This window comes from Onychostoma macrolepis, chromosome 05, assembly GCF_012432095.1.
Source record: "Onychostoma macrolepis isolate SWU-2019 chromosome 05, ASM1243209v1, whole genome shotgun sequence".
Classification (NCBI taxonomy): domain Eukaryota; kingdom Metazoa; phylum Chordata; class Actinopteri; order Cypriniformes; family Cyprinidae; genus Onychostoma; species Onychostoma macrolepis.
In genome coordinates, this window is record NC_081159.1 from 3,342,894 (window position 1) to 3,586,686 (window position 243,793).

Sequence of the window (243,793 nt, forward strand, 5' to 3'; positions counted from 1 at the left end):
TCACAGTTGATCTTCCAGAGTCTCGTCATCTCCGCTGATCTTCCAGAGTCCCGTCTTGTCACAGCTGATCATCCAGAGTTCCGTATCGTTACAGTTTATCGTCCAGAGTCTCGTCTCATCACAACTGATCGTCCAGAGTCTCATCTCATCACAGCTGATCGTCCAGAGTCTCGTCTCGTCACAGCTGATCATCCAGAGTCCCGTATCGTTACAGCTTATCGTCCAGAGTCTCATCTCATCACAGCTGATCGTCCAGAGTCTCATCTCATCACAGCTGATCATCCAGAGTCTCGTCACAGCTGATCGTCCAGAATCTCATCACTCTCTGTCTGTTACACCCAGATCTTCAAGGACAGTCTTTCGGTATCCCAGTCTGGTATCTAGTGTGAGGGATGCACCGCTGGTGTCTGCCCGCACAGCTGGTGTCCCCAAACCCACTTACTCTAACCCTCCTGTTCCTGAACTAATTCCCTTATCTGAAGCGCTTCCCATGATGGGGATCACTTTGTTGCGTTTGGGCTGCGCACACCACCACAGAACTGGCCGAGGTGACAGCGTCCACGGAGATGTCTCCAGAGGTGGCGGCTGATGCTGCAGAACCTCTTGGGGTAGTGACACTCGCTGCTGTGGTCCTCGAGGTGATGGCACCCGCTGCAGCTTCTCCAGAGGTGGTGGCACATGCTGCAATACCTCCCGAAGCGGCAGTACTCGCTTCAGCTCCTTGTATGGTGGTGGCATCCAGCAATGTACTCTCAGCCTGTCATGTCCCGATCAAAGAGACTATTACTGCTGTAGAACCTCCAGAGGTGGCGGCAACCGCTACAGAACCTCCGGAGGTGTCCTGATTTCCTATTTACAGTCATAAGAATTTTGATGTTGAGATGTATATACAACTTTGTCCCTATCATAAATTCTCCTACAAGAAAACTTAAGATAAACATCTAAAACAAAGTTGATGCTCAAGTAAAACACTAATGGAGAACTCCATTAAGTCTCTCGCTACTTGTGAGGAAATTAATCCTCTGTGAAAGTTCCTCACATGCTGACCTGAAGTAAACCTGGACAGGCCTGTCAGCAGGGTTTGTTCTGGGTGAGAGTGGGTGTAGAGAGAGCCAAATTACTTCTAATGAGCTTTAACGAAGGGCGCACTTTAGGGACGGATTGTACAGGGTGGTATTGTGGGTGGATTTTCATGAAGGATTTAGTTCTATTCCAGATCAGGTTGGTAGGATGTCGGGGTGCACTTCCTGTCTTTCGAGCTTCACGCACAGCAGTGTAATTTGTCCAGCCTGGGGCTTAAGCAGCAAAGGAGGAAACAGCAGAGATCCTATTAGAATGGTCTTCCTGCTGCAGGAAAATTGCTAAATATTAATCAAACATTGATTAAAGTGTTAAATCCTGGACTCATTATTCACATTTTCCTACTATATCCCTCGCTCGCCATGTTCTCCGCGCTCCATTGTATTTTAGGTTCTCTCCTCTTCCACTTTTGTATTCAGTATTCAGGGTGGGAAAAGCTGAACGAGTACACACAGGGGACTAAGAGAAAGATCTGAAGCTCAATAATACTTGTGCCATTGTTCAGGGTTTGTACTTGGTGGAGTAAGAGAAAATAAATCCACAAAGGTCACAATAAACATTCTCACAGCTACCAAAAAATTTTTTAAAAAATGCAGGAAGCTAGATGGACAGGTAGATAGATGCATAGATAGAGAGAGATACGGGGACACTACGTTGACTTTGACGAATGAAAAGTTTTAGTGGTGAACCAAATTTTTACTGCCGCAGTGAAACCACCCCGAGGGCTTATCGTAGACTAACAATATTTGTGATGGTCAATTCTGTGTGAAAAAATACATTGGAGCAGAAATGAATCTGCTAAAACAGCATTTTATCATTGGTGTTTTTGAATGTAGCAGCAGCCTACACACTTTCAAGCTCTAGAAAATAGTAACAAAACAATATAAGGTGAATTTGGTATCCATAAAATTGACTTTTTATCCCTCACAGTGTGAAACTAATGGAGAAAAATGAATGCATGGCTGAACAATCTAACCCTAAAGTTAGGCTTTAACGCATGGATCTTAAACTCAAAATCACTGTCCAGACAATGAGACTGTTACAACTAATACAAGTGGTTTAACAGCCATGACTTTGGAGCTATACAGTTATAGATTTATGAACTGAAAATCCAAGTAACTCATTTGTCCTTCATATCTACCATACTGTCGGTATGTTTAGTGTGCAAATAAGACCTGAGATCATATTCAAAGGCAACTTAAATTTTCTTGCTGCAAGAAGAGACAAGAAGCATCAAGCTAGCTTTGGAACAGTCAGAAGTTATCTAAACATATAAGAACTAAAAAATACATAAATCAGTTTATGTATAAATACATAAATATCACGTGATATTTGTAAATAAAATATTTTACTTCCATCAGCTGAGGGCATGTCGCAACAAGTGCTTCAGTGCAGCCTTTTTTCCCAATTGCTTCGTTGCTATTAACTGTATATTTAGTTTTAATATAATGCATGGTTTTATAACAAACATTTTTAACAAACACTTAATTGTTATATTAAAACCATATTAATTTTATAACTCTAAAAATATTTCAACAATGACTTCAACAAAGTTTTTTTTACTTTGTATTGATCAAAATATACCGGAAGAAATGTATTGTTTTTTTTTTTTTGGTTTTTTTACAAAAATATGAAGTAGCACAGCTGTTTTTAGCATTGCTAACAATACAAAATATTTCTTGAGCACCAGATCATCATATTAGAATGAAGAATCATGTGACACTGAAGACTGTTTTAAATTACTTTAGAAAATTAAACTTTGCCATTATAGGAAAAAAAATAAAAATAAATATATTACAAAAGAAAGCAGTTATTTTATATTGTAATAATATTTCACAGTATTACTGTTTTTAATGTATTTTTGATTAAATAAATATTGCCAAGCCCAAACCTTGAAATGTCTGTGGATATAGCAATTGTTTAACAACCCTATAAAAAGAACGACATTACAATATTCAAGACAAAACAATTAAATTGCAAACAGTGAAAATTGATTAACAGACCAAATTTAACTATGAGCACTTGGAGGGCTGCATGAAACAATGTCGCGGGCCGATAGTTTGAAACTTTAATGCACAGGAATTGGAAAAAGGAAACGCTCCATTCGACAAACACCCACATGAAAACCCTAATGAGGCAGAACGACAAAAACAAGCCCTACTTTCACGAACGGGATTCAGTCGTGTCCCTCGTTCTATTTCATCTTATCTCTATAGCGTGCCAAGAGCACACGGCTACATTTACAGGCACCGTCGCATTTTAAAATGGAATCTCTGACTGTGTTTTTGCAGAGAGCTTTCACCAGGATAAAACTCACCATGCAGGTTTTATTCCTCGCTTTTATATGGCTTTATCTATCCTGCCTTAATTAGTTTAAGTAAAAAAGCTTCCTGCTGCAAGCTATTATGGAGCAATAAAGAAGCAATTTATGAGTTTATCAATAAGAAACGTTTAGATTTCCCCATTGAAGGGGAAAAGAAAAGCAGAAACGTGAAACAATAGGGAAGCCAGTGTGAGAGTCTAACAATCGGATTCTGCTGAGGTGAGCTGTTCGCCGCACTTCATTCATAGCTACTTCTTCAGAGCTCCTAAACGTCCACTCGTCCTTCAGGATATGACAGACATTAAACCTCAGACATTAAAATCATTACACTTGTGCAGACAAGTCAGCGTAGCAGGGATGAAGTGGATCAGACCGGCTGTGTGGCTTTGCATTAAAAATCGTCTAATAGTGTGGCTGTTTCCCAAACTCTTGAAAACAAAAAAATAAAAACGCCTCACTCGCACGAGCATTCAGCAAGCCGTGGAAAAGTCATTTCCACACTGGCTGCGCAGCCGGGGAGGATCGGGCCTGTTAATCTGTTTCAGATCCTTTACAGAACCGCATCTTAGAGAGCAGGAGCGAGCGAGGGAAAACACTGCATCTGAGTAATCCGCATTTGAAACAAGCTATACATCACGCAGATGGGAAAGCAGGGGAGGGGAGAGAGAAAAAAACTGTGGCACGGATGGTGAGCAGAAGTAACCGTTAGCTTCTTCTCATCTCTTTGCCATGGGATACCAAAGTCTTTGCTCTATTTCTGTCGAACAAACTACCCAGGCCTGGAAAAAAAAAACAAAGTCTTGTGCTTATTAAGACATCATTTGTCTTATTTTATTGGCCCGTTATAATGAGGGGGAAGCGTGTGGGTGGTTATGTGGTGTCCTGCCCCCTGTGTAGGACACCATCTATCTTTGCACAACGCGCCCAGCTCAGCTGCTCCGAATCTCCACGTATGTGTGATTACAATATTTGTGTGATTAATCACAGCAATGTGACACTCTGTGTCGTAACCCCACGCTGCTGTCGAGAATGTAGTGGTGACCGATTTTTAAATAAGCTGTGCGCAGTGGAACGAAGTTCACTATGGATTTTATTGCCTGAACGTGGAGACAGAATTCAGAGTCCTGCATTTCAAATGCCTTGTACTGTATGTGCGGCAACATTTCCTAAATTACAAGTGCTAAAATGTCACTGAAGTGCTCGAATTTAAATGGCTCTGAAGCTCTCCTGGGGATATGGAGAACATGTGATGTTAAGAAACTAAGGAAAGGTGGTCTAGTTTAGTGAAATGTGAATTTGTAGGAAGTAAAACTTTAGCAGACATTCAAGATAACACGGTCTGCTTCTATCAGTAGCATAGACAGAGCTCCTGTGTGATATCAAAATTTGGGAAGTGCTGATGTTAGATATCAAATGCAAAATATATATGTCTTAACCAGGCGATACGTTTCCAGTCTCAGGAAATTTGTAAACATAATACCAGCCAATCAGTTCATATTTGAAGTTTAATATACTGCTGTAGTAGGATGCGTAATGATTGATTTGCTTTTGAAACAAGATGTTTGTCACTAGCAAATTTGGTATGGTTAGATGAAAGATAGAGAGTTAAAAGCATATATTAGTTAAAAGACAAAGAAAGTTGATCTTTTGGGGTAAACTAGCATATACACTACCTCTCTAAAGTTTGAGGTCAGTAACATTTTTAATGTTTTGAAAAAGTATCTTATACTAACCAAGGCTGCATTTATTTGTTCAAAAAAAGTATTATTACAATAAAAAATGTATTTAATATTTTGAGATGGCAAAGCTGGTTTTTCAGCAGCATTTACTCCAGTCTTGACTCTTCAGAAATCATTTTAATATGCTGATTTTAGCACTAAAGAATCATTTATTATTATTATTATCTATGATGGCAGATGTACTGCTTAATATTTTGTAAAAACATGACTTAAAATATTTTAAATAGAACTGTCTTTTGATCATTTTAAACACAAGCTTGCTGATTAAAAGTATTATTTTCTTACAGGCCCCAAACTTTGAATGGTAGTGTACATACTCTCAAAGCTACCAGGTCACAAAACAACAACTGTATTTCCTTTAAAGCGATTGTCACTAGTTTCTATTAATGCACATATCATTAAGAAGCCACCAAAGTAGTCTGACAAGCCTGCCTCTTCTATCAAGAGCAGCAAGCAGGTAATAACCATATCAAGGCTGCATTATTAGCACACTAATCAAGAGGTGTGTGTGGATGTATTAGCATGCTAATGGCTCAATCACAATGTCTTCTGAATAGAAGTAGAGAGGGAAGAGAGAGGAACTCTATTACTGGACCTTTGATATTCACAGAGAGCTAATTGTCACATACCTCAGAAAATCACAAATATCTCAATCTTTCACTCATCTCTCTTCAAGCTGCACTCTTAAAAATAAAGGTGCTTCACGATGCCATAGAAGAACCTTTTTGTCTAAATGGTTTCACAAAAGGTTCTTTGTGGTGAAAGAAGGTTCTTCAGATTATAAAAAGGTCAGGAAGAGATGGTTCTTTAAAGGACCTTTGACTGAATGGTTCTTTGCAGAACCAAAAATGTTTTTTCTATGGCATCGCTTGAAGAACCTTTTGAAGCACCTTAATTTTTAAGAGTGTGGGTCCCCAGCTTCCCAAGCTGTGGGTCTATAAATACACAGTGTTCATTAGCAGAAGGAGAGAGTAGTGTTAAAAGGGTGAGAAGTGCTCAAAATGAAACAGACCAAACATTACACTTACATTAAACCTGCATTTTAAGATCAAACCAGCAAGAAAACTGTCATGATGAAGATTAGGAGTGAAGAGGTAAGAAGATTAGCATCTCGCACAGGTATAAACTATTTCTTCTTAAAACACTTTAAGAAGGTTCCATATCTTAACATGAACTAACAATGAAAAATACTTCTAAAGCATGTATTATTGTTAATGTTAATTTCAGCATTATTAAAAATGTTATTTCAACATTTTAAATATAAATAGTTAATCTGTTATTTAATGGAACTGAGCTGAGAGGACTAACTAATGATAACTAATGGGACCTTATTGTAAAGTGTTACCACCATTTTCTTAAAGTACAGATACAGCGAAATACACACAAACAGACATGAACAGCTCAAATCTCGTATTAGATTTCAAAGTGCAACATTTCAATAAAGATGCATTCAAATGTTTTTAGCAGTATTAAAAAAAAAAACATACAAATGTGAATTTAGCATCATACAAAACCAATCCAAAATCAATTTTCAGTTACCACTGCCACTGTAGAAATTCTTCATTTTCTTCTAGCCACGTTTTTGGAAGTATCCAGAAACATTCAGGCTGCAAGTGAATAGTATTTACAGTTGGTCACGTGATCTTAAAATAGTAATACAAGAATCCGGTCTTATGCTGCTGATGACTCAAATCTTCAGAAGATGACTTCAAATGATTCGCATGACGATATATATATATATATATATATATATATATTCTTTTAGGATATATAGAATATCATAGAGATTTTATAGACTCTTTTGACCTGGTCCAGTAAACAACCACAATGAAATAACCTAGAAACTGCATAACAAAGTGCTAAAACAATCAGAACCAAGTGTTGGATCAAGGTTAGGCCCAGTTAGCCTCCTGCTGGTGGATCATGTAAATACACCATCTGGATCGAAAAGCATCTTTCTTTACTGACAGCAATTTAAAAGTTGCTGTGGTCTGATGAAATATTTTTCAGCAAGCAGCATATAAATATTCAATGTAAAAATATGTAAATATTTCATTATACTATATTAAACGTTTTACCAGTGCCCAAGGGCTCTTAACAGTGTGAAATGGGCTTATATTTTTTCCATCTGCTACCTTTGACGTAAACAAAGTTGCTAGTGAAGGGTTTGAGGCTGCACACGTTCTCATCATGGCATCAATGATGGCAAATGATGTAACTTCTCAATGTTACAGAACTCCACGCTCACCTTAGCAACTGCATAGCGATGCCCTGCCAACCACCCACAACATCCCAGCATCATGGAGGCGAGTTCTACCCAGGAAAGCACCATTTTCTTTAGAACTATAGTAGTAGAAATAAAATCACATTTTATTCTGTTAAATAAACAAAGGGATGCTTAACACACTTCCTAGGATTGGTAACTCTCAAAAGACACAAGGTCTCAGTTTGTTCTGCTCCTTGTGAAGAACAAAATGATATTTTAATAGAGCTCTTTTCTGAGCCATTGTGAGCTTTAAAACACCATCGGAGGCAAAATCTCTCAGGCCTTACTCTATTGTAGCAAGGATTGAATTAGCAAGGCTGCTCTCCATTTAACGTCACATTAGATCTCCACACACACACACTACATTAGAGAGCTCTGTGCGTTCAGCTCACAGGAGAGGTAATGGAGCATGAGGTACAGGGGACAGACAGAGAATGAGAGAGCATGAAACACTGCACTTTATGATGTCTGCTAACGGCTCTCTGCTAGGAGAGTAAGTGGACCTGAGTCTCAGTTTTTATAATATGCTATTCATTCGGTTAAACATCATGAGCGAAATATGACCCATGTCTCGGGTGAGTTATGGATTTGGAAAGGGTCATTAGGCAGGGCAGAATTCGTAACTCGTAAATTCGTCATTCGGAACTGTTTGAGACTAGTAAAAAATGTTTCTATTTGTTTGTTTTTTTTCATTACAAATATATAATATAATATAATATAATATAATATAATATAATATAATATAATATAATATAATATAATATAATATAATATAATTAATATAAAACCCGAATTCCAGAAATGTTGGGACGTTTTTTATTTGAATAAAATGAAAACTAGAAGACTTTCAAATCACATGAGCCAATATTTTATTCACAATAGAACTTAGAGAACATAACAAATGTTTAAACTGAGAATTCGGGTTGTAATATTTGCTGAATGAAATCAGTACTAGTTTGGGATGCTGATTCCAAATCTATTGCCTGTTTTGCTCTTGCACATAACACGTTTTCACACAATATGATCTGCATTTTTGCTTTTTAATCCATTTGTAAGGTGAAGAAGTCTTTTATTATCCCTTAATCACCAGAAAAACTATTATAGAGACATGATTCCTGTATTGCTTTGAACCACGTTACAACTGTTTGGTTCTCACATGTATGAATGATTCCCAAGACGTTATTTTATGCCTGATCCTGATATCAAGGTTTATGGCCAGTGACAGAAAACAATGAAAACACGATTCAGATGTTTTCTATATGTGGGTTTTACTACACCCAAATAGCATCAGAAAACATTTGCCTACCCTAAAAGAATCCTGAACATATGTGAAACAGCATGCTACTGTTGATACAGTTCATTGACATAGGACAAAATTCATAATTATAAAAAAAGGTCCATTTTCCTCCAAACACATTTTATGGTTCAGTAAACACTTCTTGAGAAAGCAGCAATAAGCCTTTTACTCCATCATTTTTACATTGGAATGTCAAGGGTGCTTGAAATTGCAGCACTGCAAATGATCAAGTTGATGTTCTGAGAAACAACACTGTTCAAAGCGCAACACAAAAACATACTGCAAATGAGTGGTTCTTAACTGCTGAGGTTGCAACTCAAAAATGGTTTGCGGGTCTGTTCTAACATATAGCAGGGAAAAACAATGCAAAATGTTAATAATAAAATTTTAGCGTATAATCATGCATAGTTTGGATAGCACAAATTGATCTGATTTTTGATAATTAATTCTGGTACTCTACTGGGTCTCCACTTGATGTCCAATATAAAACTGGGCTGGAACCTTAAATAAAGTGCATTTATTTTAAAGAGAAAAAGTGAAGTTCTCGCTCTGGGCACTGCCTTTCCTCTCATGGAGATGCATTGCTTTAATATTCTGTGAAGCATCATTTACAGGCAAAGGCTCTAGTGTGGTCATTCACAGGTAAGGTGCTTGTTTAACTCGGGGCAGCTTGGTCTGCTCCACTTCAGCAGTGCCACGTTTATGCGTTTCTGACAAACACAAACACACACACACACATTTGTGATGACTCACAGCGATAAAGCAAAACACTCACACTTACAACTTAAAGCACGGCAGTGACAGCACGCAGTAATGAATGCAGAATGAAAACGAAATGTCATCTAAAGACACAGGCCACTTCCCATTGGCTTTGCCAAACACAGCCATTTTTCTTGTTAATGTAGCATGTCGAATTTGTAACGCGACGGCGTGAAAATGAAAGGTTGCATGTCTCACTTGGTTGGCAATATGTATTTGATACCAGCAGTAAATCAATGCCCTGTGCAGAAACACATGTTAATGGAAGCCACTAAATTGGAATAGAATTTGTTTAGGGAGCAAAAAAAAAAAAAAAAAAGAGAGCAAGAGACAGCAAGAAAAACTAAGCCATCTGTTTTATGTCACTGGAAAATGAGACGATTTAAAAGGAAAAAGAGATGTGTGAGGGGAAGCTAATTTTCCATTTTGAATCACTTAAAAAGCTCTTTAAAAGAACAGGATGAAACTGATTAAAATGGGGGTTTTCAATCTTTCCAGAGCCAGTGATTCCAAGCCTGACTCTCAACCAACCAACCATATATATATATATATATATATATATATATATATATATATTAGTGGTGGGCATAGATTAATTTTTTTAATCTAGATTAATCTCACTGTAATCTTGGAATTAATCTAGATTAATCTAGATTAAAATGGCTCATTTGAATTCTGCCAAGTAGATAAGTAAACAACTAGCAGTCATCAAGAATTTAATATTGATAATAACATTGAAGACATTGTATGATTATTCCTTAAAGATAAGGTTTTAATAGTTTTAGTAGTAGTAGTCTATTATATTCTGCCCAATGTCTTCAAGTGAAACCGAACTTTTATTTTGACGGGTTGCCGTGAGGATAGTTTTTCTCCAATTAAACGCTCGAATGCTCATGAAGTGACTCTCAGAGCAGTTCTGGAGATGTTGTTCATGTATTTATGTCCTCATTTAGTGAGACGACAGACGTTAATATCGCCGCAAGCGTCACGCGGTCTTCTGTATGAGTAGTGAACAAACCCGCGCGTCTGCGCCATACATTAACACAGAGACACACAGAAGTCATATTTAAATAGACGTTTTGCGGCTTAATATTAACAAATAGGAGTGGGAGTGTGCTCACTTGTGTGTGCGCTTACGTTTGTTTGCTTGTTTGTGTGTGTGTGTGCGAACCGGGGCGGAACTCCGCTGTGCGCGCGATACAGAGAGCGCGACCATGTAACGTAGAGACAGAAATGACTTGCCGATTTCCATTGGGAAGCTTCTTAAAAATCAATTTTCCCTGAAGCAAACCCGGCGGCTTCATAGCTGCATCCATGTTAGCACGCATACACACAGGTTCGAAGACTCGTTCTCGCCCCCTACAGTGCAATTCGGCTAGGTATACATCCGCGCTAAAATATCGAGGTGAAAGTCATCATAGCTTGCGTAGTATAGACCCAGCTCCCAAGCCAACTTTGAGAATAGATTAACGGCGATATTTTTTTTATCGCCCGATAAGAGTCTCACGTTAACGCAGCACGTTAACGCCGATAACGACCCACCACTAATATATATATATATATACACATTATATGATGTTTTAAGTATCTTTACAACTCGCAACTAATTTTAGTATTCTTTCTAAAAGCCTATCAGATATTAAAATATACAATATTATTAATTTATTGTTGTAATTTATTTCACTGAATCATTTTTAATTTATATGTTATAAATTCTACTTTATGTATGTTCTATACTTGGGAATGACAGTGCACAACATTTTTTGTACCCGAAATAATGTAATATTCTGTGAAAGCCCCCTTGACTAAATTAATGACATCTATTTGGTAAAACAATCATAATACAGCCCTTTACCTTTTCTCTGTGCTTCTAAAACAGCAGCATAATGACAGTTCCATCTTTTCTGAGGGGAAAAATGGGTCCATATTTCAAAAAATGACTTTGAAGTCCAAGTGGAAGATAGTGGGGTTCATTATAGAGTATTTTTGTGCCATCTTTTGTTGAAACAGTCCAAATAAAATGTGTACAGTGGTGTACATCTCACCCAAATTTGCTGCACACAAACTTTACCTTTTTTTGTACCTTGTGCTGATGCTATTACAGGGGTTAATGTCTGGTGTGCACCATCCAAAACTTTAGTCATTGGTGTACATCAAAGCTGCTCTCCTCGCACTGAAATATAAAAGACATCGAACATCAGACTATACATACGCAAATATATGACTAAATGGACTGAATCCTGGAAACATTATTTGTAATTGTAGCTGGTATACAGCTACAGACATTTTAAATATTTAGTGATCAAAGGAGAGATTAATCACTTGTTTTAATTAAAACAATCATATATGCGTTTTATTAATACCTTGAAATATCTGTTTCAAAATCATTATGATGGTACTCCCGACTTCTAATGTGGCGACTGGCTTCGGTTTCTTTCCCTCGTTCCCCCAAACGTTTGCTCTGGGAGCAATTCCACCCACTTAACTGTAGCTGGCTCCAATTCGCAAAAATACACAAAACTTCATTCAGCTGCTTTAAAGGGTTACTCCACCCCAAAATGAAAATTTTGTCATTAATCACTTACCCCATGTTGTTCCAAACCCGTAAAAGCTTTGTTCGTCTTCGGAACACAATTTAAGATATTTTATATGAAAACCGGGAGGCTATTAACTCTGTCAAGGCACAGAAAAGTATAAAAAAACATAGTCAGAATAGTCCATCTGCCATCAGTGCCATCACCGTAAATCAATGGGTTGTTTTCTTTGCGTACAAAAAGTATTCGCGTAGCTTCATAATGTTACGGTTGAACCACTGATGGCAGATGGACTATTCTGACGATGTTTTTTATACTTTTCTGTGCCTTGACAGTGTTAATTGTTTGGCAGTTAATGGGACAGTCACAAACCTCCCGGTTTTCATCTAAAATATCTTAAATTGTGTTCCGAAGACGAATGACGCTTTTACAGGTTTGTAACGACATGGGGATAAGTGATTAATGGCACAATTTTCATTTTGGGGTGGAGTAACCCCAAACTAACCAGAGTTCAATTTTGTTCGTTGGTAATTTTAGGTATTTTGGAGGCGGACAATTCAAAAATTTGGTGCAGGTTGACGAATGATATGACAAAAATAGCTAGCTGGTTCTCAAGTAGCTAGCTAACAATAGAAAAGTTAATGGGTGTCCGAAGATACATTGAAACAAAAGAAACAAAATCCATGTCAGTAGGCAACATCTTTAATGAGAAAGCATGTACACAATGAGGGTCATACTGAACAAATACCAGCAAAGGGACGTTAACGGATGTCGGTACTTCTGTAAAATGAGAACGTAGAGCATTGCAGGTGTTACGTTATTCTTTCTGCTTTTCGATCTGTATATTTGTACAAAATCATGGCGTCTTCAGGTGCTAAAACGTATTTATATGAAAATATAGATTTGTGTACATGGACACGAAGCAATTTTATCAGACGAATATGTTTATATGAAAACATGGAATCATATAGCAGGATACGACATGGTTTATGAGAAACTGCACAGTATGAGCATTTAGGAATAGATTATCTGAAAAACACATCAGAATATCAGTAAGCGAATGACTGGAATAAAGATGAGTTCATATTCTCCATCTTGAGTCATCAGACATTGTGACACTGCATCTAAGGCCTCATGTGGATGGTGAACGAAGAGCGTTATTGTTACAATCCAGTATATTATTCTGGTTGAAGAGGTGTCAGTGATGGCCTTGGCAAACACATGAGCTCAACATCTCTCTCTCTCTCTCACATTCTATTATATGGTTTCTCCATAATTTACAGTCACAACGGACAATAAACTGGATAGTGCTTAAACCAAGAAACTTAATAAGAAAACAGTCGTTCTGCTGTACCAAGAGTCAAGGCCAGAACGAGCAGTAAAAGTCAAACCAATCCCATAAGGGCACCTGGAAAACAAGACATCCTGTCACTCCACCTCAGACTAAACGAGGTATGTATGTTTATAAAAGAAAAGAGTTCAAAATCGCCCCCTTTACTTGTTGCAAACTGCTGTTGTCCTTTAAAACGACTGTCAAAATCTTTAAGCATTTCAGTCATATTAATGCATTCATACATTGCTTACGACAAATCATAACAATTTCAATAGGAGAGAGCAGGTTTAAATGTAATAATAAATTCACAATAATAACAATGGATAGTTTTATTATCAGACACACATAAAGTTAAAAGGTAAAATATTAAAGTTTAAAGTCTGTTCTCGCATATACCTGCTATCAAAATAGCTGACAAAACTTAATATAAAAACTGAATTAAAAAAAATAATTGATTCGTTTTTAATAAATTAAATATTAATATTATAAATATTATTATTATTATTTTTTTTATAAATTAAAAATTAATACATATTTTTTTAGCAACTAAGATGCTACATGGAATAATTGTACTCTAAAAAATATTTTAAAAAGGCAAAAATGTAATTGGAAAATGCTTAAAGACATTTTCACTTATACATTTATATAAATACTTTCCAATTACAATTAAATCTGCTCTACCCTACTTCTAATGTAGCTTTAACTAAAACGGCAAAAATAAATATATAAAAAAAAGTAGCTTTAACTAAATTAAACACCTTTGAAACAAACTTAATATTTAATATATCAAAGGAAAAGACTGAACCCTGTGTAAATAGGGAATCTGATGACAGAACCCATGACATGTCTTAACATATTAAAGCCTATCTTTTTATTCCTCTGGGGGAAATCAGATTTGAACATAGAATATTAAACACTCAAACGGCCTCATGACTCTGTGTGTTGATTGTGAAAATGTAGGCAACAGCCTTCTTGCAGTGTCCACAAGAAATTTTGAATCATTTTATTTACATCCTATCTCATATTACACTTACAAATAAATATTGCATTCTTACAATCTACATTTGAATTCTACCACTGTTCATCTGTGAGCGTATTTTCACCTGAGCTTTCAAAGAGAAGGTTTCCACATCTGTCCTTCCCTACAACTCTTCAGTAATATAAACAACAAGGATTCAAGGAGCCGGGGAAATGCTGGGGTTAGTGAGGCAGAAATAGAAAGTTGCTTTAAAACCTATAGGACATGTAAAAACCATGGGCAGGTGCTCCGGCCATGTAAAAAGGGGGTAAACGATGTACATTTCACCTCAATAAAAAGAGAAACATTCATACATTTACCGTACTGGAGAGTAATAGACCATATCTACTCTTGTATATTTTTCTATCACAGCAATCATATGGTTTTATAACAAACACAACTCAATTTTGTGGGCTTGTATTTCTACATGGTCCGTCCAATGTTCATCATCGTATCTGTCAGGTTGTACGTCTGGACCAGTTGCTGTAAGGACAGTCAGACCGGCCGGTCTCAGATCAGCTGAGGGCCACTCTATGCACTTTCTGTATTATTCTTATTGTGCAAATGAACAACCCCCCGATGGGAATCGATAGAAGTCCTCAGTCCTTTTTTTCCACATTCACTTGATCAAATGAACAGTGCATGAGGAGTCTTTTTATTCTCATGTTGCATCATTGATGTCTTGTGTTTTTCTCCCAGAGGAGAGATGGAGAGGGAGGACTGTTGTGTTTTGGTGTCTTTCGACTCCTTAAACAGTGTGTGTGTGTGCAGATACAGCTGGTACAGACTCCAGCCAGGGGGAATCCCACACGTCCTTGCACCCCAGCTCTCTTGGAATTCACACAGGAGGGACAGACAGTACAAAATGAGCGGTAAAAAACAAACACACACCTCGATCTGGGGCAGGCCGGGTGCTTTGAGGGCCTGTTTTGGTCTAGTTACATACTAATCTAAAAAACAAAAAAAACTCAAAAAATAAGATCTGTTGTATACGTCCCAATGATCTGAATCGAAATAAATCAAAACACCAAGTTACATTAGCGATAACAACTCCCATTTATCGACTTCCACGGACTGTGATTTTCTGTACAGCTGTCAAGTTTGTTTCCTTTCTTTCTTTCTCTCTCTCGCTCGCTGGTCTTGTTTGGGCTTGTTTATTTGGGGTGTCGGTAACTGGCGTTCTGTCCCTGTGCTAGCCAATTGGCAGCTGCTCACTCTGTGCCACCTGGACCGCTCGGTGGAGCCAGTACGAACGTGCCAGTCTCTCTTCAACCGTTTCCCCTTTTTGTGAATTTCCTACTTAACTCGAGACTCCCAAAGGATTTTATTCCTTCCTGCTCCCTGCTTGTATCCACTTTCGATTCTTTAATAATTCCTCCCTCCCTGTCTCCCTGCATTCCCCCCACAGTGCAAAGGCATTTCTGGTGAGTTTTTGTGTGTCCGCCCTCTCGCTTTCCTTTTCTTTTGTTCTCTTCCCGGCTCCTACAGATTGTCTTGCAGTCTCTCCATGTAGCTCCTGAGCTCGGCTGACTGTCCCAGGTCCATGTCCTGACAGACCCACTTGATGTCATCTTCATGCCCGATAAGGATGGAGTTGGTGTACGGCCCGCCTTCGTCTGGTAGTACGGTGGCAAAGGAAGTAAACTTGACCCTTTTGCGCTTGGCAGCGCTGGGAGAGTTGTTAAGGGGTTCGACTTTTCCACTGGGGTCGTTTCCTGAACAGGACCGTGGATCGGAGTGCACATGGGGAATGCCACGTCCGTGTGATAACCCGCTTTTCTGAACCCCGCTCCCGTTGAGGAGGTACTTGCTCTCCTCGCACCCTTCGTTGCGATCTATCGCGGTCGTGCACTCATCGTTGTGTGCCAGCGGCCCGTGGTCGCCATGATGGTCCATCAGGTCCGCTTCGTTACCGAGCCACACCCAGTCGTGGGCATGGTTCATGTTGCCCTGCTCCAGAACAGGGAGCTGTTTGTGGCGGTAGCGGAAGGCAAAGCTGACACAGTTGATGAGGAAGACGAGGATAGCAAGGCAGAAGACTCCAAGCAGGGCATACATGCCTATTTCCAGGTCTGACAGACCTCTCGGAGCCTGAGTCAAGTCGCTGTCCGCCCCGCCAGGTAGGTCCACCTGTGCTGGGAAACTGGTATAGTCCACAGGGTTGTTGTTTTGCCCCCCACCCTGCTTGCTGCCCCCGGATCGACTGGTTAGCGGAGTCTTTGCAGTCGTACTGACCTTCTTTAGGACAGACTCTTCTCGTTCCACCGCGGTGTTTGTGTATTTCCAGCTATCTCCTCCACTTGTTTTATCCGCTTCTAGAAGCTTATGTTTCTGTTCGTTTGTGCTGTTGTCCAGACTGTTCTCCTCCTGAGTTCCACTCCTCTGCTCCAGGTCGTTCTGTCCAAACTTCACCTGCACGCTTCCTATCCCCATGGCCAAAATGCTCTTTCTCTTGGATTTCTGGCAGGTTTCTGAGATCATCATTTCCACGCGCAGTAGCGCTCCCTGCCCTTCACCTTCTGCCACTACCACAGGCCAGCGCTGGGACTGATCCTGATAGGTTGAAACCACGTTCTCATCCAGTGAGGTGATGGTTACAGTGAAATCTTTAGGGTCATAGATGTCAAGAGGAGTCACAGAGCCATCGCTGTACTGAATCCATGCACTGATAATGGCATCCTGTAATATAACAGAGAGATGGTTAAGAATAGATGCGTGACCTCTCGCTTTTCATTGAATGAATCATTCTTTTGAGTCATGTTTTTATTGATTCGGTTGATCCACTTTGAATGACTTATTAAAAAATCTGGTTTTTGGCTCAACAATCCAGTCACAGGTTAACAGGGTGAGAAGATACTCAGTGACTTCAGCAAATGTACATATAGTGCATGAGTCATCTGAGCTGCTTTAATGATAAGTTTTGCATCCTTTTTGAAGCCTCAGTTTCCATTCATTGTAATATAGAAAAGCTTGACCAGTTCCCTCCTGTTAACCTCCTTAGTCAGTGAGCTAAATTTGAGAACCAAATCAGTCTGATTGTTTTTTGAACTAAAACCAAAACATTTAAAAGATATGACTCCAAAAATTATTAGCTCAGTTATTTTTTTTTTACATATTTCTCCTTAACGACATAAGGCTGAGCAAATGGTAACCACATTTTTATTTTTGGTCTCCCTTTTAACAACAAACCCAAATTAGTTTGAAACATTCAAATTTTTATAACTACTGCATCATCGTCCTTGGAGAATGAAGGTTTATACACTGTATAAGACACTGCATTGTGAGAACGAGAGAACATTTTAAGTCCCTGAACATGTGAATGAAAGCACAAACTGCCTGTGATTGGAACTGAAATGACATCCAATAACAAGGCTGTCAAGGTTATTTCTCTAAATAAATTCAGAATTTCCCATTATAAATTCAGGAGCATTACAGGTTAAGATTCAGTAAGTTCAGTAAAAGACTCAGAAATTTATACTTCAAAAATAAAGGAAGAGTCAAATAAGTTGAAACAAAGTTTCTTTTCACATGACTGCAAGGAGAGAGTGAATGCCTAAAAATAAGTCCTGCAGTAAGAAGTCCTGGTGCCTCAAATTCATAAACATAACTCTTGGTAAAACAAGGAATTCTTTCATTTCAGTCATCATTAACTACAGGGAAGCACAACTCAACAGTATTAAGGGGCTGAAAAGAGTTGCTTTAAGGGATAGTTCACTCAAAAATAAAATTCTGTCATGGTTTACTCACCCATGTTGTTCTAAACATGTATGACTTTATTTGCGCTTGCAGAACACTCAAACCTTTTATGCTTTCAATATGTGGGAAAGAAAAGCATGCATATTTTTCAAAATTTCAACAGACAGAAGAAAGTTATACAGTTTGGAATGACATTTAAAAAAGTTTGTAAACGATGACATCATTTTCATGTTTGAGTGAACTGTCCCTTTAAGACTAAAGTGTCAAGTTTTCAAGAAGCTCACAAAAATGTCTGTAGCAGCAATTGCAGACTGTGCAAATTAATTTTAGCTTATCTAAACATGTAGTCGTATATAATTTAAGAAATACTAAACACTATGCTAGGAAAGAGAGAGGTAATTATAGGATCTGGATTATAATTATATAGGATGTAGAATGTGTGGAGTTAATCACAAATGCTCAAGAGAGTGAAAATGCAAACTGCAGATCAACTACGCTAGTGTCAAAAATAGTGTACAAGAACAGCCTCCAGACATGTGGCCACCTTGATTTTGGAAGCTTCTTCAAATGAGACAAAAAGCGTTTTTCTTAATATCCGTAATTGCCAACAACTCCAAATGAGACTCTTGCAGTGTTTTCCCACCCACTCTCATTCACTCATAGTTAACCTTGGGCCCTGTGCGTGGGAAAACGCTGGCAGAAGCCAGGGAAAGCATTCCGATTTTTAGCAGAGCTGCTATTTTATATACTTTAATCAGATGATTCCAAACAGCACTGTAGGGGGAAGGAGAATATTAGAGCTACTCACTTCTCAGTTATAATCACGCCTGCCAAAATGAACACCGGTGCCTCTAGTGAGGGGCCATGGGTTAATAGAGCAAACAGAGGCCAGAACATTTTGCAGAATGTGTTTGCATACTGGATTATTTCCGCAGCGGTATCTGTACAGTTGGCAGGGCAGACTGTGGACGGTTGATAGGTGTGCTTTACAATGCCTGGTTTAAAATGTTGCATGGTCAGGAAAGTATGTGAAAGATTGTTCCTTTTTTGAATATTTTAGTCTCTACATTTTGTCTCTAATATCTCTCACTCTCTCTTTAGCCACGGACTCTCAACCAGGTAGCGCGAATGAAAATTTATTCTAAAGTGCCCCAATATTAGTGCCTATTTCTGATATGAAGCTCTTGCATGTGGACGCTTTTGTTCATCAGCAGGTTTCCTTGCAGCTGTTTAAGCTTTAAAAGTTTTCCAGTCAATGCTTTCAAACTGCACTGCTCCTTTAAATTAACACACCGGCCTCAACTAGATGCCTAAAAACTTTAGGCAATTGCCCTTGACATGGCTGCAATTCTCGTTTGTACTCCCAGCTGCATGTTCTAGTCCTGCAGTGTTCCAGTAAGATCATAAAGTCAAGTTCTTGTGCTCGAACACTGAAGCTAATTCACACCCTAGTAAAAAGGTAATATATTTAAAATATATTTATTTCATATTAAGTAAAGTTCAAATCTATTAACATATTTACTGACATATCGCTCAAGACTTACTGATATAAAATGTTTAATTAAACTTTATTGGAAGTACTATTGCACAATGCACATTTCTTAATATTAAGCCTAAAATGTGTTTAATGTCACTATTGATGAGGATTGTAAGATACGAAAAGATATGAAAAGAACGCACGTCACATCTCTGTTCATCAATTTGCACTGGCTACCAATAGCTGCTCACATAAAATTCAAGGCGTTAATGTTTGCCTACAGAACCACCTCTGGCTCTGCACCCCTTTACCTAAATTGATTACTTCAGACCTATGTGCCCTCTAGAAGCTTGCATTCTGCAAGTGAACGACGCATTATTGTGCAAAATCACTTTCACAGACTTTTTCATTAACTGTTCCCACCTGGTGCAATGACCTGCCCAACTCAATCCGAGCAGCTGAGTCCTTAGCCATCTTCAAGAAACGGCTAAAAACACATCTTTATTTGGCCCTCTAACTCTAGCACTCTCTATTCTAATTCTATCTGATCTATATGTCTTCTTTTTATTTAAAAAAAAAAAAACACACTTGACCCTCTGTCAATTGCATATTTATTCTTTTCTTGAAAAACTAACACTAGCTTTCTTTTTTCTATTATATTTACTTGTTTCCTTAAAAAAGCAAAAAACAAACAAAACAAAAAAACACTAGGTTTCTTTTTTCTATATTCTATCTGCTCGTTTAAAAAAAAAAAAAACCTTACTACGTGTACTGCGTTAGGCTAACCGAGACTTGTCATAGCACTTGCATGTTGTTGCTCTTTTGTTGGTTTTGATTGCTTCTATGGTCTTCATTTGTAAGTCGCTTTGGATAAAAGCGTTTGCTAAATGACTAAATGTAAATATATGTAAATGTAATGACCTCTGAATAATATCGGCCTTTAAAGTGTACCTAAAGTAAACTTGCAATAGCTCCACTTTAGCACAGTCAAATAAACTTGAGTATATCTTTAGTTGGACTTCAGCACTTCTTCCGCATGATTAAAGTGCATTAAGCACAAAATTACTTGTTCCAATTTAGCAGACTTTAAGTATAACAGTATAGTATAGGGTATTTTTTTAGTATGTAAATGTGTAAATGTATTTGTAATATACTTAGCATGAAATAAATGTATTTCAAATACATTTTAGTATATTTGTTTTTCACTAGGGCAGTAACATCAAAGTTCTATAATGTTTTGACAAACTCAGGGTAGTCTCAATTTTTGGTTCTATTCATTTTCTTTTTTTTGGCCATTTTTAACTTGAAAGTGCGCAGGGTTCTGGTGTCAGCCGGAATGTTTTAGAGCTATGCTGTCAATTCACAGTGGCGTCAGCTTTAATTTCTGAAATGATCAAACCAGTTCCAGAGAACAGTTCCAGCCAATTTACAGTAGCCCCAATGTCTACAGCAGCCTCAACATCTAGGTTTTAGAATGTTATAGCCTATATGATTAAATATTCTGTTGGCCATTTCTCATGGCTCTCACCTGTTTGGGTGTGTGCAACAGGTCTTGAGCAGTGGTTGTGATGTAGAAGGCTCTGTTGTTGGTGGAACTGGCCTGCAGTGAGACACTCAAAGAGCCCACCAGCTGAACTCCCAGATCACTGATGGTCACTTTATCATCCACCACTGTGATGGTCTTCTCAGCCAGAATAGAGTCCGAAAAGGGGGATATCACCTGGGAAATACGAAAGCCAATCATCACATTGTTTAGATAAATGCATGCATGTGTCATGCTATCTATCTATCTATCTATGAAATTTACTCTTTTTACACAATTTCTATAAACATTTGAAAACCGTTTCCTGTCCCTGTTTCCATTATATAATATCTCCCATCCTTGTAAAAGGCGTTGAGATACAAACTGACGCTTTGCAATTGCTTTATTATGACAGACAGGCAGTATGACAGGTGTACAAAGAGCTCTCAGAATCAACATTTCATCGTCGAGCACAATATTCTGTTACCGTGGACACAAACTGTTGAGTGACACTATGAGGATTCCCGAGCTGAGGGAAGGAAAGGAAGGAAAAAACAAAAATGGCAGGAAATCAAAGGGGTGGCTGAAGCCTAAACGACAGGGAGAGAAACAACATGAAAAAAGGACTGGAGAGAATTCCACACAGAATAAAAACAAACTCAAAACCACATGCGAGGTCTTATGTAACCAGCACAAATTTGGACCAACATGTGAGACATGATAAAGTGCAAATGGAGACAGACAGACATGAAAAACCACACATGCGGAGGAAATGAACATAAACACACAAGGGCCTCTTAGTTGACGGGTTTCCAACAGAACACTTGACTCTGGGATGAGCATTCAACACCGCTGAGATTTTAACACCTGTAGACAAACAAGCTTGTTATCACTCAGATCCAATAACATCTTCACAATGAGGGGTGAATATTTCCGGTGTGTTTGACAAGGGAGGTGTTACTATCGCTCAGTTTCTTTCATTATTTGTCACCGGTCTTTATCTGTGTGCCGACTTCATTTAAAACTGAGCTGCTCACCAAACAAATGCACTCAAAGAAACTGGCTATGAATAAATTAGGAATGAATTTGATTCCTAGGGAACGCATATATTGTACTGTACTAATAAAATGTACATCTTGAAAGCAATGTAAGACGCTTTGGAAAAAATGTGTCTACAAGATGTATAAAAGCAAAACTAGATACTAGATACTGTAGATAGATAGATAGATAGATAGATAGATAGATAGATAGATAGATAGATAGATAGATAGATAGATAGATAGATAGATAGATAGATAGATAGATAGATAAACTGTAGTTAATAACGTAATCTAGGTTACTCATTTTTAGTAATCCATTCTGACTACTTTTTAAATTACTTTAAACTTACCATAAATGTACTACATTGATATACTTTATATGAAGAAACATTAATAAAGATGAAAATAGCAATGCCTAAAGCCTTTCAGGTTATAAATATTTTTGTCCAGACTTCCAGAATAAATAATTACTAAGGGTGATTCACAGCCATACATCACCAATGTTTTAGCAATTATTTGTTTCATACATGGTCTGATTGCAAATTTATTTACATTACATTTGTGAATATAGTCAAAGCTAAATGGTATGTGACACACAGTAGGATTTTTAGAAAGGAACATTTAAAATAGAAAAAAGAACTAGGGAGAATCAATAAATTGTTAATGATTTCCTGACATTTTGTAAGTATGTAAGCATGTAATCCAAAAAAATGTAACTGTAATCTGATTATGAGCTTTTTAAAATGTAATATACTCTAATTACGAGTACTTAATTTTTGGAATCCGATTACATAATCCAGATTACAGTTGCTACGCAGCTCAAGATAGACAGATAGATAGATAAATATTTACCTGTATATTGGTGATGCCCGGGTCTCTCCCCACCAGCACCCTTCCATCAATTAGTCGGGCAATGCTTGTATCCTCCACTTTCAGGAAGTCCAGGACCATCTCTGTGATGTCGGCTGACCAATCGGAACCCAGCATGTGCACAAACTCCCCACCAGGGCCAACTGGCTCGGCTACGAAGTGTGTGAGAACACGCACCAGAGCGTACTGATACTGTAAGGCACAGCCTCTGCCCTTTCTCTCATCCTCCTCATCATCCTCGCTGTCCCTTGTTGGCCTGGGCAACACAGAACACGGATAAGATAAGAAATCTACATGTTTAGTAGCTGTTGTATGACAATGAATTGGTGACATTATTTTGGCTGGTGACATTAAGTGCAAGGGCAGAAAGATTATAACCCAACCGCTGGGTCAAAACAACCCAATTGCTGGGTTTGTCCATATTTTACCCAGCATTCTTTAGAGTGTAGTAATGAGATTCTAAGAAAAAATAACGATATAAATGATAATAATGATTCTAAGAATAATGAAATACAAAGTCAAAATAACAATACCATCTTGTGCTTTATGGTTTCCTTAAAAGGATAGTTCAGTCAAAAATGCCAATTCTGTCATCATTTACTCACCCTCATGTTGTTCCAAACTCGTATGGCTTTCGTTCTAACATGAAACTCAGAAAAAGACTTTTCTATAAAAGTGAACTGGGACAGTACTTGTCAAGCTCCAAAAATGTGTAGAAAAACAACATAAAAGTACAAGAATAGTAGTCCAAATGGCCTGTACGCTAGACGCCAGCTTTATGTGAGGGAATTTAAATCATTATTTAATGAAAATCTGCTGTCGTTCTCATTTTCACTCTTGCATAATAAATCATGCTATTTTTATGAAATCTTCTTTGGAGCATTCACTTCAGTGGCTTTCACTGTGTGGAAAAGAGCACTGTGAACATCTCCACAGGAGAAAGTCATACAGGTTTGGAACCAAATGAGACTTGAGCAAATGCTGACCAAATGTTACACAGAGGGCCAAGAAGAAAGCAATTATAAACATCTTTGGCAAAGCTAAGCTTGTATATTTCAGTGCAGCTGGCTATCTGACTGATTAGAATCGAGGAAAAGAGTCTGATCTCCAGCAATTATCCAATTTGTTCTTTTTTCTTGTTTTATTTTCCCTTTGCTTTTTTAATTTTATCTTATTCATTTTTCTGTTTGGTTTTGTTTTCCTTGCCTTGCCTTGTCTTTTCTCCCCCCATTTTATTTCTCTATCTGAAACTGTGATTACTTCAAATTCCCTGTTCACCTAGGGGAAGCATTGTGTGGGGTGTAAGAGGGAGGGAGAGAGAGAGAGGGTGTGTGTGTGTGTGTGTGTTTGTGTTTGTGGTTCCTGGTGGTAACAGTGGTTTTGTTGTTACAAGCAGAGAGACAGAAATTGGCCAAATTGAAAAATGGGCCCAGCTGACAGACTGAAGGCCAACAAGCAGAATTGGGCTGTGAAAAAACAGACATATATCCAAACATGCACACACACACACACACATACAGTGTATACCATGAAAATGAAAGGGATGGTTACAGATCTCTGCTGAACAAACATTGTGCCCCTCTCCTCACATGCCAGCTCACACACACATGTACGCCTTTTGCCGTCTCACACACACACACACACACACACACACACACACACACACACACCTCTTGTTGGTGATGATGGGTACCCTCCATCCTTTGACTTGGCTGAGTTCAGCATCAGAGACGTCAATCTGGAGCGGTAACCGTGGCACCCAGACAGTGAGCTCTAATTGGCTGGTCAAATAGAGGTAGGTAAAGTTCACTTGAAGAGAGATATGCCCATTCTTCTCTTTCCCGTTCACCAACACCTCATCACAACCAAGAGACACCTGCAGTGCAAGAAACAGAAAGGTGAAGTGGAGGAGGATCGAACAGTTGTGATTGTTTTGTGGGTTTTTGTAATGGCTGTGGCATTTGCTATGATTCTTCCCCTTGCACTAGCCACAATTACACTCATCTGAAGAGAGAGCACTTTTTTCACATAATTATGTGAAAACAAGAAAAACAAAGAAGTGAGTGTTTCCCCTGTTAGTCTCCCTGTCTTTTGCCTCTTCTTCTTTTTTATTATCTGGACTTTATTTCCCCCCCCCCCCCCCCATCTTTTCTCTATATTTTGCCCTCTTTACTCTCTGTTGTGATTAATGGTGGTCTGTATCCGCTGGACATTTATGACACTTTGATGGGCTGTGTCTGTGTGTGACGTTGTCATGGTGAACACAGCACCATCATTTTCCTACCGGTAAATCACACACACAGACGCACAAGAGCTCAAGCAGCGTGAAGCAGTCACATCTCACTATTACAGCTCAGGGTCACGGTGGGGGCAGACCGAAATTTGAAATGAATGCATGTGTGTGTCCACAGATCATGCAGTGCTCAAATGGCTCAAGCTTTTGTGCTTTGTTGGGTGCTTTTATTTCATAAACATGTTCCATGGTGTAATCACCTAACAATGAAAGCAAGAGAGAACAAGAGCTGGAGAAGAAATAAGAGCGGTGAAGACAGATATTCAGAGCAGACCAGACACGTAACAATACCAGTTCCAAGTACAATACAGAAGCACTTTTACAACATAGAAAAAAATACAGGTAACAATACCAGTCTTTTGCAGTTCTGTAATACCACGTAACAACCCTATTCAGTGAGTAGTTTGAATATTTACAGTCAAGCCATGCTTTTCTACTTTTTGATTTATTTAAATTCATTCAAGCAGCTTTATTTTGCATTGCTTGTTTTATAATGTTTGTTTACCATACACTGTAGTTTTATACATGAAAAACTATTGCTTTATTGCTTTGATCTGTATGTACATAATTGCTAACCATTTACTGTTAGCAACATGAAGCAATGATTTCTTCCTTGAGAAATACCTAAAGGCAGCATGGCATTGCTACAGTGTAACTTAAGTTTATATTTACATTAAGATTCTGGAACTTGTTCCTTTATAGGCCTTTCAAAGAACTTTTCAATGAAGTGTTGCAAGTAATCGGCTTTACTTTGAATCATAATATTATAGAGTTTGATTTGAATCAAAAACACACTTGAAAATCTGATATAAAGTCAAGGATGCAAAAGTCTGTTCTTTGTTTTGTAAGGGAATGAATCTCTTGTTCCATGAAGCATTGTGAATGACATAATCAAATATCACAAATTGACAATTACACAAGATTATTTAAAAATGAAGTGTGGCTTAAAACCATTTATCATAGATCATAAGTCTGTCTTGAAAGTTTTCATGTTAAAAATCAATTCTCTATGGAAAAAAAAAACGAATGAAATGGAAGACTGTTGTCCTCTATAGCATATTTGTTTTAGTTGTACTGGTGTTGAGAATTGTGAAAAGTGTAGCCTAATGGTTAGAGAGTCAGACGTGTAACCCAAAGGTAGTGGGTTCGAGTCTCTGTACTGGGAGGAATTGTAGGTAGGGGGAGTGAATGTACAGCGCTCTCTTCCACCTTTAATACCCACAACTGCCCAACTTCTGTGTGTGCACTTGGATGGGTTAAATTCAGAGCACAATTTCAAGAATGGGTTACCATACTTCACCACGTCACTTGAAATTTCATTGCTATTGGTATCGACAACTGAAAGCTTATTCCTAATCCTACACCTTATGTGTAGTACTCAAATGTACACTTTTACACTAAACCAAATTATGAGGCAAATTATTTTGGAGACAAAAAAAAAATGTCAAGAGGTCTGCGAATACTTGATCTGGGAGAGCAAGAGAGAGAGAGAGAGAGAGAAAAAGATGGATTGAATTGCCATTCTAAACAGACAGTTAAACAAAGAACCTTTTAAAAGCAAGTCCAACTAAAATGAACCGTGATTCATTCAACACAGGCAATTAGAGTAAAAATATGAGATAAAATGTCATTCCATCAAAGTAAATGCACTGTCTCTCTTACACACACACAAGCCCTGAGAGGATGTATAAAAGACCCTGTGCTGTGCATGTCTTTTATATAGGATGTAATGTTCCACCACACAATGATGGTTGATAAAAAGCACCCTCCAGAAGTGCTCAAGTTTTTGTGTGTACGTGTGTGACTCTCGAAAGAGCAATTACCCAGAATTCCGTGCAAGGACGCTACGCTCAATTTCTCTACCTTTGCTTCCATCTCTGTTCTTGCAATTGGCACCTTTTTCAATCCACCCATCTTTTTGATCATCTCCAGTGTTGTTCTAAGAGCCGCCACCCCGTCATTCTCTGTAGCAGAAATGACTGTGTCAGGTCTGAGGACCGCAAGGCTAATGGCACAGGAAAATGGCAGCTAAAGTGGCATGTGGCCATATCAGAACATCAAAAACATGACATGATAAAAACATTCTGGAAGCTGGGACACAGCATCACACTTCTCCTCTGAGGATGATAATTGTACCACCAAAGATTATCCAAATAAGCAGCATATTTGACTATTTTTGCATTGTATTGAAAAACAAAACAAAACAGAAATGCACTAAAAATAGTAGTCGTGAGGCAGAAAAAATAATCAAAAACATTGAAATGGCCTCAGAGGTTGTGTCAGGTTGAATCAATGTACTGTTTATCGCGTGGTTGAATTTTGTATGCTCGACATTTTAACAATTAACAAAGATTTTAAGACTTTAAGCTTTAATTTTAGTCAGCTAGTCTTTTTAGTAACGTATATTAGCAAAATATTAACAGGTATTCCTTGACACTGGTCTCTTGTTCATTCTTCTATACCTGGTTTCTCAGTTTTCCTCCCATCCTGCAGCTGATGCCGTACTATTTCATGACTTCGGAACGGACCTGTATAAACACTTCCCTTCGTCAAAGCCAAAGAGCTGAGCCATGGATTTGATGACACTGAAAAATCGATTTAATCTCTGTCTCTATTTTAAAGAGAGGGGGAAAGGAGACTGGGCAATGAGAGAGAGATGAAGGCCAGTGTTTCTTTGTGGAGAGGAGCACTATAAAGAGAAAATTATGTCTCAACAAGAAAGGGCGAACAACCCAAAAACAATTGGAGGTTTTCTAATACCTATATAAAATGAATCGTGTTTGCCCCCATTTGGACCTTTAGGTCCTGATATTTGGAGAGAATTTAGAGAGAAACCCCTTTTGAATGAGAATAACATACACATGGACGACTTTGAGCACCAACAAAACTCCTACACACACACACACACACAAAGATATTTTAGGAAGGATATACATATATTTTTATGCAACCCTGACCAAGCAAATAAATATAGTAAACAATAGGATAAAAATTACTAATTATTTCCATGTTTTGGGCACAAAATTACATTTTAAAGCAAATTGTTATGTTCATGTTCACGGTTTGCTTTAAATCAAAAGTATTATTTTATATGAACCTCATCAGATTACAGCAAAAATGGAAGAACTATGGAAACACTTATTTTGAAAAATGCCACTATTAAAGGAAACAAAAGCATTGAACCTTTTTTTCTTTTTTTTGTTAAGAATTAAACTTTAAAAAATAATTAAAGCATCTTTTTTTATAACTGTTCTTCATATATGTGTATTAATGACTTCACTCATTGTGTTGATCTCAGCTGCTCCTCTCAGTTTCACTTTTCTATCAGCAGAATGTTGCTTTTCCTGTCAGTGTTTTGTTCTTTTCTCCACTTTAATTCATTCCACCCTTTCTGTTCTGTGTCTTCCTCCACTCTCTGCTCATCTCTGGAGTGATAAATCACAGATTATTTGGCTGACAATGCAAAACAGCGCCAGGTGCCGCAATCCACCAATCCCATCATCCGCCCAGCTCGCAAATTACTCGGAAGAATTGGCACTTGCTTCTCTGTCGCGGTGAGGAGGAGAAGAGAGAGACAGAGATTGGTAGGGGGCAAAGAGGAGGCAAGAGAGGGAGAAAGGAAGAGAAAGAAGGAGAAAGAACAGAAAGAGAGGGGAAGACAAAGATGGTGGGCATCAGCTGGAAGGGGTGGAATCAATTTCCTAGACAGGCAAGAGCAGCTCTGGTTCACTGCTTGCAGAGGAATGGTCAGGTACAAAGAGAGGTTTTTAAAACAGATAGATGATCCCACGCACACAGGGATCATCTTCACTTTTACTGCTTTTACAGTATGATGCTGAAGAATGCACACGTGCATCTAAATTCCTTATGCTCTGATGAACCTGCTACTACACATGAGCGTAGATTTAGATTGGGAACAAAGTTAAGATACTGAACAATTTCAAACAATATGATTATAAGCATATGTCATTTCCAGTATTTTTATTTCCTTTTATGAATTCAATTAATTCAACTATGGAATTCTAAAGATGTTAACTTGCAAGTTGCATTTAAGCACATATTAATGTATTTAATAATGCAAATATCGAGATTATTATGTGAAATATTTTATTAATGCACAAAATATAACAAATCATTTTTATCATTTATCATATAGCCTAGCTTATGTATATACTGTAAATAAAAAAATTAATAAAATAAGGTCAGTAAGATTTTTTTTTTTTAATTAATGCTTTTTTTTTTTTACAAAGGATGCATAAGCAGTTATTTTAAATTGTAGCAGTATTTCACAATATTCTTGTTTTATTCTATTTTGATCAAATAAATGCCTTGCTGAAATAAGAGGCTTCTTTCAAAAATAACAAATCTAAAAAAAATCTTGAAAAACAACACAAATATGCACCATTTGACAAGAAAAACTTTTATTCCATAAACACTGCAGAGTTTTTAACATCTGCTTGCCTGTACATCGGTATAGTCTAATTTTGAAACGTCCTTACCAATAAACCAAACCCACGGCCACGAACTAGATTAATGCTGAGAACCGCTTGGTCTCTGAACTAGTTTGTAGTTTGCACTCACATGAACACTGATATAAAGTTACAGTTACCCGCTCATCCAAGCTTGCCTTTCTTCCAAAGAGTTTACACTGTAATTGAATTTGAATTTAGAGCATTTCCACTGCAGAAGGTGATAAATTCAGATTCCAGGTTCTAAATGTGACACTGCCTGCGGTTAGAGACTCCCATAGTGCCTCGTGTGGGAATCTGGCACTGTTAAACGTACATGATGAGTTTAAAACTTCATCTGTCAATCTTCCCCTTTAGGTGATTTCTCAAAACGCACATCTGCAGAGTAAGATTTCTGATATTAGACCCACATAGTATAAACCTTTCTCTCTCTCCTTATGTTCACTCTCAAAGTACTTACCTTAGCATAATTTGATTTTTTGTGATTGATCATAGCGCTCATCGTTGCCTGTCGCCTTGCATTCATGACGTGGGACTTAAAAGCCCTGCAAATGATCAGAGCATCACAGTAGAACACAGAGACGAACGAAGATTAATAGGTAGAGTGAGAGAGAGGCAACGCAGAGTTCAAAAGTGTGACGCTAACCTTACGTCTTACATCTTTAATCAATCAGAGAGATTTTTCCATCTGCGTGCAAGATTCTTGTTGATGTAGTTTCAGCTTATTCCAAATACACTTAAATGCTTATTCACCATGAAAATTGTTTTCAGCAGAGCATGCAATCAGAAGTCATTAGTGACTAGAGTCATCAGATCTGAACTCGGATACTTACAAACGGACGTTCACTCAAGCTAGATATAAAAAAAAAAAAAATGTCATTATTCACTCACGCTCATTTCAAACCTGCATGTTTTTTTTTTAATTCTGTTGAACTCAAACTAGCATGTTCCCATGCAACAAAGGGGCCGTCAAGCTCTAAAAATGAGAAAAAGGCACAATAAAAATAAACTACACAGTTTGCCTTGTGTACCATATTCTGAAACCATATGACAACTTTGTAAGCAAATGTATTACAATACTTCTTTACAATATCAAATCATAATATACAATGTGCATTATCTTTTACATTTTAAATTTTTTCAATTTTATTTTGATGTATCCATAAAAATTAATGTTTTATAAATCAATTGTTACATAATTGTTTTGCTATTAAAATGTATCTGCTGAATGGCACATTCCATTGTGACAACTTACCCCATATGTGTCAATGTGTGTTCAACGAAAATATCAGAATTGAAATTTTATTTATTTTTTTTTTTTTGGTAGCAAAGACTTTAAGGTGTATTTCATGGAGAAAATATACAATATTAAATATTCACTTATCTAAAATAGCGTGACAACTAACCCCAGTCTTCCCTATTTTGTTGCATGGTAATCACTGTTTCTTCTCAAAGGAACATTTAGTAAAAATAATAATAATAATACTGAAAATATACTGTAAGTTATTTTAATAAAAATCTTCCTCTCTACCATATAGCTCTCAAATTTCATTCATGCTTGTGAACATTCAAATATGCCAACTAAAAAAAATAACAAAAAAAGCATAAATGCATGAAACAACATGAGGGTGAGAAGTAACTAATGAGAAAATGTTCAAAGTCTTAAGTCTTCTGTGACTCTCTGAAACACTTGGGGCAGACGGGTTGATTTCTGCGAGTCAGTTTGTCCTAGAATGGGAAGCCAGGCCTTTTTCAAACTTCTGAAATTGATATGCGGTATATTTACATAATATTTGCATAGGTATATAAGTCATGGGTGTCCCCAATATGTCTGATATTATTATTAGTGGTCTAAACCTTCATCAACATATCCTCTTTGGGAGATGAACTAAAAACAAAGCCCTTCTTTGAGACAAGTCAAAAGATACACATATTCCCACAAATAGTGTCCTTACAAAATAGAGCAGTATCGGTGAAGCCAAAAAGACCTGAAAACTAACTCGGACAGGTTCGTTGCAACGAACGAGCGAAAAATAAACAACTGGATTTGCACATCGTTTAATACTGAAAGATGGAGCAGTCTCAGCTATAAAAGATCCTGGTCATGATTCAAAACTGCAGATGGTAAGTGAAACGGCATCAAATGTCTCTGTTTTGTTGGCGATCGGCGCAAGTGCTCATCACTCTTTAGCTCCGCCCACGGCGCGCCTCCAGGAGCTCGGCTTTTTTCGGAGAGAATCGTAAAGCTGTATCTTTCTTTTATAAATATGATAAAACTAAATACTTTTTAGAGATATGAAGGATGCAGTACTACTCTATAGGTACTCAAGACTAACATGAGATTGGGTGAAACTGTGTGTGTTATGCCCCCTTTAATAGTTATCAGCAAACACTGAACGTCAATTTCCGAACGACTTGTCTTCTCTGATACCCCAGCATCTCAGCTACAATCTGCCATTGTTTCTCAAAAACACCTTAAAGCGTTGCTTCCATCTGTGTGAGATTGTGTATTTGGTTACTTAACACAGTATGCTATCATATCATGTGAAGTGAATCTCTTGTAACGTATCTGATTAGAAAATACTGCCATCACAGCACAGCACCAGCAGCTATGTCAGTCTCATTTTCCACAGCGTCTGTTTGAGTAGTTTATCTGTGCGCACGCACACACACACACACAGATGGAAGCTTTGTTCTAAGGTGTTTATGGTGAAGAAAACAGCATATTGTTGAATAATTCAGAAGAAAAGACCTTTTAACATAACAGAAAGTTTCCATATGTCTGTCAGAGTGCTGCATGTCAGATAACTCACAGTATCTGTCAACATTCTGCTTTAGAGATAATATACATAAACACACAAGAACACAAGCGGTGCATACGCATGCTTAGCCATTTTATCACGAATTGTGGGGGCAAAGTTTCCAACTGATATTTGGTCGTGTTCCATTGGCCATCACACAAGCCCCAAAAGCTTTAAAAAAAAGGCTTTTAATAGCTCCCGATGGGAAGAGGAGGGTTTGGGGAGGAAGGTTCACCGATTCCTCCCTACTCTCTCACACGGGCTCAAAGAAGGAGGAAGGTTAGGTCAAAGGCTATTACCAGAGCTGGAAAAAGCCCCTGGGAGGGTCTCACAGGGTCCATTAGTTGTGAGTTACGGGTCCACTGGGCAGAGACGGCAGTATTATGGGAGCTTAGCCATATCCACTGTACATCAAGAGCTCAGAAAGAAGCTATATCTATATAGTTTTAAAAGGGCGTCTAGGTGATTGATTAGTGGCTGTGATGTTTATGGGGGTCATAAGAAGTTTATGTCCACATTATTGAAATTTTTCTGATTATGCACTATAACATCCCACTCTTTTCTAACATGTCAAAATCACTCAGGCTTAGTATTCAACATCAATAACAAAATAGATACTTAAATTTAAAAAAAAAAAGAAAAAAAAAGCATGAGGACAATTGCAAAAGAACTGTCAAAACAGTACAGTAACCATATAGAAGAGATAGGATAGTTGTGTGAGTTAAATTTTTACAAATAATATTTTATTACATTAGATTTAGAATTAGATTTTAATTATTTAATTAATAATTAGACATTTTGTTTTGCGGTTTAAATTTATCTTTAAAAAGCCTATCTGCCTTTTTAATGTAAAATTGAATCAAAGTTATGGTTAACACAAACTAAAGCTAAAAAACATTTTAACTGAAATAATATAGAATTTTTTTAAAAGGCAACAATTCTCATTTTAATTTAGTTTAACTTGATTTGCTAAAAATGAAATGGAAATTAAGCAAAAATTACATAGACATTAAAAAATAAAAATGACAAAAACATAACACAATTACAAAAATTTTAAATACAATTAAAATATAAAATGATAAATACAAATCTACTGTAAAATAGTAATAAAAACTATAATAGTACCTCAGTGATACTAAAATAACAGGCCATTTTTAAGTTGAATGTGCAGGACTTCCAGTGTCCAGTTCCATTCACAGAAAATAGCTTACTTCTGTTTTGAAAAGTAAGGTGGATAAAAGGCTGTTTAATGGCAGATTCTATTGTGACAACTTACCCCATGCAGGTCAACAATTGTTCAATAAACTGTATCTTTTACCTTGGACAAAAACGGTGGAAGTTGAGTTTCAAACATTTTATTTTGTTGCATAGCGTTATATATTCCCTGTATGTGTTCTGACCCTGTCTGCTGTGTGCCTTGTTTGTCTCCATAGTTACATTATACATAGTAAGCATTTATTTATTTGCTCAAAACTGTAAATAAGTCAGATTGGGGGGAGGGACTTAAAAAATTTAAAAATGCAGAAAAAAATAAGCCCTCATAAAGATCCCTCATATTAAGATCTGGAGGGTTTCCAGTAATAAAAATTTATTATCATCACTGGATCCGCGACCACGATTTAGAAAAATTACTCCGTAATCTTAATGAAAGATTGATCATAGCAAAGTAACAATTTCTGATGAGAAATAATTAAAAAACGAACACACACACACTGCAGTCCTCTTTCCCTCTCTCTCGACAAACATATTTAGTTTCTGTGCAGCTCAGCTGAAACTGACAATAGGAGTGGCCTGATGCTCCTAACCTGATCAGAGTTTTACACGATTACGGGCTCGCCGGATATCTGCCTGCCTGTCACTGCAAAGTGAATGAGTTATTAAACGGATTAGCACCATACAGCTCTCCGCACCACACTCTCTCTTACATAGAGGACACCTGCAATGTCTCCGCTAGCACAGATACAGTAAAATCCAATCATTTTCCACAATAAATGAACACGTTACAACAGACAGAAGGGAAAAAAACGTGAACGGCACAGAAAAAAAAAGGGGGTGAGGATGTGAAAGATTGATTTATAATCCTCTTTGTTTTGTGTGTCCTCATGTGTCTGAATGTGTATACACACACACACACACTCACCCCTTCCTCCATGCCTCTGTCCTTCTTGTTCTTTGTCAAATTCAATTACCGCAGACATTACTGAGGGAGTCTTCACAGGAACCAATTAAGGCCGTGGCCTCGCTCTCACAGACGCTGGTTAAACAGTGGGATTTGAGCACTAAAGCCTATGGGATCTCTTTAGCCGACTCCTTTATTTATTTGATCAGCCATCATTACGAGAGCCCTTCAACCCACACAAACGCAGAACTGATTAACCACAGTGTGCGACGATAAAGATAAGATCGCATTCACACCTCAACTTGCAGGGTGGCCATGTGACAAGGTGACATCTTTTATAAAGGTCCTTTACTTCAACCCTGAATTCATTAATTCATTTGCCATTAAAAAGGAACACATGAGCTGTATTTCCTGCCATAATTCACTTTTCTTGTTTTATTTCTACTTTTATATTGTGTCCACGACACATAGCCGAAGATCTGCAAAATAATTTTAGGGCCCTATGATTTTGGCAGAAAATGCGGCGGAAACGGAGAATATAGTCACACAAATAAAGTTTACTGTATAACATGGAATATGGTAATCAAATTGTGATTTGGGCAAAAAGACTATTTCAAATATGAATTCTGCATGTTCTGCACGTCTCTGTAAGAAGGAATGGCACAGGTTTTGTCTACTACACACATATTCAAGCATATGTGACTCGTGGTGTTTTCAGCATCTGCCATCTCACTATATTAGAACTTCATGTCCAGAGCTGCTCTCAATGCTCTGAGAGTCACTTCATCTACATTTCACCATTTAATTTGAGAAAAACAGAAATTCCAAGGTTTTTATGACAACCTGTCAAAATAAAAGTTTAGATTAACTTGAAGAAATTGTGGCATATTTTACAACTGTACAGTAGGATGAACTTACTTATTCACAGTAGTAGTAGTAATAATAATAACATTTTTAAAACATTATTTTTTAAGGAATAATCACAATTTTTATTCAGTGTTTTAATTTGAACAGTAAACCTCTGTTGTGCAGTACGCTTTGCTAAAAAGTAAAAGGAATTGTTCAATTTTAGTTCATTTTAAAAGATTAGACTGGTAATGCTTTATGCCTTCACTTGATTACCATTGCTTTTGATAATATATCTGTATTAAATTATAAATCCAGAAAACTTAAAACAGACAAAACAGAATTTCTAAAACTTTTAATAAATGAAGTTGACAAAGTTTTATGAATTAAATCGATTAGGCATGCTTTTTAATGATTAAAATTAATTAAACCATTAAAATAGAAGAATTAAAACGCAAAAGTCTGAATTTGGGAAGAATTAAATGGAAATTGAGAAATGGCTCTACATTTTTTTTTGTTACATTTCTAATAAATTGTTGTTCAACAGTATAAGTTGTATTATAGCAATTAATTAGACATACTTTTCGATGTATGTAACTGATCAAAATTTGAACAGAAAAAAGAAATTATAAAAATAAAACTGAATCCAGAAAAATGGCATCTAAGAGTGCAAACTGTAGTAAGCGTGTGCTTGATCACTGTTACAATTATGAGAGGGTCCTTGGAAAAAAAGTTTGAGAACCCGTGGTATAAATAAAGCTGGGGTATGTTAGGCTTGTGAACATTTCCCGTAGTTGAGTTTATCCTGACGGTGCACTTCTGGATCTCGTCCTCAGTTGCAACGCTGTCATGTTTTCTGTTTACACCTGTCACGCATGTCAGCTGGAGGTCAGACACACATCTTTATGACACCTGCAAGTAGACAGGTACACCTGCTGCAATTTCCCCACCACATGTTTCTGTCATGAAGCAGGTTCTCTTCTATCCTGATGCTCTTTTTTCCCCATCACTACACCAACGGAAAATGAGCGTCCTGTAATTCCCTTAATAACACGCTCTGTTGTTCAACTTTGCATTAAAGCTCTGGAATGGGTTTTTCATTGTTACCGGGTATTGATTGTATTTAAACTACATATTGCTGCTTGTAAATGGAAATTGCCTCAGCATCGGGGAAAGTTCAGTTATTAGCCCAGAGCTCAGGAGAGCATGACAACGCAGACTCTGATACTACTTCCACGCAACCCCCGAGGGTACAATTGACCGTCGGCCCCAAAAATAAAGTGTTTTTTATCTTTTACAAAAGAAACAGAGTAGGAAATGTAGAGTACAACAATGACACTACTTCCCTTCATTATGAAAGCTAAAGAACCATGTTAGCATGCCAATTAAAGCAACAGTGCTAAGGAAGGATCATTCAAAAGTTTGGGTTTGGTAGTTTTTTTAAGTTTCTTCTGCTCATCTAGGCTGTATTTATTTCATTTATCATTTCAAAAGTACACAGGGTTGCTGCAGTATTTTTAAGCTCAAATTGAAGACTTTTTAAGACCTTTTTTAAGACCTGCACAAATAAAATTAATACCATATGAGCAGGGTAGGGAAATGTCTATGGTAAACTGTAAAATGAATGTAAAAAGCATGATTTACAGTTCAGACAGAAGTTTTCACAAAACAAAAAGTTTTATAAAATTATACACTTCACATTTCAGCCTTTAAACCATTTTTTAAGAAAATGGATGAGTCAAAAGTATTAATGATATTAATTTAAACAATTATCAATAAATTATTATATGTGACCCTGGACCACAAAACCAGTCTTAAGTCGCTGGGGTATATTTGTAGCAATAGCCAACAATACATTGTATGGGTCAAAATGATAGATTTTTCTTTTATGCCAAAAATCATTAGTAAAGATCATGTTCTAAAGATAAATTTCCTACTGTAAATATATCAAAAGTAAATTTTTGATTAGTAATATGCATAGCTAAGAACTTCATTTGGACAACTTTAAAGGCGATTTTCTCAATATTTAGATTTTTTTGCACCCTCGGATTCCAGATTTTCAAATAGTTGTACCTCAGCCAAATATTGTCCGATCCTAACAAACCATACATCAATGGAAAGCTAATTTATTCAGCTTTCAGATGATGTATAAATCTCAATTTTGAAAAATTGACACCGCCCGGGGCGGCATTTTTTCATGACAAGTGGGGGGCGGCACAAGCACTTGGAAAAAAAAAAAATCATCTGCGCCACTAAGCGGTTTTCTATTATCTATCATATTATCTATCATATAACTGTGCGGGGAATTGGCAAATTGGCGCCCCTGCTTGTTGAGAAGGTACCGAGCACAGAAGCTGTGTGAGAAGTGGAAAGGGAGGGGGTGCGGCTGGGGACAGTTCACCTCTCCCAAATTAGTGGGACAAGTGGGCTAAAGTCAGTCACACCCAGGGGCGCTGGAAGTGGTGCTGAGGGTGCTGTAGCACCCCTGTTTTATGTGGGCAACTGTTTAATTGTTGGGAATATATATAAAAATTTAAAAATCGGAGTGTCTATTTAAGTGCAAATAGCTATGTTGCTGGCAGAGGCTATTTACATTAACTCCACCCACAAATGTATGATTGGGATAGTCAAATATGCAAAAGACGGTTACTAGTTGTCAGATTTAGTGGTGCGGATGGTAAAGTTTGCAATACACTTCTTTTGACATGATCGACCGGGGTTCGAATCTGCCTTTTGGCGAACTTTTTTTCTCCCTTTTTAAATTTCAAATCACATCAGAAAAGCATTTATTTTTTAATAAAAATGAAGGAAATAATCAAAACGTTGAACATAAAGTATCGGGTAGGGTTAGGGTAGGTGTAGAGAGGGCTTTTGTACCAATAAGGTGGCATCCATTTAATAATTAGAAATAAAATAAAAAATTACACTCAATAAGTTATTGCATACTATTTTATAATGTATTATAATGCAGAAGTGCAGATAATTACCACTATTTTAGCAATAAGTAATGTTTTTCTCTAATAATGTTTTTATTTTATTTTAACATAGAATAAATAGAATCTAAAGCTATCTGCACTGTGTAAATAACATATCACTAAAGAATACTGCTATTTTCACTTTGTGGTTTAGTCTTGACTTCTGGTCGTGAGTGACAGTGTTGGGGGATGGGAAATCTGTTGATTGTCGAGTGCCAAATAAACACAGAGTGTTTATTATGTATATAGAGTATATTTATTTAAGTTCTGATAACTTATACTGTTTTGTGCAGAATTGTGTTTTTCATGTTGAAGGATTTGTGTAATTGAGAAATATAAGCTTGTATTACACTTATATTGTTATAGTAAAACTGTTTGTGCAAAATTTTTTAGCAAAAAAAACTATCTTTTTTTTTTTTCTCGGATGGGGGCGCTCAGAGGGGGTCTCGCCCGGGGAGTAATTCAATGTAGAACCGCCACTGAAGAGGGTTACCAACGGGTATGTTTAGAGTTAGGAGTTGGTTAGGACAATAATTAAGTGTATACAATTAAATAACTACATAATTCCTTAAAAATAATAATATACAGAATTGAATACCAAGTGCTATAAAATAGTATGAGCCACTAATATTCAGTCATTTAGCAGATGCTTTTATCCAAAGCGACTTATAAATGAGGACAATGGAAGCAATCAAAATCAACAAAAGAGCAATGATATGCAAGTGCTATAACAAGTCTCAGTTAGATTAAAGCAGTACATGTAGCAAGAGATTTTTTTTACAAAACAAAAAGAAAGCATAGAATAGAAAAAGAATAGAGCAAGCAAGTGTTAGAGGCCTTTTTTGCTTTTGTTAATTGTATAATAAATAAAAAGAAAACAGAATACAAAAAGATTAGAAAAGCTAGTGTTATTTATTTATTTATTAATTTTTTTTAAAGAATAGAATTAGAATAGAGAGAGGTGTGACGTTCTTCATACTCTCTTACATTCTTTTTGGCTCATTAAAAAATAATCTTGCTGCCACGTTCTGGATTAATTGTAAAGGTTTGAAAGAACTGTCTGGAAGACCTGACACAATACATACATGCAAAAAATAAATAAATAAAATAAAATAATTAAAAAACAAACAAACAAACAAACAAAAAACTATAGGGTCCTAGAAATCCAGTTCTGAAACTACAGCCTCCGGCTACTCACAACTAGGGATGCAACGATTATAGATTTTGTTGGTACGATTATAGTCTGAGGAATAATCACGGTTACACGATTATTACGATTATTATGCATGTATTCATTTCACAACATAAAATCACATAAACACTCTTTAGATATTAAAGTGTTATTGATTGCTGCCTTTTGAAACAGAAATAACACAGTAACCAATAATACAGCACAAAAAAAAGTACATCTCTCCTACTGGAATTAAAAAACGTGAACTCTGCTCTGTAAACATCCATGTCAGTATTTCCCTTTTGAAAATAACAAATGGAAATAGATCACAAATGTATTTGGTGTTTTCATTTTGTATATTCTTTCTACATTTCTTTTGGACCTGAGGTACAGAACTTGGAAAGATGGTGAAAAATAAATTGACTTATGAATAATACTATAACAGGGATGATAAATCACAATATTAATTAAGTATTATTAATATAAGACTAATATTAACTTTATCCCACAGAGGACACTGTTACTAATGAGGGGAATAAACTAAACTATTATTGTAATCAACTGTCATCCATACTTATTCATTTTAATAATCTTTATTCATCTGATTTCACATATGGCCTGAGAAAATATCTATTATTTTGGTTTGTGAGATCGAGATCGAGCTGCCCACACAAACATTTAGGAGGACAGAAACGTGTTGTCAACGCTGCCCAGCGACTTTCATTAATAAAATAGCTTATAGAGACTGGATCGCTACATTATATTAATCAGCAAAGAGGGGGTAAAATGACTGTTTAAATAACTAAACTCAAATCTTCATTGCTTAAAGTGACGCGCAGATGCAGGTAGGCTAATTCACACGCTCTCTCTCTCTCTCTCTCTCTCTCTCTCACCGCACTATTTCTTCACGTCGTGCATTAAAATCGTTTATTGCACAGCGAGAACAGGTTGGCGAGCTGTGCATTATCCCTTATGTATTCGCTCTTTAGCAATTTTTACCGCACTATTTAAATGACGCCCTGGTCATTCTTGGTGTACCCGAAATGGTCCCACACTATCGACTTCAGTCATTTCTCTGGTGGAAATAAAGGATCGCTGTTTGGTTCCTCTGTCATAGTTAATCTAGTAGCCTCCATGTCTCTGATAAGCACGGCATTTTAAGATGGTGCACCGCTAGTGTAACTTTGTTTTTGTTTTGCGCAAGTTTCAACAGTTCCATTCCGTGCAACAGAAACACTCGGTGTAGCAGAGCCTTTACGATTAATTAACCGTGACGTTTTAAAGCGCGGTTAATCGTAAAACTGGTTAATCGCTGCATCCCTACTCACAACAACAGCCCTATTGAACATGCAGATTCATTCTCTGCCAGCAGGAGGCGCTTTCGAACGGTTTCCGCGGTAACGCCAGAACACAAAGCAGCGCAGCACCGGACTTTGAAACGTGCAGAGCTCATATTTTATTTATAGCCTTTTGAAGTTTAAACGTCACATTAAGCTGTATCGCGATTCTGGTCTGTACCCAAATTTAAGACCTCTTGAAATCATAATTAAGACAATTTAAGACTTTTTATGACCTTAAATTTGATAACGTAAATTTAAGGCCTTTTAAGACTTTTTAAGGACCCGCAGGAACCCTGGTACAGTAGAAACAGTATTATATATGACAATTTAAAAAAACATTTTAATTTGAGACATTTATTTGAAATAGAAATCTCTTGTTATAAATACAATTTAACGGCAAAAAACTTTTGTTTAATTTAATGCAAAAACAATATACACACGTATATACAATATATGCATATACATGCACTAAGTAATTAGTTTGAGCTGTCTGAACAGAAAACTCCTCTCAGAAAAGCAGTATTTAAAATACAAAAACCCCCAACAATAATCAAAACCCCAATCCATCTGGCTGTTTTGAATGCTTAAGTAAAAGTCACTTTAGAAGATCATCTCTGGTCCGGTGAACACAAAAACGGGAAGATCAAATACGTCACAGGTCAATAAAACGACCAGTGTGTATGTAAACATATTTGTGCATACATACTGCAGAAGTTGAACAATACTTGAATAGATAATCAGACAGGTATGACGTGGTTGGTTTGTTTATATTTGAAGGTGTTTCTTCCTGTTACATCAGAATTTTTCATCCTTATAGTTCCATCATTCTTTCGTCGGTTCTGCTACCTTTCATGTCTTAATTTGCATCAGCTCAGTCGTTTCATGTGACACATCTCGCGTTTGTCTTCACGACCATTATTCAGTTCTGGAAATGTCTTTTTTGTGTATGTGTGCATTTCTGAGCGTGAATACTTCCCTGATGTCTTTGCGACTCAAAGCCAGTAAAAAGAAAAGCATTGCGGGGGAAAAAACGGCTTTCGCAGGCACCTGCTGTTTTTCTTGTCTGTTCATCTGCCTCCACTCTGGGCTTCCCTGAGTCACCCTGGAACCTGTCGCTTCTACATTTTGCAAGATGAAATCTATCAACAATGCAAGCCCCCACTCCTGTCTTAACTTTTGATGAAGAGCGGGGGGCAGAGGATGAAAAAGGTACCATGAGATAAAGCAGGTGCTCTCACCTTGAGGACGTCCTCGTCTGTGGAGATGCAGGTCACGGGGTCATCAACCTCTCTCACCGTTCCGTCCTGCTCCACGGTAACAACCTTGACCGGGATGGCAACGCGCCGTCCGGTCAGAATCGCTGTGTTCAGGATCTCTGTGTCCTATGTGAGAGAGACAATTGCCATTTAATTTATATATACATTTATACATTCGTATAAATATATCACAATATTCAAATTATTTACATTTAAATATTTAAATATTATAATTAGGGCTGTCATTCAATTACAATTTTTAATCTAATTAATTACACAATGGGGCGATTAATTGCTCTGTTTAATCGCATAATTGCGCATCAACTTTGGCTAAGGAATTAGCCACAAAAGATCATTTAAAGCCATTATTGTGTTACATGAGGGAAGCATGAAACAGATATTACAAAAGGTAACTTTAGAATTTATTTTTTTATTTTTCATTTTGTTTTGCATCAATTTTTGAGTGAACTACCCCTTTCAGTGTTTTCCTCTAGGATTTTTTCCAGCTGTGGTGGCAAGACTATTTCCCATAGACCACGTCCCCTCCCCCACCCAAGAATCCGTTAATTGAATTGAATTGAATTTATTTTAAATAAAAAAGACAAGTACATAGTAAATAATAAAATAAGAACAAATAAATTAATGACAATCAATAGCTCAAACAAAAACAATAAGATACACATTAAATTAGCAGTACAATTTTTTTCAGTTAGGTCTAATTATAATATATAGGTACTAAATTACAACAGAAACTGAATAATCTATTCAACTGTAAAATAACACTGGATAGTCTTCACTGTATAAATAGATAGTAATGACAGACAGCAGCAGGTTTATTTAGGCTGCTGTCTCTTTAAGACCTTGTGCATAGACCTAATATACTGTTACACAGGGCTCTTAGCTTACTTTTCTTTTTAGGAGCACCTGTCCTTTAAATTAAAACATTTAGGAGCACCTTCTGATCAATAATCAAAAATTATTAACTAAATTAACTAAAACCACCAGTAGGTGGCGGCAAGTCACTGATTTTATCACTGAATCATTCATTCAATTCACTAGATTCGTTTAAAACGCACTTACATTCATGAATGAAACACTGCTGTGTTTGTTTGGAGATGCGCAGCAGATTTGATGTTACTCTATTTGGAACTATTTTCGTTGATGAAATGGGGCAAAATCAGGCAGTAGTGTTATAGTCAGACAACGTAAGTCACTTAATATACCTTCTTGTTTTTTGACCTGTTGTATTAAATCAATATCACATTTGCAAACTCCCTTAATTATTAAAAGCTGTCACTCTCCGTAGTTTATCGCGATCTGTGGGCGCGCAGAAAACGGTCTATAAGAGAACGCGCGAGTGAGTTCTCTTTCACTTTAAATGAGCAAGACTCAAAAGCGCATGCAAATGATACATGCCGTCATCTGCCATCGCATGATTAGCGCGGAACCTGCGGGAATAAGTACTATTATGTGCAATACCCACAATCCCGCGCCGAAATTCAATTTCTGCTCTGTGTTCTCTGCGAATATGTGAGCGGCGTCACTATGATGTCACTGAGAAGCTGCAGCCGTGGTGGGGATGATTTTTGGTGTGGCGGCCTGCCATGGCAGAATGAATGTAGTGGAAACACTGCCTTTGATTAGGCTTTTATTAATATGGATGTTTTATTTTTAGTTAGATGCAAATAAGAAACTAAAACTGCCAGTAGGTGGCAGTAAATGTCTTAATGAATAAGTAATTAATTCATTCGATTCATTCAAATGGCTGATTCATTCAAGAATGAAGTATATGGCTCTCTTAATGAATGAGCCATTGAATCACTGGTTCACCCAATTCATTCAAAAGATTTGCAGATTCATTCAGAAATAGTGTGTTGCTTGGAGACACACAACAGTTCTGCTGTGGCTTTAATAGGTAATATTTGCATTGACAAAAATGAGCAAAAACAGACAATATTCTGTGCAAAGTATAACACATTAACTTCTTAGTTATTGAACTGTTGTATGCTCGTAATGAAAACAGCACTTGTTGTTCATGATATTTCTTAACTATATCATAGTACATAACTTTCTTCCTTAACTAAATAATTTAAATAACATGTTAAATTGACAGCTCTAATTATAATATATTTATATTAGGACTGTCGATTTAATGTGTTAATTTGGCACAATTATCTATGGAAAAATAATTCATTAAAACCGTGTTTTTTGAAGCCAGTAACGAAATATGAAATATTTGCTTCATTTGAATATAATCGGCTAAATGCTGTCACCTACTGGCGGATTTTGTTTCATGTTGATCAGTATCATTTCATTGTTATATTTGAATATTCATTAAAAAAATTGACACCCATTTAATATCATTTATGCAATGCTGTATCAAAATATTTCTTTATAAAGCTACTATTGCAATGTCTGCTCACTTATTTTCTCAAGAAAAAATGTATGTGTGATTAATTTTTCATTAATCAATCAACATATCAGGTAACTCATAAGATAAGAAAAAATGAAAACATTCAACAGCCCTAATTTATATGGAATTTTAAATACATCTGAAACTTTCCCGAATCAATTTTTGGAAACTTTCCACCTCTGTCCTTTCATATTATTAAAATGTTGGATGGAATACTTGAACAGCTGAAATCCACCGCAAACACAGATAAATTGATTTGAAAAATAGCAATCTGCAATAAATTGAGGTGCAGGGAAGGCAAGCCTCTCTAATGTAAAGCTGATGCCGGCTGGCACTGTGATGTTTCATATCTCACGATTGCTTGGCTTTGACAGAGATTAATTATCATATTCTCAATTATACAATCATTTCATCACATTCAGAGAGGGTTAATGGGTCTTCATGTGGGCTTGGGTCTCTTGAAATTCATCTCCTCAAGTATTTACCACATAAATATTTAGCACGAGAGCACACTCCTCTCGGGAGAAAACACTCCTTTATTGGAGAGAAAAGAAAGAACGAGAGATAGAAAATGAGAGCGAGGGCTCAGAGGAGGCTTGGTCGTGGCCATAATTGACATTTTAGCTTTATGAAAAGGCTGATAATTACGACTAGAAGAGAGGTCAGTTATCGCAGTATCAATAGCGATAATGAGTCATTACAACGCCATCCAGATAAAGACGCTCAAAACCTCCACCGTACAGAGAGACCAGGAGATTAGAAATAAAAAAAAGTGGTAAATTCCAATAAGTAAATTTTGCTTAATTGATTTTTTTTTTAATTTTATAGTTTTTACTAAATAAAAATGCATCATATAAAGAATTGTTGTTAGTAATTAATATAGTTTCTAATATGATAGTTCTGAATAGTGTTGCATACGCCATTTTGTTAATTTAACCCCAGACAGCATATGTTTTGTGTTTCTCATATACTGCACAGTACTAAACAAATGCACATATAAATGATCACATTTACAAGCTCTCGATGTATGAGAATTAATGAAGTTCAAAAACAGCATATATTGAATGTAGTCACCTTGCCACGTTTGCATGGTATTATACAATGCATTAACATAAATTGAATAGTACAATACATGCTGTTCAAAAATTTGGAATCATTAACATATTTTAAAAAAATTATAATTTCATTCAGCAAAGATGCAGTAAATTGATCAAATAAAAATTGACACTAAAAACTTTTAAAACAAAAATTATGTTTCAAATAAATCCTTTTTCAACATTTCTATTCAAAGAATCCTAAAATATTAATATTAAAACATTACTAAAATATAAAAAATATTAAGCAGCACAACTGTTTTCGTCATTAATAATATTGAACAATGTTTCTTAAACACTAAATCATAATGATATCTGAAGGATCATGTGTGACTGAAGACTGGAGTTATGGTGCTGAAAATTCAGCTTTGTCATCACAGGAATAAATTACATTTTAAAATATATCAAAATAAAAAAACTTATTTTAAATTTAAAATATTTCACAATAGAACTGTTTTACTGTATTTTGATTAAAAAAAAAATGCAGCCTTGTTGACCACAGGACACTATCAAAAACATAAAATCTTACCAACATAAAAAAATGTAACAGTAGTCTGTACATATAAGGCTAAAAAATTATATTTATGTGAAATGGATGAAAAATCTGTCTCAAGTTGAATTAACTTGACTAGATGTGAGTTATATAAACATCCCTTTAAAACAATTTGGTTAAATGGCTACCTTTAGTGTGGCATTAAATGCAGCAAGTAAACATTGCTTACTTCTGTGAACACAGTGCAAATCTATAAGCTTCATTTGCATAAAAATAGGCATGTTTACGCGAAAAACCCCCAATGATTTAATTGAAATTCCCATACCGCTATCTAAATGCCTGGTTAAACTGGACTGCAGGTGGTTAGTGAATAAGAAACAGGTTTTTGCATGAAAATACCACTTATGAATATGAAACTGCTTAGTGCATTCGCTCCACTGACTCTTAAATGAATACAGAATACTACTTCACAGATCTCAGAGTCAATCAGGACTACAGCTACTTACAGAATGAGAGAATGAGAAAACAGCAGTGTGTATGTGGGAATGAGAGAAAAATAAAGGAAACGCAATACAATAGAGGAAGAAAAATCTACCTGGCAGCAACATGAGCAGTTTTTCATCTCAGGTCCTGACAGATAAACATGATGGATGAATGAGGGATAGGTTCATATCTACTTTATTCCACTTAGCTACATATAAAGTCATTAAATACAACTAAAAATATGTGCTATGACACAACAGTAAATATAAAAACAATGCAAATCTACCTACTGGCCATACAACTACACAGCTCAAAAAAAAAAAAAAAAAGTTAAATGTTAAACCAATTTTACATGATGACATCAGTAATAATAAGCTTCTAAAAAACAGGAAGTGCTGTTTTCTGCGAGTCTTGAAATGTTAGAGACACACACACAAACACTGCATTAAAATAAGTGGTCCTAAGTGAATTTTGCTTACCTGATTATTTTAAACACACACACACAGGTTTGTTTTTGTGAAAAGTGGGGATATCCCATAGGCGTAATGGTTTTTATACTGTACAAACTGTATGTGCTATTTCCCTACACCAACCCTACACAGTAAAATCAGCAGTGTAATATTTGCAGTGTTAAAAGTTATTAATTCCCAAAGAGTTGAATTAACAATCTACAGTGTTAAACAGTACTCATGTTCAGTGTTGTTACATGGTGTAATATTTATGTACTTTCACTTTTACACTGAAAGTGTAAAAAACCCCGCCGAATTGATCTGACTCCGCCCTTCAAGCACCGCTGCCTCGCAAAAGCGACGACGCCATTGTATCTTCATGCGACTGAGACGGTAAGTTGGATTGTTTTTCTCTTTATAAATTTACACGGTAGAAATACTTTTTGGTGATAATTTTACTCAAAATATGATTGGTGGTGAACACATTTAGAAATGACTAACTGCGAGTGTTTTTGTCAGGTTTACAGGGTTATGTTTCGTGAGGTGTAGAGATGCAACGTTAGCCTACAGAAGAGTGAAAGTTTCTCATGCCGTTTTGATTTCCTGAAATAATAATTTTTGGAATGTCTTTACAATTTATGTTGTATATATACTTTCAGCTTCTTTCATTTTGGTTCGTTGACAGATCCTCTCGCCTTCATTCCCGCCGAGGCCTTCATTTACGCACCAACAATTAAGTGTGAATTGCATAATCTGTACGATGCTTGTTCTCGGCGCTGAATATCATGTCTGTCCTGTCGTCATATCTGCGTTAAGACACAAACGTGTTACCATCAAGTTTTTCATATGACAATTACGTTTATGCAAGCGTCGTGAAAGTGAGTTAAAGGTAAGTTACGTTAAACTGTAAATCCGTCAGTCTTTCAATTTCCTTCAGTGCCCATGGGCAGAGCAGTTACTTTAGCTTGAAACCAGTCTTTATCAATTCAAATGGTATGCTATTTTGGGTAAATAATGTCCTAAATATTTACAGATATACAAAGTTAAGTTTTAATGGAGAAAGATATGTCTGAATCTATCTGTATTTTCTTTACACATTATAAATAATAAATTATTAGTAAAATAAATTCTAAACGTGTTAATTTATTCTAATGTAGTACACCGTTCATTTTAAGATGCCTTATTACATTTACATTTATGCATTTAGCAGACGCTTTTATCCAAAGCGACTTACATTGCATTCAAGTTACAGTTTTTACATTTTATCAGCTCTTGCTTTCCCTGGGAATCAAACCCATGATCTTAGCGTTGCTAGCGCCATGCTCTACTATTTGAGCTACAGGAAAGCTCATGTATTACTCATGTTACTCATTAAAATTATATAAATGTATTTAATAATCAGATTAAATAAATACTTAAATTGTTTCAGGAATGCCTCCATATTGCACAAGGTTTTGTATTAACTTTAACAGTCGTTTAATTGACAAGGGGATGAAACTGATGTCTAAGGTTAGACTATATTTCAGAATAAGATTATCTATATTCATGCTTTATCTTTATTCTGTTCTCATGCATTTTTTGCTGAAGTTGTCATATCTGTTATTGTCACGGTGCACACAGCAGGGAGGAACGAGGAACACGGAGACGAGGACAAACTTCCAAATAATAGTCTTTAATGGTGACATCAAGGCAGGGCAAGACAAGGCAAGGTTGACACAGACAGGAACACCGGGGAATAACGAGTAGACCAGACGAAAACTAACTAAACAGGCAGGAACTAAATACACATGACAATCACTGATAATTACTAAAACACAGCTGGACAAGACTTAACTAATAATCACACTTAACAAGGACAGGAACATGACCAAATATGGAAACAAAGGCGGGAACACATGACAGACACGACAGAGGACTGACAGTTATTAAGAATAGGACAGCGATATTGAATCAATTTGTCTCCTACTTCATTTGATTCAACCATCACCACAAGGCTGCAAGGGACCTGGAAAAATGTCCTCCTATCAACCTGAAAAACATCTTCAAAAAGGTACATTTCTGTCACTACCTATTGTCTGCCTCAAAATATTGCCAGATGTGTTTTATATGATAAACTAATAAAAATAAAATCAATTGGAGAGCTGACCTTAATTGTTATTTTTGTCTTTGATCTGCAGGCACTAACCAGAAGAACACCTTGATTACATAGACGAGACCACACAGCCATACCTGCTCGCTGATGGGACAATGAGGAACATCATTCATGGATGCTACACAAATGTCGACAAGTATCTTGCTGCAATTTTGTTCAAATCTACCTGTCATATTTGTTAATGTCTAGGTAAATTTGATGATTTTGTGTTTTATTAACTATTTTATGTTTCCGTGCAACACTTAATGAATGTGACTGACTAATTAACCTTGTATATGCTGTAAAGTTGCCACTTTGCCCGTTTGTTAAATAAACGTTGGAATTTGTACATCTGTCTGAAGACTCTTGATTTTATGTCTAATCTTGTACATTAACTCCATACAATAGCATTTTTATTTTTGCACCGAAAAGAATACTTTATTAATAACATTTACAGGATTAAAACAACACCAGGGGTGTTAAATACCCCATAGAATAAAATTTGAACAATTGCAAGTGTAACAATTTACACTCGGAGTGCAATTTTTCTACACTGTAAGGTGCTATATTAACACAAAAAATTCAACACTATGAATGGTGTACTTTTAACACTAGATAGATTGAGACCATATATGATCTTTAGTAGTGTTAAACTGACACTGCATTTTTTTACTGTGTACACTTAAACCTACCCCTTACAGGAAACTTTGTGCTATTTCAGATTTTCAATACACTAAATTTTGTGTGATTTATAAGTGTTTTGAAAAGTGGGGACATGGGGTAATGTCCTGAAAAGTCACCTTCTCCTTGTAATACCTGTCATACCCTTGTCATTATCCAAATCTATGTCCTCATTTGTCACAAAAACGCGCACACACACACGCATATATGTATCTATGTATATATTAAACTAATATATTTAACTAATAAAGACTACAAAGAATCGTTGTTAGTAATTAGTACTATTAGTACTATGATCATAATACTATGATGGTTCTGTTTATAGTTCTGTTACATATGCGGTTTTGTTAAATTACGGTGTTTAACCCAAAACAGCAAATGTTTCTCATACACAGTACTTAACAAATGTGCAATATGGCTCTGTAAGCCTTAAAAAATACACCTAAAAATATCTGCTATGACACACTGACAAAAAATAAAATAAAAATGCAGCCCTACCTACTAGCCAGACAACCACACAGCTCAACAAAAAAGACTCATCTAGTCAAATATGAAACCAATTTTGTAATGATGACATCAGTAATAAGCCGCTAAAAGACAGGAAGTAGCGCTGTTCTCTGAGAGTCTTGGCATGAATGAGCTGCTTCTACATAAAAAGACACACAAACACAAACACTGCATACAAACACACACTCCTGCTCGCCTCTTCATATTCAAGAGATCCAGCTGCAGCTCTCTCACACAACCAGACTGAATAAATCATAATTGATATCATTACGTCACATTCCTAATCTCTTTATAACCATTCAGCTAATGAATTTCACACTCCTCAAGTGGAGGAGAACAGAATGATGCCGTTACAGCGCGAGGTGGCTCGTACTTCACGGGTGTCGGCGTGACATTATAAATCGTCTCTGTCAAATGGGAAGTGCTGGAGCGGTGCGCGAGCTGGGTCAGACAAAGGGATGGATAACGCTCTTTTCCTGGTCACCTGTCTGGGCCCAATGCATTTTGTACGTGCCGGGGACAGGGATGAATGATTAGATCTGCGTACAACAATCCCTTTTACAACAGAATGACATAAAAATTTGTGCATGAACAACATGTGACAAAGAGATATCCTATTAGAAAGCACAAAGACTTCTCAAAAAAATCAGCTGAACGAATGTAGATACACCGTTTTGTTTAGTTTTTTAAGGGGGTGGGTGTCATTGTATTCAATTCACAGTACGCTAGAGCTGAGTATTGACAGTATACACACTGGCTACATTTACATGCAACCAAATAATCAGTTTTTTATGGGATTGATGGCTCAATTTCATCGGATCGGATTGAAGGGGGTGGTTTATTCCTTGTCTAATACGATTGAGCGTGCATGTAAAGACTGAAAGGACTGCGCATGTGCAATGATGCAGAAATAGCGTAATGACGTATGACGTGCGGAACGAGCGGCTCTTCCTTTTGAATAAAGTGTTGTATAAATGCGTGTCCTGTCATTATAAAACTCTCCTTTCACTCGGCAACTGTGAAGTGGAGCAGGACAGCCTCCCACCAGTCCTGGTTTCAGATTCTCATCCACAGGCGTGGGGAGGGGCATTTTTACTGCGCGATAAATATGAGCAGCACGGCACTGTGGTTTATATGTATATTTATCCAGAAATGGATAAATATTAATTCTGCTGTTAAAAACAAATAAAGAAACAGTGTAGGAGAGAAGTTATTATGTGCAAACAGTGAGAAACTCTATATTTGTGCAGTGTGCGCATGTAAAAAAAATCAATTCCGAATTGAAGCTTGTCTCAAATAAACGTGCATATCAGTCCGATCACTTTATTTAGTGATCATGTAAACTAGAGCCCTGCACGGGCCTCAAATTTAGGCCCTAGCCCGGCCCGTGTCCGACAGCTCATCAGAATTACCGGCCTGAGTCCGACCCGAGCCCGTCTTTTTCCCCCTTCTCCCAAAACAGCTTATACTACTGTTTCAGCTATTAAAATAGTTCAGTTTTGTATGAAATGGCAAAGTGATTGTATTTTGTTTCGTTATTTAATAAAGATAATTTAGAAAAACGTTTGGAGCATTTTTTTATTCGTTAAATGTAAGTTTTTGTTTTTTAAAGTAACGACCAAGCGGCCAGCAGCAGACAGTGAGTTAATCATAGCCTTCTCAAATCATCACGACTTGTCTAAAATTAAATCTATAGTTATAAAACAGCTCTACAATGTAAGTTTAAATGCTTAACCTAGATAAATGTGCACTGACGCATATCCAGTCATTTGTGCGGAGAGTGGAATCACTTGCATTGGTAACATTTCAAAACGCGTCAATTTTTCACATAAAGGTAAGAATAATAGGCTACATTGTTCGGAACTGTAAAGGGTCTACTTTTATTTGTGTGCACTCACAATATCAACAAAACGTGCTTTTATAAAATAAAAAGCAGTTTCGATTTTGAGCAGGCAGAGAGCTTCTGAAAAACCGAAACAGCGAATAGCCTACTTGTCTCACTGACTTGATAAATATAGTATCTATAGAAAGCTTTGAATTACTACTTTAAAACGAAATAATTCGAATCGAAAACAAAAACTCTTTCATTATAAAGTCCCTAAAGATGCATTTCTCTCTAAAGGCGCATCCGATGAGGAGATGGCGATTCAGGATCATCATCAAATGCATGGATGATCCAAAATGCAGCTTTTCCAGAAGGATTGGGAACTTTTAGTAACTCCCCACGCTCCAACTTCTCCCTAATGCTCTGCATGGTCAACTGTCACCTGTATGCTAATGTGTGCGAATATGCGTCGCGTATTGCATAGGCGATGTGTAATATTTATAATATAATCAGTATTTCATACAGTCGCCATGTGTGCTCTGCACATATATTGGCACAATAAAAGGAGAGAAGCTAAATGAGCCTGAGTCCGACCCGAGCCTGGGACCCGACGGGCTTGCAGACCTCTAATGTAAACACTATATTCAGATTCATAAATCGGAATGAATTCAGACCGATTTAACCAAAAATTGTGCATGTAAACATAGCCAATGTGAGTCTCTGGTTGTTTATGCAAGAGTGTGAAACTAATAAAAACTAGCATAACGTTGTGAGGAAACAAAGGCAATTTAGCAATATTTGATTGCTTCCTCATAGGTTTTCCAAACCATCTTCTTACTCCATTCGCGCCTCCCACTCAGGTATAGAGTACAACAGCTGGGTTCCAAAAGTAAACATTCCATTAATATTATTCATAGGGGAAATGATTTTGAACAAAAATGTATGAATTTTAAAGACAGACCTACTGTGAGCTATGAGTTTGTTAATCAATGGTATATGCCTTTGTTGAACCCGTCAGTTCATAATATTTCAGCTTGGTTTTAATAAATAAACATGTTCAACAGAGGAATTCCAGGTGAAAAACTACATTACCCATGATTCTGCACCAATCTTCACCAATCAGTCAGACAATAACTGCACACAAATTGTGTATAAAGAATACCTTAGTGCCCACCCATTCCCATAAAGCACTGCAAATGATATAGATTTATTTTTCTATGCTCTCAAAATAATAAATAGCTGTAAATAGATAGTTTTATATTCCTCCATTTTAATGCAATTATGTCATTCGCAGTGATTCGTGGAATTGTAGTTACTTTTCTCGTTAAAGCTGTTAAGTACACAGTATTTTACCTCCATCTTTTTATTCAAATATTTTTTGCTTCAAAACAAAATTTTTAACTCATAGATGGTTTGTTTGGTTCATGGCTTATAACTCTTTAATAAGGACTTTTTAAAAATCCCTATAGCTAAAAATTAAACCAAGGCTGTTGAAAAAGTGGGAGGGCAATGTTATACTCTACTGGTCAGACAAAACGGTAGTGCCGCCCCTGCACTCATGCAATTGGTTGAGCCAGAAGCTGACATGTGGTAAAGCCTAAAAAACAGTTTTGACAGCACCACGGAGTCCCTGTCTGAGCCAAGAAATTACTTAAAGTTTTCTCCTAACATTAAACTGGGGTTGAAGAAACTATACCTTCAAATATTAATATAAAAATAAGGAGCATGGACTATAATGTAATGTTAAAGATTAAATTCAATAATAAAAAAAAAAGATGACAAAAAGTAGCATGTAGTTCTGCTACCATCCTCTAGTCACTTCAGTTTTGGTACTGTGAATGAGTAATGGCGATATTGACTGGACCAGAAAGAAAAATTCCATCCATTTAGGTCCATTCACCACTGACTGTGTTATTGGATCTAATAAAACATTTCAGATTCCTTGTTCCCACAATCAATGCGCAAATGTTTTTTTTCTTATTTACCCCACATATTGAAAGAGGGTCCATTTCAGAGTTCATTAGATTGCATTCACACACACACACACACACACACACACACACACATACACACACACACACACACAGGGGGAAAAAACGGCATTACAAATCCTCAAAAATCAATACATCTAAAAACTGTCTCTTTGTAGAATGAAAAATACATTTGAATAAACGCAAGCCAGCAGTAATGCAGGATAATGTCTAAACGTGCAGACATCTGTGAGAGCATGTATTTTTCTCTCTCTATTGCATAACCTGGCATATGTGATGATACTTGTTTTGTCAGGTTGGCTTTGTGCGTGTGTGAGTGGGTTGTAACAGAGGGGCTCTAGCAACTGAAACTGGGGGATTTTTTTTCCAGATTTGCCAAACCCTGTGGGCCAGCAATTCTGAAGCTGATTTTTTATTATTATTTTTTTTGGTGGGATTTTAGTTAAATAACTACGGCATATTCCATACCATGTTTACACCTCTGTGCTGACAATTTACCAACAATTTACCCATTTTCCAACTCCATATCAACTTGCTGAAAGAAGCAAAGAAGTCATAACTGGCTGAAGCATACTTCAAAACAAGACACACCAAACATGGAGATAGCATGTAATTAATTTAAACTCAATTTGCAGATTCCTCTAGTAATTTGGCAGACTGTTCTAAAAAATAATTAACACAGACATCAAAAATGACTTGGAAACTGAAACATTACTTACTTTTCCTTTCATATTTTTGAAAATCTACATGAGAAGATACAGTACGCTAATTGGGTTGGTCATTTCATATTTATCTTGCCAAGATGAGAATGTAAATTTAAATCAGCATTTTATATTTATGCACCTGGCAGACACTTGTATCCAATGCTACTTACAGCGCGCATTCAAGACAAACATTTTTGCCAGAATGTGTCTTCCCTGGAATTTCAATCCAAGACCTACAGAAACACATTTTGGTGCAGGAAAAGAAATCTACTCTTGATTAGATTCAATGGAATTCAAATAAAAATCATATATTTTTGTAATTTTTAAAGAAATTCAAACAATAAATGCCATTCTGTGGCTCTTTAATAACAGATCACTGTATTGCCTCAGTTAAAGCAGCACGAGAACCGATCGCCTTTTCATATTTACTCAAAGCACAAAATGAACATGAATGAACATCAGAACGTATTTTACTTCAACCGTGTAGCACACCATTTTTCAAGGTTAAGTCCACCGAAGTTAATCTACTCTCCTGTCTGATTTATGGTTGGGATACAGCTGCAGCTCCTGGGTATGAGCACATCAATATAGCATATTGTTTTGTCATACTGTACAATAATAAACTGTTTTTGCATTATTGTTTAGGGTTGGGGTAGGTGTAAACATTAATAAAACACAATCTAATAGGTAGAAATTTTAATTTATTGCTAGTTTGTCAGACAAGATGGCAGATTCGGCGTAATGATTGGTCAGATCGCCTGTCAATCAAGCGCTTTGTGAACGGTCAATTCAGGACAAAACTGTTATCTTAATAAGCTTGGAGGCTTCTGTTCAGTCAAACTTCAATGAACTTTTCCGATTTAACTAGCAGAGAAATCTATTGAATTGAAATTGACTTAAATTTTGGTCTGTTTCTCACACAAAGCTATTAAAAGAATGACCTTTTTTTGGCTGCACTCCTCTACACCATCGCTATCTTGCAAATGAGGAATTGCTTTAGTTTTTCATGTTGTTTATTAACTGAATCCTCACCTAAAGACAAACAGATGGCGTGAGATAAAGATACAACTCGAACTTCAGTCTAGGTCCACTCTGCACCAATATATTTAATTAGAAACATTTATAAACACGCTGAAAATAAACTGACATTTCAAGTTTCATTACATGTGCGTTTCTGTCCACCAGCGATACAGAAAAAAATAAATGCGAAGCTGAACATCCTGTGTCTTCCACCTCCCAGACTGCTGTGGGAATTGGACATTAAAAGGGCCAGTGTTCAAGCAACTGCCCGTTGTGAATTTATGAGAAAAGAGTAGGGGCAATAATTATGCAGCTGTCATGTTCTGGGCCAATCTCAGAATGCTACTCTGCGTCTTATGCTAATTTCTGCTCTCTTGCCCCCAGGCCCAATCACACTGCGATCCTTAAGCTCATTTCCTGTTTTCCCCTTTTGCCTCGATATCCAATTTTCTGTGAGCTCCTCCTGCCATAACGGCAGCTATAGTGCACGGACCCATATATATCACAAAGTGTTAAGAGAAGAGAGGTGTCCGTGGGCACAGTGGTGATTTATGGGTCGTGTTTCCTCCCCTAAATAGAGGCTGGATGGAGGATCGGCTCAGATGGGCAACGGGCGACGAACGCGAAAGCTATAAAACTGAGAACGTCTGTGTACATCGGCTGAAGTTTCTCCACAGTAAATAACAAACCATCAATCAGATGCCTTTAGCACAGAGACATGTGATATTGGACGGGGATAGCGAATTTTGTTATAATTGGTTGCAGTGAACGAAAGGGTTGTGATCTGTGTTTTATTAATGAACCTTCGAGCTGTGAAATGCGAATGATTTTGGGCCAAATCGTGAGTTTAATTGCCAGGAAGAGGCATATAAAAATGGCCTGATTAAAAATATCACTGTGAAAATGATCCAGCAGATTTGATTGAGGACGTGGTGTGTCTTCAAACCTCGGTGCTCTGCCCAATTACTCTGACAACCACAAATGACCTCACCACACAGACTGCGGTTTAGGACGCGCTGAACCGAAACCCTAAAACAACAGGATCCGTCACTGCGGTCCAGAGAGCCGCCCAACCAAAGCCCAATCAATAAAGCATCAGAAGGACCATAAGCCTGCATCATTCAACTAATCCAAGTAGATTCCCCACCGCAGCGCTGAAGCTGTAGCACATCGGGACAGAACGAGTAGCACAAGGCAGGACAGACCGTGAAAGCAGAATTAAACAAGAGAGTCTAACAAGCTCTGAACTGACTCATATGAATCGTATGAAATTGATTTTTACACTACTGTTTAATAGTTTTTCATCTAAGCTTTCATGTTTTTGAAAGAAGTCTCTAATGCTTACCAAGCCAGAAAACACAGTAAAATGGTAATATTGTGAAATATTATTGCATTAAAAAAAATCGTTACTTCAAAAATCATTCTAATATTCTGAGTTGGTGCTCAAGGTACATTTCTTATTATTAATAATGTTGAAAACAGTTGTGCTGTTTAATTATTATAATTTTTTAAATATCTTTAAATAAGAAAAGATATTTGAAAAAGAAATTATATAGTTTGAAACTATAAATTAGTGCTGTCAACCGATTAATCATGATTAATCGCATCCAAAATAAAAGTTTTTGTTTACATAATATATGTGTGTGTACAGTGTATATTATGTATATATAAATACAAACACATACAGTATATATTTTGGAAATATTTACATGTATTTACATGTATATATTTATATTCATCCAATTTATATATTTAATATATAAACATAGCATATTTTTCTTAAATATATGCATGCATGTGTGTGTATTTATATATACATAAAAAACATACACTGTACACACACATATATTATGTGAACAAAAACTTTTATTTTGGATGAATCGTTTGACAGCACTACTATACATGTGTTTTTATAACTGATTAATACTGAGACACTGAGATTTTAAGCACAATTGCTTAGAAAAGAAAACACACATACAACAAGTTGCATAATTTGAAGCACGACTAATGCCTGAGGCACATGCAGATTAATATTAGGGGTTTTGAAAAGTTTACCACTAATTAAGTTCTGAGGATAATGGTCTGCGTATGGCTCTGTCAATATGGATTTAACTGGAAACTCTCCTCCCATTTAAACAGTGGATGGAAACCATGTGTGCTAAAAATAGAACTCAATTAAGGCACATTAACACTTTAGGAACTATCGATACGTGCCTCTAATTATTTTATGTCGCCATGTCCGGGTGATTCCAATGCCAGGCGATTCGATCTGGTGCAATTTGGGTTTTGGGGGTTATCGACCTTCAGAGAACTGGAACAGGAGGGTGTGAATGCCACTCCGGTAAGGCAGGTTGGTACAGAAAGAGGTCACAGTAAATGTCAGTGTAATTACAATGACAGGTCATTTTGTTGCTTTGTAAGAGAAACTATCCAATTATTCGCAACTTCAAACTTGGAAGCCGAAACTTGAATGGAAATAAACAGACTCTCGAGGGGAGGCGGCAGTGTCACCTGATCCCCCACAATGCACTGTGTCTAAGTACATCACCGCTGGCTGTCATTATCAGTGCTGTGCACCTGCTATAAATGCAATGGCTTTCATCTTGTATTTAATACAAAGCTAAACAGCCATAAAATCAGGGAGGTCACAAACACATCTAGCCGCACGGTTCACCTCTAAGGCCTTGACAGCAGCTCGTAACTGACCGTAATTAAGCTTTGAAATACAAGCTTGTAAACGCGACCGTGCTGGTGAAATGTGCAGGTCGCAGCAGAAAACAATTAACTCTCATACTGCTCTCACCCTTAAAGAAACTGAATAATTACAACAACAACAACAACAATCTACACACACACACTAGTAAGTAAGCAGAACCTGTGCCAAAAATCAGACTAATACGGTCGGCCGACAACGCTTTGGCACGAGGCATCAAACGAAACTAACAATAAACATGAAAAATGACGCATAATGGCTGGATAAACAAGTGGGAGGAGCTGCATGTGGTCATCAGCATAAAACTAAACACTCTTCTGACAGCTGTACGCACACTTCAAGTTAACCTCTAATTAGCAGATTCATTACATTTCTCCTCCTGTATCACACAGCTCACTTGAGCATGTCAGCATCCAATTAGGAGATGTCTTTCATAACCATTGTACGCGTCTGCATTCCCGTCTCACAATTTCAAAGGCTTATTGTTGACAAGCGGAGCCGCTAAGTCCTGTGTCCCACATTTCTGCGGTTCAGTTGATTTCCTGTATGTGCTCATCAGTGTTGGGCAAACGCTAGCTACTGTTACATAAAAACAAACTAATTATGGTATACAGAAAGAAATGTGATTTCTGTGCTGCCTGAGGCTTTGTCTTTTCTGAACAGGAGTCTTACACCAGCGGTTGGCGTTTGTCTCTCCGACTTTGTGTGCTGTATAACTGTATCTCTTATAACCTTTTAGAAATGAAGCAACATTTCAACAACCCCATACAGCTTAGCTTCTCATTACTTTACACTATTATGCACTACATTCTTTACTATACATATTGCACTACCTATCAACAAGTTTTTTGTTTGTTTTTTTCATAAAGAAATGAACACTTTTATTCAGCAAGGAAGCATTAAATTGATCATAAGTAACAATAAAGACATTTATAATGTTACTAAATATTTCTACTTCAAATAAATGTTGTTTTTATTTTTATATTCATCAAAGAATCCTAAAAATCAGAGGGAAAAATATTATCTATTAAAAATATTACAATCATGTTATACTGAAGATTGGTGTAATGGCTGCTGAAAATTCAGCTTTAAAATAAATAAATAAAAATTTATTTAAAAAAATAATAATTACAGCAAAAATATAAATATATAAAATATAGCAATAATAATTAATAATAATAATAATAATAAACAACTAACATGTTACTTTCCAAAAAGTTTAAAAAATAATGTGATTAGGTAAGACTGGAGGCAATTCAGGGGAGCAACGGCTGATGCTGCCAAGCTAAAAATCATTTGGAGCTTTAACAGGGGGCACAGCAGGGAGACACTGAGCATCAATATTTCACACTGTCTAATGTTCACTTTTCATCTAACAAACATGGACCTTTATCACACAAACACTGCAATCAAAAAACACTTCTGCCACTATCTCACTCTTCTTCTAAATGCGTACTATCGTTGATCAAATTGAAATATGTATATACAAACATTTGAAATATAATTAACCTCTAAAACCACTCTAAAAGACATCCTCTGTGCTTTTTTCTGCTGTTCGCTTCTCTTTCTAGTTTCTCATTGATAAGCTGTGAGAGGTAAATTGGTGGAGGCACTTAGCGGCGATTTAATGCAAACCCATTAAACACACGAAGGGAGAGCAGACGCTCGGGTCCCCGCCGAGCACGACACCTCACGCAAATTCAACTTTAAATGCTTTACCTCTCATTTCTTCCAGCAGACGTAAGAAGTGAGGTAAACAGGAAAACAGGAGTTCACAGGGTACAAAAACAGAGTGTACACATACCATTAGCATCAGCGGGATACGGAGTGATAGTCGAGCGTTTTTTCTTTTTTTCCAGATGAATCGCTAATACAACCTACTTTTGTTCTCCCGACAAGCCTTATCAAGCAAAACATTGAAGAACTCTGCCCTCGCTTTTTGGATTTATGTACGGAATACAAATACGAACAGGCAGCGATTTCTAGCAAATCATTCTCTCTGTCTGAGTTTCTCTCTCACGGACACGCACACAATTCCATTTCACCGAGCCAAATTGCTGTGCAATGGCCCTGCTTTGAAGGAGAGCGCTTGGAAAGCTCTAGAGGTGAAGAGCTCAGAGGTGGGAGAGGAAAGGAAAAGGAGAATGAGAGAGAAGTAGAAGTAGAGAGCGTCTTGGCAGGTCTTGGCAGCTCTGGCACTGAGACTGATAGATCAGATGTAATTGACAATTAGCTTCACGACACTCTGAATTACAGGCCCTCTAATAGGGCCAGAAACACAGGAAACCTTTCTCCAAACCATTTTTGTGCCGTCTATGTGTGTGTGTGAGCCTCGTGACCCTCTGGTGTGTAATGATTCCGCTAACCACGCTGTAATATCCAGGTGAGTCAGTATGTTAGGCATCAAGTGTGTGTGTGTGTGTGTGTGTGTGTGTGTGTGCGTGTTTTCTCTCCGTTGCAACTCCTTTCTCTGACACACAGAATAGCGTGTGCTCTTTTCTTTATGGTGTGACTCTTGGCTCCATATCTTTGCCTTTTGAAGAATTCGCCACTAAACGCTTATAAAATTTGCGAGTGTGTGTGTATCTGTGCCCTACATTTATTCATCTCAACCTAACACACTCACTGGACCTTCAGAGGAATCCTTAGCAAATAAATAAATATCTTATCTAAAAAGTAGACCTGTAAAGACAAGTAAAAAAGTAATATATTTAAAATACATTTATTTCTTACCAAGTATAGTTCAAATCTATTAACATATTTAGTGGCATATCGTTCGAGACTTATACTGATTTAAAAATTATAATTAAACTTTATTTGGAGTAATACTTGTGCACAATGCACATTTCTTAATATTAAGCCTAAAAAGTGTTTTAATGTCACTATTAATGAGGATTGTATGATCTCTGTATAATATCATGCAAGATATTTAAAGTGAACTTAAAGTATACTTGCAAGAGTTCCACTTCAACACAATCACATAAATATAAATGTAGAAATATGTTAATGTATTTGTAGTATACTTATCATGACATAATGTATTTCAAATACATTTTAGTATATATGACCCTGGACCACAAAACCAGTCTTAAGTCGCTGGGGTATATTTGTAGCAATAGCCAAAAATACATTGTATGGGTTAAAATGATTGATTTTTCTTTTATGCCAAAAATCATTAGGATATTAAGTAAAGATCATGTTCCTTGAAGATATTTTGTAAATTTCTTACCGTAAATGTATCAAAACTTCATTTTTGATTAGTAATATGCATTGCTAAGAACTTCATTTGGACAGCTTTAAAGGTGATTTTCTCAATATTTAGATTTTTTTGCACCCTCAGATTACAGATATTCAAATAGTTGTATCTCAGCCAAATATTGTCAGATCCTAACAAACCATACATCAATGGAAATCTTATTTATTCAGCTTTCAGATGTCGAAAAATTGACACTTAAGACTGATTTTGTCGTCCAGGGTCACATATTTATTTTTCACTAAGAGACACATAACCCATGTGTTTTAGAGAGAGAATAATTAGAAATGGTAAATAAACATAAAAACAAACGTAGGAAAATCAGCTAGTTTTAAACTCATCAGATATCTGTACAGCCCCTTTAAAATGCTGATTTTGGACTGTCCCAGAGCCGTAGAGAGAGAGAGTTGCAACAACTCCATTCACTCCAATGGACCCGTTTTTACAGCAATGGCGGATCGTGGAGCCGCTCAATAGTTCCCGGAAGTTAGCGCTAACACTATCAGCGCCGTAGAGATGTAGCAGAAGAGAGCGCTGTGACGAACTTTTAAAAGGTTCGCACCTGAATCATTTATAGAATAAAAGTGTATATTATCAGCACAGCTAATCATATCACCTTGTGCATTAAAACAGATTATTATTAGATTATTCCTCACTTAATTAGTAGATTTATGGGATATTACTCATTCTCTTTATGCAGTTTCATCCATCGTTGTGTAATTAAGTCTTTTAAACGTGATTTCTGCTGGTTGGGAGTTATTTAATAGACTTGGATTTACTGCAAGGATGCTGAGGGGTGCACAATCAAAAACATTAAACAAGATTAATTTTCACTTAATCTTAAAATATCTTCACTTATTTGGAATGAATTTTCTAAGACAACAAACTTAACATTTACCATGAGATTAGTAAAACGACAATGAACATTAAGATGTGATTGCACTTGACTAACATACAATTTGTAAGAAAACACACACAAACACACACATAATTATATTTATATAGAGAGGCTGAAGTTACCTTTTGTCGTTCATATAGCAAACACGGCCTTTTACCATGGTAACTTCAGCCTAAAATATGTTTACAAGGCAGGTAAAGATAGCTGACCACATTAATCCTCAAATATTAGTAGATTTGATCTTTTAAAGACAACACTGATTCAACTACATATATATACACTACGTATACATCATTTTATAAATAATGTAAATATATTTTATTGCCTAATAATTACCAGAAATCGCAGTTCTGTCTCTCTAACTCAATGTATTCCAGTTGCCTGCTATGAACTTCCTGGAACTATTTGAGGTCTACGTGAATCACGGGACGATCGAGCGTTTCGAACTTCCGTTGTCTCTCTACGGCTCTGGACCGTCCCATCTCTTTAGTCAGTTCCAATGCTGAATCAAGCAGTTAAAATCATACAGCAAAGGCATAATTTTGAAACAATTGAAAAAAATCTTATACAAAATTTCTGTAAATTTTATAAATAAAGGAACTGACATTATTCAACTTTATATATGATAAGATTATTTTACACATAAACTTCAGCATTAACTGCATTCATCAAAATTAATGAATAGATTAACTTAGATTTAATTTATACTAATAAAGTGTAATGTAATAATATTGACCTGATGAGGTGGAAACATGGGCAGTGGAATGGCAGGAAAAAACACAAGGTCTCAAGACGTGTTTTTTGAAAGTTGAACGCACTAACATGAGTGCTGCCTTTCATGCGTGAGACGATGCAAAAGACACAAGTACAACACTCAAACACATCTGCCTAGCATGTTTACATGGAAAAATAATGGAAAGGTAGTGCAATGGAACGGAAAATCGCAATCAGTGTTGAACGACCCCTAAGTCATCTTTTTCATGGAAAGTGTCTTGTATTGCCAGGAGTGGGTGAAAAATCAACAATTAAGAAAAGAAAAGTGAAAAATAGCAAATAACAAAAGTGGTTTAAAGCCTCCTGCATGTCACAAACCACTGAGTCACGAATCTGACAGTTATCATTATTGTTCTTTAATAAACTATCTACCAGTCAAGAACGATCAGAACGGCTTTCCCTATAAATGCCTTCCTATAGATTTTCTCAGCAGTATTTTTGACATGCTGAAGGATCTTTCTTTTCCAAAAAGAAAACTACCTATTTTTTCATTTGATTACTTTGTTTTGCTCGTACCTTAGCTATCGATTGCATTTAGTTCCTGATGGGCTATATTTTATTTTGTTTTTACATTGCTGATCGTATTTACAGCATAAAACAGCCTCTGAAGAGGGAGTGATAAATCTAAGTTGGCAAGGCAACAATGAATAGAACAGTGATCAAAGCCCTCGGTGGACTGTGTGCCTCCGTTAGGCCTGTTAGGGACTCCGGTCCCTAGAGTCGCCGTCTTGCTGGCCCTCGGAATACAATGCTCTGTCTTATTCAGAAACACAAAGGGAGAGTCGGACTATTAAACACTCCGGAAAAAATGCAAAACATCACCATTTAGGCTCTCATTTTAGGACTTTCTTTTTCCGAAGCCACTGTTCCCTCCACTCTTTCTTTGACCTGTGGGAAACATCCATTCATCATACCGTATTATTAAAACTAGGCATGGCAGCTCCATGTACCGCCTGCGATAAATATAGACAAGACTTCTCTGTCTCTCTCTTTTGCTTTCTTGCTTTCTTTCTCTCTCCTCCACCTTCCTCTGCTTGCTCAAAGTAAGCTAATGAGGAAGACGAACAGAGATGTAGAGACACGAATACGGCATGAGTGTTTGAAAAAACTTGAAGAAGATGGGACATGAAGGTATGGTTGAGAAATGAAAGGTAATGGCCCAAATGAATTGCTTCAGGCGGGACGATGTTTAAATTTCCTGTCTTTAATTACATTAAAAGCACCAGTCCCAGTAGGTGCGGCTGCAGCTTCAGGCCCCTCTTTCTGCTGTTTCATCCAAGGAGGCAAGGAAGGCAGTGTAATGAGAAAATAATCAACATTACAAAAATAAAACCAAAAAAACATTAAATAGTGTGTAAGCCACTCATTTTTTCTTAAGTCACCAAGAGCGACACCAGTGGAGAGGCTCTAAAGCGTGACCTGAATGTGATTTGGGGTAATGGCCAAATATGTGAGAGGACGCCTATATATCGCTTGTGATTGGCTGATTACCTTATCAGTAAGACAACTTGTCAAGTTTTCTACAAATCTACCTGAATGAAACTGATGGAAACAGATGGACTATGTACCAAGTAAACAACTCACCATTCATCTCAATCCGGCTAAACCTAAAATGGCATTAAACGATCTGTGAGCAAGTCCATTTAGGTAGCAACTCTCGTTAATTTAGGATGCACTTCCGTCTCTCCAAACTTTATGGCACCAGCAGAGCTTACCAAGGATTTGTTCATTAATGGTCCAAAAAAAAAAAAAAGATTATTATTAGCAGTAACATATAACAGATGCATAAAACATGCATGCTACTGTATTATTGTAGTTATTTTGCCAATATAAAAATATTAAAAAATGCAGGACAGGACTTGATATTAACAAAAGAATGTAATATACTAGAATATAACATCCATGCATTGTATATATTATGTTCTAACAGTGAATATTTTTTTACAAAATATCTGTAATAACAATAAATAAACAAAAAGCTAAATAAATGTTAGAAATAGAAATGATAAAATAATAATTAATACAAACATTAATAATAACAGTTTTTAACTAATGAATAGTTTTTATAAGCATAATTTCTAGAATTATATGATATATAAATACACCTGGAACTCCCATACAAGCTATTTAATGAATTATTAACACAGGTCTTTCAATATTGTTCATAAAAAAAAAAAAAAAAAACTGAATAATTTTTCTCAATATAGTCAATTAAAACAGCTAACTTTGCACTTCGTGACTTTTCCATAAAACACTGCCTGCCAAAAGAAAAACAAAACAGAAATATAAAACATATGTGTCATTTATTCATACTATTCTATCGTGTCCTATACATGTAGAAGAAAATGTGTAGGAGTCTTGAAAATCAAAAGTCATAAGACTTTAAAACAACATTCATTAATTGAAATACTGTATTTTCTATTCATGCTGTCAGCATTGCTGAAGGTAAAAGAAAAATATGTTGCAACATTGCTGGGATAAAATTTTGTAATATAGTACATACGGTAAAAGTTTGTCCCATGTGCCATATGAAAACTGTATAAATATCAAATGAAAATGAACCACAAATTTACATTCTGAAAAGCCCAAACACAGAAAGATGTCTTCTCTACTGCCCTAATTCCTCATGAAACACTTCTATCCCCCTCAATCGCTCACGCTGTGATTGTCTTCATATCCTTCCATACATCTCCAGTGCTATAACTCATTAATCATTCACACAACATGAAACAGTAATCGAAATAAACCACAATACTGCATAAGCAATTCATTTAAAGTCTCCTCTTTGCCCATCTCTCCATAGCAACGACTCATCGCCGTGCAAATTTGTAATTTCAAATACAGTCGCTCTTAAGCATGGCACTGACTCTCTCTCTCTCGCTCACTCGCCCACTCTTGCTATCTTTCCCTAATGTAAACAAACGCAGGCAGACTGGTATTAAGCGGTGCAGCTGAAAGCCCCGCCCCTCTCGTAGCTACACGGCCCGCTGGGTATTTCAGCAACTCATTGGAATCTTCAAACAACAAAGATAAACAAGTGTTCCAATTAAGAATTAATTACTGCTCAGACACTCAACTGCTTCTGCTCACTCCACTGGGAACAACTCAAATGGCGAGGAAACACACACACACACACACACGCAGAGCAAGAACGATAAGATAGAGGGGTCCCATACACAACACATATAGAGAAAAAGGTGAGTTTGAAGGTATGAGAGAGAGCGAGAGAGAGCGAGAGAGAGAAAGAGGGAGATGGAAAAAAGCTAAGAAAATGGCCTGGAGGTATCACCGTCTGGGGCTTAAAACACTCTAACAAGCCCAAAGCAGAATTACACAGCACCTCAGATGTAAGGAAAGAGCCACACTGATCCAATTTATAACTGGCTTTCAACACCAAAGAGAGGAGAGGGGTGAAATAGCCTCTTTCAGTACATACTCATTGTGGGTAAAATAGCGTCTACACTGCGAGGCAAATTACTGCTAATAGGACGTATCTCTACTGGAACTCGCCGAGTTCTAAAAGCTACTCTGAGCACAAATATGTCCTGTTAAGAGTTTATTTATGGAGTAAATACACACAGGATGGGTTTGAAAGTGGGTTTTTGATGTAGAAATTAAATTACATTTGCGGTACAGTTTATTACTTACCGCCACTGATGTATAAACTCAATCTTCTATCGTTATCACACCATGCACCTAATCTTTTCTCGTCCTTTTACTTAGCATTTTTTCACCCTTTCGCGTGTGGCTTTTTGTGTGTGTGTGTGTGTGTTTCGTTAATGGACAGTGTTGGCCCACTTCCGCAGGAAGTCCAGGACTCCAGCATGGGCCGTCTTTCATCTTCTGACCTTTTCTGCGTGGAAGTCTCTGGTGTCAGGTGTCTCTGTCTTTCTTTGCTGACAGGTTCTCAGGGACTCTAACAAGCTCTAACTTTAAAAGGTTTGGATTGGATGTCACTGCGGACATGTAGTATAGAGAGAAAGATGAAGATGAGGATGAAGATGAAGAGAAAAAAGAAAGCTATATAAAACAATAACTCCTAGAAATAAATGTATTTTTTCTGTAGATAGGATGGATGGATGGATGGATGGATGGATAGATAGATAGATAGATGTTCACACATCACACATTTGGGTGTGCCCGAAGCCGAATACCTTATTCGGAAAGGCACGGATAATGGCTTTTAAAACGAATAATGGATAACGAATAATTCTGCCCGAATATTCGGCTGAGGCTGCAGCATGTGCTTGCTAGATTCACAGGTGAGCCAGGGGATCAGCGTGATATTTTACACAAACCTCTAAAGTCATGCAATGATGAGTGTGTGAAGTGAATGAATGAATGTAAACTTTACGAATGAAAAGAGTGCAAATCAAACACCGCTTGCTGTTGCCTCTCCGTGCATCTCTCATAAATCAGAGCTTGGCAAGAATAGGCTAATATTACCTAAAATAATACATCATACACGTTCTACTATTTGTGTATATTTAAAAGGCAATGATTTAAACATTATAGGCTACGATACGATATAGACCTACATGTTTGCTTCTTTATCTTTTGCTGGTTTGCGTGGCACTCGCACATTTGTTTAGTGAAGTTCAAAAAAAGACTTGTTTAAAGAGTAATGAAAATGTGCGCCTTGAATTAATTCAGTCGTGTTCAAATAATAACTAAATGTTTGTCATGAAATCTCTCTACTTGTATGATAAATTTATTTTTAGAAATGATTAATTTTATATTTTAGAACACTGAATAGGGCAAATAGTCGAAACACAAATATTTTTACATACTCTGTTCTCTTTTTTCCATAGCCTACTTTTCCAGACCTGCAAATTACTAAAGTGAAATACTTTTTAAACTGCGCAGGAACTGGTGAGCCAAAGGAAATCGTGTTGTTTTACATAAACCTCTAAAATTACGATGCAGTAACAAGTGTGTGAAGTATATAAGTTTAAAAGAATTAAATAAGCGCAAATAAAATAGCAGTATTGCAGTTGCCTTTCATGCATTTCCTGGAAATTACTTAAATCAATTTCCATATTTCTAAACTGCGTAGGAACCCTTATTGTTTTAATTAGAAGATATTTAAATATTTATTTATCGGATCACGAAAGGTTCCCAAGCTGGGACTTGAACTCACGTTGCTCGATGCACAACCGCAGTGCATCTAGAAGCACTGCCTATACAATACAAGGGTATCGCTCCGACTGTTATACGTGTGCACACCTTTCTCTCTCTGTGCGTTTGCATTGTTCAGCGAGCGGCGGAGAGGAGCAGCGCTTTCAGTTAAACACAGATATTATGGTGCTTCTCTAATTTTACATGCAAGTAGGCTATAGCCGAAATCACAGCACAGCTATTGTCATTATCTTATGTGTATTTCATCAGACGACGGCTCGTTATCATGATTTTTATGCAGATTAAGATTTTGGAAGGGAGATCTTATGTAGTCTTAATGGGTCGTGTTTAAATCACTATTTCATATTCATTCCGTTGTCTGACAACAGAAACAGTAAAATATATCAATGAAATTTTATTAAGAATTTAGCTGCATCAAAATACGGTATGCGGGCACAGAGAGGCAAACAAATCTAATAATAAATAATAAATGTACATTTTGCATGTTCAGAAGAAGAGCTGCCCTGTCGTGCAAAAATGTAAACAGGTTCGTGTAAGTATTGCTCAGTGCATAGAAAGAGAAGTAATAGGAACCTGGTATTTATTTTTTCATGTGTCTAATAGACATGAACAAGTTCTTTGAAAAACATCTATGACCTTTGAAACATGTCTAGTCTAGCATCCATATTTGTCCATGGCCATGTTGATTAGAGCATTAAAAACTTGAAAAAAATAAATTTAAGGTACATTTAGAACAAATAAAAATGTGCGATTAAGTTGCGATTAATCACGAGTTAATTCATGACAATCATGCGATTAAATATTTTAATCGATCGACAGCCCTAATATATATATATATATATATATATATATTAGTGGTGGGCATAGATAAATTTTTTAAATCTAGATTAATCTCACTGTAATCTTGGAATTAATCTAGATTAATCTAGATTAAAATGGCTCATTTGAATTCTGCCAAGTAGATCAGAATAAGTTCACTACTAGTAGTAAACAACTAGCAGTCATCAAGAATTTAATATTGATAATAACATTGAAGACATTGTATGATTATTCCTTAAAGATAAGGTTTTAATAGTTTTAGTAGTAGTAGTCTATTACGTTCTGCCCAATGTCTTCAAGTGAAACCGAACCTTTATTTTGACGGGTTGCCGTGAGGATAGTTTTTCTCAAATGAAACGCTCGAATGCTCATGAAGTGACTCTCAGAGCAGTTCTGGAGATGTTGTTCATGTATTTATGTCCTCATTTATTGACACGACAGCGTCACGCGGTCTTCTGTATGAGTAGTGAACAAACCCGTGCGTCTGCGCCATACATTAACACAGAGACACGCAGAAGTCATATTTAAATAGACGTTTTGCGGCTTAATATTTACAAATAGGAGTGGGAGTGCGCTTACGTTTGTTTGTGTGTGTGTGTGTGAACCGGGGCGGAACTCCGCTGTGCGCGCGATACAGAGAGCGCTACCATGTAACGTAGAGACAGAAATGACTTGCCGATTTCCATTGGGACGCTTCTTAAAAATACATTTTCCCTGAAGCAAACCCGGCGGCTTCATAGCTGCATCCATGTTAGCACGCATACACACAGGTTGGAAGACTCGTTCTAGCCCCCTACAGTGCAATTCGGCAAGGTATACATCCGCGCTAAAATATCAAGGTGAAAGTCTTCATAGCTTGCGTAGTATAGACCCAGCTCCCAACCCAACTTTGAGAATAGATTAACGGCGATATTTTGTTTATCGCCCGATAAGAGTCTCACGTTAACGCAGCACGTTAACGCCGATAACGCCCACCACTAATATATATATATATATATATATATATATATATATATATATATATGATTTCCTGTAAATTATGCTCTTATGTTCACCAATGCTGCATTTATCTTGTTCAAAAATATAGTAAAAACATTAATATTGTCAATATTGTTTCACATGATATTTCAGAAATCATTCTAATATGCAATTTGTGCTCAAGAAACATTTCTTTTAATCATCAATTATCAATGATGAAAATAGATGTGCTGAATAATATTTTTGCGGAAAATGTCAGAATTTTTCGTCTGGATTCACTGTTGATTAGAAAGTTCAAAATACCAGCATTTATTTGAAATAGAATTATTTTTTTGTAACAATATATAGATTTTATCATCACTTTTAATTAATTTAATGCATGCTTGTTGAATAAAAGTATTAATTTCTTTCCAAAGAAATATAGTGTGTGTACAGATAAAATGTAGAAAAATAAAAAAAATTATATGTTAAAAAAATGTTATAAAAATACTCTCTATCCTCCCGCTTCAGTCTCTATGACTTTACCCCCACAGAGGAAGCAGCCATTCAACACTGTGAGAGGCTCCATGGTGAGAGCGAGCTGATGGGAGTGTGCTGGAATCATGTACCCCAGCAGGAGAGCCCGGATTGGGGCTGTGAGAGTCACCTCTCCCCCCTGCTGGAGGCACATGTCTCATGGAGCTGCAAACAGCGGGGGAAGAACACATGACCTGACCTATCAGAAGGTCAAACATGAGGGTGATTTAAAAAAAAAAAAATGTCTGGCTTTGTTGCCTAGCGGTTAGCACAAGTGTTGATGCAGGAGACCCACATCATATCCTGATCCTCTTCTTCTCTCATTTCCACATTAAAATTTCTTGTCAACTAAATAATATCTTGTCAATAACAATTATCAAAATGTAAGTACATAATAAAAAAAATTATTAAAAAAACACGAGGATACATTAAACTTCCTAATATGTAAATAATGTGGTCAAAAAAGCGAGCATTTTACTAAGAAAATTCCTCACACCAAACATTTCTCTTGCTCTTCATCTTCACTATTGACTGCTCATGCTGTGTTTTACAAAGCAGAGAGATAGCTGCTGCAGTCTATTTGCTATAAGCGTTCTTTGCGTCCCAGGTTTCTGACATGACAAAGTATTGTTATTCATATCATTCTGAACCACAGGAGGCTGCATGTCTGGAAGACCGAAAGACTTAAAGACTTAAATCCCCATAGAGTTGAATCCCTACCTGTCTAAAACACAGTTCAGGTGGATGATCTTCATACAGTTTCATCAAATGCACACCTACCCGCCCCTAAACGGCATATAAAACCACAACATATTGTGGCTGGTTGTTTTACATGTCAGTCTGAGTAAATGGGCAGTTCTTGTCCAAAGGGTCCAAAGTAAAGTCCAAAGTCTGGTCCTTCGACTAACAGGTGCATCAGTTTCATTAAATGGGAACTCCAGCTAGAAATATTGTGACTTTAAAAAAGTAATAATATAATATGAATAAAAATAAATGTAATATATTGACATGAAACTTACGTACTCTCATAAAATACTGTGAGAATTACAGTTTCCTTAAATGGGAACTCTGGCTACTTACTGTGAAATTATTGAAAAAAGTTACAAAGCAAATAAAATAAAATAAAATTGAATAAAAAGGAGGTTTGTATAATGGACATGACAAAACATGAAAAAGCAATTTTAAGACTTCCTGACACGCTTTCATCAGATTAACCTGTTTGAGTGCTTTTAGATTAAAAGGTAATATGTGCATTTGTTTTGATATTACGGAAAAATACTTTCCACTATCCCACTTTAAAGGGGACTACAGTCATGAAATGAAATCTGAATATTTTCTCAATGTATCATTGAAATTCCCAAGATTATAATCTATAACTTAAAAAGAAAAAAAAATACAGTATAAAATAAAATAAACAGGGGACAATATATTGGGCAGGAATGAACACACAAGGTTAGGTGCTAGAAAACCCTGAGGCTGAGGTTGTGTGAGTGGTGCGCTCTCACCTCAGCGATGGGTACGATACCCTGTAGGTCTCTCTGGGTGATGAAGATGGTGGAGATGACTTCGGCAGACGCTCCGGTGGAGGGATACTCTATCTGCCAGCGGATGGACTGCGATGACCGCAGGTTGATGAAATTGTCAATCTCAAAGTCCACCCACATGATCTCATAGAAGGAACCATCAAGTCTGTTGAGAAAAAGAGAAAGACAGATGTTGGATGAGGGCGGGAGAGAAAGAGAGACACTCTTAGATCAAGCAAGATCAAGGGCTTTAGTACAACTGCTGTCGAGAGCCAGACTTTATGCTCTGTTTTGATGTCTATTCACACATCCTCCAGGACAGCAGGGGGAAGTACTGCCTTTGGCCTCATACAAAAGTTAGTTAAAAAAAATTCAGGCAATATGTGATGATTTTAAAAAGCCCTTAGAACAAAGGAGCCTTTCAAGATATGCTCTGTTTTACAGGTGAGCGGTAATAATAAAGTAAAAAAAATAAATAAAAAATAAAGATATTAAAATGTTGAAATGTGTGTGTGTGTGTGTGTGTGTGTGTGTAACAGGTGGTAATTAATAATTTAGGGTTTGCTTAATTATAATGAAAATAATGTCAAAAATAATAAAAAATGCATGTTCTTTATGAAAAAATTAAAAATATATATGTAATATTTAGCTGAGCAACATGCCATGCTCAATATTTAAAGCATTTAACAACCAAACTTCAGTCACATTACTGTGGATTCACTTTAACAAATCAATTCAGGCGATGAATAATTAGTATCTGTGTGAGTTTCACTGAAACAGCTTGTGCTTAATGCACATAAACTATCTCAAAAGATATTAACAATTTCGAAGGGTTTCCTCTCTGTAATCACATCCACAGAATGAACTCAAGGGACTGATCTGCAGAGGAAATTAGAGCAACAAAAACCCATTAAAGAAGGTTTATTGTGTGAAACAGTAACAGCCAGAAGACAATGCATCTTAATACAATTAATGAATAACTTGGGGTCTGTGCATTAGTGTCACAAACGGAGAACGAGGGATAAAAAGCACTTAAAGCACTGTAGAATCATGTAACCATACCGTTTCTGTCTCAAATGGCAAGCACAGCATGTACTCACAAAACCTGCGATCCATAACACATGGAATGGGCGATTTCAGACAGCTCTTGGTATTTTTGTAAAATATGCAGCAGACTGTCATTCTGTGGGTCAGCATGCACAGGTTTTTACCAGAATGCCAGGAAACAAAGTCATGTTTACAAGATATGTTGACAAGTTTTATTTATGGCACTTAGTAGCAAGTTAACAGGATATTCCCGACCACTTATTTTATGCCTACTGAATAATCTGTATTTATTACTTCTGATCAATGACTACGTTTACATGCGCACGAATAATGCGATTATTTCCAATAATCAGAGTTAAGACTTAATCGCATTATGATGTTTACATGTCAAGAGCAAAGCTCTTCACTCCCGTTTACATGCAATTTACATTAATCTTATTATTTGCTAAGAATTGTGGTTATTTTTTCACTGCTATTATTTACATACCCCACTGCACAGCACAAATGATGGACTCAGAAAGAGCTGGGGCCTGTACCATGATGGTGGCTGAACAAACTCAGGGTTATAGGATTAGTTTCGAGTTGACAAAACCAAACCAGTCCAATCCGGCTTTGTTGGTACCATGAAGCTGATCATCAACTTTCTCTGTCAACTCAGGCTTGATCCTGAGTTAATGGAGCGCGTGCACAATGCGATTCACTACCAAAGATTAAAAGATTGAACAATATGAAGAATTTGAAACACATTTACACAGCAAGATAAAATGATTTATCCATGAAAGAGGAAAACTAAAAGAAAACACCTTACCATATATGTGTAAGTAAAAGTTGTAAAGTTAGTTTATAGAGTTGATAATATTTATAGGTATAAAAACACTTTAAAATCTAAACTCATATGTAGTCATGTTTACAGCTATTGATTCTAAAACTTATTTATATTGCATATTATCTATATGTTTATATTAATTTAAAATAAAAGCTTAATAATTACTATTAAACTAAACTGGCTTGTGTAATGGATTAAGGGTATAATAATTATATAAATAATATAAAATAATTATAAAAAAATAATCATCTCTAAAAATCAGATGATTTTATCTTTAAAAATGTACTATGTAGCGTCCTTTGATTTGGTGGAAGAGAAACTGGAGGAGTGGCTTTATTGCGTCAGAGATGTGTCACTTTGCTTGAAGCTGATTGGTCAAATTTCGGTTTGAGATGTCTAAACCAGAACACAACCTGCCCCGGAGCAGGTTAGCTGTGCAGTGTAAGTTACTATGGTGATGAACACTGCTAAAAGCCAAACCACTTTCATGGTACCTAAATTCCAGAGTAAACTGAAACTTACCTGGCTAGCCAGCTAAACCAGCTTCACGGTACAGGCTCCAGGTGTGTTAACTGGTTGCTGTTTTAATTTATTCACGTCTAATGCAAAAAACCTTTGTATGGTTGTACTGTATTCCATGCTTTTTCGTCACCATAGAAATGTGATGGCAATTAATTTGCCTACGCTGCCATCGTGTTCTAAATCGGTGTACGCCACCAATGTCAATACGATTATGCTTGCTGCGATTATGAGCTTAATCGCATTATTTAGATCGAAGTATTGCATTTACATGAGGTAGAGTTTAATCGCAATATTGCCAAAATCTCATTATAATCGCATTAATAGGGTGCATGTAAACACACTCACTAACTACACACCCCAAAACAACACATAAAACAAAGCTTTTAGTCGTGTTACGTGACGATCAAACAGTGGCCAGCTCTTGGTTGAACACACTACAAGTGGAGCGAACTTTATGCCGCTAGAGAAAAGTCTTGCTCTGAGATGCACACATATAATACATACGCACTCAGCTTCAAGACTGATGGGAAGCAGCAAAATCCATTTCCCTGAATGACAGGAAACCCTCCCTGATTCCTTCCTCGCCTCGTTCCTCTGAATGAAAGTGCACAGTTAGAGCACGACCTCTCTAAATGCTCTGAGTTGACCTTTGACCTCAGATCATCAGGGGCCAAATAACCGCCTCCCCCCTCTATCCTTGTTATGACACAACCGAAATGAGTTCAATTACACTCGCCCAATCGGCCGCTTGATGGATGTGCTGCTGTCTGACCCCTTCCTCCTTCAAAAAGAATGTTCTAGAAGCAGTAAATGAATCAATAAACCAACAGACAATACTTTATTGCAGAGATGGCATACGTCTACGGGGAGCGGGGAGCGGGGAGAGAGGGAGGGGGCGGCCAGTCAGAAAACGAGAGATAAATAATGTTATGGAGAACGAGAGCAAGGAAAAAAGAATCAGTCACAGTCCCTCTCTGTCTCTTCTGGAAGCGCAATGTCATTTCTCTGAATAGCACGAGCGTTTTGTCATTATTCACTCAAGAGTTTGAGTCAGACAGCGATCTTGCCCAAACACTCGGCTGTGCCCAACAATGAGCCGCAGACAAGCAAACCGCACGCGCACGCGGCCTCGCGCAATTATACACAAACACAAATACGCCGAACAGGACTTTCAGAGGCGTTAAGAGGATTAGTTATGTAGAAGCAGATGAGAAGTAGAGAGGACAGCAAAGTTATTCTGTATTCCAGGAAAGTTGTGAAAGCATTACGAACGGCTGGATAATAAGCGGGGCGAAAGAGCGTACAGCAAAGGAGCGGTGCATCATGGGAATTCTGAATTTCTTCTAAAGGCAGAGTTCACTCAAAATGAAAAGACTGACTCAACCTCATGCTTGAACCTGTATGAACCTTTTTTCATCCATGGAACACGGAAACACAGTTGTACTGAATGTTTTGTAGCTCTCAAATCTCATTTGTGCTTCTTCATATTAAAAGTCATAATCAGTTACAAGACATGCAGTTATTGAAAACAAACATTTAGATGGCAAGTTTAAATGTGCAAATGTGAATTTTCTAATAAATCGATTCATTAACAAATCAGACATCAGGACACTGATAAAACCTGGTGTCGAAATATTTCAACTCAGAAACTATCTAAAACCATTACTAACACACACATTTGTGCTACTCAAAATAAAATGTTAACTGAAATAAAACATAAAGCTTACTTTATTTCAAGCCAACATTTCTCATTATCATTTAGTTTAACTTGACATATTAAAATAACTAAAAATGTAACTAAAAACTAATAAATATAAAACTGTAACAAATCTAAAATGAAAATAACTAAACAACAACAAAAAAAAAAAAAGACAAAAACACAACAGAATTACTAAAACTAAAATTAACAAAGCACAAATAAAAAATAAATCAATCAATTAAAATACTAACAAAACCTATAATAGTGTGTCAATGCTATTAAATAACACTGCTCAGAAATTGCTAGCAAATTTTGAAGTTGTCACAACTCAAGGGAGTACGGGAACCAGGAACGAGGAGACGAGGAATACACGTAATGAGTCTTTAATGATCCAACGGGAAACACAGAGAACAGGCAGGGGGGGGGGCGGGTGGGAACCATGGCGGAGGCTCAGGAGGAGGACGGACAACCGGGAGGGGGCCGGCAGACAGAGACCAGGGAGGCGACGAAGGAGGGAGGAGCCAGGGAGGAGACAGGAGGGACCCGGAGCAGGAGGAGCCTGGCAGGACCCAGGCCACAGCCATGATGGCCCACGGTGGAGCCGACGGAGGGAGGAGCCATGGAGGAGGGATGGCCGCCGACTCCAGGGGGCCGACCAACAGCGGTGGAGGAGCCCGAGGTGGAGACGGAGAGCTGACGAGCCAGGGGGATGCCGAGGATCCGGGGGGCCAAGGTGGAGCCGAGTGCTCTGGCGACCGAGGTGAAGGCGGAGCTCTGGAGATCCGCGGCGAAGCCGGAGCGACTGAGGACCAAGGTGGAGCTGGCGGGAGGAAGGAGCCCAACTGAGCCGGTGGGACGGAGCGACGAGGTGCAGCCGGAGGAGCGGAGGGACGAGGGAGCCCAGTGGAGCTGGAGGATCGACGGGTGACGGTGGAGGCGAGGGAGCTAGGAGCCGAGGTGGAGCCGCTGGGTCAACAGGCCCGAGGCAGAGTCCGGGCCGAGGAGGTTGGACGCGGAGGTGAGGGATACTCCAGCCCCGGCGACGCTGGAGGATGGCAGTCCCGTGGGGCTCGCACCGCATTGATGGTGGGCTGAGGGCGAGCAGAGGGGCTGCCAGACGACAGCGGTGGAGGAGGCAGGAGCGGGTGGGAGGGTGGGTATATTCGAGGAGCGGGCACTGGAAGGCTTTTTCGAGGAGCGGGCACTGGAAGGCATATTCGAGGAGCGGGCACTGGAAGGCATATTCGAGGAGCGGGCACTGGAAGAACTGAAGCCCTCTCAGGGCTGAACAAGGGAACCAAGGACGAAGGAGGGCTGGACGGGACCAGCGGGGATGACGGAGAGAGGAGAGGAGGCAGTTCGACTTCCAGTTCCAGTTTCCCAGTCAATTAAATCCTCCTCCATGTCCCAGATGGACAATCAGCTCACCCTCAGCCACGGTGCAGGGGGCAGAGCTTCACTCCGCGCTCACACCGTCAACGGCTGGCTCCCTCGCGATGGGCACTGTCGCCGGCTCTCGCACCTGATCTGACGGGTTGGGCTCAACTTCCGGGACGATCTTCCGCTCAGTCGCTCGGCTTCGCGCTGGCTCGCAGATCGCGGCGGGAAATGGCTCTCCGTCATCGGTGGGCTCGGGCTGATGCTCCGCACCGCAGGGAGTTGGTGGGCTGAGCTCTGGGTCTGGAGTGGATCTGGCGAGATCATCCTCAGGAAAGACGGTGAGGGGCGATCCATTTCTCACCAGAATCCACTCCACGAAGGCGGCAAAATCCTCCTCGGACGACAGCGCTCTGCACGCCGTATTCAAACTTGCGTTGTAGAAAGAGCAGAGCGTGCCGTCCGGGTAGCTGGTGGCATTAGCTAACATCAGGAACAGTCTGGCGTGGTCCTCGAGAGATCGTTCCCCCTGCTCCAGCAGGAGGAGTAATTCGGGCCGGACGAGGGGATCCATAGGGCACAACGGAAAGAAAAAACACTGGGTAAAACGAGGAAACAAAACGGAGGGAAAAATACGGAGGTTACTGTTTTGGGTCGGTCTTTCTGTCACAACTCAAGGGAGTACGGGAACCAGGAACGAGGAGACGAGGAATACACGTAATGAGTCTTTAATGATCCAACGGGAGACACAGAGAACAGGCAGGGTAGACACTCAAAGACCAACAAACACTAACTGAAAGGACTGGGACTTATAAAGACAGGACAATCACGGAACTAAGGAGACACACCTGGAATTAAATCAGACAATCAAAGGGAGACAGAAACTAGGTCACAGGGCACACATGGGGAGCAAAACACACAAGACAGTCCAGGGGCGTGACAGAAGTAGAAAGACTCCAAAAATATTTGTTTATTTACAACTTCAAAAAAATGTTTTACAGTATACCTCAAAGAGAGCGGATGTAATATTTAAAAAATAATAACTTTATACTTTATAAAAATAATAACTGGTATGTTTCTCACACAAAGCAAGCATATGCCTTCAGATGGCTTGATAAATTTACTGCATTAGTTTTATAATGCTTTCTTTTTCATTCTGCAGATGAGGAAGTAAGTCATACAGTGACAAGATGGTAATGATGACAGAACTTTAATTTTGCGTGAAATTTCCTTTAAGAGAAGAGTAGTGAAATGTATTACCATCAACAACTGCCCAAAGAGCAAACAGTCAAAATAACTCTTCCGAAACCAATGACCAATAAAGCCCTTGCAAATGTAATTAGCATTACATCTTTGCATTTTTAAGCTCATGCGATCACGTGTAGATTCTCACCCCCTCAGAAACCCTAATGCAATTGAGCAATTATCTTTACTTCAAGTAAATTTGGAGGCAAACGGGGAGAAAGCACAGGCACCAGGGCATCGGAGTCAAAACACAAACCTTCAGTCAGGATTTTTCACTCTCTCTCTCAGCCGTAATTAATTTAAGCAGAGGGAAGAAGAGAGAAAAGAGGAGTCTCATCGTCCCCAGCTGTATTAATTAGCCATCATCGATCGGTTCAGGGTTTGTGGCCGCCACAGATGCCGAAAAGGCAGGAGTGTTTATCTTATCGTGGGTCAGAAACCGAGAGCAGCTGAGAGGCAGACACACACCCATACATCACTCGCCTGTTGTTTAACCTTTGTTGAGAAAGTCGTGTTTTAGAGTGCTGGACAGAAGCAGAGGGAACGGAGAAGTGCAGTCAGCCAGACTTAAAGAGCCGTTTGTCACCCGTGACGGGTTCGCTCAGGTAAACGTGTACTTCAGGACACTGCTTGAGAGAGTTCCTCCGCAGGCGTCCGGGAACAGAGAGCCAAGGGCTTTCGGTTGTCACGTCGCCTCTAATTAATCTGCCACTGGACTGAAGTGTTTTCTGGAGTTAGGACACAATCGGAAAACAGGGTTCAGCTTTACATCGAAGAGATTAAAGTTGTGGCAGATCTTTTCTTCCGTGAAAAAATATTGTGAAACATATAGAAAACGGGAAAAACATGAAGGACGGGGGACTTGGTTCTAAACACTGGTTGTCATCAGAGTCAGAGAGAAGCCTCGTTTCACTGGAAGATGAAGCTTGACATTTTAGTTAAAAAATATGAGTTTGAAAAATATAAAAATAAAAAAATCAAGCATGAATGGATGAATCCTTTCTAATAAGATCAATAACATACATTTACAAAATAGATTTATTTAATGCTGACTTTAAATTGATAGATTAAGATTTATTTAGAAAGTGTGTGTTATAAATGAGTGCTGCCTCACTGTACAAAAGTAGCTGCCATGAAGCAGTCATCCCATACAGATAAGTTGCATCTGAAATCACATACCGTCTAGTAGGCACGAAATTGAAATTGAAATTGAAAATTTGAAAATTGTAATTTGGTTACATGAATGTAAATAAAAGATTTTTTAAGAACAAGAAAATAACTTTTTTTTTTTATTATTCATTTTACCAAAAAAACAGGCTCCCCTTGATTCAAAGTAAAAAAAGTTTTAATTCCTTTTTGTTTTAAACACACTTTAAATTTCATGTTCAATTTGCATTTCAAGTAAATACATCTTGATTTAAACATGTTTAGATATTTGCATAGATACTGAGTAAGTAAATGTATTTCTTTGTTTTATTAATTTATCTTTATTATTATTATTTATTTATTGCTTATTATTTATTTACTTATTTTTTATTTTTTTTGCAGTGCATGCAAAATTATGAATTTAAGAATTTCAGCTCTGATAAAAGACCTTTATTTGCAACCCTTGATAGACACTGGAATGAGACCACATTGAAAACTTTTGATTCAAAACTGAATTTAAACTTGTAAATACCCAAAGTTTTAGGATTAAGATCTTAAAGAAATAAAAGAGGGGGGGGGGGAATAAAATAAATATTTTAGGTTACTAATTGCTTCTGCCATTCAAATAAAGGGAACAAAATACCAAATACTGAAAAATTCTAAAGTTTTTGTTAATTTTTTCAATTCATCTTTAAATTCAACATTTTATGAACATAAAATAATCTTTAAATGTAAACATTTGCAGTAAATAAGAAAAAACAAAAAATAAGCATTTATAGAAGCATAATAGAAGCATTTACAATAGTGGTCTCATACACAAGCGTCTGAATGTATGCCTATGCGGTCGTGTTCCCATGCAGCAGTGAGACAGGTCGTTCAGAGCCGTCTTTGTCTTGGCTCAGGCTCAAGTTCAGCCTAGCACTGAGGAACAATCACTTCATGGAAGTTTGGTGAGCTAAATATAGTGCCAGACACTGACCTAATTGCTATTTTACCATGCACAAGCGAGGCAGGTTAGAGAGTCAACATTCAAAAGAGAGTGTGTGTGTGTGTGTGGGTGGGTGGGTTAGAGAGAGAGACTGGAAGAAGAACAATGTCATATCCTCGTTACTGACCGCTGGCTACCATCCAGAACTAAAGCTGTCATGGGACAAAGAACGAGAGGATAAAAAAAACAGCGAGCATGAAAGAGAGAGAGAAAGAGAGGAAGGCAGCGGAATGTGTCGGAGATTCACGGTTGCTGTGGCGTTCCAGTATGTAGCAGACGGTAACTGCGGTGACAGACGGGTGGAGCACAGCGGTCTGACGCTAAACCACGAGGAGGTCTGTTCGGCTACAATGCCTTATCGTACACACCACACAATAGCGTACAAGTGTGTGTGAGTACACGTGTGTGTGAGTGTGTACGGCCTCGCCAACAGAGCCAAGAGAGTCTTCACACACCATAGAGCCCAAAAGAGACAGAAATGTCATGCTAGCGATCCTTCTCTTTCCTCTTTCACCTTCATTCTCCCTCTCTCCACCTCTCTGCTCTGTCTAGAACACAATGCCTCTTTCGACGCTGTCATTTCCCCACTGAGATCCTCTGCGGTATTTAGGTCATAGTGAATTTGAATGCAGCCTCTTAAAGCGTATTCACTCCACAATAACCCCAACTGACTGCTCAAGAGGGTTCATAGGCAGGGCTCGGTCTGTACTGGAAAACACCAGAAGTTTCATTAAATTACAATCAAGCCCATTAACTGTGAGAGTGCAAGTATATTTGGATGGATGTGATGACAAAGGAAATATATTTCAAGAGGCAAAGGCTGTATATTTGCTGAGGCCAGGTGGATCGCTGAATGATTTGTCTAAGTTTGGTGTTTTTGCAGCGGACAGCTCCATCTCCACCAATCGCAGACTGGCAATAAAATACAAAGATGGATTACGGTTATGCGCAGCATCCTTTGAGACCCCTAAAATCGCAGTTGTAAGATGTAATGTCTACAGTAAATAACGAGAAATTATTGCAAATGAGAAAAATCTGAAATACACTATTATTCAAAAGTTTGGGTTCAGTATGATTTTTTTCTTCTTTTTTTTTTAAAGTAAAGACATCCAGAATGCAGCAAAAGATTTCTGTTGCACAGAAATGTAGTACAGTTTCTGCAAAAATCTTAAGCAGCACAATCATATTCAACATTAATAATAATAAAAAATGTTTCTTGAACACCAAAATTGTTACGGCTGCAGACAGGTAGGCAACAGAAGTGGGTCCAAATGCAGTTTAGAATCCTTTAATGATAATCCACAGATAAATAGCTCTGAAATACATGACTGAACCAGGAAGGGGTCACCAGAAACACAGGAGGTAACACTTAGCAACAACTCACACAGACAATAGCAAACCGGGGCTTGATATACACAAACACAAGACCAAACAGGAAATGGAACACAGCTGAACCAGATAAACACTAATGAAAACACAGCATTATGGGAAATGGAGTCAATGACCAGAACAACAGGCAGGAACACAAAACAGAAACGCCCTCTAATGCCTCACAGTGGTGCAGGCAACTGGGCGTGACAAAAATAGCATTTAAGAATGATTTCTGTAGGATGATGTGACATTGAAGGCTGGAGGATTCACAAGAAAAAGTAATTTTTTTTCACAGATCAAATAAATGTAGCCTTGGTGAGCATGACAAACTTCTTTCCAAAAAAGAAAAAATTACCAACCGTAAAAACTTTTGAACAGCATTGTATATGACAAATAAAGTGTGACATAGGGCTGTCGCGATAACCGCAATATCACAATACCGCTATTGACGAGCATAACCACAGAGGAATGCAACAACCGCAGCAACCGTGATATTTCAGTGTTTTCATTTTCGTAAGGTTACGCCCTTCTTGTTTTACACTTTGTGCATGTGTACTGAATATTAGTAATGATAACAATTATCATGCTGATTTGCACAGAGGCTCAGTAAATTTGCACTTAACAAGCTTAAACAGACAGCGAATGAGAGAGAGATCGACTGATCGCGTGCGATTACTTGCGTCTGTCCTTCAGGCCAAGTCATAGGCTATGTGAAAACAGGTTGTCATGTCCAAGGAAAGCGAAATCTGCCTTTGCATCGACGCTCTGCTGGTCAGCTGAGCCTTTAAAAGTGGCGCTCAAAGTTAAAATGATTTAAACAGCGTTTCATTACAAATCTCTGAATGAATCAGCGCTTTTGAACGTGTAGTAGAATTAACGGTTTATTCTTGTCAGTCAGATTCGAGGATCAGAACTAACTGTTATATATATAGGCTAACAATATACTAATGATCTTATTGTCAGGTTTAAGTTTTGTTATGTAGACCGTTATTTTGTCATTCTCTTCTGTTTACTTCACTTCCTGTTTCAACGCGATTTAGTTTCGTTTTAGGTTTCATTGGTTTCTGAATATGACCTCCTTACATCGTAACACATACACACACAGATTATATATATATATATATATATATGCGGTAATACCGCATATTGAGCCACTCAAAATTACCGCAAGGGAAATTCCTTAACCGCGACAGCCCTAGTGTGACAGCTGCAAAAACGGCATTTATGAGAATGAACTTAGGCAACTTAAATTGCAAAAAAAAAACACCGCACCATAAGTAATGCATAATATCAATGAAAAAAAATTATAATCTTAATCAGTATTTTATCTTGTTTTCTAGTAAATTATATTTATAACATCGTTTAAACAAACAGAAGCTAAAATTATGTGAGATCATAATGTTTTGATTTTTCCTGTTTTAAGCATGAACCTCAATGTCATTTTATTTAGCCTATGCTTAAAATAGGAACAAAAACGGCAAGAAATAAAAAGATTTATGATGAAAATGTTTTATATGAAAACATGCTAATGCATGCAGTTTTGCTTCAAGTAAATTCATATTGAGTTAAAGATGTTCAGATATCTTACAAGAAACGAGAATGAATGAACAAGAGAAAATTAACATTATATCAGTTAATGAAATACGGCTTTTAAATGTAAATTTAAGTTAAAGCCGTAAAACCTAAAATGTTGCTACCATATTTTTTTACGGTAAAATTCTAACAACCACAGCTGCCAGTTTTTAACCGTAAATTTTACTGAATTTTCTTTTACAGTTTACTGTAAGGTACTGAATAACATTACTCATTCCTTTATTTTTTCACAACGTGTCAATAGTCAGTGGCACACGTCCAAGCACTGTCTGTCTATATCAGCTTTACTTCTGTAGTGGCTGGATTCCACCTCTCTACTGTTTGTTCATGCTACAGTATAATCCATCCCAGAAGAGAGATGGGAACAAGACAAACGCTCAGTTTAAATCTGGTCTCACAAATGATCCGTTGTCACAAATTCTGACAACCTCCAGCAAACTCACTTACAAGAACACAGCCGTGTAAATAGCTTATTCAGAGCTTTTTATTATAGAGTTTTTTTAGTGATAAAGATGTTTAACAGACGATAAAGAGAGACAAAAACAGAACAAAAACCAGATTCAAACCTTGTCATCCATATAAGAATCTGGGCTCAACGGCGACCGCTAGCTGCACTTAACTTATATGCTACTTATTTTGTGTGAGGCAACTGCATGCCATATTCTTTATGTATGCTACACACCCATAACAAGCTGATTTTGAATAAATTATACAGAGAAAGCGAGCAATGTGACAAATACTAGAATGCTCCCATCCCATTATAATCGCTAAAGCTGTCACTGCGGGTTTACGCTGTTTCACATGACTGTAAGTTCAGGGTGAGCTCACTGACTGTCCACAAACAAACTCTTGCGAATGCTCCCATTATAACAAACACTGTCTACACTGCACAATAAATCTCTTATTTACACTGTGTCTACGCTTTGTTGATTCTAATGAGCGCTGCTAGTTTTGTTGTGTCTTGTTTCCCGTGTTTGCTGGGTCTCACACAGTCTGTACTGTAAGCGAGCTGCGCAACATCAACCAAATTCAAAACAGTTCCAAATTACGCCAATTACGTCAAGAAATGACGTTTCTTAAGCAATCAAGCACCTTGTGTGCCACCACAATAGGCCAATAGACTCATTTAAATGCCTTTGATTCATCGCTGATTCAAACATTACAAATAAATTTACAAAATGGCATTCACAGATGCTCAGCACATAAGCAGCACCTGCACTACACACTACGCCACGGCTCCAACATATACATGAAGAGCGCTTGAACCGCATTAGCAATTCATGCAGCAAGAAGCACTCATCTTCCTGCAAAAGTGTTTGAGAGCTGTTGGTGAGCCGGTGTCCAGCACAGGCAGCTGAAGAAGTTTATTACGGCCTCAGAGCTCAAGGGTTTGGAAACTCACCAAGGCCAGTAAGTCAGCCGTGAGCTCTCTTCTGTATCAAAAGGACAGATCTACTGTAAGAGTGTGTATGTGTGTGTGACAGCTTGAATAGCCCTAAATCAGATGTCCTCACTCTCCCTTTGTAACGCCCACTCACTGCTAATGGCTTTGAAACGCAGCCAAGTTTTTGGCACACATGAAACAGGTGAGAATGAATGACTACGAGAAAAAAAAAGTCAAACATTTCAAAAGTTCAATAGAGAAAGACTTGTTAACCTCAAAAACCAGCCCTCTTACCACAATTAGACAGATAGATAAACAGATAGACAGGAAATGGATGGACAGACTGACAGACAGTTAGTTTACAGTATGAAGTGGATGGATGGATAGAGAAAGAGATAGACAGACAGCTTATGGCATGCAATGAATGGACAGTTGAAGACAAAGTGAAAGACAGACAGACAAATAGATCGACAGATTACGGCATGTAGTGGATGGATAGTTTGAGACAGTACATAGTGGATAGTTTCAGACAGACAGATATAACGATAGAGCAATAGAACGATAGACAGAGCGACAGTCAGACTAAGGCATGTAGCAGATGGATAGTTTCAGACAAACAGATACAGTATAACAACAGAACGATGTTCTGAGGCTCACGCAGCCTGACTGTGTGTGAGAGAGAATCTCGTGAAGAAATATAAACAAATGAATGCAACAGGACACACAAAGAAACACAAACATGATGCAGTAAAAAATGTTGTTTTCATATTTAATTATCACTTATGATAAGCAACACCACACGACCAAGAGTGATGTTTTCCTAAATATCAGCATGATTGCAAATGTGACATTTGCACAAAGGTTCAATAAAATAGTTAAAATATTTCCAAACAAAGATCACAGCACAACAGTCATGCATCTCTGAACAACACAGTGGTGTTTTGAACAAATCGAGTGAGTCAATGATTCAGCGAGCCATTCATAAAGGCAGTCATTTGCTTCATTCGTGAATGAATCTGCCCTTTGAAAAAATGGTCAAATGAATGAATCAATGATGCACTAACATTAAGACAGTCCCTTGGCACCACCTACTGGCAGATTACTTTCACATGAAAAAGTATCATCGCATTTTCACCAGCGTTTCCTATTTGTATATATAATATTAAAATAAATAAACTAATTAATTAAAACATTATTCCTGTAACATTATTTATGTGGTCATTTTGCAATGTTAATGCATTCATGCCACCTGAAAGCTTCATTAAACAGTCTGTGTAAATGCCACTTCAGATGCAGCTTCTGTTGCAGTGGATTTTTGTGATACTTTTGATACATTTGTGATACTCACGATTGGTAACAGCCCTATTGTGTCTTATTATTCTAAATTAATTTATTGATAAAATGTAAGATGGCACATACATTTAGTAAGGTTAGTGGGGAAAATGTCAATAATAAAAGCAAAAAAAATGTCCTGGAAATTTTAATTTTTCAAGTTTAAGGGGGCAAATATCACAAATATGTCTATTTAGGTAAGTAGGAGCTGACAACATGGATGATAATATTGCTTCAGAATAAATTACATTTACATGAAAAATAAATAATTTTTTCTTTTTGGACAAGCAAATTTTTCAAGCCCAGAAATGATAGATGGAACAACGGATAGATAGACAGACAAACAGACAGACAGACAGAGAGGGACAGAAACCGTGAGGAGTATTACATGGATTCATGGATAAGGTATCGCAGCAGTAAACAACAGTTCTCTCTCTCTCTCTCTCTCTGTGAGAGCCGAACGCAGTTTTCAGATATGCACACACTCAGTTGGATAAAGCGTTCGACAGCCATCAAACAATCAGCAGCGTGGTGCGACAGGCCGCGGCCGGATCACAGGCGGCCGAGCATGAAGGAGGAAACGGAGCTGTCACACTTCCACTGTCATTCCCGCAGCATTTTCTCTCTTCTCTAACACGCACACTGTCATGCTGACCTGCCTTGTCAGCTAAACTTCCCATGATGCACCCCATCCTCCTCCTCACTCCATATTACCTTCCCGCTTGCCTTCAATATGACCTGTCAATCATCACCTTGGAAACCAGGTAGTCTGCGTCGCCTCTAATCAGCGAGTGTGACTAACTGATCAACAGCTCTGTTCTGTCCAGTCCAGCGCTGCGGGAAACCAGTCAAACCAGAGCAGTCACCTTCACACATAGCAAAATGACCTTTCACACTACTGACTGATTTTTGTAGATGCATTTTAACTATAAGCATGAACCTTGTTCTTTTTAAACCTTTGAGATACAATTCGCCCCAAAGAGTATTTGGAAACTTAATCCACACTAAAATGTGTGAGCATGCATTTCCATAAGATAATAAATATCAAACCAAGTGGCATCTGCAAACAAATGATGCTAGTGATTTTCTTAGAGCTAACTTTTAACTAACTGGTCTCCGTGTGATTTTTAGTGGAGGTATGAAGACCTTTCACACAGGTGTAGGTTATCACATTAACATATATTATTTCCTATTTATCGTTTAAAACCTAGCAACATTGTTTAATCAAAAAAGTTAGCTTGTGCTATCTTTTGTTAAAATAAATACAACTCGGTTTAAAATTTTATCTAATAAATAACATTTATACTTGTTAACAAATACTTGTTGGGGGCCACTGAATTTAAAGGGCACATTTCTGGTGTTGAAAGGGGTGGGGCGAGCAGTAGCTCATTATCATTTAAAGAGACATGCACCGAAACAGGTTGCGTTGAACAGAGCTGTATTTCATTAAGACCCTAAAGAGTCATACCAATTGTTGGAAAATGGGCCTAAGATGCCTCCTTTTAATATAATAAATCATGTACATAAACAAAAAAACAAACAAATACATATTATTCCTTATACACTACCATTCAAAAGTTTGAGGTCAGTAAGATATTTTTTTAAAGACCTGATACTTTTATTCAGCAAGGACACATTAAATGAATCAAAAGTGGCAGTAAAGATGTTCACATATAATTAACAAAAGATTTATGTGTTGAATAAATGTTATTATTAACTTTCTATTCATCAAAGAATTCTGGAAAAAAAGAAAATAAAATAAATATCAATAAATGAAAATACATCACAGTTTCCACAAAACTATTAAGCAGCACAACAAATCATATTAGAATATTTCTGAAGGATGATGTCACTGGAATAATTAGCTTTGTAATAGCATTTTAACATAATAATTTTAAAATATATATTAAAAACAAAAAACAGGTATTTTTAAATTGTAATAACATTTCACAACATTACTGTGTTTGATCAAACTGTGGTGAGCAATGAAGATTTTTTTCAGCAACATTCAAAAATCTTACTGACCCTAAAACTTTTGAATGGTAGTGAATATGAGCAAAACACATACAGTACAACTATACCTGCTTATATAAAAATTTACAGCATATAATTACAAAAATGCATTAACTAAATGGATCCACAATTTCTTAAGACAAACTGCCTGTGATATTCCTCATTTGTAAGTCATTTTGGACAAAAGCATCCACTAATTGAATAAATGTAAGTATTCCAAACCATTGTTCTGAGTGAGCAGAATGGAAACTAGCATAGATATGATGTAAAGGTTTTCAGAGGCAAACGAGAGAGAGATAAATCAGTGTGTGTTTTACCAGCAGGTTTGTTTGTGTGTGTGTTCTGGCTTATTTAATGCACTCGTGCGCTGTGGGAGTCGCTCTGCCCCCTCTGTGCTGCTCTTGACCGCTGTGGCCTCCGGCATTGGCGCTTGTTTTCTGTGTTTTTGGCTGGGCTAGTGTTTTTCCTCCTCTCTTTTCATCCCCCTCTCCTCATCTGCATTCTTTATTGGGCTCTGATGGGTGACCGCTGACCTTTCGAGAGGAGAGGACTTCCTGTCCAAGAAACACGCCCGCATCTCATCACACACACACACACACACACACACACACAATGAGTAATGTACTGTATGTACTCTGTTATTCTGTGATTTCAAGTGGCTGTCACATTTGTTTGCACGCCACCGCATACAACAAGAGGATCAAAACAAACGCAAAAAATACACACACATGAGGCACATACAAGGACCGTCTGAGGAACAAACAAGCAAACCCAAAAAGCACAAGCAGGGTCAACAGGCATGAAAGCCCACTCACCGTCTGTCACAAACGCTCTCTGTATTTGAGGCAGTGATTTAAAGGCACAGTAGAAAATTCTGTCATCATTTAGTCACCCTTATGGTACTTTGTGTTTTTGTCATGCTGGTTACTGCCATAATTCAATGTATGAAAAAGAGCGGCATGAACATTCCACCAAACATCTCCTTTTTGTTCTACAGAAGAAAGTCACGTAGGTTTGAAACAACGTAAGTCTTAGTAACTGATGACAATAAATCACATTCTTTAAATCCTTCAAAACAACTACTAACTTCCTCTGACTTATCAAGGTCTGTGTTTCGGCAACAGTGACAGCTCTTTTTGCACAGCCTCTGATCTAACAACCTGTCCTTTTCAGGCAAAAAGAGAGAACAAGCAGAATCAACAGAAACTGCACACACATCTCAAACTCTCACACTCTGAAACGACCCAAAAGGTCAAGGTTAAGGCCCCGCTGGGACTGTCCTCATCAGTGCCTGAGTCAAAGTTAATGGCAAAACAGATCTAAAGGGCTGTCCAGCGGTTAGGAAACACAAACGCACACACAGATGGTCTCACTAACAAAGACACACAAGTGACAAGGAATGTGTGAATATTTTTCTTGGCACTGTTTGCAGGATATAAGCCATTTAGGATGGGTCTGTCTGTGCAAGGACAGAAGTGATCAATAGAGAACGATAACAGTGCAGAGAGAGAGAGAGAGAGAGAGAGAGATGTGCCTTAACCTTCATATCTGTTATTATATGCATTTAATAGTGTTATTATTGTATTAAATATCTTTAATCTTATTTTTCAATTATCTTCATAATTAATACTTATAATTTAACTTGGCTGATTATTAAAGGTCTATTTCACCAACAACAAAAAAAAAAGATATAAAAATTCTCTAATTTTATTTATTTATTTAACTTAATCTTTTTTTATGATTATGAAAACATATGAAATATGAAAAATAGTCTAAAAAAATTAATTAAAAAATAAAATAATCAAGCCCTGGTTTCTTCTGCTTTTAGATTTATTTATTTTTTATTAGTAGTAATATTATTCAGTCTTTTTAAACACTACTTGATTACTATGTTTGCACTCTGTTTAGATATTTTACTCTCATTCAGCAAAACAAATTGACGATTTAATTTAAAAATTAGATCCTTGTTAGTTTCTTCTGCACTTTGCAGCTTGTAATTGTTAAAGCTGCAAATTGATGACAGAAGACATTTCAGTCCTCTAAAACAAACCCAATAAAATATCATTTGTACACTGAAACTGGGACTTACTCTCTTCTGTACAAAAACAGCTCAATTACCAAATATTACTTATTCAATTTCAGTCTCTCCGAGCATCTGTAACTAATATAACACAAAGTCACCTGTGGCTCGTTAGAGAAGCACAGACTCAGAGAAACACGTTATATTTTGCCTAGGCTTTTAATTGAAAACACATGCAAACCGCAATTGATCGGCTAATGGGCTACAAGTGTGATATTTTAGTTAATGTCCTCTGCTAACCCTCAGTAAATCCATATTTCTGCTGAAAGAAAGAGTAATAGATATAGGCTTTCAGCAGATAGGAAAATGCCTTTTTGGCACAAGACAGAGTCAAGCTGTGAGTTGTGAAGGCAGACATAAAAGAGGAATGGCAAACTCATCTCCTGTGTGAATGTACTGTCCAATCTGCAACCCTCTCCACACTTCAGCGGCCCTTGCTTTAACAGGACACCAGAAAATACATCTTTGGCCCTACACACTTGCTCTCCCTCTTTCTATCTTTTTTTTATAATAATATATTGATTTTTTGGGAGGTGGAGCTATAGCCCTCCCTTCACATAGTTTATGAGAGCGGTTACAGAAGAATAGCTCTTGGTACAAGGTGAACTTGACTAGCCATGAGGGAAAGTATACTGTATCTTTCATTCTGTTTCTTTTTGAAATTCCCTTCTGTACGTCGACTACGACTGGGGTACGTAGAGTTCTGCCGACTTATCAACGCAAAGAATTGATTTATCTCCCTAATTAGCTTCTCCATGCTGATAACTAATGACATGATGACGATGATGTGTGTGTGTCCATGCAAAGTTTCTTATTATAGAATTGCCAATCTTCATATAATTAAACCCCAGTAAAGAGTACTACTCTTGTAGTGTGGTAGAGTGATAGTATCAGGTGCTCATTTACCATGGTGGTTATATTTTTCCTATGCGTACAATAAAAATGTATATGGTACTCCAAAATACTTTAGAATACCATGGTACAGTACCTTTATTTCTGTGTGAACATACCATTGCAAAAACGTACTATGGCAGTAACATCATACAGTAATAGTGTCAGATAGCATAGTAAAATATGCTTCTGTTTTGGGACATAGTAATTTCATGTTTTTGTTCAGTTTTAAAGAAATGACTTTCATTCAGCATGAATGCAATTGTGCTTTTGCAATTGTTTGTTTCATTCAGCATGAATTGTGTAATGTTAAAAAAATATTTCAAATAGATGTTCTTTTTTAAACTTTCTAGCCAATGAATCCAAAAAAAAAAAAAAAAGTATTAAAAACATTGAACAGCACAACCATTTTCAACATCGATAATAATAATAAAAAATATATATTTCTTGAGCACCAAATCAGCATATAAGAATGATTTCTGAAGCATTGTGTGACGACTAGGGTTGCCAACTTCAGAAAAGGAAAATAAGGTATAATCATGGGTTTTCATAGTAAAATAAGGGACAGAATAAGGGACACACACACACACACACGCATGCATATATACATATATATATTCTGTCTCTTATTTAAAATCCCAAATATGTATATATGTGTATATACATACATACATATATATATATATATATATATATATATATATATATATATATATATATTTTTTTTTTTTTTTTACTTGAGTCTTCTTATGCTCATCAAGGCTGTATTTATTTAATTAAAAATACAGAAAAAGACTACTGTGAAATATTGTTGCAATTTCTAATATTGGTGTCCTATCTTAATATACTTCAAAATATTATTTATTTCTGTGATGTAGCGCTAAATTTTCATCAGCCATTACTTGAATCTACAGTGTCACTTGATCCTTCAGAAATCATTCTAATATGCTGATTTATTATCAGTGTTGAAACAGTTGTGCTGCTTAATACTTTTTGAAACCTGTGATACTTTTTTCAGGATTAGGCTATTTGATAAATAAAAAGTGAAAAGGAACAGCATTAAAAAAAATATAACAATATAACAATATCACTTTTTATCCATTTAACACATCCTTGCTGAATAAAAGTGTTCATTTCTTTAAAAAAAAAAAAAAGAAAGAAAGAAAGAAACACATTACTGCTCCCAAACTTTTGAATAGTAGTATATATTGTAACACAAAAATTATATTTTGAATAAACAGTTTTTTTTGCTTTTTGTTTGTTTTTTTACTTTTTATTTATCAAATAATCCTGAAAAAATATCACAGGTCTCAAAAAGTATTAAGCAGCACAACTGTTTCCAACATTCATTATAAATCAGCATATTAGAATGATTTCTGAAGGATCATGTGTCACTGAAGACTGGAGTAATGATGCTGAAAATAAATTATATTTTAAATTATATTAAAATAGAAAGCTTATTTTAAATTGCAACAATATTTCACAAAATTACTTTTTTTCTGTATTTTTGATCAAATAAATGCAGCCTTCATGAGCATATGAAACTTCTTTAAAAAAACATTCAAAATCTTACTGATCCCAAACTAACGGCTGTGTGTGTCAGTCCTGTGTTGTGTGTTTTCCACCCTCTTGTGTCCTTATATGGTCTTTTTCCTGTCCTTGACTGGAAAGACTGTTTTTTGAGTTATTCCACGTCTCCGTGTTCCTCGTTCCTCCCCGCTGTGTGCACCGTGACAGAAGACCAGACCCTAAACCGAAAGTGAGCGGCACCTTTTTTCACGGTTTTGTTTTCCATTTTTTGAAAGTTTTTTGTTTGTTCCTGTTTGTGTTCCTCCGCGGCATGGAAGTCGCTGCTCTAGCCCGCTGAGAATTAGCGTGGGAGTTCGGCGGGATCACTGCGAGTCCGCTGGCCGCTCGTCAGTCAAGTTCGCCGTGCATCAGTCAAATCTGCCAGCCGTTCATCTGTCCAGCCCGCCGGCTGTGGCTAACCCTAGCCTGCCGGCCGCCCGTCAGTTAAGTTCTCCGGCCGTTCGTCTGTCTAGCTCACCGGCTGAGGCTAACCCAAGCCCGCCGGCCGCACATTAGTCAAGTTCGCCGGCCGCTCCAAAGTCAAGTTTGCAGGCTGTCGCTCGCTCAAATCCTCCTACAGGGTTCCGGCTGTAGTGGCCGGACCGAGGGAACCGAGGCCATGTCCATGAAGACCACCTGCCATGGCCTCCTGAGCTCCCGGATACGCAATGGCGCCCCGAACTGTCTGTTCCATCCTCCAGAGCACTCACCCTCCTTCCCCGGTGGTACTGTTACAGCACGGGACGTGCCTTCCGGGAGGGGGGAGTTATGTCAGTCCTGTGTAATGTGTTTCCCGCCCTCTTGTGTCCTTATATGGTCTTTTTCCTGTCCTTGTTTAGTTTGATTATGATTCTGTTCAGCTGTCTGTGTTTAATTATCCTGTGTATTTAGTTCCTGCCTGTTTAGTTCCTTTTTGTCTGGTCTACTCGTTACGTTCTTTGTGTTCGTGTGTCTCAGCCCTGCCTTGTCTTGCCCTTTTGGATTTTATTAAAGACTGTATTTTGAGTTATTCCACGTCTCCGTGTTCCTCGTTCCTCCCCGCTGTGTGCACCGTGACAGTGTGTGTGTGTGTGCGTATAGGCCCTACAGTAAAATGCGTATTTTTCAATTAAAGAGAACTTAGAGTTAAAATGGGCTGCTTTTGGTGCTTGACACTTCATTGGTCATTGTGTTTTAAGAATGAGATCCAAGGTTAAGAATACGCTGGAAGTTACTTAAATGTAAATTGTTTTATCTATTTAATATTACCTACAATAGAGAAAGACAACTTCCCTTATTGATCACGTCTTCCCTCAGGTAAAATGCATGTTTTATTGTGTGGCTGGATGTTGGACTCATGAAAAATAATCACGTTGTTTGCATTCGTCAAAAATTTGCTGAAGTCAAAACACTTACGTTAAAAAAAAAAAAAAAAACTCCAGTAGCGCGCTCGAGATGCGAAGCAGGAGCGACCAGCCGACAGAGGATTCCTCTTGGTCTTAAAGCCTTCCTCGGATATATATAAATCACACACTTGTCCAAAAAGAATGATAAATTCTCAATTTAGAGTTTGTTATTCGTATGGTTTATGGTCATACGGCATATGCCTTAAATACGGGACAAACTGCATTCCGTATGGCTTTCATAAGGAACGCTGCTTTGATGCCCTAAATACGGGACGATTCCGTATTATACGGAACGGTTGACAATCCTGCAATCACAGATATAAATTACATTTTTAAATATATTAAAATAATAATTATTTTAAATTGTAATGATATTTCACAATATTTCTATTTATACTCTATATTTAATTAAAATTATAGGAGACTTATTTTAAAAACATTCACAAATCTAACCGAACCCAACCTTCTGAATGGAAGTATAAATATTTATGTACCATGACATTACTGTCTGACATCATTACAGTGCCATGGTAACCCCACAAGAGTGTTTCATAATGTCTGTTTCTGTCCTAGAATACCCCTTATTTATATCAAACACACACACACACTGCATAAATCCAACTGCATTTAAAATATCAAACACATAAATGGAATCACACACACACAACCTTAGTGCAGTAACTCACAACATACACATTCAAAAATACACACACACTGTAGCTTATAGAAAAAAATACAATTAAAACAAATCCTTGATTTTGAGGAATAATTCCTTTTTTGTACTGAATATCATCAGAGGGTTCCATGAAGGTTGATCCTGTTTTGAACATTCTGAGGTTTCCAATTGAAAAGCATATATATGATTATCTCCCTTCTCCTCTCAGATGTTGGAGGCTGGTGTCAAAAAGGATGTCATGGGTTGCTATGAGAGACAGAAAGCCAGTCCAAACCTGATTTGGACCTTCCAGAACCACTGGGACTTCAATCTGTTTTCCTCTGTGTGGCTGGTAAAAATACCAGCTATCTTTAACTCTCTGGGGATGGTGCTGCTATATAACAGGCAAAAAATCTTGTTAACTGTCTATTTCTTGAAGCAACAAATAACATACTATTATTTATGGAGATTTTTATCATTTAACATAGATTTAGTTCTGATTATATGTAAAGACAATAAGAATAAGAAACCTAAAAAAAAAAAACACACACAAATGCAGGAATTCCTCACAGTATAAGAGGGATTTTCCCTCCCACGTAGAGAATATTAAGCTATGACTGCATTCAGCTGTCTGGATGTAAACACCATCTGACTGAAAAAATACAAAACATAAGGATTCCAATATGAATATGGTTCTTTGATATTGTGATGGACTGTTTTAATTTCAGTATACATGATAAAGAATTCCAATATGACACACATAAAATCTAAAGATAAAAAGAAATTAAGCTACGAAGCACACTGCCCACATTAAGGAAAGGGATTCTGAAGCAAATTCATAATAATTAATATCTAAACATTTTCAGTTCAGAAGCATCAACATTCGAGCACCTGCACAAAGACAATAACTCAGAACTTCCTGAAGAAAAGGTAATTCCAAAATGGAATCTAGAAACATGCTGCCTCCTAAAATACCTTCTGAAATATCCTAAAGCATGCGGAGATGGCAATCCCAAAATGCATTACAACCAGTTCAGCAACAAAATTAATCTAAGATGGTGAAAGGAGAGAAATTTTGATAATTTAATACCAAAAAATGTTGATTATACTGTAAATATCCTTCATTCGTAACCAGAAAGTACCAATAAAAAAGATTAAATATCATTTAAAACATACTATTTCACCCAAAATTAGTGCCTGTTGTGTATATTTTATGGTTACCCTAGTAAAAAAGTATATATATATATATATATATATATATATATATATAATAAATGTATTTCATACTAAGTATATTTCAAATCTATTAACATAAATATTACAATTAAACATTATTTGGAGTAATACTTGTGTACAATGCATATTTCTTAATATTAAGCCTAAAATGTGTTTTAATTAAATGTGTTTTAATAAAATGTGTTTTAAAGGGCATTAAGCACAAAATTAGTTATCCCAATTTAGCATACTTTAAGTATACTAGTTTGGTATACTAAAAGTACAATTGCAGGGTATTTTTATTGAGTACATGAATATGTAGGCTAAATGTATTTGTAGTATAGTTAGCATGAAATAAATTTGAGTATATTTATTTTTCACTAGGGTTTCAGAGTATCAAGTTACTAGCTTAGTAACCTTTAAAGAGTGCTGCAGAAATGACATATTTTTGTCATCAAAAAGCCAATAATATTTTTACATTGCCGTTTGAATTCTTGCCGAAAATAAGCTTTGTGACCAACAATCGTTTAATTCTTACTTTTTGTATATCAAGATCATTTTCACAAATGTAGACCATTTTGAAGCCCAAATACAACAGACAGAAGTAAACAGCTAAAATTGGGCTATAAACGAACAACACGACAGTTGCGTGACTTCAACGTCACGTCAAAAGTGTTGGATGGTAAGGATCCACTGTGCACTTTCTGTGGTACTGTGTATGAATCTGAGTGCATTATGATGTTGCATTACTTTTAAACATCATGGCGCCTTTCCCTCAAGTCCCAGAGGGCCACAGGGGTTCAGACGGTTGATCTTCCCAGCAGACGCCCAGCAGGGGTTGAAAATAAGTCGAGCGCAGGGTCAGAAAGGATGCGGCTCTGGAAAATCAGGCTGGATATTTAGGGAGTAATGCATGCGAGTGCTCCGATCAAAGTGACTGAATTAGGCCAGGTATCTGGTCGCCTGTCACTGGCCTACCCACACACACCCCCACTGGATATACACACTCAACAACCCCCTAATGACTGCCCATCTCTTTCCTGTCCTGCTCCATCACACAAAGACGTCTTGACCACTCTGTACCCACAGCACACACACCTGCCAAATCTGACAATTCACATATTTTAGTCTGAGTCTCTGGCCAGCGCTGGGTTCAATGTCTGTGTGTGAGAGACAGAAAGAAAATGAGAAAAAGAGAGACAGAGGGATACAGAAAACAAAAATTGGCAGTCCCAAAGAAGTGTGAGAGCACCTTACCCTGGCCTGTTTGAGGACATGCGGTCCAGCCGAATTGGATTAGTTGCTTTTAGTGTAAGTGCTGTGTTTGGGTGGACATGTAGCAAATAAAAACACTTTTTTAATCTCTTATGAGGATTTTAAATTCTTATCCAGCCACATAGAAGCCATTTACTGAATTCACCTGTACACAAACCACACCCAACGCTCCAGGAAAGAGAATAGACGGGCGGAGTGAGGTTGAGGAAGGCCGACAGCCATACGTCTCCGATCTGGCTCTTAAAATCAAATGAATTGACTAATTTAAGCACAAACTGAGATGCAGTTAAATTGGGGTCAGCGAGGATGGAAAAGTTTGGCGTAGGTTAAAAGCACACATTCCAGCAGAGGCTTCTGGGAATCAATGGAGGGTCTGATCTTTTAAGTGTTCGGGGACTGGATGGTCAGGGTTTGATGTTATTGGCGTGTGTGTGTGTGTGTGAGGGGGTATGGGATTGTGGGAATGGATGAGGAGAAGGAGAAAGAGGAAATGACATCAGAAAATGGACTGCTATAAGCAGTGGGACAGCCAATTCTCAGGGAAATAAAAATAAGTTAACATTACAATAAAAAAAAATTTGCCAAATGTTGGAAAAAGATAAAAGTAATTTTACAGTGCTTAAGATAATTACTGTATAATAAAAGGTACGGCAGTGACAAATAACAGATTCAAAAAATGAAATGATACCACTGGGATACGTCCATCAAGATGCTCTTAGCTAAAAACAAAACATAGCCAACTACACTCAAGTTACTTAAAAAGACAATATGGCTTGAAAAAACTCTCTAATCATTTAACTTATTTTAAAATGAAATGTAAACAACTATTTCAAATGAATAAAGGTCTCAGTTAGGATGATAGAATCAAATGTCAACTATAGTAGATTTATACTAAATACAACAAAAACATACACATTTACATAAGAGTCAAAAAACGATACATATCGAAGGGATTTGAATTTTTGCATCATTTGTTCATTTTTTTAAATGAATCATCTAAATGAAACAATTCACTAGAATTGACTTCAGACTGTGAAATCTGCCTCACTCCGTGTCTATTTATATATGCATTTAATATAGTTATTATTGCAATATTTAGCTTATTTAGTCTTTTAATAACCTCCATAATTTATTCCCCTTTTTATTAAATTTACTGATTAGGAAAAAGTTCACTAACCAAAAACTTATTATTATTAATTATCTCTGCAATTCCTATTATTTTTAATTTATCTTTTTAGGACTTTGTTGAACACCCACCAATGTTTAATTGAGTGTGTTTGATTAACCATGCTGACTTCAAAAGAGCAAAGGAGATGCTTGTGCAATTGTGTATTATGCAGTGCATCTTACCATACAGACGTGTGTGTGAGTGTGTTTAGGGGGTGATTTACGCTGATTTATATGGAGCAACAGAGGAACACAGAATGCTCATTTTCCCATAATGCCCCTAAAGGGACAACGTTTGCCCATATTCCTCTCTGGGAACACATCGCCCTCGCAGTGGGTAAATGGGTATCGATTAAACTTGGAGTTACTCTGAGGCCAGCATTTTTAATGAAAAAAGAATGGAAAAGAAAAGATCTTGATCCCTGGCTTGTCATCGGCAGCACAAGCCAAACCGCAAACGCAGTGAGCACATTACTCCAAACCACAACGCTGTTCATTGCTCCCAAACAGACCACACAGCACTAATAACCATTTGCTGAACAGTTTGGATTTTTAGCTGAATGAATTCACCACAATTGAGTGTTTTGCAACAATATCAATAGCCCTGCACCTATCCGCACCTCATAAGAAAGCTAAACATATTATGAGCTGGGTTACGCAAGCGGAGATTAAATTAGAAACAACCTAGTTTAGAGCAACCTTATGAAGATAAAGGAAAAGTAATAAATTATTTGAAAATGAGGCAACATGCCCACAAGCATATGAAACAGATGTTCAGACACATGCGCAATGAACAAGAATGTCTTTCTAAATTATCTATAAAGCATGCACATTGTGTGTACAAATAGGCAGCCATTGTTTGTTGACTTAAACTGTTTAAACATATGCATTTCAAAGCAATTAAAGTCCATGTGGTAAACAATGATAGACAGACAGACAGACAGACAGACAGACAGACAGACAGACAGACAGACAGACAGATAGACAGACAGACAGATAGACAGACAGACAGATAGATAGATAGATAGATAGATAGATAGATAGATAGATAGATAGATAGATAGATAGATACAAAATAAAATAATACAAAATAACTTAATAAGAAATACTTATTTCAGTAATATCAATAATACATTAAAATATCACAATTAACATTAATTACAAGATGAATACATGAATTCTGCAAAAGTATTGTTCATGACACTTAATGTTAATGATAATGTGTACAATTTAAAAAAAGGCAGAAGGAAAGGAGAGCATTTGTAGAAAGAAAGGAGAGAGAGGAGGGTGTCAGACTCAATTACATTAGATATGCGGCCTCTTCTAACACAGCTGAGGCATTTTTAACTACACAAACACGTCAGCCTGTACACTCACCCCTGATGCCAAACAAATTACGTTTCATCAAGCCGCAGATCAACGTGAAGAGATATTTCAACACAGTCCATCAGAACGCCAGCAGCAGCAGTCAGCCTCACCGCTCCGCTTCTGTACATGTTTACATGTTCCCATGTCTGGTTTGTGGAGGTTTGCTATTCACAGAGGCAGCGGAGTAGAGCTTCACAAACTTTTTAGCACAAAGGACACCAGGGTCGGACACCAAGGGGGGTATTCGCGGGCCTTGTCCCCCGAAACGAGTTACTGTGCCCCCTTCCCCTCATCTCCCCTCCCTACTGAATGTGATGGATTTCAAATGCGAAAGTGAAAGCGTAAAAACAGCGCACATACAAAAGCGATTCCATGCTTTTGTGAGCATCAGCATTTGCAGATTGTACGCTTCCCACCTGAAACAACTCAAGGTGGTTTCACCCCCAAATATAAATGCCCCCCTGATGTAGGTGCCCTGGAGCCAGCTCTGAAGGACACCTTTCTCACTCTAAATTGTTTAGAGACAAAACTGTTTCAGCAATAATGTATACATTTTTCAGGACAGACCTACAATGATGCTGGATGTAGAAGCTTTACAGTAAGACCTAAAACAAACTTGTGAACAACAAACATGTGTTCTGTTTTTGCTCCAATTATAATATCGTAATAATATGATTCATCTCAAAACTGTCTGGTTTATAGAAAGGTGTAAAACACCAAAAAACATTTTTTTAAACCAAGAAAATTAATAGGAACTGTATATATAGAACCCAGGCAACTGTACAAGCTGTTAGAACCTGCCGAAAAATATGTCTGATTTTGCCGAATGCACCAAAAAAATCCTATAGTGTTCCATAGATCTGCAGTGAGATTTTCGTTCACAATTCAAGAATTTTTCACGGATCCCCTGACTATTTGTCACAGAAACCTGAGGGGTGCACAGATTCCCATTTTTAAGAAATGCTCAAGCATTCAAGAGATGAAAGGGAATGGGATCACAATGAGATTTGAACCTGCTTTTCCTATACGACCACCATAGCTCAACATGTCTGGATAATATAGATTAAACACTAGGCCTGATCTCAACTAGAGCTAAAATTCACATTGCATGTTTTGTTTTTCTTATATTTCTTTACATACATTACTGTAGTGTGTTCATGGTTTCATGTAATATAAAAAAAAAATTAAATCACAGTAAAAGAAAATAATCTGTGAATCAGTTTCTACAATTTAACCGTAAAATAATATGGTAGCAACATTTTAAGTTTTAAAGATTTAAATTAATTTTAAGAAACTGTATGTTTCATTAACTGAAATAAATAATAATTAGCTTATCAAATTACTAAAATCTAAGCCTACCAAAATACTAAAAACACTGATGTAGCACAAGTAGCTTTTCCACAAGCAGGGATAAACAGTAATATATAAAGACTCATGGTGACATACATACAAATACAAAACACCATCATGGTAACACGCATGACACTAAAATAATGCAATAAACATTTATTTATGTAACATAATATGTAACATAAACACATATTATGTTACATAAATGTTACATAAAAGTGTACATAACTGGAAAAAAAAAAAAAAAAAAAAAAGTTATTTCGATGCAAAACCATTGAATGTGAGCTGTCACACAGAGAATTCCGGAAATGTCAATTTATGGTACCATTAGATCTATTAAATTTTTTCGCAGTTTTTACCGTTTACACCGTATATAAAGTCCAACTCACACTGCAGTGAAAAAACACAGACCAATGCCGACAGCCGATCCAAGTACAGTATGTCACTTCTCAGAAATTCCAAGACCTGATTCATCATGTTCAAATGGCAAAATCAAATGATGACCAATAGATGGTGACAAGGGTACTGAACCGACAAAACCTAAAGAACGTGTGAATTGGCCTTGAGGGAACTGGCCGTTAACCAATAAAGAGGTCTTTAGTGCAGGATTTTTACAGACTTTTACCGTTATGCTATGGCTTTGAACTCTAAATAATGAGTAATCTGTACTCTTACAAGAGCTCTGCAAATAAACACATACAGTAGTGGTCAGAATTATTGGCACCCTTGGTAAATATGATCAAAGAAGGCTGTGAAAATGAATCTGCATTGTTAATCCTTTTGATCCTTTCATTGGATAATAAGAATTTAAAATGAGGGGAAATATCATTATGAAATAAATGTTTTTCTCAAATATACGTTGGACACAATTATTGGTACCCCTAGAAATTCTTATGAGTAAAATATCTCTGAAGTATATTCCCATTCATATTCACAATTTTGAGCACTCCAGGGTGATTATGAACATGAAATTATCCAGCCATGGCTTCCTGTTTCACAGAAATATAAATAGGAGGGAAAACAAAGTCCAAATTCCCTTAATCATCCATCACAATGAGAAAAAACTAAGAATAGATTTCTGATGTGCAGCAAAAGATAATTGAACTTCACAAATTAGTGAAGTGGCTTTAAGAAAAGAGCTAGAGCAGTGAAAATTCCCATTTCCACCATCAGGGCAATAATTAAGAATTTCCAATCAACATAAAATGTTACGAAACTGCCTGGAAGAGGACGTGTGTCTATATCGTCCTAATGCACGGTGAGAAGGAGAGTTTGAGCGGCTAAAGACTCTCCAAGGACCACAGCTGGAGAATTGCAGAAAATAGTCTCGGGGTCAGAAAACCTTAAAAAAAAAAAAATTGTCAAACAGCACCTACATCACCACATGTTGATTGGGAGGGTTTCAAGAAAAATTATCCTCGCTCATCCAAAAACAAACTCCAGCATATTCAGTTATCAGATACGACTGGAACTTCAAATGGGACTGGCTTCTATGGTCAGATGAAACTAAAAAAAGAGCTTTTTAGCAGCAAACACTCAAGATGGGTTTGGTGAACACAGGGATAAAAAGTACCCCATGTGTACAATGATATATACTGCTGTATTTATGATGTTGTGGGCCTTTATTTCTGCTGGAGGTCCTGGACATCTTGTTTAGACACATGGCATCATGGATTCTATCAAATACCAACAGATAAAAAATCAACAAGTGAGTGACTCTGTTAGAAATCTTAACAGAATGATGAATAATGGGCCATGTTTGGATCTTCCAACCATACAATAATCCAAACACAAACGTCAAAAACAAAACAAAAATGGGTCACTGAGCACAAAACCAAGCTTCTGCTGGCCATTCCAGTCCTCTGACCTGAACCCTGTAGAAAATGAGTGAACTGAAGAGAAGCAGCACCAACATGGAGCTGGGAATCTAAAGGGTCTGGAGTGATTCTGGATGAAGGAATGGTCTCTGATCTCTTGTCAGGTGTTCTCTAACCTCATCAGGCATTATAGGAGAACATTTAGAGCTGTTAAACTGGCAAATGGAGGTTTCAAAAAGTATTGAATAAAAGGGTACTGTTAATTGTGGCCAATGTGTATTAGAGAAAAACATTTATTTCATGATGATATTTCCCCCCATTTTAAATTCTTATTATCCAATGAAAGGTTAGATTTTTGTGAATTTTTTTAATAAAAGATCAAAAGGATTAACAATGCAGATTAATTTTCACAGCCTTCTTTGATCATATTTACCAAGAGTGCCAATAATTCTGACCACTACTGTACATACATCAATGAAGTGTCGCGATATTAGATGTGAGAGCACTGCACACCACGATGGGAGGGGATGCAATCTATCCGTGTGTGAGTGGATGTATAACCTTGTGTTTACACTAAGTCCACGGCCGGATGATGCAACAGACAAAAGCATTTTACAAAGAAGTACTGCACAACACAATTGTTTCGTAGAAATCTGCATTATACAACTGACGGCCACATAAATGCCAAACCCGAGGCCAGTGTGAAATATGCCGCTCAGATAAACACAACAAAATTAAAGGGAACTGAAATAAATGAGGTACAAAAGGATGTTTACACCAAAATTTAGACATTTACAACTCTTTTAAATGTCACGCTGAATGGATTTTGAGGATGTGCATCCACTTCACCTCACTCTCCGCTTCGGCCTGGATTCGTCCACTCATATGCAAATTGTCAGTTTATCTCTCCTCGTGTCACACACACACTGGGTCTATGGCTTAGACTCACTACCGAAGGGGTCAATTGACCTTGTTAACTGCATAAAAACACATTAGAGTTATTTCCAGCACAGCTCTCTAGCTATCAGTACTCTTCACGTTCCGTGCCGCTTCCACCTGCTGCTTTCCACACCATTACGGACAAAAATCTACTGACCCTGAGATGAATAAATTTAGGCCATGGCTAATGTGTGCCAATGGCAGTGCAAATGTGTACGCGTAAGTGTAATCAATAATCAATAGTGCAGTTTTGACTGTAGCCATTGGTTCCCTTGTACATTAAATGACACTTATTGGCTCGGTGATCTGCATTTTGCCATTAGTGATTAGCAAACAGCCGCTAGGCCCATGCAGTTAAGTGGGTCTAATGCTCTCTGCATTTACTAGTAATGACAGCAGGGTGCAGACAGACTGCCAAACAGTCACAAAACATCTACGCGACCATTTGAGGTTTTTTTAGTTTCAACATGTTAAATGGCTACAGCTGTCAAAAAGAAACTATAAAACAGATAAAAGAATAAAGTGCCTTTGGCGTAGCCTTAAGTCACCATGCATGTGCATATTAAAAAACATTTAATTTTACATAAATGAAAACAAGGCTTTGAGAAAAGTGTTTTTCAATGTTTTGCTGGCTGGTATCAAGGTACAGTAACCACTGAATTACTACATTCTGTCCCTCAAGCCTTGTTTTTATTTGCATAAAATTAAGTATAAAAATAACAAAATTTAAAATAGTATTTTTTAAAGTGCCCCTATTATGGATTTTTGAAAATGACCTTTCATGCAGTGTGGAACACAGCTCTAAGTTAATGAAAACATCCTGCAAAGTTTTAAATCTGAAAGTGCACCGTGTATAAAGTTATTGTCTCTCAAAAGAAAGAGTCGACTCTGAATCGTTGAAACGAGTCGTTTTTAAAACGAATCTTAAGCGGTTTCATGTTGACATCAAAATGAAACATTAGCATATTGCCCGCCCACTATTTGCCACTAGGTGCCGCTATTGGGGCTTAAAAATAGCCATTTCCCCGGTAACGGCTGTACACAAATCAGCACTGCTCACAATCACAAACACTGCTTTAAATGAAATCGACCAATTGGACCAATCACCGCAGATTAGCATCACGCCAATAAGGGGTTTGGAAAAATTAATCATTGAGTGAATCGTTTGGGAGTCAAAAGGTAAAAATAAATGCATATTATAAGAAAATTAAAGTGTTTTTTGACCTTGCATGCATGTCAACCTGTTGTTGGGGACTCCCAAAACCAAAAAAAGAACCTTTCATAACCCATAATAGGGGCACTTTAAAATAATTTTTTCATAGAATTAAAAAAAAAAAATTGCAGTGCCTATTTTAGAAAAAATAAAGTATACATACATACATGCATACATATATATGCATATAAAATATATATTTTCTAAAATAGGCACTGCAAAAATAGTTTATTTTAAAAAGTTATTTTAAATTGTAATAATATTTTACAATATTACAGTTTTACTCTATTTTTGTTCAAATAAATGCGCCCTCCAAAAATTAAAAACATTTTTTTTGAAAACCTCTTACAAAGTCTAAACTTTTGAAGAGTAGTTTGTAGATACAAAAAACTTCATTTGAACAGACAAGATTTATTATAATATTTTTAAAATTAATTTTAATTGTCAGCGCCAATATCCTCGTGGGCAATGTGTCGACATGTAGCACCATTGTGCTTCGGGCGTCCCGTGTTTGAGTGCCGGCTCGTGGACATTTCCCGATTCCATCCCCCATCTCTCTCCAACTTTGCTTCCTGTCTAAATACTCTCCTATCAAAATAAAAATAAAAATAAAAAAGGTAAAAATGCAAAACATTTAAAAATAAATAATTTTAATTATGTTCAAATTAAACTTCATTTATTTAATAAATATAATTTAAATATAATAGTAAATAATACTACGATTGATATTTAAACTTTTGAACAGTGGTGTGTGTGTGTGTGTCTGTATATAGTTATTTGTTTAATAAGTGTGCTGTAAATATGAATTTATCAATAGTCTTTCAATACAATTCTGTTTTTTTAATTTATTTATTTATTTATTTATTTTTACATTTGTCCAGATAGTCTGGACAGGACTAGCCGGCCCCTCTGGTACCAAAATATGTTTCATACTCATCAGTAGAGACAGCGAACTTAAAAATAGCTGTGACATGGGAGGCCAGGGACTATTGTTTAACCATGAGCTGCTAAGGCGGTGGCTACTCATCTCATATTTTCTAATGAGTTTGGCAGTTAGCAGTAAGGCTAATGTCTTATGCTTCCTGATGAGGAGGGCTGCCACCACTGAGGCTAATGTTTAATGCCTCCTGATGACAGGGGCTGCTAACACTGGCTAATTTCATGCATGAAGACCCATCCGCATCTCATCCGCTCTACTGGCACACTGATGCTAATTACAGCCCAAAACGGCTTGATTCCTGCCATCATCCAGAGTTATTCTGCTATATTTTAACCAACGAAATCATCAAAATCACACGGCATGGGCTGAATAAGGAAGTATGTTTGTCAGTTTGCTTACACATGACCTATGACTATGAGCTAGGCACTCAGTGTTCCATTTGTATAGGCCTATCAGTTACATGATTTGAAAAAACAAATTGCACCCAATCATAATACGTTTTAAGCACAGTCTCTAATAACACAAAAAACAGTGAACGATTTGAATGTGGCCCAATGGAGGATTTGTCTTTCTGAGCCCATAAGTGTCCCCTTGAGGAAAACCCTTTTGTGTCTCAGTTATAAGTCAACAACATTTGCCGCCTAATGGAGCCTTTAAGACTAGATCTCTGAGCCAAAGAATTAAACGGAATTGTCTTCCTGAATGAGACGCAGATGTTTGATGGGAGGCTCAACAGGCCCAACAGCTTTACTAATGACATCATCTGTAATCAGCAATTTACATGATACATGAAAGCAATAGCTCAAAATAAAATTCTGTCATTATTTATCCTGATGTTGTTCCATACCTGAACACTTCTAATTTGTATTTGTACTGCAAAAGAATCTTTCTACAGCTGTTTTCCATACAATGGCAGTTCACAATGACCATGTTTGGGCTACAACACACACACACACACACACACACACAGTCTCTTATGCTCACCAAGGCTGAATTTATTTGATGAAAAATACAGTAAAAATAGTAATATTGTGAAATAATATAACAACTTACAATTTTATTTGTTGGTTCATTCATTCAAATCTAATTTACTGCTGTGATGGCAAAGCTGAATTTTCAATAGCCATTACTTCAGTTTTCAGTGTCACACAATCTTTCAGAAATCATTCTAATGCTGATTTGGAGCCCAAGAAACATTTATTATTATTATTATTATTATCAGTGTTAAAAACCTTTGTGCTGCATAATACCTGTCAAAACTATGACTATTTTTTAAGGATTCTTTTATAAGTTCAAATTTTTTGATGAGTTAAAGTTAAAAAAACAGCATATATTTGGGGGGTTCTCTTTTTGGAACAAAGTCTTTACTGTCTTTAATGTAATGAATCCTTGCTCAATAAAAGTAGCCTATCAGTTTCTATTAAGAATGACTGATCTTGGAGGATACATATACATAAACATACATGTGTTTGGAAAAACATGATGGTGAGTAAATAATGACAGAATTTTCATGTAGCTGTGAAAGTATTTACACCAAAGGCACCTGCACTTGCTCTACAGGAATGAGAACAAAACATCAGACCAGATGTTAAAAATACTCCAGAAACTGGGTTTAACACTTGCACACACAGACAAGTTTTTAAAAAAAAAATTGTCTATTGTCTCTATCGCTTTACACCACTCTCTAAGTGTAAATAAGTGTAAATAAAAAGTTTTCTGCATGTTAATGCCTTTCCTGCCCAGGTAAATAAAGTACTCCGAACTGATAATTAATCCAGAGAGTAAATAACAGTGTGTGATTCATTATGGATGATGTAAAGTGAATAAGTGGCATGGCGTGCAGATGCTGGGTGTCTGAGTCCCTTACGGTGTCTGTGTAACAGTGTGTGATCGAGAAACAAGCATGAAGACATTGGCCTTTGCATGTAAGTGATAATCAGACTAGTGAATCATGCGAGCAGGCAAAGGACTTGTGCTGATGGACAGAAGGAGGCAGAAAAAGAAAAGCAAAGAGAACTCTGAATCATTAAACCCAAAGGTAGGCATCTTAAGAGTGTACTGGTTGGAGAAGAACCAGAAAAGAGCACTAGAGTGTTCTGGGTTTCATGTATTCAATGTTAACCATAATAACATTGAAATTTGGTTGTTGTTTGTCCCACAAATTCAAGTTTACGGTTTGTAAAACCCAAATTAAGCTAGAGCAAGCACCATCCTACTGCTGTATGTGCTAGCACTGCTAATGAGGCTATGACGCTAGCAGCCGTTTAATTAATGAGACAGCGAATATTAGGCATGAAAAGTCCAAAACAATCATTTGGACGGAACCGAGCAACGGAAATGAGAGCGCACCTGTTCAATCAGTCTGATTCTCCTCCACATTTCTCTCCGAAAAGCACAAAGGGACTGCCTTGACAATGGGGCTTCAAAAGGACACTAATTAAAAGCCCTGCCACTTTTCAGACTGTGGATAAACACAGGATAACAGGCAAACAGAAATTTAGCCTTGATGACACCAGGTTGATTTATACGATTTGTCACAAAACGTTATCTATTATCTGACTGATAAAAATCTAAAAGACGTGTACGTCTTTCCCAATTAGCTTTTATTTGTAAAATATTTGAAAATCAATGATAAAATAAGAAATGTCATGTGACACTGAAGTTTAGTATAATATACTATATTTTATGAAACATACACACACATACTGTATATTATAGCAAGACAACATGAAGCCAGAATACCCTGTTCATTTTTGTCCTTTTTGTTCCCATGTTGACTAATGAAATGAATCATTTGCAGATCGTGTTGAATTTCTTGAAACTGCAATTCAGTAAATGACTCTTCACGTCATTCGAGTTACAATTCTTATTCAACTTCCTGTGACGCATGGCCAATTCAATTTAAATTCCAACTTGTTTACTGAAAGGCAGCTAATTCTTAAATTCAAAATTTTGTCCAACCCTGAAACACAGACATACTGTAGAATGAGAATAGTAGATTAATCACACAATGACAGAGAAAAAGAAATCGCGATTTTCCACTAAAATGGTTACTAGGTTTATGCTTTAGAAATACAACACTCATCTGTAATCATACAGTATCTGCATGTCCTTGTCTAACAAGAAATAAAACTCACAAGCGGACAGAGACTGGCTCTTTTTTCTCTTTTTCCCTTTGAGACTACAGGAGGCATTTATAATACTAATTGGTTCTAATATTATGAATGCAGGAGTAATATCCTTTACCTGCTCTGATTTCTCCTTATTCAACAACACTCAACTAAACACAAAACAGAAAAAGGAAGGCCATGTTTAAACACACACACCTTATCAAACACAGCTTTTTTCTTGTGTTAACATCTGCCTCCAGTGATCCGATCACAAGTGGTCAGCCGAGACAAATAACTGCTTACACCTGATCTCAATGTGCAGTCTCCAGCGACTGCTTGCGATTGGATTTCATCAAGGGGTGGATCTCTGATTTCCTGAGTACACAGATGCTGTCCAGGATGCATCAGAAAAACCCTGTCCCTGACTACCTCCAAATATATTTTGAGTGATGGGATCATAATATGTTTCTAAGACACACCAAAGCCCATTTACACCCTGTATTTAACACTGTTAGATTGCACTGGATGTCTCAGACTACCTGGGTGGTGTGCACCGCGGAAGATAAAAGTAGAAGTTCAATTGACATGCATTATAGAACGTTTATTTTTTATTTTTATGTCAAGTATCAAAATGCAGGCTCGTTTGCAATCATCACCTAGATACAGGGGCGTAGCAGCACTGTTAGAAACAGGAGATTCTGTCTCCTATATTATATATGTTATATATATATATATATATATATATATATATATATGAAGAGTTCAGATGCAAAAGCCTCTAAGTGCCATCTAACATTTTCACCTAAAATTAGCATTTTTATCAGGCTGCTATGTTTAGGTTCAGTTATTTTACTCTAATGGCAATATATAGGTCCTTTTCTATGCAATTAAAATGAAATAACTGAACATAAATATAGGAGCTTGAGAAAAATGCTCATTTTAGAAGAAAATTTCAGATGGCATTTAGAGGCTTTTGCATCTGAACTCTTCATATACATATACATACATATATATACATATACATATATATTTCCACCCCGTGTTCACTGATTTGTTACTTAGATTTGAGTGAACTAACATTCAGCCAATCACAAGGCGAGTCATATCTTGGGAGCGTCTGCCATGAGCTTCAAATCTCCCGTTGCTCTCGCCGTTTCATTCATTCACTGCTTTGCTCTTTGGCGGCCTGGTGTAAAATGCACCCCATAAAAAAGCTGAGGAAGATTACGTACTTTTTTTTTCCCCAAACACACACACTGTAAGTATGTGTTATGTCGCGATGACACGGTTCACGCGATCAAATTTCCATGTTATGTTTTAACCTACTGTAACGCCGCATCTAACCTACTGTAACGTCCGGAGTAGAATTATCCTTTCCCAAGTCCAACTGTTAAGAATTAAGATAAAAGTTATTGTTCATAGGGCTGTGACGGTCGCCATGACAACCGCATCACAACCGCACCACATTGTCTATTGCCACCGGCGGTAGTGCACATGACGTCACCAGTGATGGGAATAACGGCGTTATAAATAAACGGCGTTACTAACGGCGTTATTTTTTTCAGTAACGAGTAATCAAACGAATTACTGTTTCCCCCGTTATAACGCCGTTACCGTTACTGACAATAAAATGTGGCGTTACTATATTATATTATTAGAATTAAATTTTTCAGTTCATCTGAATGGATGCGCAGTGTAGCTGTATTTGACATAGGCTACCATAAACTCTAGTGTGAAGCGCACGACTTGCCGTCGCTTTCTCTCACATACACGCACGCAAAGAAATATACAGAGTGAGAGAGTCTTTCATAACAAGCAGAATTGACGCGCTACATGTAAACGATATTCTTTCTTGTATTTTCCTGTCAAAATAACGGAGTTCCTTTGGAATTCTTCAGCTTTTAAGAACTGCCGGGTTCTCTGGTAGTGGGCGGAACTAATGCGCAAACGACACACTCATTGGCTGGCGCTCACCTATTATCGTCCCTGTTTTGATTTCAGCAAATCAATTCGAGCGAACGCACACAACGTGATTAATATTCATGAACCCAGCAGCTCATTAATCCTTAGTGCGTTTTATATTGATGACAAATATGCATTCATACTTGGTTATTCTAATTACTAAAGTTCTATCATCATATAATATTAAATTATCATAATATTATATTATAATGCTTGACTGATACTAAGTGTCAGTAGATAAATAGTGTAGATTAATGCACAATGTTTTAAAATAATAATTTATTCTTTTTAGTGTCCATTTCATTAATTTAAAATATTTAATATTGGGGGCATCCAAAGTTATTTGACATTTGAACATTTTTTTAAAAGTAACGCAATAGTTACTTTCCCTGGTAATTAGTTACTTTTATAATGATGTAACTCAGTTACTAACTCAGTTACTATTTGTGAGAAGTAACTAGTAACTATAACTAATTACTTTTTTAAAGTAACGTGCCCAACACTGGACGTCACACACTCTATAACAAGCATAATACAAAGTTTTGTATACAAGTGTAATAATAGTAACAGTTGCAGATTGTTTTATTTAGACTATAAATCTATGCTAATTCACAAATTACCTCAAACGCCATGCACAGCATTTCCTTTAGATTGGCAGGTTTGAGTGTAGGAAAATACAGTTTATTCTGCATTCAGCAAATTTATTTCGTGACGAGCGATGGACCTTGTTGGGAAACCAAATACTACATCGCCAATCTGGAATCATTTCCATTCATGTCACCATTCCGTGTTTGTACAAATGTGTCTTCAAGTTCACGTGATCGCAAACGCCCAGCTGGTCAGGTTTGTATCGGTGAGGCTTTCTCCAAACTGGCCAAATACGAATGAGACAGCGGTAAATGGAAGATGCTAACAAGAAATGTGGCAACATACGCCGCGATTCCTGTTCCACAGAGAGCGCGTGCAGACGAGGAGTTAATGGGCGCAACAGGTTGAGTCTGTCTACACAGGACATTTGAACTTTGTGTCAGTACGTCATAAATAGGACGAGGCAGTTTACTGTGAGGGATTTGTCATGTCATATTATAATGATATGTATTTTCCCATTATAACACTGATTATAATGGGTTCTCGCCGCACCACTCGCGTGAGGTAGACAGGGTGTATTTAACTTTCTTATTTAAGGCTACTTTCCTATTTAACTGTATTATTTCTTTGATATTTATTTTCGTGTTTTGCAAAATTGCAACTAGAGTGCTCTAAAACGCCAATTGGTATTCTATTTAGAATTTATTATATGAACATGAATGTACTTACTTTGTACATTATGTACATAACTTCTCTGCCTTTGAGGGTTACATCACCTGACAGCTGCCCCCACCCCCACACTTTTAAAATGGCTGCTATGCCCCTGCCTAGATAGCTTACATAAGCATGCAAACTAGCGTTCAAAAGTTTAGAGTCAGTAAAGATATAAGATTTCGATTTAGAATAAATGTTGTTCTTTTAAAATGTCTATTAATCAAAGAATCCTAAAACTATCAACAAAAAGCAGAACAATTAGAATGAACTTGAACTATATAACTTATAAAAGTATATTAAAATAAAATACAGCCATTCTGAATTGTAAATTAATTTCACAATATTACAGGGTTTACTGTATTTTTATCAAATAAAAGCAACCATGGTGAGCCTTCTTCCAAAAAACAAATAAATAAAAAGAAAAATTCCACCAACCCTAAACTTCTGAACAGTATAGTGTATACAAACATGCTGATTTGAAAATATATTTTTACTTAATTTTAAATAAGTTCAAATCAAACTTGACATAATCTGTTATAATGTATGTATAAATATATAATGTATAAAGTATGAAATAGAAAACAATTAGGGATGCAGGCAGCACATGTTTTGTGGGCTAGATTTAAGGATGAAAAAAAAAAAACTTCTGTCTCCATTGGAGTGGTGGTTTAAGACCCCTGTAATATATGAATTATTTGACCAGTGGGCAATTTCTGAAAGCAGCATGTCCATGGCTCCTGTTTTGACAAATCCTGCTCAGTTTTGCCAGCTCTAAAGCCTGAGACAAATCTACTGGAGAGCTGGAAAATGTGTGCCCAAGCCTGAGCCATGAACAAACTCTCAAGCATAATTCCTAAAATTACTGTTCCTGTATTACATATCTATCCTGCTTATCCCATTTTAAGCCGAGAGCTCTTCCTCACAGACCTGTTCAAGCCCTTCTGCACACAAACAGAACAAAATTAACTTAACTTTCTCATTTGGAAGTACAAACTGTATGGGTTCCGTTTTGTCAGATATTAATATAATGAAAAGAACGGTTCATTTAAAATTTAAATTCTGTCATCATTTACTTACCTTCATGCAATTCTAAACTTAGCAATATGTCCTTTCTCCTATGAAACACAAAAGGCGTTTAACAGAATGCTGATGCAATGCCAATGAACGTGAATGACTATTGAGATCCAACACTGATGCCATATGAAAAAGGCCTAAATTTAGGATGTATTTTTTTGAATTACATATGAAAGAAAATCCTATCCATTACACAGATGTAACAAAGTAATAAGCTTAATATGATGCATTGTAAGTCATAAATAAATGAAACAGGTAAGATTTCTGTAATAGCAATAAAAAACGTAATGTTTTAAATACACAATAATCCAGTTAAACACCAATCAATCTGTTTTGTTCCAGTCGCATAGGCCTATATTTTCTAACCATGTTCATAGATTTTAACTGAATAAATGTAATTTTCACAATGAACACATTTATGCTGTGGTAGAATATTTAGTTAGTAAAATGTCCCCTAAAATTTTGATAAACTCAATTAGTTTATCTTTCTTCCATCTATAGTTTGGCCAAACCAAGTGTGAGGCTAAAGGATGAGGGGGAGTTTTCTTTGTGTAATCTATGAAAGGTTTTCCTCAGGGTATTCACATCTGAAATCAGCCACGTATGAAACCAAAGTCTCAGGGGCACCGAAGAAATTAGCCGCTGTTTACTTGTGTTCATCCAAAAAAAAGGCACTTTAGGAGAAAATTAGTGGAGTGAGGTGATGCGATGCGCTTCAGAAGTTTGCAGCTCAAATGTTCTGCGTATATGTGTCTGTGTACTGTTAAGAAGTGAGGTGGTGCTGGAGGGAGGCCCAGAGGTATTTCTTTCTCTGTCCTTAATAAAGAGTGGGATTAAAAAAAAGACACACCTGTGTTCACATGTAGCCCCTAAGCAAACACACGTATACAAACAAATAAGACAAACAGGCCCCTCAGCAGATTCAGTTCTGAAGACACATCTGCGGCCACACTCCTGCAGGGATTTTCACGCTGCTGCACATCCGTGGCCTAAGAATAAAACAACATGTAACCCCCCCTGGACACAAGTACCAATTATATTCCCAAAAAACAGGCTGCATATCTATACTATGCACTTTAAGATTATAGGAAACAACATACTGCGTGTACTAGCATCAGCATTTAGCGAAATGCCCTACCTTTAAATTCATCATTATTTCTAAGTTCATAGATTTAAAATGGATTTGATTATGGAATTACCACTCAGGTGAAATGCAGGTATTTCCAAAAAAAAAAAAAAATTACATGTGCACTTCCATTCAAAATTTGTTTTTTTTTTTAAAGAAGTCTCTTATGCTCAATTTCTATATCTATGCCCATTTTGTACTCAAGAAACAATTGTTATTATTATTATTATTCTCATTATTATCAGTGTTGAAAACTGTTGTACTGCTTAATATTTTTGTAGAAACTGTGATACATTTTCAGGATTCTTTGATCAACAGAAAGTTTATAAAAAGGAACTGTAGAAATCTTTGGTAACATTAGAAATATTATACTGTAACATTTGATCAATTTAATAAGTCTCGTCTGAATAAAAGTACAATTTTCTTTAAAAAAAAAAAAAAAACTTTGAATGCAAACTTTTAAAAACGTTTTGGTAATTCCTGCATATACAAAGAAACTGCTATTGAGATAAATATGAATGTCCTACAGTCCTTCTTGCAGTTACCTTTGATATAACCTACTTATTTCCAAAGGGCTGAGAAAATGGGCCGCACTAATCCAAATTTTGCATACTATATATTTAATATACATACTGTATATTAAATTAAACCAGTATGAAAGCAAGGACACAGCCTCATTCTTTAAGCACACTATTATACAGTGTGTGTGTGTGTCTGAAAGAGCTCTGAGCCTTTGAATGCATATACTACCGTGTGTAAGATTATTTATTCTTTCTTTGTGTCTGTAAGCCTCACTGTGCACAGTTCTCTGTGGAGCTATTTTGTAGTAAAATATTAAACTGTACACAGCTCACAGACACACACACAGACTGCTAGTGTATGTTGTAAGTCAGTGTTAGTTCTCCCAGGGCCTTTCCTAATGTTTCATCTCGCTTCTACTCACACTCACAAATCTACCAGGACAATTGGTGATTTAACCCTGGAGAGCTGTAAAGCGTTTCAAAGAGCAATTTATGACCAGAGTAAGACTATGAATGGACTTTATAAACACACAGCAGAGCTGCTCTTGATTCAGAATCACTTGCATAGTGGCAGATGGTCAACAATAATCAAATTACCTAAATGAAAACCATAAACATTTCATTACACTCTTTGTTTACTATTATTTCAACTACATTAAGGAATAATTTTCATACATCATTCTACAGTGAGGCTCCAGATACTAAGCCTTTTTTGCAATTCTCCATAAGTCATCACATGGCATTTTTATTTGTTAAAATCGTTTAGTAAACCATTTACACAAAAGATATTAGATTGCAAATAAAGCATAGAATATATAGCCATATTTATACTTGTTAAGGGACTGAAAAGCTAAAGGCGTTTTTCTGCAGAAATGGCACACATCATGTTGTACAGCAAACGCTGAAAAGAAGAAACTTCAAAAGAGTGTAACTAATTCCCCGTGCTGTACGAGTGGCTTTAGCCTTGTGTCTAAAAGCATTTGGCTAGTGTGCATTGAGATGTAGCTGTAAACTTCTGTGGGGTCATGGGTTTCCCGTTCCACAGCATTATGCTTCAATGGAGCACACTGGTATACAAGCCATTACCTCTGTCTTTCTCTCTCTCCGACACTCACACACAGAATCACTAGCCACTCGCCTGTCCTGTTGCCCCTGTCCTATTAACCTCGTTCCTCTCTCTCGCTCTCCCCTTCAGACTGTAGCCTTCAGCATACAAATACATTGAGTTTTTAGAAACGTGATGCATTAGTCATGTGGTATGTGGCCTGAACTGACCAGCTCTCTGCCCCACAGTTTACCACAGTTGCTTAAGCACTTACATGTGAAAGGAAGAAGCTAGCGAGCAAGAAAGAGAAAGTAAGTAAAAATAAAAAATAAAGAAAATTCTAAATGGATGCCAAAGCAGTGCTATCTACAGTATCTATCATTACATTTTTTAATTTTATTTTATGATTGTTGTTGGTGAGGTTTGAGGGATTGTTGAACTTGATTTATACTGAAAAACAAGAAAGAAAGAAAGAAAGAAAGAAAGAAAGAAAAACAAATAAAGTTTCAGAATAACGATGGGAAAAAAGATTAAACCCAAGATTAGCAACAGACTTTTGTTAAGATTCAAAAATTCTATTAAAAAAAAACATAAATTTGTTGAACTCCAAAAATTCAGGAGCAAAATATCTGTCATGAATCCGGTCTGTGGCCTTACATCCGATTGCCACCAGAGGTCACCCTTCCATTATATAGAACAATTTCGTGTAGACGTCACAGTCACGTCACTCGCAGCTGCGAGCGCATTGTGGTGTCAGAAACACATGGTAACAAGTGGAGTGAAACGGGAAAAATCCACGGAATGAGAGACAAAATGTACTGTTGTGCCTTTGGATGTCAGAATCGGAATGCAAATTATTTTTATAGAATATTGTCGTCAAAAACGCCATTTGAAGCTAAACGCAGACGTTTAAACGGACAGACTAATGAATAAAACCTGCTATGATTACTCTACTTTTAAAGCTTTTAATTTGATTGAAACAATTGGTCTACATAATATTCACACATGCAGTTCATAGGGAATATATTACATTTGCCCTACAGTTACAGCATGAAATACTAACCTGTAACGTTTTACATTTAACGTTACCTATTTTGTCTCACAATTCTTTTTTGAGACTCTTTTTTCTCTCGCAAATGCAACTTTATATTTCATATATTTCGGACTTTATAACTCGATTTAACAATGGCTCAACAATGGCGAGTTTGTCCATTCTGGGGGGGTATAACTCAAAAGAGAGAATGACGAGTTGATTTTTCTTATCAGAATTGTGAGATATAATCTCGGAATTTGCGAGAATAAAGTCAGAATTTTGAAATATTGAAAATGAAATTTTAACGCATACCTGCTGCCACTGCCAGACAAAAAAAAACGATGACAGCTGTGGTCAAACAGGATAAAACGAGCGAACTGGACAGAAACAATCGTCAGAAATGTTCGCGTTTGCAGCGCACGCTTCTTATCAGAAAAGGTTCAATAAAGTATTGTCTTTTGTTGTTATGGGTGCGTCTAAAGATTTCTTATGGATCTCATGTCGGGTATGAAATAATGTCTGTGTGCATGTGTGTAAAACAACAAACTGACAATTTATATGCTTAATCATGTGTAATTGTATATACATTGTTATGAGTAATTGTGGCTGTAATAATAATGTAGCTGTAAAAATAGTTGCCTGCTGAAATTGAAATATATATATTACATCTTCGTGACTAGATACACAGTGAGTTTGTCTTTACTATACAGATGTGAGTCACTCAGCTGGAGGTAATCCTGTCAGATCGTCCATCCTTTGAGAGAGTACAGGTCGGCCAATCTGGTTTCATCCGTTAAAGTTAACCTTTTCAAATAACGCAGTCCCGGACAGTGAGTGACCTTACATATGCAGGTACAATCGGAATTTCTCCAGTTATTGTTAAAAAAACAAGCTAACAGACTTCATAGCTAGCGTTAGTTAAGCAGTCAGTGGAATCTTTCTGCCACCACCTAAGCTCCGCCCACAGAAAAACGTCACAATGTTTACTAACAAGAAAGGGTCTATTGACTCTCACACTGCACAGACTGTTTCACTTTACCTTGGACTACATTTCCCATGTGCCATTTCACTAATCACACGCTCACCTGCAGCCAATTACACACACTATATAACACTCACTCAGGTCCTTCTCAAATCGCAGAGTATTGTTTAGCGTTTATCGCTCTCCTAGTGATAGCTACATTACGGAGCCATTCCGAGTTTCCTGATTCTAGTTTAGTCTTGTTCATAGTCTGGTTACCTGAGTCTTGTATTCTAGTCTGTTTATCTTGCCCTGTCTGTCTACTGCCTGCCCTGGAATTATAATCTGTCTTGGATTATCTCTTTATATTGCCGTTTTAGACTCTGTATGCACCTCATCTGGACTATTGTCTGTCTGTTTGGATTATCCATTTGCCTCGCCCCCTGGATTATGTTCACCGTCGATTGACCCTCACCTGTTTACTGGACTGCTCTTGTGTCTTGCCCACGATATACCTGTTTGCCATTGTCTGACTCTTGCCTGTTTCATGACCACGTCTTTAAATAAAGCTTGCATATGGATCCGCACACCTCTCGTCCCTTTCGCTCCATTACAATATCAAAAAGGTACATTAAAATAAGGCAAAACAAACAATAATTAAGATGTTTCTATTTTTTCCCTTTATTCATCAACAATCTTGAAAAAAAACTTAAGACATATGAGGAAAAACCATAATAAAAATATAATAAAAATATAGACCTGGAAAACTCCATGGGGATAATTATAATGAATATAGATTTTCTAGTTATGTGAAGATCTAAAATATTTCACGGGGTAGAAATTAAATAATAATTTTTTTTTTTTTAAATCCTTACCCAGTAAATCACAAAGAATTGGTATCATGCGGTTACTGAATAATGTTGTGGAAAAATCACTACCATAAAAGTATCTTAAAAGTAGTCCATATGGCTTGTGTGCAATTTTCCAAGCAGAGCTGTCAGTTTAATGCGTGTTTAATTTATTGACAGCCCTAATTCCAAGTCTTCTAAAGCTTGACAATCTTATTATTGTGCTTTTTTGTCGTATCCAGAGCTTAAAAGTGTCTGCCATTCAATTTCTTTGAAAAACCTCAGAAATTCTGCTAAACTTCTTTTGTGTTCAGTGGAAGACAGAAAATCACTTTGGAATCCATGAGTGAGTGAACTATTGCTTTAAGTGATTGAGAAAGTATTTGTGTTTTCATTATCACATTTACTCACATTATCATATTTAGGCCAAAACCCAGCGTGTGAGTGTCTACTATTCTGTGCTCCACTCTCTCTCTATTTCTGCTCTCAATGACCCATAGACTTCTCTAATTTTATTTCCCCGTATTTTCATTAGCTATGGCTTGGAAATACATTCTGCCTGCTTGTGTGTGGCAGTAAATCAATACGGTGAGCGTTAGTCTTCTCTCCTCTTTCTGTAAGACTGTCATCCCTCACTTCCCTCTCGCTCTCTCCCTGTTTAGATTTCTTCAAGTTGGACTGATAACGCCTGACCCGAAGGTCACCTGCCGCAAACATCCAAAGCTATTTCAACATTCTGAAGAAAAACAGTCAACAACACAAGAAGGGAGGAGTGTGTCGTGATGGATGACACAAAGGATCTAATGGCTTAACTAACTCTGAAAACATGAGGGACAGAGGAGAGCTTTAAATGCAGTGGACCATTTCTACAAATAGAGTACAGATTTATTTCTGTGATGGCAAAGCAGCTATTACTTCAGTGTCACATGATCCGTCAGAATTCATTCTGATTTGGTGCTTAATTATTATCAGTTACTACTGGTGCTTAATTATTAAAATGGTTCCTATAGTCCAATAGTTCCGATATCAATGTTGAAAATATTTTATATTTGACATTATTTTTAGTGCTGTCAAATGATTAATTGTGATTAATACCATCCAAAATAAAAGTTTTTGTTTACATAATATATGTAAATATTTGTATATTTATTATGTATATATAAATACACACACTTGCATGTATGTATTTAAGAAAAATATGTTATATTTGTATATTAAATATATTTATATATAATATAAATTATATAAATATATACATGTAAAATCATGTAAACATTTTCAAAATATATACTGTATGTGTGTGTATTTATATATACATAAAATACACATTACACACACATATATTACATAAACAACAACTTTTATTTTGGATGTGATTAGTCGCAATTAATCATTTGACAGCACTAATTATTTTACCTAATATTTATGTGGAAACCGTGATATGTTTTTTCAAGATTATTTGATGAATATAAAGTTCAGAAGAACTTTCAGAAGTTATTTGAAACAGAAATCATTTGTAACATTATAAATGTCTTTAATGTATCCTTGCTGAATAAAACTATTAATTTCTGTTTTCAACTTTTATATCTTTCTTACACCAAACTTTCAAATGGTACATCATGGTTATAAAAATTATTTTAAAAAAATTATAGCAATTATAAAAATTTAGGACACGTCTAAATCTAGTTTAAATTCGGATACAAAATAGACTACTAATACTAAAAAATAGACAAGCCAAAACTAAAACAAGACAAAAGATAAAAAAAAAAAAAAACAATTAAATTAAACTAACACAAAAATAACAGGTTTACATAAAAAGAGTCCAAGTTAAAATTAATTAATTAATTATTAAAATAGTATTTTACAACATTTAATTCAATAGTCATGAAAGACTCAAAATCCTTTCTTGCAACATTTGACATGTTTTAAACTAGCTACTTTTGATATGAAAAACAGCATATGTTTTCTAACATATAGTTCTCACAACAACAACACATCGGCCTCTAAGGCCTACGCCTATCTAAGGCTCTACGCATCTAAGGCTTTAGAAAAAGGGACACCTAAGTTTACTGTATTCATGGAACCTGCCACCGAACAGTGGGATATAAAGGGAAGGAGTGTCGCCCTTCTGTTTACTCAACGGCAAAAACACAACTTTTCTCTTTGCTTCTCACTAGGTGCTGCTATGTGCGACAGCCGAACGTGTGATCAGAATAAACTAATAAAGCATCTCTTTTTTCTCTTATTATTCATCTTCTCTCCCTCCATCTCTCCTGTCAGCGTGTGACTCACAGCAACAACTGAATCAGAGAAGCATTTAAGTGCAGGAACCAATTTTCCCCACCGTATAAAAACCACATGAGTACGAGAGCCGAGCAATTACCGGCGACGATGACAGCTTTAGGGTGACGCTCGGGTCGTAAATTTCTCACTCCGCATGCCGTTGGGAGATTTCTACATGCTTTGGATATCAGGACAGACTCCCATAAATCGCAGAAACGTCTATTAGAATTCCCATTCCAGCGTTCCTCTCTCCTAACCCATCTCCTCGTGCTGCCTGGGGAGCTAACCCAGAGCGGTGCTAACGGCGCCGCCGTCATCGGGGTGACTGCTACGGTAAGACGAGAGGGACTGCGAGGAGCTAATTTGCACAGGAGGAGGACAGCGGGGCTGAGGAGATGCCGACAAATTGCTGAATGGCCGAGAAAGTAGAGGAGATGTCGGAGACGCGGTGAACGCGCTGGAAATCCATGGAGAAGGACTCGCGTGGCCTAATCAATCAAAGAGTGTGTGCGGTGATTAAAAAGCACTCAGGTGGAATTTGTTACACTGAAGAGTTTTCACTCCTCAAAGGAAGAAATAGAGCCAGTGAGTGGCAGAAACTGAAATAGGAGCCCAGATTAAGAAGCCTTGGAGCTAATCATTTCTCCTACAATGCTCTTCCACACTCCAACCTCATTGAGCAAACCGAAAAAAGTTCACAGAATGAAAAAGCAATAAGACCTCTAAACGCTGTGAAATGTTTTAATTTCTCATGGAAACATGTCCAAGTCGCATTTCTCCCCAAAATAACTATATATTAAAGGGGTGCACATAAGTGGTCCGCAGGTGCGCATGTGCAACCGAAATAAAAAATGTGCTGTGTAAGTTCAGACCCCCACCAAAATATTCATCCAAAACATAGACCTCTATATAAACTGAATGAATAATAAATTGTAAATGTGTTCAGCATTCTGCAACACATATTTTTTGGATTTTCTTACTATTTTAAGTCGTAAAGTAAGCAGTATATGTTAAAATCCCGTGCATGGCTTTAGCAGGCATGTATGCATGATACTAAGTGGGGCAGACGGTGCCTGAGACCTCCCGAGCTCAACAGCACCCCACAATTTTGCAACGTAAATCTGTGGTGAAAAGGGGAACTGCAGCGCACTATGATTGAGAGCCATTGGGGCAGATTTGAGACTGCCCCGCTTATTTTCACGTTACCTCGCTCCACCAAGACGATATCAATCCGCTTCAGCTATGTGTCTGCATCAGGTCAGTAACTAGTTGGCATGTCTGTTTTTGTTTTTTTCTATGTGGAGTAGTGCAGAGGTCCCCAACCACCGGGTTGCGACCCACTACCGGGCCGTGGAAGAATTCCTACCGGGTCGCGACAAAGTTCTGGGGAAAATGTGTATAGATATGACGCTCTGTTATTTATTGTGCGTAAATGATTTTTCTAATTACTCTTTATTTTCGTTGTATGCGATTGATATCGAGTAGCAATTTGACAATGGTTAAATTAGTAAATAAAAGATTGCTCTGATCTGTCATATGGCTTAAACGGATCGCAGTTGATCCGTGATACGGACCAGGTCCAGACCCCACCGTTCGGCATGTGATTCGCACATTAATTTGCCAATTTACACTTTCAATCTATTTAAAACCACAAGAAGAAACGAAACAGAACTCAATTCGTTACTTGCGCGCTGTACTCGCACACACCCGAAGCGTGCACAAGAGACGTTTCAGACACTGCGGCAAACCGAATTGATTCCTCTTTCATGTATTCATGTAGTTTATGCAGTAGAAGGCGAGCCAATGAATACCACACAAGCAACGTGCAAACTTTGCGCAATAGTTATGCCAGTGAACATCTTAACTTCAGTCATACAGAAAGTGAAAGTAAAAAAACTGACTGAGTTTTCTAAAGCTGCATTAACAGCGCATATTATCTCAGAGACAAGAGACGAATCTACTTCAACATGTGCTGATAACAGTATAAATGAATAGAGCTGTTTTAAAGACCCTATCCACAACAACCCCCCCCCCCACCCCCCACCCCGGTCCGCAAGATTTTTTTCAAACCGTAATCGGTCCGCGGTGTAAAAAAGGTTGGGGACCCCTGGAGTAGTGGATCAAATTAACAAAGTAGGTTATATCAAAAGTATACGTTATATCCTTCAGTTTAAATGTGCTCACATGAATAGCCTTTATATGGTTCTGTTGTGTTTGTTTTGTTTATTCTGAGAATAGACATATGATCTTCTTTCCTGACCCGTATTGCTCCACAACTTGTAACATTCTAAATTAACATCTGGAGGTGATAAATACTATATTAAGGCAATTATTATACAGCATTTTATGCGTTTAACATTATTTCGAGCCTGTCAATCAGTATAACGCAAGTATATCTCTGCCAAAATTTTGTGTTCAGAGATTAGAATATAAAGTTTACAAAATTATCTGCCCCACCTAAATTTGTGGTCAGGAGCCGCTACTGCATTTTAGATCAACAAACTGTACAGTATAAGATTTCTATTCAAACTGAAAGCATAAATCTAGGCTACCTTTTCAAAGCACAAGGCAAAACTGTGACATTTCATTCACTTATGCTCTTCGATCGACAGCACTAAACCCAGAAGGGGATATACTTACTTGCCGGCAACCCGCCAAAATAATAGCTTGCTGATTTTAATTTTGAAAATAATGAAAGTTCATATTTAAAAAAGTAAATATTAGCATTTTATCTTGAAGTTTACTATAAAATAATTGTATTTGTACTTAATACTCCCTTTTTCGTTTTAAAATATAAAAGTATTATCACACTTTATTATTTTTCTTATTGTGTGCAATTATGTTATTATCACTAATTATTCATTTATTTTTATATTTATATAAAACGTATTTATATATATATATATATATATGTGTGTGTGTGTATTACATATATATATATATATATATATATATATATATATATATATATAAAACAAACAGAAACAATTTTTTAAATATATAATATATTACATATAATATATAGAGCCCGCCCGATATATCGTTTTGCCAATTTTATCGGCCGATATGAGCCTGTCGTTGATATATCGGTATCGGCGAATATGCCGCACATATGAACTTTTTTTTTTTTTTACAGAACATATAAACCTTTTGCCTGAGTAAATGATAAGCGCTGCCATTACGCAGATGAAATCCTTCTAAATGGTGTAATTACTTAGTTTGTCCAGCAGAGCACGCTCCATTGTTTGCTACTGGCGACCCAGGTCACTGTAGTTTGGAGATGCGCAGATGAGCTCAAACTTCTCCCGAGTCCTCTGCTTCAAATTATCCGCCTGCCACCCACCCGCACCTATATTTGATCGTCACATTACACTGATTCTAATTCTTAGTTTTGCATGATGATATGATGAATGGATGGTTAATTTTTAACAGCTGACGTTAGAGCTGAGCTGATCGCTGCAGTCAATGCTTGTGTTTATATCAGCCACGTCGGGTCCCAGAACTCATGCTTGTCACATCACATTTCCTAATTCAGCATAGTTCGTCAGTAGCGTAGCAGATTAGTTAGAAAAGTTTGTATCTTTCTGCAGTCCAACAGATGGCAGTGCGGTGATGGCTTGAGTCTGTTGAATGGTGATTTAACACTACGTTGTCACCTAGTTGGTGAGATGCAATGCTATAAAGTAAATAAACAAAGTTCCCATCTTTTACTCTCACAATGAGCTTATCATACTCATTTACTACATTAGTAGGGCCCTATGATTTCCGCGATGCAGAAAACACAGACGAAAGCGTGGAATCCAGTCATACAAACAGAATTTAGTGTATAATTTCACGGAATCCGTCATATTTTTGATGAATAAATAAAAAACAGGTCAGTACACTTAAAGCAAATCGAGATATAGACTAGTGTCTGTGAATATAAAACTATTAAATACGACTATTTAAATATGAATCCTAGGAATATTATTCATTATTATTATTTATTCATTTTAGATGTTTACATTTGGAAATGTGCTTCCTGCATAAACCTGCCCCTGTTGGATTGGCAGTAACTTGTTCCTCTAGTTACCTTGTTTATTTTCTTAATTCAAGCTATACTATAATATAAACACAAAGAATATCGGCCGATATATCGATATCAGTCTTTTTTTACTCCCTTAATATCGGTATCGGCCCTAAAAAAAACATATAGGTCGGACTCTAATAATATACAATTTTAATTTTATTTTCCGTGCCATTATTTTACATGTGACATCTTCATGACAATTAAGCATGTTTTCACTCAACAATTATTCTCATTACTGTTGTAGCATTTTTAAACTGTAATTATACAATTATTATTATTTCCATTTATCAACGTTTATTTTAAGCATGCTAAGAGCGTACATAATTTATTGATTTAAATGTTTAATTGAAATATTTGTGACCCTGGACCACAAAACCAGTCTTAAGTCGCTGGGGTGTATTTGTAGCAATAGCCAAAAATACATTGTATGGGTCAAAATTATAAATTTTTCTTTTATGCCAAAAATAGTTCATGTAAAAAGTAAAGATCATGTTCCATGAAGATATTTTGTAAATTTCTTACCGTAAATATATCAAAACTTCATTTTTGATTAGTAATATGCATTGCTAAGAACTTAATTTGAACAACTTTAAAGTCGATTTTCTCAATATTTAGATTTTTTTCACCCTCAGATTCCAGATTTTCAAATAGTTGTATCTCGGCCAAATATTGTCCAATCGAAACAAACCATACATCAATGGAAAGCGTATTTATTCAGCTTTCAGATGATTTATAAATCTCAATTTCGAAAAATTGACACTTAAGACTGGTTTTGTGGTCCAGGGTCACATTTGGTTTCACTTCACAGTAATGAGAACAAAATTGTGCAATATGGTAATGAGAACTGAAGTGGTATGTGCGGAATTATGACAATCACCTTCTTAAAAAAAAAAAAAAAAAATACACTTTCTTATTTCTTTCTTTTAATTTCTGCATGAAATACACTAAAAAAATAAAAAAATAAAAATTGTGGAAACAATTTCTCTGAAAACATACTCAAATAATTTTTTTAATTTTTTTTCAGTTCATGATATGGTGTTGTTAACAGGTTTTGTGAAATTCATCCAAATGTACATTGCATCTGAATTGGTAAACATATAAAACAATACAGTAATACACAGACAAAAAACACTTGATCTGGTGGAGTAAGCAGTGAGTGACATCATAACGATACTTACTTCCCATTGGTGGAGCTGGCCTTCCTTTGGCAGAACATGGACAGGGTGGAGGAGCCAGGCACTAGTTCTTGCTTGATTTCCCACGCTACCAGATTACTGGGTTTCAACACCATGAAATGAATGCCTTCCCCAAACTGGACTCTAAGGAAATCAAGAGTACAGGATTTGAACACACAAACCAACACACTCATAAACGTATTCACTTAACTTCATACAAATTATGCTCAAACACACATTTTTGTTTTTAATTTAGAAAATGCAGCCCCTTAACGATAACATATTGCTTTTTTATTACCTGTTTAATAAATAATCAGCTACTACCAGGTATAAAATCCCTAGCAGATGACTCACATTAATATTTAGTGTTAATTCTACATCCAAATTTAGAAAAGCAACCACATGGGGGTGTATATCACACTTTTTCAAAGAGTTTTAAACTGTTAGTACAGCTCTATGGAATAAAATGGCTAATACATTAGTTAGCTAATGCATTGTAAACAATACTTGTGTACATTTATGTACTTTAAAAAGTATACAGTATACAAGTAGCTATCTACTGTAGTAATATGTGGATGAGAATATGTGCATTTTTTATTGATAAACCTCTGTCCTCTGGACTTGTCTGCTGACTCATCTATTCCTCACCTTGGCAAGACACTGCAGACTTTATTAACACACACACACACACACACACACCCCACTATATCTGCCATTCAATGGCCTTGGAAACATCAGAGGTGAGATTTCCTAACTTATACAATGCTGCCAACTTTCCTCAGTTGCCCTCTCACTTTATTTTCAAGGTCTGGCATTACTATTTCTTCAGAGTCTGTTGTCAGTGCTTTGGCTAAGGACTGTAAGGATTTTCAAATCAAAATGCAAACAAGAGAAAGATCTTGATTCACGATTACTGTGTGATTATTTCTAAAATGATCAGTTCTCTTTTTTCTGAGTTTGGCTTCTTCAGACTTTAGTTTATAAGCTAAATGGAGGAGGAGCAAAAGTAAGCAAAACAGTTGGCCATGTTGTGTCTAAAATGTAAGTGACTTATACCTGAACAACAAAGAACATTACAAAGTACAGTATATCTGTCTTTTTCTTACGCAGTTCAGATTTATGTTGCCTAGCCAGCTCATATTCGTGAGCAGAAAGGTGATGTAAACAGGTTGCTGTGGTAAAAGAACATGACCTTTAATGCCCAGAGACAGAGATCCATTAGAAGTAAACGTATGACTCTGTTCTGTTCTCCACATAATTACACTTCTCTATTCATGAATTAAAGGAGGAATAGAACAATAAAGTGTCTTTCTTCCAAACATTGAAAAACAGCTTGTTGAAAGGAAAACATTTCTACTGGCACATGTACACATAAATAGCAAAACTAACAGAACAAAACAAGCACAAAAAATAAATCCAGTAGGGCTATTTCTGTTATTATTCCTCTGACGTAGCAGACAGATGAACCCATCATTCTGTACACAATCGAAATATATTACAACATACAAAACTGTAGAAATAGGCCTATTCCTAAGAAGTTCATTCAGAAGCATCGAAGCAACTGCCATTTTCTCCAAACAACGTGAGTGGTAAAAAGCTGTATGCAAGTTACAAGCTTATAATGGTTCCGTGTCATATTCTTATTGTAAAATAACCTTGAGAAATATATAAATGCAACTACTCATTCACTACAATATATATGGATTAGTCATTGAGCTGCATTTGAGTTCTTTATTCCAACAAAGAATTGATTCCATGCTTCCCGAGACACTGGGGATCGAGAGTCAACTTCAAATGTTCAGTGTGAAAATGACTAAGAGATTATCTTCATTATCAAACTACCACACATCCCAGAAGAGATTTATTAGCTAGCTGTGCAGATTCTGATTTACTCCAGGAACTCAAATCGCTTGATTCTACTCAACAAGAAGACTCATTTACTGATTTATTTAGTTACTCTTACCGCATCTTACATCATTACAACAGCAGGAGGCGCCCACCTAAGTGTGGAATATTTTAAGTCGATGAATCATACACTCAAAGGACCATCAATTTTGTTGAATGGAATGGTTCACCCAAAAATGAGAACATGATGAATATTTACTCACCCTCAGGCCATCCAAGACTGAGTTGTTTTTTTCATCTGAACAGATTTGGAGAAATGTTGCATTGCATCACTTGCGCACTAATGGATCCTCAACAGTGAATGGGTGCCGTCATATTGAGTCCAAACAGCTGATAAAAACATCACAATAGTCCACAAGTAATCCACACCGCTCCACTCCAACAATTAATGTCTTGTGTGTTCATAAGAAACAAAAAAAAAGGCATTTTGCTTTAAACCATCACTTCTGGAAAACTACAAGTCCATAATCCATAAGAACACTTCCTCCAGAAAAAAGACCATCCCCTGTTGTCCTCTCACATTAAAATCCACCAACAAATTTGTTTAGAACTGTTTGAGAAAGCAATGTTACAGATAGAGGACTCTTATTTTATCCATAATGATGGATTTGTTTCTTACTAACACAGCTTTTCACTTCACAAAACATCAGTCGATGGACTGGAGTGGTGTGGATTACTTGTGGATTATTGTGATGTTTTTATCGGCTGTTTGGGCTCTCATTCTGACGGCACCCATTCTCTGCAGAGGATCCATTGGTGAGCAAGTGATGGAATGCTAAGTTTCCCCAAATCTGTTCTGATAAAGAAACATTTGGGATGGCCTTAGGGTGAGTAAATTAAAATGTTTATTTTTGTGTGAACTCTTCCTTTTAAAAAAAATCTTACAATGCCTCCTATTTTTCTTAAGGAATCAAGGAAATGTATTTGGAATCAACTATTTAAATTCTGAAAACCTGGAATCAGAGTAATTTCCAAACATTCTATAAACAAACAAGAAGCATATTTTTCTGTTTTTAAACCTCTTGTTTTGGGATCTTTTGAGAACAGGAACATCTGGGTAAAACAGATTATGTAATTAATCAAATCAGATTCTAAATGTTCCTATAATCAGTTAGGGAAGATCAGAGTTGGTAACTAAAAGGTTGTAGGTTCAAACTCCAAAAACCGGTGAATTATCCACCATTTGTCCTTGAACAAAGCACCAGGATGCTCCAGGGGGTGTCTGTCAAATGAATAAATGTTAATGTAATATATCTCAGGCCAGTAATCACATGGCTTCTAATATAGAAGTCACATGGCATGTTCTGCCAGAGTCATATTATCATTATAATCACGGCCATAGTAAAGCTGCATTACTAAAGAACAGAAACCGACCGCCACTGCATCATTTACCAGAAAACACACACGCGCATAAACATGGTGGTGCTGCCAATTGATATTTTGCTTCTCAAGACCACAATGGAAAAGCACTGTGGTGATGAGCATGACAGCGAGAAAGGTCATGTATCTGTGTGTGTGTAAGAGTGGACACCGCACAGGAAGCATTCAGGTCTGCAGGCCAATCCAATTGGCATTTAATTAACTGGGGACTCAGATCAGGGAGTTTACCCTTCTAAATCAATCCCCTATCCCGAGACTAAACGCTCACACACGAACAAACACACATGGTGGATTACACAGGTGGATTAGCAGGGTTTGTCTGGCAACGTCTCGGTTGGAGATGAGTTTGCAGATCGTGGCGTAAAGGGCGACGCAACCTTTGCGCCAAAAACAAACAGCCATGTTATTGCATGTGTGCGAGTGTGTGATAGAGAATAGTGCACTGACACTGAGGACGGGCCGCATAAACATGGCAAACAGTGGGACACAATCAAACATTAAATGACACATACTAAGCATCTGAGTTTTTCAACATAATATCTGTCGATGTTGATGTCTAGCAGCTGATGCGCACCTTCATTTGCTCTGTTCCAAAACCTAGTCAGCTGCCTACAGAGGTAGCACTACTGAGGAACACAAGTGCTTGCCTGACTGTTTCCAAAAAGGCAACCTACTTATTATTATGCCTTCTAAGCCAAAAATGGAATGAAGCATTGTATACTTCACAAAAAAAAATTATAATTTTATAAATTGCACTGCAATAAGCTTGGTGAATAAATCTATTACAAAGCATTTCATTTCTTCCAACACCGAAAGGTATTGATTTAAAAAAAAAAAGTTCAGTGCATTTTAAAATGGATTATTTTACCCAGTATTTGTGGGCAATGTATTCTGATGCTTATAAGGGAACCATTAGCTTTTGCAACATGCTAACAAAGTCTAGTAAAATCAACCGTGAGTCTCCCGTGTTAAGTGCTGTTTGTGTGCTGTGCTGGGTAGAGCAGGGCTGCACGATGTATCGAAATAAAATCAGTTTCACGATATGGCTTAGTGTGATTTAAGTAAATAAATATATGCGCTGCAGATTTGCGAATGATGCATGGCACTGTGTTTGTTTATACTGTAAGTGTGCAACTCATGATACTGTTTTTAAATGAACACAGTGCCCTGCTGGATGTATGTACAGTATATATATATATATATATATATATATATAGTACATATGTATATACTGTGTATATATATATACTGTGTGTGTGTGTGTGTATATTAGGGGTGTCCCCGAATAGTCGACGATTCGATGCTTCGACTCGAGGAGCCTGATTCGAGCCTGTTCATGTGCATTCGGGGCATTTTGTGCAGATAGCCTATAAGTGGTAATATTAACGTTATGTTATATAAATAACGAAGCGTATTCTATGTGCGATAAATGAGTTAAATCCCATTGATTAAAAACCGGCTATCATATGCTTCATTCTATGGTCATCTTCAGCGCGCGCAGCTCAAAACAGAAATGCAGAACGTATACATAACGTTATGAGAGCACTATTGTAAGAAAAAAAAAAAGTGAATTCTTAAGGGTTTCGCTGACGTTTAATGTTAAATATCTTTTAATCAAAACATAAAACATTATTTACCTCGTTTGTATCTGCGAGGCGTCCGTTACACATTTTCCCTGTGTATTTATGACTGTAGAATGTCTTGACTTGATTCTTGGTAATGTATTTTGCCCCGCCCCCAAATATGTGATTCGACTATCAGTCGACTATCAGCATGATTCAAAATTCGATTCGACTATGAAAATCCTTATATATATATATATATATATATATATATATATATATATATTTACAATAGAATTCTATTATTACAATATATTTCTTAATATAATATTTAATTTAATAGGAATTACAATTAATATTATTATTTTATAGTCCTATTCAATGGGTCAAAAAAAACTGTAGAAATGTGGTCTATGAAAATTGAAGGGTTTTTTTAACACCCAAAGTTTTTCCCAAATTGTTCGGCCCTAAAAGCATATTTTTCCATTAAAAAAGTCTCCAGAGTAAAAAAAGCCATTTTTAAACTACTTTTTAAATCTACTTTTCAAATTATTTTTATTCTACGCAGATGCACTCCCTCACAAAATCACCCCAATCATTCTAGAATGATTCATTCTTTCCAAACCGTTTTGGAATAATATAATTTTTTTTCCTATCACAACATGCAGCAATAAAGTAGAGTGAGGCCAGCATATTCCCATTCATAAGAAAAATACTCTTATGAATTGGTTATTTTTAGTGATTCAAAGACAGACATAATTCCTTAAACAAATTACGAGCTGTTTCTTTTAATGAACTGTTCAAAAAGATGAGTTAACAGTTTGAATAACAGTCTGCACTGTATTATTTACAGCACTGGCAGAGAGAGAATTTCTTTTATACTTCACCAAAATGGAAGTTTTAACAGAAATACAGCCAAATGATTCAGAGTCAAGTCAATAGCTTGTGATTCAAATTGAATCTTCATTGATACCCAGCTCTATTACAGACCACTCCAAATCAGTCACTGGTTAGGACACTGGCTATGTAGGCAGCGGGCAGCAAGTTGGTCACTAGGTTTTGGCACAGAGCTGTTGTGTTGATCTGATGATGCTGATACATATGGACTTAAAGCGCAGAGCTACATATCCAGGGCCATCGGCTGCCCAGCGTCAACATGGGGACGGTCTCCGAGAGAGCATGTCAAGAGCAGCCCAGCGTAAAAGTGTCCCTGAGCCTCAAACCCCTGTCTGGACCAGTGTTTGAGTGACAGGAGCAGGACAGGAGCTCTGAGAGGCGCCTAGGCAACCCTCATGGTCCCTGTGGCAACCTCCTATTCCAAAGGATTCTTATTGGCTGGCTGTGACAGTTCCAAATGCCACAGGAGCCGGTCTGAGATGCCAGGTCTTTATCACTCATTCTTCAGGGAGAGAGAGAAAGAGGATGTCAAAGATATATATATTTTTTCTCCTTTTATATATATATTTTTTTATAACAGTACAACTATACCCCAACTATACCCCATCCAATCTTTCTTCTCACTTTCTTTCTCTCTCTTTACACACACAGAGACTGTCATCGCTGGTCCATCTCTGTTCCTCCCAGAGGGAAGGCAGGAGTATTTAGAGATCTCTACATCGTCTTAAGAGCACGATCATTTTGACATAAGCACACACAGACATCCTGAATTCATTACACTCCTAAATTATGCATGGCCGTCTTCTATGCTCTGACAAACTCACAGTGTCACACTCATTCACAACTCTCTCCTGAATAGAGGCTAATCCAACCAATCAGAGCCAAACTTCCAAAAAAAGATGCACCTCACACACTGCCCATTACAGTGATGTTGCTATACAGATAGCGGTTAAAAGCTGTACAAATAAGCTGTCTTCATAAAGACATGCAGCATTTTATTAAACGACTAAGTAGAGAGGAGGCCAGAAATTATTGGAGAGGAGGGGAATGCAAACCCCACCTAAGCACCAAAGCTTAATGCCTCTAAAGCAACAGCTCAAACTGTTCAAGTAATTTGTAAGTGCAATTTATTACAGTGTCAACACAGCCTAAAACAACAGTTTCAAACATCAGTTTTTATATAACTCATTGACTAAGGTTGATTTCGAACTGAAACTGAACTGAAATGATGAAATACAGGCTATATATTTTTTTTTTTTTATGCTGCATTTATTTGTTTAAAAATACAGTAAAATAAAATAGTAACAATTTTAATATATTTCGTTCCTGTGATGTCAAAGCTGAATTTTCAGCATACAGTAATTACTCCAGTCTCCAGTGTCACATGATCCTTCAGAAATAATTTCTAATGTGCTAACCTGGTGCTTACGAAACATTTTTTATCATCAATGTTGACCACAGTTGTGTTGCTTATTATTTTTCTGAAAACCGTGATATTACAATTTTTTCAGGATTATTATGATATTATAATTAATAAAAATCTCAAAATAACAGCATTTATTATAAATAATATTTTCTTGTGAAAATGTAAGTCTTTTCTGTCACTTTTTCTTTTTGGTTAAATTGAATGCATCCTTTACTGACCCCAAACTTTTGAATGGTAGTGTATATACTGTGAAAATGCAAAAAAATAATTTGCAGTTTGAATTCAGGGTCAGCTCCCTGTGGACAGACACCCAAGGACTGAGGCTTGCTTTTAATTCTGCTTGAGAAATCTAATGTTCCCCCCAACAGCGTATTGTTCTTGTACGTCCGTTTCATTTGTGAACTACTGCAACGCTAAATTAATGTTTGCTGAAAAAGGAAAATGAACCATATTAACCTTTTTGGCAGTCATGTGAAAAAAAAAAAAAAAAAAAAGAAAGAAAGAAAAAAAAACTCAGTATAAAACACTGTGAGGATGAAATAGGAAAAGTACACATGAAACACATTTCCTCCAGTAAATGAAAATAAATTTCCATCAAATTAACTTCACACCCACACTCCCATTTCTCATCTCCAAACCACCAGGTGATCCCTATTCAGATAGACCCAAAGGCCCTTTCACTGTGTGTTTGGTTGTGCATGTGATTCCTCTACTTTTTAATTGTATGAAACAGAGTGAGTGTGTGTCTGCCCCAATCAAAGATCTCTGTAGGGAACTCCCATTAGCAGTAATATTAAAATATGCCAGCTTAGTTGTGTATATATAAATCTTTAATTTCAGGCATGGTGCAAACTCCATGCTGTGGATGATCTAAAAAACTTTTTGTGTCCTAACTAATGGCAGCTCACTGAGAAATGACTTCTTTTCTGTTCAGAGAAACATGCCTCAACCATTACCTATCTAAAGGCTGGTAGTAATAATAAAACAAACTAATTAAAAACTGCACATATTAAGTAGGAAAAAAAACATAAAAATTAAAATATATATACACTGATAAAAATGCTAAATACTAAGTAAATACTACAGAAATACAAATGTAATTTCTACATTAAATAATTTAGTTCAGGCAAGAATTTAAATAAAAGAGTAAATTCAATATTAGTACTCAATTTAAGCTTGTAGAATTTAAAGTTTGAACTTATAAGTATATTTTACTTGGAATTGTTTGTTATTTTTACAAATATTGTTTAAGTAAAATCAACGTCATGATCCCATTGTTCCCATCATGCACTTGGGCATAAATAATTAATAAGGTAATTTTTTTTTGCTGTTTTCGAGATGTATTTACACTGTTTTGTGGTTGCTTTTGTTGTTAGGTGAAGTAACTTGCTGTTTTGTGACATCTGGAGTTCATTTTTTACTCAAAATGACCCGTTCATACTCGAACACTATTCACTGATTGTCACCGTCATTGTGTATCAAGTGCCAAGTATTCAGGTCTCTGTGTTCATCTAGTTAATAATTATATTGAGTCAACATATTACCTTAAAAACGAATAACGAGTAGTCTACTTGCTTACATGCTTGTAACTTAACCACATGCTTTATAGCCATTTTTTTCAGTGCCATGTTGTTTGAGTAAAGTTTACAAACTGTGACTGAGTGAAATGTACTTGAGTATTGTAGGGTAAACTTCAAATAATTAAGTAGAAATTACTCATCAAACTCTACCTGGCCACGTTAAATTTACTTAATTTCCTTTACTAATTTTAGATAACTTAGTTAAGTAATGCATTTTAGTAGTTTTAGTAGAAGCAAGTAGATTTTACTTAATTCCGCATTTAAATTTTACTTAAAAAATATGCGTGCAAAAACTTCAACTTCTTTTTTCTTTTTCAGTGTATGATGAGTTTGGTTCCAAAACGCTATAAATCCATTTTGAGTAATTTGAGTAAAAATGTGTTTTCTTTACCAAGAAAATGGCAAGATGAACACCACTATTTTCTGTTTCAAACTTTCACATAGCATCTTTAGGTTATAATAACATTAAAAATTCAAATCTAGATTTTGATTTTCAAACATTTATTTAAAAAACTGACTTTTTCTTTCCCAAAATGCAATAAATCCATGACACGTTTTTTTTTTTTGTTTGTTTGTTTGATTTTTCCAAAATGCAATAAATCCTTTGAATCAATATAAAAGTTATTTTTCATATTGAAACTGTTGAAAATACACAACAAAGTAAGTTGATCCACATATGACAGCCTCTGAACTTGGTCAATACTAATCTTATATATAGGCACTGGACTAAAAATACAATCAACCAGTCATCGCTCCCAAAATGAATTCAATGGGTCATCTTGTTAATGCTATAAATTAATTACAACAATAAAAAAAATTCATTATGAACAAGAACATGAACAACAATATCACATTACACCACAGAAATTCCAAAATGACATTTCCCTTACATTCAACTTCCAAAAGTGCATTCATCTTTGCCATGTTACATTCATTTAGTTGACTAGTGCTATACGCTATATTAACAAAAACATTAATGGCATTAATAAAAACACTTACACTGACAAGCTACGCAATGTTGCGTTCATAATCGAATGCGATTCATCTGCGACTATGAGCGTAATATTGCGTAGCTTGTCAGTGATCTACGGCTCTGTGTATTAAATGCCGCTCCATCTGAAAGCACGTGATGGAGATTTACTACTAATCACAGAACCGGCTTTACAGACAAGATGTGCATGAAAATCACATGCGATTTCTCGTGCAGCCCTATTTTATTTGTTTGTTTGTTGGTCACAAAGTACAAAGTAGATGAGGAAAACTAGGATATCGGGTGTATTCAAAGCGCTGCCATTACTGTCTACAATGCGTGGAATGGTGCGCTGTGATTGGTTGAGCGGATGTATCGCATTCTGCAGAAAGGGGAGACTGGCGTTTGTCGCGGTTTGGAAAGATAGGGAGAAAACAAGACAGAATAACACGGTGGACATCGCATTTTGCGTAAAATTAAAAATGGACTTTTCAATACAGACCAGATACAACACTGATTTTGGTGGAAAAATTTTCACAGTTCGGTAAGATTTCGGTACAGCAGGGGGAAAAACTAACTTTTTTTTTTTAATAAACAGTGGTTTACTGAACAAGTTTTTTTGTTTAAATATTCAGTTTTCAGTTATAGTTTATATTTTCTTAGTGATAAAAATCTATTTCAGTTTACGCTTAAAACTATAGGGAGCCCTTTTATATTACAAGGTTGCAATTAGGCTGCACATAATGCAGTTTTAAAACTTATAAATAATAAAAATTTCTAGGCTATTTGTTAAAATATATTCAATTACACACTGGCTGTCATAGCATGTTTCATAACAGAATAATTGAAACAAATTAAATAAGACTAACAGGTTTAGTAAAATATAATGAGTATATGGCGTAATATTTCGCGAAATGCTCCTCTCTAGACTTCATTTCTCTAGTGAACTAACGAGCTGTGGACACTGATGACTTGCTAAGGTAAATAAAATGCATGTAAGCGATTACATGAGGCATGAGATGTTCAGTCATGTTTATTCACGTTAAAACTAGTAGTACAGAGGAAGGAATGATCGCGTTTCGCTCTGCACAAGTCTGCGGCACATCACGGCTCAGACACGGGAACTGGAGCTGATCGTAGCCGCTCTAGTCAATGCTTGTGTTGGGTTTATACCAGCACGTTTTTGATACCAGCACGGCTCTCCAAGGCATTTAGATACAGCAATCTGTCATGCCACATCAAAGACCGTCAAAACACCATTTTATTATTTGAATTTCCTGAAAAAATAAAATAAAATACTGTATTCGTTCGGTACACATGCATACTGAAACGGTTCGGTATGAATACGTGTACCTACATATTATTATTATTATTATTATTATTATTATTATAGTGCATGACATGCTTGAAATTGTCAAATTATTAATTACAATTTTTGTTATTTTTATTTATTATATTACATTCATTTTACATTGCATAACTGTAATCTGTAATACATTAAAAAAATTTTACAAACACACACATATGGCGGACATATATATGTCATGGCGGACGCTCAAATCCACTTTAATTTTATAAATAATACTGTTTTTGTGTCACAGAATGTAATTTAAAGAGTTTTTTAGGCGAGAATATACTTGTTTAGACTTCAAATATGTGGTTTGTTAATAAAGATAATTATTTATAATTATAAAGATAATAATAAAGTCTATTTGAAAATGTTCATAATGTTAACAAACTGAACCTTTAGTTTTACCTATCAAGTCCTCACAAAATGTACTAAATTGCTGAACATCATCTCTCCTTCTGGCCAACAAACTGTTTGTTCTGCAACTTTATGACAAGGATTAGTCAATGAGAAAATACGACGGCATTTTAAAGAGAGCAGCGTTAATGATGGCACTAACAAGGAGAGGTGGAGAGCTCAGCTCAGAGCAGGACGATTAGCCCTCAGAGGAAGTGCACAGGCATAATTATGCATTCTATTATGCAAAAAGTAGTTACAGGGGACTTTAACACCAATTAGGGAATCATTGTTGCTGAGTGGATGACTCCCATCTGAGGATAAACTGGAGTGCGAAGGGAAGAAATAATCAGAGTGGATGGATGAAACTGGAGTTGGTGGAGAGTTCAGTACTGCACCAAACACAGTCCTGTGGTCAAGGAGAACTGCAAATGAGGTGCAGGAATGAGCACAAGTGAACATTATTCACTGATGTCGCTGTTAGAAAGTGTCACCTAAGAAAAATTCATATAATGTTTAATCTCACATTTCCAATATTTCCCTTTTTTTAAATCACCTCCTCTGAAAAAAAAAAACCCACCCCTTTTGTTGTATTTTGTGTGTGGGAATGTACGTTTCCAAACTTTTAGTAAGGAAAGTAGTGAAGGAATCTAAAAAAAAATAGGTATTGGACAGAGAGACAAGAGTGAAAAAAGCAGGAGGAGGGCTGAAGTGAAGAGACGTGGCCACACGCAGGGGAAGAATGAATGTCATCCAAGGCTTTGACCTTTTTGAATATCATAACACACAAACAAACTAACTCATGAGAATTTGCATAAGAGCGGAGGAGGGCTTCTCTCAGCTGTAACGCAGGGCTCGTTAAGGAGACAGGTGGTTTGCTCACTCTGACACACACACACGGACACACACATCTGTCCAATATGCTGTTGACAGATAACAGCACGCTCACCTCCTCTGTAAATACCTCACAACACCTCTTTGCTGCTCATGTTCAGAAGAAACTATAACAGTAACATCATCACAGCAGTGCTGAGGAAACTGCCCTTTGAGTTTTTGGTCTGAAATGTAAAAAATGCATCGCAATGAATGTGGCCACAGATACGTTATTATTCATAAATTGAAGGTCAATACGATTTTTTTTTTTTTTTTAATTGAATGAAATTAATACATGTATTCAATAAGCACAATAAAATGTTACAAAGATGTCTATTTTAAATAAATGAAGTTTTTACTTATTATTCATAATAAATCTTGAAAAATGTATCAGTTTCCACAAAAATATCAAGCAACTGTTATTTGATAAGACAAAACATCTTGAGCAGCAAATCAGCATATTAGAATGATTTCTGTAAGATCATGTGACACAAAAGATTTGAGTAATGATGCTGAAAATTTTTCATCACAGGACTTTTTTTTAATTTTTTTTTTTTTTAAACACGAGAATAGAAAACGGTTATAAATAGGAAATATGATCAAAACAATTAATTAAAAATTTATTTAAAAAAATCTAACCATTCCCAAACTTTTGAACAGTAATATATATTTTTCAAAAGGAATGAAAAAAATAAAAAATTAAATAAATTTATATTGATTGATTGATTTACAAATTGATTAATTCATTTATTTAACATTTTTGGCTCAAATAAAATATCTACAAAATAGAAAGCAATAAATCAGTAAGTCTTAATACAATACAATTTTGCTTTTCAAGAAAATATATATTTTAAAAATGTTTAGATAATTTTACTAGAAATTAAGACTTATGAAACAATTGAAAAAAAAAATAGCAGTTTAACAATTAACGGAAAGATAAGTTTAGCCTTGCAATGTTTCTGATTCTCAGTAAACACCACTGCATTAGAAAGAAAGCTACTTATTTGTATATAAAATATGTTTTGTACATGCACAGAATGCATGGAATGTTCCTTCAAACCACACGGCTGTCAAATATCTCTTAACTCCATGAAAATGTAAAAAAAAAAAAAAAAAATGCATTCTGCCCTTTCATTTAAAATTCAACATAAAACCACACTCCTACTGCATGTGTTTGTGTCTGAAAACACGACATAATCAGAGCATCTTACTACTGTACTTCACTTCCTTCCTCTATTGAGCTCAACATGGCAGCATTTAAATTCAATATAAAGTTTCAAAAAAACATCCTCAAAATTGACGGACTCCCTAGCGCCCCCTTGCGGTCTTTATCATACTAGAGGAAGTGGTTCATTCTGTCAATACAAAGAAGTATGCAAATTACAATGTATTCTGGAACAAAAAGCAGCTATTAGATAATTGTTTTTATTTATTTATTTTTTTAATGTGGGAAACCTATTGTAAAGGTACCCCAATGGTTATGATCTAAGTCATAAAATTTTCATTTCATTCGCCTCAACAAGTGGTTTATTCTCTAAATGATATTGGTAAAAAAATAATATCTCAAAATTATAGCACAAGACCGCTTTTAAGAAAATGGCTACTCTGGTTTTGCCAAAAACATAATTTCCTCTCTCTCTCACGTGCTCTGAGTTAGCAGCAAAGCCCAGCGTGTGTTTGACGACAGGGTGACAGCGGGATCCCGTCTCCTCTTCGTGCAAATTCCTCTCTCGCAGTCTGCGTCCTGGCATCCATGTACCATCAATCCACGCCACTGACATGCACACACACCGCAGATGTCCATCAAATGCCAGTCACAGATGTGCTCCTGCCCACACACCCTCCAGGACACACCCCCTGCCAAGCAACGTGAGCGTCGATGCTAGCCGAGCCTATATGTGTGTGTGTGTGTCCTTTAAAGTGTGCATGCGAGTGTGTGTGTTCATGCACTGCGACAGCCCTGCTGGATCTGAGCTGGATGTCGTCGAGTTTTGAAACACACTCGCTCTCTCATTCTACCCTCGCGCTTGGGAGTTTGGAGTTTACAGAATCTTTTTCAACAAGACTTCCCCCCTCCAAACTTGTACCTGTATTTTTCTGGATTTGACAGAATTTATAGTGCCAGGCCTCATGAGCCCATTGTCAGCTTCTGGAGGAACGGCTAAGTGTGTGCGTCTAAGTTTAGAATAGCTCCCTAGGAAGCTGTAGTATTTACCATCTTTTTGCTGTACTTTTACCTGTCCCCTCTGAACAGAATATGGGCCACGCCGCATCCTAAATACACACTGCTTGAAGAACAAATTTAGCATTTGGAAAGGCCAAATGCTATTCCTGACTTAACCAACTGAGATACGTTGATCTGAAGCAGGTATTTAATAAGAGAGTGCGGGTGGTATCACCAAAATCTAACATCACGGTGTGTGTAATATAAAAATGGTGATAACGGTCATGATACAGCTGGAAATTAAACCTCAAAATCAATTATATATTACATAACCATGTAGCAATGTCTATTTTTTGATAATCTAGTGACTTGAATGAACAGTTCACCCAAAAATGAAACTTTTGTCATTATTTACTCACCCTCATGTCATTTTAAACCTCTAAGATGTTCTTTTCTTTTGAGGGAAAATAAAAAAAGAAACATTTTTGTCCATACAATGAACTTTGTTGGAGTCCATATTGACTTTCAACTTTGGAACCCAATGACTTTTATTGAAATGGATCAAAACTAATCACTTTGATTATGAATAACGCTATAAGCCCATCTGTGACACTGTTTGGCCAACAGACCAATCAGAAGTTTTAAAAATCTAACATACGATCCACCTTTTTTTAATGCGGGAATAAGCTATTTTCTTTGAAAGTGCAAATCTTCCCATTCCGATGCTAAATAATGAAGTGCAGGAAAAAACTATTTGCACTGCAAACCAGGGTGTTTATGATTATGATAATGAATTAAAATAATACGATATCAAATACCAGTTTGCAATATCAACCAGCATAACAGCCGTTTTCATACAGGTAAAATAACTGGAGGTGAATGACATTGACCATTCAAGTTACAAATGACATGTATTGAAAGGACATGTATTGACATGAAAGGATATGTCTTGGAAATCATCATGAAGTCACTGCAGAGGATGACAATGACAGGAACAGAAGTTGCGTCACTTCTCAGAACCCTGACTCACAATCTCGACCATGTGAGCTGAACTAATGTGACAGAGCATATGCTGGATAAACCATCATCCGGTGTCTGTTTTAACAGGTTTAGTGTTCTGACCTTGTCTGTTTTTATCTCTTTTCTCTATCCATTCTTACTTCAGTGATGGAGGATTTGCTTCGATCTTCTAAGTGGTTGAGAACGTAGGCAAGATGAGTGGGCACAACATTGCAGACATACTGTACAGACTTCACTTTCTCTTATGTGGCTAAGAGCATGGACTCGGGAACAGTGGTGCTTATTATACCTCCTAACTGCTGATAGTGTTTCTTGACATCTAGAAGCTTTATAGAATAAGGCATAACATCTAGTCATTGCTGTAGCGGACCCCTGCCAAGCTGATAAGTGAAAGTGAAAGTGATGTGACATATGGCCAAGTATGGTAACCCATACTCGGAATTAGTGCTCTGCATTTATCCCATCCAAAGTGCACACACACAGCAGTGAGCAGCCATTTATGCTGCGGCACCCGGGGAGCAGTTGGGGGTTCAGTGTCTTGCTCAAGGGCACCTCAGTCGTGGTATACTTAGATAACTGTCTAGTTCTGTGCCTTTAGTAGCTGTAAGTTCTCCCCCCTTTCTACTGTCCATCCTCACTTTCCACAATAGCACAACAGATAGAGCTAAGGTCTGTAATAAAAAGTTAAGTTTTTTGTAATTAAAAAAAGTTTTAAGCAAGCATTGGTGAATGAGGTACGGAAATCATGTTCTTGAATGAAAGCATAAATCAAAGATGCAAAAATGTGAAAGTGAAATGTGTCTTAAACCCTATTCGGACGGTAACTGTTTCTCAGGGGGACGCAAGTGATTTTCACCATTTACAGGGGGTAGATCACATTTGGTGATTTTAATGCCGTCCGAATCCAGGATGTCGGTGTTTTTCTCTCACCACCCCCGTAAAAATCCCCGGCCGAATTACCTACTGTTTTTTGACAAACACCAAGGTCATGTGGTAATTTAATTGCCGTCCGAATCCACATCTCTGAGTTTACGAGAAGAAATCGAATCAAAATTCACTGTTTAAACCCTTTTTGAGCACTCCCGAACACCGTAAAGTAACGTTGTACTTCAGTGTAATTTTCTTACATATTTATTTCTGAAATGCTGGAAAGTATTTAAAAGAACAATACTTCATGACTGTTCAACCACAGCGACTGGGAGCAGAAAGAGAAGAAAAGCACGTAAACATTCAAAATGGGTCTTACAATTTTAAAATGTGTATTATAAATAGATATATATCGTGTATAATTATATACAACTATAGCGCGTCTATTTTCCTATATTCCTATTCCTATGTAAGGGATAATCAACGGCTAGCTGTGCATTAAACGATACAATATTTGACCGGAATGATAAAAATGACGGTTATTTTCGTCTGTATTACTATTCAACTGTAACTGTATGTTACTATGGTTACCAATTAATATAGAACGCATTAATATAGAACGTGATTAAACTGACCTGGAACTACCTGTGCAGTTAAACTAATTTAATCAACACCTGCCAGCCAATCAGAATCGAGTATTCAGATAGACCATGGCATAATATTCAAATAATAAATAGGATTATACATTATAAAATATGCTTGGAATAATAAGAATACATTTTACATAATAATAAGTATTTTTAAATACATTTTACACAATAATAAGAATAAATTTGTAAATAAAATTCATTTTATTTACAGCAGACAATCATGTGACTGGCCACGTGAGCAGTGCGTTACCGGGTTCGTAGGATCACAGAACTCGCTCCTCCACTGTGAATAAATCGCCATCCGAATCCATTAATTTTATCACTGAGGTGATAAGTAAATTTATTTTTACAGATGTCCATATGAGAAACAATTACTGTCCGAATCGGGCTTTAAGCGATTTAACTAAAGCCTGTGATTTGTGTGATTTGTGAATCAGTTTAATGGGTTCATTGAAAAGAATCAACTCAATAGAATGAAAAATGTTCAATTAAAAACATTTAAGTTCTAAAACATAGTAAAAAGTCAAATATAAAATGCATTGAAATGTAGAAGTAAAACAAAGTACTACAAATGCACTTAAATACTGTAACAAAGTACAAATACTGCCAGCATCTACCATTGAGAGCAAAACATCAAATATCACTATTCTGTCCTTGAGCAAGGCATTTACTTTGGATAAACGAGTCAGCCAAATGACTACTTGCTTCAACTTTGCCTGTCTACACCTCACAAACAATGTTTTTAGCAATACCCAAACGTCCCTTCTACGAATGACATTGATACTCTGAAGTATCAAAGTCAATTAATGCCCAAGCAACAGGATCCTACTGCATCCGCTCCCGCTGGCACATCCGAAACGGATCAGTGCCGACACCCCCGACCGCTCCGGGAAACAGATCTCACCATATGGGATTGCAGGTCTACAGGAGACCCTTTGAATTTCACGTCACCACAACCGTATCTAAGTAATTGGGCCTCAAAATTACATAAACAGCAGGCCGAAAGAGAATCTAGACACTAAAACGAGACTTCACGGGAGTGAAAGAGATACCACTTGGCTTTTAAGATGTTTGCCTTTTAGTTCACATCGACTTAATTCAACCTCTGATTAATTTATAGTGTCCTCTGCACAATAGCTTGGCTCAGCTCTCCTGCTGGCTGAACGCAGTACTAGGGTGATGCAGGAAGTTGTTCTGGGTCACCGGTCTTGTCATTCCTCCATTTGCCTTTTCCTATCATTTTCCTGTTGCACTGCAGCATGTCACGTGTTGCGTGTGTGTAGGTGTGTGCGTGTTTGTCAGGCTAACCTTCCATTGTAATATCTCAAACCCTCCGCTTTGTTGTCTGGTCTGAAAAGAGTTTGATAGTTGTCTGGCTGACAGCCTTTATTCAGAAACGTGACACATACCTCTCTTTATTTTTCTTTTCGGAGGCAATTTTCCCCTTCTGTGTGAACCTTTTCAAGTCTTATTTTCTTTTTGTGTTTAAAACAAAGGTGGCACATCATGACATGCAGGTAAGAACATGAAGAGAGAGAGAGGCACGAAGGGAGGTAGAGTGCGAGGGAAAAAGGGGGAATACGGGGGAAGAACATAAAAGATAAGCCTTACATCCAGCCAGGGAGCTTGGACCTCTTTTAAACGATGGAGATAAAAACAGATTTTTAGTATACGTGTGGTGCTGCCTTTTAAACCTGGTTTGAAACAGAATCCTGATTTTGACACAGAGACAAAGAGACAGACAGATCTATATCCATGTGCAGTGATCTAAAGTCAACTGAGACAAAGATGATAACAGGTACCATGTAGCAGACACACAGTATAACCTCATATCATTATCAAGGGTCGTATCATGAAAACTCAATTTGATTGTTGAAAATACATACATATATTAAATATATAAAAACATATTAATATATATTTTAAAACATTTATTATTAACGACAATTTAATAATAGCATCATGAAAATGAACCTAGCATTGTTTCTAACTGTGTGTAGCAACAAAAAAAAAAAAACTATTTTAGTATCTTTTAAATGTAATTTATTCATGTGATGGCAAAGCTGAATTTTCAGCAGCCATTACTCCAGTCTTTAGTGTCACATGATCCTTCAGAAATCATTCTAGTATATGCTGCTAATTAGCTGCTCAAGAATTTTTTTCTTATCAATGTTTTTTTCAGGATTCTTTGATGAATATCAAGTTCAAAAGAACAGCATTTATGTGAATTACATTTTCTGCAAGCCTCAATTTAATGCATTCTTGCTAAATAAAAGTAATAACTTATTACTTATTAAAATCTTTCTGACTCCCATAGTTTGAACAGTAGTGTGCCATGTAACAATCTACATAGGATCTGATAATCTTAGTTGCTTGCTCTCTCAATCTGTCTATTCTATCTTGACCAAGGGAGCAAATTAAAACTTAGAACTGATGCTGTCAGGCAGAGTCACGTTTAACTTGACAGCTGTCCATTCTCAACAAAACACACACTGAACATCCACCCACACACACAGGCTATAACATATTTGATGTAAAAGCACACTGTCATGTGTGTGTGTGAGAGACAGAGACAGTGAGAGAGAGTTGATGTAACCAGTTAACTTGCAACACCACTGATTTCTTTTCACTAGGTGTGTGAGTGTGCGTTCCTGACTGACATGACAATAAAAATGACTGCAATAAAACTCCTTCACCAACGCACGCACACAATTTTTTGCACATCTTAATTGTTGCTTGTTTGAGTGATGGCAGCATTTAGCATTTAAGAAAGAAAAAAAAGTTAAATCTTCTGTCTGTGGGGAACACACTCTTTTCTCTTCAGTCTTTCACACAAACATAAACTTGTTGAACCTTTTTTCATCTGCATAAATAGAATAGCAACAGAAAAGCTTTACAAAACATCTCTGCTAGCAGAATAGACAAACAGATATTCACTCCTCTCTTTCTTACTTATCTTTGCCTCTTCCAGTAATAATGTTTAGAACACATTGCTATATGCTAATCTGAGATCTATAAATAAATAAACAAATATATTTTACACCTTTATTATTAATGGTATTTTATTAACATTTAGCTTGGCAGACTTTATTGTCTTTCATTACCACCGCTTGACTTTTTATTGTTCGTTGCTGTAATAATTTAACACATGAATATCCTGATTTCAGCACGCTTATTTGCATTTAGCATTATTTCTTCTCACTCATTCCGTAACGTTCCAGTGACCCCATTTTCAGCTGTAAACTACTAGCTAATTATAACCACTAGTAACATCCAGCTAATTTTAAAAACTATAAACTAAAGCCACACACAAACCCTAAAAGAAAATGTTTTGTCATTTTATTATATTCAATATTTAATAACAATAATTAAAAAAGAAAAAAATTATATTATCTAATATTATAAAACACATCCCTAGAGCTACAGAATATGGGAAATAAGAATCTAGGAGACTCCACGTATACTTACGCACACACATTCACGCTGCTGTCTTTTCCTTTTGTGTGCTCTTCCGGTTGCAAATAATGCAAATAATGCTTTTACATGCATATTCATGAGCGCACAGAGGCATGCTGGGATGCTGGACAAAGGAAAGAAGAAAACTAGAGAACAGAAGGAGCTGTCAAAGCAAAAGACAGAGAGAAAGAGAGACAGGCCTGGGTGACACTCATTCATTCGTCCTGGAAATATTAGTAAATGCCTTTTAATGACACACACACTCAGAGCATTCAGACTTACAACACCAAATGCCAGAAGTGGCACAGTGGATGTTAAGATCTTTGGCACTGGACTAGATAAAGACGGTAAGAGTATTAGACTCAGTATCCACTGCTGAACTGTATTTCCAATCCTTACAGTGAACAAAAGGTCACCCAAACTATAAGAGATGAGCATGATTGGCACACACAATAAAAACTACAGCAGCTGTCATTTTCAAAGCTAAACAAAGTTCACTTTTTAGATTGGCTGCTTATTTAGACTTATTTTGTTTGTTTGGTTAATTTAGTAAGTATATTATTTGGTTTATATATATTATAGTCTACATATATTGAATTATTATTATTTTTTTTTTTTTTTGCATAATGGTACTGTTATTATTGACAGTATTTTGATTCCCAAGTCCCTTTATCTTGTTTTAACAGCCTGGTCTCATTGTTTATACACAGGTATTAGTACGTAACGTTTACACGCACAAAACATATACATTTTTGTACGTTTAGATTGAAACTACGTATTTGCTACTTAAAAAAAAAAATATTGAACAATCTTTTATATCATTGAGATCAATGCATTTTTGTCATTTTATCAATAAACTATTGAGATTTTTATACCGTTTAACCTACCACCCTAACTAAACATGCCCGTTTCATAAGGAATATAAAATATATAAAACATATTAGACCAAAATATGTAGGGAATAATTAGTATTAGTAATAATAAAGCATTAAAAAGATATGGTTCTTAAAAATTTGATGGTTCTATTGTCAGTTACAGCATATCAGAGAAAACTTCATTTAATAAATGCAATTGAAAACATGTTAATACCACGATTGCAATATTCATTAGGATTCATTTGTAAGTCTGTAAAGCTGTTCATATGTAAATATTTAACATTTCTGGTGTTGTCAGTACGTCAGCAGTGTATGTTTCAGTGTCTGTGCAAAGGTAAGTAAATGTATCTTTTATGTAAAACTATTTTACATAAAATGCATTCGAATTCTTATGAGATCACGTTGGTTTTAAATGGGGTGGTTGATTGAAATTTCACTTTTTTAACATTAGTTAGTGTGTAATGTTGCTGTTTGAGCATAAACAATATCTGCAAAGTTGCGGCGCTGAAAGTTCAATGCAAACAGAGATATTGTCTTTTAAAATTCTGGCAGTTTAATGCCTACAAAAACGGCTCGTAGGGACAACAACGAGCTACTTCCTGGGTCCGTTACGTCACGAACCCAGATAATCCCCGTCCCCAGGAACATGCAGCAAAGAGGCGAGGCCATGCTGCGCTGCTTTAGAGAAGAGGAAGAGAAAACTAGGGGTGCACGTAAAAATCTATTCATATATGAATCGCGATTCTGTCTTCCGACGATTCTAATGGATTCACAAGTTTCAAAATCAATGTTCTAAAGCAGCGGTTCTCAATCCTGTTCCTCGTGTCCCCTTGCTTTGCACAGGCTCTGCATCTCTCTCTCTCTCACACAGATCATCAGCTCGGCTGAATGAACTGTTCCATTTATATACTTATTTTCACACAGCTACGAGAAGTGTTATACATAGATGCGCGTGCGGTTGCCGTGCTGTATTAAAGCTTTAATCAGGATAAAACCGTATATTAAACGCTAACAGAAGCAGTAGCATTTACAAATAACAGCATATCTAAAAGTATGAGACAACAACAGACAACAGCGCTATCCTCTTCACTAATATTCTCTGGGACTCAATCGGGCTCAAATTAATAAGCAATATAGACTACGCCATTGTTTACAATACAACCGGAGCACATGCCGCTGAGGTGAGGGGCTGGATGTTCAGACGCGCACTAGAGGTGGTTTAGCCAATCACAACACACTGGACCAGCTAACCAATCAGAGCCCATCACGTATTTCTGAGGGAGGGGCTTTATAAAAGCAGGAAATGATCAGCGCGTTTAATTATGTGAAAAATAATGTTTTTTTTTTTGTTTTTTTTACGAAGCATTAACACATGTTAGACTGCACTCCATAAACACAATCAAGCCTAGAAAAAAAAAAAAAAACAGTCAACAACCCCTTTAAGGATGTTTAGATGCAGTTACTGGGGAAATGATTAAGCAAACTTTTTTGCATTGCAGAGGAGTCAAGGGAACACTGGCTTTGGTCTTGGCTGAATACTGAAAACAGTGTATGCTGTTTGTTTTCTACTGGAACCAATCCAGCATCGTCTTTGCTCTTAAACTGCCTATCCAGAGATCTGTGTGTCCTGTACACACAGTATTGAAAGTGCTGATACTGTGGATCCGAGGAGAAATGGATCGGAATTGCTTGACTTTGGGTTCACCCATCAGGGGGGCAAAACGTAGAGAGAACTTTACGAGATCTTTCAATGAATGTCTTTGAAGAGAAAGCACAGAGTGCTACGTACAGTGGCCGGTTATGGTCTCATTCGGTTCAGAGTGAACTCATCAGTCAAACAGCCAAAGTGCCAAAGCACCAATTCTCATGAAAAATAAACAAGCAGGAAATGAAAGAGTATCTGTATCTGATGGTGCCGCAGAGAGAAGCAAGATTGGGGGAGTGAAAAAGGGCCACAAAACTGACATATGTTATTTGTATTACCGTTAACTGTGGGAAAGGGAGAAAGATATAAAGAAAGAAATACTGAGAAAAATCAGGATGATAGAGAGAAAGAGAGAGACCCTGAATAACAAGAACCTTTCAGCAGTGCACATATAAATATTGAAGGTATGTGAGGATAATAAGCCATTCAAAAAAAACCCATCTGTTTCAATCTGCTGAGATGAGCGGAATGCTCAAACTTTGTTCTAGCATGAACCATTTAATGAGAAATACTCATTTTATTAACAATCAAAACATGTTCAATTGAAGATTGTGATCAACAACATGACCGAAAACTTACTAGAGATCTCTGTATTGATGGGATAAACATAAAAGACAATGTGCATGTGTACTGGAAATGGGTCACGACGGTCAACTATACGTTCCACAACCAACTAGTCAATTAAAAATATATGTCTGTCTGTATATTCAGAAATCATTCTAATATGCTGACTTGGTGCTCAAGAAACATTTCTTATTATTATCAATAAATTAAAATAAAAAAATAAATAAATGAGGAAAATTACAGTGTGCACCTGATTAAACTAGTCAATTTTGAAAAAAAAAAAATAGCGTGTGCATGTATGTGTGTTTCATTCTATTCACGGAAATACTTTAATTGCAAACCATCAAAAAATATTAACATATTCATAAAGTATAATACAAAAGCCAAAATCCTGCTTTACAGACCAGTCCATAAAGCCAAAAATGGGAAAGTCACACCTGAGCAGAACTGTACAACAGAAATAGGAATCTCTGACTAAAGCTATTCTCTACTGAGATGAAGGACATTTTCTTGTTCAGAGAGGTCAGAAGACCTCCACCTACTTGACTCGTTCTGCCTCAACATTCACAACATGCCCGCGGTTTTGTACATGGATTCTAATGACCAAAACTGAGACACATCAAACAACATTAGCATTGGAGACATAACTTATTTAAACATTCATGCATTTATTTTAAACAGGCTGTATTTTTACAGACTTTTCTTAGTGTGTAGACACTATTGCACTTTGGGTGTGCTGTTAACAGTTATATTGCAGGTCCCAAATGTTCAAACTGAAAACATTTCCAAAAACCAATTTTGATTGGATTTCAAACCACATACGGGTTCATGAAAAACAGATTTCATAGTTTTATTTTAGTCAGATACACTAAAAAGAAATAAATGCAGTTTTCACTCCCAAAACTCTGCTTTGTGTATGTGGCCATATATAGACCACATATACAGGAAGTGGAGAAGTGACAATTATCAAGTAATCCTGCAATTATTGCAATTAAGCAACGTTTAAAATAAAGGGCACGGTGGCACGATTATATGTCCCCTTTCCTTTTCTGGAAAATTCTAAACAATACAGCTGTTCAGTCACACATACAACCGTAAGGCCACCATCAGCATTACAATTTGATTAGAGTAGTCATTTTAACAGACATTCACTGTTTCTGAAAAGGATGCATGCTAAACTCTCGCACTCACGTACGTCTAGAGTCACACATGACTGACTAATAACAGCCAAGAGAAATCCTCCAGAATGACTAGTGTTTGTAAATATTATCATTGGGATTCATTGCTGAGGAAAAAAAAAAGGAAGGGCTGTTGTAAATCTCACATGGATTTTGTTGTTATGTTGAGGACTCACTCTAAATTGACTAAATTGTTTGCTGAGAATTTACTCACCCTTAGGCCATCCACGATGTAGATGAGTTTGTTTGTTTCTTCATCTGAACCAACAAATTCATATTTTTGCTGGGAACAATGGTTTGGAGTTTTAAAAAAATAATAATAATAATAATAAAAAGATTTTTTTTTTTGCACAAAAATTCATTTTATTTTTTTTCACTTCAAAAGATCTTAGTTGATGGGATGTTTTTATCAGCTGTTTGGACTCTCATTCTGACGGCACCCATTCACTGCAGAGGATCCATTGGTGAGCAAGTGATGTAATGCTAAATTTCTCCAAATCTTTTCCAATGCAGAAACGAATCTACATTTTAGATGGCCTGAGGGTGAGTACATACTCAACAAATTTTCATATTTGGGGAAACTATTCCTTAAATTATATATTTTATATCCTTTAAATCTACCTCCAAACTAAAAAGATATCTTTCAGCAATTAACTACTATGTACTTACACCAAAGAATAAATACAATGTACTTTTTGTGTTCATACTGTATTGAAAAACACTTTTGCTGCTATTGAGGGGGGATACGGGTAAGGTTAGGGACAGGTTTGGTGGTATGGGTAGGTTTAAGGGTGGGTTAAGGTGTAAGGGATGGGTCAACAGTGTAATTATAAATGTAAGTACAAAAATGTATTACAGATGTAATTACATATAGGTATTTTGTAAATATATAAGTACAATGTAAAAACATGTATGAACACAATAATTTGTACCAAATGATTAATTTAAATGTAAGTACATAGTAGTTAAGGCCACCTAATATAAAGTGGGACCAAAACCTTTAACTAAAACATTTGTGTATTTGTTTATTAGGCCATTTCCCTCATGGGGGCAACTGTAGGTGAGTTTTAGCATCACTGTAGGAGCATTTCATCCTACAACATATGCACAACCTGACCTACACACACAAACACACACCAGGAGGGAAAGACATGAGGTGTTATGCGAACTGTGGTATTAAACAGTGAAAACAGTGCATAAAAGCAGAGCATAATCTCTCTGTCTCTAATCTTGCATGAGGCAGTGATAAAAGTTGACGTGTATATTGATGTTCAGTGATCTTCTAAAAGCTTCCTGACTTCCCTGACTGTAATTACACAGGCACTTTGATTTTGTTTGTTTCTCCTTATTGAAGTTTCCCTCTAGAGGTTCTTTTTGTGATCTTATTCATTCATATCTGCCAAAAAACTCCCCCAAGCAACTCTCTGTCTTTTTGAAGCCTCCTACATCAATACGGGTTTTTATTGGACGTTACCTGTGGCTACATCTCATTTAGCAGAGATGATTTATCCAAAGCAACTTAAAGTACACCAACCACACGCTCGGTTCTGCTGGAGCAACCCGGGGTTAAGTGTCCTCCTCAAAGACGCAATGCTGAACTCCCCTCATAACTCTTCTATTGTTTTCCTTTTCATGTGTAGCACCCTTAATCCATCAAAGCACAGTTTGTAACATTTTATTTTATTTTTTTTATCACTGTATGATATCCAATCAACGTCCTATTTGTTGGGCTTTTCTAAATTTCTGCTCAGTTAATTTGCAATAAAAAGAAATTGCACAATAAATACCGACATGTTGCCATAAATGAATCCATTCAACTCCTTAAATGCGCCGCTGTATGTCGTCTACAAAAATAACTAGTTCATTCTCACCGCTGTCTCCATCCACCTGAGGGGAAGTTAATTTGGGCTCTTGTGCCGGAAGATTTACCTTGACTCTGACAGCAAAACAGCACCGTTTAAATATCACCCCCTCTTCCTCTCACATTGTCCCCTGTCAAAACAAATGCAAATGCAGACTTCAGAGAAAAAAATACGTATCACACTCCGACTCTATCAAATCCTCAGTTTCAGCTGCTATGCTTCTCTCAAGGGCAGAGCAGGTTTGATGACTGTCCTTAGAGGAGGACATCACCAGCGAGTCGTCAGACGGAAACCTTCGCAATGCTGTTACAAAGAGGAAGGGCATTCATAACTGCCAACAGACCCACTTATACAGCTTGGGAAATTTAAAAATAACATGTATCAAATGTGTTCATGGGTCTTCGAGTTTCATTTTTCACTCCAAGCCAAAGAAATGCATTCAATTATCGGAGAATATTACCTGCATATTACTTTTTCACTATCAATATTAGATCCGTAAAGAAAGAAATGTTCGATTCAATCGACATTTACACTTAACCGTTCAAAAGTTTGGGGTCAGGTTGGTACTTCCAATACTTTTAATCTGTATTTAATCTGTACTTTTACTGTATTAAAAAAATATTTTAAACAAATGTTGATTTCTTTTCTATTGATCACAGTTGAGGCATTAAAGACTGGAACAATGGCTGCTGAAAATTCAGCTTTGCTATCACAGATTTTTATAAACATACATATAAAAATCTGGAAAATATGAACCATATTACTTTTTAAGAAATTATATTACATGTATAAACTAAGAATTTTTTTTAAAAATTCAGTCCAGATTTGTATGTCAATCACTTTTCACAGTAAATATTAGGAGTGTCCTCGACTAAGGATTTTCATAGTCGAATCGGAATTTTCAAATCTTGCTGATAGTCGACTGATAGTCGAATCATACGTTTGGGGGCAGGGCAAAATACATTACCAAGAGTCAAGTCAGACATTGGACACTGACAGTCACAAATACTGATGTTGACACACAGGGAAAATGTGTTACGGGCGCCTCACAGATACAAACGGGGTAAATAATGTTTTATGTTTTGATTAAAAGATAGTTAACAGTAAACGTCAGCGAAACCCTAAGAATTCACAACATTTTTTACAATAGTGCTCTCGTTATAACGTTATGTATATGACAGTAGTTATTAATGTTCTGCATTTCTGTTTTGAGCTGCTCGCGCTGAAGATGACCAGTAAAATGAAGCATAGCATTTTTTTAATCAATGGGATTTAACTCATTTATCTCATATAGAATACACTTTGTTATTTATACAACATAACGTTAATATTACGACTTATAGGCTATCTGCACAAAATGCCCCGAATACATGAACGTGTCTGCGCAGCTCTGAATGAACGCCTTTTGTGGATGCGTTCTTTACGCAACAACGTGCAGAAACACGGCAACTAAACCCTAAACATTCACAGCGTTTTATTATAATAGTGTTCTCATTATAATGTTATGTATATGACAGTCCCAGTCATAGTTATTAATATTCTGCATTGTTGTTGTTTGTCCTGCTCGCGCTGCGTGCTGAAGAGATAATCACCGTAGTACTACAATGAAGCGTTTTACTGCAGCGCAACTCAGCCAAATGCATCTTATAAGAGATAAATAATATACACGATATATATAAACTGGCCAAAATGTTTTGAAATCACTTGTACCCTACCTGATCGAAAAAAAATCCAGTCTTTCACTGTATCAGTTTGAGTCTTGTTAAAGATTTAAATCCCTGCTGCCAAGATGCTCCTCTGTCGGTCATGATTATGGAAAGTGAAACTTAAATCTATAGGGGTGGTTGGATTTATTCATGCATGTTAAAATATTTATTTAAAGATTCTTATTTACTGCATTATCATAATAGGCTGTATATTAACTTATTGGGAGAAAACCGGTAGTTCTAAGTGAAATCAGACATTTGAGCACCCCCGTATAACCAAAATGGCATGATCATAACACGTCAGCGAATATTCGACTGTGAGATTGGGAGTCGAATCAGTCTCCTCCTATCGAAGCATCGAATTGTCGACTATTCGGGGTCACCCCTAGTAAATATATTTCAAAAAAAGGTGTTGCATTAGACTTTTAACAAATATAAACACGTTAGGCCTTAAAAATACACTTATACACTTGTAAAATATTCTTCTTTTTTTTCTCAAATTTTCCAGCACCACATTGCAGCCCCACGGTGACCCCAATCTGAAAGCCCCTGTGTTCACATGTTTAATGGTTGTGATAGAGCAGTATCAGAGTAATCTTGGATAGAGAAATAACCACAGATGCTCAGAAATAAAAAAAAATGGCTCCTCACTCCAGGCCAAATCACATAACTCGGCTCAAACACTGTGGCCCAGAGCAGCCTACCTGAGCTTCACAGCAAGCTGATGCTCACACACACTCGGATCAGCTTGCTGTGCTCTCATACTTAGAAGAGGGGTGAAATTTCATTGTACAGAGTGACAGAGCATGGCTGGAGAAGAAAGGGATGACTGAACGGATTCATTCACTTTCCACACACACACACCTTCATGAAGCTCAGGAGTGCACGGAGGTGGTGCGACAAGTTACACAGCCCTGGTTCAAACTGTCAAAGCGGTTAGAGCAGGAAGAACAAGTTAGCTAGGTTTTTTTTTATTACACTTAAGGTTAAAGCAGAGCTGGACTTAGGCTGAAGTTAAAGCAAACCTGAGGTTAAAAAGAGATGTGAATCGATGCTGTCCCACATAGTCCTGAGCAGGAAAGTACTGGCAGCCTCCAAAATGGAGTTTCTTTTGAGTTGTGACTAGTTAAGGATCTCCTGTCAGGTAGAGGATTAGTCAAGCCACAGAATCTCCGCTGTCATCACGCTGTCGGATAAACAAGGGGACCGTCAGGAGCTCGTGTGTACGACGACTACTCTTTCAGGCTCTGATCGTCACACTGATGGATGTGATGGCTGTCTCTCTCTCTATGAATAGTCCTGCCACGTGCAATACATAGATTTAAACCTGCTAACCAGTATGACATGCAAAACAGTCAGATTGATAGACAGACAGACAGAGATAGACAGAAATCTGGGCAGACAGATTCAGTTTAGTAGACTGAAAAGCAGGCCTGTAACTGAAATAAGATGTATCTTTTTTAGTCCTAACTTTGCTCATTTATGGTTTCACATGCTTTATTACAGATATATATTTCCTTGGTGAACGATTTATACAATTGTTTTTAAAACAGCAGTAAGTCAATTTAAAGTTTAAATTAAATTAAATTAAATTAAATTAAATTAAATTAAATTAAATTAAATTAAATTAAATTAAATTAAATTAAATTAAATTAAATTAAATTAAATTAAATTATCAGCCTGCATAAGGAAATGATTAGTCAAATGTCTTAAAATGAGTTTAACACCTCAGTGTTTTTGTCTTGTTTTACAGATTAAAAAGTAAGGGTTCATAAAAAATAAAAAAAATAGCTTTATCAGATACAAAGACTTCTTAATATCTTAATATCAGTATATTTCTCATTTAAGCATAAAAGTAACAAAATATAGTAAGGTTTACAAGTATACATAAAATGTATTACATTTTATTTAAATATAAATTTTCTTTTTTATTGCATTTATTTTTAATATAAGAATATTTAGGGTTTTTTTTTTTTTTCTTGCAATGCACAACTTTAAGAAATACTCTTTCCTGATTTTGTTAGCATGTGAGAGTGGAAACGAGAGAGAAGATATGAAGACTTTCTCAGAATATATCTTGAAATGAGTACTTTATTTTGCAGAGGATCATAACCTGTGTTGAGGCTCATAAATAAAATAAACTTCAATAAACATTATAAATAAACCATATAACTAAATAAATAAATAATGCCAGTGGTGAGGAAAATTAACAGAATTCAAATTATATTCTGAAAAGTACAAATTATATATATATTAGAAATATATTTTCTTATTTAATGTTTAATTAATACAATCTCGTAGAAATGTTTAGATGTTTTCATAATTAAACAAGGACACTGCTAAAAATACAATTTGCATTTAATAAAAAAAAAAATTCTTATTTAATATAATCTTGTAAGAATTGTTTCACTGCAAAGTAAAAATGCATACTGCTTATACTCCAGGGTACAACCCTAAAATCCTCTTTGTGACTCTGTATGTTAGCGTGCGAGAGGAGAAAAGGTAGAGAGAAGCACAGTGGGTCAGTGAGAGAAGAAAACAGCAAGAGATGGCTAGAGAGAGAGAGATACTGCGGATCACAGGGCTTTAGTCAGGATCAGATAGTGGTTGCAGAGCTCTTAAAACATCTGCGTTATCTTGACCTCCTCCAACTACACAGACCTACACATACACACGCTCAGACCCTTCTGCACTGTGTGTGTGTGTGCTGCAAAGAGTCCTGCTAAGATCCTTCATTCCCCGGCTTTAAACAACACACACCAGCTCAACACCTACAGGCATGCACACTTCAGCCTCTCAGAGCAACATGCTCATTATTCCATAGCCTATAATATACTCTAAAACAATGTTATCATTCTATTTTACATCCATTGTACCCTTGCATGAGAGTGACAACATAGGAGTTTGCATGTTAATATGTATTTTGCATTACAGTAAGAAACCTGTGTAAAAAAGCAAGTAAAATTTGTCGTGTCAGATGGGTTATATTGTGCATTAAAGAAAATGGCATCTGTATTGTCAGTTTGGCTGAACAATGCATGAAAGGCGGCACATAAATGACCAGAGCACGATTTCTTGTCTTTCAGCTATGCAAAATTTTTGCTCAGCTCAACAAAAATTTGCTTTGCAAATTATTTTCGGGGGGAATCGTTGAACATATTTTGCAACTCGTAGTGTGAATAGGCATTTAGAGGTATTTAACTAGAACTAAAACAAGCAACCCCCACACACACACACACACACACACACACAAATATTATTGGAGTATGTTTTACAAGACAATATTATTTCAGTCTATTTCAACATTTCACATTTAATTCAATGTGTTACAGGTCATTTCTTTGTAATTATTTGTGAAATTTACTAGCAATTTCTAAGTGAAAATATTTTCTACATCATTTTTTTTTCAGTGTGACTCAAAATCAAGCTGTGAGACCACCCGTTTTAACCAGCGAACCACTTTTTGTTTTCTTTTTAATAGTGCATCTATACTTTCTGGAGATTATCTGATTTCGACTTAAATTCCTGATGGTTTGTCCATTGTGGAAAGAAAAGTTGTGCAGGTTTGGCTACAAGTCGTGTTTCTACCTCTTTTTATGTGCGAAAAGAGCACAGCCTGTTTTCTTTTGGTAGCCAGGCCTGTCTGTGTTGCATCTGAGGTCATGGAAACCAGGCTTTATGGAACATCATTATTTTTGTCTTTTTGAGGTTAACTGCCAGGGCCCATGTCCGACCGAAATTGTTCAAGGGGTCAAGATCTCCCTCTGAAGGGAGAAACCATGTGCAGACAGGATACATTTGACTTGAGACTGTTCTAGGCACCTGTGCTCCTTCATTAACGTGTATATCGAGAAGTGTGGGACTCCCGACTGACCTGCTTTCAACTCCAGGGACGAAATCTGTGTGTTTTCTGCCAGCTTTACCTGCACACTTGTTCTTAGGCTATATTGATTTGATGATGTATGTTTTTACTCTCGCACGCTCAATCAATTTAAGTAGGAGACCCTCTCTGCAAATTGAACCTCTTGTTATGTTTGCTCAAAACAAATGCAATGAAAATCAAGTCCTGTCTTGTCTTTAACTAGAGTGGAGAGAAGGTTTTCAATCTGCGCAATCCGTACCTATTACTCTTTTTGCGACCCACAGAGAGCTGGTGCCAAAGCCAAAAACTCAAAAAGTTAACCAGCCCATTAAACCAGAAACTATTAATGTCAGTGTCCAATGTCCTCACCATAAAGTTTTCAACAACAACAACAACAACTCAGTCTGGCTAGACAGACTCAGAAAATAAGGCTAGAAAGGCACGAAACTAGATTGTTTCCATTACAATGTCTACTGGAAATGGCACACATTCCGCTCATGAAGACATCCTATTTTTGTCCCTCTGCACAGTTATTCCAGATGCATTATTTTTCCTGTCCATCTGAAAATAAAATATCACAAGAATAAAATACATATTTAAATAGCAACATGAAGCCCAGCTCATGATGAAGTGTGAAGCATAAAAATCACTGAATTAAATTACAATGGTTATTAAGTAAATGAAATGGACATTTTAGTAAATGAAATTGCTACCATAAAAAAACAATTAACTTTGACAGCATTTAATTATTTTACATTTATGCATTTTGCAGTTGCTTTTATCCAAAGCAATATATATTGCATTCAATGTATACATTAATTCATTTAGATTAATATGTTTTAAACATAAATTAAGGCATAGTTTTAATATACCACTAAGTTTGGGGTTAGTAAGATTTTTTCATGTTTCCAAAAGAAGCTCACCATTGTTAAAACAATAATATTGTGAAATATTTTTACAATTTAAAATAACTGTTTCCATTTTAATAATATTTTAAAATGTAATATATTCTTGTGATGACAAGGCTTTAATGTACATTTTAACATTTTAGACAATGTTAACTATTTAATAATAAATGCTGCAAAAAATTTGAATTGTTTGTTCAGGATACCTCATGCATTAATTAATGTTACCTATTTGAATCTTATTGCAAAGAGTAACCCACTCATTTTTACTAGCATTTGGTTTATTAGGTGGGTCGTTTCTGCAAGGGTTTTGCTATTCTTTGCTTTTCACACTGTGCTTAAGACTGGGTTATATTGGTCATTTTAAACCCTGTTTTTAACGCTGGGTAATGGTATGTTTTACATGTAGTTTACAAACAGGGTTAGCAACGCGTTTTACTCGAAACCATGCTCCTGAGCAGTGTTAGCACCGCTTTTGCAGTGACAACTCCACACTGCGGCCTCAATGCATTTGTAAAATGATACAACTATCCAACAATCACATGCCTCATTTTCACAGGCTTTGAACAATCACAGAAACACAGTGCGTCAATTTAGCGTTTGAGGGGAAAATATTAAAAAAATGGTGATGGAAAGCAGAGGAATTGACTATTTTATTCTTTTTCTTCAGGAAAAACTTGAATGAATGAATGAATGAATGAATGAATGAATGAATGAATTCATTCATTCATTCATTCATTCATTCATTCATTCATTCATTCATTCATTCAGGAAAAACTTGATAGTAGATTCGGCAATGAGAATGTGCAATACTAGAGCCTTTATGAAAAGCAGTCACATGCTGCGTTTGACCAATGACAACGACACAGCAAATATGCAAAAAGAACATTAACCCAGGGTTTAGGAATGTACAGTGTGCAGCTCACGAACATCCCAGATTAATTGTTAACCCCGGGTAAAGAATAAGCCGTGTAAACAGTGAATCAAGATAACCCAGGATTCGGTTTACCCGGGCTTTAGGATGAACAATTCCTTACATTACTGCCATCAGAATTAAATTGCTGTTACAGAGCTTTTGAAAAAGCATCCACATAATCGTGACCCATTCCTTGCGCACGCAAGATTTAGATACTGTAGGTCTTCAGGGAACGAGATAAAGGGGTTTTACCTCTGGATGAACAATATACGAGCCCTCAGGGACCGCTTACCTTTCCATACGTTTGTACTGAACCCACTCAATGCTGCTATCAGAAGTCAGCTAGATCAAGAAATAAGCTCCCAGCCTCTTCTGGGAGTTCGATATGTGTGTGTTTGTGTTTGTTAGACGTGTAAGAGGGGGGAAAAAAAAGAATAGAGTTGCAAGAGAGATTGTTGCAGACATTCTCTCTCCACAGGCCTTGCCCTCTGTGTTCAAAAGCACCACGCTAAGTGCTTTTGAGATTAGAACGATACGAAATGAGACCAGACGGGTAATAAGACAAGCTCCAGCACAGGTGGGGAGCCACAAGTGCTCATGACCCTCCATCTACTTCGCAGTTTAATGTAATCATGCGCATACACACACACGTTTAGCTTCCTATCACCTCTCCTGTTGAACGTAATTACCCAGCAGTCCTGTACTTATCACGTCTACGGGCCAGCTTAACTACACAGTCACGCACATTTACAGAGATAGAGAGGGAGCCAAGTGCTTTTTGTAGATCTAAATGGATGAACAGGTCATTCCAACCACACACACACACATATATACTGTACAGATATATACAGTGGGGCAAAAAAGTATTTAGTCAGCCACCAATTGTGCAAGTTCTCCCACTTAAAAAGATGAGAGAGGCCTGTAATTTTCATCATAGGTATACCTCAACTATGAGAGACAAAATGAGAAAAAAAATCCAGAAAATCACATTGTAGGATTTTTAAAGAATTTATTTGCAAATTATGGTGGAAAATAAGTATTTGGTCAATAACAAAATTTCATCTCAATACTTTGTTATATACCCTTTGTTGGCAATGACAGAGGTCAAACGTTTTCTGTAAGTCTTCACAAGGTTTTCACACACTGTTGCTGGTATTTTGGCCCATTCCTCCATGCAGATCTCCTCTAGAGCAGTAATGTTTTGGGGCTGTCGCTGGGCAACACGGACTCCAAAGATTTTCGATGGGGTTGAGATCTGGAGACGGGCTAGGCCACTCCAGGACCTTGAAATGCTTCTTCTGAAGCCACTCCTTCGTTGCCAGGCGGTGTGTTTGGGATCATTGTCATGCTGAAAGACCCAGCCACGTTTCATCTTCAATGCCCTTGCTGATGGAAGGAGGTTTTCACTCAAAATCTCACGATACATGGCCCCATTCATTCTTTCGTTTACACGGATCAGTCGTCCTGGTCCCTTTGCAGAAAAACAGCCCCAAAGCATGATGTTTCCACCCCCATGCTTCACAGTAGGTATGGTGTTCTTTGGATGCAACTCAGCATTCTTTCTCCTCCAAACACGACAAGTTGAGTTTTTACCAAAAAGTTCTATTTTGGTTTCATCTGACCATATGACATTCTCCCAATCCTCTTCTGGATCATCCAAATGCTCTCTAGCAAACTTCAGACGGGCTGGACATGTACTGGCTTAAGCAGGGGACACGCCTGGCACTGCAGGATTTGAGTCCCTGGCGGTGCAGTGTGTTACTGATGGTAGCCTTTGTTACTTTGGTCCCAGCTCTCTGCAGGTCATTCACTAGGTCCCCGTGTGGTTCTGGGATTTTTGCTCACAGTTCTTGTGATCATTTTGACCCCACGGGTGAGATCTTGCGTGGAGCCCCAGATCGAGGGAGATTATCAGTGGTCTTGTATGTCTTCCATTTTCTAATAATTGCTCCCACAGTTGATTTCTTCACACCAAGCTGCTTACCTATTGCAGATTCAGTCTTCCCAGCCTGGTGCAGGTCTACAATTTTGTTTCTGGTGTCCTTTGACAGCTCTTTGGTCTTGGCCATGGTGGAGTTTGGAGTTGGACTGTTTGAGGTTGTGGACAGGTGTCTTTTATACTGATAACGAGTTCAAACAGATGCCATTAATACACGTAACGAGTGGAGGACAGAGGAGCCTCTTAAAGAAGAAGTTACAGGTCTGTGAGAGCCAGAAATCTTGCTTGTTTGTAGGTGACCAAATACTTATTTTACCGAGGAATTTACCAATTAATTCTTTAAAAATCCTACAATGTGATTTTATGGATTTTCTTTTCTCATTTTGTCTCTCATAGTTGAGGTATACCTATGATGAAAATTACAGGCCTCTCTCATCTTTTTAAGTGGGAGAACTTGCACAATTGGTGGCTGACTAAATACTTTTTTGCCCCACTGTATATATATATATATATATATATATATATATATATGAGCCATCAACACAATTGTCTGTGTATGGCTGAGCAGAATAAAAGAAAAAAAAACCCTGAGTAGGATTTCATTTTCATTAAGACCAATTCCCTTGAGATCCTGTAGGTCTGGGTCTTTTTCCTTTTCTTATACATCATGTCTTCTAACAGGGACTAATGATGCTCAGTGCCTGTTCAAATGAATATTTTAGAGTCGGCTAATGAGGATGAGAGAGAAGGCGCACTATTGGAGAGAAAAAGAGCGAGAGAGAAAGAGAGATTTATGGAGGTAAAGTGGTTGGCGCTTGAACATTAGGCCACACTAGTAGGCAGCCGCAGCACTGATGCACTGTGGGACACCGGACGACAGACATTAACACAATGGCTGGGTGCAGACCCGAAGACTGACACTCATTCCTTATTAAATGAGTGTGTGTGTGTGTGTGTGTGTGTGTCTCTGTGTGTGTGTGTGTGTGTGTGTGTGTGTGTGTTTGTGCACATATTTAACTGGGGACAAACTGTCCAAAAATGATCTAAATCTGACAAAACTTATCGTGGACGTCCTCAGGCAAAATTATTCATAAAGATAACACAATTTAGTTTTTCCATTTTAAAATGTAAATAAATATTATATTAAATCTATAAAATTATACACACACTGACTTACACATACACACACACAAATATATATTAATTTCAGATTTATATATTTTACTTGTTTTAGTAATTTTAGTACTTCAACTTAAACTAAAAAAAAAAAAAGAGAATGTTGGCAACTAGCTGAAATAAAATAGGTTTTTATGTATAAAAATATATATATATACATAAGACAGAAAATAAAAAATGTTCACTCAGAAATTGCTAGTAAATTTCACAATTAATTATAACAATACATCATGAAATAAAAAATAAATAAATACAGAAACGCAAATAACACATTGAAGTAGAGTGACTTGGTAGTTTAAAGTAGTATTTTCTTGTAACAAGTAATAAAAATGTTTTTTTATGGTTTTAGATTTAGTTAACAATAACAACTTCACGAATAGTTTTTAGATATTAAAAGTTTTATTTTTAATTAACAAAAATATCCTAACAAATGTAATAAAAAGTCAAAAATTTACTTGTGAGGACATTTGAGTATCTGGCATTCTCATTCACCAAATCATGTTTTGCAATTTGAATAATGTTATCAGGTTTGTGTGAGGTTCAGGGCTTGTACATAGTAAATATCATTATCTTATTCCTAATTAGCACAGCTTCTGAGGTCTGTGTGTGAGTGTGTGCATGTGCGTGCTATAGTGGCTTTTGTTTTGTCTAAAGCACAGATCTGTGAGGGTGCATACAATTTGAAGATTTGTGGAATTAGCTTCGCAATACCAGGACTAAAAATATCTTTGGCACCTAAAACTCAAGTAAAGTCTGTCATTGACCAACCTCTGTCATTGAAATTCGCATTACTGATGTACTGACCTACAGAATCCCAGCAGAGATGACTTCAAAGATGTTAGGAAAAGATGATGAAAAGGTAACTATTTCTTATGTCTTTTTTGGGGGGTTGGGGGGGCAAATGACTTTCAAAATATTTTATTAAATCATATGGAAATACAGAGTGAGTAAACGATGATAAAATTTACATTTTGGGGTGAACTACTCCTTTAACTACTGACACACTTCTCACCAGGCACATCAGTTAGTGACACTGATTGCACAGATCTTTGCAAAAACAATGTGATGCAAATTATACTTCATAAATTTGTTTACAAGTATGTTTACTTTTGCCTCACACCAATGTTCTGAGGACAAGCACAGAAACAACAAGTTTTTCAGCTGAATGTAATTGCATATTCCAGATAGTGATGACAACAAAACTTGATAAATCCCAGAATATTCTTCTCAAATTTTGTTTTCTTATTCCATTTTGATTTGCTAACCATGGACAAAGTGTATAAGCAGATGAAATCCAAAGCAGGTCCAATCCAAAGACCTTTGATTGCGTTATGCATTCAGGAAGAATGAAAATGCAGATTGTTTTTTTAAGATGAAGGACGAAGAGGGAAAACAGTAGGGAGAAGATAGAGGAACAGTTAAAGAACAGCAGAAAAAAGAGGGATAGAAGAATACAGACATGTGCTTGTGACTGTCCCATGGACTGCCAAGTAAATAACAATGTCAAGGCCCAGAAAAGTATGAAAGACATCGCCAAAATAGTCCATCTGCCATGAGTGGTTCAACCGTAACGTTATGAAGCTACGAGAATACTTTTTGTACGCAAAGAAAACAAAAATACAAAAATAACTACTTTATTCAAATATTCGTCTCCTTCGCGTCAGCGTAGCGCCATTTTGGAGAGTACCCGCTGGACGCAAACTGCGTACGCTGTTCTGTGTCAACCGCACCACAGGGATACGCTGTTTTCATGCGAATCAAAGTGTAAATAAACGTAGAAGACGTATCCGTGTAGCGCAGCTGACACAGAACAGTGTACGCAGTTTGCAAAATGGCACTATGCTGACGCAAGAATTGTTGAATAAAGTGATTATTTTTGTTTTCTTTACGTACAAAAAGTATTCTTGTAGCTTCATAACATTACGGTTGATCCACTGATGGCAGATGGACTATTTTGCGATGTCTTTTGTACTTTTCTGGGCCTTGACAGTGTTATTTACTTGGCAGTCAATGGGACAGTCACAAGCCTCCTGGTTTTCATACAAAATATCTTAAATTGCGTTCCGAAGACGAACGAAGCTTTTACAGGTTTGGAACGACATTTTGGGGTGGAGTATCCCTTTAACAAATGAGACTATATTGTAAAGGGTTACCAGAATACTATGCTATTTTATGCTCACCAAGGCTGCATTTATTTGATCAAAAATACGGCAAATAATAAAGTACACAAACTGTATTTTTTATTTGAGGTTTTTGTTTAGTTTCTGTCTTTTTACTCTTCAGCTGAAGTTCTCGAAATAAATGAACCTAGCCTTGCAAATTAGGTGAAAAGAGCACAAATCTGTTAAACAGAAAGATATGCAAAACAGTTTAGACACTTTGCTTACTGATTTGAGAACAAGTATTAAAATTGGAAAATGTGGCAAATCATCTGAGAAATCCACCGTGTTTTGTTCACCAAGCATCACATTACGCAGTGTAAATGTTTCCACTTGAAACATTGTTTGACAGCTGCGCGGCACACATGATGGAACAGGACAGACAGAAGAATTATTTCCAAAACTGTGATCAAATGAGATATTCTAATTCATCTAAACTCATAACTTCATACTAGATGCACAAAACAAAATGCAGTTTGTCTACAGCAGGGGTTGGCAAGTAAGTTTGGCATTGGGACAAAAAAGAATTTCACCACTAGATGGCGAGCCAGAACATAGTCAAAGCATAATTTAATTGATGAAAAATGCAACAAGAATTGCCTGTGACAGACTGTTACAGAGTCTTTTGTAACTGGTAGTGAGCTTTTACTCTGTGTTAAATCCTGTAGTAGGACAGTCATTAACAAAAAGCCACATTTGTGTGGCGGAATCCGGCAGATTATGTGAGCCGAGTGGAGCGTCAACAATTTCCCCTCCACGCTCTGAGCATTTAATAATCACTCCGCTCCAGGTTCACCATTTCCCGGTTCACTCCTCGCTCACTAATATCAGAAAAACCGCTCCACATCTAAAGTATTTCAGTATGTTTGAAATATCACAGTTCTGTTCATAATGTATATTAAAAAATAAAATAAATAAAATAACAGGAGAGTTTCAAAGTGGCTTATTGGAACACTAGTGTGCAAACTTTTTTCCTACCACATGACAAGCTAATAACATGGTTGTCAGCATTAAAAGGTATAATTGCTGCTTTTTGCAGTGCAAATTTTGTTTGTGATGAAAATAACAGTACGTTTTCGTCAGTTATTTTACCTACGGATCGATGCATTTCTTACAGATTTCTGCTCATTCGAAATCAGATACAGATGAAGTACTGTAAGATTACATTTGTTTGAATGCATTATTGAGAGAGCGATTGCATGTGAATAAGTGTTATAGTACTTGTTTAAATCATGCTTTCAGCTGAAAATATTCAGTATCTAGAAGGAACAAACAAATTCCTTGAGAAGTATAACTTCCCGCTCATGTCCATTGCCGTCATCATAGCCTTCACATTCTTTCTGATTTGAGTGATCCTTCTCTATCAAGCTAGCTAAATAAGTTTAACATGTGAATTCTTGCTAAATATGCAGTTATATTACAGGTTGTTGGCATGAATTGTACTCGTGATGGAGCGGTGGTGGAGCGCGTGAAAACCACGATGCTCCGACTTTTAAAAAATCCGCTCCTCGCTCCAGTCAAAATTACACCACTCTGCTCACATACTCTGATTGTGAGTAACTGTTGCGCTGTCATGACAGATCTATTTCAGAACCAGCCGCTATCAAAATAATCTTGCTGCGGGCGCGGGCCAGATATTGTTGCTGGCGGGCCACCTGTTGCCGACCGCTGGTCTACAGCTTGTTGCAATATGTAACCCTGGACCACAAAAACAGTCATAAGTGTCAATTTTTCAAAATTGAGATTTATACATCATCTGAAAGCTGAATAAATAAGCTTTCCATTGATGTATGGTTTGTTATGATAGGATATTTGGCTATATTTGGCTGAGATACAACTATTTTGAAAATCTGGAATCTGAGGGTGAAATTAAGTTCTTAGCAATGCATATTACTAATCAAAAAACAAGTTTTGATATATTTACAGTAGGAAATTTACAAAATATCTTCATGAAACATGATCTTTACTTAATGTCCTAATGATTTTTGGCATAAAAGAAAAATCAATAATTTTGACCCATACAATGTATTTTTGGCTATTGCTACAAATATACCCCAGCGACTTAAGACTGGTTTTGAGGTCCAGGGTCACATATACGATGTAATATAAGAAATAATGACTTACAGTAAACAAGCCATTAGAGGTGCTAATGTTAACCCAGAGAAAAATAATACTTAAATATTTAGCTAATCAAATCACATCTGCCTCAATATAAAAAATAGGCTAATTTAAAAAGAATTTAAATTATAATCTTATGGTAATAATAATATTAATTTAATAATTTAAATAATAATAAATAATAATCTTAATCTAAATCATTTCAATAATAATGTTATGTTCGCAGCTCCATTTGGTGGTCACAAGAGATGCAGAAAGAGTATTAAATAGAAAATATTTCTATGAATTGAAGTTTCAAATAATACTGACTGAAAATTAAAATTGCTATTCTTAAGAAAATGAGTTGATAATTTTAAATATGTGTTAATTGCTACACTTTAGAAAGTGGATTTTGGAACAACAAAGTTGGTCTAAACTTCTTTGAAACCCTTGGCTGTAAACGTTTTTAACAAATCAAATCAAATATTAATTTAATTTTAATTATACAAATTATTAAATATTTTTAATATTTTCCAATTTAATGCAAAATAATAACTAAGATATAAATAACTGCTTATCTTAACTAGTCAAAGAAAAAAAATGCCAAAACCTTTTTTTTCTGTTAATGTACAGGTACAGTCAAACCAAAAATTATTCAGAAACCAGATATAATTTTTTATTTTTTTACTAGTGGGTGCAGGACACTATAGTTCATTTATGTAAGTGAGGATAGCAAAATAAAGTAAACTGTGACATATTATGTTCAAAAATTCTTCATACAGTGGACTACCAGTAAAATTTATACAAATCTGGAAGCAAAAATTTTTCAGACACTTTGACCTGACCGTGTTTTTTTTAACTGTTTTTCTTTAATTGCTAATGTGACCTTTTTACACCACATACTGAACAAACTTAAGCATTGCTTGGTAATTGGTTGACCTGAATTGGCTATTATCTAATTGTGTACTTAAATTTAACACCTGAATAATTTTTGGTTGATTGTAATCCATTACATACTTCTAATCAAAGTAATCTGACATTATCAAGATGAATTTGTTCTGACACAGTTTAACTCTTGAGTTCTTGTCATATTTTACTACCATTTTCTAAACTATAGCGAATAAACTGTGATAATGTGAGAAATGTTGAAAGTGTCTGAATTAATTTTGGTTTGACTGTATACACAAGTAAAAACTCAAGGCCACCGATCTAGAATCTTTAAACGGCGTCTAGACTGTGACAGAAGACATAGAATATATAAACGTTTTGGCTTTGTTAGGTCGATTCAAGCGTCTGTAGAGGAGCGCGTTCAAAGACCTGTGTCTTTCCATATGTATGGCACACAAACAAGTAAAAATACCAACTCCGTTTTGATTTGAGAGGGAACAAATGAAACTATTTTTAGCTATTTCAATCTCCTCCTCGGCAACAATGAGGGCAGAAATTTGTGATTTTCAAGACAAACAAACAAACAACGGCTGGCAGACTTTTCCCATCATCGGTAGGAGGAAAACATTTTGATTTTCTCCATCTAAACAGATAGCAGGTGGTGAAATGAAAGACATCACACATCTTTTATAGACCCAAACGACACCAGCAGGAGTGGCTTTGATGTCGCAGCATCGTTCAACTAGCAGAAACAATAGCATCTTCCTCTGCCAGCATGCATCTGTCTCTCTGCTGACGGAAGTTAATTGAGATTGGAGAGACGTTTTCCATAGTGACTCTCCTGCAGATAATGGCGATCCCAGACATAAATACACTTCCATGCCACCACACTAAACTAAAATATGTCTCTTAGCTTAAGTAGTAAAGTAGTGCATGTTGCCCTCCTAAATCAGTAATAATGACTGTGTCAAGATGCAAATATCCACCTAAAATTTTGTCAGTGACTATACGAGAGACTCGGTTGTTATACCCCCTGAAACAACCTCAACGTAGTGCTCCTTCATCCATTTTAATGATCCTTACGTGCTGATGGCGAAGACTAATTATTGCCCATTATAAAACTCAACAGCAGTGATAGAGAGGCGCGGAGCTGGCGGGACGTGTGTGGCGGTAGTCTGGAGCTCTGCTTTATCTGCGCACTGATGAATAAGTCTAATCTATCATATGTCTGGGAAAGCCCCAAGGCCTCCAGACTGAAAAGCTGCCAGCGAGTACGCGAGCAGCGGTGTGTTCATGTGTGAACTGTGACTATAAGGATCACCAAACTGCATGCATGTGTGTTGTTAGCACTGAATTATGGGAGTTCTATGGGCCTAAAATTAGCACTCGCCAAGCACCCAATGCGAGTAAGGAAAAAGAAAACTGGAGTTGGCAAGTATATGAAACAGTATTACTCATCAGTCGGCCGGTAGCTTTTTTTTAAATTAATTCTAACAATTGCATTGTCGCATTGCATACACCATTGTAATTATATAAATATGCAACCAGCTCATAATAACAGTGTTTTCAGTGTCTCAGAGCGTTTTCAGTGAATGCTGCTCCACACAAACTCCATCTTTGCAAGTCTTGTGATTTTGAGTGGCATATGCATTTGAAAATGCAACTTGCGCAAAACATCTTCCCAAATATGTAATGAGAATCATTCATAAATCTGTTGTCAGCAAATGAGAAGCATTTCATAAGAGGTTTCCTGCATTTTCCCACCAAAATATAAGCTCTGTCACTTAATGTTTGAAAGCAAAAACAACTCCAAATATTAGTATTGCAATTTTACCATTATATAAAACAATAATAATTATTATTATTGTTATTATTAATTATTAATTAAATAATTGTATTAATTATTATATCAATTTAATCATATTTATTATTTATTAATTAATTCAATCTATATTTATATTTAATTTATATATTTTAATTTATGCTTTATTTCATTATATTTAATGTATATCTATTAATATAACTATGACTATTATTACTATATTAATTACAATTATTATTATAAAAATACTTATATTTTTTAAAATATTACTGCAATATTTCTTTAGTGATTTGTTTAATTTTTATAATTTGATTAAATAACACCAATAAATAAACAAACAATCTACCTGATAGGGCAGCGAGGCTACAAGTCAGCTGCCTGAGCTTTCAGACTCAGCTTTTGTGTTCATAAACAAGCTGTAAGCAAGCTAAGATGGTGAGGGTTCATTAAGAGCAAAGGAGTCCAGTCCTGCTCCTGAAGGGCCGCCATCCTGCAGAGTTCAGCTCCAGTTCTAATTAAACACCTGAACCAGCTAATCAAAATCTTCAGAATTACTAGAAACTTCCAGGCAGGTTTGTTGGAGCTAAACTCTGCAGGAAGCTGGTCCTCCAGGAGCAGGACTGGACACCCCTGATTTAGAGTGTTGACATACAAAGCTACAATTCTCGCAAACAGCCTTGAAACAAATCCAGCCGCTAACAGAAACCATTTATGACAATGCGATCAACATGAATCTGCAATGGAGCCATGCACACTTTCATTTCTCATCCATATCGACTCGGATGCACAGACACACTCTCCCTGACACTATAGACTTGCCAAAGTAAAACTGCACTCAATATTCTTAGGGATGCACAAGATAGCGATGCCATTTTGTTTACATGCCAATATTTTTACAATTATCCATATCATTTGATATTGTGTATATATATATATATATATATATATATATATATATATATATATATATATATATATATATATATATATATATATATATATATATATATATATATATATATTTTATATATACAGGGCCTAAAACTTACTTTTTGCCACACCTGCCAATGGCCAGTGACGTGATTAAATTTACCTGTCATGAAACTCTAACATTTAATAAGCTCTGAAATATTAAGTGATTTTAAAACAATCTTCACATAAACTATAAATTGTATATGCATAAACTATACAAATTAATCTTTATTAATCAGCCACTAGAGCAGTCGAGTGGTTTCTCTTTTTCTTTTGTTCTTTGAGTTACATCAATGACAGACTTCAGCAGGTTTCACTTTAAAAGCAGCGCTGTCTCTTTAAAACCTGATGCACACAACGCGGATCTGACACATATCCTATTTTCTCCAAACTCCGTCATTTAAGACTTTATTACTCATTTAAGACTACGTTTACGATGTAACTCACCAAAACCGAGTATTTTGACATAATTGTATGTTTTCAGTCTGGTGCGCCGTCTAAGCGGCTCGGTGTATGTGTTCAGCCGAACGAGCAACCTTTCAAACTTCACTGCACCGTTTAGGCGGCATAAGCCCAGGTATGTGTCGCCACATTCTTGGGTTATGAAGAATGAAGAAGGGAAAAGTTAATCTTCCGAAATGAAGCAGCAATATCTTCTCAGGTAAATGTTATTAGAACCGTGTCTAGGGACAAGCTGGCCATTACACTGCTCTGACCTTATCAGTCCGTTAGTATCCTATTATTTGATTCGCTCTTGTCGCTTATGACAGAACAGGTAATCACGATGATTTTATTAGCTTACGTCAGACACAGCGAATCCCTTTTAAAACTGTCTGTTGTTCCCACTACATTGCATTGTTATATTTTGGAAAAGTTTTACCCGCCAACTGGCGACTGACATTGTTACATATACTCGCCAACACAGATTTTTACGCGCATTTGGAGCTTGGCAAGTGTTCATTTTAGGCCCTGTATATATATATATATATATTTGCAGATACTAGGCATATCGTTTTGAAAGCTCATTTCCTCTGTTTTAGATTACCTTTGCAGTCGTCTAACGCTCTTTTAAAGTTAATCTTTTAAATAAAAAAACACTGTTAAAAACCCTTTTCATATAATGGGTTAATGCCTAAATGCACTTGTAGCTTTTACAACTATTTTCTAATGTTTTGTTTTATTTTTCATTAATTTAGGTAAAAATAGTAAAGAATTTTAATATTGCCCATTACATGAAAATAATTGTTGGATTGTTGATACTGGCCAGTAGCTTTAAATTTTTTTTTGGTTTTTTTGTTTAACATTTGATTATTCGTTTTCTGCATTTTATTCATAACTTTCTTTTATTGTATTTGTCTTATTGTTTGTTATGTGCATCTTTGCTCTAATTTTCATATTGCTTTATATTGTAAAATATAGGCAACTGTTATGATGAAATAAAATTGCTTTCATAGTGAAATAAGATTTTGGTCATACAGTGCATCCCTACAATGATATCATAAACAATATTATGAAATTAAAATATCGGCCTAAATATTGTAATTAATTTACATAAGGTTGGTTACTATTTGATTACTTTTCTGTAAAACAAATGTAAGACAAGTAAAAATTAGCAGTCAGACAAATCCTGCACCGCAGTAGATTTGGTGGATTCAACAGTAATTAAGAACTAATTATTGCCTGATTGATGCATTAATGTATTTACAGTATGAGCACAAGACGTTCAACCTCTATGCAAGTGTGTGCATGCACTTCGTCCTACCTCAGTGTGAACTGCTCAGTGGCGGCAGCAGAATTCATTAGTACTTGAAATCCCACCGTCTGTCCCTGTTTAACTGGGCTGGGGGGCGCCAGTATCTCGACGTCTCCGTCCAGTCTAAGTCGGATTCTGGGCGCTCTGTTGTCCCCAGTGGAGAGAGTCACAGTCCCAATCCTCTGCATATCCCCTTCCTGCCCTGCAGCCTTTCCTTGCACCCTACCCGCCACGCACTCTTTTCCCAGGGCCTCTGGAGGGAGAATGGAGTAGTGCAACTCCACCGTGACTGGAATGGGCTCCTGCGTGCGCCTACGTGGCGGAGGAACGCTGAACCAGGTTGTAGGAATGCCAAGCTGGGCTACACAGATCCCCAGGTTTCCCTCCAGTCGGCAGGCGCTCGATACAGAACCTTCCCCCGGATCGCGGATCCCAACGACACGGATACACGGCAGCAGTTCCGCTGGAGGATCCGCATCCTCCCACCTGCGGCCCGCCAGATAAAACAACACCTGGATTTGAGGCCGATCGACTCCTATCCTCCTGCTCACCAGGTGCGCTCTCACCTTCCAGCCCACTGTCAGGTGTGTAGAGGTGTGGAAAGAACGTGGCAGCGCCCCCGGGAGGAGCTCTGGTGGTACCGGCGCCTCTGCGGTGAGATTGCCATAGCTACAGTTGACCGACAAGAGGGGAGCAGGGCCAGATTCGGGCAAGTGGAGAAAGAGAGGCTCGCTGCGTGTCTGCAAGCTCCCGTTACGCATCACTTCCTGTGTGGCCTCCCGGAGAAAGAAGGATGACTCTGCACCCTGCAGTTGGCAGGACACGGGGAGGTACGTGGGCAAGGATGAGGAGAACCTGGGCACGAGATCGCTGCCTCCGCCCCTGCTCTCGCACACTGCGGAGAGACAAAGAGAAAGAGATTTATCTGTATGTTTATTTCATTTCAGAGACACTACAGATGTTATTAAAAGGAAAATTGCTTTCAGTTATAATTTAAAGTGTCCCCTGGTTTTTGTTTGATCTCATTTAACGAGAGCATTTATTTACAGAGAAACAAATGAAATTAAGGCCAAGGGTCTTTGGAAAGATCATTTTATGAGTGTGTGTAGAGCGTAAGTGAATAGAGTAGAATAAACCAAGAAAAAAGACTGTTGTTGACAAAAATGTTTGTTATATGTACAGTACACGATCAAAATTAAAAAATTTGGGGTCAGTAAGATTTTCAGAAAATTGTGAAAAGGCTGCATTTGTTTGATCTCGAAAATACAAGAAAAACAGGAATGTTGTGAAATATTATTATAATTTAAAATAACTGTTTTCCAATTTAATTTATTTTTAAAATGTAATCTATTCCTGATGGCAAAGCAAATTTTCAGCAGCCATTTTTCACTTTTCTCATATATAGATTTGGTGATGCTTATTATTATCAGTGTTGAAAATTGGTGTTTCCTAGTATTTTTGTGGAAATTGTGATACTTTTTCAGGATTCTTTGATGAACAGAAAGCTTAATTGTTAAACACATTTTCTAGACATAGAAATTTTTTTGTAACAAATGTAAGTCTTAACCTTTACTTTTGATACATTTTATTGCATATGCTGTGTATATATATATATATATATATATATAAAATTGTTTTTTAATTATTCATTTTTATTAATTCACCTGCAGAAAATGATGTAAATGCACTTGTAAATACATAAAAAAGTTCTACAAACAAACTTTAAAGTAAAGGATCTCAAGCATGAATATGAAAAATAGTTGTGATATATCTATATAGTGTATGAGTGTATTATCACAACACCACTTTTATCCAAAGTGATTTCTACTGTCTTCTTTTCATCATTATGTTGAACCCGTGACCTTGGCATTGCTAACACCATGGTCTACCAGTTAAGCAACAGGAATCATCCTCAGGCTCACATTCACACAACTGCTTCCACCTCCTCTGGACAGGACACGACAACGACAAAGTGGCTTTGTGAGTACGTGTCTCTTTGTGAGTGTCAGGGTGTAATAGCCATGGTGGAAAGGCCTCTTTTTGTGCTCAGGGACGACTTGTGAACTCCTCTCAAAACATGACCCAAAAAGTCAACAAGTCATCACTGAAATTGAAATCTGTCATTTAGCAGACATTTTTATCCAATGCAAAAGGTCCCACAGGAACAACTCAGGGCTAAATGCCTTGCTCAAGGGCAGAATGGCACTACAGCGGGACTGTGACCTCAGTAAAATCCCATCCCAGAACAACTACAGGATCAGACACTAAACTTCAGCTGCAAGACCACAACTTTACTCCACTACAACTATGCTATGCTTGACCAAGGTGATGCAGTCATAATAGGCAAACTTTGAGCTGCAACACAAAGTCCGAAAGGTCAGAAAGTTTGTACTACTCTAGTACACAATTAATTAGTATCTCAAATGCACAAAGAAACTTGGTATGGCAGCACGATTTTGTTGCTAACTGAAACCTGTGTGCCATAAATCCCACAATTTGCACTGGTCATGCAATCTGATTGAAGCAAATGACTTTTTCTTTTTTTGAGAAAAGGTATTTATGCTACATTTGGAAGCATCTGTACTCACTCATGGTTAACTGAAGCATAAAGTCAATCCGTCACCTTTCTCTATGGATACCTCTATCATTGTAAAAGCCCTCAGCACATGTTCGTATTTTCCGTTAAGTCTGTGATGGAGCTTATCAGATCACTCTGCCAATCAAATGCAAGACAGTCTGCCAAACAGACGGAGTGTGCCAAATGCTTCAATGAATCAGACCCTAAATTTACAGTTCTTTCCTGTTATAATTTTAGATCTGTACTGATAGAGGCAAAATGATGCTCTAACAGACAAGCGCACACATGCCATGTGCCGCATTTGCAACATAAAGGAAGCTAAAGATGATTAAGTGAATGGGAGACCAAGCACAATTTAGTATGCAAATAAATGCAAAAAAGAAAACCAACTGCAATGCAAATATAACAATGACAACTCTGACGGCGAAACATTCTTACAATCTGAACTAAAAACAAAAAAAATAGCCCACACAGTTGAAATTGGTCTGTTTTAAGTGATTTGAACTGAAATAATCACAGACAATAGTAGAGAAAAGGAAGAAAAATCTTACAAAATTCAATACAGTGCTGGCTTATAAATTTCTTCCCACATTTGTTTCTTTAGCTTCATATAAGTTCAGAAAAACCTGATAAATCAGAGAGCAGGAGCAATATCACACATTTTATACAGCAAGAGTTTTCGACCTCAGCTCATTATAAGCCAATATAAGATGATGCAACACACAATCCCAATTTTCCAATCATTCTTACTTTAGTATTTCTTGTTTGTTTTCTCTCTTCTTTTTTATAGTGATACAACAGATTTCGTGCTGATTCAGAGAGTCTCATTTGCATGTTTTGAAACAGTGACAGAATGGAGAGCAACAGAATCTCAAGCAGCTGCCTGGAATAGAACCGGAGGTTTATTGTGTTACTTTATCTCTCTCGCTCTCTCTCTCTCCTCAGGTAGCGGGAGTGAAGCATAGTAAAGGTGTGAAAATATAATGAAGATTTGGTATGGCGCTGCGTCTCACAACAAGAGTTTAAACACATAATAATCCCTTCAGAGAGAGATACACCTTCAGCGATTCATTTCAAATCAACACCGAAACAAAACACACGTGAGGCCTTGTGGACCCAGTGTCTTGAGGAAGAAGAGAGGCTGGTGATGAGAAAGAGAATGAATGAATGATACAACAAACAAAGGAAACTTTCCGGGTTCAAAAGCTGATTTCAACTCGTGCCTTAGTTTAAAAACAAACTGCAGGAACAGAAAAGTACTTGCAATATTGAGAGCAAGGCAGGCATCATTCAATATCTCAAAACCAGAATTCTTTTTTTTTTTTTTTATGAAATGTAGAAATGAATAAATTCACATACAAAAAAATAAATATATGTGCTAATAAAATAACATTAAATAAAAAAACAGAGGTCGGTGCCAATAGCCTCACGCTTAGTGCGCCGACATACTGTGCTCACGGTGACCAGAGTTCGAATCCCGGCTCGTGGTCCTTTGCTGATCCCGCTGCCCTCTCTCTTCACCCAAAGCTTTCCTGTTTACTCTACACTGTCCTGTCTAATTAAAAGCCCATAAATAAATCTTTAAAAAAAAATTGAGAAATAAATAAGGAAAAAGTGCAAAAAATTTAATAAAAAACATAAGTCAGCAATGTCATCCATAACTTTTTAAAAGAAACTGAGGGACAAGTCAAAGCTATTTTCAGGGGTAATCAATAGTATATCACAAATAAAGCTTAAATTGTATTGAAACCACTATTATATTAATGCTGTGATATATTGCGATTCTCTTATCAGGAAATTATAGATGAATAAACTCCATTCTGTCACTTCCACCTCACCACCGGCGATCATGACATAATGAATAGAAAAAAGAAAAGAAAAAAAAAGGAATTAAAAAGTGCAATGTTTTGTGGCGGCCCTGGGGAGCTGCGATACGGAGGTTGCACGCTATAAAGCACGTAGCTTCGGCAGATGGAGGCAGCATCGTCCTGAAAACAGCATCTCGCTGTGTCACAAGTCCGTTCTTTATGGCGCTCTCAGGGCTACAAAGAGGACCATAATTCTGAGCCCAAACACCTCCACTCTGATTTGTTTCAGCCGCTGGTCCCAAGGCTGACGACACCCCACACATTTCTAACCTTTCACTCCCTCTTTCTCAGGCCACTTTTCAAATGTCAAACATTTCTCACAAAGGATTTCATTGCGGTAGCTCAGACCGCATCACCCAAAGCTTCAACTCGTATGTACAGCGTGAAGAGTTCAAAATCTTTCCCCTGGGTTCTTGGGATTGTATTTCTGCCCATTTATTTACGCCAATTTAACCTCCCATCAATTTCATTACAGACAGATAAAGCGAGATGCGATAAATCCTGTCTCTTCCATTTTTATCAGAGGTTTTATTCCAATCATCAGCAACCATGACAAGTGGTATACTTTACATCGCTTAGTCAGACTATGGTGTGATTCACATTGCAGTTTGTTCTGGCCAAGAATAGGCCACTTAGACAGGAAGAGACCCGACTGACATTCAAGTAACCAACCACAGTTTGTTTTGTTTGTCGTTTAGGAGTGGGTTTAACTGAAACAGACTAAACCACAATAATATACCAGTGTGAAAGAAATGCATACAAAGTTTTACAAAAAACATGTGTAAAGATGTGCTCAGAATTTCATTGATAGAAAAGTATTTTGATTTTCAAAACTTAAAACGAAACAGAATATAGAAGTTAGGTCTCTAAATAAGTTTGTCCAACAAAACTTTGAGATTTGATGTAACTAACATGGAAAAGCTTCACAAATCAAGTTAATATTTCATTCTCAAATTAAATCGCACTTGCTGTATCATGGTATCTTGAGCTTGTCAGATCCCAACTACTACTACTACCTTTATATCATAATGTAATGTAATGTAAAGTAATTCCTGAAATGTAGATAAACTGACTAACACTGAAACTTGCTATTTTTATTAATTTAAAAAGTCGGTAAGTTAATCATTAAGATTTTAATTTTTATTTAAAAGAAATTCATACTTGCATTCATCAAGGATGCATCAAACTGATCAAAAGAGATTTTTAATAGTCTATTTCAAGTAAATGCTGTTCTTTTGAACTTTTTTTTTAAATATCACTTATTTTATTAGATTAGTTTATTAGATGATTGTGTGGTTGTCACCTGTATTGAGATCAATAATGAGTAGAAAGTTCCAAAACAGTTACTTATAAGGTTCCACTTCAGTTAGTCTTTACCCAGAATTTCCAAGCTACAAACAAAGCCTACCAAGAGATGACAGTTGTTAGGCTCCATTCTGTCCACTTTTGAAGTCTCCTAGCCCCTTCATTGGCCCTCTGATTATTTATATGCTGTAGGCTGTAGCAAATGACTCCTAAAAACTAAACACCATTCCAAAGATCCTGGATGAGACCAGAAACGGCACAGAGATTTCAGTAAGCAAACAGCTGTACTCAGGAGCCTCAGGGAATCCAAATAAAGAGGCAGAAGAACTCAAGTACGTGTGTGTGGATATTATTCCAGCAGTAATGGAGTTGACGGATCATATGGTATTTTACGCCTGGATAAAAGAATTCTCCTCTGGCGTTTGTCCTCTGGCCCCTCATGGCAAGAGCAGCTGCTTCATTCTGCTTCCAAAAACCGTGACCTTGTAGCAAGTGCACACTCACAAACACTCGCAAACTTTCTGACCCTTGCTATCTCACTCACACACACACTTCAAGTCGATCTCACTCTGTATCAAACTCAGTCACACTCACATTCACAGAGTAACTCAGGAGAGCAAAAAAAATGAATGATTTATAGCCCAGTTCAAGACATCATTTGGAATGCGCTCCTTCAAACACACACACCGAAATGCACAACCCTGTCTGGAAGCTCTTCAGGTTAATCGGCTTCCTGCCTCCCACTAAGCACTAAAACTATTCGCCACATGGATGCCCCAATAACCTTTGACCTTTGCCACAAAAGGTAAAATGCCACAACGATCCATCACCATGCTTCTCTCCAATCCTGCCTCTGTGTATTTCTCTATCTATCCATCCTGTCTTTCCTTATTCCAACCATTTTCACGACCTACTGTGATTTTAGAGAGAGAGGGAGAGACAGAGAGAGAGAGAAAGCGAAAGAAATTTATTTTTCCATTTAAAAAATACATTAAAAAAATTAAATAATATTATATGTAGTGTGGGGCCAGTAAGATGTATAAATTATGCGGCCATGGTGAGCATAAAATATTTTTAAAAATTTTAAATGTTACTGGCCCCAACTTTTGAACTCTATTTTTGAAAAAAAAATTAAAAATTATATATATAAAAAAGGCCAAATGGCCAACCATTTGACTAACAAAATAACAATAATAATAAAAAACACCTTTGGGAGGTGAAAGACACTGGCATGGAGTGGCTGGTCAGTTTGGCACGGGTACCATGGCAACAAAACGAGAGGAATTTGAACACTATAGTCAGACATGACAATCTGCCACACTGCCTTCTGATGTCCAAACCGACCGTATGTAAATGACACCTATGAGAACAATGAGCGCAGATCCAATTAAAGACAAGAGGGAGGAAAAGGTAGGAAACAAAGAGGGAAGAAAATATCATTATAGAAGTGAATGGCATGTTGAATTTTGTGTGCATAGCTAAGAGAGGCAGAGGTGTGTGTGAAGCGTATGCTGACTTTGATCGTCACCACCTTGCGCAAATTGATTTGGCCCTAATTGAACATTTTAAGAATCGATTAAAATGTGCTGTGCAAACACACTAGGAGAGATCCATCAGATTCTGAGCTGGCTCAAGCAAAAATTTACACTCAGTGACTGGAGCTAGAGCCAACATTGGCACGCTGCTGCCATCCGTATTGTTAGGGCTTTTAGAGAACGAGAGTGAGCAAATTTGACTCGCTATCATAAATAAAACAACCTGATGAAGAAATAAATTTATGTAGGCCTCATCCATCATGCAACAGTGTCAGAACTGGAGGACCTCACTTTTCGCCCACTCGTTTGAAAATTAGTGGACTGATATTAAAACTTGCATTTTTATTAGCTTTTATTAAAAGCCCATTCCTTGTATAGACTATAAATAGTAATATTTTTAGAATGTGGTATTTAAAATGAGCACCTTTTGGTCCCTGAACTCAAAACGCAGATGTGCAAATATCCACTAATCTAAAAAAGTAATATTTAATATAAAAAAGTTTAAAAAAAACATTTTTTTTAAAAAGTGTTTATAAATAATAATAATAATAATAATAAAATGCTGGTTATCAATCTAAAAATAATGATAATTTTTTAGAACCAATATATTATTATTATTATTATTACTACTAGTAATAATAATAATGGAGTATTCACAGTGTTACGTCCCAAAAACTCTATTAAAGCTGCTACAAATGCATGCCTGTGCCACATATTCTAAACAGAGAACAGACAGAGAAACGGAGTTTAGAACAGACAATGAAAAGACGTCTGTGTTATCATGGTGTAAAAAAACAAATCAAAAAACACATTTTTAGTGTTTCATATACATATTCATTCTAGGGCTAATAGTTAAAAATCTCATCTAACTTTCCTAACTCTCAGGATGCAGGAATTGAAAAGACCTCATACAGCGAAAGAGAGAGAAAGCGTAAGAAAAAGTGTGAGCAATTTGCTTGAGGATCTATAACACTGCTCTCTCTTGGGGCTGTCAGGCTGTGCACATGTAAGTCTGAAACCCCACTCCCACCAAAGGTGTGAAAAAGCAATTTAAAATGGCCGCCGCCCACTGATATGGGACGGTACCACCAGGGTGGCGATTAACCAAAACACACAGCCGGGTGTGATGCAGACGAGCAAAATACACCAGACAGCACTGAGCATTGTGCCACCCTTGTGTAGCCTTGTGTGCCAACGAAATTCCCTAATTCTACTGAACAACACATTAACATGTGAAAAACCTTTCTGACACTTCTCTCAACTGCCCCAAAACACTCGCAATCACTTCCTCCGGCACATAAAACTCCTGTATGCCTTTGGACAAACATTGTATGTGGTGCAGTAAACAAAAGTAAAGAACTGATTTTAAACTAAACATCAGTATTATTAATAATAAAAGATTTCAATGCAACATCAAGTAAAAAAAAAAAAAATCTATGAAGTTTGTTCTGAAGTTCAAGAGCATGTCACGAAACAGTTTCATGTTGTCATCCGATTTGGATTGCTCCTTTCAAGTGACCAGAGTTTAGACACACTTCCTTTGACATCAAAGCACAGGAAAGTGCTTTCTCTTAAGTGGACAATTAAATACACTACCATTCAAAAGTCAGGGGTCAGGGTGGTTTTTAAGGTTTTTTGAAAGAAGTCTCTTTGACGCATTTCCTTTGACTTCGACAGCATCTAGAAAGCACTTTCAACTAAACACACAGTTACAGTATAAACACTGTTCAAAAGTCTGAGTGTTCACCAAGGCTTCATTTATTTGACCAAAAATACATTCAAATTTGGTATTATTACAATTTCAAATATTTTTTTTTTCTAATTTAATATATTTTAAAATGCAATTATTCCTGTGGTGACAACTCCAGTATTAACTGTCAAACGATCCTTCAAAATTCCTCCTCACGTGCTGAATTGGTGCTCACAAAACAATTTTTATTGTTATCAATGTTGAAAAAAATAATTTTCTGTTAAAAATATATTTTAGGGTTTTATGAATAAAATGTTCCTATTTTTCGTCTTCACTTTTGATCAATTGAATGAACTTGCTAAATGTAAGTATTAATCAAACTTTTAGTGTACTTAATTGCATTGCATGCATATAATTGCATTTCATATTGTTTACAGAAACCATCAGAACAGATCCCACTGATGGATGGACAAACACTGCTTTGCCTCTTTGAAGTTAAATGTGAACCAAAAGTGACAAATGATTCTAATTTCATACAATGATGCATCAAAGTATCAAATTCACTCTCTTTGCATCAAAACAACAGTACAGAGGGTATGTGTCAGCATGATAGCTGGCGTCCCAGTCATAGAGCCAGAGGCAGTTGATTCATAAGTGATCATAACAGGCATCTAAATCAAGCAGCTTTGGGCTTTCTTTGTCCTTTAGCGGATCAGTGAAGTGAGAGAGACAATGAGAGAGAATGATATGCTGCCAGTATATTTAGTGTTGTTATAATCTTTACAGTAATTACACAAGACGGTGTAATCTTGGCATAATGAATATGATTAGAATCATTAGAATCTATAAGCTCAGCACAAACTGCCAACGCTGGGCTGTCACTGTTGAGCCAATGAAGGCCATTAAAGTCCGCCAGGCTGCAAAAAATGCACAAGCATGTCCAATCAATCCCTTATAACACTCGATTTAGAGGGACACCTCTTAGTGTTCTCACAACAGTTTTTCTGACTCATTATAGATCATGAAAGCAGCTGACACAGACACAAGCAGGTTCTCCTTATAACTGTACTCTGTTGCTTAAAAATCTAAACACAGTAATACAGTCACACACTGCCAAAAAGCAGGTGAAAGCGAGGTCAGACACTCCAGAGGTATGATTCATCTCAAATGCATCTCAAATTAGTGGTTCCTTTTCGCATACCCAGTGGGGACAATAGTTCTGTTCCAAAAACCTAGTGTGCTGCCTAAGGATAAATCACAGGTGTGGCTGAATATAAGTATTAATACTAGTAACCAACTTAACTAAGCTGCCTCTTAAGACATTTTGGCCAAATTTGTGTTGATAAAAATAGCTTAATGTCTATAAAATATATTATTTTACCCGATATGTATGTATGTATGTGTGTGTGTGTGTGTGTGTGTGTGTGTGTGAGGTGCACTTGAATAGAGTTCAAGCTAAAAGAACAAAAACAAAGCTTAAACTTTTTATATACACTACTGTTCAGCAAGGATGCATTCAATTTATTTCAATTCTATTCAAAAATAAATGCTGCTCCTTTGAATCATATCAAAATTCTGACAAAAAATATTAAGCAGAACAACTGTTTTAATTGTGATAATAAAAAATGTTTCTGTTGAATCAGCATATTAGGATGATTTCTGAAGGATCGTGTGACACTGAAGACTGGAGTAATGATGCTGAAAATTCAGATATGCCATGACAGGGAAAAATAGCATTTTAAAATCTATTAAAATAAAAAACAGTTATTTGAATTTGCAATGATACTTCACAATATTACTGTTTTTACTGTTTTAGTTTTCTGTTCCAAAAACCTAGTGAGCTGCATAAAAAGGTTGAATTTTAAGGTATCACAGACATGGCTCTAAAGGTAAGCAACTAAACTATGCTGTTTCCAATGACACCTACAGTAATTCTGGTCAAATTGCTGATAAAAATATCTCAGTGTGTGGGATTTTATGCTTATGAGAGAATTGCGCAGTTAACTCAGCAACAGGCTACATAAACCAAACTCACCAACATACTGTAAATGCAAGTCACTGCTTGTCTGGCATACTGAGTTGCTGTCTATGTAGAGCACTCAAAACTGGTCATTTATGAGGCTCCGCTTGAATTTGGATGTAGGCAGCAGGCATCTCACTACGTATTGAAACAGAAAGTTTATTTGAAAAATGATATACAATAAGGTATGCTATAGGGAATTTTTGTTGCAGTATTATCTTTTATTTGTGGGGCTTTGCTTTGAATACTCAAAGTAAACTAAAAAAAAGTTTCAGAATTCACCAAGCATTAGACAGATTGTAGAATTCTCCAGACGGGTCAGAATTCTTTAATAAAAATCTTAGAGGAGCTGTAATTCATAAGGGAGAACCTTCCGAGCAGAACCAGAGCTGAAACAGTCACTCTCTTTGGCCTTTCTGTCTACTGTCACACCAGTGAGGCTGTCATGCCACAGACAGCTCTGGATGTGTGTGTTTGTGCACACATATCATGGGAAGAGACAGAAAGAGAAAAGTAGACAGCTGTTTAACTGTTGTGAGTTGTTTAGCGACTCACTTATCTAGTTTCCCTCCTACAAGGAGGACAGCAGACATTGTCCATCAACACATATAAAAGACGTATAAAAGTCATATTTCATTTAATTCAAACTGAAATGAGGCTATGATGTAAAGTCTGTTGTACTTTTGAACACCTGGCTCTTGAACACTCAGCCAACAAAACACTGAAAAACTTCCCCTCGCAGGCTCTTAAATTCTATTAAATTATATATGTGACCCTGGACCACAAAACCAGTCATAAGTGTCAATTTTTCAAAATTGAGATTTATACATCATCTGCATAAATAAGGTTATTTGTTATGATAGGACAATATTTGGCTGAGACACAACTATTTGAATATCTGGAATCTGAGGGTGCAAAAAAATCTAAATATTGAGAAAATCGCCTTTAAAGTTGTCCAAATAAAGTTCTTAGCAATGCATATTACTAATCAAAAATTAAGTTTTGATATATTTACAGTAGGAAATTTACAAATTATCTTAATGAAACATGATCTTTACTTAATGTCCTAATGATTTTTGGCATAAAAGAAAAATCAATAATTTTGACCCATACAATGTATTTTTGGCTATTGCTACAAATATACCCCAGCGACTTAAGACTGGTTTTGTGCTCCAGGGTCACATATGTCCTGTTTTTTTTTTTTTGTTTTTTTTTGACCAATGAATTTCAGATGTCTTTTCCAGTTATCACTAAACAAGTAATAATTGTATAGTGATTGTTGTGGCAGATTTCCATTTGTGTGTCTGGTACCAATCCTTAGAATTATTACATTTAAATAATAATCTTTTTAGAGAACAAAAATTAGAAAGAAGTCTCCAATAAGTAAAAAAAAACAAAAAAACATTGAGATTTAATTGCAACTGAATGGAGGTATTGCTGAAAATCTAGCAAAAATCTAGTCGATTACTGTATAAAAGTTTTTAAACTAAAAAAAAAAAAAAAAAAAAATCTGTTATCTGAGACTTAATATTTTATGAATGACTTGAAAGTCTTGAAATAACCACTTTTTTAAATTCTTTAATATTTCCAGGTTTTCCTTAATAAAACTCTCACTGAACTCACTTCAAGCAAGAAAGGAAATGAGGAGGGAAAAGCTTCTTGCCCTGCCAGTAATTTTTCTATAGTTATTCTGCCATTACTATTAACCCCTATACAACCACAAAAATCAAGCCTGTATATTTACATACAAAACCATCTTCATCTGATAAACTATAGCACAAATTAAACAGACAGAACAATAAGCTGTCATAAACGTTATTATGTCCCAGCATGATAATTAACAATACTTAAAATAATTTAACTAGTTGCTCACTCTATGTGGCTGACAGAATGGCATCAAATCACAAATTTCTGTATCTAGAATCTCCCTGCCATGACATGATCAGGTGATGATAAATGGTCCAATTCAGTGCAGAAGAGATTTCGGGGTCCATTAAATTAATGGCCCCTGGAACAGCACCAGAGTTTGATTGATATACGATTTTGCAGAATGGTCTGACTTAAACTATATTAGATTTGGTTACCTTTAATAAACAGCGTGACGAGAAAGTATGTCTGATACATTCAAAATACTCTACAGTCTTAACTAGTTTATTCTGAAAATGAACAAACAGAATGCACATCCTTAATTAAATGCTGATTTTAAAGATGCTGCCAAAATACTGGTCCATCATCTCATTAGACACTCACCTCCCATATTTTAATAAACCAGATGGTTGAATTTAGGCTTGGCTCCACACCTCCTGACATGCCCTGACTTCTCAATCATATCAGAAAAACATTAAAGCTACAGTTCACCCAAGCTACAGTTTACACTCCCTCGTGGAATCCAAATCTGCATGACTTTTTCTTATGCAAACACAAAAGAAGATATTTTGAGAAAGGTCTCAATTAGGGCTGGGTAAAAAAATATCGATTCTCATTTTTATGAAATGATATTGATTCTTAAATCCCAAGAATCGATTAGTCTAGCCTGTTTTCAGTTGATGGACGCAACATTGAAGGGCACCTCCCATCCAATTAATCGCAGTAAGAATTGTGCATTGGTACATTTAATATGAAATAAAGTCTCAGATTTTAATTTATGTCCATTGTATTGCAGTATTCAAACAATAGCGCCCGTTTGGCCGCTTTTTAATGGGGAGTGACAGATCGCTGTAGCGCCTCAGTTCAACAGATGCGGCAGCGCGAGGCGCACGTGAACTGATCATCTCCTTCGCTTTAATACCAGTTTCAGCACAAAATAAACATGACTAAACATCCGAAGGTAAGTTAAAAGAAAGAGTACAACTTTACAATCCATATCTGTCTCATGTAATCACTTAATCAGTGTTTCAGCCGCGCAAAGACATCAATATAACAGCTTGTAAACAATTCATGTAACATCACATTTACCTCAGAAAAAAAATATTCGGTGATCATAAACTCATTAGTCAGCCAGAAAATAAACTGTAGAGAGGAGCATTTTGCTAAATATACGCACCATATAACATTCATTACACTATTTAAATGTGTACATTTAAAAAAAAACTAACTGAAGTAATTGTAACTTAATTATTATAAAAACTGTTCTACAGCACAAATCAGTCAAATTTAACCTTCAATATTATAATGTAGTACCAAATGACTCTCATGTATATTTTACAGCATTAGCTGAGAGGGATTTTTTTCCTTGAGAAAATTTGGCATGTACTGTACTTGATATGTATCCAAAATAATCGATATTGAATCGAATCAAATCGGTAATCGAATCGAATTGCAAGCTTCTGAATCGAATGATGAAATTTGTGTCAAAACCCAGTCCCTAGTCTCAATGTTTCTTTTTTGTCCATACAATGGATGTCAGTAGTAACCAAAAATGTTTGGTTCCCAACATTCTTCAAAATATCTTCTTTTGTGTTCTACAGAACAAATGCAGAATTTTCATCTTTAGATGAACTAACCCTAACGCTTCAATGAATGTTTTAATTTATGTTCAGAATACCTTCAAGGTAGCCTGAGGTTCAGATTGTACTCCAGATTTGTAGCAGTGGTTAACACAAATGGAAAACAAATTAAAACAAAAATAGGTCTGCTGGTCTTATCCGGTTTAAACTGGTCTCCCAGTCTGGTCGACTTCTTGTTCACCTGCTCTACCAGATCTCCCAGTTCAGCTGGATGGCTAGCTGGTCCCCCAGACTGACCAGTTGAAAAACTCTTTAAAACAAGTCAAAGGACAAGCCTGACATTAAGAATATTCACAGAAAAAAAGGGGGTGGGGGAGACAAATATAATCAATAGTTTCTATTATCCTGGCTGTTATCCATGTATGTCACTAAAATGACACAAGCCCAGTCCCATAATGAAGAATAGATAATGTTTTCAAATGAAAGTCTGTGTCCCAGACAATTTAGTCAACTATATCATTTCGACAACTTGATATCAACCACACAGCCAAAAAGGACGACTAAAATGTGGGTTTTCAGAATTTCATTTGAGGTAATGATAGGCTACACTGCCAAGTAAAATGAAATGCTCTACCTGTGATAGTTCAGAATGCAATAGCAGCGTACCTGAGTGCTCGATATTACAGGGCGGAGCTAATCATACAATATAATTAAGCACCAGTACTCCAATGTTGTCATGGGCAACCAATCAGGAATCACTCAGCTTGCTTTCTGTGTTTCTTATTCTCTCCATCTCTGTCACAAATAAGCACAGACACACACACACACATAAACTCATAGAGTCACTGAATCACTCCTGACTCCTGTCACCTTGCACCTCGACCTGCTGGTGTTGTCACCTGCTGCGGCCCATGCTGTCACTTCCCGTTTGTCTGTTTGGGACAGCCCTAAGAGAAACACACAAACACATACCCCTTGCAACTTTGGGAGACAGACATCATCTTCCACCGACAGAAACTGAAGTGATACCCATTGAGGTTTAACCAGACATGCTCACATAAACAGCATGTGTTATGTGCTTTTGGATATATACTTGGAATCTACAGGCATAGAATTACAGCTTTCTGTCAAATTCAAACATCCACCACCCACAATGTTTACATGCTCTCTGACTTTTGCACGTTTTAGCTAATTGATGATATTTTCAGCTAAAAAATTATGCAACAATGTATGATAATGCATAATAACAGAATCTGCACTTGTGCATTGCATTTCTGGAAATGATTGTGAGGGGAAATCTGCAGATTAATGTTGATCTGGTAACTATGGTGGCATTTGTTCAACTGCATAGTTTAAATCGGTTGCATCATATATTTATATATGTATTAATATTATGCATATTATATATTTGTATATCTATAGATTTAATAAATATACTTTTTAAATAAACATAGAAAAACTATATATTTACATTGCATACATGCATAATAAGTGCATATTTAATATAATTAATGATGTGGCCAATTTAAAGCAGATACATACAAAAAAAGGTAAAGATAACAGGTAAAGATCCCAAAAGAAAAGCATGGAAAATTACACAATTATTTTGCACCACATTTACTCGAAAATAACAAAAAAAAAGGAAATAAAAAGTTTATATTATCCATTAACAAAATTTTGACTAGGCTGAATGACCAGGACGACAGTTACTGGTCGATCAATTTAAAATGGTCGCAAAAATCGGTTGATCACGATTTAATATGCTTGCTGTTTCTTTGGATCTGTTTGTTGAGCTGCTGGAGGGTATTCTGAGGTCACTCGTCTCCTCATGTAAGCTCATCTCTGGGCTGAGCTACAGATGGGAGGAGACCAGAAATGGAGAGACGAAGCGATGCGACCAGGGAATAAACGACACGACTCTACCTCTGTTCAGCATCTGTGCCCTAGCACCATCTGACAGACATCTGGCATGCGTGCGAGCGAGAGTGTGTGTATTGATTTAATGTCTGTCTCGCTCTCTCTGATAGATGACATTGGATGTGATTAATGTCCATTCTTCAACACTGTGAAATATGAAATATGAGAACCGCACACATTTCAGGCCTCTTTCTCCTCCATCTGTCTTTTAACCCTAGAAATATACAAATCACAGGTACATGTCTGACAAACATCTACAACTACTTTGTTTCTCGGCCTCACTCTCTCGCAAAGCGAATGCAATTTTCACAGTGCAAATTCCCATCTTGTAGGTCAGTTCTGACTGAGGGCTACAGGTTTAGTGAATGTAGGTGAATACCATGTTCTGGCATACTTGACTAGGACTACACAGCACTGCTTCACCATGCCAGGTACCTAAAGTTCCATAAAGCATGCTCAGCTGCAATGTGCAAATAAATCATTTGACCATCTATTAAAGGAATAGTTTACCCAAAATGAAAATTTGCTGAATATCTCAGGGCATCTAAGGTATAGATGAGTATAGCATCACTTTCTTATGGATCTATGGATCCTATGCAATGAATGGGTGCCATCAGAATGAGAGTCCAGACAGCTGATAAAAGCATCACAATAATCCAAGTAATCCACACCACTCCAGTTCCTCAAAAAAGTCTCGTGAAACAAAAAGCTGAAAAGTTTCTGTAATATAGCTTCAAATATGAGTCCCCTATCCATAATATTGCTTTCTCCAAATGAAAATCAGGAAAATTAAATCAGGAAACAAATATGCACATATCAAGAAATTTTACAAGGTAAAACAGTCCAAAACAGTTCTAAACAAACATGTTGGTGGATTTTGAGATTCAATTGATGGACTGGAGTTGTGTTGAATACATGTGGATTATTGTGATGTTTTCATCAGCTGTTTGGGGTCTCTCTGACGGCACCCATTCACTGCAGAGCACTGCACTATCAAGCAAGTGATAGAATGCTAAATTTCTCCAAAGAGAAAGGGTGAGTAAATTCTCAGTAAATTTTCATTTTTGGGTGAACTATTCCTTTAATGAATTAGTGTCGTCATGACCACTCAAAAATGTACACAAGCATCTCTTGTCAATAAAACACTGTCTGCCACCTGCTTTCTGTGGGCACAGCACAACATTAATTGCACAAGGCAAATAGAGCTTTGTTAACAAGGCGCAATCGATAATAAGCCTAATTTACTGGGTTGTAGGCAGTTAGTGACTAAGAGGTTTAGTAAGTCACACAACTGTTACTAAATCCACCTCACAGTGTCGCAGCAATGCTAAAACGAAAGTATATATTGTTAGGCTTTCACGCTTACGTACAGAAAAGCTTCGCCCACGTAATGATATGTTTTCCCATAATAATTGTGTGTGCCTCAAAATGTCAATGGAAAAACGGGGTCAAAGTTGACATTGTCTGAACTTGAGTGTCACAATACAACACTTAACCCGTGTGGTACCGGCTGTAACGCTGTAGCTTGACATCACTCCATAGAGTTCAGTGCTCTGGAGACTGTTGACATGAATTATGTGGTGCGGCATTAATGCACATGCTCTTGAGCTGTAGTGATCTCTGAAGGATTCAGGTTTGACCCTCTTTACCCTCTTGTCTAATAAAAGGTAAAAAGCAAAACAATAGCATTTACGTTAACATTAAGAAAATTAACATTTATCTTGCATAAAATTTTCCCATTACTATGACGTACAAACAAGTAGAAACATATTTTATACCAAAATATTGAAGACTTAAAATAGAATGTCAACTTTAAATTCCATAAAAACTCTGGTTAATAAGGCAGACTGCATTGCTTTTCACATTGTGTGTATGTGTATGATTAATGAATCTTTTAATGGGCCTTTTCTGAATTTGAATGAGACTTTTGCAGGCCAAACTTCCATGATGAAATTCCTCAGAGCTTTACAGTCACTGACCCTTTTAAGGGGACTGGCTGGACACTCAGCCTCTTCAGACCACTGATATACTCTCTAATGAGTGTTAAATATAACCCAGAGAGTATGAGAGCAAAGCAGATAAAGAAGAAAAATGAGAACGTGGGAGAAACTGAGAGCAAGCAAATCTCACTGTTTTTCTGACAGAAATGGACACTTGAAAGTACACTCAAGACTGTCAATTACATCAGTAATAAAGAAATGAATGAAAAAGTTCTCAAATGCTTGTGTATGCACTTCACACACACAGACATTTCTGAAGATTTACCAGTCAAGAGGTTTAAAAAAAAAAATCTCTATAAATGGCTACTTTCATTATTTGCACTGAATACAACTAGTTAATTAACCGACATTGCAATACACAGCGTCTATATAAAAACCTCATAAGGAAATGCAAGAAAAAGCTTTTAAAAATAATGCTTAAAAAACACACACACACACACAAAAGCACTGAAGTAGTTGTGCCTTGTCTTTTTTTCCCCCTCTCTTTGGTCTACGTGGATAGTTACATGCCACACAGTGCGAACTGTGTAGAATTATAAACACTTTACCAGAATGGGATTATCATTACGGTAAAAGACAGATTAAAGCAGAAAGATCTTTAAATTTAAAAATACAAATTTAAATTTAAATTTAAACTACTAGCCTAAATAGGCAATATTATAAAGGCAAAAAATACATAATATTATATAGTACTAATTTTAACACTGTGAATTAGAGCACAAGCAGGGCACTCAGTCCTTCTCATTTTCACTGCATCTAGAAACAAAAATTAATTGGACAAATTAACTAAATGAATTCATACCACAACAAATTATTTTTCCTGAAAAGAGTTAATTTAATTAAAAAGTTTTCCTCAGTTTAATTAAGTTCACTGTGTGTTTGTAATTTTTTTTTTTGAGTCTATAGACACAAAACACCATCCAATCAGCCTCTCAGCTAAAGCTATCTACAAACTCTGGGCTGGTTAATTAACACCGTCGGTGACCAGATACTGTTTCATAGGACAGGATTCACAGCGTTTAAATGCAGTGGATCACATAGACTCTGGGATCACGTGTAGATTTTAAGACTATGATAACCGCAGCCAATGCTGAATGGCTTTTCAATAGTGTCAGGCTCCAGAAAAGAAAAGAGCGAAACAGAAGAGGACAGGAAGGATTTATGCCAAAGCTGCAGCTGAGCACAACGAGCCAGATCAGGTCACAGTGAGACGTGCAAATTCAGTTCAGACAGAGTGCATCTTATCTGTGTTGGCTAACAAATCAGAGTTTATCTAATCTACTTTTGCTAATCTAGCTGGTTTATCTTCACAGGTAGGAAAAGAATCTTTATCAGAACAAGAAGAGGGCTAGCACTCCATGTACCTACACACATCCCAGAATGCTTCAGGCGGTATAAGAGCACACATAGTTTAATTAGAGAGAAATAAACACTGCAGATCAAAGCATGGCCACATTTGCATACTCTGGACCACCCCTTTCACATCCTAAATCGAAATCTTACATTTATCTGCATCAAATACCTGTGCTCCTCCCTAAGACCTGAGTGGCATTAACCTCACAACATTTTATACAACCATTATTTACATTTACACCACAATAACACAATGAAAATGCATGCAGTCACATTGATCTCCGTTGCCGGCTGTGCTTTGGCAAGACTGGCCTTTAGGAAATTGAAAACATCCACTTATGTTGTCCAAGAGAGATTTTCTGCTACCCGTTTTCTGATTATAAAAGAAAACCCGTTTTTTTTTTATTGCTGCCGAAGTGTTCTAAAACAGTTCCTCAATCACAGGGCAAACAGTGCAGCTCCAAATGTTCATTATTTGCATCTGTCAGCCTGAAACGCTGGCCTGTGGAGAATCATTCATGAATCTATTGCAGAATACACAGCATGTATTGCAGGTGAATTGTTATCTATGATATAACATTGCAAGCACAGTATATATGACTGCTCACAAAAGCTCATTCCATGTGACATGAGAGTTGATAATTAGTGATACTTATTTATTGCTTACACTGTTCGATTTGTGAAAAAAGCAGAGAGGGGGTTCTTTTGAAAACTTTTTCCTCTCTCCATAGGTGGAAGGTAATAGCCTAAGTAACCTAATGTTAGTGTAATCTGTAAATAACGCACATCATAAACCCCTCTTTTTAGGCAAGTAATATATAATGGGTATATAGTATATAGTGAAATGTTTTTAACACGACGTAAACTGTATTTAACGTGATCACAATCTATTAAAAACATTTTAAGTTAGGCCTATTAATTGTTATGATTTCATTTCCACGGTTATTCAAGCAACGAATAAATTATATAGAGAAAGCGAGCAAAGAACACAGTCTCAACAGAGCTTTTTGAAACTCTGAATCAGTTAAACCAGTGAGTCGCAAAATGATTCACTGTTTCAAAGCGCTCCAATCAGATCGCGTATCGCGTAACAGGACTTCAAAGCGCATATCGCAAATCATTTGATTTAGATCGGGACCTCTGAGGGAGATCGTGAGGTGTTTTTATCCACCGGGGATGAAAATAATTCAGCAGAGGCAGGGATGCATAAACCAGAGGGGGGGAAATCCCCCCATCCCCCCCAGCAAATCACACCCTGTATATACAGTATATATATATATATATACACACATATAAAAAAAATACCATAGCAACTGCTCTTACCAGCATTTTACTCACAAAACTTAAAAATAGTTATTAGATATATACCAGATATATAGATATACAGATATAGATATAACTACTGCTACTGCAAATAAGTTACAGAAAACAGAAAATCTGTTCTCAGTGGGGGTTTTCCTGAGGAGAACCATGACTGAGAGAGAGAAAGAAACTCCACTGAGGACCACTTTATAAAGACAACATGCAAAAATCCTGGGCCTGTCTCCTCCTCTGTCATGCACTCTCCATCCCTGCTTGTCTTTCCCGTACTCCTTTCATTTCCTCCATCCCGCCCTGCCCCCTCTGCAGCCCCTCACACACAGTAGAGTGATTGTGAGGGGTAAAAGGGGAGCAATAAAGTGGTGGTAGGACATGGACGTGCGCTGGGCCCGTGCCAGACTTTTCTAGCACATCTCCTCCTAAACCATTGAAGCACAATCCAAGCGCAAGAGCATTTCTGCTTTAATTAACACACACAAAAAAATGGAATAAGAAAGCAAGAGTGAGAGAGAGAGAGAGAGAGAGAGAGAGAGAGCGATACTAGGACCATAGCCAGGCATCTCAAAAACTGCTTGGCTGGGTTTCCATGGTGAAAGAATCCCACCATCTCTGTATGGGTTCCAGAATCCTCACTGCAGTGGCGAGACAGACCCAAAGTTACAAGGAAGTCAATGAAATGAAAACAAGAAAGACAAAGGCTCACCCCATGCCACTTTAGACATCGCAGTCTATGAACACATTAACAGAATGAACAGAATGAGAGCTACATCCGGCCACGGCCAAGCCAAGCCCTCGTCCATGAGTGTTAATGAACCAGACTCCACACATACACGCACATACACTGATGATCAACCCCTGCTCCCTACCCCCTGTTTTCCTCTTGGCCGTCCTCTACGCTAATCCAAACAGCAGGGTTGGATGCCTCAGACCACCACGGTCACATTATGTGTGTGTATGTGGATGCATTTGGAGTCTGAAACGCACTATGGAGGCCCTTCACTGGGCTTCTTCAATGCCAATTCAAACAGTGGCACTTCTCACACGCTGGGGAGCAGCATACTGGAGGTCATACTCAACATCAAAGGTCCACAGCATGGCAAATGGAATGACAGAGGGGGAGACAGAGCAGGAAAGAGATTCCTGACTGACATTGAAGCCAAGACTGACGTTCTCACAGCTTACTGAAGTCTGACTTCAAGGAGAATCAATGTCGTAAAGAAATGCAATAAATGCCACCATCACAAATGTGCACTATTCAGAAATGAACTCAGAATGCCTTGTAAATGCCTTTTTTTTTTTTTTTACTATTTTAAATACTTTGAAAAACTTCCCAAGTCAAACTTTGACCAGACAAGGCTAACTCTGAATGTTAGGTTGACAAAGCTTTGAAAAAGTTTTGAAACACAGCCTTGAAGAGAGACAGAACGAATGATAGAATGATAGAACGATAGATAGAATGATAGAACGATAGATAGAACGATAGAACGATAGATAGATAGATAGATAGATAGATAGATAGATAGATAGATAGATAGATAGATAGAAGGAAAGACAGAATGAAACAACATTCTGTTTGACAGATAGATGAAAACAGAAAAAGATGGATAGAACAAAAGAATGATAGAAAGCGATAGATGATAGAATGATAAAACACACAGGCAAACAAGACAAAAAGACAAACTTTTTAACACAGAGCAACGCATTAATCTAAGCTTTAAGCATCACAGGTGTATCAAGTATTTACAGCAGCAATTAAACCTATAAAAAGGCTCCTAGAGACCCCTGTACTGTTTCTTTCTGTTGTGCTTCATTGCTGTTTCTGAACATGTGTGGTCGCCCCTTAAGACAATGCAAATGAACCAACTCAGCAGGCGACATCAAGAAAAAGTGGTTGTGGATCAACATTACCCGACCCCCGACTACTTAGCAAGCAACATTATCGAACTGCTCCGCTATTTTATCCTCTTACACACATACCTGTCCTTGACCTGCTGGGTTACTGATCTTTTGATAATTTGACGGCTGATAAAAGATGAACATGCTCTCCATTTTCTACATAATCATGCCATTGTGGATCCACAGAGACCTATAAAGGGCAGGTGTACATTTCAGCAGGGATACATCTGACTAAATGGCCGTAAGAAGAGGCTGTTGATGATAAAAATGACCCTGTTGGAGTCATGGCTTAACAGTATGCACATAACACATGCTATGGTGCTCACATGGGAGAGACTGGTTCAAATCAGGCTTGAATTTTGTATCCCAACCCTGTTCGCTCTCACCATTTCAACAAAACGAGAATCAAAAATGCGTCTGTACTCAAGCTAAATATAGAATGCAATAAAAAACACCCATGCTTCAGTTATTGGGTAGACGGCATTTCCTTTAAAGCCTTTAGACTGTCCTTTCTCGTTATCATTTAAAACTATGTGCCAACAATTTAGGATGCTCACGTCAGCCACCATATGCGGTCTGCTGCCTTATTTAAAATTTAAAATAAAGCACTTAATACATGGAACGAGGCCAAAGATAACCTGCGGTTCATTAATACCATTCCTAAATGTTGCTTTTATAGCCTATACATAACATGACCTTAGGTCCTGTACTTACTGGATCATCAAATAAATGGGCCGAAGAAGACTCACTCAATCATGATGTCATCCCCTCATCCGAATATCAACAATCCCTCTGTTTGACTGTCCTCTGACGTCCAGCTGGCTGTAGCTGTATGTCTGGGAAATCTTGGATAGCTTTCAATCATCTAGTCAGACTTTAGAAACGGTTCCAGTTTGAAATCTGATTTTGATTCACTTGTTTGGATGATAGATGGATGATAGGTGGATGCTGCACACTGGTGGTGGACGAGGAGATACCCCCTCACAATGTAAAGTGCATTGAGTGCTTAGAAAAGCGCTATATAAATGTAATGAATTATTATTATTATTATTGTTTGGTGTAAACATTTTTAGAAAACGGAACCACAGCTAGTCACTTGAAAATGGGACTCCAATATGGTTTGCAACTGGACCAAATGTATTTGTGAAAATGACACTCTGAAAGCCAGACGCAAATGTAATTTTGTGCATGTTAAAGGAATAGTTCACCCAAAAAAATCTAAATTTGCTGAAAATTTACTCAACCTCAGGCCATTCAAGATGTAGACGGTTTTGTTCCTCATCTGAACAGATTTGGAGAAATTCAGCATTCCATCACTTGCTCACCAATGACAAGTTCATCACTCCTTTGCAGTGAATGGGTGCAGCCAGAATGAGAGTCCAAACAGCCGATAAAGAATCATAAAGCATCACTTGTCAGGGTTTTTCCTGCATTGAAAAACTAATTTTGTCCAAAAAATGCAAAGCCGTATTCGATCGGTTCAAGTGATTTATGAGTGATGTAAATGACTGCTGCACTTGTGATAGCGTGCATGTTAACTGAGGAAGAGAGAGCAGAGAGCCCTTCCCCGCGCACTCTCTCTGGACCTGTTTACATCTGGTCACTTCATGTATTTTCTCTGGTCGGACAGCTATCCGATCTTGAAAATACCAGTCCTCCGAATTCGAAACGCTTTCAAAACGGATTTAAATCCGATCGCTCAAACCACTTATGTCTGGGACGCATTCCAGATGAAACTGGACAAGTGTAAACGCATCTGCTTGTTGAAACCACAAATGTATTTTACTCCTACCAAAATGTTGAAAAACAAACGTGTGAGAGCGTGTTATAGGTTATATGACATGTAATAGTCAGATATGACAGCGCTAATGCTTCACACGTCGCCACAGATACAGCCAGCAAGCCGACGCGCAAACCTGCCGCGAATGAAACTGAAAGTAAAGCAACTTATCTTTCCACTGCTGATGCCGCTCTCTCCTGTTGCGATCTTCGATCTTGTAATTGGCTGATGATGAATAAAATGCAGTACACTGTTGATTTCTTTGACGTGATAGTGCGGTAGGCCGGATTTATATCCGTTTTTTATGTGGCCAAAAGTAACAAATCATAAAGTGACCAGGTGTAAACAAGCCCTAACTGTCTTTCCACTCCCTCCCTCAAAATCAACTGATAGTAAAAGGTCAGAAGACTTAATCCATGTTTCAAGCGGCACATTCAGAGATTTTTTAATTTTTTACTGAATTACCGGTGTTGTGAATTGTGAAAAAAAAAAAAAAAAAGTATCTTCATCTTCTCTCACAAGCGTTTCGCACATGCAACTAACATAAAACACACTTTCAACAAAAGAAAAAGATTTAACCTTAATAATAATAATAATAAAATATTTAGCTTTAATAATCCGCAGTAGCCTAATTTCAGGTTATCTTTATGACAATGTGTAGTTAAAATCGTTTACTTCAGACTGAGTGAGGTGAAACCAGCCACAAAGCAATTTGTTAGCCAGCTGCTAATTTTATTCAGATGTATGGTAGAAAATTAGACTATTAGTTAAATATAAATTTTTTAATGCTACTTTTAAATGCTTTTTCAATACTGATATAATTATAATTGTGAGGTCTAGCATAGAAGTATGAAAATATGAAAGCCAGTTTTATTATATTCCCTGACAGTGGCTGTTTTTTCTTTCATGAATAAATATAATTTTTTTTTAAATCACTGTTTCTTTGGATTTATTTTGGTCAGTATTGGGTTCGCAGAACACATGGGGAGGGTACTTTTTATGTGTGTGGATGACCGTCAGCCACCACCGAAGACCTTTTTTGACCCCAGAAAAACCCTGCTTGTGAAGTGAAAAGCTATGTGTTTGTAAGAAAGTCGTCTCTTCTGAATCAGGAGAGAAATATGCACAGATCAAGCACCATTTACAAGCACTATTTTGTCACATTCAACCACAACTGTCACCCTTCTAGACTGTTTGTTCTGCCTCTGGATATACAGTATAGTCCAATCAGCATCAACTCAAGTTGTGGAGTACTGCCCCTTTTTGGGCAATTTCACTCTGGCCGAGAATGGCCCCGAGCGTTCTCACTCTCATACAAAGATTTTTTTATTTTTTATTTTACTTCAGGCACTGCAATGCAATCTCTATGAGTTCTGGGAGGGCTAGCACTATTGTGCTTTCGTCATCATACATAACCTTAACAAGCCCTTTATAAAGGACATTCGCTGAAGAAACATTGTTTTAGGAGTTTGCCATGGTCAGTGGTGTTTATATATATATATATATATATATATATATGGGCATCAACTCTCACTCAGAGGAACTGTTCACTGGTCATTTTGAGCCGCCTTCAGATCGACACATTCAACAAATTTAGAATATTTTATTTACTTTTTTAATTTGTGTTCTGCTCTGTTGAATAATTCTGAATGGATCAGTATTTACATACAGTCAGGTTAAGGTCTGTTCACATCTCCATGTGGTCCTGTTTGTTATTGCAGCTTGACTTGTAGTTATTTATAGAAAATGCTCTAAACAAATGTAACATTTATTTTTTCCTCAGTTTCTGCTGTTGCACTGTAAACATAAATTGTGAATTATGAAAATTAAAAAAAAAATGTTTTAATTTATCTTGAAAAAAGCTTGCAGAAAATATAGTTTTGTGGGAATCATCCTCAATCTTTAACTTGGTAAAACAATTATCTTTATTTAAGATAATTTAAGTCTTAATACTTTTCTTTTTATTATACTGGGATAAATCATACCGGGATGTATGGTGCCCTACTTAGAAAACTGTCCACCAGCCGCCACTGTTGTAAACATCTGCTGCCAGTGCTCATGAAATATTGCAGACGTTAATCATGAAAATGCACCATTCAGAGCCAAATAACACAAAAAGTGTTAAACTCTTAAAAAGTGACCTTAGAGTGTAAGGAGAAGGAATCATCAATCAATCAAACAAATATGTAGGCTTTCTAAGAGATCTAGGTCAATGCAAGGTAAGCACTATGGCTCACCACACACGATGTGACCCTTTGATAACACCTGAAAGTGACCGTTTGACTTCAAGAAACACAAATAGTGGCCCCAGAAAGGACACTTAAATCTTACTTACAAATTTATGAATGTCATTGTGTTAGACAGCAAAATAACAAACCAAGCTGCAGTCATTTTCAAGAAAATGTTTAGTTGTCAAATATACCTGTACTTTAGCACCAAAAAAATTAGGGTTGGCAAGATCTTTTCTTTGTAATAAGTCTTTTATGCTCACTAAGGCTGAATTTATTTGATCAAAATACAGTAAAATAGTAATATAGTGAAATATTATGAATTACATTTTAAAATGTAATTTATTCCCGTGTTTCAGCAGCCATTACTTACATGACTTACAGGTAAATGTGCGAATTGTAGACTCAAAAAAGATTTTGAAACCACTGGCCTGAAAAAATAGCTTCCTCAAATTACAGGATCATCATGTTGTGCTTCATTACAATGTGCGAAAATGCATGAAACCAATGGAACCTGCTAGCTAGAGTGGGGAAAGAGATGTGCTTGTAGACAGTAGTGGTTTTGTGTACATGTTGGCTTGTTTTGATGTGGCCTGTGAGACACATATCATAGTGTTTAGCCAACTGAAGATCTTCAGCTAGTCTGTTTTCTGCTTATAATGCAGCTTTCCTAAAGAGCTCCTCAGTTGTAGAGGGATAAAAAAAAAAAAAGCTCTCTCACATAGACACAAACACTGAAAATTGTTGCCTCTGTAGTACGCGGAAACAGACTGATGTTCCCCGAGGCAGACTGCGTGAGGTTAGGGCTCTTGAGCTCATCTCATCTCATCCTCTTCACTCATGTAAACACACAGATCTCAAACATAAACAGTCACAACCATATGTCATACAAGTGCAGGGTCACCAAATCACCATGATGAGGCAAAACAAGGATTGAGGTTCATTTTTAGCATTACATAATTAAGAAAAGCTTGAGTGTTACACTCAAGGGTGTAATCAAGTGGTTAACGATAGTAAGGTTGAAACTTTCACCCATTGCATGCTTGAGGAGTCTTCAACAGAAGGTTATTGTTCAAGTAAGTTGTCTTTATTTAACAATTCTTTTCCTCCTCATTCTATCTGCAGTGGTGCACCGCTATTGTGGAAAGAGTATCACAAGGCATGCGCTTATGGCAAGCCAAAAGGGTCAGATTTACGCTATAGATAAATCGCGTTTACATACAAAACGCCGATTTTGATGATGTTTATAACAGTATTAGCGCCGTCAAATTTGCCGTCCTGATAGCAAACGCCGTAAAAACTGCGTATAAACCGTAAAACGCCCGCTGATTTCCACAGTCAGTAATATTGAACTGTTCTCACCCAATCAATGATGAACAGAACCAGACCAGACTAATTCACCATGGATCGTTTTAGCGGAAAAAGTGCCTGTGAACTGATAGGAAATATCTATGTACAAAATAACTCTCTCTCTACTAACTTATCATCTGATCATCTTAACCGAGTCATATCCTCTGGTCTGAGTGCAGTTATTGGATAGCATATTGTAGACAGATTGGAGGTTAATCCTAATAAACATGATGCTACAATAAAAATATCAAAATATGTTTAAAACAGTGTAGTTTTATAACTTCAGCAGCATGCGGATGCTCATTTATGTCAGGACTGTGGCGACTTAAGAGTTTAACGATCTCCACTTCAATATTCTATTCTCAGAAAAGTGTAATTCATCAACTGTTCATTTACGAGAGAGAGAGAGAGAGAGAGAGAGAGAGAGAAAGAGGCTGTGTATGTATGAATTACCACCGTTTTGCCGCGTTTCTATATTAACAGTGAAGCTGTGGCTTAAATTCCTTTAGAAACAATGATGTTACCAGCTCCTTGTTGAGAAAGACAATGTAGCTCTTGAGCGATTAAGCTATTTCATTGATAATATTGCGGGGCATTGCCAAAAATGTTGTGTTACTGAATGTCTGTGTGCGGCCACAACATGATCTGTTTGAGTGAACGTGTGTGCTTGAGACAGTCACTACGTTTACATGGACAACAATACTCCGATTTTAATGCGATTAAGACAATACTCTGATTAACAGTCTACCATGTCAACAGAGATTTTTGATGACCTTAATCCGGCTAAAGTCATAATCGAAGTAAACACAAATCGAATTAAGACATGTGGAGTATTCCTATTTTAGTCGCATTATTGAAGTGCAGTACAGACATGTAAACACCTTAATCACACTATTACCATGGTGTAGGACTTTTCACCGCATTTTGCGACAGGATACACACACGGCAGTGATCAACCGTTTGACGGCATATAAAGAGCTTCAACACCACCGTCGTCTGTTTACACGTACAAATAATTAACTGCAATTGAAGCTTTCAGAAAATTAAAAATGAAACACCCAAAACTATATATGGCATCATCACAAAGACAAACTATATGTTTATAAGTGAAATTCTGGAAGAGACGTCAGATGGCGTCGTGTGGTGACGTAATGACGCATGCCATTAATCGATCTATGTACTATAACATGTAAAACGGTAACATGAAAGGATTATTCTAAAAGCAACTCATGTAAACACCTTAATCATAATATTGTCTTATTCAGAATAAGGTAAATAATTAGATTACTGATGTCCATGTAAACGTAGTCAGTGAAGACAGCGCATTAGTTTAGAACTCTTCTAATTCTTATTTTTATTTCTTAAATGTAGAGAGTGCGTTAATTTGTGCAATGATAACCTACCAGCAATGTTAAGATGATTTTTTAATTATTAATATTAATATAATATTAATTATATTAATATGAGTACATCACAATATACATTTATTAGAACGAGTACATTATTTTTTATGGGCTTAAAAACAAGATACAAACAATCGGAATATTGTACCTGGTGGGGAGTGCCCAAAGTAAACATGAAACATATGCTATTACCAAGGCTACATTGTACTGTGGTACAGTTATGGAGGCTCTTCATAATGCAGAGGTCAACTGCCAATATTCAGCAACGGCCCTATAGTATGCAGTGTTTAATAAACAGCTGTTTTACTAAATTCTTCTGATGTGAAATTCAGTGCAGTCCTGTATCATGATACGTATCGTATCATGACTTTGCTGGTGATACACAGCCCTAATACGCAACTCAACTGCAGGCTGTTGCATGAGGAGCAGAACAATACTGAGAACTAATTCACCGAGAACTTTTCCCTCTCAGTTAGCAGTTAACCTCTGTGACCAGCTCATTGATTCAGTGAGTTGAACAAAAGTACCAGACCGGACTAATTCATGAATGAATCATCCAAACTGGTTCAGTAAAATTGTTAAATCAATTCTTCGAAAAGCTCTGACTACGTTCGCAAAGCGGATGTTGCTACTTCTCTCATAATTCCCTCATAAGGAACAAGGGCAGATGAAGATTTCCAGTAAAAACCAACTGAAATATGCGCTTTCATCACACAAAGCTATCATAAGGCTTCAGAAGACTTGGAATATAGTGCATAAGTCTGGCTCTGCGGTAACTCTACATAGGAGCTAATTAGACGATCAGATAGCAGATGTCTAGACTAAAGAAAATGTGCCAACACAATAAAACAATTATTAAAACCCCCAAAGAACCAAGTATATAACTGATAGATCAACAGACCGACAGCTAAATAGATTTACTTTAGTATTGCCCAAGGGACAATATGCATCACACTAGCATTATTAAAAACAAATGCGGAAAAATCTGTACTGTTCTGTTCTCTGCATTCTAGTCAGCATAACATCTGTGGCACTGTGCTTTTGTTAATGGATCAGGCCAATGAAATGTAATGTTTATATCAGCTATTACAACATAAGCTGCTTTCCGACAGGGTATTAATGTTATCAGACTATTCTGCCTGGATTAAAACAGAATCTGCCATTGCCATGCCACTAATCTGCAAATCCAATCGCACTATGATGCTAATCTCTGCCTAATCTGATGGGAAGCGGTCTATCGCCGCTCTGAGCAAATTACTTTGTGCATGTGCTCCCACGGTACCATTCAGAGTTTTTATGTCTAACCAAGCCTTGATCTAATCATTAGAGATGATCAGAATAAGAGATGCATATTGTGACTAGTACACAATTAATCTTATATGTTCTTTACACACCAGAAACTCAAACCTGCTGCTTATATATTATATTCCATATTTAATTATAAGGTGCTTATGTACTGTATGTAAGAACACCCTCTTTAAAAGACTGGCATAAATGATGAAATGTGTCCAACAACACACACACACGCAATTAAAAAAAAAGTTGCATCAAATGATATATTGTAAGTAATCATTGGGTGCATCGATTTAAAAAAACATGTAGATCAAGAACAAAGTAGAATCTGGAAACCAAATCACATGTTATATTTTGATAAAACAGAGAGGCTTAGACCATATATAAAGAATGAATCAACTCAAGTTTCATTGGGCATGAATTTGGTGTTGTTGGGAAAAAAAATGGAATTTAAAAAGTTTGCCTTACCACAACAAACTTTAAAAACCTTTTTAGCTGGAATCATACTGTATTTGTTCTTGCCATGTATTGCTACAGTACATGCAGTGCTTTTTTGTTTTGATGATGACAGCACATACCTTTTGAGATTATATATTTTCATCCAAGTACCTCCTCCTTTGTATATGTCACTCACTTCCAAGAACTTTCTGACTGCAATCCACTGGACCATTCATTTACTCGTCTGACTCATTGCTAAAAAGCATGCTGTGCATTTTCACGAGTAGAGCTCTAGACTACGCGCAAAAAACAACCGCTGACGCAATTCAAGACAGCTGGATTCCTTGCAGCATTGTCCAATATATTCCTTATGACTGATGAAGTTTTGATTGATGACACTCTGCACAGTTTGGACACCTTAACATCTCAAAGCAGAAATTCTACAAAATAAAGAGCTACTAAAGTTTCAAAGAGATGCAAATCTAACATAATTTATGACCACCCAAATATATGTAATCTGTTCTTGTACACCTCTCCTTTTCACCAGCCTGAGCCTCAGAAGCCAATAAATCAGAACGAGATCTGCATGTGTTATTCATAAGTTCACATTGCACAAGAAAATTTATTAACTTCTCTCCTAGAACCTACCTTTGGAGTGAATTTGCCGCAGAAAGACGCATGAATAGATTTCAAGTGATTGGTTAGGGAAAATGGCTTGTCAGAATGATCACTAGTTCCTCAGGGACTAACTTGGCAGTAGTCTGCACTATAACGTACTTTGCACACAGTTAGCTATATTCCTCATTGACCCCCTTTATATATTTCACACCTCCTGTGTAAGAACTGTGAAAGAGCTCTTAAAGGTGCACCGAAAAAGTTGAAAGGGCAACTGGAGAAGGTCACAGCAAACAACCGAAGGGTTTTCTCACCCTAAATGGAGGTGAAGTTCCATTAGCAGCTTGCACTGGCATAAAAGGGCACTCATGCTAAAAATAGGGCCCATTGAGGGAATAGAGCAGTCTCTTTGGACAGTGATCTGCCATTAAGACTGAATGACTGTTTCATTAGATGGATCAACTGAGGGAACTAACTCTCTAATCATCAGATTCATGCACTAATGCGTGAGATCTGGAGTCTGTAAGTAGAGAGGATTGCACTCATAAATCTCCCTCAGTGACAATATGATCACAGGCATGTTAAAGTAGTGTGTGCAAGTGCCCGTTTCAGCTCTCGACGCATGCTGGCGTACCCTGCTATATCTACTCGTGTTAGAGGGGCTGAGACAACTTTGCAATTTCCAAATTTTCCTGAAATAGTGCATTTGAGGTGAACCTGAATTGACAAAACTGCACTGCACTGGAATGGGTCTTAAGACACATATACTAATATAATATAATATAAAGCCATGCAGAATGAAAGGGGGGGGGGGGAACAAAAAAACTGCAATTCACAAAGGGATGGGTTTTTTTTTTTACATTAAATTACAGCACTGGCACAGAAAAATAAGCTTTTAAAACCCCTGACAACTACTTGTCCAATTTCTGTCGCCTATGTCCCTGTGTTAAACTTTTCACACATCTTCTTGTCCTTGCTGACTGTTTTATTCGCGCCCCTGCCCCTCGCTCTCTTGCACCCTCCCTCTGTCCCCCAACCTCTTACAGAGAACTCTCTCTTTTCAAAGACAGACTCGCTGAGCTCAGCATTTGTGTCACACATGCTTCGTTACACCACACAAAATGGAAGAATATTTTAACTAGGCACACTGAGAGTAATAAGCGCTTCTCCAATGGTCTTTGTTTTAGGTTTTGTACCTTTTAATAAAATAAAATGATTAATTCCTTTGCACTATTTCATTGTCATCATCTTTTCCCAAAGCCAATGATTAACAAAAAAAGAAGAAAAATAGATACACTTGTGGTTATGTAAAAACAGATCACAAAGCCTAGACAAGCAGCATGCATGTGACTCACTAACAAACTGTTACTACTCCAGACGATTGTACTGATGAGTACACAATAATGCGCAGATGCTCAGCTTTCATGCGCCATGGTGTACGCAATGGGTTTGAAACCCATGCCAGTCAACAATTCTGATTACATAGATCCTGGTTTCCTGTTACTCTCTCTACTGCACAACTAACTTACCCAGAATAAAGGGTTGGGAGGACGCTTCATATTATACTGTTCAGCTCTTCCTGGCAGAGTTAAATAGGACACTGAATTCTGTCTCTTTCAATTGGTCATAATGAGAAACTTTTAACAAAAACTAGGGCTAACTCAAAGCAAAAAGCAAAGTACAGAGTAGATATGTAAAACAACTCATTAGCATGTTCCTGACTACTCTGAAAACCTACTCAAGTCAAAGCGCAATGACACACACAACATTTTTGTTAGGTACAATATACAATGTTTGTGAAGGACATGGATTCTGGATTGGCATTAGTCCAGAATCAACCGATGTTTATTTGAAGACAAATTTGAAGAAAAAAAAAGAAAAAAGTCTCAGATTACGCTTAGGACATTATCCATCTATCATTCCTCATCATCATCTAAACTGTGTATTTGTGTACATGAGAAATAGAAAGGTACAAAAGCTGTCACTAGGGCAGTACCCTTTCAAAACTCTTTGTACCTTGTGCCTCAAGGGTGCATATTAGTAACCTAAAGTGTACATATTAGTACCTTTTGAAAGGGTACTGCACTAGTAACAAACCTTTGTACAATTTTCTTCTGAGAGTTTATGCAGAATGTTTTAACTGTCAACCCTCTCATTGTATTTTGCTATGCTGAAATGGCATCACCTGCTGTGCTTCACAAAGCATCTGAGAGAATCCTAACACTCATTGGCTGTGGTCTCTGTAGGAGCTAGTATCATAGTGTAGCGTAGAAATAAGACAGCGGAAACACAGCAGAATCCATACCTGTATGGCTAAAGAAGAAGAAAAGGCCTGAAGTCGAAAGAAGGCTGACAAAGACCAAAAACGAACATAAACCATCAGTGCTCCATACAAAAGGTGGAAAGATTATATGAAAGAGAAAATCCCAAGTAGTAATGCCCAATCTTCTTTGTTGAACAAATAAGGAAATTCATTATTGTGTAGACCACGCTCTAAAACTCACTTGTATCAGTATAACTGTGGTATTGGTACTTAAAGTCCACAAAGAACAGCAATGCTAATACAAGCTAAAGAACTACTGAATGCACATTTAAATAGGGCTGGGTATCGAGTTCGATACTTTTTAGGCACCGACCAAATTAATAATAATAATAATAATTAATAATTCATTACATTTATATAGCGCTTTTCTAAGCACTCAAAGCACTTTACATTGGGTGGGGGGGGATCTCCTCATCCACCTCCAGTGTGCAGCATCCACCTGGATGATGCGACGGCAGCCACAGTGTGCCAGAATGCCCACCACACACAAGCTTATTGGTGGAGAGGAGACAGAGTGATAAAGCCAATCAGCAGATATGGGGATGGTTAGATGGTCAGACAGCAATGGCCAAATTTGGCCATGATGCCGAGGTCACACCTCTACTCTTTTCTAAACACATCCTGGGATTTTTAATGACCACAGAGAGTCAGGACCTCGGTTTAACGTCTCATCCGAAAGACGGTGCTTTTTACAGTATAGTGTCCACTATTCTGGGGCGTTAGGACCCACACAGACCACAGGGTGAGCACCCCCTGCTGGCCTCACTAACACCTCCTCCAGCAGCAACCTAGTTTTCCCTAGGGGGTCTCCCATCCAAGTACTGACCAGGCTCAACCCTGCTTAGCTTCAGTGGGCAACCAGTCTTGGACTGCAGGGTGATATGGCTATGGCAAAAGAATTTAACTGAATTGAAAAGAATTACCTCGATACCATCGAGTATCGAAAAACGTCTTGGCATTCGGTACCAAACTTCGATACTTAAGGGGTTAATCTCATCAATGTCAGTGAGCCAATAAGCCTGCAGCACCAGGTGTATTCGACTAGAAGCGACGCTGCGCAGATCAATTGGTGTTTGACATCCGTGGAAGCGATTCGAAAGCATTACGAAGCAGTCTGCTCTCTACAGCTCTCTCGGTCTTGCGCAGAGCCGCGTCAAGTCGAACACACCTACTAGTTTACACTGGTTACACTTAGAGATGTGGCTCACACGTGAGGCTGTAGTGTGAAAGTGTCCCAACCCCCTTAGATGTGAGGCTACACTGGTGCGTTTTGTTTAAAAATGAAAACGATCCTTGTCCATACTAGGGATGTGCGCTATGACTAATTTGACTGTCGTTTAAACGGAAGTTTTGTATCCGACTTGTCTAAAAGCTAGAAACCCCCAAAAATGGCAAAAGAAAAAAAACTGTGTGTGTATAACAGCCTACACTTGAAATAATTCATCTTTGCATCACACTGTCAAATCCCTCAATGAAATCTGCTAAAAATAGGCCACGATTATGCCATATGCTTGCCTCACGTTATCATCATTTAATTTTAGGCGGTCGTTAAACAGAAAATAAGGAAGAGCATACACTCAATATAAACCAGTGCATAGCTTATTTATTCAGATCAGCTGGAGCAATGCAGAAATGGAAAATAGACTGACAGAATTCTTCATTTTCATATAACGTTAGCCAACATAAAACACAAGTCAAAAACAATAGGAAAGTTTATCAAGTAATAGCATTAAAACGGCTTTTAAAAATGTACATGAAGTTTCATGTTGGCTATATTGTCTAAAAACAAAACAATGCTCGTTTTACTTACTCAGACCATGCGCATTTGTTCAGTGAATATAACATGTTAACGTGGTCTGGCAAAAGACGGGACTAGAGGCGATTCTGCACTTGAAAAAAAAAAAAAAACGCGCTCGGCAGGAACTGAAGTCACAGGCACGCAGAGAGATAACTACAAGCAAGCAGACAGTCTCGAAAAGAGCCTGGAAATCCCGCACCACCACCGAAGTGGGTCTTAGAGGAATAGACGGCGCGGATGGACATTTGCTGGCTTTGGATAGCCTCCAAGCTAACGCATACGTGCCTGTATTGAATATGATTACGCATCGCTCCAGTAGAGTTATTATAAGCCAATTTGACATTACACAGTTTACACAAAACTTTTCCGTTTCCTTCTAATTCAAATAATCCCACACCTTGATCTCGCTGCAACTGACATGAAGAAATGGCATGCAAGGTTTGAGGTAAAAATTTTGTTTCCGCCCAGATATGATATTTATTATTTTTCAAAAGTTTTATTTTAGCTTGTTGTTAAAATGTTTTTCAGAGAAGATCTCCGTCCATACTACACGACCGAAAGTGCGCGTTACGTGACCATTCATGCACACTGTAGCATCATGCTACAAAAGACAATAAACGCTTTTACTCAAAACTCACTTTAAACTACCATCAAGTGTTTGTAATAACTTCCGTTTGCCGTCTAATGTGTGTTTTGGATATGTAATGTTGCTGAAATATGCTATGTCCTCTGAGTCAGAATAGCGATTGTGGAAGAGAGAAGGTATGTAACATCATACATACTGACAGACAGTGATGGAAGGTGCAAATGCTTATCAGTAAATTAGTGCAAAATTAATAGAAATGATGTTTCTGTCTGAGCTATGCATTTTAAAACGAACATGCACTAGTGTAAACGTAGCCTAACAGATGTGTAAACTGAAAACTATTTGAGCTTTATTAAAATGATTTGCATAAAATAAAATTTTCATAAAATTGGTATAGAAAAAAAGTATCGTTCAGGAACCGATATCGAAGTCAAGGTATCGGTATCGAAAATATTTGAACAATACCCAGCCCTAGATTTAAAGGGCTGACGTTAGGAATAGATTAGAGTAAGAAGTATGTTTCTTTGACAATAAAAGTTGTTCTAAAACCAATAAAAGAGGCTGATCCAGGAACAAGTCTTACAAAATCAAGGACATCATATTTACAGCATACATAGTGCAACATTTCCAGTATAAAGTACAAACACAGGCTAAAATTCCCTGCCTGTTCATTAAATAAAGTAAAACAGACATTACAATAGTAAAACAAAAAGGTCGCAAAAAGTTGTGGATTCAGGAGGACAGCGTGATTTTCCGTTGCCAACCCCTACATTATTTTCAAATCTATTTTTTGTAGGGTTTGATACATAAATATAATTTTAATTTAGCTCAAAGGGAATCATTTATGATTTTATAGGTAACTTGAACAGAATCACTGTTCTGCGGCTGATCACTGAGTCGGCAGCGATTCACTGAACGAGCCGTATAACATCAACTCTGCACTGGATATTAAAATCCAAAATATAGTGAAAACACTATTAATAAGCACAGTAACAAGATTGGCAGATTAAGACATTAACTTGTAAGCACAAAACACAAGATACTTCTCTTTTGAATATAAATAAGACTTTATTTATATAAACCTAAGACAAACTAATCTAACATGAACACACGCATTCACACATTCACACGTTGCAGAAAGAGAGAAAGGATGAGTTTAGAGAATGAGAATGTGAAATCCCAAGTTTATAGCAATATGTGCTATTGCATAGACCTGAACAAACCATCAATCACGTAATTAACCTCGCATTGAGTTTCTCAATGAGGCTGAAATTTATATTAAATGCACCAGTTCAGTTAGAATCTGGAGTTGTTTTACTTGCGTTGCCTTGTGTTACAGGGATTCCTTCTGTCTTCGTCGTCGTTGCAGGAAAGGGGTTTTCGAGTTGGTGATTGGCTGGAAGTTCAGTAGTCTTTGAAGTGAGGTCTTGGGAAGCCAATGGTTGGGCGTTGGCTGAGGATGCGGAGTCAGTTGCTGGTTGAAGTTTGAAGCGGGTGCAGTTGGAGCTGGACTTAGCGGCAAACTTAACTTTGAACACGAGACTCAACGGAAAGAAAAGAAACTAAAGTAAAAGAATAAAATGAGTAACGAGACTAGGTGGTTTTTCCTCTCATCATGGTGTTAGTAGCAACTGGCCTGTAGGCCAGAGCACGCTCAAAGAGCGCTAAAACAGCGTCAAAACGCGGTGGCGAGAAGAAGAAAAGGAGAAGGGAAGAAGGGGGCGATTTGATGGTGTCCTGAGGTTTTAAACTCGGCTTTTTGGACACATCCCATCTGGTGTCTTGACCAATTAGATAGGCTATTATCTTAGCTAGGGTTGTTCCTTCCATCATAAATCAGCATGTTATCTGGTCACATGGTCTGACTTTTCACACTCTTGCAAAGTATAATTTCGGATGTGATTTCTATAACCAGAATATGATACATTTGACAAAGAATCAGTTGGAAGAAACGTTTCAAGCTAGAATTGTCAAGCTCATACATACCAAACATGAATAAACCTTAAAGTCATTCAATAGTTATTAAAAAGACATACATAATATGTGCTTAAAACATGATAGTCTAATGTGTGGTTACATACATAATATAGTGTTATGTCTAGCAATGTCCTTTTAGGATGGTTTTATGTGCATATGAAAAAGAAAGTCTCTGTATAGTTCTGTGGAGACCAAAAGACATGTTCTTTGGACAGAGGAATTTCAGTCTGGTTCTTTGTCTTCTATGTGTGGGGGAAAAGTCAATCAAAAGAAGCTTGTGATTTCTCTTGTGGAACACATGTGATGGCCATCTCTTTGACCATTCATCTTGACTATTTACCCCAAATTTGACGATCTCCTTCCTGCGTTGGACTTATCAATAAATGTTCTTTTGTCTTAATGTTGCGAGCTGTTCTGTGAAAGAGGCTTGTTGGTTAGGCTTGCTCCAGAAGTCGGAGATAGGAATCTTTACGACGTTGTCCTGTTCTCCTGGAATTTCAGCTCCTCATGTTTCGATGTCCTGATCGAATCTTAGTTTTGTCTGACTCGTTCTGATCCTACATTTTCATGACCAAAATCACAAGGCAGTGTTTCAGCAATCCATGGCACTGTAAGCTTTGTTTAACTGACAGAAACACAAGATCAAGAGAAAGCGAGACACAAGCGTGTGTGTACGTGTGTTCCAAGTTCTGCACAACGTGCAACTTTGCAAAAGTCAAGGTTTATGATATATGCATTTACAAACGCATTGATTAAGCCTCCCAAATCAAAGCATCCCTGGGGTGGCAGATCGATCTAACAGCCTGTTTGGTGTGCGTCTTCCCTCTCCTGTCCAAAGGAGTTTATTTTTGAAAAATGAAAAGACTCTTTTATTCTCTGCTGGATGGAGCAGCGAGAAGAGAGATTTGTAGCGCACTCACACACTCGGTAGGCTGTGCTGAGAATACGCCCACACATGCAAAGAGGCGAACGGCAGAGGGGGAAAGAAGGAAAGAATGAAAAAAAGAAGAATATAGGTGACTTAGTGAAGAAAAAAAAAAAAAAATGGGTTGGAGAAGGTAAGGAACAATGGGTAAAGGTTTCGAGTAGAGAAAACAAGTGGAAAAAATCTGAAATGAATGAGCATGAAAAGAGGCTAAAGATGAGGAAGAGGATCTGGCTTCCAACAACTATTTGAACATTATCTGTATGTTGACTCGGTAGGTGTCAGTCTAAGCACAAGGGTCCAGCTCAATCCTCAAAAGACATCTCATTGGCCAGTACTTCAGGAGGCATGAAGCAGGCAGTAAGTGATTGCACAGGCTGACTGAGACCCAGGAGCGGCTCGTGGGTCCAAAACACCACTGGACAATGGCCATTTTTTGCGTCCTCCCTTTTGCTCTCAAGGGACTTGTCCAAAAAACACCATCTGAGAGCCGCTCTGGTCCGGCCAACCGCGCACGCCTGCCAAATGGTCCATTCTGCACAACGTGTACCAAGACGACGAGAGAGATGGCAAGAGAAAGAGAGCGTTACTCACAGGGCATGATACAACAATTGCCTGCTGGAGGAAATGTCTCTGTGAACAGTGCTTATGGAGCAATTTAAATGTATGTTGGGTCAGACATTTGCGTAGGATAAACCGATCAGGATGTTATTTACTGCCAAGGAGTGCAGCAATAGAGCTTCTCTCCACTTATTAACACCCCCGCACCATGATAGACTTGCTCCTTGCTCATTCTGAGCAAAAAGACCCTAGCTAAGTAATAAAGCTTTCAAGGAATCAACCAGCCGTCATGAATCTATTGCACTGGAACTTTTCCAGACATTGGCTGCTGGTATGTTATGAATCTACACAACTGGATTTACACCTAGATACATTACATATGTCGGCACCTACTTTTTTAATCTGCACAGCTCTAATTTCATAACAAAAAATGACAGAAAGCGCAGTCCTGAAATTTAAAGTTTCTTTTTTTTCCCCTCTGGCTTAGGCCTGTGTATGTGTTTTCACTCTGCTCTGATTTCATGCCGGGTGCTAGCAGGTGAGACCAGGACATCCTACAACTGCTGACAAGACTATTACATTATTACCACTTTCACACATGCATACTCAAAAATACTCTCACACAAACACATTTGAGATGTTTACTTCACACTTCAGTGGTCAAAAGAGATATTTAAAAAGCATGCTCAAATTTAAAGCCTAATTAAGTCAGTCGTGTGAGTTAAAGACGAAAACATAATCAGAAATTTTCACATAAATATAGCTGTATTGTCTTCATCTTCTGAAAGTCTGACGTACTAGTATATAGATACACTAATGTTCTCATTTATCAGCGTTTGTTAGTTACAGTTTGGTTGACCCTCGTCACACGCTTTATTGCCATCCGCATGCAGGAAGTCATAATCAGGTCAGGCGACTCCATTCATCGTCAAGCTCAAAAACATAAACATTCATTTATCGTTTGCTGTTTATAATTTCAGTTACCTATTCAACAACATTTTTTAGTTGAGTTCAATTTTTTTTTTTTCAATTACTTTGTGTTATCTTTACAAAAATGTTTTAATCAATAGTTCTCAAATACAATATAATCACGTAAAGAGGTTTGCCAATCATCAGAGCCCACGTACATACACTCTCCAAAATAAAGGTACAAAAGCTAGGGAAGTACCTTTTCAAAAGGTAAATTTTTGTACCTATTAGGTTCTAATATGTACACTTTAGATACAAACACGCACCTTTTGTAAAGGTACTTCCCTAGCTTTTGTACCTTTATTTCTCAGTGTATAGATCTTAAATATACAGTAGTAAAAAAAAAAAAAAAAAAAAGGCTATTCATTTTAATTGTTAGAGACAGGCAAATTGTCATTTAAAAAAATACCACTGTTTTTTTGCTAATTTCATTAACATTATGGATGTTGGGGGGCGGGAGGAAATAAAATACTACAAAAGTGTATGAATAAAACTCACAGACTCATACACAGAAGCACATTAACAGAATGTTATCACACACACATACACGTTCAGTACGTAGACCGGCCTGCTTCCCCTTGGGGCCCAGAGACCAGATGTAGTTCACTCACAATACTACTAAAAATACAGCTCTGACTAACAGAAGAGATTAATTAAAATGAACATGGTTCACAGACTACCCCTCCCTCTTTGTTTGTCTTTCTCTTCCTGTCATTCTCATGTGTGTGGGTGTCTCCTCCTGTTAAACTCTCTTTCTTTGCTTTCTGTCCTTCTCTGTGTCTCCGCTGGGATTTCACAGAGTCAAATTCAATCAAGGTTAACGTTCGTCTGCATTCAACTCTTGGATCTCCTCTCAGAAAAGCCAAGACTCAAACGAGGACGGTGTCTCTCACCTGGGATGTGAGAGAATACGTCAGGACTCACAGGTAGGGATTTGAGGCGCACCGAATTCGCGGCTGTGTGTAACAGACCAAAGCAGGTTCCACAGGCTGAGCAGATTTTCACAGTGTAAAAGATTCTTCAGACTTTTTACGAGTATGCTTTTAACCCCTGATACACAGTTTTACAAAAATACCTCAGGCGGTGAGTTGTCACACGGGAAGTTCAGCATTAAACTCTTCGTAAACACAAGACTTGAGAGAGTGATGCTGCGACCTCTCAGCTGTGATGGTTTCTACTGACAGAAAAAGGTCAAAAGGTGCGAGAACACATAAGCCGACAGACTTTGGTCTTCCTGAAGATGGATAAAAGTATATCCAGGTATATGAGCAGATGATAATGTTTGGATGGATCACTGAACACTGCGAGTTCGAGGTCTGATCATGTCCACTTTGCTACTAATGCTTTGCTGCATCTGAACATGGAAACAGATGTCAAATGAGGACTGTCTTCACTATTGTTCCTGTATCAAAGAGACTGTAACCTTCAATGCCACACAAATCCAGACAAATACTGTTCTTCAAATGACTACTTTTAGACATTATTTTGCTTTAAGACACTGCTTTCATGAACAAGGTGGCACCAACAAGTCTTGATCTGAACAAACCATTGGGTAAAGCATGGCCTGATTATAGCTGTGAAGGAAAACTCACCTTGATGTCCCGCCAAACCCATATGACTTACTTTCTTCTGAAGAAGACAAAAGTATGTGCTTAAATGAACAGAATTAGTAAGTTTGTTGAGCAGACTCAAAAGTATAACTTTAGAAAATCATAAAAATTAATAAGCCTTAGGATTCATGCAAAATAACAGCTCTCCTACGCATTTCAGGTAGTTTCAGATATGCTGTATTCAACCCAGCTGACTACACATGAAAATGCCACTAGTTTAAAATAACACTTGACTGTGCTGAGATATAGTCCGCCTAAAGATCAAAATTCTGTCATCATTTACTCGCCATCATGTTGTTCCAAACCTACTAGTCTTGCATAGCCAGACCTTCAGACCGTCGGCAGAAGGTCTAGGAACCTTGGCCGCTTTGAATGGCCAAGAACCACCCAAGAGGCCATATGACTGACAGGTAAAGCAACCAATTACATTTCGTTTTGTGCCACGTCATGTTTAGGGGCATGGAAATGTCCCCACAATAACAGACCAGTGTGTAAAACTCTTGGATGTATTTTTAAAAATTCTATGCCTTTAACTTTAAATTTCACATACTTTTGAAAATCCAGCGTTTAGTTGAACCTGATCAGCTCTCATCGTCACAGCTGTAAACATGACTGCTTTCTTCTTCCGTGGGGGGGGTTTGGCATCACGGCATCTTTTTTCTAGGCGGAATGTTTAAAAACGCGACACACATATCTCCCGGACATCAAATGACGACTTTGAAACTCCTGAAGTGTTTCCAATTTCGTGTGCGATATGCATCAGATATTCAGCCAACGGTCCATGGGCGAGACATCTGAGGCTGAAAGCCGTTACACATTGAGCGAGATGAGAAAAAGCGAGGTGAATCGCTGACGAACAGTGCTTTCGCACCAAGCGCAAAGCAATTGATCGCCTTCTGCTAATTCACGCCTGCACGGTAGGTGGCGCCAACCAGCAAGGCATTTTTCCTCAGATGTGCATCTCATATATGGTCCGTTGCTCAATATGCATTATTAAATTATAGTGGTGTGAGCCTACACTGGTCTCATGGTTCGGTTCGATTACGATTATCATGTCATCGATTCGGTTCAATTCGATATCACGATGCACTGCATCCTCAATTTTCAATTTTACTTCACATGTATACAATTTTGTCAATAAATACAAGCAGTCGGATATACGAACTGAACCTTTCATTTTACCTGCTCAAAGAAAACACGCTTCTTGAATGTATCAAACATCAAACAAAACTCAAGTCTGGGCACAGAAGACAACAGGAGCATTTAGAACAAATACACAAAAGTAAATACTAAATAATTGGTACTGACAGGCGTTAACAGCTCAGGGTGAAAACAGCTGACATGGTTTCTCAAGTTAGTGGTATTACCCCCTGCATATTTATTTGTGCATGACATGATTTACACACAGCGTGTCTTCTCCAGGTTGTGCTTACCAGGTTGTTCATAAAAGCCAAAATGTGCCCAGATGTCGGCTTTTCAAGTAGTTGGAGCATTTTTAATTACGTGCACATACGTCTGTTTGCTTTCATATTTCATGTATAGATAAATGTTTCTAATTTTTTTCCGATGTAATGGCAGGAGATATAATCCCGTGATTGACAGATCTTGAGTGAACGTGCGCACGTGGAAGAAAACGGACAGTGCTCTTCAGATCACATTCAATGGAGAATTAATAGAAATTATATTCTGTATAAAGAACATGTGAAAATAAATCTGTCCTCAGATACCAGTAATAAGAATGCATCCTCTTCTCTCTCACAGAATACATTTCTTCGGTGTTTGTTCACACTGGTTTTGGAAACAGCGCCACCACTCTCACCCTTTTGTGCAACAGTAGCTGCTTCGGGCATGTGATCTTAAATCTAATTGGACGCCCCCTTTTCGTTGCTTTCTTTCTTCTGTTGAACATAAAGTAATATTTTCAATCGTAATCAAACAGTTTCACTACCAGCATTTTTCAAAATGTCTTTAACCGAAGAAGTAAGTAAGTCATATAGGTTTTGAACAACATGAATATTCATAAATTATAACAAAATTTTGATTTTTGGGAAAACTATCCCTTTCAAGGTGTTGTTAGCTAGTAGTTAACTGTGGCATTATTAAATCTATACTTCTAAAATAAAAAATAGTTCAACAAATTAAACCAAAAACAATCTGATGTCCCTGTATGCAAAAGATCACCCAAGACATTATGCTAAGCTTCTCCTTTTGTGTTCCATGGAAGTCACATGGGTTTAAGTAAATGATAACATAATTTTCATTAGGGATGTGCGGGGTCTAGTTGACTAGTCAACTAAACGGTACAGCTCCTGCTAGTCGACACTGAAAACAACAGTCGATTACACGAGAGAGAAAAAAAACATGATTTTATCATTCAAATTACCATCATTTTAATGTTACATTTAAAACATTTTAAATAAGTTAAAATAAAACTTTTGAAAGAATACATATCAAAATATTTAAATATATAAATATTTTTAAAAGCGTATCTGGGCGGAAACTAAATTTTTACCTCAAACCTCGCATGCGTTTGGCGAGCTCAAAATGACCACGTGAAGAACCAGCAAGGTGTGGGATTATTTTGAATTAGAAGGGAACAGAAAAGTTGTGTAAACCGTGTAATGTCAGATTGACTTACAATAACTCTACTGGAGCGATGCGTAATCATATTCAATACAGGCACGTATGCGTTACAGGGCTTGCAAAATCGCTAGCCCGACATCCCGGGGCTATTGTGTTTTCCAGTCGGGCTACCAAAATGTATCACCGCCTGCCCGACGGGCTCCTTAAATACAGATCTCCTGCGGGTCCTTAAAAACTCTTAAAGTGAGTTGTATCAAAATTAAGGCCATAAAAAGTTTTAAATACGTTAAATGGTATAAGAAATGTCTTAATTATAATTTCAAGAGGTCTTACAGTTGGGGACGGAAAGACAAGAGTCGCGATACGGCAGGATTAAACTTCAAAAGGCAATGATGTCATTGAATAAATAATGAGCGCGGCACGTTTAAAGTCAAAACGCGGCGCAGATGTCTTTATGTGAATGTATCTGAAGGGAACCGACTGTCTTCAGAAACGTGTCGTTGGCATTTTAATTTCATTTTACCTATAGTTCCTGATAAAGCAGCGTTTATGAGCTCTGAGCTGCTTTGTGTACAGCGTTTCCGGGGAAACCGCAGTATTTCAGCGCTCCTAAAGCGCCACCTCGTGGCAGAAAATGAATTTGCATTTCCAATAAGCCTTTCTTACTGTTTATGGTCAGATCAATGCAAATATCAACTCATGTTTTTACACAGCAAACACATAGAGTTGTACATGAGAAAGAAGTTGATGTGCCTTCTAAAGATCTAAACAATTAAGACAGTAATATTTATACGTTTTAAATTAACATAATAATTTATATGCTTGATTGATCCCTTTTCATAAAAACTGTCTATAGCCTGAAACGCTATTGTATAAGATTTTTGTTTTTGTGAAAACTTGTATCTGAACTGCAAATCATGTAATTTTATGGCTCAAAACTGTATGTTACCATAGACACTGTCCAACCGCGCTCATTCTGTGTTCATTTTACTTGTGCAGCTCTTAAAATGGGTCATAAATTGCCTTAAATATATTTTTAAAAATTCTGCAGATACCCTGTAAATAGTGAAATAAAATTCCTTCCTTCATATTTGTTGATATTTGTGTATTGAAAATATTTTTGATTGACATTTAAACTCCTATCTGATTTTCTATATTTAAAAAAGATAAAAATAAAATAAAATAAAATAAAATAGTAATTTTTTAATTCGGGCTAGTTAAATTAATTTTCGGGCTACCAAAATCTGAAGAGTACCTGCCCGAAGGGCTATCAGGTATTTTGAAATTTTGCGAGCCCTGGTTAGCTTGGAGGCTAGCCAAAGCCAGCAAATGTCAATCATGTCATACACTACAACCTGCCGCTGCGGTCCGCGATCCCATCCGCGCCGTCTATTCCTCTAAACGAAGACCCTCTTCGGTGGTGGTGCGGGATTTCCAGGCTCTTTTCGAAACGTTAACGTTATATGAAAATGAAGAATTGTCAGTCTATTGATTGATTTTCCATTTCTGCATTGCTCCAGCCGATCTGAATAAATAAGCTATTCACTGGTTTATGTTGAGTGTATGCTCTTCCTTTTTTTCTGTTTCACGACCGCCTAAAATTAAATGATGATAACGCGAGGCAAGCATACGGCATAATCGTGACCTGTTTTTAGCAGAATTCATTGAGGGATTTGACAGTATGATTCAAAGATTAAGTATTTAAAGTATAGGCTGTTATATAGACACACACAGTTTTTTTCTTTTACCATTTTTTGGGGGTTTCTAGCTTTTAGACTAGTCGACTAGTCGGATACAAAACTTCCGTTTAAACGACAGTCAAATTAGTTGTAGCGCACATCCCTAATTTTCATTTTCAGATAAACTATTCCTTTACGAACAGTTTGTCTGCACTGATTCATGTGGTAGTATATGCATAAAAGACACACAGATGCTGAAAATGAATATGAATGTGAATATTAAAATGCAAAAGAATATAAGCAGTCATCAGGGCCCTTGCAAGTTAAGCTCCAAATCTCAAAAAAAAGTGCTTACTCACCGAGGCTAAACTGCACTTCCCACAATTCTCTGATGTGTTTTTAATTTGACTGCTGCTACAAATATCTGAGGCACCACATTACGCAAGAACAAAAATATAAAAGAGGAAAGAACATGAAAAGAATTCTGTGAACAGAATAACAGGCACATCAGCTCTGTGCTTCCTCATCACAGCATGGCTAGGCTTTGGGAGAGCAGGAGAGATTGAATTTGGGATTGACTTGTGTTTTCTTTTTCCGGGGAAGCGTTCGAGTCTCTCTCTGTCGCCTCCAAAGCCATTATGCTGATATTCATGCTATTTATTCCCCTGCCTGGTAACAGCTCTCAGAGGAGCCATGTTGGTCTTCATAAAAATGAAGTGCTTTTGTCTGTTTATTGACTGTTTTAATAAAAAAACTCAAATTTAAAGAGTACTACTGACACGTAATCTTAGCCCACTGATTCTGTCTCTGACTCATAGTACTCTCTCTCTTTCACACAGACAACACTTAGCCTGTCTGGCCCGGTTATACCCTTTGGCAAATGTACGAACACACATGCACACACAAACTCACACCAATCTGATCTAATCCAAATGGAGTGGTGAGGATTTCTAACCTCTGATAATGAATGTAATTTCATTTTTATCCCAGGGACCTTCCCTAAGCTGTGCCTGAGTGCCTGAGCTCGGTAGATGTATCTGTCTTTCACACATATGCACACACACACACACACACACACACGATGCCATGGACTTTCTTAGCACTGGGACCGATCAGCACTAGTGGCAAACAAATGTGTGTGGGTTTTTTTTTATTTTTGTTTTTTATGACCGATGACAATACAGACATTCCAGAGAGCAGGATGGTTTATGTCTGAAACAAATAATATAAATAAGTTACAGCAAATAAATGACACACAAATATGCTGAATTTAAAATATACAGTTGTTTCATACATTTTTACTCTATACATATTCAATTTAATTATTTCACATGGAATTGATCTTACTGATATAGTAAGCTCGAGGTAACTAGGAATTGCACAAGCTGAAGATCTGATATGACTGAACACCTGAGAAGAGATGATGCCAACCCTTACAAGGACCTCAGATGATGACAACACCGAACCAACATACAAAACTACCAAATTTTCCTATACGTTTGATCGCAACGTATAATCGTTGCTGTTAATGGTGTTCACCGTTTGTTTGAATACATCATTAACTGCATGATTTTTACTGTACATTTCTGCCATATGAACATCACCTTTACATAATCACCACTGATAAACTACTCATAAATGTAATGTAGAAACTTTCATTTTCTGTGAAGCTGCTTTGCAACAAAAGGCGCAATACAAACAAACGTGAATTGCTTTGAGAGTCTGTGCTCTTACAGTCTACTGGTTCTGTAATGCGAGATGCGTGTGTAGGCAGATGAGGGAGGAAATACAGAAAAACTCTCAGTCCCTGAGCCCTGCCGGGTTCCAGACAATGCTGTTTTTGGTAAGAGAACCAGAATATATTGCATATCTTGAAATTTAAGCAACTGGGCTTGGCTCAATGACCTAGAAGGAAACTCTCTCAAAACTTGCACACAATGCAAAAAACATGAGACTTGTGTTTATTAGGGCTGCCTGCTAAGGCAGGAATCACCATTACTTTTGCATATATTTATGTTTTTTGTTCAAAACCCCTATTGTATTAAACTGAACTGATTGTGCTGCTGATATGAATGATGCCTCGAAAATAGTGCAGCTCGCTGAGAAGTGTGCTATTCTAAGGAATCAGGCCTATGATTTCCACCTGGAAGATGATAAAACACGTAGAAAAAAAAAAAATCCTTAGACTTGCATTGAAGGAGGGACTCGAGCTATATCTAGAGACCAGAATATCAGAGACTTGCAAGTGGGCTCTTTTGACTTGCGCCAGTAAGCAACCACCTAGCAACCGTACGGCAATGCTCTGCCAACCACCCAGAACACACAAGCATCATGCCGCCAATTTCAGAACTGGAAGACAGCACTAAGACTCTGTACAAAAAAAGATAGTCAGTTCTATTTTAGGCCTTTGGCGCTGAGAGATAGTACAAGAAACAGTGCAGAAAAGATATAAATGACACAAGCAGGACTTGGACTTGCATCGCTCACATGAAAACCACAGCTCTGACCTTTTGTACTTTTTAATGACGTCAACAGATAAAAAGACAATGAATGATTAAATTGGATGAGGTTTGGGTTGAAAGAAAGGTTAGGAGGCTGAGGAAGAAACTGATGCCTTCCATCTTTTCATTCTTTCTCTTTCACTCTGTAAACAGAGAAGCTTGCCAGGCCACATTAGCGCTCTCTCCAGTTTCAGATTATCACGATGGCAAATTACTCACAAACACACTTTTCAGAGGAATTCAGGTACAAAGAGAATCTACACAGGATATTGGACAGAAGAATAGGGCATGGAGGAGATGATGAGAGTCCTCTGACTTGTCTTAAGTTACCTCTCTCACTCTCTTAATGTTCAGCGTATTGTTCTACTGTGATTATATGGTTGGGAGTTTGGGGACGCAAAGCTACTTTAGACAATTACACACTCACTGAATATTGAAAGTAGTACAAGCGCTCTGTCTCCCTCAGACACACACACAGAGAAAACCTTACTTTCATACGCACACACTTACTTTCACTTTCAATAGGGAATGCCCACATCATTTAGACTTCTTCCAATGCTCTACATACAGAAATCCATGCGGATGTAATATACATTTCAGTAAATTTTTCTTTCTTTTACACACAGCCTCTAACCTTCCCACACACCTAAAAACCCATCCTGTTAGATACAAACTAATAGAAGAACCTGTGTGTAGGCATGTACAGTATGTAGTTATTTCAGAACAGTTTGGAAAGAAACTTGGCTTACTTTAAACCTGCTAAGTACGGTTTGAGATGAGAGATGGGGGGGGGCAGAGAGGATGATTCTCCTCTTCTTGTAAAGGCTTCAGGGAGGCGAGCGGCAGCTCAAAACTAAAAGATTTTGACTCTGATCTATAGAGACGCGAACGAGTCTTGAACAATGATTTTCTCTCTTTCTCAATTTCCCTCACTCTCTTTTGCCTCCCTCTTGAGAGAGACCCATACAGGCTGATCTTCAATCTTGCCATCTGCTTGTAGGGATACTTACAGGTTAAGCCCTGGGCTAAACTTCACTCTACCGCACAGTTCTGGACGTGCTTTCTGCTCTAACAAGAGAGAACAGGTTTAACAGAGAGGGAAGATCAGAGACAGAAAGAAGACAGTGAGTGAAATTTAGAGAGAGTGCATGCCAGAGAGCTGTATGACAGCAAAAAGACAGGTAGAGAGGGAGAAGGAGGGATGCAAAAACGGAGGCAGGTGGAAAAAGAGAAGTAAGCAGAAGAGGAAAGACACACAGAGCATCTGACTGCAAGTGGTAATAAAACCAACTCTCCTTTCCTGCTTTCTCACTCTTTCTCTCTTTGTACCATCCTTAATTACCTCTCTCAGGAATGGCAAACGAGTAAACAGCACTTAAACAGCCAGCTGGGAGAAATAGAGAGATATGGAGAGTGGAAAGAACTTGGAGCAGTTTAACAGCGCGTGGACTGAGGAGTCCGTAAGCGTATGGTGACATTACAGAGACACAAATGGACAAAAACAAAACATCAGCACAACAATAAAAGCTAATTTTTAATAGGAGCCAAATAGGTTTTGCGATTGTCAAAGGCCTTATATCTAAGGAGAAGGGTGGCAGATATATGAAAATGTTGATGTAAATAACATAATGCAATTACTGTATGCAATTTAATACTAGAAAATACGACACTGATACAGATTGCTAAAATGACACAATATAAAACATAATTATATAAAAAACGGCATTAGGGCTGGATTATTCGAATATTCATTTGGTGGGTTGGCATTCGATTTTCAATTTTGAGATTCGAATATTCTTCTTTGCTTTTTTTTTTCTTGAACACCTGGCATCCCCTGCGAAATGGTTCTCATTCGTCCTTGAATATGAATCGCCCGTAGTGAACGTCGTGAATGTCATGATTCAGTTCATTTGGAAGAGAAGGCAAAAATGCCGAAGACCTCAGCTGTGTGGGAGCACTTTAAATTGAGTGAGGACAAGACAAAGGCATTGTGTCAAATATGCGATTTGAAACTGGCCTACCACAACAGTGCCTCAAGTTTGAAAAATCCCCTGAATTCTGTAAGTAGTAGCCTATAGTATATTGTTGGTGTTAAAAAAACAAGTTGCTTTTATCCGCCATGTTAATCAGTAATTTTACACATGATAAAAACGTGCACTTAATTTGCTTGGAAAATGCTTGCGAATACGGCAGTCATAAAATTGTAATTTTATTTAAACTGTTCATTAATTAAAATGTGTGTTGCCGTTATTGAAAGTATGCTACCATGTTCATTTTTTATTACAGTTAATTTATCTTTCGTTCTTCTTTTATTTAAATAGCCTACCCTTTACAGTGTCAGTAATTACTGTGCTGCTAATTTCTGATTTGGGAGTGATTTGTTTGTTAGAAAAATGTTAGGCTGCTTTATTAGAAGTATTGCTCTTAACAGACCTGTGTGTTTTGTATCACTAGTGCAGTGTCTGTTCTCAGAGCATTAAAGCCCTGCCTGCGTGAGGTGCACCACTTCCAGCTCGCGGTGTTCTGTAGTTTATTAAAAGTTTATTAATTCTGAACGTGTCACGTGTCGCATGTCCATATTGCACCAAAATCCGACACTACACTCCCTTGGGTCCGAAGCAACACACCCGCCATGCGTGAAGTCGATTGGATGAACAGTTTTTCGACATCATAAAATGCTCAAAAAATGGTATTCGGATCAGCCCTAAATATACACACATAAATATCAGTCAGTCTGGCTAATTAACTAATTAATTCCCGTTTTGTATATAATTATGTTTTATATTGTGTCATTTCAGCAATCTGTATCAGTGTCATATTTTCTAGTATTAAATTGCATACAGTAATTGCATTATGTTATTTACATCAACATTTTCATATATATATATCAAAATTAGATTATACAATAATATAACATATTCATGTGATGGCAAAGAAAAAAAATCGTCAGTAGCCATTAATCAAATTTTCCGAGTCACATGATCTTTCAGAAATTATCCTAATATGCTGTTTTGGTGCTCAATAAATATTTATTATTATTATTATTATTATTATCATCATCATCAATGGTAAAAAACACTTTTTTAGGATTCTTTGACAAGCAGAAAACTCCAAAAAACATAATTTATCTAAAAAAATCTTACTGACCCCAAACATATACTATCTAAAAGCAATCTAGTTATTATGAGTAATCCAAGTTTGTTCTGAAAATTTGTGAGACTATCAGCTTACCTCATGAATATTAATAAGGTGATGTAACTGACTTGTAGAAAAGGCAGGTAAGTGGGCGCTAGTCATAGCAGAATTACCGCTTGAGCCTTCATTTTGTCCTCTTACCAATGCAACTGGTGCACACCAAGCTAAACAAAACTCTTAAAATAAGATGAAATTATACAACACCACTCAAACAGTCATCAATCATTTCACAAGGTGTATATTAAATGCTGCTTTGTACTTTTAAACAATTGCAGTCTATTTACTTGGCTACATAACTATAATTGGCTTCGTACCATCACTCCTAACGTTTTAGCAGACCCACTCAAAGCACCGGTACTTTAAAGAGGTACCAACAGCAGAACTCCGAGTGAAAGCAAATATCACAGGTCTCCTCTACTGCACTTACGTAAAGTTCCCCAAAGATTACACCCCTTTCTGCCTCCTAAAGCAGAGGCTGGAGAAGAGAGAGCGGAGGAGAGAGGGAAAGGTAAGTGCTGTAGGTTTGTCTTATCAGGGGAAAGCAGGCGGGGATATCTCTGAGGCCTCGGGGTGAAGGGAAAAACGCTGCTGCCATTTCACCCACAGAAAGTAAGAGAGAGAGAGAGAGAGGAGTGAGAAAGGGAAAGAGGGGGGCAAAGAGACAGATGGGTTGTGGCACACACAGCAGCGCCCGCTGTACCCTCTCCAGTGCCCCTCTGCCATAATGAATAACATTATGGCTGCATGAAATGTCACCGGTCCCACCCCACACCCCCCCCAATCCCACCTCTCAAGACGAATAGAGCCTCAAAATGTCAGATGTGCATCAATATCATTGTGAGCGTGTGTGTGTTTCCATGTGACGCAAGGACGTAGGTGTTCGCAGAGGTGCATTATTATACAAACACACAAGGATGTGACTGTCTCAGGGACCGGTAAAGTTAGTAGAAATGCCAAGAGTTTATCAGAAATTTCCATGGATGGCACAAATCATGCATTACAATCTCCATGATATTTAGGATCATCAGCCACTCCATGAAACACTGTCACAGTTTTATGTCAGTGTTCACAACATCAAAGGTCATTTTGGGGAAGAGTATGTTGTGCTGCCAAACTCACAACATTCTCTTTTTATATGTGGTATATTGATCATTTTGTAGATCATTTTGTTTTTTTGCAACACATCATGGCTCAACAAAAAAAGCATGATCCACTGCCGTGGGACCAGCATGACACCGCTGATAGAACTTGCACGGTGAAAATTATACATTAAAGTAGCAAAAAAAAATAAAATACAGAAGTAGTGACAGATCCATCAGGATTTTGGATTGTGGAGAAGCGGGATTTAAATGATCTGAGAAGTCCAGCATATGTCACCAGAGAGAAGTCTGTTGTTTTCACCAGAAGACTGAGTTATGACATCTTGATTAAACATTAAGAAGTCAAAAAAGTAAATAAATAAAACATATACAGGTGCTGGTCATATAATTAGAATATCATCAAAAAGTTGATTTATTTCACTAATTCCATTCAAAAAGTGAAACTTGTATATTATATTCATTCATTACACACAGACCGATATATTTCAAATGTTTATTTCTTTTAATTTTGATGATTATAACTGACAACTAAGGAAAATCCAAAATTCAGTATCTCAGAAAATTAGAATATTACTTAAGACCAATACAAAGAAAGGATTTTTAGAAATCTTGGCCAACTGAAAAGTATGAACATGAAAAGTATGAGCATGTACAGCACTCAATACTTAGTTGGGGCTCCTTTTGCCTGAATTACTGCAGCAATGCGGCGTGGCATGGAGTCGATCAGTCTGTGGCACTGCTCAGGTGTTATGAGAGCCCAGGTTGCTCTGATAGTGGCCTTCAGCTCTTCTGCATTGTTTTTCTCCACAGCCCAGTTAAGATGCTTCTGACGTTGTCTCTGGTTCAGAAGTGGCTTGGTAGCCCTTTTCCTGAAGACGTTTGAGCGTGGTGACTCTTGATGCACTGACTCCAGCTTCACTCCACTCCTTGTGAAGCTCTCACAAGTGTTTGAATCGGCTTTGCTTGACTGTATTCTCAAGCTTGCGGTCATCCCTGTTGCTTGTGCACCTTTTCCTACCCAAATTCTTCCTTCCAGTCAACTTTGCATTTAATATGCTTTGATACAGCACTCTGTAAACAGCCACACCTTTCAGTAATGACCCTCTGTGACTTACCCTCTTTGTGGAGGGCGTCAATGTTCGTCTTCTGGATCATTGCCAAGTCAGCAGTCTTCCCCATTAATGTGGTTTCAAAGAACAAGAGATACCCGGAATTTATACTGTAGGGATGGTCATTAATTGAAACTCAAATGTAAATATTCTAATTTTCTTTGGGATTTTCCTTAGTTGTCAGTTAAAATCATCAAAGTTAAAAGAAATAAACATTTGAAATATATCAGTCTGTGTGTAATGAACGAATATAATATACAAGTTTCACTTTTTGAATGGAATTAGTGAAATAAATCAACTTTTTGATGATATTCTAATTATATGACCAGCACCTGTATATATGTATGTATTAATCACTCACTCACAATAACATCTATAACATGCATTTACTACATAAATATTTTATGCAGATTATGAAATAAGCAAATAAAATAAAATATACCAATGAAATAAATGTTTTATGAACTTTCAAAAATAATTTATAAATCTTTTTTATGGAAGGGCTGAGAAAATGTTGACAGGGAAACAAAACCTGAACTACTGGCAACTACATTCTATATGGTTTTCATAAATAAGTTGCCATGACTTCATTAATGAAACTGTTTGTTTTCAATCAAAACTATTCATTAGAACAATACACAGAGTGGGTCGTTCATCTGGCCAACAACAGAGAGAAACGGAAATTGCCAATGAGAGGGCGTGAATCATTCAGAAAATACTCTTGCACCATGCAGAATGTTAATTTGTTTCTTTCTATTTTAAGTTGTTCACCAAGGAAGCTTTTATGTTGTGAACAGAAGCATTATTTATCTATTACTGTATCGCAGGCGTACAGAGAGCAGTGAGGTCACGCCAAGCAGACAGACCATCTGACAGAACTTATGCCAGGCAAAGTGATGGAGTGATCTAGTGCCAAGATGAGCTGTACACATATACACACACACACAGCGCTGTGAGCGCTCCACCCAACTCTGAGCAAAGTCATTTAGGTCTTAACCGTGAGTGTGTGTGTGTGTGTGTGTGTGCGTGTGTGTGTGTGTGTGTGTGTGTGTGTGTATATCATGGTGCCAAAACTCAGCAGGACAGGCAACATGTTGAGAAGTAATCACACACTGAGGCCTGCGGTTAACGAGAGCCTCGATCCATCACACACACACACACACTTTAGTAGAGCCACAGTAGAGGTCGGTGCCTTACGGACAACCATAGACACACACAAGCCTCATAAATATATAAAATGCCATACCTGCGACATTTCACAGTCTCGGCTTCCGGCGCTTTAAAATGCTTTGCAGGCCACCACACAAGTGCTCTCTAGAGGAACAGAAAATACTGACACATGAAGCGGTCTTCACCACGGCACAATGACTTCACGGTGTTAGCTTTGACACTGCTGCTTGGAGGGCATCGTATTTTGTTTTAATATTTTCAGAGCTGGCCTGAAAGGCTTATCCAGCGCTCTCTCTACGGTAAAATAATTTGAGAAACATTTCATTTCCCTGAAAATGGAGCGGCTTCTTTATTGCCCTCAGAGCTTATATTTGATTACAGATTACAGATTTCATCCATCCTCCCTCGTTTCTGTCATCTCATTACTCGTTTTTCTCCTTCGCATCTCTTAAATAGATCATTGCTTATTTTATTTCTATTTCCTCTCAACTTATAACAGCTCGTTATGCTTTTCTTTAGATGCTCTGCTTCACTCGACACTGTCATCTCTATCCGAGGTCATCAGTACGACAGAGTTCAGGTAAACACTGACAGAATCACACTTCCTCCCAATTTGCATAATGAGGCCTATTTGACTCTAATTATCCTAACAAGTAGCATCACCCCTAAGCCTCTCATCACCCTCTTAATGAGCGTTAATTATTCCATCTACACAAACAAGAGCCACCTCTAACACCTCCAGTACCCTCTTTTTTCCCCTCCTTCACTCTCCCTTTCTCACATCATCACAGGAGAAAGAACCAAGCCCAATCGATACAGAAAATTGGCGTAGCGAGAAAGAAAAAGAGAATGATAGCCGACCAGCAACACAAAAGTGCAACTCTAATTTCCAGAGCCAATACCATATGGCTACAATACATCCAAAAGGGAGCACGAGAATATGTGGAGTCTAGCTGGCGATAATGCCAATAATTTCTCAGGAGTTCTGAGGGCATGTATGTGTTAAATGAACTGCTGGCCGAGAGTCCTTAATGACAGCGAAATACCTTCCGGCAGCCTGCAAATCGACAGAGAAATGGAGGCGAAAACAAGTTTTCTAGGAAACAAAAGAATAAAATAGAGATGTGCATAAATTCTTGAGTCATAAATCAATTTATTCATGCCTTCTTTATCAGTCCATCCAGTCTTGCTTTTGCTGCCAATTTGTATCACAGTCTGCCTTTCTTCTTCAGTCTGGCTTTGTATTTACCCACATGCCCTTCCCTAATGCAAAAATCTTCTTCACAAAGTCACAGGATGAGTGAATGAATTAATAAAAGTGAAGCGGGAGCCTGTGTGTGTGTTCGTTCTCACCGCTATACGCAAATTCCTAAAGTCCCACGGTACAGTCATGCTCCAATGATCTAATGATTTTTTTCCCCCTCCTCTTCATTCTTCCTTTCTGAATCCGACTGAAATCAATTTGCTGAGATGAAAGTTTTCAATTTTATTACGTTTGCAAAATGGGAACTCGCTAACTGGTCTTTCTGCAGTTGTAATGGAAAATCATTTCGGTCTTAGCAAACTTCTTTCTCTCCGCCTCTGAGGGTTAGAAGTGACAGAATCGCATTTATGTATTTCATATGGGAACACAACAGAGGATTTCTAAGGAAACATTTACCTTTAGACTCCCGAATAACAACGCTTCTTTGTTCGGGGTTATAGAGCCATCTTGGAAGCGGGGCTATCAAAACTGATGAAATTTCATGCAGTCACTTCTAGGAAATCGAAAGGAGAAAAATAGAGGGGGAAATGAAAGAACAAGGGGGGCAGAAAGAGAGAAAGAAATCTTTCCTTTGGGAGTTTCATTGTCTTCCTCTGGGTCATTATCTCAATTAAAAACACAGAAGATAATGATCACAGTCATTACTTTCACTCATCTGCCCCCCTCCCGTCCACTATCCCTCTTTTCTCTCTGGATGCCAATCTGTGGGGAAATATCTTCTTGATTACCCCTCTTTGGCTATGGATTATTAAAAGCACACACTCGCAGCTCTCACACTTCTAGCTGTGAATCTCGAATTTAATCTGATGAATTTAAGAAACAAAGCAAAAATGCACTATTTATTGCTTTACTAGAAAGTTTGTCAGCAAGAAAACCCACCAAGGGGGGGTGTGTCTGTGCGCATAAGCATGCCTGAATGCCTGCACGGCTGTATGTGTTTGTATGAACGAGTAGAGAGAGAGAGAGAGAGAGAGAGAGAACAAGCGAAAGAGATTTAGGCTTCACAGTCTCCCTAGAGCAAATCATCTCCCTGGTGTCAGCCAACCCTCAAACATATGGGCCCCTTGCTTGGCCTGGCTCAGAGACACGGCCAGTGTGTGTGTGTGTGTGTGTGTGTGTGTGTGTGTGTGGCAGGGCAACTGTGTTTGACAGCCTGATAGTCTGACAGTTTTAATAACACCTCTGGTTTTGTTACAACTGTTCAGACCTACGGTTGAGCCCCGAAACACACAGATATCTGCCCTCAGACGCCGAAGGGAGGGGAAGCTGAAGATGAGAAATGTTTCACAGTCAGTTTTTTCGCACAGCTAGGAAAATGAGCTCTAAGCCCTACTTGGAAGACGGTCCTTCGGTAAACATCCATCTGCTTTTGTCAATTAAGCTCCTAAAACTCCCTGAAGCAACAAAAACCTTTCATCCCACAGATATATCAATGGTGTCGTTGAGAACAGGTGCGTTTTCAGGCCTTCGATTGCAGACAAATTGCAAATTTGCTGTAACTCACTCACAGATCTGTCTCCTCAGTCATCAAACACTGGCACATCACACAGACACATGCACATTATAAGCTGTTTTCTGCTTCTTGCTTCCATTCCTCATATGCTGCGCAATTCGAACAGTCCATCCTACTGTATGTCAGCAGTTCTGTAGTCTAAAAGAAAAAGCGTAAATATATCAAACAACTGGCACTTTCGTAATCATACTGACAGCCGCTAACCTGCAAACACTGCGCAGTTCTCTACAAACACAAATCTGCAAATATTCCTGTGGATATTGCACCGTTCACCGGACACAATTCCATGCATTCAAACCACATGCTGTCTGAACTTGAAAGTGATGTACTCTTTGCATGCAGTCCATTACACACAGCAGTATGAGGCCACATTTGCAGGGAAGGAGGCTGGGGAAAAACCAGTAATGATGATGATGATGACAGTTTCAGTGCTTGATCAGCAAGTGCTGTCTCCAGAGTCAACATCTCTGATACCATCCAAGCCCTCGCACACTTGAACAAACTTGTCATGCCTCACGTTCTTCAACACATACATACTTTCTAATTTTGCAATCCCTCACACTTTCTGTCTGTCTCTATCTCACCCCCACAGCCTAATTGTTTGTTTGTATGACATGTCCAGTTTCAGACTTGCTGGGATAGTGTAAGTAAAAATAGATGTGAAGGCCACTGTGGGTCCTCAGCTGGAGAGGATGAATAAAAACAGCACGCTGCTGGGACACAAGTCTGCTCATTTCATCACTGTCTCTTGCTTCTGTGGACAGTGAAAATAGGGTAGCTCACCTTTAGCACAGCAAAATATCTTTGTATGCATTCAATACCCACTCAAATATAACAGTACTGTTCTTACAAACTATTTAAAAAGGCTATTTTTAAAAAAAAGGAAATGCATCTGTGTTACTCAGCACATCAGCTCATTTAACAAGCTATTATAAATTAATGACAGAAAGAGAAAATACTCCAGCGAAAATAAATTAAGCTTACTTTCATTTGCACATATTTTTTGTTTGTTTGTTTTTGACGAGATTGAAGACCTTACGGATAATACTCTTAGCCTATGTAAAAATATATATAAAAAAAAATACAAAAAAAAAAAAAAAAAAAAATATATATATATATATATATATATATATATATATATATATATATATATATATATATATATATATATGGTATAATTAATACACAGCTAAAACGTTGCACATCACTCTCTCTTCCTAAATGTCCGAGAATAAATGTGCTCGTGTCACTATCATAAAACTGTCGTTTCCACGCGATATGTCGTGCGGTACGCTTCAATCATCCCGTTTCTACATCTCTGTCTTGCCAGCTAACTACATGCATGCATAATTCATGATAAGACTGCAAAACAACAAGGTGAGAAACCAACATTTCTATTATTTATACGCTTGGCACAACAAAACCACACCGCTGCTGTCGCTGCGCGCCACGGTCTCTTCCAACGACCAAACGCACGAACCACTAACCACAGAAGTGTGTGTATTCGTCTATAAATATTTCAAGTGTAAATTAAGATGTTAAAATGGGTCAAATGGAATAGGAAGCAGCCTGCACCAACTTTTTTTTTTTTTTTCTTTCTTTCTTTTTTGCATTCGCGCTACAGACGCGAAAGCGCACCGACACTGGGCTTCATAACAAACAGTTGTTTGAATACATGAAGGATGCTTGTCATTTTTATCATGCTCGTTAAATTTATTCTACACGATTTGCCATATCGCAACAAGTTTTGTATGTGCGTAAATGTTTCTTTACCTCCGTGGAGAGACGCGACGAGGAGCGCTTGCAGCAACGCCATCCGTGCAGCGATCATCTTTGGCTTTCTGTGTAGTAGTGTATTGTTCAAACACGACATTATGAATAGTCTAGTTTGAGAAGTTGTTGAATAAATAACATAATCCTGTGGAAAGTCATGTGATAATGTAACTGGCTCGACGGCAGATTGGCGTTGTAGCGGTCCCCAAAAATCCGTTTCCTTTTAACTATGACCAAAATTCCGTTAGAAACGAGAACCAAACGCCTCACTAAAGTGGTACAGCGTAATTACAAGCCAGGGAAAGTCACTGTCATTGTTCCTCTGGTGCTATTATTCCTTCAATACATAAAGTTTAAAACAAGTATAGAGGTCCGGACCGGTGGCGTTATGAAGTTACGCGCCGCAGAAGTTGGTGATGTTCTCCGCGCGTCCTATGAATCCGTCTCTTGGCGCACGGGAGCGCAAAACCACCGGCGGTCACCGCTGACTCTCTCTGAAATGTTCCCATCGCTCCTGTGACGCTGCTTTTGCGTTAACATGTCTGATTTTTATCTTCGCTTTCCCTAAATGAACTTACTCGCGTAGTTCTCCTGAGACAGAAAGGCTAACAGTCAAGCTGGTACTCCAGCGCTAAGAGCGGGAAGCGCGTGAAGAAGAGGCGAAAATGAGTGACATCTTGGCTAGCCAATGGGGTTGTCCCACAGAACAGGTGCACTAAAAAGACAGCCAATCAAAAGCAAGGAAATCCCCTCATCCCCGCAACCAAGGAGGCATATGGATTAACAAAAACACATTTTCATTTTACAAAACGCAGTTTTTACGCACTCTGTTGTAATGCTTATTAAAGTTAGATAAAGCTTTAGCGCACAACATAAGTCTTCCAAAACCGGACAGTTTGGAATTTAGATGTTAAAGTTGATTTTTGGCTATACAAATATGACTTTGGTTCATATTAACATGCTGACAGACTTTAAATAAATTTACATTTTACCTACTGAAAAACAAAAAAAAAAACACAATTTGACCAAAATTGCTTCGCTGATCTTAGCTGGTTTAAGATGGTCTCTTGGCCAGCTTTAAAATGCTAAAATCCTTTAAACCAGCCAACAGACCAAATACCAGTAAACCTAGTTAAACCCAGGTTGGTTTAAGCCGTTTCCTTTTTCTACATTACACATTTTTCCAGTATATGCACTCCCTGGGAATCAAACCTATGACCTTGACTACATAAAAATAAAGTACTTCAGGATATATTTTAAGTATGAGAAAAAGTCTATATAGTGGGAACCTCAGCATGAGTAAGTGTGAGTCTCTGATCAAATAGAGGAGCAACAGGGACCCCTAGTGAGGAAGAACTGAATAACCTGTCTCTGTGTGTGGTCTAAGTGGCTCAAGCAATGCAAGATTTGAAATGTCTTCCCACCTTCCTATTTTTCATGCATTTGATGTTTTTACTTGTAAATCTACCGTAAAGAAAAGACCATAATATCAAAACATTAGTTAATGTTGTCAATAATGTTGTCTTGTAAATAAAGCTGAGAACTTTGAAATCCACCAAGACAAATGCATCTTTTTTCCCCTCTTTTTGGTTAAAGGCAAAACTAATTCATTTAAAACGAGGCCTGTTAACTCCTTATCTACCTTTTTGATGATTACAGGAGCTGTATTTTGACCATGCTTTTATTTTTTCTTTGGCAGGCAAAATATTTCCAGCTATTGAGTGCCTGAATGATGAATGCAGCAAGTGAATCCGATGCATCCTGTTTCTTCCCGAATCTAATCGCCAGGCCCAGCTTTTGGGATCGATGTTTTTTGGCCCAGATTTCTGAATGCACTGCATTGTGCATTTAGAACAAATACCACTGGCACTCTTGTATCTCTCTGTCTCCTTTTCTTGCCTTCGTACCCTCTATTCCTCTATTATGTGCACGCAGGCACACACTAGCATCATCAACCCCAAGAGACCCCAGCACTGATAACCTAGTATATATTTTTCACACTTAAACGTGTCTTCAGGAAGCCATTCATTATTAAATCAAATATTTGTTTAATTTAGGGAAAATTTGCATAGTTTGGAGAAACATTGCAAAATTGCAAAGCTGCATTTAGGGTTGTGAAATTTCACCAATAATTGTTTTGATACAACAAGCAACCATTTTGAATTCACAACAATTCAGCATTCAACAAATTCCAAACAGTAAGGATATAGTCAAGAAAAGTTGATACATTTCACTATTTGACCATTTTAATACTCATATCAAATCTTAATAATAATATCAATTCATATAAAAATATACAATTTTATATATATATATATATATATATATATATATATATATATTATACACTTGGACAAACAGTCTCAAATTTATGTAGTTTTAAAATTGTAGCCTTTTCCCCATCACTAGCAAGCTGTGGAAGTTAATATGCTAATTTCCCCCACCAAATATGTTGTTGTGATAAATTTCCAAGTGTCAGAGTTCAAGAGAACATATACAAATTAGAGGGTGTTTGCTTTGTGTGTCAACGATAATAAAAATCACAATTTCTTCAAACTGATCTTTAAACCACTTTTTTTTTTTTGGACTCCATTCATCATCTTGGGAGACTACGTAATGACCAAGTTAACAAAAACTGCTTTTATTAAGAGCCGTTTGTGATGACTACAACGATTTCCTCAAATAATGTAGGCAGCTGTCGCTGGAGGAAGCTCACCTGGCCTTAGAGAGGACAGCAATCAGCAGAATCTGCAAAGATCCTCATTAGAACAAACACACACACAAACACTATTGTCACAGACACACACAGAACATGAGCCCCGGCGCAGAAAGGCAGCTCCATGCTTGTTGAACCGTACCGCATATATTAGAATCTCATTAACAGTGGGTGAATTGCAGGGCTCAGAGGGCATGCTAGCAGGCACATCGCTGGGGCGGACAGACCAGCAACACTGTGTTACACACCACAGGCTCTCATAGCGTTCATTAGTTAGTGAAACAAGCCATCGTAAACTCAAACGACACCAGCATCCCAATTACAAAGCCTATATTCCAATTAAGAAAGGAAGCCACACACAATTAAATAATTAACTGATGCAAATGAACGCCATCATGTAGGCCATCAAACCAATTGTGTTTGCAGTGCAGCGTGCAGCACTTTTGGGTCTCCGGTGTCACATAACGAAGGAATCAAAATGAATATTACAAAATACCCTCAGAAGATCGTGCTATGCAAATTAGCTGCGGTTCATCACGTAAGCAATGATTGTTAAAACACGTTATCTCGGCCTTTGAAATAGACGAAATGCAATCGGTCTTTGAAACAAACGCTTTTCTTTCTCTGCAGAGAAATGAATGTTTTCCTGACTGAGGGCCTCCAGCCCTTTCAGGATCTCTTACAACCAGATCAATTACGCTCTTGAAAAGCTGTTGTTTAAACGCGCGTCTCCTCAGGAGATGCAATTTACCACTGAGCATAAATCAATGCCGACGAGAAGGGCTAATTCAAAGCCCTCATTTGATGTCAATTTGGCCCTGACCGTGGTCCGTTTATAATGACTGAATGTGTTGGGAGTATATTACCCGGAACGGAGCCACAAAGCGTGTGCAGTCATAACTTCCTGGTCTCTTAGACATCCAAAGCACATTTCCATATTGCGCCTGTCCGGAATCGTTTGTTTACTAGCCTCTTTGGATGAAATACGGGTGTCGCGAGTCATCAATCTGCACACGACTGGAGGTGCGAACGTTTCTTTGAACTGCATCTCGTATTCAGAGAAACGTCGAGTACTCCAGCATCTCACGAGGGAACGCTCGTCTGAAAGAATCTAGAAAACGCAGCCAAATCCTTTCCCGTATTCAGCACCAATCTGTTACTGGCTCCTCTGAGATCCATAATGATAAAACAGAGAGTGGAGACAAGAAGCAGGACATGACCGATAAACTGGCACGCGTCTATTATCTGTAATTCAAAGAGAGGGTATTTCAAACTCAGTAGAATTTGGAGCAGATTGCAGGTCTTTTGTAAGCATTCAGAAATTTGGAGAGTCCTTGTCTGGCGTGACGCATGAATCAATGGATCATGGATCAATGTAGAGTGCAGAGGTAAAAGATCAAAGGTTAAAGTGAAGGAGGAAAGATTGAGAGGGTGTCACATCAATGCTGAAATGTAAAGTGAGGAAATATTGCCTCTAAAAATGGAAGCTGGTGACATAATTCAGTAACGTGGGCTATTTATGAGAACACCTAGTCTGGCAGTTTACCATTTTTGTAGCCAACAGAGACACCACTGAAAACAAAGAAAAAAAACTGCACGGCCTAGTGATTCCAAATAAAGAACATCATTATGACGCATACAAAAAATGCTGGAACACAGTAAACAATGATCATATTTAAGAGCTGAGCAGATGAGAACGCCAACTTGAAGTCGTAATTCTGAGCTAGAAATGAGTTGGGGTCATGTCAATTAAAGATTTAACGAAGCAAATTTGTTATTGATTATAATTAGTTGTAATTGTGACATCTTAACATCACAATTTAGGCATTCAGTGTTCTGTTGATCAAGAGCAGCGATTAAGCTTGCCAGACTACACTATTGATTTTGCTGGTTTATGAGGAGACAGATTAACCAAACAGAGAGATTTCCAAACAGAGGTTTGCAAACTGTTTATTCACACGCAAGCAGCTCATGATCCGGTGTTTTCAGTGTCTCACAAAAAACTGCAGCGAACTCCATCTCTGTGTGTACTGTGAGTTTACTGCGCATTTGGGAAAGCGATGTGCACTCGGCTCACTTTATTTGCACATTTTAAATAAATAAACAATAAAGCTTGATGATTTGAAATGTTAAAAGCTTGAGGGTTGGAACGTGAAGAATTTAAGGCATAAATATTAGTATTACTTGTAGTATAAAATAAATTGCAAATATTCATTTTTATTTACTTTACCATTTCAATGTACAATACATTTTTGTCCATTTTTATAATTAGACTTAAAACTAATATTATTAAATATTCTAAAATCATCAGTGTGAATGAGACACTATCACAACTAAAAAGAGGTTTGAATCCACTTTGAGGTTAAACTACAAATGTGTTGTTAAATAATTGAAACATTTACTTGAAATACCCCCTGAATTAATATTTGATGTCTACAGGGTTTGGATGACAAAAGGGTTTGGAAACCTATGCTCTGGGGCAGAATGAAAAAAAAGACACGGATAAAGCATTTAATGTGAATATTTTACTCTTCATTATATTTAATTAAAGCAAAAAAGAAATATAAATTGTCAAACAAGTGCATTTTACTCTAACGCACTTAAACTTGTCATTAAACCAATGAGATTTCACTGTGGGCGGGACTATCCAGCATTATGCCGTCAAAGTAAAACCAAGCAAGCAACCAAATACCCTGGTTAGTATAAAAATCGTGCTTCCTTGTCAACATTTAAATCCCTGCCTCAAATCTATTATTAATAAGACTTATACTTTTATCATAGTTTTATCTGTGAGTCTGCAAACACTATCCCATCCGGTTCCACTTCAGAGTTTTTCCCCTCTGTGTCAACTCATCCCACATAATCTGAATAAAACATTCTGTTAGGCTTTTAGGTCTAATTCTGCCAAAAAGTAAGCCGATCAACAAACAAGACCCCTGAGCCGAGCGCCAATCACTGAAATAATGATAATGCGAATAATAAACAAGAAATAATAACAATAATGACACACTTCCCATGAATCTGCTGTTAGTGGGGAGTGTCAGTGAAGCGTGATTCAAGCAAACATCTCACTTGCCAGTAGATTACCCTAGAGAAAGCATCCCACCTGCAGAAACAGAGAGAAAGAGGGAATAGGGAGATAGATGGATTTATTAGGAAGAGTGTAAATATTAATTTTGATCTCGTCTCACAGTGCGCAAGGACTTAATTACCCTCATTTGCATATAATTGCGTCCCGTGGGATGGCCCGCAAGGCATGACTCACAGAGCGAGACGTTGTTTTGGTCGTTGTGGTGACGAACGATGCTCATCAGTCTGGCTAAAACCTTGCGGTGTGATGAGGTGTGTGTGGAGGAGTCCGACTGAGCATGCTCAGTACACACCAATGAATTTAAATGAAGACCGGCCCATTCACCTTCTGTCCCGTGCCAGTTCCAGCGTGACACGTGCTGATTAGCAGAGCTCTGTAAAGTGAGATTGAATTATGCAAATAGAGTGATTTATAATACATCCAATCTGACTGGGCCATCTTGCAATCAAGCCTGCAATTCGCCGTTTTACTTATTTACATGCCTCTTATTCACCCACCGGCTTGTTTATGTGGATGTGTAAATCAATTCAGGAGCGTCGCGCAGATCTATATCTGTTTGTTCGTTTACTTCGGAATATAAACATTTACTTTCCTCAGTTGTTGTACGTGCTCGCACGAAGCACACAGGACTATTCCTCAATGGCACATGGAGCATTCATGCATTCAGAGAGAAGAACGGAGAATGTTAAACAAGCCTTCAATCACCTCACACACATACCCAGTAAAATCAATGGGGCTCGGTTTACAAAATGTCTCAAAAAAGGCTTCCGCCACCGAATCCCATGAAAACACCTTCTCGACACGAGGACTTTGGCCGATGGAGCTGTTTAGCTAATGAGCCGAATTTAACACTCGGTAATAATGAAACTCAAGAGTGAAGAACAAAACACATTGAGGCCTAATCCAGAAACAGCCTTCACACATTTATTCACAGCACACAAAGATCCATTAGTGGGTGCCAGGAATGTTATATGACTGTTGGATGACCAGAAGGAGTTGTGCTCACAAACGGAGGGAGAATAATTGTGCTAATGAACAGAAAGGAGGGATGAGACGCAGACGAGTGTGTGGCAGATGGCTACGACGAGCTGCAATTAGAGAATGAGGGACTGACTCTGTGTGCTCATGAAAGCTAAATATCGCTGTATCTGAACAGGTTCAGACAGAATTTACATACAGATGATTGTATATAAGCGGACACACACACACGAAATCATACTCAAACTAGGCCTCAGGATGCAAAAGCTACAGCTCATTTATGTGGCAACTTGTGCATTTGCATGCAAACAAATCACCCATCTCTCATCAGAGAGAAACAAACGTCAATGAAACTGTCAGAAAATACTTTAAAACATCTGAGATGTGGGGTCTCGGTCTGTTCAGCATGCATGGAAGCGTTTTGAATTTGGATTAAGGTGAAACAGCGCTCCAGAGCCAGGCAGGTAGCCTGTAATATGTCTTTTGCAGCTCACAGGCACAGTGTTCAATTTCTGACCAATGCATGAAGTCAAAAAGAAATCATGTTCAACTGCTTCTAGTGTATGACAGAATAATATTTGATGGGATGTTACATGGCCAGGAAAATCTGCTGCATGCAGAGCATGGCTGCTGGGCGACAAATCATTACTTCACTTTTTGTCAAGAGTGCGACAGGCAAGTTTTTTTATTTTTTTTTAAGTCTCTTATGCTCACCAAGGTAACATTTATTTGATCAAAAATACAGTAAAAACGGTGATAATGCAAAATATAATTACAATTTAAAATAACGGTTTTCTATTTTAATATATTTTTAAAATATCATCATTATTATTAGCAAGCATTATACCATTATATCAGATTTCAGTGTTACAAGATCCTTCAGAAATCAAGATTTGGTGCTCAAGAAACATATCTTTGTAATAATCTACATTATTACAATGTTGAATACTTTTTTTCAGGATTATTTGATGACTAGAAAGTTCAAAAGAATAGCATTTATTTGAAATCGAAAATTAATTCACTTGTCACTTCTGATCAGTTTAATGCACCCTTGCTGAACAAAAGCATTAATTTCTTTCAAACAAATAAATCTTTCTGACCCCAAACCTTTGAATGGTAGTGTACACTGACCTGCTTTGCAACTAACCAATAAAATGATCAGTATAAAATTATACATCAGGGCTCTTGAACAACTTTCTTTGGTGGATTATTTAAATAGAAAAGTAATAATCCATTGTCCTGGTTAAGGTCGGGCTGTTTTCAAACTTAAACATTAAAAAATCCATATCATTGATGATGATATCAACCTAAATATTGGCCAAGTTAAAAATTATTATATAGCCTAATGTTGAATTGTTTACAGATGGAAAAAGAAAACTCTAATCTTACTCATTCTCTCTCTCTCTCTCTTTCTGATAATTATCTTATTCAGTGAAAGGAATGAGCTTATATTTGTCCTGTAGCCTATGTAGCCAATTTAGACTTTGTGGGGATAAACCTCCAAATATGGATGAGTGCTGTTCTGGGGTGCGTTTCCCAAAAACAACTATGGTCACAAGTTCAGTCGTTACCAATAGAGTTCAATGGAACTAACGACCATAGTTAGCTAACGATGCTTTTGGGAAACTTACCCCTGGTTGACATGCAACTTCATGTCGCGGTAATTCAGATCAAAAGCGCAATTGCGAGCGTGATCTTGATTTTATTTTTACAACAATTAAATAAATAAAAGGTTAAAATTAAGCAACTTGCATTGTAAACACAACATTGCCGGTTAGCTTGTTCGTTTTGCCCAGCTAACAAAGTCATTTCCAAACAAATCTGCAGAGCCGATTATTGCTCATGTCCTACCAAACACACAGTAGCTGTGTTTAGTTCCTGAATGAATCGGATTGTGGATCAGTATTTTGAACGAGTCAG

General features: G+C 37.1%; 1 protein-coding gene across 8 annotated transcripts; it reads right to left on the bottom strand.

Moving 5' to 3' along the window:
- Positions 1-12,693: 12,693 nt before the first annotated feature.
- Positions 12,694-235,713, bottom strand: si:dkey-215k6.1 (transmembrane protein 132C). Of its 8 annotated transcripts, XM_058775909.1 has the most exons (10): positions 235,089-235,713; positions 233,307-233,453; positions 174,427-175,312; positions 127,548-127,688; positions 72,611-72,794; positions 42,207-42,350; positions 24,625-24,830; positions 22,937-23,210; positions 21,051-21,242; positions 12,694-17,028 (listed from the first exon to the last, which is right to left on the bottom strand). In XM_058775909.1, coding segments are annotated over exons 2-10 (3,225 nt in total). In that variant the 5' UTR covers positions 233,308-233,453; positions 235,089-235,713; the 3' UTR covers positions 12,694-15,831. The 8 variants fall into 8 exon arrangements, with proteins under 8 accessions (XP_058631892.1, XP_058631891.1, XP_058631896.1 ...); XM_058775908.1 differs by lacking the exon at positions 233,307-233,453; XM_058775913.1 differs by lacking the exons at positions 127,548-127,688; positions 174,427-175,312; positions 233,307-233,453; positions 235,089-235,713 and adding an exon at positions 89,987-90,456.
- Positions 235,714-243,793: the final 8,080 nt, after the last annotated feature.

Excerpts from the sequence above, each read along its gene's own strand:
- si:dkey-215k6.1 (XM_058775908.1), bottom strand. The coding sequence starts at position 235,188 with ATGTCGTGTTTGAACAATACACTACTACACAGAAAGCCAAAGATGATC. Across the intron at positions 72,795-127,547 it reads GCCAGCTCCACCAATGGGAA|ACTTGATGGTTCCTTCTATG; the intron begins GTAAGTATCGTT and ends TTTTCTCAACAG. Across the intron at positions 17,029-21,050 it reads TGTTGCACACACCCAAACAG|GATGCCATTATCAGTGCATG; the intron begins GTGAGAGCCATG and ends GTTATATTACAG.